At 34.0% G+C, this 270,434-nt stretch overlaps 35 protein-coding genes and 7 non-coding genes across 58 annotated transcripts; 24 read left to right on the top strand and 18 right to left on the bottom strand.

Moving 5' to 3' along the window:
- Positions 1 to 3,313: 3,313 nt before the first annotated feature.
- LOC7478902 (uncharacterized) lies at positions 3,314 to 6,407 on the top strand. 3 transcript variants are annotated; one of them, XM_002318918.4, is made up of 6 exons: positions 3,314 to 3,711; positions 4,272 to 4,511; positions 4,717 to 4,890; positions 4,976 to 5,082; positions 5,186 to 5,493; positions 5,581 to 6,407. In XM_002318918.4, the coding sequence occupies exons 1-6, from the start codon at positions 3,535 to 3,537 to the stop codon at positions 6,195 to 6,197; spliced, it is 1,623 nt and encodes a 540-aa protein (XP_002318954.4). In that variant the 5' UTR covers positions 3,314 to 3,534; the 3' UTR covers positions 6,198 to 6,407. The 3 variants fall into 3 exon arrangements, with proteins under 3 accessions (XP_002318954.4, XP_024439897.2, XP_024439896.2); XM_024584129.2 differs by having other exon boundaries at positions 5,602 to 6,407; XM_024584128.2 differs by having other exon boundaries at positions 4,275 to 4,511.
- A 479-nt stretch (positions 6,408 to 6,886) lies between these two features.
- On the bottom strand, positions 6,887 to 9,295 carry LOC7478903 (uncharacterized). Its single transcript, XM_002319447.4, has 3 exons — positions 8,946 to 9,295; positions 8,267 to 8,382; positions 6,887 to 7,610 (listed from the first exon to the last, which is right to left on the bottom strand). Exons 1-3 carry the CDS (start codon positions 9,069 to 9,071, stop codon positions 7,220 to 7,222), a joined length of 633 nt encoding a protein of 210 aa, XP_002319483.1. The 5' UTR covers positions 9,072 to 9,295; the 3' UTR covers positions 6,887 to 7,219.
- Positions 9,296 to 10,866: 1,571 nt separating this feature from the next.
- LOC7481699 (peptide chain release factor PrfB2, chloroplastic) lies at positions 10,867 to 13,958 on the bottom strand. The gene is made up of 7 exons (XM_002319448.4): positions 13,551 to 13,958; positions 13,061 to 13,273; positions 12,518 to 12,619; positions 12,158 to 12,295; positions 11,597 to 11,901; positions 11,364 to 11,517; positions 10,867 to 11,265 (listed from the first exon to the last, which is right to left on the bottom strand). Exons 1-7 carry the CDS (start codon positions 13,956 to 13,958, stop codon positions 11,119 to 11,121), a joined length of 1,467 nt encoding a protein of 488 aa, XP_002319484.1. The 3' UTR covers positions 10,867 to 11,118.
- Positions 13,959 to 14,175: 217 nt separating this feature from the next.
- LOC18104013 (RNA pseudouridine synthase 1) lies at positions 14,176 to 16,927 on the top strand. The gene is made up of 2 exons (XM_024584108.2): positions 14,176 to 14,575; positions 15,425 to 16,927. The coding sequence occupies exons 1-2, from the start codon at positions 14,176 to 14,178 to the stop codon at positions 16,096 to 16,098; spliced, it is 1,074 nt and encodes a 357-aa protein (XP_024439876.1). The 3' UTR covers positions 16,099 to 16,927.
- A 3,070-nt stretch (positions 16,928 to 19,997) lies between these two features.
- Positions 19,998 to 24,611, top strand: LOC7478904 (pyrophosphate-energized vacuolar membrane proton pump 1). 2 transcript variants are annotated; one of them, XM_024583556.2, is made up of 8 exons: positions 19,998 to 20,672; positions 21,399 to 21,973; positions 22,084 to 22,463; positions 22,551 to 22,637; positions 22,920 to 23,250; positions 23,419 to 23,888; positions 23,920 to 24,001; positions 24,089 to 24,611. In XM_024583556.2, the coding sequence occupies exons 1-8, from the start codon at positions 20,450 to 20,452 to the stop codon at positions 24,293 to 24,295; spliced, it is 2,355 nt and encodes a 784-aa protein (XP_024439324.1). In that variant the 5' UTR covers positions 19,998 to 20,449; the 3' UTR covers positions 24,296 to 24,611. The 2 variants fall into 2 exon arrangements, with proteins under 2 accessions (XP_024439324.1, XP_002318956.1); XM_002318920.4 differs by having other exon boundaries at positions 20,000 to 20,672; positions 23,419 to 23,829; positions 23,942 to 24,001.
- Positions 24,612 to 25,827: 1,216 nt separating this feature from the next.
- LOC7478905 (calreticulin) lies at positions 25,828 to 29,458 on the top strand. The gene is made up of 14 exons (XM_002318921.4): positions 25,828 to 25,992; positions 26,712 to 26,819; positions 26,927 to 27,119; positions 27,202 to 27,460; positions 27,578 to 27,634; positions 27,733 to 27,780; positions 27,875 to 27,961; positions 28,050 to 28,107; positions 28,195 to 28,262; positions 28,337 to 28,432; positions 28,518 to 28,565; positions 28,920 to 28,949; positions 29,030 to 29,122; positions 29,215 to 29,458. Exons 1-14 carry the CDS (start codon positions 25,905 to 25,907, stop codon positions 29,224 to 29,226), a joined length of 1,245 nt encoding a protein of 414 aa, XP_002318957.1. The 5' UTR covers positions 25,828 to 25,904; the 3' UTR covers positions 29,227 to 29,458.
- Positions 29,459 to 30,255: 797 nt separating this feature from the next.
- On the bottom strand, positions 30,256 to 34,720 carry LOC7478906 (histidine kinase CKI1). The gene is made up of 7 exons (XM_024583555.2): positions 34,312 to 34,720; positions 33,981 to 34,202; positions 33,196 to 33,852; positions 32,627 to 33,002; positions 31,960 to 32,534; positions 30,738 to 31,880; positions 30,256 to 30,618 (listed from the first exon to the last, which is right to left on the bottom strand). Exons 1-7 carry the CDS (start codon positions 34,381 to 34,383, stop codon positions 30,406 to 30,408), a joined length of 3,258 nt encoding a protein of 1,085 aa, XP_024439323.1. The 5' UTR covers positions 34,384 to 34,720; the 3' UTR covers positions 30,256 to 30,405.
- Positions 34,721 to 36,017: 1,297 nt separating this feature from the next.
- LOC7481701 (universal stress protein PHOS32) lies at positions 36,018 to 37,493 on the bottom strand. The gene is made up of 4 exons (XM_002319450.4): positions 37,101 to 37,493; positions 36,894 to 37,003; positions 36,641 to 36,759; positions 36,018 to 36,337 (listed from the first exon to the last, which is right to left on the bottom strand). The coding sequence occupies exons 1-4, from the start codon at positions 37,288 to 37,290 to the stop codon at positions 36,241 to 36,243; spliced, it is 516 nt and encodes a 171-aa protein (XP_002319486.2). The 5' UTR covers positions 37,291 to 37,493; the 3' UTR covers positions 36,018 to 36,240.
- A 4,628-nt stretch (positions 37,494 to 42,121) lies between these two features.
- LOC7481702 (GTP-binding protein SAR1A) lies at positions 42,122 to 44,227 on the top strand. Its single transcript, XM_002318922.4, has 3 exons — positions 42,122 to 42,373; positions 42,743 to 42,874; positions 43,691 to 44,227. The coding sequence occupies exons 1-3, from the start codon at positions 42,245 to 42,247 to the stop codon at positions 44,006 to 44,008; spliced, it is 579 nt and encodes a 192-aa protein (XP_002318958.3). The 5' UTR covers positions 42,122 to 42,244; the 3' UTR covers positions 44,009 to 44,227.
- On the top strand, positions 43,330 to 43,449 carry LOC112323935 (small nucleolar RNA snoR83). The gene has a single exon (XR_002977480.2). It is a non-coding gene; the product is annotated as a small nucleolar RNA snoR83 (small nucleolar RNA).
- A 698-nt stretch (positions 44,228 to 44,925) lies between the features above and the next one.
- LOC7478907 (GTP-binding protein SAR1A) lies at positions 44,926 to 47,823 on the top strand. Its single transcript, XM_002318923.4, has 3 exons — positions 44,926 to 45,191; positions 45,928 to 46,059; positions 47,269 to 47,823. The coding sequence occupies exons 1-3, from the start codon at positions 45,063 to 45,065 to the stop codon at positions 47,587 to 47,589; spliced, it is 582 nt and encodes a 193-aa protein (XP_002318959.1). The 5' UTR covers positions 44,926 to 45,062; the 3' UTR covers positions 47,590 to 47,823.
- On the top strand, positions 46,391 to 46,512 carry LOC112323936 (small nucleolar RNA snoR83). The gene has a single exon (XR_002977481.1). It is a non-coding gene; the product is annotated as a small nucleolar RNA snoR83 (small nucleolar RNA).
- On the top strand, positions 46,764 to 46,884 carry LOC112323934 (small nucleolar RNA snoR83). The gene has a single exon (XR_002977479.1). It is a non-coding gene; the product is annotated as a small nucleolar RNA snoR83 (small nucleolar RNA).
- Positions 47,824 to 49,759: 1,936 nt separating the features above from the next.
- On the top strand, positions 49,760 to 49,832 carry TRNAA-AGC (transfer RNA alanine (anticodon AGC)). The gene has a single exon. It is a non-coding gene; the product is annotated as a tRNA-Ala (tRNA).
- Positions 49,833 to 53,277: 3,445 nt separating this feature from the next.
- On the bottom strand, positions 53,278 to 57,150 carry LOC7478910 (uncharacterized). Of its 2 annotated transcripts, none has more exons than XM_002319451.4 (10): positions 56,991 to 57,149; positions 56,829 to 56,912; positions 56,694 to 56,721; positions 56,511 to 56,593; positions 55,725 to 55,757; positions 54,951 to 55,029; positions 54,802 to 54,854; positions 54,187 to 54,247; positions 53,988 to 54,070; positions 53,278 to 53,766 (listed from the first exon to the last, which is right to left on the bottom strand). In XM_002319451.4, exons 1-10 carry the CDS (start codon positions 57,003 to 57,005, stop codon positions 53,677 to 53,679), a joined length of 609 nt encoding a protein of 202 aa, XP_002319487.2. In that variant the 5' UTR covers positions 57,006 to 57,149; the 3' UTR covers positions 53,278 to 53,676. The 2 variants fall into 2 exon arrangements, with proteins under 2 accessions (XP_002319487.2, XP_024439014.1); XM_024583246.2 differs by lacking the exon at positions 53,278 to 53,766 and adding an exon at positions 53,769 to 53,834 and having other exon boundaries at positions 56,991 to 57,150.
- Positions 57,151 to 57,202: 52 nt separating this feature from the next.
- TRNAP-CGG (transfer RNA proline (anticodon CGG)) lies at positions 57,203 to 57,274 on the top strand. The gene has a single exon. It is a non-coding gene; the product is annotated as a tRNA-Pro (tRNA).
- A 3,662-nt stretch (positions 57,275 to 60,936) lies between these two features.
- LOC7481703 (uncharacterized) lies at positions 60,937 to 62,501 on the bottom strand. The gene has a single exon (XM_002319452.4). It carries the CDS (start codon positions 62,425 to 62,427, stop codon positions 61,156 to 61,158), a length of 1,272 nt encoding a protein of 423 aa, XP_002319488.2. The 5' UTR covers positions 62,428 to 62,501; the 3' UTR covers positions 60,937 to 61,155.
- A 7,427-nt stretch (positions 62,502 to 69,928) lies between these two features.
- On the bottom strand, positions 69,929 to 75,354 carry LOC7481704 (uncharacterized). 3 transcript variants are annotated; one of them, XM_024584123.2, is made up of 7 exons: positions 74,779 to 75,354; positions 74,128 to 74,238; positions 73,960 to 74,018; positions 72,110 to 73,858; positions 71,287 to 71,422; positions 70,624 to 70,899; positions 69,929 to 70,521 (listed from the first exon to the last, which is right to left on the bottom strand). In XM_024584123.2, the coding sequence occupies exons 1-7, from the start codon at positions 74,783 to 74,785 to the stop codon at positions 70,262 to 70,264; spliced, it is 2,598 nt and encodes an 865-aa protein (XP_024439891.1). In that variant the 5' UTR covers positions 74,786 to 75,354; the 3' UTR covers positions 69,929 to 70,261. The 3 variants fall into 3 exon arrangements, with proteins under 3 accessions (XP_024439891.1, XP_024439890.1, XP_002319489.2); XM_024584122.2 differs by having other exon boundaries at positions 69,929 to 70,899; positions 73,960 to 74,015; positions 74,779 to 75,349; XM_002319453.4 differs by having other exon boundaries at positions 69,929 to 70,899; positions 74,779 to 75,348.
- A 7,826-nt stretch (positions 75,355 to 83,180) lies between these two features.
- LOC7478912 (calmodulin-binding protein 60 B) lies at positions 83,181 to 86,925 on the top strand. The gene is made up of 8 exons (XM_024583978.2): positions 83,181 to 83,687; positions 83,782 to 83,857; positions 84,254 to 84,306; positions 84,582 to 85,069; positions 85,166 to 85,326; positions 85,431 to 85,637; positions 85,841 to 86,012; positions 86,106 to 86,925. The coding sequence occupies exons 1-8, from the start codon at positions 83,596 to 83,598 to the stop codon at positions 86,588 to 86,590; spliced, it is 1,734 nt and encodes a 577-aa protein (XP_024439746.2). The 5' UTR covers positions 83,181 to 83,595; the 3' UTR covers positions 86,591 to 86,925.
- Positions 86,926 to 90,847: 3,922 nt separating this feature from the next.
- LOC7478913 (uncharacterized) lies at positions 90,848 to 93,695 on the top strand. 2 transcript variants are annotated; one of them, XR_008057168.1, is made up of 6 exons: positions 90,848 to 91,199; positions 91,293 to 91,386; positions 91,474 to 91,544; positions 92,815 to 92,871; positions 93,007 to 93,241; positions 93,415 to 93,695. XR_008057168.1 is itself a non-coding variant. In XM_024583181.2 (5 exons), the coding sequence occupies exons 1-5, from the start codon at positions 91,089 to 91,091 to the stop codon at positions 93,160 to 93,162; spliced, it is 489 nt and encodes a 162-aa protein (XP_024438949.1). In that variant the 5' UTR covers positions 90,849 to 91,088; the 3' UTR covers positions 93,163 to 93,584. The 2 variants fall into 2 exon arrangements, 1 of the variants encoding a protein (XP_024438949.1); XM_024583181.2 differs by having other exon boundaries at positions 90,849 to 91,199; positions 93,007 to 93,584.
- A 3,251-nt stretch (positions 93,696 to 96,946) lies between these two features.
- Positions 96,947 to 101,535, top strand: LOC7478914 (importin subunit alpha-1). Its single transcript, XM_002318930.4, has 11 exons — positions 96,947 to 97,326; positions 98,110 to 98,206; positions 98,293 to 98,384; positions 98,469 to 98,600; positions 98,791 to 98,976; positions 99,212 to 99,375; positions 99,458 to 99,536; positions 99,925 to 100,053; positions 100,158 to 100,285; positions 100,383 to 100,757; positions 100,917 to 101,535. Exons 1-10 carry the CDS (start codon positions 97,117 to 97,119, stop codon positions 100,753 to 100,755), a joined length of 1,590 nt encoding a protein of 529 aa, XP_002318966.1. The 5' UTR covers positions 96,947 to 97,116; the 3' UTR covers positions 100,756 to 100,757; positions 100,917 to 101,535.
- Positions 101,536 to 104,179: 2,644 nt separating this feature from the next.
- LOC7478915 (40S ribosomal protein S4-2) lies at positions 104,180 to 106,516 on the top strand. Its single transcript, XM_002318931.4, has 5 exons — positions 104,180 to 104,329; positions 104,786 to 104,863; positions 104,977 to 105,157; positions 105,660 to 105,757; positions 105,929 to 106,516. Exons 1-5 carry the CDS (start codon positions 104,327 to 104,329, stop codon positions 106,358 to 106,360), a joined length of 792 nt encoding a protein of 263 aa, XP_002318967.2. The 5' UTR covers positions 104,180 to 104,326; the 3' UTR covers positions 106,361 to 106,516.
- Positions 106,517 to 109,171: 2,655 nt separating this feature from the next.
- TRNAT-AGU (transfer RNA threonine (anticodon AGU)) lies at positions 109,172 to 109,245 on the bottom strand. Its single transcript has one exon. It is a non-coding gene; the product is annotated as a tRNA-Thr (tRNA).
- A 529-nt stretch (positions 109,246 to 109,774) lies between these two features.
- LOC7478916 (tlg2p-like protein a) lies at positions 109,775 to 113,756 on the bottom strand. Its single transcript, XM_002319455.4, has 8 exons — positions 113,288 to 113,756; positions 112,168 to 112,444; positions 111,621 to 111,710; positions 111,443 to 111,520; positions 110,781 to 110,858; positions 110,617 to 110,682; positions 110,453 to 110,533; positions 109,775 to 110,345 (listed from the first exon to the last, which is right to left on the bottom strand). Exons 1-8 carry the CDS (start codon positions 113,497 to 113,499, stop codon positions 110,238 to 110,240), a joined length of 990 nt encoding a protein of 329 aa, XP_002319491.3. The 5' UTR covers positions 113,500 to 113,756; the 3' UTR covers positions 109,775 to 110,237.
- A 1,830-nt stretch (positions 113,757 to 115,586) lies between these two features.
- LOC7481707 (protein DEHYDRATION-INDUCED 19 homolog 3) lies at positions 115,587 to 119,992 on the top strand. Its single transcript, XM_002318932.4, has 5 exons — positions 115,587 to 115,935; positions 116,946 to 117,088; positions 117,867 to 117,944; positions 118,193 to 118,449; positions 119,661 to 119,992. Exons 1-5 carry the CDS (start codon positions 115,860 to 115,862, stop codon positions 119,767 to 119,769), a joined length of 663 nt encoding a protein of 220 aa, XP_002318968.1. The 5' UTR covers positions 115,587 to 115,859; the 3' UTR covers positions 119,770 to 119,992.
- A 2,813-nt stretch (positions 119,993 to 122,805) lies between these two features.
- Positions 122,806 to 126,591, bottom strand: LOC7481708 (uncharacterized). 5 transcript variants are annotated; one of them, XM_024584047.2, is made up of 4 exons: positions 126,428 to 126,591; positions 124,638 to 126,076; positions 123,549 to 124,545; positions 122,806 to 123,217 (listed from the first exon to the last, which is right to left on the bottom strand). In XM_024584047.2, the coding sequence occupies exons 2-4, from the start codon at positions 125,817 to 125,819 to the stop codon at positions 122,964 to 122,966; spliced, it is 2,433 nt and encodes an 810-aa protein (XP_024439815.2). In that variant the 5' UTR covers positions 125,820 to 126,076; positions 126,428 to 126,591; the 3' UTR covers positions 122,806 to 122,963. The 5 variants fall into 5 exon arrangements, with proteins under 5 accessions (XP_024439815.2, XP_024439814.2, XP_002319493.3 ...); XM_024584046.2 differs by having other exon boundaries at positions 124,638 to 126,031; positions 126,428 to 126,588; XM_002319457.4 differs by having other exon boundaries at positions 124,638 to 125,916; positions 126,428 to 126,585.
- Positions 126,592 to 142,824: 16,233 nt separating this feature from the next.
- On the top strand, positions 142,825 to 149,447 carry LOC7481709 (kinesin-like protein KIN-14G). Its single transcript, XM_024583147.2, has 19 exons — positions 142,825 to 143,316; positions 144,005 to 144,171; positions 144,258 to 144,401; positions 144,524 to 144,760; positions 144,851 to 144,922; positions 145,006 to 145,074; positions 145,202 to 145,276; positions 145,431 to 145,562; positions 145,647 to 145,728; positions 145,806 to 145,901; positions 145,998 to 146,174; positions 146,256 to 146,362; positions 146,450 to 146,628; positions 146,722 to 146,883; positions 146,986 to 147,239; positions 147,326 to 147,489; positions 147,729 to 147,929; positions 148,296 to 148,828; positions 149,050 to 149,447. The coding sequence occupies exons 1-19, from the start codon at positions 143,184 to 143,186 to the stop codon at positions 149,177 to 149,179; spliced, it is 3,114 nt and encodes a 1,037-aa protein (XP_024438915.1). The 5' UTR covers positions 142,825 to 143,183; the 3' UTR covers positions 149,180 to 149,447.
- A 3,416-nt stretch (positions 149,448 to 152,863) lies between these two features.
- Positions 152,864 to 156,563, top strand: LOC7478918 (probable protein phosphatase 2C 5). 3 transcript variants are annotated; one of them, XM_024584189.2, is made up of 9 exons: positions 152,864 to 153,017; positions 153,142 to 153,212; positions 154,004 to 154,204; positions 154,533 to 154,707; positions 154,829 to 155,046; positions 155,169 to 155,276; positions 155,363 to 155,488; positions 155,578 to 155,807; positions 156,065 to 156,563. In XM_024584189.2, exons 2-9 carry the CDS (start codon positions 153,177 to 153,179, stop codon positions 156,282 to 156,284), a joined length of 1,314 nt encoding a protein of 437 aa, XP_024439957.1. In that variant the 5' UTR covers positions 152,864 to 153,017; positions 153,142 to 153,176; the 3' UTR covers positions 156,285 to 156,563. The 3 variants fall into 3 exon arrangements, with proteins under 3 accessions (XP_024439957.1, XP_002318970.1, XP_024439958.1); XM_002318934.4 differs by having other exon boundaries at positions 152,865 to 153,017; positions 154,536 to 154,707; XM_024584190.2 differs by having other exon boundaries at positions 152,943 to 153,017; positions 153,941 to 154,204.
- A 2,235-nt stretch (positions 156,564 to 158,798) lies between these two features.
- On the bottom strand, positions 158,799 to 159,929 carry LOC7478919 (wall-associated receptor kinase-like 20). The gene has a single exon (XM_002319458.4). The coding sequence runs from the start codon at positions 159,602 to 159,604 to the stop codon at positions 158,993 to 158,995; it is 612 nt and encodes a 203-aa protein (XP_002319494.1). The 5' UTR covers positions 159,605 to 159,929; the 3' UTR covers positions 158,799 to 158,992.
- A 2,529-nt stretch (positions 159,930 to 162,458) lies between these two features.
- LOC7481710 (single-stranded DNA-binding protein, mitochondrial) lies at positions 162,459 to 166,872 on the bottom strand. Its single transcript, XM_002319459.4, has 6 exons — positions 165,307 to 166,872; positions 164,811 to 164,992; positions 164,042 to 164,250; positions 163,831 to 163,931; positions 163,020 to 163,079; positions 162,459 to 162,802 (listed from the first exon to the last, which is right to left on the bottom strand). The coding sequence occupies exons 1-6, from the start codon at positions 165,380 to 165,382 to the stop codon at positions 162,783 to 162,785; spliced, it is 648 nt and encodes a 215-aa protein (XP_002319495.4). The 5' UTR covers positions 165,383 to 166,872; the 3' UTR covers positions 162,459 to 162,782.
- A 993-nt stretch (positions 166,873 to 167,865) lies between these two features.
- Positions 167,866 to 174,639, bottom strand: LOC7481705 (eukaryotic translation initiation factor 3 subunit A). The gene is made up of 14 exons (XM_024583269.2): positions 174,532 to 174,639; positions 173,988 to 174,055; positions 173,022 to 173,503; positions 172,078 to 172,293; positions 171,593 to 171,961; positions 171,471 to 171,500; positions 170,916 to 171,143; positions 170,651 to 170,812; positions 170,109 to 170,330; positions 169,808 to 170,017; positions 169,523 to 169,729; positions 169,232 to 169,312; positions 168,870 to 169,071; positions 167,866 to 168,637 (listed from the first exon to the last, which is right to left on the bottom strand). Exons 2-14 carry the CDS (start codon positions 174,031 to 174,033, stop codon positions 168,123 to 168,125), a joined length of 2,970 nt encoding a protein of 989 aa, XP_024439037.1. The 5' UTR covers positions 174,034 to 174,055; positions 174,532 to 174,639; the 3' UTR covers positions 167,866 to 168,122.
- Positions 174,640 to 177,681: 3,042 nt separating this feature from the next.
- On the bottom strand, positions 177,682 to 181,451 carry LOC18104015 (pre-mRNA-splicing factor 38). Its single transcript, XM_024584101.2, has 6 exons — positions 181,066 to 181,451; positions 180,225 to 180,346; positions 180,012 to 180,102; positions 179,662 to 179,788; positions 179,461 to 179,549; positions 177,682 to 178,356 (listed from the first exon to the last, which is right to left on the bottom strand). Exons 1-6 carry the CDS (start codon positions 181,353 to 181,355, stop codon positions 177,948 to 177,950), a joined length of 1,128 nt encoding a protein of 375 aa, XP_024439869.1. The 5' UTR covers positions 181,356 to 181,451; the 3' UTR covers positions 177,682 to 177,947.
- Positions 181,452 to 183,506: 2,055 nt separating this feature from the next.
- On the bottom strand, positions 183,507 to 193,109 carry LOC7481713 (topless-related protein 3). The gene is made up of 25 exons (XM_002319462.4): positions 192,813 to 193,109; positions 191,739 to 191,918; positions 191,535 to 191,648; positions 191,033 to 191,191; positions 190,429 to 190,603; positions 190,200 to 190,329; positions 189,662 to 189,774; positions 189,392 to 189,527; positions 189,190 to 189,299; positions 188,904 to 188,973; positions 188,761 to 188,834; positions 188,585 to 188,680; positions 188,412 to 188,504; positions 187,729 to 187,856; positions 187,339 to 187,573; positions 187,090 to 187,257; positions 186,911 to 186,997; positions 186,101 to 186,253; positions 185,904 to 186,014; positions 185,606 to 185,785; positions 185,396 to 185,524; positions 185,204 to 185,299; positions 184,341 to 184,523; positions 184,096 to 184,253; positions 183,507 to 183,979 (listed from the first exon to the last, which is right to left on the bottom strand). Exons 1-25 carry the CDS (start codon positions 192,890 to 192,892, stop codon positions 183,763 to 183,765), a joined length of 3,375 nt encoding a protein of 1,124 aa, XP_002319498.4. The 5' UTR covers positions 192,893 to 193,109; the 3' UTR covers positions 183,507 to 183,762.
- A 19,638-nt stretch (positions 193,110 to 212,747) lies between these two features.
- LOC7481714 (probable protein phosphatase 2C 34) lies at positions 212,748 to 216,005 on the top strand. The gene is made up of 6 exons (XM_002318936.4): positions 212,748 to 213,052; positions 214,262 to 214,581; positions 214,663 to 214,971; positions 215,156 to 215,273; positions 215,353 to 215,576; positions 215,692 to 216,005. Exons 2-6 carry the CDS (start codon positions 214,339 to 214,341, stop codon positions 215,902 to 215,904), a joined length of 1,107 nt encoding a protein of 368 aa, XP_002318972.1. The 5' UTR covers positions 212,748 to 213,052; positions 214,262 to 214,338; the 3' UTR covers positions 215,905 to 216,005.
- Positions 216,006 to 217,390: 1,385 nt separating this feature from the next.
- Positions 217,391 to 223,765, bottom strand: LOC7478921 (phospholipase D zeta 1). The gene is made up of 19 exons (XM_024583944.2): positions 223,240 to 223,765; positions 222,667 to 222,768; positions 222,406 to 222,524; positions 222,184 to 222,325; positions 221,660 to 222,004; positions 221,294 to 221,536; positions 221,101 to 221,217; positions 220,845 to 220,984; positions 220,523 to 220,672; positions 220,141 to 220,297; positions 219,555 to 220,052; positions 219,288 to 219,398; positions 219,027 to 219,173; positions 218,744 to 218,941; positions 218,571 to 218,672; positions 218,323 to 218,454; positions 218,070 to 218,135; positions 217,878 to 217,939; positions 217,391 to 217,785 (listed from the first exon to the last, which is right to left on the bottom strand). The coding sequence occupies exons 1-19, from the start codon at positions 223,462 to 223,464 to the stop codon at positions 217,533 to 217,535; spliced, it is 3,309 nt and encodes a 1,102-aa protein (XP_024439712.1). The 5' UTR covers positions 223,465 to 223,765; the 3' UTR covers positions 217,391 to 217,532.
- Positions 223,766 to 225,378: 1,613 nt separating this feature from the next.
- On the bottom strand, positions 225,379 to 228,985 carry LOC7481715 (uncharacterized). The gene is made up of 8 exons (XM_024583248.2): positions 228,421 to 228,985; positions 228,283 to 228,349; positions 228,144 to 228,183; positions 227,747 to 227,879; positions 227,314 to 227,385; positions 226,454 to 226,534; positions 225,687 to 225,748; positions 225,379 to 225,605 (listed from the first exon to the last, which is right to left on the bottom strand). Exons 1-8 carry the CDS (start codon positions 228,712 to 228,714, stop codon positions 225,539 to 225,541), a joined length of 816 nt encoding a protein of 271 aa, XP_024439016.2. The 5' UTR covers positions 228,715 to 228,985; the 3' UTR covers positions 225,379 to 225,538.
- Positions 228,986 to 229,324: 339 nt separating this feature from the next.
- On the bottom strand, positions 229,325 to 232,983 carry LOC7481716 (geranylgeranyl transferase type-2 subunit beta 1). The gene is made up of 10 exons (XM_052446434.1): positions 232,857 to 232,983; positions 232,661 to 232,714; positions 232,413 to 232,563; positions 232,147 to 232,263; positions 231,736 to 231,802; positions 231,466 to 231,614; positions 230,785 to 230,918; positions 230,604 to 230,702; positions 230,411 to 230,486; positions 229,325 to 229,811 (listed from the first exon to the last, which is right to left on the bottom strand). The coding sequence occupies exons 1-10, from the start codon at positions 232,953 to 232,955 to the stop codon at positions 229,717 to 229,719; spliced, it is 1,041 nt and encodes a 346-aa protein (XP_052302394.1). The 5' UTR covers positions 232,956 to 232,983; the 3' UTR covers positions 229,325 to 229,716.
- A 5,260-nt stretch (positions 232,984 to 238,243) lies between these two features.
- On the top strand, positions 238,244 to 239,725 carry LOC7481717 (F-box protein PP2-B15). The gene is made up of 3 exons (XM_002318937.4): positions 238,244 to 238,630; positions 238,724 to 238,842; positions 238,947 to 239,725. The coding sequence occupies exons 1-3, from the start codon at positions 238,355 to 238,357 to the stop codon at positions 239,413 to 239,415; spliced, it is 864 nt and encodes a 287-aa protein (XP_002318973.4). The 5' UTR covers positions 238,244 to 238,354; the 3' UTR covers positions 239,416 to 239,725.
- Positions 239,726 to 250,797: 11,072 nt separating this feature from the next.
- LOC18104016 (pectinesterase inhibitor) lies at positions 250,798 to 251,316 on the top strand. Its single transcript, XM_024583813.2, has one exon. It carries the CDS (start codon positions 250,798 to 250,800, stop codon positions 251,314 to 251,316), a length of 519 nt encoding a protein of 172 aa, XP_024439581.2.
- Positions 251,317 to 252,242: 926 nt separating this feature from the next.
- LOC112323931 (small nucleolar RNA snoR69Y) lies at positions 252,243 to 252,345 on the top strand. The gene has a single exon (XR_002977476.1). It is a non-coding gene; the product is annotated as a small nucleolar RNA snoR69Y (small nucleolar RNA).
- Positions 252,346 to 255,922: 3,577 nt separating this feature from the next.
- Positions 255,923 to 260,371, top strand: LOC7478923 (glycine-rich domain-containing protein 2). Of its 3 annotated transcripts, none has more exons than XM_024584153.2 (9): positions 255,923 to 256,204; positions 256,288 to 256,402; positions 256,533 to 256,931; positions 257,167 to 257,436; positions 258,001 to 258,102; positions 258,343 to 258,866; positions 258,969 to 259,093; positions 259,234 to 259,394; positions 259,494 to 260,371. In XM_024584153.2, exons 1-9 carry the CDS (start codon positions 256,005 to 256,007, stop codon positions 260,031 to 260,033), a joined length of 2,436 nt encoding a protein of 811 aa, XP_024439921.1. In that variant the 5' UTR covers positions 255,923 to 256,004; the 3' UTR covers positions 260,034 to 260,371. The 3 variants fall into 3 exon arrangements, with proteins under 3 accessions (XP_024439921.1, XP_024439922.1, XP_002318975.1); XM_024584154.2 differs by having other exon boundaries at positions 258,001 to 258,093; XM_002318939.4 differs by lacking the exon at positions 258,001 to 258,102 and having other exon boundaries at positions 255,924 to 256,204.
- A 4,353-nt stretch (positions 260,372 to 264,724) lies between these two features.
- LOC7478924 (F-box/LRR-repeat protein 3) lies at positions 264,725 to 268,687 on the top strand. 2 transcript variants are annotated; one of them, XM_024584055.2, is made up of 7 exons: positions 264,725 to 266,008; positions 266,351 to 266,476; positions 266,581 to 266,685; positions 266,777 to 267,176; positions 267,334 to 267,463; positions 267,546 to 267,840; positions 268,246 to 268,687. In XM_024584055.2, the coding sequence occupies exons 1-7, from the start codon at positions 265,370 to 265,372 to the stop codon at positions 268,264 to 268,266; spliced, it is 1,716 nt and encodes a 571-aa protein (XP_024439823.2). In that variant the 5' UTR covers positions 264,725 to 265,369; the 3' UTR covers positions 268,267 to 268,687. The 2 variants fall into 2 exon arrangements, with proteins under 2 accessions (XP_024439823.2, XP_002318976.4); XM_002318940.4 differs by having other exon boundaries at positions 264,728 to 266,008; positions 268,218 to 268,687.
- The last annotated feature ends 1,747 nt before the right edge of the window (positions 268,688 to 270,434 follow it).

A 270,434-nucleotide genomic window follows, 5' to 3' on the forward strand; every position in this document is an offset into this window, starting at 1 on the left:
GTCAACGATTTGGGCTGCACACTAAAACACTCTGAAACCCTCCTGCTTGTGTTGTCCTTGTAGAAATTTATAGTAAAAAAAAAAAACAAAAAACTCATAAATTACACATACAAATAGATTGGATCTTTATTTTTTTTATATATATATATATATAAAAGCTGGGATTGATCACTAGTCAAAAGTGGCCGGCGGCAATCCCTAGAAAACCAGAAGTGTTTTGTGATGTGTTGACAGTATAGAAGATTAACAGCTTTCTAGCAGTAATGGTTATTTTTTATTTAAAAATTAATTAAAATAATATTTTTTTTATTTTTTATAATTTATTTCTAACATCACGATTCAAACCATACAAAAATATAAAAAAAAATTTAGCTTTAAATAAAATAAAAATATTTAATATTTTAAAAAACAATAATTTAACTGTAATAACAAATATATTTTAAAGTGTTTTTTTCTCGAAATAAATCATCTTTTTTCACTCATAATAACAATCTTTGATAAAAGATCACAATAGAAAAAGAAAGCATAATTAAGAATATTAAAACAAAAGTCAACTAAGGGATTTCCTTAGGAATGATCATAATCGTATAGACAATGAAGAAATTGCACTCCAATGCTCGACGACACTCAGAAACACTAATCTTGCCACTTCACTAATACGTGGCCATCTTGCTTAATTCTCTCCTAGAGAGGAAAATTAAGGTATGATCTCATGAGATTGTGTGATTGGCAGCACCACCTTTTGTGCCAAGAAACTTTGATAATGCTTAGCTCACTATTTTTTATTTTTTTTTTGGGTTTAAAGTGTTGAGATCATCAAACACCATGTTTGTTTTCAATTGGCTTCTCTTTTGAATGTTGTTGTATTATCCATATGAAATCTTTCAATAAACTTTACTACCCCAAGTTTTTGTATTTAAAATCTTCTGTCAAAAGTAAAGTTGATATAGATTTGACTGAATTAAATCCTATTTGATTTGTTTAAAGCCCGATTCAGATTAAATTTGAAGTTGATCCACTAAACCAAACCGAGTTTAATAACAATGATCTATATGTATCATCAAAATTTTATTTTTCCAGTGTTTTTTCTTATTGTTTTCAAGTTAAAAATAAAAATTAGAGACTCCATTAAACTCTAATTGATCTAAACATCTTGAACTACTCTCTAATTTTTAATGAGGTGATTTTTATTTTGAAGAAAAAAGATGGATTTTTTTGTTTAGGGCAAAAAAATAGAAGGAAAAAGGAATTCGACACGAAGGACAACATTTACATCTAAATGATAGATTAGAGGTAACAATGTAGAGCTCTATAATTTAAGGACTAAATTGAAAAATCCAAAACTGTAATGATGGCTCTATCACTTTCTAATAAAATATTGGATCATCACGATACAACTATAGAATAATCATCTCTATCTACCACCAAATAAATAACTCCTTATCACGTGTGCTCAGCAATCAATATTTTAAAGATGTCGGCTAATCCAAGTTAATTACCTAAGCAATTTTGTACATTTCTTTGGTACCCACCAAGATTTTGATAGTCATTTCGTTTTCTAGCACCAAGTTTTTGCAATTTTCCCCTTCATTTTCATAATTTGTATCATATTAAATAAAACTAAGCCCGGTTTAATTTGCTGATCAAAAAAATAACTCGGGTCTAAACCGATTTAAATTTTTTATTAAAATAATATTTTTTAGAATTTTTATTTACTTGTTTAAGCTTCGTTCAATTCAGCACGTTGATAAACACGTACTTAGCCGTGGGTAAATTTATTTAACATATGATTTGAATCTTGGACGAGATAATCCTAGGTGGTTTTTCTTTTTTTAAAAAGAAAAAGAAAAAAAGAGATAAAACAAAGTCTAACGAGGAAGGAGTTGAAAATGGGACCCAAATCTGCTGAGGTGGGCTGTGGGTCAACTACCATTGCGTAGGCTATGTACATGGTGAGCTGGTGACGGCTTTACAGGGCACTCCAAATGGCGGCTCCATGGCTGCTCATCAATGGGCCATGTGGATGCCACACTCTTTCTAAACTATTATTATTATTATTCTCATAAATATTTATATTGCAATTGCCATATCAGCCTTTTGTTTTATCTTTAAAAAAAAACGTGCCTTTTCTACCATTTATGATTTTTATTGGCAATTTTTTTTGTACTTAAAAATTAAAATAAAGAGAAAATATCTCATTTATATTTTTTATTTTGAAAGGATATAAATTTATTTTAAAATTATTTAGGGGACATTATATCTTTTTTTTACTCTCTAACCGAACATGTATTTATTTTTATTGTCTTTATTATTTTAATTTCAAAATAGTAATAAAACATTATGTGAATCATTTATCTTGAATATGTGTTTTTTTTAAAAAAATATTGATGGAATTTTCAATTAAATTTGGATGTTAAGGACTCTATTAATTATGATTCACTTAAATTGACTAAAAAAAATAATCATGATAAAATATATTGTTATATTGTTTCAAGTTATAACGACACTCAAAGAATTTAAGGTTTAATAGCATAACAAAGATGTGAATAATTATTAAATTGATTTTTTAAAAATAAAATACAAAGACAAAAGTTTAATGATAATTACTACATAGGTATCACTACTACATTAGAAAATTAATAGTTACTTAAACTTCAAATTCTTAACTATATGTCTCCATAACCATATTATAATCAACTAATGAATATGATTAGATTAATTTGTTAATGAGAGCCTAATTCTTATATGGCTGCATGGAACCTTTGTTTTTAAGACAACCTAATATCATTTGACCCAATGATGCCATACATTACTTGGTCTTGTCATCCTTAATTAACAAACATTTTTGTTCACACATGAACTTGTGAATTTAATTGCATTTGTAGCTATCCACTATTAGATTAGGACACCATCATGGACAAGAATTAAGGAATAAAATTCTGTAAAATTTATGATTTGACGTGCATATGTTAAAAAAAAATCTAAAATAATATGATTTTGATATATTTTTAAATGAAAAATATTTTACGTCACAGTATTAAATATATAGTTATATCCAATGCAACAAAAGGCATTAACAACTAATAGATGAAAAAAAATTATGTTTTTTTGTTTCTCAATTTTTACTTCCTTCAATTTATAATTATACAAATACAAAACTAAAATATCAAGGTAAAAAAAAAAAGGAAAAAGAAAAAAACAGAGAGAGAAATTACAAGTTAGCCTCAAATTGCTCCACACGAGGATTCTTATGTCATAGAGTCCTATTTGTCTACTATAAATTCATGATTGGTTCTCTTAAGGAAATAAACAACTATTCCCTATCCACACACAAACACTTCTCTCTTCCTCCCTATATACTCTCACATTCGCTCTGTTCTGTTTTCCCCTGTTTTCGCGTCCCCTGTTTTTTTCTTCTCTCTAAAGAGCCAATCTTTGCATACACACTGATCTTTAACCTTGAAAGGTTAGTGTATATGTGATCAAGAGCTAATCAAAGCAAATATCTGAAGTGGGGTTTTTGTAAAAGAAACCATGGTTGAAGAACATGGTGGATTCCATTTGTGGGCTGGTGGTGATAATGGTAATGGTTTTGAAGATTCAGAAGATTTTGAGAGATTGCTTTATGGAAATAATGTTAATGAAAGTAATGAGCTTGGGTTTGAAGTAAACCAGAAAATTATAGATACACCCAAATTGAGCCATGATCAGGTTTAAAAATGCTTTCTTTTCCTTCTTTTTGATTCAAGAGTCAAGCTTTCAATTTTCTTTGCTAGTGTTTTGGTTTTGAGTTGAGTTTTTAGTCTCGTTCTTACGTTCATGGGTTGTTCTTGCTGTCTGGTTAATGGTTCTTGGTATACTTTACTTGATTTTCTATGTGAAAATACATTTCTTTTTTATGATAACATCATCAATACTTTTTCTTTATTTCTTGGTGGGGTTTGTTTTTATCAAAGCATGTAATTCTCTCTTTTTATCTCTTATTTATCTCTTTTTTAAGATGTTGACATGCAGAATTTTTCTTCTTCTTTTTATGCCATCTCCTCCTTTTTAGTTAACATAAAATACAATTAATTTTTATGGTGTTTACTGTTATTAATTTTCCTTTATTGAATTTGATTAACGTATTTAATACAATTTTTTTTGCTTTAATCGAAAGGGTGGTGGGATTCTAGTATATGTTCGCATTCTCTTCATGCAAAATCTCTCCTTCCATTTTCTTTCTTTCCACATGCTATGTGCTATGTTGAATTCAGTTCCTGTCTTGTTAGCAGGATGAGATGGCTAGAAAGCTTATGCAGTTGAATCCACTTGGTTTACATCTCAGTATAACACCAAACTTGATGAACTCAATAACGAATCCTAACTATACTACAACAGTTGAAGCCGGGGCAACCTGTGAATCAAGTGACCAAAGCAGGACTAGCAGTGATTTTGGTCAGCAACCAATGTCCGAGAAGTTGAAGGCTTCCAACTTTGCTGCCACATTTATCAAAATCGGATCTTGGGAGGTAGGTAATAATACCTTCTGACGAAAAGGAGAAATGATTGGGACATCTGTTCCGTTACCATTCGTGACGTGTGCGAGGACCTGGTCCACATGCGCATGTACATGGCTCGGTTCAGTCGCGACTGTTCATAGCATTTCTAGTTAAAACGACTTCTAACATGAATTGCGTGAGCTTTTTCTAATAATATTGGATGAAATGTGTGCAGAGAAAATCTAGAAATGAAGGTGATCTAGTGGCTAAATGTTATTTTGCTAAAAAGAAGCTGGTGTGGGAACTCTTGAAAGGGGGGCTGAAAAACAAGATTGAGATTCAATGGAATGATATAATTGGAATAAATGCTTTAATGCAGGAGAATCAGCTTGGAATTCTACAAATTGAGGTATTTTCAGCTTTTTTTAAGGCTTAAATTTAAGTTTCTCAATTTAGTGGATTTTCCCATTGTAATGTAGTTGAGTTTTCTGCAGTTAAACCAGCCCCCTACCTTCCATGAGGAAACCGATCCGCAACCACGGAAACATACCATTTGGAAGCCAGCATCAGACTTCACTGGAGGGCAAGCTTCCATTTGCAGGTGAACATCAATTGTATCATCCTCTTTGTATGATCTAGTAGGTATATGTGGACCTTTTCGTTACAAGATCTAATGTTTTCAGTTGGTGATATTCTATTCTCAGGAGGCATTTTCTTACATTTCCTGCTGGATACCTTGACAAACACTATGAGAAGCTTCTACTTAATGAACCGCGGCTGTTTGAATTGAGCAAGCAGTCTTTTCCAACGCTGAAAAATCCCTACTTTCGTTCTAAGTTTTACGGCTATAGAGGAATCTCTTTCGATTTTAATCGAAGTGGACAGGATATCCACCCGGGAATGCAGTTTAATTATCCAAATTTTCCTCCACATCCAGTCCAGATTCAGCATTTGCAACCTTATGGGCATACAGGCTTGTCATCTTTTAAGGAAATTCCTTCACCATCATCAGGTACTATATTGCAGCATATTCAACCACATCTTTTTGTTTAAAATTCCAGTTCTGCTTAACTGACTCTATCTTTGTGTGGTAACATAGTCATGGATTTTTCGCCTTCAGATACCTGCAATGTCCCCGAGAGTCGAAGGATAGCTCTTTGGGGTCAAGGGACGAGCAATTACACAGATGCTTTAGCAAGGAATCAAGGTCTAGTTCCTGGTGTCCCATCAACTGAGGTGCATCCAGCTGTTCCTTTGCAGAACTACAACTTTACAAGTTCAGGTCAGGTAGCTGAGTTTAATAATAACTATGCAGCTAAAGCTCTGAGTGACCTCGAAAACCAATTGCTTGGTGACATGCAAGTTGGAAGCTACGATGAGAAGTATCATATGGAAAGGGTCCTGTCGCTGAACCAATTAGTCAATCTTAACGAGAAAGTTAACCCAGAAAGTAATAATGCTTCCCAGGAAACTTTCTACAGCCAAGATAGTAGTGCCGAGGAGAACTTGGTATTTAGTACCGGAGAGAATGCAAATGAAATTAGTGGGCAATTTTATGAGCAGCAGCCAATTACTAGCATGCCTCAGATTCATACTGCCAATCTGCTGATGCCTCAACAATGGAACAACTTGCCCTATGATTGTGTCAATAGCCCTAACCTAACAGTCGATGAGCTTGGACATGTTAAAAACTTCAACAGCAGCAATTGGAGCTGAGATGAGAATGATAGATGTAGGAACCATAGGATAGGTGTAAACATGGGATTGCATCAGATTAGGCCATACTTTATTTTCTTTTCTTCCCTTTTCTTTTGCTGTTGAAAAATGTAAGCTGCGTCAAACTGCAAATTTTGGAAAGTTGCTGTTTCTAGAAAACTGTTTAATTTTGAAAACTTCAGAAAAATTTTCAATCCCTTTGATTTGCAATTAATTGTTGTTTAATTTTGCATCCCATGGATCCTTGGAAATCCCTTCGAATCATGATTTTGTGAATGCTTCAAGCTCCTAAATTCACGGATGCAATTGGCAAAGCTGCAGATATGGCTGTCCTTAACAGCTGAAACTCGCAAATTACTCCAAGATATCCAGTCCTATGATTCAAGAAAATATCCAGTCCTCCATGCGCACCAATGATGCATTGACTGGAGGCTTGAAAGTTAAGAGTGCCCAAATCTCTCACCTCAACATATTGGCCAACAAGCATTCTTGGAGCTCACCGATTCTCAGTGGGACCAACGTAAAATGGAATTCAGAATCCCCACGTCCTGAAGCAATGTCCTTGGCCACCAAAGTACAGCAAATTATGCTTTCATTTACAATCAAAATCTCATTTGAGATTTCCTGGCATGTGTTCTCTGGCTGAGAGAATGAATGATTTCATAATCAAGAATAGATGAAGGACTACATTAAAGGAAATTCTAGCAATACGCACCGCAAATAATTAAAACTGAAGCATGCAAGAAAAAATGTTAAGTCATCAGCTGTGAGGTAAAAATGTCAAGACTTGTGATACTACATTTACTTCTAGGAAATCAACAAAGAAAAAACTACTAGGGATGTCCTAACAATGCCAGGTTGACTGTGGGCTGGCTTAGACAGCAAGCTAGCGACGAGATTCACCAAGCCCGTGTGATTTGTGACAATGATAACAGTCAAGGATCACCACATTCAGAGTCACTTTTGTAACACACAGCTCATTCAGAGTCACTTCTGTAACACGGCCAATTTGATGCAAGGATTCAAGTCTTCGAAGTTGATGGAGGGGACTTGTTAGCTCCTTCCTGTGCTGGTGGAAGATCAACAGATTTGCCAGCAACTTCATTTGCTGTCTGGTTAGCAACTTCGTTTGCCCCTGCTTCCATACTCATCTCTCTATGACTCCTCTTTTTAGAATTTGAGCTTGATTTTTCCTTTTGACTTTCACTTTCCTCTTCCTTTTCTTCCCTCCCCTTGCAGTCATTTCCTTTATTTGGCTGGGTTTCAGCGTTTGGTTGTGGAAACAATGGAGGTTCCTGGCCACTTAATCGACAATACACTCTTTCAACTGTTTCACTTATTTCTTTCCCCAATCCATTGCTGTCTAAAATCAACTCCCAAACTGATCTAGAGGCCTTCTCAAGCACTGGAGCTCTGCATGACAACAGCATGAAATTGTAAGAAAATGGAACTGCTGATCCAGTAGTGGGATAAAATTAGTATCATAAACACTCAGTAACCATTCTAGACTTCAGAGCATAATGAATCATGCAAGCTGTCCTTCCATTTGGGAAAAAAGATCCATTAGATTAGACTACAGTTAATTATCCTGGCTATCCATCTCAGGTTTGACATAGGAAAACTGAGTGTTATGTGAAATAAAATGAAGACGAATGTCGCTTAAGCATTTAAGAGCAGAGGATAACGTGGAACAAACAATTAGCATCCGCTCCTCCATGTATTTCTAATGACATATGAGATAGATCAGTGTATTTCAAATAACATATGAGAATTGAGATAGATCAGTTCCAAGTTTTCAGCAACCTGAGTGATGAGATAGCTTAAAATCAAGTGATAATGCAAAAACCTGAAGTAATCTTGCTGTGACCAACTTACAAAGTCATTACGATCATAGCTCTACATAAAAAACCTCAAAAACTGTAAACAAATACTTAACAACAAGAACTGCTTCCTCAAATACATAAAAAATTTCCAGTTAGTCTAAACTCACAAAACTCCCAATTAAAACACGGAGCGAAAGCAATTTAAAGACTCAGAGAGTGCAGAGAACAAGGTAACAGAAGACCTACTCCAGCTCCTGTCGAAGTGCATCAAATAACTCTCTTTTGGTCTGTTTCTCTGCTCCAGGAGTGTTCAAAACCTTGCTCTGCTCAGCCATTCTAATAGCAGTATTCTTTAACTCTTCCTGTACCCAAAAAGAAATCAGCAGCTATAACTTCCACACTCAGCATCTACATTAGTAATCTCTCACAATCCTTAACACCAAATACAGTCGTGAATAGCATGCTTATAGCGTCTGTTTATCAACATATCTAACCAAGGGAAAAAACGTAGAATTCAAAGCATGCATGCTCCATTACTAAATCAAAGGCCATACAGCAACCAAAAAATTGCTTATCCGTTACAACACAAACAATTGCATAACATCACCAAACTTAACTCCACAGAGTTGTGATTTTTCTCACCAACATTACCTCAAACAACTTGAAAACACAAATGAATTCTCATCAAATTCACTATTTTCCAATAAAAAAAATAACTTTCCATAGAAACAAACAGAAGAACAAAGTAAACTTTTTTCACTAACAAGGCCTTTAAAAACTTGAAAACACAAACGGGTACCAGCCAAATTGACAATTTTCCAATCAAAACCAAAAAAGCAAACAACTTTCCACAGAAACAAACAAAACCCAGATGAAAATTCATAGCAACAACCACAAAAAAAGAGGGAAAAGGAGAGAAACGTACATTCGCTTTGAGCTGATTGATGATCTTCAGTCTAAGAGCATCAATGGTACCATCATTCATTAATGATTCTAACACATCTTCTGGTGTTATTATCGATGTTGATGACGACGTAGATGCTGATTCCATTCTTCTATAACTCTCTCCCTCTCTCTCTCTAATCTATAGTAAGCTTAAAAGATTAACAATTCTGAGCTTTCTGCAGCCGAAAAACAGACAAAACCCACAAAAGAGAAACAATCTTTAACACTCAAAAATTGAAGAAAGATTGGAACTTTGATATGGGAAATATATAAAAACTTTTCCTTGTGATTTGTGGATTGACGAGAGCTCTTTTGTCTCTGACTTGAAACCATCGTTAAAAAACCCGCTTGACCCGGTTAAGAGACCGGATCTCAAAACATACAGGTTAACCCAGATTATAATTTATATGAGTTAACCCGAAAAAAAATAAAAAATTATTTTAAATCTTAATATCTCACGTATAAAAATTAAAAAAACATTATGAACTATATATAATTATTTTATATAAAAAATTAAAAAACATTTTTTAATTTAAAAATATAGCTATTTTACATTAAAAAAAAATTAAAAACTTGAAAAATACATGAAAATAATGAGAAAATAATATTACTTGTATTATTACACAATTACAAAGTGAGTCCTCATGTTGGTATTTTCTGCGTGATGGGCGCCAGATTGAAGAGAATTTGGTAGAAAATATGTGAAATACATGAAAAGAAATACAGAATCGAAAATATGTCACACTTTAGGATTAAATTGATAAACAAATTTTATTTTTGGAATAAAATTGAGAATTAAATATTTTTAGTTTTGGACTGAGGCTAGTTAGAGAACGAGAAGGTACTGCGCCAGCTAAATCATATCCAAAGTTTTTTTATTTTTTCTTTAATATTTTCATCCAAAATAATATTATTTTTTTAAAAAAAAATTAGTTATGATCTTGTTTAAACTAAATATAGTTAGGTCAGTCGTGTTGCGATTCAATATAGTTATAGATTAACATATTAGATTATCTAGATTTTGCTATATCAATATTAAAATCAATTTAAATTCAAATCCAATCTAAATCTCAATTACTCATGGAGTTTCTAAATAAATAAATTTACTAAGTCAGAATTTTTTATTAATTAACATGAGTGTTCCATGAGTGTTTGGATCAGTTTACGCACTCGACTAATCCTACGGGTCCTGAAGTTAACGATCATGTAAGTTTTCAGTGGCTCTGAGATTTATGAAATTCAAACTCGTGACTTCTAGAAATCAAACTCAGGACCTGACCACTTAAGTTATATTCTTCAAGGTTACCGTGTCAGATTTAATAACACAAGTAAAAATGTTTACTGGAGTTCTTGTATTAATGAATTTTCTTCTTACCACTTTAATCAAACCTAAGTTGTTCCTTATAAACCACTCGCGTTGTTCACAAGCCATTGTCATTGGATATCACAGCTAAAGCCTCCCGTTCTCTCAAGACATCATCTTTGAAACAGCAACGCATTTCTAACTTCAAGAGAAAATTATACAGACCAAACTTGCACATAATGTGTCATTCCAGTATCAAGCGATTATAACCAAAACTTGACAAATGAATACGTACCCGCTACAACTCTGAGAAGCCATATTTTGTTCGTCCTCCTAAGGCTTCGTTTAGTAATGTTGCTGCGGTGCTTTGCTTTGACTAACCACAAATTCCAAAGAAAAAAGAGTTCGTTTTCGTAGCTTAAATCTATTTTTCATCTTAAATTGCTGTAAAAACTTGGGTGTTAAAAACGATACAATTTATAATCTTTTTAAATCTGTGTTTTTTAAACTAAAGTTACTCGTATTGTTTGAAATTGTAGCAGTGAATATTTTTTAAAGTGTTTTTTAATTAATATTGATACATCAAAACAATTCAAAATCATAAATAAAAATATTTTGAAGCAAAAGAAAGTTTTAAGAAATTTCAAAAGACAAAAGAATGCTTCCTGCTCTATAAATTCATATTATTCAATCCAGTATCTTACAATCGAGTATCAATCTAAACCAGCGTGTGCGATACGTTATAGACATTGCAGCTCACTGGCTCACAACTCAAGCTTTTGTGAAAACACCCAGATCGGAATTTGGATGATTGTGAGCTTTGCTTCATTCCATTTTGCTGTCAATCTGCTTATGCACTTAGATTACGGCAATCTTCGTCCTTGTCCAACAAAGCTGATAAATAGCTCAAGATAAAGCCATCTATCTCTCCCTCGAGCACAGAATCCGGGTTAGTGACCTCATAATTAGTTCGGAGGTCTTTGACCATGCGGTAAGGCTGCGTCAAGAAGAAAATGTGGTAAACGTAGGTTTAATGTACAGAATTGATGGTATTTAAGGAAAGTAATGGAAGTTGCAATGGTGTTGAGAGCATACGTGGAGCACATAAGAACGAATCTGGTTGCCCCAACCTATGTCAGTGAGAGATTGTGTATGATATGCATTCATCTGAGCCTGACGAGCCATCTCACGTTGGTCCAATCGAGACTGGAGCACTGCCATTGCTGAATCCTTGTTCATATGTTGAGATCTGTGTTTACAAGAACCACATGGGATCAAGAGAGATTTTAGCATATAAAAGGTGCGGATACTTCTAAGAAAATTCACACCTTTCATTTTGACAAGTGGCGGTGATTCCTGTTGGAATATGAACTATTCTCACAGCACTCTCAGTTGTGTTAACATGCTGACCACCAGCTCCCCCAGCACGAAACCTCTCGATACGGAGATCAGATTCATTAATTGGGACATGGGTAAATCCATCCCTTAGGATTGGAATTACAGCCACAGCAGCAAATGAAGTATGCCGGCGCTTTCCACTGTCAAATGGTGAGATACGTACCAACCTGTGCACTCCAGCTTCTGCTTTGGCATATCCAAATGCATATTCACCATCAACTTTGATTGTTGCGCGCTGAGGGCAGAAACTGATTCCATGTCATATTCACCATAAAATGAAGCCTAGGGTGAACGATAATACATAGGAGGAGCTTTATTTTTAGCAGCTTGCCATTCAACATTCCAGAAGAAGCAAATGGCAGCAATTTAAAATTGAAAGGCATGATTTCTATGTTGATTTCCTTTGCCAGAAAAAGAAAATAACTAAAATAATTATGTAATTGTGAATTTCTAAACTTGGAGGAGGAATGGAGGATGATAAGAAATTGAACCTTGATTCCTGCAATCTCACCAGGCATCTCATCCACCACAGTTACTCCATAACCATGACGTTGCGCCCACGACTTATACATTTGCATAACCATTTTGGCCCAGTCCATGCTCTCAGTACCACCAGCTCCAGCTTGGACCTGTATTATGCACAGGAAAATCAAGGTTTAAATCCGTGTAACATTCCAACAAAAGTGTTCATTGTCCTTATACATGGTTGAAACAAGGAAAAATCCATTGGCTGTGGATCAATTATACATCCACAGTACTTCTAAATGGAGTGTTGACAACATCCAAATACATCATAAGGTATGAAATCTCATTTACTAGAAAGGCAGCAAGACCAGCATGTATAAATGTACCTCTATATAACAAGGACAGGAATCCTGCTCCCCAGATAACAAAGCTTCCTGCTCTTTCTCATTTGAATTTCTTCTCATTTGAAGCAAAGCTTTCAACATTTCCTGCAAAAAGGAGCAGGCAGTGCTCCATGAATAACTGGCGCAAAGGAATTAAGAAGAGGCATCTAGCAAACAGTTGGATCTTATGTGCCGAGGAGATGTCCAGCAGTGATAGGTCATAAATTTTGATAAATTTTCTTGGAGGGTCACCTTTTTAATCGCAAATCAAAAGCCACTTTGTGTTGTATAATTATTTGATAGTTCAACTCATAAATATGGCTACCTGTTAAACTATTTTATACACCACAGAGATCAGTTATTTGCTTTTGTGGGTAGAAATGAATTTCCAGCACAGTTGAAATAAACAGTTTATGCCATAAATGAAGTGTAAAGCGTAAAAAATCAGAAAATCTTCGAGTGGCTTTTTGCGATATTGAACATAACACAACATGGTAACCATGAAACAGAATGAATACATGCCTAGAATAGGAAGTGAGAGCCCACCGATTCCAACTCATTATCATCCTCTTCACGAGCCAGTTTTATCATGTCAATATGCTCCAGCAATTCTTGTTCCAATGTCCTCACCTTCTTCATTTTAGCCATCAATGAACCATGCTCTCGACTTATTTTCCCAGCATGTACAGGATCGTCCCAAAGATCAGGCTTATTCAGCTGTACTGATAGCAGATCCAACCTAACCATCAATTTCTTCCACTGCCACCTCATACAACAAAATATCAATTCACGTCAATCTTAATAAACTACACGAAGACAACCTTGATTACACTGTATATACAACAGATTGATAAAGAAGGTTCACCTAAAACTGAATGTGATATATTCGTCTAAGAAATATGACCTTGTAATTGAATTTTCAACAAAATATAATGCTTGACATTGAAATCAAACGCTACTCAGAAGCACAGTGAAAATCAGTGCTTAAGCTTAAGTACAACTAAACAAACTAGAGTCTAAATCATACGGACTATACCTGCAAGCGCCTTTTGATCACTTGAATGGACTGAGCAATAGCAGCAGCATGACTCTTCCAATCACTCTCACTCTCATCAAGAATTGTCCAATTGCTAGCCACAATTCCATCAACAGTTATCCCATCAGATGTTGATAGCTCCGCTGCTGCCTGTGTACTAAACAAACTCTTCAAGACACCAAACCCAGAGGCCAAGACCTTGTCTTTTCCACTCAAATGTGCAAAATTGTGGTATCTTGACACACTGAAATAAGACCAAGATGGGTTTTTTATGGTTTTAATCAAAACTGGAGGCAGCCCAGAAACCAAAACTTTGTGATTTTGATTCAGAGATAAAAAAATTTGAAACTTTGAAAAGTCTACATGTGAAAATCTACTGCTTGACCTTTTAACAATCAAAGAAGACATTCTTTCCCTTCTAAATTGAAGAAAGGGATGATTTTTCTCTATGGATTTGAGCTCTAGGGTTTAACAAAGAATAAAGTTTCAATCTTTCAGGGTTTATTGAAGCCAAGAAGAAGCATCAAATAGTCTAAAACGACATCGTTTTCTACTGTATAAAACCACACTGGTGGTGTATCTCATATAGTTTTCATCTTTTCTAACCACAACTAAACAGACACAAATGCCCTTCTATTCCCCTCTTAATCCCACCCTCTTCTTTCCCTCAAAACCCTTCTTTAAACTCACCAAAACCCTCACTTTTTCCACTCTTCAGAGCACAAACATGTCAGCTTCACAAGACAGCATGAACGCCACTTCCCAAAACACCCCTATAAATCTGCAAAATTACCCCATACCACTCTCCCCTCCATTGAATCCACTATCAAAGGAGATGGAACTAGCTAGAGCTATGTCTGCTTCTTCAAGATCAAGTCTTTTTGCTTTGTCTAAAAGTGATGTTTTATATCAAGATCAGTGGCTTATTGCTGTTAATAAGCCTCAAGGTGTTTATTGTGAGACAGTGTTGGACTCTGTCCCTCAAGTTCTTGATTGCTTGGTTGTGTCATCTGGACTCGATGAAGGTATGTTTTCTTTACTTTTGGCATTTTTGTGTTGTGGGTTTTTGTTGGAATTTGAAAACATTGTTTGTCTGAGTTGACAAGGTACAGTAGTCCAGAGTTCAAATGGACTCAGTAGTTAATTTTCAAGAGGCCAAATGAAATGCTAGCTCATAAATAGAGAGTGGGTCTTTGTTTGCTTCGTTGAGAGAATTTGAAATGTGGTTTTGCTGAATTAAATTTGGTTTAGGAAGGCTTGAATTAATATCTCAATGGAGTTCTTTCAATTGCGAGGCCCGCGACGATATGGAGATAATGTATTAGGAAAGAAAAAAATAAGTTGTTCGTTCTTGTCTGATATGTAATTTTTTTTATCAAATAATTAGAAATTGAAGTCAAAAGCATTTGATACCAATTTGAGTACTGTACTGAGCTGCTTTTAATTACTTGATAAAGTTTGATATGCACTTCCTAGCAGTATATAGGTGTGAGCCTTTATGAATCCCATCAGTCTGTAAACTGTTAGGGTAGATTATGAATTGAGTTGGATTTTTGTTAAGGATGTTTTGCATAAGAAAGAACTATTTGGTTTCGACACTTAAGTTAATGCGTGGGTTTGAAAGGAGTTTTTAGGAATTAGGATACGTTCTGCTCTTTATATGGTTCAAGCTGCCCTGGAATCAGTCCTTTCTATCAGCTGGAACTATAGCTCGATTCTTTCAAGTGAAAAGCTGCACATTCTTTTGATTGATGGATACTGTATATTTAAACTCCGAAGTACTTGTAGCAAATTGGAATGTTAAAGAATCTTTTCAGATTAAGTACAGATGTTATTTGTGAACATTTAACCGAGTTCAAATTTCTCAATTTTAGGTCCTGTGGCGAGGCCAGAGCTCCATCTTGCCAATCGACTTGATCGTGATACAAGTGGTGTGATGGTTATTACAAAGTTGCATAAAGTAGCTTCGAAGCTTGTAAAGGCATTTACCGATCACAAAGTTAGGAAAACATACATTGCTCTGTGCATTGGTTCAGCTCCAAAATGGGAAAAGATTACTATTAAATCAGGTCATGGTCGATCAAAGTTCGGAGCGTTTCGCGTGTATGCGGCATCAGATGTGGGCCGATCATTGCCAGGTGGGTCCACAGTTAAGGACATGGAAACTTCGTTTGAAGTACTGTCAATAAATGGACAAGGGAGCTTCAGAGAGCCATCTGAATTTAACAGTGATAAGAATATTTTAGTTGTTGAAGAAAAAGCTGTGATAGATACTGATGCAAAGAAAGATGAGATTTTGGTAAGAGCGTTTCCTCGGAGTGGAAGAACACACCAAATCCGCTTGCATTGTCAGTATCTTGGAATTCCTATAAGGGGGGATGTGAAATATGAGGGTGTGTGTGAGTGGAAGGGAAGAACATATGACGGCCATGAACTTCATGCAGAGAGCTTGTCTCTTGAGCATCCTGTTACTGGTCAGCCCCTAATGTTTCGTGCACCTCTGCCTGTGTGGGCTACCAGATGGTTTAGCCATTGTAAAATTAAATAGGTCTCCGTTAAATTCTTTCTAGAAGTTCTGGCTTTGGAAGATCCCTGGCAGTTCGTGAGATGATAGAACCATTCTGATAACTTAATTCATTGGTAGGGTAGTAAACGCACAGATGGGATCATTTATACAGGTTTTTCTCCCATATACTCGTACAGGAGTGCAGGGCATTGAGAAGATATCACAGCCTTCATTTTGGTTAGCTGCAACGAATTGCTTTTAAAATGGGATTTTGATGTGCAATGCACATGCGAGGACTTCACCATGCATAGCTAATGATGGAAATCTCCATATCGTTAGACAATGTTCTTTCTTGAGGTGAAACTTATGACAGCCATTTGCGTCTCTTTGTGTGTCAATTATATTGCTTTGCAATTCTTCTTTTCAATCCCTGAACAGGAGAAGAGGTAACAAATCAACGCAGCCTGTTACAATGAAAAGCCAGGAGATGAATGCAATCAGGTTCATAAACCCAAATCTTTATGTTTCAAATTTGAAAAGGATAGGGAGAGATTTCAAGCTGTATTACTGTAATCCATGTGATTTTGTTCTCCATGAATATGTGTTTACGGTGTTGGGAGTTGCGGCAATAATATATTTGGTCAACAAACTGCATTCATAGTGTTATATGCCATCTTCAAACTTCAGTTCTAACGTCTTCCTTGGCCTTCCAAGGGCGCCATAGTCTGACATCAAGAGCTCTTATAGTAGAGTTAGCAGAAATTCGAAGCATTTTGGCTTGCTATATTGACACTATTTCGTATATTTGAAGAGTGGTTGATTGCAACTATGATGAATAATTTAACATGGCTTCCAGTTTTAGACTACAAAATTGCCTTGAAGTTTGATTTTATGACTATTCTCGCACTACTTCAACTACATGCAGTATTCCCATGTTCTCTTTTCTTTTTTTGCAAGTTTTCAAGAAATTCAAGCACACCCCAACCTCGAATAAGAAGTAAAGATCGAAGGCACATTGTTAACCTCATCCGGCTTTTATGGGTCAACCTGGTAACCGACTGATCTAGGATCTGATCTGGCCAGGTTTCATGGCCAACTAAGTTGAAGTTGACGCAATCAAATCAATCAATCTAAATGGCTAACTCATAACCTTCCTTTTTGTTTAATTGTTTTTAAAAAAGAATTTAAAAAAATATCTTTAAAAAAAAATTAAAACAAGAATACTGAAATAACTTAATTTTAAATTTGCTTAGATTAATCTTATTAACCTAGAAAACTCATGACACGGGTCTCATGCTAGTTCATAGACGGAGCTGGTGTTTATGGCTATGGTAGGAACCGGAAACGGTGGAACCGGCTTGTGTTTTCTGAATTACTTGGTATAAAATGCACCTCATTGCTATGCTTTAATGTTATTATGACAAGTTGACCAAGTAGCTCCAATTGAATGGTATAATTATCAGCAGTAGGTTTAGCAGTTGAACTGCAGAGGCTAGATTATGGTTCAAAGCTGTAAATGAGAGGGCATGTCGTGGCAGGTTTATCTTGATAATATTTTTTTATTTTATTTTAGCAACTATGTGATTAATTTAATCCAAAATAATTATTTGCCTTAATCATGAAGTTTAATAGGGTATAAAGTGTAAAGCCTTTGAGATGGTGGACCGAGTTAGATTTACAATGATTTTGACATTAGGCTTTGAAAAGTCTTCAAAGTGTTGCTTTCATGAACATATCATAAAATAATACCTGGAAATTCAATTTTAAAGATAAATGATTAGTAAATGCTATTATTTAAAAGATTAATAAGTTTGTTTTTTTTTTTTTTTTAGATAAAATGATGTTTAATTTTTCCACCTATATTACCCTTTTTATAAGATAAAATAATTATCAATTAATTTGTTTTTCTTTTCTTTTTCTTAAAACCCTTTCATAATAATTTTTTTGATTGTCCAATATTCTCACTTGTAACATAGTATATTGTTTAATATACTTAGTTTTATATTATCATTATTATAAATCTTAATTATATTAAAATGATGTTATGATGATAGAAATAGAAAATATAATTCTCCATACCTGTAAATCTTGTTTATAAAAAGAAAAAAAAAATTAATTCTTCATTAGCATAACGATTTGCTCCTAATTACCTTTTCTTAGAATTATAGCAATTAAAAAAAAATAAAACTGTATAATAATAAATCTTTAATCTAAAAAAAAATGTTAAAATCTCTTAAGAAAATATCCAAAAATATATGGATTAAGAATTTTACACAAAAAAAACTTGTTACAATGTATTTTCAAAAAAGAAATGTAAGGATTCTATAAGAAAAATAGAATAAAACAGACTTATTTGAAAGAAAGAAAATCCCTTAAAATTGAATTTATTAGTCTAGCAAAATATCATACAACTTATTGATGATTTATCTACTTTTCCCCTAAAATATTTCTTGGAGGAAAACTGCAATGAATAAAATTCTATTCTTTTTTTTCCCTTTTAATATTGGAACACATAGCATTTTTTTTCAATTAGGGTTCTTCTCCCTCTGAATATTCAAAGTAAAATGTGGCTAAAAGCTTTCTCCTTTGAAGATTAGATAATATTTTGGTCTCAAATTAGTTGGCATAGCATCCACTGCATATGTATCATTCAAATCCTTTGAATCCTTCCGCAGAAATATGCATTCATAGTTCTCACTATAAAGAATTTGACCAAGGAGAACAGTGAAATTGCTTATTCTGTGACCAAACTTAGTACTCACGTAAAGAAAGCAAAATAATTTTTTTTTTAATATTATTGTTTTTTAAAGTATTTTTTATTTAAAAATATATCAAAATAATATTTTTTATGATTCTATAATCAACGTCTTTAAATCCGCTACCTATTGATTGTTTCAATTAAGTCGCCCACTAACTCGGATTTTGATAAACCAATCCTCGTGCATTTTATTCAAACAATAATCTAACCTTAATTACTAAGAACGGGGAGTAATTAAAAGTACATGTCTTCATTAACAAGTCACACACTACTTTGTATTAATTAAACCCACATGCTTGACTTTGAAAATCTTTGATCCTTTATTATATTTTAATGTTAAATGTTACATTATTAGGCCAAACAAAGACTAAAAACATTGTCTCCATTATGCTGATTTTTCACATGTTTTTTTTGGTAATAGTCGGAGCATGATGCACTAAAAAATTATATTAAACAGTGGTCAGTAATTTTTTTCTTTACTTCAAATTAATTTATTTTAGTGTTTTATATTGTTTTAATATGCTAATATCAAAAATAATTTTTAAAAAATAAAATATATATTATTTTAATTTATTTTCAAACAAAATATACTTTAAAAAATAACCGTTAAGATATTCTCAGACATCCAGAAAAACCAAAATTACCTGGCCAATCTACAGTATTATTGACTTCCCGGTATGATGGCTGAACGTGAACATCCCATTCTCTAGACAAAAACTCTCTTGCCTTGGTGATTAAGACTTCATATATATGTTACTTATACCACACGAATCATCAAAGAATTTAATGCCACCCGAAAAGAAGCCTTGTCACACGTACAAATTAATTTCCTTGAGGATATAAAATCCTTTATATAATCACAACATGGACTAAAATTAACTATATATTAAAATATACACACACATACAGGTGATGTGAGTGACTTGGTGGTTAAGAACTTAGTTAAGATGAAAAAAAATGAGTATTCGAAGCAAGTCTTATCTTGCAAAAGAGGGTATGACTGGATTGGATGTTCATAGTCAGGTCAAATTATTTTTCAAATCTTTAATTTTATCAAAGAAGTGACTTTGTGATGGTAAGACAATCGTTGTTAAACCCGGTTATTCTAGAGAAATTAGGATTGTATATATATATATATTTTTTAATTATATAAAATATTAATAATTAAAATATAATTAACTTGGTTCCTCAAATGGGATTTTAATCTTGTGTTCTTTTTCTGCCCTTGTCCAAACTTTGATGAGTTACCAGTGCTCATCTCATCTACAAAGTGACAAGACTTTAAACAAGGCATATGACAGCAGCGGCAGCTGGCACATAAGAATAAAGACAGCACTGACAAGACTTTAAAACGGTTAATCAAATCAACTGGTTAACAAAATCCAACGTTTGGAAGAATCCCTTTTGTCTAACCTGTCGATCAAACCTACCAGTTTTCTTTCCTTTTCAGATTCCAAGGACCAACCAATCAAGGCTTCTACAGATATCTTTTTGGATAATCTACATTCTCTGCCAGTAGTTTATACTTTATAGGTCAGTGTTCCAAAACTAGTTCTTGTTCTGTTTGCATTTGTGCTGGTATAATTCTACACACTGCTGAAGAAACTGAGGTGAGAGGTAGTGAGCCATTTACAAATGGGAATGTTGAGTGAAGGCCTCACACAGGTATTGATACCTGCTGCTGCTCTGGTTGGGATCGCTTTTGCTTTGCTTCAGTGGTATTTAGTGTCAAAGGTGAAGGTTTCTGGTGATTCTAGTAATGGTTATAGTGGTAAGTTAATTGAAGAGGAAGAAGATGGTATTGATAGTCTTGAGGTTTCTATCAAGTGTGCTGAAATCCAGAATGCCATTTCTGTTGGTAATCTCTCTATCTCTGCTTGTGATTCTTGATTTCATGGAGTTTAATTTGATTATATTATAGACCAAAGAAATTCTTCTGGATGGTTTTTTTTTCCTGATAAAATATTTTATTTAGTTTAGGATGTTGAGTTCCATCATCTCTCATGCTAAAAAAGAAAGAATATTATGCTAGGGTTTTTATTTTCTGAATAAAAAAATGGAATGTTTTTGTCTGTTATGCTTTCTGGGTTTGATTTTGCTGGTGCTTCATAATGTATGTTTGCATGTGTCTGATTCTGATTTTGTCTTCTCTGGTTATTCTTTGGCTAGTTAGCAACAACTTCTCTGTCCACTGTAGGCCAATAACGTTGATGATCATCTGGATGATGAGCTCCTTGGCTAAATATATGGCAAAAATAAGCCTTTTGTCAATTTGGGATAGGCAACTTGGAAAGTTGAAAGTTTATCTTTGTTGACTCTTTGGATTGCCCTTCAAGTTCTGTGTTTTCTTGTTTTAAAGGCATATGCCAATTTATTGATGCCCTGAGTGCTGACACTTGAATTATAACTGGAAAGAGTATTAGCCAATCATCAGCATGCAGGTAGTGTCTACAGTTCAATTGCACAGGTTTGATCCATCCTTTGATGGCTTTTAGAGCTTTTGGTAAAGTATATAAATGTTCTTGCATTGATGAGGAAACCATTTTGAGAATTGTGATGTTTATTTGACCTGATTTGTTGTCAGGGGCAACCTCGTTCCTGTTTACTCAGTACAAGTACCTCAGTGTCTTCATGGTAGTTTTTGCTGCCATCATATTCTTCTTCCTTGGTTCAGTTAAGGGATTCAGCACCAAAAGTGAACCTTGCACGTACAGCCAAGGGAAACTTTGTAAACCAGCTCTTGCCAACGCTGCCTTTAGCACACTTGCTTTCTTGCTTGGTGCTCTTACTTCTGTCCTCTCAGGCTTCTTAGGCATGAAGATCGCAACCTATGCCAACGCCAGGACAACTCTAGAAGCAAGGAAGGGTGTAGGAAAGGCCTTTATTACAGCTTTTCGCTCAGGGGCAGTGATGGGTTTTCTTCTTGCTGCAAATGGCCTTTTGGTGCTCTATATCTCCATCATCTTATTCAAAATCTACTATGGAGATGACTGGGAAGGACTTTATGAGTCCATTACTGGTTATGGCCTTGGAGGTTCATCAATGGCACTCTTTGGAAGAGTTGGAGGAGGTATATATACAAAAGCAGCTGATGTTGGGGCTGACCTTGTCGGAAAAGTTGAACGGAATATCCCTGAAGACGATCCAAGAAATCCAGCTGTAATTTCCTTGACCTTCTATAAAACTCCTTGACTGATTATCATGATCAAAAGTTCATCCTCTGTGCCATTAACATTGATTGGTTGCAATGGTTGACGGTTTTATTACAGGTTATTGCTGATAATGTGGGTGACAATGTAGGAGACATTGCTGGGATGGGGTCTGACCTATTTGGATCTTATGCTGAAGCCTCCTGTGCAGCACTTTTTGTTGCTTCAATATCATCCTTTGGTATTAGCCATGACTACACAGCCATGTCCTACCCGCTGATTATAAGCTCAGTTGGAATTGTGGTTTGCCTGATAACTACACTTTTTGCAACTGATCTCTCTGAGATCAGGGATGTAAGTCAAATTGAGCCATCATTGAAAAGGCAACTCGTTGTCTCAACGATTCTGATGACTGTTGGGATTGCCATGGTCAGCTTTTTCGCTTTGCCATCAGAATTCACTCTCTTCAATTTCGGAACCGAGAAGGCTGTCAAGAACTGGTATGCTACCCACCAAAAGTCTATTGCCTTTTTCCCTGGAATATTTTGTAGGTTCCATTTTGTTGATTGAAGTACATATTACTGCAGGCACCTTTTCTTCTGTGTCACCATTGGCTTGTGGGCTGGACTTGTGATTGGATATACAACAGAGTATTACACTAGCAATGCCTACAGGTTGGTTATCATCTTCAAGAATCTCATTATCTAGCAAGTAGCCCTTCTTTTAGACTTGTAAATTGCTGCGTATAGTTGTTAGAATCACGGCTTTCAGGAAATACAAAACCTTTTATAATTCATTGCCAGTGTCAGAAAATAGTATAATGATCGAGAGTATGTGACCCTGGGATTGGCTTATAAAGTGTTTCTTCTGTTAAAAAATATTCACCTGAGTGTTTCTATATTTTTCAAGGTCTTGCTTTAAATGCTTTGGATTTATGTGCATGTTGGATTCTGCAGTCCCGTGCAGGATGTAGCAGATTCTTGCAGGACAGGTGCTGCGACGAATGTGATTTTCGGGTTGGCTTTGGGATACAAATCTGTCATCGTTCCAATATTTGCCATTGCCATTGCTATCTATGTTAGCTTTAGCCTGGCCGCCATGTATGGAATTGCTGTGGCTGCTTTGGGAATGCTCAGTACTATTGCCACTGGTCTTGCAATTGATGCTTATGGGCCCATAAGTGATAATGCTGGTGGTATTGCAGAAATGGCTGGCATGAGTCATAAGATTCGTGAAAGAACGGATGCTCTAGATGCTGCTGGCAACACCACTGCTGCAATCGGCAAGGTAGGGCTACTAATCTGTTCTTTAACTGCCAAAATGCCAGTGACTCTTTGATTTGTTTTCCATGTTAGATCCCATGGGCTTGTGTTGTTTCCATAAGGACTCCTGCCACCACTTGATGATCTCAAGTCGCACTAAATCCTTGTAACGTTTTGCTGCTTCATGCCCCAGGGTTTTGCTATTGGATCAGCTGCTCTTGTTTCCCTTGCTTTGTTTGGTGCCTTTGTCAGCAGGGCTGGCATCAATACTGTCGACGTTTTAACCCCCAAGGTCTTCATTGGGTTGATCGTTGGGGCTATGCTTCCATACTGGTTCTCTGCCATGACAATGAAGAGTGTGGGAAGTGCAGCACTCAAAATGGTCGAAGAGGTTCGTCGACAGTTCAATACTATTCCAGGGCTTATGGAAGGTAGAGTCAAACCAGACTACGCAAACTGTGTCAAGATTTCAACTGATGCCTCTCTCAGGGAGATGATCCCACCTGGTGCTTTGGTTATGCTTACACCACTTATCACCGGAACCTTATTCGGAGTTGAAACTCTTGCTGGTGTTCTTGCTGGTTCACTTGTTTCTGGTGTTCAGGTGTGTTCTCATTGTTCATCTCCCCTAACAGAGCTATGTTACTATAGAACCATAGAAAACTTTGCTGGTGTTCAGAGTTAAGCAGAGTGTCTTTCTGTTCTCCTCTTATCAGGTTGCCATTTCGGCCTCTAACACCGGAGGGGCATGGGATAATGCCAAGAAATACATAGAGGTAAGAATTTTCGTTCTTGCAACTAAAACCAGTCTGCGAGATTTCTTAGCTATGTTGTGTCTGATCCTGGATTGCAATGTGGTTTAGGCTGGTGCATCGGAGCATGCAAAATCGTTGGGTCCAAAGGGTTCAGATGCACACAAAGCTGCTGTCATTGGCGACACAATTGGAGATCCCCTCAAGGACACTTCAGGCCCATCACTTAACATCCTGATAAAGCTGATGGCAGTTGAGTCACTAGTTTTTGCTCCATTCTTCGCCGCTCATGGAGGTTTGCTCTTCAAATTTCTCTAATCGAGACCATCAAGCTGTCAGGATTATTCAGGTACATACGTTGATCGCTGGTGAAGCAGCATCATCACCTAATTGAGCTCTCCTTGTCTGGTGATGGAGCAAAAATACATATATGGCTTTGATACCGCAATTGAGAGAACTTCACAATAATTGAACAAGTTTCTAGTGTACATTAATTTCTTGTTTCATGTGTAGAATTCTGGTGATATTGTCTTCACCCTATCAACAATGTGCACATGAAGAGTCAAGCATGACTACTTCTTCTTAAATAATTTTATGTCTACTTGAAATAATAAAAAAATAATTTTTATTTTAACTCTCGCGCAGGACATCAAAATGAAATCACAGTTACAAAACCAAATTTAAATTTTGACTCGATCCGAACCAGATTAATGGGTTGTTGACGAGTTAATTCAATATTTTTTTTATCAAAAAAACATAGTTATTTAAAACTAAAATTCGATAAAACCATGCATGAAACTACATTATTGGACTGAAGCAACAGGCTCATCCTACAAGAGACAGTCAGTGGAGGTTGCTGTGGATTTTAAAATGTAGAACATGGAAAACTTCATCAGCAAATTTGGAAAGAGGCTGGCCGACTCTTTGCCAATATGCTACAGAGCATGGAGTGGCTTCCAATCTAAGCATCCAAGGCAGGAAATAAAATAAGTGCCGGAGCCCACCACCAGCTTGGATGAATTCAATGGCCTTCCAAAGTTATCTTACATGGTGGATTTTTTATTGCCTTTTTTATATACTTTCTTAAAGGAATATCCTCTTACCACACAAATGTTAGCATATCCCATTGCATTTGAAAAATTGGGTGCTTTTTGTGGTAAGATTTAAAGGCACCATGGCTTTTGCAATTTGCATGGATTTGGCACTTGGTACCTAATTTTTGATGTGCATACATGAAGATGGAAATGTATTTTTTTTTATTTTTTTAAAAGAATAAAAATAACAAAAATTAAAATAGCATTTAGTTATTTTCTCGAGATTAATAGGATAGAAAAGATATAGACAACGAGATAAAATACACATGTAATATATTTATTTCTAAATAAATGCTTCTAGAGAGATTAATAAGATAGAAAGGATATAGACAATGAAATAGAATACATGTATTCATAATAAATATCTATTTTAAAATTATTTTATAAGCATATTTATTTTTTATTATTATTTTCTAACCAAATATATTTATTTCTAAATAGAAGCTTCTAGAGAGATTAGTAAGCTTTATCCACCACCTAACCAAAACTTAATAAAACTTCAAAAATCCAAACACAAAACCAGATCAAACCTGCTTAACATTAAAAAAAAAAAAAAAAAAACCCTTCTCAATCGGCCCCACTTAATCCCAACCCACCAACCATCACCTGCCACGTGCTTACCTCTAACAAAAAAGGAAAATCCCAAAATCCCACAACAAATTTGCTGCTATTTACCAATCCCTCACTTCCACGTCACTCCAATGACACTCCAAATCCTACACGTCAACTTCCTATTCGTCCACATAACCACGCGGAAATTCACGAAAACGCTCCTCTATAAAAACCCTCCAAGGATCACTCTCCCAGTGTAATCTGCTCCATTTTCAAGTAAAATGGCAAACCCTAAAATCATCCCTCTGATTCTCTTCTCTCTCTTCGCGATCGCATCTGCTAAAGTCTTCTTCGAAGAACGATTCGAAGGTATAATTATACGTAACCGCATAAATCTACCTATTCGTGTATTAGCTAATAAACTTGTGATTTGATCTAGATCGTTGAATTTGCCTCACATTTTGATTTGATTCGATCGGTCTTTTTTTTCGGGTTTCATTTCGGTATTTATCGGCATTTATATAAACGTATAGATGTACGTATTTGTATGCGTATTAATTTAGGAGTAGTGGTTTTAGTGTAGTTAGTGATCTAGATTGGTTTCGATTTGATTGGTAAAGGATCGGTGATTGTGTTTGATGTGTGGATCTGGTGGTTTTGGAGTGGTGACTTGGTTAATTATAGAGTAATTGAGGTTAAAACTGGAATAATTTTGTTTAGATCCGGTACTGTTTTATGGTTCTGTATAGTAGCTGATGATGATTGTGGTGGTTTTATGGATTTTATTGCTGTAATTAGAGCTGCATTTCATGTGAAATTTGGAAGGGAGAAAAGGGAAGGGATTTCGTAAACAAGTATGCGGTGTTATAGTTATTGAACCTTGATATGATGAAAGCAATTGTTGCAATTATTACTGATTTCATTATCTAAAGGTTTGAAGAAATGTGGAATTGTCAAACTCTTGTAATCGGCAAATGATTAGTGGCATGTTTCTTGGGTTCATTTCTAATTTTGCATTGGCATTGTACGATTAAAGTTATGTTTGATGATTGCTAATCTGGTTTTTGTGGTTTCGTGTGAAATTGAAGATGGATGGGAGAATAGCTGGGTTGTATCTGATTGGAAGAAAGATGAGAACACTGCTGGGGTGTGGAACTACACTTCTGGAAAATGGAATGGAGACCCCAATGACAAAGGTATTTTGTCGATGTTTCCAGTGGAATGTTTGACGGTTGAACTCTTGGTGTTTTGAAGTATGTTGAGATTGGCTGGTTGGCTTTATTTTTTTGGCATCTTGATGCAGGTATCCAAACAAGTGAAGACTATAGGTTCTATGCTATTTCAGCTGAGTTCCCTAAATTCAGCAACAAGGATCAGACACTAGTCTTCCAATTCTCCGTCAAGCATGAGCAAAAGCTTGACTGTGGTGGTGGGTACATGAAGTTGCTCAGTGGTGAAGTTGACCAGAAGAAATTTGGTGGTGATACCCCATACAGGTTACTGCTTTTCCCACTGTAATCCTACAGTATTGTTGTGTTAGTCTGAATTGCTGATCTGGCATTTAATGGTTTGTTGCAGTATCATGTTTGGACCAGATATATGTGGATACAGCACCAAGAAAGTCCATGCCATTCTTAACTACAATGAAGCAAACCACTTGATCAAGAAGGAAGTTCCTTGTGAGACTGACCAGCTCTCTCATGTCTACACATTGATCATCCGTCCTGATGCTACATATAGTATCCTTATTGACAATGTGGAGAAGCAAACCGGCAGTTTGTACTCTGACTGGGATCTTCTCCCACCGAAGACAATCAAGGATCCTGAGGCCAAGAAAGTAATTACCTAGCACCCTAATTGCTATATTGTTTAGTTAGTTTGCCTTTAGGTTTTGATGACAGTTAGCTAGTTGGCCTTATGGTTTTGATGACAATGTAACTTCACTGGATGGCAGCCAGAAGATTGGGATGACAAGGAGTATATTGCTGATCCCGAGGACAAGAAGCCAGAGGTAACAGATTAAATTATTTTTGAACTTCGGAGGATGTTTGGAAATGTATAATTGATGTGACCATCTGTGGTTTATGTATTATTTATTTATTTTTGCAGGGTTATGATGACATTCTTAAAGAACTTCCAGATCCTGAAGCCAAAAAGGTAGTTACTAAAGTTCCTGCTTTTCTAATCAGTGTGTTATGAATCTTTGATTTCTGAGAAATAATTTTCTAATTGAAGTGGTTTGCAATTGTAGCCCGAGGACTGGGATGATGAGGAAGATGGTGAGTGGACTGCCCCAACCATTCCTAACCCTGAGTACAAGGGCCCATGGAAGCCAAAGGTTTGTGCCTCTGTGTTTAGTTGAAAGCTTTTGATGTTGCCTTTTGCTTTAGGGACCATATATATTTATAACTCTGCTATTGTTGCAGAAAATTAAGAACCCCAACTACCAGGGCAAATGGAAGGCACCAATTATTGACAACCCAGGTTTGCTTTTGTCTCTTATTGGATTTGTTTTATATTCCCCTAAATTTCCAGTTAAATGGTATTTGATTAAATGTGAATGTTTCGCAGATTTCAAGGATGATCCAGAACTTTATGTTTACCCTGACTTGAGATATGTTGGCATTGAGTTGTGGCAGGTATTTATCTCACCATATCTATTGTCAAATTCTGATCAATCCACTCAGTGACAAAAAACTTTGTTTTATGCCAGGTGAAATCTGGAACCTTGTTTGACAATGTCTTGGTCTCTGACGACCCCGAGTACGCAAAGCAGATGGCTGAAGAAACATGGGGAAAGCAGAAAGATGTATGTGGCTTTTCTCATTGAAGTTAAATCATCCAAAGTGGAGCCTTTTGATGACATTGATTGATGACATTATTGAATTTTGCAGGCTGAGAAGGCAGCATTCGAAGAGGTAGAGAAGAAAAGAGACGAGGAGGTACTTTCTTGGTCTTGTGTTGCATGAAAAATTATGTGGATGTTCTGTAATTTACAGGAGATGTATATTGGTTTGCTTTGCAGATTCAGATTTTTTTTCTTAAATGAAACCATTCTAGATGTGATGTGAGAACGGACTGATTTTATTTATTTTTTTCATGTTGTATCATGCTCCTGTATGTTAAAACTCCTAAAGTAATGTCTTTCGGGGGTGCTTGTTAGTGTTGTTAAGTGGGGCGAGTGCTTTTTGCAGTAGAAAGCTGTTGGAGGACGTTTGCCATTCCATATTACTGCATTAATTCTGTTTCTGGAATTGTACAACTCTTTCCTAACCTTTGAGTTTTGATCATTTCAGGAATCCAAGGAAGATCCAGCTGACTCCGATGTAAGCATACCAACTTCTTGCTAAAACATTTGATATTTACTTGTGTTTCTGGCACTAATTGCACGATCCTGTTTTTTCAGGCTGAGGAGGAGGACGAGGCTGGTGATGCTGAAGGAGAGGATTCCGATGCCGAGACCAAAGCTGACACGGCTGACGATGAAGATGAAGTACATGTAGGTTTTCTTTCCCCTGAAATGATGTGAAATCTAAATTGTGTAATTGGCTGTGCGCTGATCAATTTTCCATGTTTCATATTTGTTTGCAGGATGAGTTGTGATGAGGAAGCTCTCTTGCCAGCAACTCAGTCTAGAGATAAAGCTTGGCACCAAGTGCTCGTAATTTTTTTCCTCATAATTCGTAGTTGTAGGAGTCCGTTCGTTTAGGGAGGGAGGGCCAAAACGGGTTGAGAACCGCGTGGCTGATTGTTTTTAAGTATCCGGGCCTTGAGAAGGAATGGGAACTGTGCTTTTATTATCACATTCATAAAAATAGTTTGAACGTTCTTCAAATCCCCCCCCCCCCCCCCCCCCCTGCTGATGTTCTTTGCATTTTGTTAACTTTGCTTTAGTTTTCTTAAAGCCTAACCAGGCTTGGTGTGTAACAAGGGAGTTGAGGGAGACAGGCCTGTATGAAAATCACTTGGTGGATTAGGCCTCAATGAATATGATTCTATAGGAATAGCTCAATGGACCACTGGTTGTGTTGATGCATGCTCAAATCATCAGTGACGACTGTAGCAACCGAACCTCTTGTGTTGAGACCATATGGAATGTTTCTCGGCGGGGTGTAGAATACTAACTTTAGCGCCATATTTATCACGTCGTTGGTATTTAATTAAATAATAAATAAATAAAATTATCAAATTCAAATCTAATGATGTAATAAGCGTGGTTATTTGTCGATGCTGGTATTGCAGCAATCCTCTGAGAAGTTTTATGGTCATTCAGCATGTAAACTACTAAATAATTAAACCACAAGGGATGAATATAAGTAAGAGATAGTTTAAAAATACTTTTTGATAGAAAAAGGAGTTTTTATTATTTTTTGGTGGGATTTGATTTTCTTTCCCCTTTTTTTTTTTTTTTTGTTGTGTGTCTTGATTGACTACTATTAATATAGACTACTATTAATATACTACTATTAATATAGATTAGTGATGGATATTTTTAAAAAATATTTTTTATTTGAAAATGTATTAAAATAATTTTATTTAGATTTATTTTTTATTTTTAATATTAGTATATTAAAATTATTAAAAAAAATACCAAAAAAACAATATTTTGTAAAGGGAAAGGCATTGCAGAAATTAGTTTCAAAGCATCCCATCTTTTTCCAGAGCTTATCTATTGCAAAATAATGAATACGAAAGGGAGTGGTAGTAGTGATTAAAAGAAGAAAAAACAAGAAAAGTTGCAAGCTGCTGGTGCTAATGAATAACTCTGAAGGCAGCCAGGTCTCACTCATTAACAATCGATAGGATAACCTCCAGCATCTTTCTCTCTTCCAAGGGTTTGGTTAGGTGGAAATCCATTCCAGCATCGAAGACTTTACTTGTTTGCTCTGGCATCGCATGGGCAGTTAATGCTATGATTGGTATATGAACGCCACTATATTGTTCTTCCTCCATTCGTATCAACCTTGTTGCCTCAAATCCATTCATTACTGGCATCTATATTTTCATCCCCCACCCCCCCCCCCAAAAAAAAAAAAAAAACCGGCAGTGAAATGAGTTTTGAATTATTGCAATTGATAATTGTATTTGTGGAATAAAAGTTGATGAATCCATACCTCACAATCCATGAAAATGATATCATAAGGGAGAGAGATTGAATCCCCTTCCTTCTTTTGATCACTTAATGATTTGCTGACTTCATCGAAGGCCTCTTTTCCATTTGTGCAGACTTCAACACTTGCTCCAAGTTTTTTCAGAACTGAACTGGTTAATCTCTGCAGCAACATGGAATCTTCAACAACCAGGACATTCTTTCCATTCAAGGGTTTGGAACCAGCTTCTACGGTGGGTTTATTCGCCGTTGTCGGTTGGAGTGAGCTGCTCTGAGGTGAAGCAAGGTCTAGCTCAATGATCTCCGAGCAAGACAAGTCATTCGAAAGATTAGAATCTGCACAATCCTGGACTTCTTGAACCGTTGTCCTCCTTGTGGACTTTGAGAAGTTGCAATGAGATGCACCCTTGCGTTCCGGAAGCAATGATAGGACTTGACTTAAACATGAACCATGAAGTGGTTTGTGTAACACATAATCGCCTTCTGCGGTTACCCTATCCTTCACCTCATCGCTTGAATGTCCCATGATTGGATCCTCCAACCAAACAACTTTGCACAAAGACTTTCCAATGTCTTTCCGAAGGTTAGCCAGGATGTTTTGGAAGTTAGGGTAACTAGTAGCTTCGTTGACATCGATCACGAGCAGTATGATGCTTGATGAACTTTTGGAGTTGGTCTTTTTGTAGTGCGGTGTAATGTGATCACCTTCATCCTTGATGTTTAGAGATCCATCGAGTGATCCTCGATCGGAGTTGGTGGATGCAGACTTGCTCAAGTAATCATCTAAAGTGTTTTCTGGTTTTCCTGAGATGAAATAAGAAAGGTCTAGCTTGCGCTTAACCTTCTCGAGCTCTAGCTGTAAATTCATCACCTGCTTAATTATTGTCACCTTAATGTTCAAGCGCTCAATATACTTCTTCAAGACCTTTCTTCGTTCTTCACCAGGAATGAAGATTATGACATGGGACCCTTCTGGTTTTGGTGACATGAATGGAAAGTGTTGATGAAATGCACTCGAGCGGCGATCTTCTTCTGGTTCGGCTGATTTGGGTTCGACAGAGGAAAGAAAAACATTGAACTTGAAGCAAGTGCCTCTTTCTCCAAGCTCTTTCTCAACAATTCTTAACTCTCCTTTCATCACACGTACCTGGAGCACATGTTTAATATAATCAGAAGAATGAAGGAAGGTAAAACAGGTTCTGAAGTAATAATCATCTTTTTCTTACCAAAGATTGGACAATGCCAAGTCCCAAACCAGTTCCTTCCTGTCCTGTAGCTGTTTCCTTAACTTGAACATAGTCTTCAAAGAGGGATTTTTGCTTATCTTTAGGTATTCCTTTGCCTGTATCATCCACCTCAAATTCAAACTCCACTTCGTTGGGATTTTCTTCAACGGTATTGAGAGCATCAAGATCATTGAAGCTATCTTGGTTCTTGTAGCAAAACCGAGATAGAAACTTCATCACAGTTGTACGATTAGAAGCAATGATCTCTTTTCTAAAGTTTTTCTTCTTAACCACAGTACGAATCGAGACATGACCTTCTGACGTAAACTTTATTGCATTATTCACCAAGTTGCACAATATCTGTTTAAGTTTTAATCGATCGCCTCTCACATTAGCAGATTTGAGCGTAGAGCCATCACAGGGATCTAGCACAATGTCTATGCCTTTGTTCATTCCCAAAGGATAGAACATATCAACTACCTCCTCAAGGAGTTCGGCCAAGTTGAAATCTTCTATTTCAAGTGATGTTTTCCCTGCTTCAATTTTACTCATGTCCAGAATTGAGTTCAATATGCCTGAGACAACATTTTTTAAACAAAAAGTTAAGAAATTTATGATAAAGTTGGACTCCAAAGGTAAAGATTGAAAGAAGATATTGCTAACTAACCAAGAAGGTCCTTCGTATGATTTTCTAACTGTACTAATTGTGCCGCTAACTTAGATTCTGGATTAGCCTCTTCCTGGCAAAAATGTATTGAAGCTCTTACAGCTGCCAGAGAGTTGCGAACATCATGATTTGCACCAGCAAAGGCCTTAGTTTTGTTCATGCTCTTGCGCTCCGCTTGTTGAGTTGCTTCTGTCTGTTTTATCAGGGAAGCACATAGAAACATCTCGCGATTTGTGGCTCTTGCAGTCAAGAATAGGTAGGTGCAGAGGGAGATAACAATGAAAATAAACACAAGGGCTAGAAGCAGGAGTGATAGCATGCTGTTTCTGTGGACGAGGTGCACTAGACCGTTTCTAGGATAAGCCAATACATAAACCTGAAAAGAAATTTTTTTAGTAAGAATTGGACTGGATATGGAGTCTGACAGTTCATTGTTTTCAGCTCTGTGCAGATCTGAAATATGGTGATCGACTTTCAGGTCAGCTTTAAAATGCATACAAGCATCCTAAGGAAATTTATATATCTAGCACAACATACTACAGATTCTGTTCTTAAAGGACTTGACATACCGATTTAAGTCCAGCAATATCAAGAGTGGAGCAGTAAAACATGTACTTGATTCCCACTATCTTCTTATGAAGAGGTCTTAATCTGCCATCCTCAGGATCACATGAGATATTATAGTGACCTAAAGGGTCACCATTTCGCTTCATTGTTTGCACCATAACTGTGTCGTTGTGTATCTCTATTTGACTGTTTGGAAGCTTTGTTTGCACAACAACCTGTCCATTTGCAGTTCCTAAGTGAAAAAACCCTCCATGAAAATCCAGCGCCGCAAAATGATTAATGACCACTTCTACTGGAAACCCAAGGGATACAACACCCCTTCCGTCAACGGCTGCCGTGTTAAGGAATAAGCTATCTTGAGCCTTGTTCCACCCAGTATCCATTGAAGAATGCCCACTTGTGCTATTCAAGGCCTTCTGAAACCAGCTTGAATTTACAGTAACCTTAGGGTCAGAGGCAACTGCATCTCCATATAACTTCCCAGTGTCACGATTTACGGGTTGAGTAAACCACTGCGAGGAAAATGAAGTGTTGGAATAGATTGAAAATGTTTGGTCCTCGTCATTGTAGAAGGAGAATAATAGACCATCAAGTCCAATGTATGAAACTTGTGATAATTCTGGAATCGTCGAAAGTGCTAGGAACAAAGTTGGTGCAACCTGGAAACAAAAACACTACCCATCAGTCACAAAGGGGTTGGTGCGGGATCAAGAAAACACTACTTGCAATTCCTATTCTGCTTAGCTACGCATAGAAATCACATTCCGATGGTTTTGGTCACATTAACCTTAGCTTGAATGGCAATAAATGAAAGCTGAGTTCCATTCAAAGATGAGCTTAAAGCTCTTGCTAAATTTGATGCTGATGAGTTCAGGCGGTGCAGCAGTCCTGCGGTCATCTGAATCTCTGAGAAAGATTTGTTACGCACTCCTTCAGACTCGGACATTACGCGGTTTTTGGATTGCTTAATCATCACACACAATTCTGAGAACATGAAACTTGAAAGAACCTGATATGTTAAACAGGAGTGTAAGTTCTGCTACAAACTTTAAAAGTGGCAAACCATTGAAAAGGAAGAATAACAAAGCAAAATGGTGTGAGCTTGAGGAGGGAATTACTAGAATGATGAGAAAATAAGAAGGCCTAACAATTGCCTTCAGCGATCGAAACCTCTCCGAGTTGAACCTCATTTTTGCAGCTAAATATCTGTGGTCTGATACCTACATTTCAAAGCAACATAGGAAAATTACACGGGTAATAAAACAAATAAAACATTATAGTATTAATTCACTGTATCATCGGAATGATGCCATGGCTAAGCTCTGTCCTTAGTGACATCTACAAGGTTTGAGCATAGTAGATAGCTTCACAAGTAAAATTCCTAATCAATGATTCTGTTTTTTAATTTCGGTTCACTCTTCCACTTGATCACTCAAGAGAAGGATGAGATTTTGTATATCTTTTAAGAACAAAAACCTTTTGCTCCTCTTAAGAAGTACATTTTCTTTACTTGCCTATGGCAGACAGGATGTCCAGTTTTAGCTCAATGGTCCCAGAATCTGGAAACTATAACATGACAGTGCAAGAATGGTATTGAAACTGAGAAGTAAAGCTAGCCTTTCAAGCTTGATTTCTTAACAAAAACAGGGGGGGGGAAGATCAGAAGATGAGACGTAGTTCTCTTAACTATAGAAAGGACTGAAAAAGCTCCAAGTCACAGATGAACAAGTGTCATTTGAAGGTATTGAAAATTGAATGATCACCTGACTTGTAGTGTTGATCAATCAAGAAAGGTCAACTATGGCAGAGTATTTCATTGTGACACAAAAGAAAGAGTGTTCATGCATATGATTTTTGTTGCTGTTGCAGTCAAAGAGAAAGACTAGGAGAATCAAAACTATCTTAGTGAACGTCAGGAAGTTTGTTATTTAAGATAAATGATAGTTTTTAATTTACATAGATTTATTAGCTGTTTTTTTCTCAAATCCAAAAAAAAAAAAAACAATATATATATAATAGTTTTGCAATGAATTCTTGTAAGTTTAAAAATACATGCCTTCTCAAAAATCATTTTTATTTGATTTTGAAATATTTAATAAAAAGTTCTCTCATCTAGAGACATACAGGAGAAAAAGGTTCAGAACTCAAGAAAGAACGGAAAGAATGTCCTGGCTCTGTTCCTTCAACAGTGGGGCAAGGGAATTGCTAGCTTCTCCCATTTCCATTCTGTAGGAACCTCTTATGTATTTGGCTACAATCAACGTGACTGAAGATAAAGCCACATCAGAATTCAGATTCAGGACTCCTTTCACAGGGGACGACGTGGCATTCAACGAAGATAAAATTAGTCTTCTCAGGTCTTAAAGTTATATTTTTAGAGAAATCTAAAAAACAATATCTGGTATTTTTAATAAATTTGAATAACAGTTTTGATCTCCGTTTGAATTTTAAATAGTCTTGATCTCCGTAAAACGGTTTCCCCATAAACTTCTGGAATAAATTTTCTACAAGAGGAATGCCATTTTTTAGTGTCATTTTGGCCATTAAGACTCTCCACCAGTCTCCTTTTAAGAGCACTGTGAATGCACCAAGGAAGCATGCTAAATCTTTCCATGGAAGATCATCAGCGGGATTCTCTCAGGCCATTGGGTTCATCCTAGAACAAAGGGCATTTTCTATTCTATCTTCTTCCAGAACAACTCCATAACCTTCCACTACTCAAAATGGCAACTCTTTCAAGTCTCAAACACAAGATCTGAACCACACAAAGAATAGCATATACCAACAAGATGTTGAGCTATCAGAATCATTGCAAGAAGAGGTGTGTCCAAGTGATGCAAAATCCCTTACATTTTTCAACCAGTCTCACTCAGAAACAAAGGCTTGCTCAGCCAAATAAAGGAGAAGAGACAAGGAATGGAGTCCTTGGAATTATGTACAAATACAAAGGTTACACATCCTTAATAGGATACATAGGAAAGGACACACAGAGATGTTCAAAATCACACATTAACAAGAAGATCTCTCTATTTATATATCTATTTTACTCATTTGCTTCCAGAATTTGATTTGGGCCTCTTCACGATCAGAACAGGGCACTTCACATTCTGTGCACAGTGGTTGCTCACGCTTCCAAGAAATGCCCTGAAGTCCAAAAACAATTACCAGTAAGTAGATTATAGATGCAGAACACTGTAAGGGAACCTAATTCAAATTAAACCAAGAAGCTTAACTGTATATAAATTGTAGAAAAGAGAAGCTTAAATGTGAAGTTTCTTGTTGTAAATAAATAATTAATATATTTGCTTTCATGGATTTAATAAAATCCAAGTAAAGAATCTGTTCTCAGAAATTAAAAAATATCCAAGATAAGAATCCAAGAGAGTGATCATTGTTAAAAACACAGGCACTGACATGATTAAAGGAAATTAAGAGGGACCAACCAACCTCTTGATAAGACCATAGCCATGGCTGCCCATGACCAGCATGTCAGCATGCAATTTCTCTGCTGCCTGGCAAATGAGATCCCTTGCATCACCATGCTCAATTATTGTCTCCACCTTGACCTAGACATCATCAAATCCATCAAGACAATAAATCAAACAAAACAACCAACTGCAGTACCTAGACCTTAGAAAAGAGTAAAAGTACAGCCCTTGATGTATTAAACTCCACTAACTGGAAATATGTTTAAACTCACATCTTGAACTTGTTCTCTACACATCCTTTTGGCCTTCTCTATAACACAATCAGCAATATCATTGCTATACTTCTGCATAGTTGCCATGATATCAGAAGAAAGCAAATATCCTGAGAATCAAACACACAAAAAAAAGAGTTTTAAATGAATCACAGGGAAATTAAATATTGAAGGCTTGTGAAATGTCTCTTGAGTTTGTAGTCCTACCTGTGCCATCAAGAGAAGAGTAGACAACTCTAGGAGGCTTTACATAAAGAAGAATTAGTGTATCTTTGGAAGGATTGTTAGAAACCAGGACATTCTTGAGACACCATGAAAGAGCGTGCATGCTCTCTTCACTCTCGTCAACAGCTACCAGGATCTTGCGTTCTTCTGCTGCTCCCATTTCATCAGCCATTGATTGACAGGGGGGGGGTAAGTAGTTTGATCGGAGGGTTAAGAATCAAGGATAGGCAAGGTTATAGAGAAAGTTTGTGAAGGCTAAGGTTTGTTGCTTGTTTGTGTTGGGAGAAAGAGAAGGAAAGTGTGTTTATTATATAAGAAGATGTCGTCAACTTGGAGTTGGGTGAGGTTCAAAACTGTTGGCTGTCTGTGGGTTTTCGAGGACAGTCGATTGTTTTGGAGGTTTTGGATATGGAAGAATATATATAATCTTTTTTTCTTAGTTTCCAAATTTGGATCAGTCTATACGCGTGTCGGCGTGTGGAGACAGTTTTTTATTTTATATAATTTTAAATGTACATTCTATTTGAGCTAATTTTTTAAAATTTTAAAATTAATAATTATATAAGTTTTTAATTATTTTAAAATTTATAGAATTTGAATTAATAATTTTTAAAAAATAAATTTAAAAATTAACCAGTTAAATTATATTCCTCAGAATTAAACTAAATTTAAAAATTAACCAGTTAAATTATATTCCAGTTAAATAATTTTTTCAGTTATTTTTTTGTTTTTTTAATTATTTTAATATATTAATGTTAAAAATAAATTTTAAAAAAATATTATTTTATTATATTTTAAAATATAAAAAAAATCTTTAAAATATAATTTATACCATGTTGTCGGACAGTATTATTGGATTGATGCATCTTTCTGGTGAGGTTTCTCTGACTTGAGACATCCTTATCATACTCATACTTGGCATGTGGTCTGATCTATCCTTGATATTGGAGCCGCCATGTTAATTATAGAATATTTTATAAAATACTTCGTTTCAGTAATTTTTTAAAAATAAAATAGGGTTATTTTGAATAAAAAAACTAAAAAAAAAAAAAAAAAACTACAATGTACCCTGTCAAATTTACTCACTCGGGTAAGTTAACTCATTAATTCATCCAAGTTTGAATGAATCAACCTCTAACATGTTTAGGATCAGCTCGAGCTAAATTTCATCTTAGTAAGTCCGGTTAACTTATTAAATTAAATTAAATTTAAAAAATATAATTTTAAATGATAATATAAAGTAAAGATGTTTAGGAATATAGTTGGGTTTCAATTCATAATTATATCAAACTTAATTTCTAGTATTTTATAAATTTTAAACTTGTTCCATTAAAAAAAAACACCGACCAAGTTGATTATATGAAGTTAGGCTAATTTTTTTTATATTATATATATATTTACATGTTGAGTTTATATTATTAATTTTCATAGATTTGACTTAATTAAAACTATAATTTAGGCTTGATAAATTAGCCCAAGACATGTTATAAGATGTAATAAATAATTTAAACTTATTACATCAACTAAATTAATTGTAAAAAAAAAAAGAATCAATTGTAAAAAAAAATCAGAACCTATAGCAACAAATCATATTAGTTGTTATAGGGTATATGAATTGAATTGACTAAGTTTTAAAAATCTCAACTTGCCATATATATTATTTAATTTTAATAAATTAAATTGAGTTAAATAGTGTCTATATATATATAAAAGCTGAGTTTTTTAACACCATGATACAGAGAATAAATTCGTGTTTCAACCAACATTGAATGGTACAAAAATTTCCAAATGAATGTGAGAAATGGATACTTTTTCACGTGATTTCTAGAGGTACTAATTTAATTCTCTGCAATTTGAAACTAGTATTTAACGATAAAAATAAATAAAATAAAAATTAAAAAAGAATATCAAGCCACATAAATTTTTTAAATAAGTAACTCATGATATTATATCAGAAATACTATACATAAAAGGTGCAACACAATTTTCATCAAATCTAATATCAAATAATAAATTATCACTATTATTATTATAGTTATTATTATTTTTGTTGTTGTTATTATTGTCACTACCACTAACACTGTCATGAAATTTTTTAATAATAACACGGTCTTGAGTATCTACTATTATACCCACAATGATCAGTTATAGCATTATTATTCATAATAGGAAGGAGATTACAGCTACCATCATGATCATTATCATCATCTTTGTTATTATTATTATTAATATTGTTATTATAATTATTATCATAAATTAATATTATTTTTACCATTATTATTATTGTTTAGCTATAATTATTATTATTGTTATTGTTGTTTGTGATATCATTTTAATGCTTAAGCTTTTTTTAATTAAAAATAAATAAATAATTTAATTCCGGCAATCCACGTATAGAGCTAGAGTAAAATTTTCACCCTTTTTAGCTTTTCTTTTAATGGTATCAATTACATATCTAAGGTCAATTTCGTTTTTTGTTCTTTATGACAAGTTCATAGTGCTAAAGTGGTAAAGTCAGAAATGTCATCCGGTTACTTTGAATTTTTTTATAATAAGATTCTCCATCATGGTTAAACAAGGAAAAAGACAAGATCTGTCTACTACCCAATTGTTTATTTGCAAATAATTTTTCTAATAAACAAGGAAAATTAATCAAAACAATCTCACATCTTTATATACATTAAATAATGAATTTAAATCTTTTCATGGTTTTTTTTTAAAATTTTTTTATTATGATTGGTTAATTTAGGGTAATCATTTTCAGTTTGGTTCGGTTTTTATAAAAAAAAAAGTAACTAAACCAAATTTAAAAAAAAAACAAACCGAAACTGAATCAAAATCGGTTCAACCGACCGGTTTCGGTTTGGTTCAGTTTTTTAGAACAAAAACCGGTTTAAACTAGTTTGGCTTGGTTTTTCTCAGTTTGGCTCGGTTTTGGCTCGTTTTTTTCCGGTTTTGCTCGGATTTTTTTGGTTTGGCTAAGTTTTTTTCGATTTGGGTTCGGTTCGGTTTTTTCGGTTTCAGGCTTATAAAACAGAAACCAAACCAGTCGGTTTTTTCAAAATTCTAATCGGTTTAATCAGTTATTTTTCACAGTTTGGTTTTTTCAGTTTTTTTTTCGGTATTCTCGGTTTAATCGGTTTTTTGGTTTTTTTACTCACCCCTAAGTTAGTTTTCCATAATAGAAGGGATGGATAATAAAAAAGACAAAAATATATTTGATTAAAAATATAAAATAAATTTTTCTATGAAATATTTTTTCAATGAATTTTTATGTTTTTAAAATAAAAAACAAAATATTAACTTATATTTCACTCTCATCATCAACTTTAATTAACACTCTAGACTAGAAAAGGAAAAATAACAATATTTTTGAAGTTATTATTTTAAAAACCCAATTGTATTTATCTGAATTTTAGGATTTGAATTTCAAAAATTAGAAAGACCATCACATAAAACAAATTAAACGACATGAATTTTCAAAGTTCTTAATTATGGGTACTTTAATAAAAAGTCAAGTGCTGTACTATTTGTCTCGTAATTACAGAATATGTAATTGGAGTAAATTTATGGAATCCAAAATTATGAGATGAGACATTTACCCAAAATGGGTGCTCTGATTAATTATTGTCATCGACTTTCCTGTTTTATTTTTAATCTTTCATTTATTACATTCAAGATCAACCATGCAAATCTACACCTAGGATAGTACATGTTTGAGAAAATAGTTATTTTTTAAAATATTTTTTTATTTAAAAATATATTAAAATATTATTTTTTTTATTTTTTAAAAATTATTTTTAAAATCAACGTATCAAAATATCTAAAAATATCAAAAAAAATATTAATTTAAAACAAAAAAAATTAATTTTTTTTTAAATAGTTTTGAAACACAAAAAATAAAAGAAGCTAAAAGAATTTCCCAAAATTATTTTCTAAAAAAATCCCATACGTTGAATGAGTGAATCTTGTTGGTAGATCCCATAAATTCCATGATGGTAATTTTGTAAAAATCTATCTTGATTTATTTCTATAAATTAGTGTTTTTATGGAAATTCAAAATGAATAAAAATTTGAACCAAGAGCACCATTCTAAATTCAACTTTGTGTTTTTTTAAAATAAAAATTATCCTAAATTCCAACCCACAAAATCCAGGTTTATTTTAAAATAAAAATAAAAATTAGAGCCTCTGGTTTTTGCAACCACACCCTGCCTAACAAAGCCAGCTAATTTAATTTCTATCTCCCACCTAACAAATACCCATAAAAAAAAAACCCACAATCCAATTTTAATCCAATCTTAGACCGTCCGCTCTTAAAGTCAACCGCCCACCTTCACCCAATGACGACAACGGCCAAGATCCTAGCTTCCCCATTGGTCCAAGCTTTCTAACCCGGGAACCCGACCCACCAACATAGATTTTATTTTGACTCCTATGTTTTTCTGAATATTACATTTTGGTTCATATTGTTTTAGTTTATTATTTATTAGGTACGAGAGTATAATGGGAAACTCATTTTTTTTAATATTTTTTCCCGTCACTGTAGAGTTGTGAAATATTACAGCATGTATTAAATTTTGAAAAAGAAAGAGAAAGATGGATTTTTTTTCTAATTATTTAGGTTTGTTTGTCTTCAAAATACACTTATTATTTCTATAAAGTTTTTAACAAAATACTTGGAAATATTAGTTTTTTTTTTTTATCTATCTCTTGATTATGCAACTCGTTAAAAATCATTAATTTTTTTTATTTTAAGTTAATTTACCCATCTATAATACTTCATAATTGTAAAAATATTTTATTTATTAATCTTTAAAATATTTTTTTAATAATAAAACAAGTATAGCGAATTGAGTAATTAGCGGTCAAATTAAAATGTTTAAGAATTATAGAGCTAAAGTTGGAAGCGTTTTAAACAATAGGTTTCAAAGTGAAGATTTTTGAATCTTCAAGAACTAAATTAGAGCTTACGCAATTACATACAAAGCACAATCTGTGTCTCCATGTAAATTCACACACTCTTCAGATTTCAGCTTCTTCTCTCTCTCTCTCTCTCTCTCTCTCTGTTTTAGTTAGCAAATCAAAACTTGAAGCTTTAAAAGTTCTCTTCTTTTTCGAAAAATAATGTTTTTGGTTGATTGGTTTTATGGGGTGCTGGCATCACTTGGTTTGTGGCAAAAAGAAGCCAAGATCTTGTTCTTGGGCCTTGATAATTCTGGCAAAACCACCTTGCTTCATATGTTAAAAGATGAGGTGCTTTTGAGTTATTTTTTCATATTTGTTTTAAATTTTTATTTCTGGTTTTTGTTTGGTTTCTGAGAAACTGCAAAGAAAATTGAATATTTAGGCTCTTTAATTGTTTTATTTTGTCAAGTTTTTGGTGACATAGAAGTGAAAAATAAATTGGGTTTTTGTTAGGTGTTCTAAATTTTGTGTTTATGAGTGAATTGGATGGAAAAACAATGAAAGCTTGAGGCTTAAAGATTCAGATTTTTAATTGTTTTTGCTAAGTCTTTGGTTACCGAGAAATGAGAATGAACTGGGTTTTGATTGCATGAAGTGAATTGAAGAAATGAATTAACTTTTGTTATGGGTTTTGTTTTTCGTTTTTCGGTGTGGCAGAGATTAGTGCAACACCAGCCTACACAGTATCCAACATCAGAGGAGTTGAGCATAGGGAAGATCAAGTTTAAGGCTTTTGATTTGGGCGGCCATCAGATTGCTCGTCGAGTTTGGAAAGATTACTATGCCAAGGTTGTTTATTTATTCTCTCTCATATTGTTTTGTATAGTATATTTTAGCATATTGGTTTTGCTTGCAATGAGGTTCAGCACATTAGTTGTTTGGAACGTGTGGATTGGTTGTTCATTGTGGTTGTAAGTTGCAATCATTTCTTGATACTTGTCGTTGATGTTTACCTTTTAGAGAAATGCATGCAGATTCAGGAAGTTGAAAGTGTATCCACTTTGGTTAATGCTAGGATTTGGAGCTGTGTCCTAATAGTTTAGGAATTTTGCGAAACTCGGTGAAATGATTCAAGTAAACGTAAGTTACTGCATTTAGTCTTATTGGATGGCAATATGAGGTTTTTTTTACCCCTTCCGTCCATCAAATTATGTTGGAGGAAGGGGAAAATGCCCTTGAACTTGGATATGTTAACCGACCAAGTGTCAACAACATTTGAATTGGAGACTGCTTTTTATTTCATAATCCCAGACGATGTTGCTTTTGTGATGATCTGATTCGTGGGAGGCACATACCAAATGGGAGTTCACTGATAACGATTTTGGTCTTTGAAAAGTGTTTTACTAATACCTAACCACACATTCTTTTCCATTGCAATATGGAACTGCCGAGTTTTTATTTGTTCTAGCCCTTGAATAATGCAAAATTGCACATGAACCACCTGAGTACTTGTTGTCTTCCTCTCCATTTTTGCACATCATTTGTCATTTTTTACTATTGACACAGTAACTTTTAGTATAGCCGTGTCTGACTGTTTCTTGTTGGGTTTTTCCTGGACTATATTGTACTTCTGAGTTTTGACATCAAAATCCTTTTCTTGTGAAGGTGGATGCAGTTGTTTACCTGGTAGATGCTTACGACAAAGAGAGGTTAGCTGAATCAAAGAAAGAACTAGATGCTCTCCTCTCTGATGAAGCATTAGCCAATGTCCCCTTCCTTGTTTTGGGCAACAAGATCGATATTCCATATGCTGCCTCAGAAGAAGAGTTGCGGTACCACCTTGGCCTTGTCAACTTCACCACCGGCAAGGGAAAGGTGAACTTGGGAGACTCAAATGTTCGTCCACTCGAGGTCTTCATGTGTAGCATTGTCCGCAAGATGGGTTACGGAGAGGGTTTCAGGTGGCTTTCTCAGTACATCTAGAGTTGAGCTATAGAAATCTAAGATCCGATCAGTTTAGTTCCCAAGGGAGCTATAGAAATCAAAGACCTGTTTAGTTCTCAAGTGCTATGTTCTATATAGAACGAGTTTGGATGTTGACTTTTTAGAATCATAGTTGAAGGTCTTTCTCACTGTTTATGTCATGCTCTCTATTTTAAAATGAAATACATGCTCCATCATTTCCGTGATGAAAACCTAAAAGTGATCGATGATTTGTGGTCTGCTACCATTTATGACAGGGAGCAATACTACTCTGCTACCATTTATGACAGGGAGCAATATACTTTGGAGATCATCTCCTTCAATCTTCTAAATTTGAAACTGGAAGGTTAAAGTGACTCCATTCATGGCAGGGATTCGGGTAAAGGCTATCTTCTATTACATGGTCAGAAGACATGTCAGGCCCCCATTGCCATCTCTACCGATCACCTTGCCAGCCAACTTGACGGTCGGCTGCCATGATGGCGTTTTGCTCACGTGGCAATCAAAATCTTCCGCGAACTGCAATAGCGTCCCCTAACCATCATATTTTTGTTCCAAGTCTACAAACATATAGCCTCTAGTTTAGGCCTGTGGGCCCAAATTCCATCCTCCACATGTCACACATTCCAAAGCCACACACACACCCCACCGTTTTGCCCTAATAATTGCCATCTCCCACCACAGACAAAACTTAACCCCCCCGAAAAAGAAAACCCACGTCCTAATCAATCAAAACCGTCCATTCCTTAATCAACGGTCAGAAGTCACCCAATGACGCCACCAAGCACAATTCTCGCTTTTCATTGGTCCAAACAATCTAACCTGGTAACCCGACCCACCAACAACAACAACACCAATCAAGTACCGCCACCTCACACTCATACTCAGACCCACATCAAATAAAATAAAATCTCTATACATATATTCTCTCTCTCGAAAACTGGCATCAATCTCTCTCCTTTCTCTCTTTCTCTAGACTGCCACTCTCTAGCTTTTTTAAAACAAAATCAACAAAATCTTGATTGATTGAAGCTAAAAAATTTATATTTAAAAAATGTTTTTGCTTGATTGGTTTTATGGGGTGCTAGCATCACTTGGTTTATGGCAAAAAGAAGCTAAGATCTTGTTTTTAGGCCTTGATAATGCTGGCAAAACCACATTGCTTCACATGTTAAAAGACGAGGTACGTTTTTTTAGTTCAATTATTTATTGATTTTGTTTATGATTTTCTTTCCTCGGTTTTGTTTGGTTGCTGAAAAAGCTTAGGAAAATCGAATAAAGATTGAAACTTAATTATATTTTGTTAAAGTTTTGGTTAATTAGAGTTGAAATATCAACTGGGTTTTGTTGCAATTGACAAAAAAAAAAGAGGTACTTTTGTTTTATTTTAATTGAATTATTGGCTTGTTTTTTCTTATGATTTTTTTTATCTGCGTTCTGTTTGGTTGCTGAGAAATTGCTGGAAAATTGAATAAAGATTGTAAATTTATTACTTTTATGAAGTTTTTGGTTGCTAAGAAGTTAAATATGAATTAGGATTTTTTTTCTTAAATTTTGTCTTTATAGTTGGAAGTAAAAAAATGGAAAATTAAGGATTGAAGTTCAACCCTTTATTCTTTAATCACTGCCATTAGATCTTTCTCAAAAGCAAATCGTAGCTGTTGATCAATCATTATTTATAGTTATTGTTTATTTATTCAAGTTTCTTCAACTTGAAAAAATAAATTAACAGCTAACGTGTGATTATAAAATTGATATTTAATTTCTTTTTTTGGCTGAATTGTACTTCAGGTCACTAAAGATGGTAAACGAAATGCGTTTTGTTTAAAGTGTAAAAGTTTTGATTCTATAAGTGAGAATTTGAAGAAATGAATTTATTTTGTAATGGCTTTTGTTATTGTTTGTGTGCGCAAGTGCAGAGACTGGTGCAACATCAGCCAACGCAGTATCCAACATCAGAGGAATTGAGTATAGGCAAAATCAAGTTCAAGGCTTTTGATTTGGGTGGCCATCAGATTGCCCGTCGAGTTTGGAAAGATTACTATGCCAAGGTCCTTTATCTGCTCTCTCCCAAACTTGTATATTGTTTTGTATTTTTGCAATGCGTGGAACAGGTAATTGTTTGTGGTTGCAGTCATAATTTCAATACTTGTGATTGATATTTGCTATTTAGTGGAATGTGTAGAGATTTAGGAATTTGATAGTTGTTTCCACTTTTGGTGATGTTAAGGCATGGATTATTTGTGAAATGGTTTAGGAATCTTGGGAAGCTGCTTAAAAAATTAAGGAAGTGAAGGTTACTGTGTGATTAACCCTTGCATTGGATATGTTAACTGCTCAAGTGTTGATAATATTCATAAGGGAGATTTTCTGGCCTTCATAATCCCAGATAATGTTGGATCTTGTGATTATCCAATTCATGGGAGGCTAGTAACAACATTGGAGTTTGCTGATAGCACTTTTGGGTCCTTGCAAGGTGCTTAATTAGTACTCACCATGCATGTGTCCCCCCACCCTCCATTTGGGCCAATTTTTATTTATATATGTTGGCTGCTAATAGAGATGAACTGCATTATGATTTTCAATTCTGAAATATAGGATGCGGTAGTTTTAATTTGTGGTCTTTTCACATTTAGTTGCCTACGAGTGAAAAGGTTAAGGAAGCCAAAGTTACTTTCTCATCAACACTTAGATTGAACATGTTAACTGCCCAATGTTGAATAATATTCATATTTGATAAGCTCACGCCGTCATAATCCCACATAATGTTTGTTTTGTGATTATTTGATTCATGGGAGGCAAAAATTGAAATGGGAGTTCGCTGATGGCATTTTTTGGTCTTTGTAAGTGTTTCACTAGTACTTCACCATACATGTGCCTTCCCCCCCCCCCCCCCCTTTTGCATTAGTTATTGCAGACTTATGTTGACTTGGATGAACTGCTTTCTGATTTTCTACTTTGAGACATAGAATGCCCGAGTTGTAATTTGTTGTCCTGCACTTTTGTAATTGGTTGCGTATGAGTAACTATAGTGGTAAAATGGTGTACTGGCAAACCTTTATTGAAGCATCATGTGGATGATTACTGTGTTCTCACGGGATTCCTGTTTGCCTGCTTTCTTTGTTTTCTCATGATTTCTAAGTTTTTTGGTCTTTGTAACATGATGAATAGATGACCATGTTGGAATGTCCTTGTCGGATTTGTTTGTTCTTTTTGTGTTGTACTGCTGAGTTTTGACATAAAGTTCTTTGTATGTGAAGGTGGATGCTGTTGTTTACCTGGTAGATGCTTATGACAAAGAGAGATTTGCGGAGTCCAAGAAAGAATTGGATGCTCTCCTCTCTGATGAAGCATTAGCCAATGTCCCCTTTCTTGTTTTGGGCAACAAGATTGATATCCCAGATGCTGCCTCAGAAGATGAGTTGCGTTTCTACCTGGGTCTTACCAACTTCACCACCGGCAAGGGTAAGGTGAACTTGGTAGACTCAAATGTCCGTCCCCTCGAGGTGTTCATGTGTAGCATTGTCCGCAAAATGGGCTATGGAGAGGGTTTCAGGTGGCTTTCTCAGTATATCAAGTAGCAATCTACAGGAAATTAAGATCCGTCTAGTTCTTAAGCTCTCTGATGTCTCATACTGTATCCAATGGACATCATCGTTGTATAATCACGTTTGAAGGTATTTTCACGTTGTTTGGCGTTCGTTTTGGGTAAAATGGCATACATGCTACCTCATGTGCATAATGAAAAAACCTAGAAGTGATTGATGATTTGTTGTTTGTTATGAGCCAATGAAAATGGGCATTACTTCTTGTTCTCTGCTGCCTGCTCGCTTGACACTTAGTTTGTTATTACACGTCCACTGTCTCCCAACAATTCAATGGGACAAGAGAGTTGTTAAAAGTGCTTGATTGCTGCAATTTGTATCTGCTGTTGATTCACATTAAAGGGAAAGCGAAGGTTCACCATTAAAGGTGAACCCTTGTCAAATCCTGTGGAAGAGCATATGATTCTCCACCGACAAGAGGGTGTTTTGTTTCGCAAGATGGTTGGTTCCTTTCATGGATCAAGCATTCGAAAAGCATTTCCATTAACCTCAAAAGCAATCTGTTGTTTGTACCTTGAATCTTCACAAGTACTTGCTTGATTAAGAATCTGTTCAATGTGCTCATAACGGCAATTATAAAAATTGGAGATAAGAATAGACAGTGACTAGACAGGGGCATGCGTTATGATGCAGTATGTCCTTAATTTTTTTCGATGTAGATTTTTTTTTTCAATGTTGAAAAAAAAGATAATTAGGCCCCACAAATATTTCTAAAATAACACTTGGTTAATTTAAATAATACAAATAAAAAATATAATAATAATAAATAAATTGACAAGAAAATTAAAAAGATTAAAAAAAATCAAAAAACTTGACTCGAGTCCATCTAGATTAACATGCAAGATTTGTGACTTGATCATGATATCAGGGTACCCCGTCAAAAGTATATTGATTAAAACTATAAAACTTAATTATTAAAAAACTCAATGTCAAAAGATAAAATTTAAAAAAAAAACAAAAAAAAGAGATTTGAGTCTATTTGAGTTATCCTGCTAACTTCGTGATCATTGACACAAGATAACCCAAAATAAAGAAATTTAAAAAAAACATAAAAATCAATTTTCAATAAATAAAATGTTGAATGATGAGATTAAAAATATATATATTAAAAAGGATGAAAAAAAGAATCAAAGTCAACCAAGGTTAACTTTGAAACTTGCAATCCTGATCATAAGATCGGGAGTAACCTCATAAAAGATAAATTTTAAAAAATAACGAAGCAAAATTCTAAATCATCAAAATATTGAGGGATAAAATTGAAAAATAAAATGCAATAAAAAAGGATCCAAAACAAAAGAAATAACAATCAAAATAATGAGTACCAAAAATGAAAGCAAAAAACAAATGAAACTGACACTTTTATATTATGGCAAGGAGAAGGGAGAAGAAAGAAAAAGAAGAAAAAAAAAGTATATTGAAGCCCAATCGCTTGTCGTGTATACATGTGGCATCATTAGAAAAGGCACAACGGGACACTTACAACACCTTTATAGAAGGTAGTGTTTGAAAGTGGAATGTCATCGCACACCTGCCCACTTACTTGCGCTTGCATCGAACCTCCATCAATTCTTTTCTTTAATAATATCCATCTCAACCAAAAGATCAAATTGTTCTTTATCAATTTGTTTATTACAACAAAAATCAATTGAAAAATATAAAATGCCCATGGATATAATTTTGACAATTTTTACTTTTGAGGATAATATAGTCACTTTCAAAACATATAAAGATTGAATTTTTCCCGTTTAATATTTAAAAAAAAATATTTTTTAGAATAATATAATCATTATATTGTGTATTTAAAAGGTGAAAATACAAAATTTTCCCCGATCAAAATCATAAAAATTAATGGACCCTTAGAAAAAAAATATTTTACCCCTAATACGAAGCTCATTCAATTTTTGTTGAAAGGTAAATTAGTAATTATACAGTAATATGATATACAGTAAATTTACCATGGTCTCGGTATTTTTATTTTTTTTTTAACGGTGCCAGTGAGGATTGCCTAGAACGAGCCGATGCACCCAAGCCCAGCAGTCTTTTATCATTCCGGCGTTAACTAAGAAGGGATGTTATTGTGATCAAAAAAACTGAAGATTTAACTTTATTAGGTTTATATATGATATAAAGGGAAGCTATCGTCAAAGGGGATGTAGCTCAGATGGTAGAGCGCTCGCTTAGCATGCGAGAGGTACGGGGATCGATACCCCGCATCTCCATTTTCTCCCAATTTGTTTTATTTTTAATTTACACAGATTTATTCAGGATTTGATGAGGCATATAGTATTATTAACACAAAGTGGGAATCTTAATGCGCCTCCTGAAGCAACTGATGACCTCTTCTGTAATGGACCTTGCCTAGCTGAGACAAGACACGAGTGTTGAGTTGCATTAATGATGTGATGTCAGATTTTCTTTTCTCTAATAAGGCAATGAGTGCTGGCTGCAGCTTCACTAGCCAATTAGTTGCCCTGCCCTGCTGTTTTCCTTCTGTTTTAACAGTTACGTGCTGCTTGACAATGGTACAAGAATGTAGCAATCCGTGCCTGTCTACTGTAGGAGGCTTCAACATGGCAACGTACATCAATGGTGAAACAAGCAGCGCGTCAAGCTTGCCCAGCTTGATTGGATTCTATGCCATGGCTTTTGGCAGTTGGTGGTGTAGACTGATCTTGTAATGTAACTCATCAGATTGCAAGAATATAGCATAGATCACAGTCATCTGTAATCTATGTTTTGTAGAATACTTCCATTTTATGAAGTGTGATGATAGCATCTGCACTTGCAAGTGGAATATTTTTAGCTAGTGGAGAGATTGTCTTGGACTCTAGATGAGATTCTTATACATCAAAAGGGCCATCATTATTTCTTATCATGAGTGTGAACATTGCATGATGGAAAAAAAGAAGAAGAAATTAATTATTAGGGTTTTACAGGCTCTAAATAGCAGCTAGAATGAATTCTGATGTCAAGAATTCTTCATTATTCTGAAAAATAACCTTTGGAATTGTTTAAATAGTAGCTAAATCGATTTTCTTAATAAAACTTCAAAATCTAATTAAGAAATGAATCCAGAAATAACTTTAAAACATAAAGAAAATCTAAAAATATCAACAACCAAGCCTAATTTAGACATGGTCTCAACATCGGCTAGTTTTAATTAACCAGCTAATCTTATAAAAAACTATGCTTGTAGAATGTGTTAATTAAATTAGTAACTGAGAAATTTGAAACGTTCTTATTCTTAATTACCCCATAACAGCTAGCCTCAGTTATCAGTAACATTCTTATTTTCTAGCAAGAAAAGGCTCAACAGATCCTTGTTTAACAAGAAACTGAAACCATTTTAGTGCCGAATACGTTACACTCATATACAGACTATAAATTGCTCAACATTTCTTTCACTTATTCATCTCCAGCAAAGCAGCCGTTCTTTTTATATTGTAAGCAAAAGTTAAGCAAACAGAGTTGAAGATGGCTTGCGAAGGAACCTGTGCTTGCAGTGTGGAGGTGCCAAAGAAGGAGGAGGAAGTAACTACTCAGCCTGAAACGTTGGTTCAAGAGGATGCAACTACTGCTGTTGCTCCCGAGGAGGTGAAGACTGAGGAGAAGGATGCTTCTAGTGCCCAGAAAGAGGAGGAGCCTGTGAAGGCTGAAGTTGGGAGCAGTAATTAAACAAGGGATGTTTGAGTTGGAGTCAATAATTTCTTTATATTTATATTGCTTTTTGTTAGAAATCTTTCCCTCATCAAAATAAATGATTCGTTGTTTTATTATCTCTCTCTTTATGCACACAAAGACAATGATGGTCAAATGTTTAATTCACTTTCATAGCATTAAAGTTTTTCTTTTCTGGATCATGCTGAAAACTTTAATGCTATATATATAAGGTAAATTTAACTGGTTAATCTGTAGTTTTGGAGAACTTATATTTCTTTCTTCCTTCAACCCTAAAATATAAACAAAAGATTAATGATTTCTTTCCATAAAAAACCATTGGTGTTGGAAATTGAAAACGTTTGCTGCACTAACTTCAATGCGGCACACACTCTGATGACCTGCGGGTTTTATACATTCATGCATGTCAAGGTAAAACGAGAGTTCACACTTCATTTAAAGGAAGAAAAACACAGAGTCTCATATAGGGGCATAGGGCTCTGTATACATAGTTTTCGCTCAATGCTATTTTTTCCACCACCACACTGAACGATTATTTATATTATCTTTGTTTAGAAGCTCGGCAAATCTTAAGCAACAAAGCTGAAGATTGAGAGGAAGAGCAGCTGCTGTCCAGGAAGGAGCAATGCAAGGCCTGCGAGTGGTACACCAGAGGATGTGAAGACTGAAACTTCAGAAGAGAATAAGCCAAGTTCTGCTACTCCTGCTGTCACTGTGAAAACTGAAGAAAAGCCCGCTGCTTTTTTCAAGATTGATAACCCTGTTAAAATTTTAAAACCAGGATGGAAACGATACGAGTAATTCAATGAAGGATTAGATCTCGAAGAGTAGATAAGCAAGCAAGTGATCAAGAATAAGAGTGAAAAGTCTTTATTGTTAAGAATAGAGAGAAAGGTTACAGATACATGAACTTCTATTTATGCATCAATATAATTTGGCAAGTATTATTACACAAGCTCTTAATTTACACACACACACCTGCTAGATTTGACTGAATTCCATGGTTCAAGATCAATTAAGCTTTTTCACTGCAAGATGTGTGTAAGCTCTACGTCGCCATGAGTATGGCAAGCACTAAGCAAGGAACCCCATGGAGCAGCATCATTTGGAGTTCCCTCAGGCATGCTTCTAAGCAGATCATAAGCCTCCCTCACACATCCAGCACGCCCAAGCAGATCAACCATGCATCCATAGTGTTCAACTTTTGGCTTAATTTGATGGTGTTTCACCATTGAACCAAACGATCTCCTCCGATTTGGTTGAGTTGGCTATGGCCAAAGCGAAGGAAATGTTCACGGAGCTGCGTCCGGGTTTCACGACCATGGAGAAGGCGTAGTATGTTGCGCTCAATCTCAACCAAGTTCTGCTCATTCTTTCTTTCCCCCCTCTTCAACAGAAATTTAAAGAGTTTTTTTAAGGTGGTGTTAAGAGGTTAGGAAAATGAAGATGAATCATTACAAGAGTAAAATTTTAGAAGTAATTTTTTAAATTATAAAATTTAATTTTCAAAAAACCTCCTTGAATGTCTTTAAAGTTTAGAAAATAGTTTCTAAAAAAAGAAAATAAAGAATCGTTGGCTAAAATTTTGAAAACAAATTTTAAAAAATAAAAAATACTTTAAAAAATAAAACAAGCTAATTTTTTTTGTTTTCATTATTATTTTAATTCAGAACCGTCAATTTTCATGTTTATTTAAAGCGTGTTTGAGATTGTAGTAAAAGTTATTTTTTAAATATTTTTTACTCATAAATTTATCAAAATAATATTTTTTTTAATATTAATACATCACATCAAAACATTAAAAAAAAAATTAAAACTAAAAAAAATTCAAAAATATTGAAAAACACGGTACAACCACACAAGTAAACACTGCCTTAATCTTAATCCAAGGAACATTAGAGCACTTTGCAGGTCTCGAAATCTCCAGTCAGATTTTTGGCATAGCAGTATCAATACCAAGTTAGAATTGGCAATAAAGGGGAAACCTGAGAAAAATCCTCCAGCATTCCAAAAAGATTAAAGTGTTAATTCCAGTCATGAGTACAGACTCGAGAAAGCTCAACCTATAACTTCCAATATTTACTCAATAGAAGAGATTAACATAAAGAGAAGTGAAATTCGAGTGAAGTGTCACAGAAAATAGGGTAGATGAAACAGTGAAAATGTATTATAACCGTTGAATCTACAGTACATGTCTAGCAAATGAGTGGCTGTTTTTCCTCTAACAGACTTGATTGCTAGGAGAGCATGAAAGACAGCAGCCTGAGAGAGGGAAACTACAAAATGTTACACGGCAAAGCTCAGAATTGCCATATGAAGAAGGCTCCTGATGTTACATCATGGCAAAGCTAATTCCTGGTAGAGAAGTATGAACAAACATTATGATTATTTTTTTGAACCGAAACCGCCAAACCCCATCATAGCTGCAATATCGGGATCAATATCAGCTTCTTCCTCCTCTGCTGCCTTCTCTTTCTGTGCCCAGAAATGGCTCAGCAATTAACCATCAATGAAAGTATATGGTAAACGTGGTATAGTGTAATCTTTACAGAAAAAAAGATGGCGAGAAAAAGAAGAATTACTTGTTCAATACAGAAAAAAATTGAAAACTGAAAGCCGAAAGATCATATATACCTTTAGGCATGTGTTTTATGGCCTCAGAAATATTCTCAACACAAAATTCTAGTGACACTAACCTTTTTCTCTTTCTTTCTTTCTCGGCGTTGACGCTTGCGTTCCTCCTCTTCTTCTTGCTGTTTTAAGATCCGTTCATCAAGATCTGAGGAAAAGGAAACAGGAGTTTGCTAAATTTGATACTATCCATGAAATAACATGCTACATCAAAAAACCTCCATTCTGATATTGCATTTCTCCTATCTAGTTTTAAAGTCTTACCTTGCTCTGTGAAGCTTCCAGGTTCTCTACGTTTCTTGAGCTTTTCAAATCGCTCTTGGACCTACAAATATTGAAGAAAGATATACAGCTTATCACATACCATTCCACTATGGATAATCAATCCATTGATTGCTGCGATGATACAAAAACCTTAGCTTAGATACAATCAATCCATATAATTTTCATCTTACAATGCTCCAAGGGGTAGGAATTTTATTTTCTCGCTACGTTACATTTAAGTTCCCATTTTGCCTACACTCACGCAAACAGTTGTTTCTTTTCTTTCCTTTTTTGAACAACAGACAGTTGTTCTTTAAGAATTCAAAATAAAAGACGACCATCTTTGCTTTATGGTTTTTTATTTTTCCTTTTTTTGATCATTCATATCTGCTATTTAGTCTCTTTAAGACTCCAGGTACTTTCCTCTGGTTTCTTTAGATGGTTTATGGCTCTCTACATTCATTCAAAGTATTGTTGTTCTTCCTTCTAACATATACCCAATGCTAAAGCAATCTGAATCAATAAAAACATATCACAGCTTTGTAGCAATTCATTTGGTCAATTGAGATCCCCCATTCGTAAATGAAGGCTTTTTTCCAAAAAGTTTGCCAGTACCTGTTGAAGAGATGCACGCTCCACCCGCATAGACATGCCCAAAGCTCTTTGGTCTGAAGGGAAAAGAAATTGCAGAGAAATTAGAGGGATGGGACATCCAAACACATAAAATAAACTCGATATGAAAAGAAGTCTGGATAATAACATACGTTTCTTTCCATTGATGTGATCCAAGTAGTTTGCAGAATCCTTTACCACACACTCACAAACTGAACAGTAGTATCCAGCCTGCAAAAAAGGGAATAAGAGAGGATTAAATAAAAGTGTTAAATACAATAACCATAACATTTCCTCTGTATGTATTGAAAGTGATGTGTCTGTGATGGCAGAGGTATAGCTACATAAATCACTGATCAGAAGACTACTAACTAGCCAAACCAATAACAAGATTCTTAGCATCTAAGCGGACAACTCTAGAAACCAATGGATAGCTGAGTTGAGACTCTTGACTGTACTATATCTGTTCTAAAGAGGAGAAGTGAGATGGGAGTGTTGCCAACTTAGTTTTGATCTCACGGGAGCCCATACTTCAGCCACCAATGGAAATAAGGGAATAACTTAAGAAAATATCGAGCCAGACACATCCACTGATCTACACTACTTGTGCTTTTTCCCCCTCCCATTTTCAGTTCTTGGACCAAGATATGAATAGCTTTCCTTTCTGCTTGTATTCGTAAATAACCACTCTATTTACTTTTTTGCTTTAATTAAAGAAAGCAAAATGGATTCTAGATGAAGAAAGGAAGAGCATGATTTCTCAGAATAAAATAAAAGGGAAACAAAAAAGGGAAGAAAATCATTCCTGAAACTAACTCCAGAGAAGACCTGGCACTCTATTCTCAGAAAACACAGACAAAAAATATTTAAGAACCACCTAACCAAGCAATGAGAAGGAAAATTTAGGAGCAGGGTAGGAATGATACCTGCTGACTTAGAGGTGCAATTGGTGTAACAACCTGCGAGAGAAAAAAAAAGGGCATAAATATGAATTAACAAACAGACAAGAGCAAAGTAACAAAGATTCAAATTCCATGATACTCCATGCCAAAGATGTTTCGGAAGAATCTTAAAAGACCCTTGATCCATGAAACCAGCCCAAATAGAATAACAGAAATACTATTGAAAACAGCAAAACACCTTTCCCATTCATGAAAAGATGAAAAACTTAGATAATCCAGAGTCCTGACATCTACTATGAGAACCATACACTGACAGGTCACCTTCAAAGGGAGCGAGACCTCTATTGACACTATCTCCTACATATTAAGTAAAACAAGTGACCACAGCTTTCCAGTATCTCCCTGCAGATATAGCCCTCAACCTCGAAAGTCAAAATTCGGTCATTCTTGCAAACCATACTTTGATTCATCTCCCCTTCATTTACAGGCTTTACAATGGGAGTCAGCCACAATAATAGCACCTCCAACAAGAATCACAACCTTGTTCAACTCCCCACAAATCCAATCTAAAACAACAGCTTGTTCTCAACTTTCAAGCTCCTACCAATCGTTTTAACTAACTTAATACAATTTATCAGCTATCACCATCCTCACTCCTAACATTATTACCTTAGCACAAACAAGTAGTACAATTTGTAAGAAATCAAAACACACCCACATGACCAGAAACTATACTATATTGATTCAAGCAAATAAAAAGTGAGTTAAACAACAAAAGCCAGTATTTAAAGCTAAAACAAGTAACTACACCTGAGTTTTCCCCAACCGAGAGTCGAGATCAACTTCATAGTCCCTATGCTTCAAGGGCTTCCTTTGCACCGGTGGCCCTTTCGCTGCACACAACAACAACAGCAACAGCAACCCATCATCTAAAAACACAAAAAACAATCAATCAAACATAACCAAATAGAAAGCTTTTGTTCGTTCACTTACATTTAGATTTCCCACGACCCTCGGCCTCCTAAAAAAACAAAAAACAAAATCAACAAAATTTAGCAAAATCAAGCTGAAAGAACTTACTTCAATTCAAAAAATTAAGGAAAGTTTAATAAGAAACAAAAAACCCACCTGTTTTTCACGCTCACGAGCGCGTTCTAAGTACTCTTCTGGATCGAATTTTCTTCTGAATGTATTATCAACACTACCACCAGCCTATTTATTTAACAAAAAAACTAAAATTAAAATTTGAAATTAAGAGAATTTGAGAAATTAATTAGTGAATTGACTTACATTGTTATTTGCCATTGAAACAACAAATAAAAATTTTGAGCTTGGAATTGAGAAGGGAGAGAGAGGGGTTGATTTGGATTAAAGAATTTGAAAAAAAGGCGTAACTATAAACCCTAAAACTGATTTTTCATTTTGAGTTCTGAAATTATGAAGAAAAGGAAACTTTTACAGTATTGTATATATTAATATGTTACGAATAATCGAATCAAAGAGGGTGTTTGGTCTAGTGGTATGATTCTCGCTTCGGGTGCGAGAGGTCGCGAGTTCGATTCTCGCAACACCCCTGGTATTAATTACTATAATTTTAGTCCTTATACTTCTCAAAACGTTCCAATATGGTCCTTGACTATTGAGACTATGAAAAAATTAAAGAAAACTAATGGCAAACACACTTTTCTTTTTCAATTTGGTTTTATTTAGCACTCCTATTTATCTTGTGTTTTAATCTCAATGTTTTTTTTTTTTTTTTACATTTTCTGAAGATAGTTTTCAAGATAAAAAACTATGATAATTATATACCTAAAAATACTTTTAAAAAACAAGGAATTTACTCCAACCCTATGAAAAATAATTGGAAAAAAAAAAAGGAGTACTAGGATTCTCTAGCCTGTTGGGACAATCTCGATTAGGTCGGTCTTCGAGCTGTTTTCATCTTTGTTAGATTTCCAATATATGAGTAGATTTTCAATCATATCCTTCCATATATTTCTTGGATAGAAATCCATGAATTTATTAAAACTCACTCCATCATCAGAAATGTAGACTTCTATTCATCTATAAAACGTTGCAAAACATAAATATTAGTGCTCTTGCATTCTTTTTTTTTTAGTTTAACGTGGGTGTTCGAGCCAGCTTGCGCGCACCTCGACTAATCCCACGGGCCCTGAAGTTAACGACCATGTAAGCCTCCAGTAGCCATCATATGAGCAACCACAAGGCTCGAACCTAAAACCACAGAGGGAGCAAACCTCTTGATCAGTGCTCTTACATTCTTACCATCCTAGAAGGTGGTTTTCAAACTACTAATATTTTTAAATTAAAACTTTTAATGACAATTAAATAATCCTTGAAGAAAAAAAACATAAATCAATATTTTTTCAATAGTTTTAAAACCCAACTCGAAAATTAATCTAAGATAAGACTAGTATCACGGGTTAGAAGGATCAGAAGATTCGACTCAGGTTGATTAAAAACCTATTTTGACAAAAAAATTCAAACCAGTATTGTTTTGACAAAAAAAAATCAACAAAAATAAGTAGGTTGATAGTTGGGTTTTGACAGAGCCAGACTCGAGTTGATTAGGTCATTAGGTCAACCCGGGTTTTTTAACCGGATCAATTGACTTTTTTCTTTTTTAGTTTTTCTTCAACCCGAACCGGTCCAGATTTCTAGTGAACTCGCCAGGCCCGGTTTTAAGATATGATATGCTCTTGGATTCTTACCATCCCTCTGCGTGAATATTCAGCAAGTACTTTCATCTCTCTTAAAGAATTAGATTGCATTGTTTGATCACTCAAACTTCCATGAAGTTTCTCACACATGTCATATGTCTGAAATCCCTTTGGAACCTTTGCTGTCAAGAATCAAAGCATTATGCTGCTGTGTTTTTTTTAATCCACAAACCTCGCAACTATCCAAAAGACAGGCCTGATGAAGCTCATCAGTACTATTGATAATTTGAGGCCAAAAATAATGTTTTAAAATGGACCGATCATCTCGTAGGATGCAAAACTGTTCTTTGCCATGTTGCTTTCTATTGTTGAAACATTACTTAGAAGCTCAGAAATGGTCTGGAAAAGCTCGATTAATTCACAAGGTTGGGGGTGCTAATCTTGTTTTAAGGAATGAGATAGGAACTGTGGAAGTTCTAATCATAAGAACAGGCCTGATTAACTAGTCTTGTGATCCGTCCATCTAGAGTTAGTTCGGGTCGGTTAATGAAAATATCTGTTTTTTTCTCTTCAAATTAAGTTATTTTGAACTGTCTTTTAAAGAAAAATTATAAAATAAAAAAACAAGATAAATTTAAGTCAACTTAACTTAAGTTTTAAGTCAGGTCAACACCTAGACCTGGTCTTGTTGTAGATATGATTGAGTTACTCCCTTCCCTTATTCTTGAGCACCACTAAGATCAACAAGCAGTCACCATTAGGCTTGGCTACTCGTATATAGGTTTAGCAGATATTTTAAATTGTGATGTAAAGTGTTTTTTTAAATAATTTTTTTTGTTTGAAAATATATTAAAATAAATATTTTTTTAGATTTTTTTATTTTTAATATCATAATATCAAAATCATTATAAAATATTAAAAACATCAATTTATTTTTTTGAAGTTAAAAATACTTTTAAAAAGGATGAAGATGTGTATGAATTTCTGTCAACATAAGAAATATATTGCAGCGAGGTAAAAGGGATTCTCTGAAAAGCTCACATGGATAGTGCATAACCCAACATGCCAATCAGAAAAATATATATGGCATTGGACCCCCCACTCCGTAGGCCTAAAATGTGGAATTTTCTTCCTCTGAAAAAAAATTCAGAAACAGACAAATGGCTGCTCTAACCTTTGCATCCAAAACTTCTACCAAGACTACAGCCTGTGATTGCACCAGTTTGTTTGACAGGAAACTGAGTTTTCTTTTCAATAAACTAGGTTTCTCCAAAAGTAGAAGCTTAAAACCTTGTTATTAACCTTTGGCCAGTTGCGAGAGTAAACTGCTATCAGTCTTGTCTTGGCTTCTTGTCGAGAAAATGATAAATGACCATCGTGCTTGCAAGTTGCTGGAAGCAAAAAACTATATATTTTCTTTCAGGTCATTTCAGAACCAAAAAAAAAAAATGCTCTAAGTCAATAGATGGCCAAACTTTCTTCGATCATAAATTGGTTTGACACGGGGATTTCTTTCTTTTCCTTCAAGAGAACAAAAACAGAGAAGGGAAACAGAGAAACAGTAGCAAGTCTAGGCAGATAGTGATTGAATAGTATGTAGAACTTCGAGGAGACTTTTCAGGTCCGATCCATCACCTGTGCCATCGTAATGTTTCTTACGATAACATGGAAATTTGGATATGAACCCATGTACAATAATGGAGTTGAGGGGGCCACGATGTGATTTCGCTGCTATTTTTCTCAGGCTAAAAATTAAAATTGTCCCAGCTTGATGGACCTAGTACCTAATTTCTGTAACTGATATTTATTGGCTGCCTCCTTTCAGATATATTCAGTGGACATCATCAACTAATTTAGTGGTGTTTTTTTTTTAAATCTTTTATCCTCAGTTAAATGAAACATGATGATATAATGAAAGGCCTGGATAGAAGAATCCAAAAAGAGGCGCAGAAATTGCTTAAGGGAGTTGAGAATGGCTACAAGCATATCAAGATCAAGCATGTCTCATTATCTCCAACTCCTTTATGTCACTGTCCCATAATCTTCTTTATGTCAACGTCTACGAGACATTAAGCCCCAAATGAATAAGATAACGAAGCCCCCCCCACCCTAGCAAACTATCTAAGATCTAGCTTGTTTAGTGGTGCAAATTGATCATGGCATAATAATTTAAAGATAATGAATAGACAACCAGATTCTTAATGGCCCCAGATTTCACAGTGTCTGTTAAGCAAGCTGAGATGATGAGAGAGAGAGGGAGAGAAAGAGATGGATGGACAGGTGGGTGTGCTTTCAAGATTGGGCCAGCAAGATGCAGCCAAAATATCATGGAAAACCCTTTCTAATTGTGGGTCATTTTTTTGAGGCATCATCGTGCAATTGCAGGTGATACCGGGCCTCAGCTACCTACCATCACAGAGCTATGTGTCTTCCAACCATGTGTATCATGTTATTGATTCAATAATACAATTAATCCACTGTTTCACAATAATTTCCCTTGTTGATTATACACCTAGAGATTATCATCTCTCATCCAAACTGGAGGACGGTGCTAGTTATTTTACTAAAGAAAGTGCTACCATTAATGGAGAGTACATAGATCAGGGACAAACTTCTCTTTTGAACTAAAAGAGGAGAGCATCTATCAATAAATACATAGATAGAGCATAAAATACAAGATTTAGACAGGAAAAAAGTAGATTAAAAAATTAATCATAAAATCTCTATACAATTTCCTTTTTAACACATTTAATTAATTACTTGATTACCTGGATTTAACTGGATTTAACTGGATTCAAAGCTCTTGCAATTCCATTCATAGCGCCATATCCCTTCGAACTAAAACCTAAACACCCAAGCAAACCTTGCCTGTAAGGCAGAAATGTCTTCTTTCTCATCTCTTCGGCTTGTGCTCTACTTGCCTTGTAATGTAACTCATGTGGTGATACTGGTACTCTCCTCTTGCCTACACCATTTACTGGCTTCTTCCCTGAAGAAGAAGAAGAAGAAGAAGAGCCTTGCCCACTATTTCCCTTCACTTTCTGACTCTCACCACCAACAATAGTCCCATTATTGTTGCTGCTGCTAGACTTCTCTTTCGACATACCAAGTTGAACACTACCACTATGTTGCTTACTCTTCTCCTTGGCTGGTGAAAAGGAAATGTTAGACCAGAACTTGTTATTACTTCTCCCTTCACTCTTGCTTCTATAAAGAAAATCTTTCAAAAAAACCCATCTTTTTGAGTTCCTTCCAGCTGATGATGACCTTGAAGATGAAGCAGAAACTGAAGGAGTGCTTGTACCACCACTAGTTGTTGCCTCGTCAAGTTTAAGACTTTCATCATTAACTTCCAGAGAAGTACTAGACCCATCAATTACGTTCTTGTTTTCTTCATCATAATCTTCAAAAGATGTACTTCTTAATGGTGACATGGATCTTGTTCTTCTACGTAAAGATTTGTTCTTTAACCTCAGATCTCTCCCTCTTGACATACTTTCACCGTTATTACCACCCTTTCTTGAACCTTTCTTGGATTCATCATCATTACTGCTATCTCCGTCCTCTTCTTCGTTTTCAAGATCCAACAACGGAGCCAACACTTGGGGTCTCTCCAAATGAGACGATAACTTCATGGGTCGGATCTGACCATTCAAGAAAAGCTCGTCAGCTGAACTCATGGATCCGGTCTGACCCGACGCGGTCGAACCAAATCTTGCAGAGAATTCAAACTCATAACCAATAGGCACACTATTATCCGGCGAAGAAGCAAAGGATCCCCTTTCTGAAGCTGATGATGTTATTGCAAAATGCATTGGACTTGCCGGACAGCTATAAAAGAACCCACCGTTAACGGGCCCGGATCCTGGTCGGCCCGGACTAGAAGGTGCACTAACATAAGGCGTAGAACAAGTACTGTCAAAGTCTTCAGTGAAGTATTGGGATTCTAGAGCTTTGCCGTTATAAGGGTTCTCAAGGTCTGTTTTTGGGTCAGGTGTTGAGGTTTGGCCATTTTTATTGCTACTGTTAGCTTCTTGCAGCTCCATTTTCTCTTTGCTGCCTGTGTAGGAAGGAGAGACGGAGAGAAGTGATGGAGTCGTGTTGTGCTAGTGTTGTGTTGTGAAGGTAAATAAGATTTTGAGATTTGTTTGGGTTTCTAAGATTGCCCTTAAAGAAGAAAAGTTATAACAGCTATTGCCATTGTCTTTTTCATTGTCCTTAATTAATGAATTATGGCAATTAGGAAGTCTTTAAAAGGCATTAAATGGTATTTTTTTTATTATGAGTAATGTGAATATTTAAAATAATTTATGTGTATTTTAATTAATTTAGATCTGAAAAAAATTAAATGGTATATTGTTATATTCACGTAATTTGAACTTTCCATCATTTTGACTTGTCAAGTACATTTGGGAATAGGTAAATTGAATTTGTGGATTTAAAGGGAAGAATATGGGATTCTTATTTTTTAAGAAGAAAATTTTATGGTAAACGTGGTAAATATTTATTTTTTATTTTTTAATTTTTAGGGTTTATTTATAAAAAAAAATAAAAATAAAATATAATTAATTATGATTTATCATAAATAAAAATTTTACGGTGTCGTAAAATTTTTATTTATGACAAATCATAATTATTTATTTTTAATTTTTTTTAGTTGATTGAAAGTAAAATTTTATAATTATTTTGTATGACCCATTTTGAACAAAAAAATAAATATAAAAATAAAATAAAAACATGAAATTCATGATCTCGAAAAAAAAATTTACTTGATATCTTTTTATTTTAGTTTTATCTTTTTATTTTTTTAAAATGAACTCTAAAAAATAACTAATATAATATTATTAATTACTCTTTAAATACCGTAACATTACTTAAAGGGAAAATAATATTTTGGCTTGAAAATTTTCCTCTCCTTTTATATTTATCTCTTTCTTTAAAGCTAATCCCAACAAAATAATTACTAATTACTAAATAACCATCCTTCCACGAGATAGTGTTTAATCGTCCTTCTAGAAGACATAATAATATATATATATATATATATATATATATATAAAATAGTACGTGAGGAAAAAAATTAAAAAACAGCACAATTAAAAGAAATCGAAATATAACACATCTTGAGTTGTTTTGTTATTAAAAATAACGCAATTTATTAAAATTTAATAAGTGGTTACTCAACCTTAAAAAAATATTAAAGATTGTGAAACTTTTTATATATTTTTTATATATATTTTTAAGTAACCCTTCGAATTTTTTTTTTTTTCTGAATTGTTGTTTTGTTATTAAAAATAACGCAATAAACTTTTTATATATTTTTTATATATATTTTTAAGTAACCCTTCGAATTTTTATTTTTTTTCTGAATTTACACTAATCTTGAGAACACGTATTTTTTAAATTCAAAATTTCAAATAAGTTAGCTACTCTTAGTAGCACAACCACTTGAGCTGTTATATTTTATAATCTTTTTTTAATTATATTATTTTGTAATAAAAAACCTTCACGCAAGAAAATGGTAGGCAGATTGTCGAAGATTCACAGTGAGATTTTTATTTCTTTGGTTTACCAAAGTCATACGCAGCAGCCCAGTGACCGACCTCTCTTTACAAATCGTCACAGTTTAGAAATAGATAGAAAAGAGAATATAGAATTGTGTCTAGAAATGATATATAAAATAAAATAATTATTTTTATATTGTATTTAGTTATAGTAAATATGATATAAAAAAAATTAACTTTATCTTTAATATGTATTATTATTAAAGTTACATATTAAAAAAATAATTTTATATATTATATTTTTTACTTTAGTTTTATATCAAGTGTTGAAATTAATAATATTATGATAACTTTAGTTATAAATTTGGGATTGATTTGACAAATTAATCCGAGACATGAACTAGTTGAGTTAAAAAAAAATAGATGAATGACTGACTCAAATTGACTCGGACAAAAATAAAAAATCCAGGCCAGCTCGAGATAAAATAAGGATAAAAAACCCATTGATTTTTTAAAAAAAATAAAAATTTTGGGCTAACGAGTTGATCCTCTCGACCCATGATTTGAACCTTTCCTCACGTCGATTCCCGAGTCGGGTTTTAAAACTATGTTAATAATCATTTTTATCCATACATACATTGACTCGGGCCAAATCGTGTTGACCCTCCTAACTTGTAACCTGGACCCTACCTCAATTGATCTCCAAATTGAGTTTAAAAACTATAATACTAACCATTTTTATCCATACATTGACTCAGATCAATCCATGTTGACTCTCCCGATCTGTAACCTAAACCTTGCCCTGGTTGATCCCTTATTTATGTTTTAAAACTATGATAATAATAAATTTTATTCTTGCATTGATCAAAGTCAACCCCTAATTGACCCTCCTGACCTGTGATCAGGGTCTTGCATTGAGTTAACCCCCGAATCGGGTTTTAAAACTATAATAACAACAACCTTTATTTTATGCTAACTTGAGTCAACACAGGTTGATCCTCCTAACACGCGACTTATGCCTTGTTCTGAGTCGACTCTCGAGTCAGGTTTTAAAACTATAATAATAATTATTTTTGTCTTGTGTTGTCTCGGGTCAATGGTCAACCCCACTCGTGACCCGAGCCTTGCCTCTGATAGACCTTCATATCAGGTTTTAAAACTATAATAATAATCATTTTTATTATTGCGCTAACTCAAATTAACTTAATCAATAACCTGGGCTTTGCACCAGATCACCTCCAAGTTAGGTTTTACAACTATGACAATAATTATTTTTATTATTACATGTCTTGGTTAGACAATTTTGAAATTAAGAGTTGTTTATAATGATATTTTAGGAATATAAAATAATAAATGTTGTCTATGGAGTACTCTCTGTACCTTTTATTTTTTAAGTACATAAATTCACTCTAAAATTATCTCTCGAATAATTTTATTTTTATATTTATATTTATATTTATATTTTTAACCAAACAGATTTTTACCTCTATTATTTTTGTTTTTTTTATCGTAGAATAGTAATCAAACACTACCTTGACGAATCAAAAATCCTTGTTTAATTTAAATAAAATCTCTAAGCTAGGCTATGTTTAGCAATGTGGTAGTGGTTGCTTTTCAAATAACTTTTTGTGCCGAAATGCATGCTAATGATGTTTTTTCATTTTTTTAAAATTATTTTTGACATCAGCACATCAAAACGATTCAAAACGTATAAACCGTATTAAATTTTAGCAAAAAAAAAAATTTTAAATTTTGTGGGAACGCGGTTTCAACCGTGTTCCCAAACGCTTCCTTAGACATAAAGGTATGTTCATGATGTATTTTACTGTATCAACAATTAAGAATTCATATTTCAACTCCAAATATATTAATCAAAATTTCCTACAAGTTATTGAAGCTTAAATTATATTACTTTGTATAATAATAATTTTTTAAATTTCATTTAAAGGTTATCGAATTTGGCTAAAATTTTGAATACAATAATTAAATCAACATGTTCGTGAAGTGATGAAAAAAATAAAAGAAGTTTACTTGAAATTTTAATTAAATTCTAATATCTCAACCAATCTCATTTATTTAAATAAATTTGGCAAAATTAATTTTTTAAAAAGCCAAATTACAAATAGAAATATCGTTGATTTTTTCAATTAAATTTTATAATAATATCTCTTGATGAGGTTTGAATTTATTCCATCAACTTGTAGGCTTGGTATTTTGGATATTTAGTTAATTTTTTAATTCTTATAATCTAATTTTTTCTTATGAGATGATCAATGAATCATGCTTGATACTTATAAAAAATCTATTTTATATTCAAGGACTCTCCAATGATTAAATGAGCATCATTAAAAAGAAAAGATAGTCATAATTTAGAAAAAAACTCTAAAAACAAATATTGCATTTGTAGTGGAGAAAACTAAAACCTGTTTTTGAAGGATATCTCCCTCTCTTTTATAGCCACTGAGCACTATTTATTAAAGAAAAGGAGTTAAAGTATCAACAGAATATCTCCGAGGCGTTAGGACAAAATATCTCTGACTTCTAGTCCAAACATGAAGTTTAATATTCTCTGCCTCTTTGAAGTTAAAAGAATACGGGCTCAGTACTTGGTTGAGTCTAAAATTAATGGGTCTGACAACTTGTCAAATTCAAGAATATCCAAGCCAGCCTAAGGCTGAATTCAAAGATGATAGATCTGGCAACTCGTTAGATCCACGCATGCATGGACTCAACACTTGATGCATCATAAAAATAACGAATTATTAATCTCTCTTTATATTTTTTTAAGAGCATATCTAACACAAAAACAATAAATGTAGATGCATCATCTCCAATTTTTATGATGCATATACTATCTTGATATAGAATTAAATACTTCATGAATACATGGTACCTTTTTTTTTTTTTTAAATCTCGTATAAGAATCAACTGAGATAAGATTAGGCAGCCAAAAAATATCCTGAATTTACCTAAGAGCTAAGAACCCAAAAACAAAAAAACAAAGACTTTCGAGCTCTACATGATTGACACGATGTCCAAGTCCAAATGCAATAATCCCTTCAACCATCCTTTTGGCATGGAGTTTTTAATCCATTATTTGTACGAACAATCAATGGTGATTTATAACCATTCGGCGGAGGGCATTAAGTTGTTGGCAACATTAAATTAAAGGCAATGAAAAGAGGAAACAAGCAGCAGATCATGACAAGAAAATAATTCAAAAAAAAAAAAAAAGGGTAACGTCGAGAGAAGAGTAGGGATCGAGGTGGGGAGGTGGGGAGGTGAACATGGACAAAAAAATTTACTAACAAGGCGGCACGTTCGAGCTGCTGCCATAGCCATAGCCATATATAGCCATAGCCATTTGTGTGCTTTCTCTGTGATGTCACCACACCATTTCTTCCCCGTGGAGGCGTCACATGTGACATGTTCCTGCTCCATTCTTCATGGCGGTGTCTATTAGTGTGTATAACACACACGCGCATTCATTCACACCAAAAGGGTCCATCTTCGAGCCTCAGCCGTGTGATGTCTGTCCTCGAGATTCATGCACTGTACATGAATCGTGCAGTCATGGGGAGTCACTAATCTCAGGAAGTAAAACCTTGCTAGTGGGTCCTTAATTGGGACATGCAACGTCTGATTGATGGATGGACGGTTGACATTTTAGGTGTCCTTGATTAATTGTTATTTTTTAAAAATTGATGATTAATTGCCATGACTTTTAAAAATTGATTTATAGTATGAATTATTGTCTTAAATGTTTATGATGGATTTGAAAGAAATATTTTAAAAAAAATCATCAATTTTTCCTGTGGATAAACCTTTATAAAATACAATTAAGAGCTTCAAGTTAATTTATTAAATAAAAAATATTGAATAAGTTCTTTTTTTATATTCAAGATGAATGGATTTATATCATACATAGCAATTAGCCATGTATTAAATCATATAAATTCTTGATTTGATATTATAAACACGATTAATCTAAATTAAAAAATAAAATAAGAATTGATTTTGTGTAAAAAAAATATGATTAATTTTTTTCTGAAGAGATTAATTACCATAATACATACGAAGAAATCATGATATAAATCATGATTCACTAATTAATATTTCGAAAGTAGCATCAGCAAACGACAATAACAAAAACCATGGGTGTATTGATTCAATGCAAGACCCGTCTTCTAAGGCAGAGGTACACTCTTGAAACATCAAGTTACAGCAAAATCCATAGGATCCTCTCACTCTTGGGCAGCTACCACGAGGCCAAGGTTCTGTGTCTTTAAACTCTGTTCTAATTAATTATTAATTATTAATCATTATCTAATCCTGTCTTAAACAATTCGTTAATCAGAATAAAGAGAACATGCTAATCTGTTGACATGTTGCAGAACACAGTGCCCTCTTCCCAGTAGTTCCTTCCTCTGTGCAAGAAAGAAAACTCCTGGTGTCCTAAAAAAATAATAATAAAAAAGGCTTAACCCAATCCAAGCTTGACATGTGCCCAAGCAAGTTGAGTAGCCTATCATGGCCCACGCTAGTTCATGGAGTTCCAATAATTTTTCCAAAGAAAAGGAACAAGTTAATGTTGTTATAATTACTGGAGGTTTGTTATTAATTTAAAATTAGTTGAGATGCATGTAAGTTGGTCTGGACATCTACGTTAAATTAAAAAAAAAAAAAGAAACAAGCTAAAATCCATATTGCCCTCGCACATGACCATTACAAATCTTAAGGTAAAAAAATGTTCACTTGTTTAAGATATAATCTTGAAATTTAATGTCAATTAATCTATAAATAATTTTAAAGATATTTATTACGATAAAATTTTTAAAAAAACACATTTTTTACCATAACTATAAATCTCAAACTAGTTCATGGCCCGACTCAATACTCTGATGATGGATTAGATAAGTCAATGGATTAGTCCCAAGCAATGTTATTTTAATTTTTTTAAAAAAAGTTAAAGTAAATCTTGTAAGGACTGTCAATTGATTTGCCGGATCAACTTCTAACCTAGTACAACATTAAACCTTGCCCAAACAAGTTTAAATTGATAAATATCGAATTAAACCGTTGAAGAAAGTAAAACTTTACAGCAATGGCGTGTTGCTATGTGAAAAACCCTCGACAACATGTTTTTAATAAAAGGGGAAGCCTATGGTGGCAACAGGTTACTAGCCTGTAGGCACCAGGAATAAATGAGCTATGCCTAGCTAGTTCAACTGTCAACCTTCCAACGAGTTACTGGATTCTTTCCCAACCGAATCTTTAATTGGTTTCGTATTTTCAATGGTTCAGTGATTAATGACTGGTCTTCTCTGTTTATCTGTGAAAACCGGACCGGTCTTGACCCTGAGTGGACAGGGATTGACCCACCAAGACATTCAGGGTTTTGAAACCGTGGTGATAACATGCTATGGGATACTGGTATTTTCTCCATGTTCATGTACATGGACTGTGCACATAACATCTAACCATGCATGCAAGAAAATGGCGAGAAGCTATGGCTTCCAATAGAGCCATGCTATTAGATGTTATAGCGCGAGGAACAACTAGGCCCTCTCGACCTGCACAAGAACAATCACTTCCTCAAAACAAATGAGCAATCCGAGCTACGTTACTGGGAATGCTTGATGTGATGCTTCAATCACCCCAAATGAATCACAGAAAAGTTTCAGTTTAGACCTGAAAATAACATTATTTGCATGGCTAATAAATTAAGGTGATGATGGAGTGTCCCCCCAAAAGCACAGTCCACAAGTTCAAAGCCTAACAAGAATGGGGTGAGAAGCAGACGGCGGAAGGAATACCGTGAATCAAATTCTGTATCGCTTTAAGCTCTTCGGGCCTCTAGGAAAAGAAAGTGATGATGAAAAGCGTGGAAGGAATTGAATACATGGCCCAAGAAACGTTTAAGTCATAGTGAGAGGAAGCTCGAAAGGTAATTTCATTAAGCACAGAGGTAGAAAACCATAGACACGAGGCTGAGAATTATGAAATAAAACCCTAATAATAGAAGGAAGAAGCTCCTAATATCAATCATAAACCATCATTAATGTTATTCATCAAACTACAGCAAACAGAAAAATTGCCACAACTACATTAAAGAACAGAAGCTTACCCCTACTATCCAATACGTGGACAGAATTCTAGCCGTTAGATTGTTATATCAGTGGTTAATTCTTGACGAAAATCTGGAGGGAACTAACATCATTGGAAGGGAAAAGTGCAGTTGGAGGAATGGTTATTACAGGTGGAAAGAATATGGAGATGTGAGCAGTGATCATATTCTTCTTAAAGGAATGCAGAGGCAGCAGGTTACCTTAAATACAGTGGAAGTTAAATGAGAGAAAAGCCTTCTTAAAGCGCTTTACAAGGGTAATAAATCAGAAACCAATTCATCAACCAAGGAAGTTAGAATCCCATCCTCAATTTCTACACCATCTTCAAATGCTTCTATGCTAAAGTCCAGCCATTTCCCATTCGGAGTGCTCATGTCCTGCTCTACAAGTTCATCCACCATCAAGTCACCCATGCTTTGCCAACCCAAAATTTCCTTGTACAGTTCCTCTGCCAACCACCCCTTCCTTTGAAACAATGTTGACAATTTAGCCCATGCTTTGCAGCTTCCTACAAAAGTTTGTCTGCATTTAAAGTCTAGGAATTCACTAACACAATCAAACAAAAGCTTTCGCGCAAGCTTGGAGTACTCTACTTCATTACTTTCCATACCCTTGTCTTGATTCTCCAACAGATCAAAAAGATTGGGGTTTATGACTTTGAAGGTTTGACCCAATGCAAAACCTTTCAAGTTTAGCTCTGCACTGTTAAGTATATCCCTTATGAAATCCAGCTCCCAGTCGCTTAATTCCTTCAATTCTGTTGTGCTGCACGTTCTAGTTGTGTATTTTCTTACCACATCCACTATAGATATCGAGGAAGCTGAGTCTGATAACTCAGTTTCACCCTCCATTTCTACAGATTCATTTGTTGAGCAATGGCTACTTCCTGAAAATATGAGTATATACTTTGGTCATTATTTTCATTAAAACACGTAATTTTATCCAAAAAAAGAGATAAAGGATCGTAACCAATCTAGAAAGGTAATTTCAGCCAAAAGTGGTTCTTTAAAGCTTGTGTTATACATCCCACATCACGTTACGAGGATCTACCTGATGTGAATAATTATGGGAGAAGTAGATGCACTTTTCCTACAACGCACTTGTATATCTCTCATATTATAAATATCAGTCCCAAATTACCACTGCTAGGCTCCTAATTGGCATTTAACTGATATTGGTTTATGTCCAAATTATAATGCATGGAGATAATCCAAATTTCTTTGTGTGCTTACATAGTAGAAAATAAGTCAGGGAAAACAGTGTACAACTTTACCATTGAGATATGAGCAACTTCCACTTGCAAAAGAAGGTTCGAGAATTGAAACTGGGCTAGTACGTTGACACTCAAGTTCTTTTCCAGTTTCACTGTAATTGCTGCTACTGCTTTGCACTTCCATCTCTTCTGATTGCTGAAAAGGTTGTCCGAGTGAGATTGTCAGTGTGCCAAATAAGATGTCAACTTATATTCATTTCTAAAGATGAGAAATGTGAATTGAATTATTTTTTGTGAGAACTTCCAACCATGTTAGTATCTGCTTAGCTTTTTAAAGCATATTAGAGAATTCTGTCTGCTGACATACCCATTAGTTAAGGAGCGTGTCAAAATTGGGAAGGTAAAAAAAAGATGTTGGCAGTAATTTGCACACAAGCTCCGAGTTCTACAGCTAAAACCATTTATAAGGACTTGCATCTGCACCAGACAATTACAGACCAAAATCCAGACTCTTTAGCACTTGCAAAAATGAAAATCAGAAAATCTAAGGGACAGCTTCAAAAGCAATTCTACCCAGCTCATAGACACTGACAATTTATGCATAATGCCAAAGAATATACCAAGTTTGCAGCAAAACTAGGAGAAGCAAGCGCCCATTTCAATTAAGGTAGAAGGTTTTCTGAACATTATTGGACTTGACAGAAAAAAGAAGAAGAATTCTTCCTACTTTATCTACTATATCTATAATGATGTACATGTACAATACAGTAGAGGCATGGAATAAATTAAACCTATTGCCAACCAGATAGGTCACATACAAAGGCATCTACAAAAAAAAAAAAAACAGAAGGATGCAGCTGTGGATTGTGAAATTAAGACTGACCTGCCACTTTTGGTTCATTGCAAGCTGTGATTTTTCCACCAAAACACAATCAAAGTAACCAAGGCTGTCTGACTTATCTTTATCGTGAACAATTTGAAGCATCTGGTCCAGTCTTGCAGAGGGGGTGCTTGCTACATTGGGAGTAGACAATGAGTTTTCTAAACTGGATGAAGAAGTAGCCGAAGTCTCCTCTCTGATCCCATTACAATGGGTAGACTCTACTTTATTTGTTAATTCTCTCAGCTTTTGCTCCAAAAAAACACCCATAACATCACCTCCCACTACATTCAACCCAGGGAGATAAGATGTTGAGCTTCTGAAGGAAGGATGATCATTACTACCAAAAGAATCAATAGCAGAGTTGTTGCATTTATCCGACATTTGTCCAGATGACTGATAACTAGGCATGGCTCTCTTTATGGGAGACGAGAACATAAATGAAACAACATCCATGCCATTTTTCCTGTTATCCATAGCCATATTCTTGTTCCCATCTATTACAGCATTACTTTTTGTAGACCTTCCATCCTTATTGAATGATACATTAGGAGAAACACTTCTGTCAATTTGAAGATCACCACTTACAGACTGTTTCTTCTTTTTCTCCTTTTCAGAATCCATCATAACCGAGCCGATCTTCCTGGGCATGATTTCAGGCTTTACAACAATCTTATTTACATTCCTATATTGTCCAACAGAACCACTTGTGGATTGTGTTTTATTACCTTGCTGGTTAGAAACTGAATTCTTCAAAGTTGAACTACCTTTATTGGGTACAGAATTTTGCTTGAGGTTATTTTGCTGAAGTACATTATTGGTCCTGCTTTCAAAGGTTCTCTTCTGTATAGCCTTTTGTGTACAATGCTGGTTCTTAAGCAACTGGTTTGCTTTGACCTCATTTTGTTCCTTCTGCTTCACAATGCTCTTACTTCTCAGTGGTGACCCGTCTCTTTTTTGAGCATTGGACTTTGCTTGTGCTGCAATTGGAACAGACTTTCCTTTATTCCTCAAACTGTTGGGAGTGCCTTTTCCTGAACCCGTAGAAGCCTTGGCTGATGACAGGCCTTCTGATCCACTCCGTCTCTTGTCACTTTGCTGTTCTTTTGTATTCCTGGCAACAGAGGGTTCATTTGATCTTTGGGGCCTGGATGTTAAATGTGCAGCTTCCATTTTCTGTTTCAAATCCCGAATTCTCAAGGGAACTGAAGAAGTCCTGATTGATGGCATTTTACCAATGCTACTCGCCTTAGGACTTGCCTCAATTATCTTTGCAGCTGCCTCCATTATGTAAGCCACATTCTTTGTTGGAGTGAATCCAGGATTCTTAATTGGAGACAACAACTTATGATGGGTAACTGGAATTGATTTAGCCAATTTTGGAGCCAGTGCTTCAGTTTGGAACCTCGCAATTGGCCGGTTTTCCACCTTCTGCAGCCTTGATTCCACGGAATTCCAAGCATACTTTTCTTGCTCATTTGGAATGTTGCGGTAGTCCATTGGGTTATATTCACTCCATAAATTAGGGGTGCTCCTATCACATGGAAATGCCCTAAGAGAGTGTGGATCAAAACCTAGGGTAGAAGAGGGCTCAGCAACATTTGATGCAGGCAAAGAATCCAGACCCATAAGTCTAGCAACTGCCCCAGGGGCCCTTGTTCCATATCCTTCATCACTAGTCACTGACAAAGCACAACTAAACTCACTACTTCCTCTGTTACTCGAGTTTGCTCTTCTATCATCCAGCTCTGTCTGGATGTACAGCAGAAACAGACCATTTAATCATGTTTAAGATTTTTTTAACTGAAGTTAGTAGAAATGAAAATTACAACAGAAGAGAGATGAATGCTCACCATATGAAGCCGCGGCTTTGCCATTTTCTCAACATTTTCCTTTCCTTGCTTTAATCCTTCTACAATCACCATGCAGACAGACATTAATCAAGTTAAAAACAGGATAATGTATCAGACCATCAGAAATTAACACATGCACAAACATAATCTACCACAAAACAACTGTACCAGGAAATTCATAATTATTCACGAACAGCTTCTTGCGAGACTTCCCATTCCAATCAAACAAGTGGAAAAAGCCTCCTTTTGTACGTTTTCTCTCAACCTCCATTCTATTATCTACAAATCATAATCGATACAGTTTCAACAATAAGTACCACCCAGAAAAACCAAGTCCGAATAAATTCTATCACATTCTTTCTTAACCATGAGAAACATTCAAACAAGCAAGTTTCTCTCATCAAAAACCAAAATTTACCATGGCATTTCACAAAATAATCAAACAGAATCCATCAGCCAAATTAGATTGCCATCAAGTTCCAATTTTAAAACTGAAGAAGCTCCAAAGATGAATTGAAACACAACTAGGACCCAAAAGATTAGACCTTTAAATCACAAGCACACCTAACATTAGCTACATTGCTCACTCAGGAAGCAAAAATCTAAAAAATGCTAGATGTTTACACATAAATAGATAGAGAGCCCAGAAACAATTACACTAACTGCCAAGTAAATCAGACAATTCTTTCTTTAAACAACCAGCATTGCCAAAATCACAAGCATTGTAGAGCCATATAACCTTCACTAGAATGAATAATCTCCAGCCAACCAAAGAAAACAGAAGGAAACAAACATGAGTCACATAAATAAAAATCTTACCTGACATCCTCCAAGAGTCAAACTTCCAGCCTTTACTCGCATAAAAAACAAAATCATCCAAATCCCATTTGTTGTAGAACCAGAAAACACAATGAAAGCACACAAAAAAAACTTAAATCAAATGGGTTTTCTTCAAAAGTCACAAACTTTGCCAACTCATTATCCAAAAAACCCAAATTTTTTCAAATTCAAAAGCTCGCAACTTTGCCTAAAAGAGGATGCTTCTCGAGCAAAACTAAGAAAACCAGATGTCTAAAGGCTTAAAAAGTCAAGAAAAAAAATGGTGACATTAGCAGAAAGTGAGAAAGACAGAGAGATTTTGGGTAAATAAGGAATGGTCCAAAAAAATGGAGCTAAAAGAAGTCAGTTCGTTTTAAAAAGTGTGAAAAGGTGTCAGTCCGGAGAGAAAGAGAGGGAGGGAGTAGCCTGTCCGTGTTGTGTCGTTGTTAGCATTAAATTTTGAAGAAGATGAGACACCGCTTTGATTTTATGGCAAGACTGCAAGAATTAACAAGTCTCCTCCCCAGTGAAACCGTGAGTGTTCAAAGATTTATTTATTATCATAAATAATCGAGCCAACCAATTGGATTATATTTATTTATTTATTTATTTTGTTTTTCCAAAGTCAGTTATATGTTTTTTAACTAGTTTTTCACTTGCATCAAAGATTAAAGAATCATTTTCCTGAAGTATGTTCAAAGACAAACAATCTAGTCCAGACAAAAAATTTAAATTCTTGTGACTTAACTTGGAAATTTCTTTTCTGGTTTTAGGTGAGAATGTACTGGGATCAATATAAAAAATGATTTCTCTCCGGACTACAAGCCACTCCAATCTTATAGCTGGAAAGTGGCGTGGGTGATTCGGAAAGATTTGGATTCAAGCAAATGTTTTGCATCTCAGGCAACTTCATATGGTGTTGACACATGACCATGATATTGGAGGTTGTTGACATATCATCGTCTACAAATCTATTTCTCCAAATTAACTAATCAAAATAATTACATGGTTGTTGCATATGCTCGTGTCAAGCATATTCCCATGGAGAAGACTTCATTGCTTTGTTTGGTTCCTAGTTATAAAACAGGATTGGCCCTTAGGTCATTTCGATCCGGCAAATCTAGAACGATTTAAAAAAAATTAATTTGATTTGACTCAATAAAAAATTTAATTTTATTTATTCTTTAAAGGAAAAAAATAATTTAGGGCCGTAGGCGGGAATGTGGCATCAAGACTATTGGAGCTAAAGAGTTTTTTTTTGGCACGACTCTTGGCGCTATTTTTGGTCTGTTTGTTTGTGATGGTTGTTGAACATCACAAACGGTGCCGTATCAGTTCACTAATAATATTATTTAATACATTTCTTAAGTTTAATTAAATTCTCAAACTCCCAAGTTTTAAAACGATCCTTTTTATTTTTAAACCTTTAAAATAAAAACTCAGAAAAAATAAGGAATATATAGAAGCATAATTTGAAAATATAAATCAAGATGAGAAATAAAGAAAAAATCTTTTGTAAGGGATGGATTTACTATAAAGAGAAATCAAATAGTCTAAGCATTTTTTTTTGTGCCAAGTCTGCAATTCAATGCCAAGCTTACACGTTATTTCTCCATTCCCAAATCATGATCTCCTATTTTTTTTATCCATTTTTCCTGTTTTTTTTAAATTAAATTATTGTATTTCAAATCTCTACACATGATGATGTTAATTTAGAAGTTCAGATTGAGTCAGACAATATATTATATAATTTATTATGGAGTTTATAGGTCTAAAATCTTAATTTTTTGTCTTAATTTATATCATAGAATGTAGAGGTGAGAAAAAAATCGAAAAATCAATTAAACTAGAAAAAAAAATTAAAAAAACTGAATCGTAAAAAATAACTGATTAAACCGATTAGGATACATCAAATTTATTTTATATTACTTATAACGCCTTGTGTCATAAATTAAGTCTTTGTTTTTGGTTTGATGGTTAAAAACATGTCGATAATGATTAATCTTTTTTTTTAAAAAAAAAAAAATATATCTCAATATTAATATGGTATTTTTAATTAGTGAAATAAAATTTTCTAAATAACTAATACTTGCACAAGTTTTTACATCTACAAGATCAGAAGCTAATGAATATGTTGTCCATCAACCATAGATCGATTCATTGTTCATGCATCATGAAATGGTTTTGCTTGAATCAATACAAATATATTAATTAATCCATATTTATCTTTAGATAAGTTGATTTAAATTAACTTAAATTTTTTTTTTAAAAATCTAGATGGTGTTTAGGTTTCGGATTAGATCAATTCTTATAATTATTCAAATTTAGGCTATTAATGCATGAAGGTCTATCATCTTCTTCTTTTTTTCATCATAATTTACGCTATAAAGCATGAATCCAGCGGCCATGAAGGAGCTTGAGCTTGCAATACGTTAATGCATGCTTTTGCCATTCCTGCTAGAAAACATATGAAAGATTGGATGGAAATTGTAATTAAGACCCCTAATTAATCCAAGATCCAACAAGCGATATATATTTTCCCAGTGCCAAGAGAGGAAGAAGATATATGTATGTAAATCTTTGTTTTTCAAAATTCATCACCAGATACAGGAAGATCAAAAACAAAAGGAAGATAAGAGAAATGGAGGGGAACTAATTGCATTAAACAATGAACAAATTCACATTCCTTTTACAGTTTCTTGTTCATGGAAACCACACATGAAACAGATCTTAATATTTATATAAATATTAAACAACAGGGAGCATTCAACGGTCACAAAGCCAACCTTAATTTGCAAATGCAAGAAGGGTACTGTTAATCAAGTTAAAACATGCACCTTTCAAACCTTCATCTCCTTAATTTCTTGACTATTATATGTATAATTTGTTTGATCCTCTCTTTTAGGATTTAGCTATAGATGGATAATTCTATAGCAGGTTCTCTTGACCCAGCAAAGCCCTTTCTTTATAGAAGACTTGACTTTTCCCTCGACAGCATATAGCTTATATCTTGCAACACGTGTTTTCCTCTTTGTCTCTGGTGAATTCCACCACGACTTGGCAGACTTTGAAGATCTCTTTGCAACATGTTGATCATGATACCGGTGATGATGCTTCCTGGAAAAATCATAGTCTGGGCGATATTTTGATGTTACAGTACTTCTGTCATGAACATTGATCTCGTCCATCTTGATTGATCTCCCAGCTCCCTCTCCCTCTCCCTCTCCCTCTCTCTCTGCAACAGGAGGGGTCAAATGAGAGAGACAAGGCGAGAGGGATGCTCTCTTAGGCCTTTTATCAAGGGAAAGGAAGGGATATGATTTGTTAGGAGAGAAAGGTAAGATCATGTTAAGATAGCTTTGTACTTCTAATTCTAACGGTGCGTAAGGTTGTCAGCTTGTTAGATTCTGTCATGACAGAATGTTTTATTATTTCTCATTTTGAAAAAAAAGATATTTTATTTACTAATCGAATCAGATTAATCAAATAATATCCACCATACCTTAGCTTATATTATTTCAGAAATTAATTCATTTCATATGGATATTAATTTCAAGAAAAATAATACGGAATAATATAAACATATTCATACTTACTCTAGATTCAAAATAACATTGCTTTAGTAATTTTTACTTGATTTCTAATCCAAGTTAATGTAAATATCCACATCATGATAATCTCATATAACGAAAGAAAGGTAGTTCAAACCGTTATTCTTATTTAATTAGGATATTAAGTTTTAGTTTATGTTATTGGGTTTAATTTATTTAGAATTTTATGTTATTTTATTCTAGATTTGCGTTTATTTTTAGGGAGTCTAATTGCTAGACGTTGTTCTAGCTAGGATCTCAGTATTTAAAACCTCTTTGTATTACGGTCCATGCAGATTAGAAGCTATAGCAGGTGGAGACTGTCAAGAAAGACAAGCAAGCAAGACTAAAATACCTGGTTGGCGCAGAGGCAGGCCGTGGTTCCCAATGGTTGCTTCGTCTTGTTCAAAACCATTCCCAGTATTTTCTGAATTATTGAAGCATAAACAACAATACGTAAAGGCAAGATAAAGAATCGCAGACTGAAATGGATTATTACAGTATCTCAGCAGACTTGATTCAAGGTGCGAAATCAGTATCGGGTTTGTTCATTTTTAATATTTTTTTTTCAATTTCATCCTTCAGTGTTTGATTGATTGAGAATTGTTATTATTAATTTGTTTTGATTTGCTTTCTATTGAGCCATTCAGATCTCATGATTCAGGTTTCGCAGGTTAACTGAAGTTGACTTGATTTCAATTTTATTCTTCAACATTTGGTTGATTGAGAATTGAGCTTAAATATGTTTTTGAATTTATTTTTCATGAGGTTATCTCGATCTCATGAACCGGATCGTGGATTATATATGTTAGCCTCAATTGATATGGATTGATCTAAGGTTGATCCAATATATTATTGTCTTAATATTAAAAAAAATGTTTTGAAATTTATTTAGTTAAATTATATTTTCCCCCAATTATCCAAGTTGGCTTTAGACTTACTAAGTTGACTGGGTTACATCGGATTAACTTTTACATAGTTTAAATTTTTTTCTTCTTGAATATATTTTTTAATTTTTTATAAAAAAATTAATTTAACTCACAGCATAACGCATGTAAATTATTCATATCTAAAAGAGAAAGTTTCCGTTTCTCATTTATTTATTATTATTATTATTATTATTTGATTTTTGTGATTTGGAATATTCATAAAAAAAAAAAATTCTTGCAATCTTCTGTTGAACTTAAATCCTAAATAATATCTTAAGAAACAAAATTGACTTAATTACAATCTTAAGCGTATCCATGGAGTTAAGTGGTAGCTACTCCTTCTAGGCTTCAGAGCGTGTTTGGTATTGTGGTAGCTTTTGTGGTTATGGTTTAAAAAAAATTGTTTTATAAAAAGTACTTTTAGTTGAGGTTGGTTTGAAAAAATAAGTGTTTGGTTAAAACTGTGGTTGAAATTGAGGTTAAACAAAAAGTAGTTTAATGTGTTTGGTTAAGAATGCTTTTGAAATTGAGGTTATAAAATAATTTAAAAAATATATATTAATATTGATGATTTTTAATTTTAATATTGTAGATTTAACTATTGCTATTACATCATGAAATAAATAATACTTTATTTAAAATATTTTTTATTGTTCCATTAAACTACTTACAATTTCTTCACGTATGAAATTGAGATTGCGATCAAATTCTGTAAATGCAGCGTCGTCAAGCGATCTCTGTCTAATTTATGTAGTCATTAAATAATATTTAACACTAATTTTTTGAATAAAACACAATTAAAAATAAAAAAAATATTTTGTTGGATCAGACTCAGTTCAATACATTTTTAGCTTTGAATCGGACCAGTTTTATTATTCATAGAAAAAAAATGGATCCACTGTTCGAAGAAAATATGGATGAACAGTGGAGCCATGCTCCACTGTTCATCCATTTTCCAATTACAAGAAGCAGCTGAGAGCTGCTTCTTGTAACCTATGGTTGCACCACAGTTAATTATGGGACCCACCATTAAAAAATTATGGTGGAAATGTTACCGAAAAATTGTGTCACAATACCAAATAACCACTTAATGCCGTTGTTGCAAAAGAGCCTTGCAGTCTGCAGCCTTGCAGCGGTCAAACATAAACCTCATTGCCTCGAATTTTCTTCCTTTCCTTGAATCCTAACCTTAGTTGATTTACCTTTTTTTTTTTTTTTTGGGTCTTATAATTAATTAAAGGAAGGAACAGTATACCACGAGAAACACAAGTTCCCAGAATTTTCCCAGATGATGGGATTTTCCAAGAAAATACATTGATCCGAAAGTTAGAACAGCCGGAACTTGCACAGAAACTTTGTTGCTCCATCTCCGACCAGTTGACTGACAAACCATAACTGTTGAGTATTGACCATATGTGTGGCCACCATAGCCCCTGTATTCCAAGCAAATAAATAAAAGGGATTCTCGAATATTATACCAGTACTTAATGCTGATTCGTCTTTCTCCTTCCCCTTTCTTCTTTCAAAGCGAATCATGGACCTTTGTGCTCTTCTTTTGATTGCTGGACAGGCAGACGAGATAATGTTTATGAATTCGGTGTTTTGAAGTGTAAGTAATAATTGTAGTTTAAAGTGTTTTTTTTTTAAAAAAATATATCAAATTAATTTTTTATTTTTAAAAATTATTTTTAAAATCAATACATATTAAAATAATTTTAAATAATAAAAAATAATTTTAAATAAATGTACATGAAGCCGCGTGAAAATTGTGGGATTAAGAGCAAATTAATGTAGATGGGGTTGTTGTCTGATCTTTCTATTTTAAGTTTTTAACAATGCAGCGTGTGGGTTATGTTGATTCTATTAATTGCAGTACCGGCATTGAATTGAATGGTCCTCTTACCCCTTGCACCAATTGAGTCGGGCAAATTCTGATTTTTAATAATATTATTTTTAAAAAATTAAAATAATATTATTTATTAATTGGATCAGATTTTAACTTGTTTTTTTTTTCGAGTTAACTAGATTTTTTTTATCTTAAAATAAATTTGAAGAAAATTTTGTATTGACGCCTGAAGTCTTCATCCAAAGATACTAATCACTTAGCATACCTAAATATATAAACACTCATTTAGATCATCTTTTGGAATGTCATGGTGATTATTTTTTAAAATGTTTTTTGCTTGAAAATATATTAAAAAAATATTTTTTTTAAAAAAATTATTTTTAATAGCAGTATATTAAAATGATCCAAAAACACCAAAAATTATTAATTTGAATCACATAAAAAATAATTTTTTTAAATTTTTTTTAAATATTTGTCAAACATTAAAATAAATATACCCTTTTTGTACCTATTAAGTAGGGAAGGTGTGTGCATGAATTTGATGGTTGAGGGTGGTATGGGATCTAAATAATTTATTTGAAATTATATTCTTATATTTGTTTGTTTGCTTGTAAGTTTTTTTAATTTATCTTTTATGGTACTGTTAAATGTTGAAATATATATAATTTTTTATTTTTATAAAAACCACTTTATTTGACTTTACACATTTTTGACGATCAATTGTATGTTTTGGGGTTTTTTATTTAAGAAAACAAATTACAATCCATCAAAATATCTCTTGATTTATTTAAGAGATGATGGGGGAAAAAAATCAAATTCAAGACAAAACTAAAAAATTAAAAAAGAAAAAGTAAAGCGATTTCGCTTTAGACACAAAGAATACATTTAGTTTAAATCCAATGATTCGAGCCCCTTTTCAAGTGAGATCCTAATTGAACTTGACAAGTACGATTTTTACTCTTTTTTTTGAAAAGAAGAAGAAGAAGAAGAAGAAGGAGAAGAAGAAGGGGAATTAGATGTGTGCCTTTATAACACAGATTTACCTTGAATACAAATTGAATTGAATTCAAGATTCAAATTCTCCTAGACCAATTCAATGGAAATCTAGATTTTAATTCAAAGTTGATGAATTCTTTATTCCTTTTGCTGTTTGTGTCTTTGCATTGCATCGTGGTCTCTTTCAAGGTCGTCCCTTTGCAAATCTAGAACGCGTAGCATGGAAATTTTGGCTGTAACTTCCAGCAGCCTTCTATTCCACCACCGGTGACCCGTCAAGCTACCGTGTTTTTCTACTGTTAATTATACATTTCCAAATATAATAAGAACATCGATCGCTTATGAAAACCGTTTTCAGCCTGGGTCAGGTGGGGCTCAAGGGACTGAATTGAAATACTTCTAAACCCTACAAGGACCAACATGTATAGTTTATCACCGGAATAGCAGGGGAGAGCAAAATCACCGGGATATATGTAAAAATAACGAGAAATTAACCGTAAATTATTTGGATACTTTGATTGGAATTTTATAAATATTCATTTCAATTTTAAAAACCAAACTGAACTAAATCAATTCAAAATAAAAACCTCGTTATTATATATTAAAGATACATTCAATAAAAAACCACCCTAAAATTAACAATAAGCTAGTGGTGACGGTTAATGTTTTTTTCTCAAAAATATATTAAAAAATAATATATTTACATGAACAAATCAAAATAATCTAGATATATTAAAAAAATAATTTTAAGAAAATTCAATTTTTAACTAACATTATTTTGGCTGATAAACATAGTGTAACAGACATGGCATCAAAAACGAAGAAGAAGAAAAACACCACGAGCCACACAAGCATATTCGAGAGGAAAACAAAAACGCACATCATAATCACTTTCTTTTACTATTTTTAATGATTATGTTTTATTGTGGGCACATGACAATACAAAGGGATTGGTGGTGGTCTACTTTTCAATTATTATCCACGCGGTTCGTTCGTTAACTGGCATAAAATTCCGACTTACGTCTGATAGTATCTAAAGGCAGGTACTATTCGCGCGCCAAGTTCTTGGTCTTTTTTTATTCATTTATACTTCAGTTGATAGGTAACTCCTATGTCTCGAGTCTGTTCTGATACGTTGGAGTGTCCAATATCAGTACTTCTTGTTGTTTTTTGTTGAACTTTATCAAAAAATCATCCTTGACTTTTGAGTTTTAGCGTGTCCTTTGTACATTACATGTTGTTTTTTCTAGTTTCAGATGAAAGTTCCATGTAGCTTCTCCTAGGTGATTAAAGAAATCAAACCACTAGGTTTGAGTCAACCCAACTTCCTATTTAAACCCTCGTAGTTCGAGTGGTTGCTCTCTCTCTACTTACCACAATCTTTAGTTTCAAGTGTTTCTTGTACATTTCTTGAAAAGGGCCTTCTTGTTGTTGTTGTTTAGAAAGTACTGTAGTGATGGTGCTGAAGAGGCCCTTTCAGTTTGATGGTGGGGAAGATGGGTTTGGGATGGGAGGTCCGGGAGCGCAAGAATCAAAGAGATTTAGGAAGTGGGTTGATTTCTTTTTGGTGAATTTCTAAGTGTTTTTAGCTGATAGTTTTACAGGTTTTAAATAATTTGGGTTTGGTGGTTTTTTCTTGCAGCGCTGTTAGAGATGTGATGGGAAGGCTTTCTGTGAATGATTTTGTGTCTAAAATGGAACCATTACTTCGAACTGTGGTAGGATTTCTCTCTTTTATTTATTAGTTATTTTTTCCATTTTTAATATTATTCTTCTTAGCCAAAATCCATTCCAGTTAGTTTTATGTCCAAATGGCAACTTGTGATAGTTTAGAACAGCAACTTGACAATTTTCAAGTTCAATCTGTAATTAGGGTTTGAAACAGGTTCTGCTACTTTGAGCTGTTTTTGTCATTGCCTTGCCTTTCTACTTCTTGTGTGTTTGTTGGCTATTTTGGTTTCCATGAGTAACACATGTGATTTCATACCAAGGATTTGCCTGTCTTTTGAGTATGGCAGCCTTCTATCTGTTTGAAATAGCTCAAATTCTAAATATTGAGAAGTACTACTTGCTTGGCAGTCTTTAAAATTTTGCTCTGCTTCTTGTTTGTTTAGGTCCGAGATGAGGTGGAAAGGACGGTTCTAAGAGTTCTTCAATCATCCTCAAGGTAAATTCTTGCCTCCGTTGCTTGTTATCTTTGAAAAATCTGTCAATAAGGGTTCTGGTTCTGTAAGAATTTGAGTTTGAGATCAAATCAAGCTTGATCCAATTGAACAACTATCGTGACTGGATCAGTTTCTTTACTCTGTTATAAGGTTTCTGTCTCTGCAGTTCTAATCCAGCTTGTATAGATCTTGCAAAACCTATTCATTATTTCTATAAGCTTTGGTACCCTCATGGTTCTAATCAGATAAAACTCATTTTCTGCTCACCTTTTTGCAGACCCTCATTTAATCAGAACAAGACATCAGGAGGCCTGATGTTGCACTTTGTTAACAAATTGCCCTCCACCATCTTCACTGGCGGTAGGTTAGAAGCTGAGGACGGCTACCCAATCAGAGTTGTGTTGATGGATGCTAATACGAGGACCGTTGTCTCATCTGGTCCTCTAGCTTCCCTGAAAATCGAGATAGTTCCCCTTGATGCTGATTTTGGTTTCGATGATCAAGAAGATTGGAGCAGGGGTGAATTTGCAGCCAACGTGATTCGTGAAAGAGAAGGTCGAAGGCCATTGGTGACGGGAGAGCTCACTGTTACATTACGAGATGGTGTTGGCCAACTAGGTGATATAGTTTTCACTGATAATAGTAGTTGGCAGAGAAGTAGAAAGTTCAGGTTGGGTGCTAGACCTGTACAAAAGGTTTCTGATGAAATGAGGATTAGGGAAGGAAGAAGCCAAGCCTTTGTGGTTAAGGATCACCGCGGAGAGTGTAAGTTCGAAGCTCAACTCCAACTCTACATGCTGTCTGTTTCTAGCGAAATCTACCGTGAATCAATAAGACTGACAGTTAATTTTTTTTATTCAGTGTATAAGAAACATCACCCTCCACACTTGCATGATGAAATATGGCGACTGGAAAGGATTGCAAAAGACGGTGCATTCCATAAGCGGTTGGCATTTCATGGAGTTGTGTCTGTGCAGGAATTTTTGCAATTGTATATGACCGATCCAACGAAGCTGCGCACTGTAAGAGAATCTCCTTTTGTTTCATGCCCTTCTTTCTTTTATTTAGTTATTCTCAGTTTCATGAGCACCGACTTAATGAATCTGTCCTAACCATGGGGCTGCAGGTTCTTGGATGTGGCATCTCAAACAGGATATGGGATACAATTATAGAGCATGCTACCACCTGTGTTCTAGATAATAGCAGGTTCTATAGTTACTTCGATGCTGGACAAAGCATCGGTCTGCTCTTCGATTCCATCTACAAAGTTGTAGGAGTTATGTTTGATTGCCAAAGCTATGAGTCTCTGCATAATCTCTCCCCTCCTCAAAAAGTAAGTAATGCATAAGATCATGGAGTTCATTGCAATCCTTCAATTTAGACACAGCTTTAGTTTCTATTGATTCATTAGATTGGAACAAAGAGACCCTTCTTGAAGTGTCCAGCGTTTCTTGGGTCTCAAGGTTTTTTTATGATTATCAATCCAGCACAAATATTTCCGATGTGATTGATCAACTTCTCTGTTCAATCTGTCAGGCCTTGGTTGAAAACATCAAGCGGCAAGCTTATAAGAACGTGCACAACTTCATCCAGGTTGATGCTAGTGCTATTTTTGGCCCCTCGAGGTCCTTGACACCCCTGCAGGCTGAGCCATTTAATGGTCCAAATCTAGCACTGCAGCAACTTGAATTCCCAGTCACACGCCAAGGTATATGAACTTGCAATTGCCAAAATTCTCTGTAATTAGCATTTCCAGGTTCACGATTCTCATTTTTCTGAGATGTTTTGTGCGATCAACCAGAAATGCAAATGGATTTCAATAATTCATCCAGTTCAACATCTTATGGATACGACACAGAAAGTAGCAGTCCGTTGGAAGTTTCTGGAGCTCAGACTAGTCATCAAGAAGCATTCCCTCAAATGTTTCGGAACAGCTTCAAATTTACAGATTTTTTCCCCCTTCCCTACACCGAGGAAAACAGTTGGTCACCAAAAGGTTGGCCAGTTGTGACAACCGAGGAATTAAGCCCTGAGGACATTTCTGGTGTCCAAACATCAACCTGGTCTCCTGGTAATTCAACATGGGGAACAGGCAGTGCCTTTATCTTCACTGCAGGTGATGAAGGGGATGCAGGCTTTTTTTCTTCTCATCCCAGTTTCGGTATACACGTGTCCCGGATTCGACCACCGAAAGCAAGGTGGTGCAAGCTCCGCGCTGCCCTCAAAATGGGGTCATTTATGCGAGATCTCGCAGCTAAAAGAATGCTACAAGGCCTCTGTATGTAAGCTTCTCAACATTTAGGATCAGATAAGCTCTCCTAGATGCATATGAGAAATGGTTAATTAGATGTCATGTTCTCTTGCAATCTTTTCCTTCCCTCCATGTAACAAATGCAACAAAAGGTCCTCACTCCTTTAGCCTGTTAGCCTAGGGCGATAGCTTCCAAGATGCCCTTCTTGTAAAAAATGTTACAAATGGCCTTCTGTGTGTTAGCTACTTTGTTTAGCTTCTGTTAGCTCATGATGATTCCTATAGTCCTTCTTGTAACAATTTACCACAAATGGGTTCTTGTACAGAATGTTCAGAATGATCAAATATGGTGAATCCTTTTCTCTCAAAATTGGGTGTTATCGACTCTACTTTCTGCTATCTTTTCTTCTTCTTCCTAATGCCGTGTGAGCTATCCCAGATGATACAGAGAGTTAAAACTTAAAATTTCTATATTTCAGTTACAAGGGAATAGATATATATATAAAAAAAATTATTTTTATGATAATTTTAAAGTTATTTTTTATCCTTTCAAAATAAAAAGTACCAAGATATTACAGTTTATTATGCAACTATCTTTTTGGTAGTTGGAAAGTAAACAGCTTTACTGTAATGAAGCAACTCTTCTTCTTCTTTTATCTTTAAACTTTTTTTTCAATTTAATTATTTTATTATCTAATTTCATGAGATTAAGTTTTAAGTTGTTGTTGAAAAATAAAATTAAATAAAAAAGAATCACAATGAAAAACTAATTTTCTCATAAAGGAAAAAACATATACATATATAAATATTTAACCCTGTTTTTATTTTTAATTTTGACATTTTTATTTACTTTATCTTGGAAGTTTTTTTTTTTTTACCAGGAAAAAATGGTTTTTATTTTCATAAATTCATCATAAAAATATAGTTTATTTATATGAAATATCCAGTTCGGTCTATTGTTGCCTGTGATTTTAAGCATTTTTCTGAAGGTAATCTATTGCTTGGTACTTGGTAGTACGTGATGTTGTTTGTGTTTATGTATAAAAACATCATTAGAACCATCTAGGTGGTGACCCAGTGGTAAGAGCTTGGGACCAAAAGGTTTGCTCCCTCTGTGGTCTCAGGTTCAAGCCCTGTGGTTGCTCATATGATGGCCACTGGAGGCTTACATGGTCGTTAACTTCAGGGCTCGTGGGATTAGTCAAGGTGCGCGCAAACTGACCCGGACATCCACATTAAAATAATAAAAAAAAAACATCATTAAACACGACCAATTGCTGTCATCATCGTCAAGTTGTTAGAAAAACTGGAAATAAATAAATCATGTCTAGTCATCTTGGTAATTCTTTAGCTTTAGGTCAATTGATTGATTGTGATATTTTATCTACTTATGGTTGTTGATTAAAGGTATATTTGGAAATGGAGAAAATTTTAAATTATTTTTATATTATTTTTATATATTGATTTCAAAAATAATTTTTTATTACTTAAATACATTTTTAAACAAAAAAAATATTTTAAACCAAAACTATAGATATCATACACCATGTGTGGCTAATCCTTATCTTAAAAAGTAATCAAGCTGGAAAGGTGCCTAATTCCATATTTACAGCTGGATTGTTATCTGATTGGATATATGCCAACCCTTTTCCAAATGCCCATCATAGTAGTCAATTTATAAATACATTAAGTCCTCCTTAATTAAAATTATCTTTTTCTTTAAACCATTACTTTTTTTTTTATTATTTTCTAAATCAGTAAATTCACAATATAAATTATAGTGCCAAACTCATGACTATTAATGTTATTAGACCTGTTCAGTCTATATGACCAAGCTCTAAAGCTAAGTAATGAATTCACTGAGAATAATTTAAAATAATATTATTTTAAAAAATTAAAAATTATATAATTTTTTTTAAAACAGATTAAGATATGTCTTATTTGAATTGTGATTGAATTGTTAATTGACTTGACGAGTCAATTGGTTTAACCGAATCAAGTCTCGCTCGATATAACATAAAATCTAGTTTGAGTCATGTCCAAGATCAACGGATTGCCAGACTCACTAATAATATCGAGTCGGGTTTAATAAGACTGGTACAATAAAGCAGGAAACTAGTATATCTATCCCCAAAATCAATATCTCTAGGACAAGCCAAATTTGTATTAGCTTCTAGAAATAGCATTTTATTTGCGTAAAGATTAAAAAAGAAACTTAAAATACTTGGAAAGAAGGTGATTAACAGAGCATGGTGGTTGGTTCTTAGAAGTTGCCACTTTCGAAACCTTAATGCTTACTCCAAGTATTAAAGTAGAGACTTGTAAAAGCAATTGATTTTATATCCTTTCTTTATCAAAATTAAATTAATATGTATTGCATTTGCTACCGTATTACGATAAATAGAGGCTGGGATATAAAAACAGTTGGGTTAATATATCTATTAAATTGAAAAATTATTAAACTTGATTAATTCAGGTCGCCTTTATCAATCTAAATCAACATAAATTAAAAAATAAATAAAATGAAATTATTTTAAAAAAATGTATAAACTGGATCGTTCTATCAAGTCAGCTATAGTGTTGTTTAATTAATTTTAAACCTAGTGAAAATTAAATTCTAAATCTAACGAAGTAACCTGTCGGAACCGTACGACTTTAATAGCCACCGCTTGAATACCTAACAAATTCAAACTTTCTGGGTGGCCTCTTTGCCGTCTCAAGCTTTTCGATCCTTTTCCTTGGTGTTTAGTCAAATTAACCAGACAGACATGAACAATATTTTCTTACAGGTAAATTAATCAGCGGCGCGTATGTTTACAGTAAATCCAGGGAAAGCTCAGGAGGGAGAGGATAGGAAGAATGTTGCCCCAATCTCTCTACAGAACACACGATTCCTTCACAGAAATTAAGAATAAAAAAGTGTTTCTCTCACCATCACCATCATCAAATGGTAAAATAATAGATTTCACATCAATATTTCTTACCTGTTTACATCGTAATCAAAGGTTAACGACTGAGACTGGGCAAGATCAAAGGGGTTATCTGTGGAGACTAGAGACTGCTCTTTCATCTGATCGGAGGGTGTGCTTAGATGCCATCTCAGCTTCCACTATCTTGTTTCAGAGATTTATTCCCTTTCGTTAACAAATATCTAAATCCAAGGAGGGCTTTTGATGAATAAATATATATATTTAATTTTTTACCAGTTAAATAATCAATCTGATATAAATACAGGAAAGCCCGCTATCATCCGTAACAAAGATATTAAAGGTTTTTTTAAAAATACGAAAATATTCATCCTTTCAAGAATCGAATTGGAATCTTTTCGACACGCAACGTGCCGCGATTAAGAAGAAAAAAAAAAGAGCGCGAAACGTGCCACAGGCCCAAAAGGAAGCCAATTTGCAATGGCAAGTCCCGTAATTATTCCAAAATCAAATGTGAAAATCACAAGATCGCATGAAAATATCTAGCCTCCCGAGACCGTAAAGGGCTAGTGGCATTTATTATGTCCTCTTATTTTAACTTCTATCTCATTTATATCCTTTTACTATTTTAATTTATATTTATATCCTTTTTTGAATATAAATTTGATGGTACGTCTAGTTGTTTAGATACAATTTTATACCTTAAACGAGCTTTAAGAAGCTCTAAAATTAGAACTTCTTCCACCTTTTCTTTTACTTTTTTACATCTTATAAAATATACGATATATTTTTTATTTTTAATATAAATTTATTTTTAATTATGTGTTAACAAATATTTTATTTTGCATCAAAACACAATCATAATCATAATTTATACATGTTTAGGATGTTTAGGATACACGAGCACGCTTTTACTTTGAGAACACGAGTTACATTATATTCACGCTCATTTTTTAAACATGTTTTTATTCATTAAATTAGACACATATTTAAATGTTAGGTATTGTTATAATAGTTATTTTTTAAAGTGTTTTTAATTTGAAAATGTATTAAAATAATATTTTTTTAAAAAAATTAAAATTTATTTTTATATTAATATAAAAATTCAAATTTTATTTTTAAAAATTATAATTTTTAACTAATAACATTTTAACACGACACCCGACACGCATATTGTATCATTATGCTTAGTGTGTTTGACTTTTAAGGGAGAATTCAACACAGACAAGGAACGAGGTGACTAACAACATGAAGAGTAGGGGATGGACTTTACATTTAAAAACATCAAGTGACTGAAATGAAACTTAACCTTTAACAGTTTAACTGAAATACAAAAACTGTCATCACTCTCAGGTCTCTCGAACTTTCCTCCCTCCCTTTTTCTCAAAGATATTTTCTCTCTACAGACACAATTACACAAACATCCCTTTATAGCTTCAATTCTCCTCAAATCCTTAAAGACAAGAACAGAACCAACAGAACTACCCCCTTGTGGGACCTGAGTTCTTGATCTTGTGCATTCTTGTTCCTCTGCCATGCTCATTCTTTGACGACTGTGAGTTTTTAGGTTAGCTGTTTTGTGTAAATTAAATTGTAGTAAAGAGATATGGATAGAGAAGGAGGATCCAAAGGCGGATCTTGCTACTACACGATTCTTGGTATTCGTAGGGATGCCTCCTTCTCTGATATCCGTTCTGCTTACAGAAAACTTGCCATGGTAAATTCAAGAATTTAAAAAACAACCCACCACGTTTTGACTCTTCTTACTGGTTTATCTAAAGTTTGTAACCTTTTCTTTTAATGATTTCAGAAATGGCATCCTGATAAGTGGGCTCAAAATCAAAGTCCTGGGGTCGGCGGAGAAGCCAAACGGCGGTTCCAGCGGGTTCAAGAGGCTTATTCCGGTGAGAGTGGCGGTTTTAATGGTGGTAATCTGGTGTTTAGGTTGTGTTTTTGAACCGAAGGTAACTATGTTTAATGGGTTTTTGCAGTTTTATCTGATCAATTTAAGAGGTCAATGTACGATGCTGGGCTTTACGATCCTCTGGAGGAAGAAGACGAGGTACGTTCGAAAATACCCTCTTTGTTTTCTATTTTGTTTTAGTTCTCGCAAGGCAGAACAAAATGGTGTCGTTTTTAGGTTTTGGTGTTCGTGGGTGTGGTGATTAATGATTGGCTAGGCACATTCACTTTACTCTTGTGCGGGATGACTGAGGTTTCCAAGGCATTTTCGTGGCAATTTGGTAAATAGGATTCTTGCCAAAGTTTTTTTTATTAAAAAATGCTAGCAACAGCAATAAATTAAAATATCATTAAGTAATTTTGAAAAAAAATTAAAATTAATATTTTTTTATTGTTTTTAAATTGATGTTTTGATATTAAAAATAATATTTAAAAAATAAAAAAATATTTTTTTAATAGATTTCTGAGTGAAAAATATTTTAAAAAGTAATGAAATTTTATTTTTTAAATTGATAATGTGTCATTCACATTATATCTGTGCTGAATTTAAAAGTGCAGTTAATTTTATGTTTTATTTTTAAAAAATTTATTAAAATAATTTATTTTTTTATTTTTTAACTTTTTTATATCGTTACATAAAAACACTCTAAAATATAAAAATAAAAATTTTAAATAAAAATAAAAATAAATTTTTTTAAAAACATGATTTCAAATTTATTCACAAAGCAGACTTTTATTAGATGAATGAACATATATATTAAGGTACCGTTTTAAACCGTAGTTGGAATGAAAAGACATAATTTTTCACTGTTTGAAATGCTGCATACCACGTAGACAAACATTGGAAAGTTGATTTTGGAACCTTTGACCTGATTTGGATTGAGTTTCAATTTGAGTTAGTGTGTGTTTAGCAGTGTGGTTGCGAGTGTTTTTCAAATAACTTTTCGTGCTAAAATGCATGCCAATGATTTTTTTTATTTTTTAAAAATTATTTTTAACATCAGCACATCAAAACGATCCAAAACATACAAACCATATTAAATTTTAGTAAAAAAAAATTCAAATTTTTTGGGAACGCCGCCGCAGCCGCGTTCCCAAACGAGCTCTTAGTCTGGTTTGAACTTGTTGGGTCAACGTCAAGAAATTTATCTGGGTTGATCTCGTGATCCACGAGTTAATCTAATAATTCAGTGATCTAGGCTCTTTCCTGCGTCGGTCTAAGTCTAATGCGCACAACAATGCATGTATTACATGCACAAATGAGATGCTACAGTATCGTGGACTATCTATTGTTGATGTCCCCTGTCTTTTTAGTTTGTTTTCTTTCAATAGATTGCCCCTGTCTTAAATTTGTAAATTTTTGAAAACAGGAGTTTTGTGATTTCATGCAAGAGATGATCTCTATGATGAACAGTGTGAAAGATGAGGTATGAAATTGAGCTCCCACCCCTTCACTTTCCCCTGTTGCCCCCTTTTTGTGTAACCATTATTATTTCACTTAAGCCATTTGAAAAGGGCAGAATGGTAAATTTGACCTCCAAACGGTGTGTTGAATATTCCAGGGAGATAGTTTTGAAGATCTGCAGAAGATGTTTATGGAAATGGTGGGTGGGAATGGCATGGACTTTAACCTCAATGATGACCAGACGAGTATGAAGAGGGCACGTGTCAATGCATTGAAAGGTAATGCAGCGAAGCGCAGCAGCTCTCGCTGTTGATGCATGAGTTACAGTGGATCATCCAACCAAGTGCATGAATTATGGTGGAAATTTGGTGTTTATGGGGGGATTAGTTTAGGTAACAATTTAGTTTGTTCTTAACTTGGAAGGCTTGTGATTATACTCAGATAGAATAAAATTTCCCTTTACTTGTTTGTCATCAACTTATATCATACACTATGTTTTTCCTCTGTTCATTGAACATTGAGTGAAGAAGAGCTATGAATGGTAACATTTGTCTTTGCCAAACATGAGACAACATGGGCATCCAAAGCCATTTCTTAAGGTCCTTCAACTAGGAGATGAGGCATGGGCCAGCATGGGAGAACAAATTTGACATTTGTTACGCATATCACTTGTACTATATAGTTTTGTAAAACATTATCTTAGACATGTTTCATGCATTAGTGTGATTCGGGCCATGTATAGTTCTATCTCGCCAGTTACTTTTCGTGTGATAGGTGCATCTGCAAACTTCTTTATAAATTCTTGGTGCATGACTGCAATCCAAAGAAATAATCTTTTTTGATTCATTGCTTCTGATACCAACCAGTTCTCCTATCATCTCGGTTATGCACTGGATATAGGTAAGGTGGGCTATCTTTTTTTTAATTTTATGCCCAAGGATATATAAAGCTCAATCTAGATCTGCTACACTAAAAAGCTAAAGGGCGTTGAAATTGCCGAGGTCCATTGTGATCATTTCATGGTGTGATGCAAAAGCTTTCATAAGGTCGTCCATGCCGCCTCCATTGGTGCTGGTGGTCGACGTCTCTAGTATTTGATAAAGTATTGTATGGCAGGACTGTAGCTGTTAGTGCTTTACTGGTGTGTCTGTAGTGCAACTTGCAAACTTACATTACATGGTATGTTTGTCTCTGGCTTGCTTTTCATTTTCTAGCTTTCGGCACCCTTGCTTTACAGTGCTTGTCTTATCTTGGTGTCTGTTGTGCATGGAGAATCATGGTAGAGAAGATTGTTGTTAAAGAATTCAAGTGGGTCGCAGCAAATAGGAAAACTTTAGCTTAAATTTTGCATGCTGTATTGTGTATTGCTGTGGGGATTAGGGATAATCACTCGATGACACTTCAACATTTTCTTCTTCGCTGTTTCTAGCAATGTTTATTACAATGAACACCAAAAATACGGCCCGTCCTTGTTTCCATGGCCAAAGAGGTACCATGCCTTCACTCCCTTCAAAAGCAACCTTGTTCAATTTTTTTCAATTTTTTTTTTTAAATAAAACGATAGTACGTTTAAAGGGTGAACTGGCCCAGACGATCAGATCAGCTTCAGTTTTGTCAGGCCCTGAAAAGCTGCGTCTTGAACCATCAGAGCCAACTACTTTCAGGTACAAAGACATTTAATTTGCCATTTTTTTCGACAGATCTATTGTAAGAATTTACTGTCGCCATGCACAGTTTTCATTGACAACCAACCAGTCACCGGCAGCTATGAACCAGAAGCATCTTGGGGTGAACTGTGAAGCATGCATAGTTGTATAAGGTTATTCTTCTATGAGCATCAAGTTATCATAAGAATATAAGGTTTTCTTTATTTAATATAAAACATGCTTTCATGATTTTTATTTTTTTTATATTTCACACTTAAGAAACTTGATCAATAAAAAAAAATTACAGCTAACGAAAAAAAAAAAAACAAGAAGAGACAATTTACAGTCATATTTCTACAAGAATATTATTGTATAATCATGGGCTCCATAGCTAATTAATTCAAGTCTTTTTTTATTTTTTTTAACACTTATTTTTTTAATACCACTAAATACCAAATAATTATATTCAAGTATTTTTAGTAACATGGTCAAACGATATATAATAACATTTTTTTTATAATTTTTTTTTATAAAAAGTAAAATCATCAAATGTGATGGGATTTAGATTATTAATATGAAAAAAATAATCTAAATCCCATCACATTAACATTAAATTCATTTAATTCACGTGCCACATTCATGTAGTAATATTAAATAAAATCATAAAAAACTTATTTTAAAAAAAAAAACTTAGGAAATCTTACTGCATTAGCCTGTATTGAACTTAGAACCTCCGTACATGAATCATTAAATTGTTTTTTCATCTCCTATAAAATCATATGGAGCCATGTTATAGCAAATAAACCTTAATTTCTCAAAGTAAATCCACACAAATCTCACGTTTCAGGGTCCAATGCACAGGAAGAGGAATAGAAAAACTGAGGCCGACTTCTGCCGAGACAGGTAGCACAGAGCTCGTACTCGATTGTCTGTATTGAAAAAATATTATTTTAATATATTTTTAATTAAAAAATACTCCTTATCACATTACCGAACACATTTTCATGATCCAGGAGCATGAATCATAGTTGTTAATTCGGACTTGGCTTAATGGTAGGACCTTGAATTTGACCTGGTTGAAAATAAAAGAATAAAGAATAAAATTAAAAAGTAAATAGCAAAAAAAAACAATGATGTAATTTATTTTTAATTGTTAAGAGAAATAAAAAAAAAAAACCCACCACCAATAACAATCCAACTACCACACTCATAACATAATGTGTAAGAAGAGATGGCTACGCATCTAGTGAGATGAGAGATTATCAGATTTGGCTACCAGGTAAAGTCACACGTGCCAACCTGAATTGCGTAAATGTCATCCACTCACGAAAATACCAAAACATTCCCACAAACTTGTTAATTACATAAAACCCTTGTAAAAATACCAAAATGCTTCCAAAAACAAAGCTTAACTTTTGTGTTTTCTGAGGTTAACAACGTGCTTTCACTATACACGGATCATGAAAAAATCGTAAGCACCCCTACCCAACAGCTCAACACATCTGTAATCTCGGGGGCAAGGAAATATATTTACTGTTAGGAAGCGTGTGAAAAGTCAAGAAAACCCCTAATCAACAATTATAAATCTCGTTGACTATTGGGTAAATGAGTATTTTTACTGTATAAAAAATAAAAATAAAAAGTACATACACACCCAAATAATTTTTTAATGAGTAATGGGTAAGTGTAAAAGACTAACAGATCTCCAGCTTCGAGGCTTAAGTTTTTTTTTCCACAAAAGATAAAGGAGTAATTTGATTATAGCAATACACATACACAGTAAACTGTCTGTAAAGCTACACTGAAACTCGCAATTCTCTCAGCTGTTCTTTTAAGGTCTCTCTCGGCATCTCCCCTTCAGGTGTCTGGGAAATCCCCAGCCCAAGAAACAAAGGACTCATGCATGAAATGAACTGCCTCTTAACTTTAAAGCATCAATCATTGAAAAAGCTCTTCATCAATCAATCAATCAATCAACCATCTCCTCCTCTTGAAATTGATATAATCTTCTCTCATAAAAGATTTCAATTTTGTCCCTCTCTCTCTCTCTCTCTTTTATAATCATTTTCATCTTAGCATGCACAGTTGTTAGACTTGAATCGAAAACAGGTTGGATTATTCAATCAATAGTTGATTCAAATCAATTATTTTTATTAAAAACGATAGCGTTTTGTTCTTTCTTCTTTTTGTTGTTGACTCCACCTAATTTTGATTTGGTTTGGTTAGCCAACCAAATCATTAAAACCTTAATTTTATCAATCATGTTAGTTGGATCAATGTTCAATCAAATTGGCATACAGCGACCAGGCTAGCTTCCCTCCATCAGTAAACGGCGTCGTTCGAGCAGTTCCCTCAAAAAGGTCACCTGTTTTCTTCACTTTCAAAATTCAAATTAACCCAATCAATGGCACATCTCGTAATAAAATAACGATCAAAACCCATTTTCTTATCAAACCCTACATATATAATGCAAACCTCTCCGCTACGCCCCCCTCTCTCTCCTCAACTTTCAAAAAATCAAACAAAATCCTCAATTAATTGTTCGATTGATTGCTTAATCCTTCAACCAACTCGCTAATCCAAAATAATCATCGTATTAGCTAATCCTTTAATCCGAATCGATGTCGTTGAGGCCAAGTGCAAGGACCGAGGTCCGCCGGAACAGGTACAAGGTGGCGGTGGATGCGGAGGAGGGAAGGCGGAGGAGGGAGGATAACATGGTGGAGATCCGTAAGAATCGGAGAGAAGAGAGTCTTCAAAAGAAGAGACGTGAAGGACTTCAGGCTCAAGCCATGCCTGCTAGTCTCCACTCTTCTGCTGCTGAGAAGAAGGTTAGTTTCGTGATTTTATGGATTTTTCGTCTTCATTTTCGACTATTTTTTATTGTAATTTGTTTTGAGTGTTTGTGTGTGTAGGATTTCAGTTGAAATTAGGGTTTTTGTTGAATTTGGTTTTGAATGGTGGCTTTGTGGTTAAATTTAATGAACTGCTGCTGTTGAGATGGTTAAGGTTGAGTGAATTTGGTTAATAATATTTTGGTGTGATTGGTGGTCTGATTGTTTTGGAGCGTTATAGTGTGTTAGTTTTGTTGGGCTTAGTTAGAATTAGGTTTAAAAGATTTAGGTTTCAGTTGGTTTGGAGCTTTGATGAATTTTTATCGGAACTGGGTGTATTAGATTATCTGAAGGGCTTAAGTTTTATTCATTCAAGGGTTATGGTGCTTTTAATGGTTTCACTGTAAGGTCTGTTTGCTAGGTTGAGCTATGCAATAGGAATACTTGTCTCAATCGTGTAGAGTGCAACCAATCCCATCGCATTGGTATTGGGTGCCACTTTGCCAGGATCTCTTGTTGGAATTGATTAAACCATTGGATATTGGTCTTTGATTGCTTGATTGAATGGGTTATGTATTCTGTTGAATTGTCTGAACCAATAATTGGGGGATGCTAGTTTGGCTATTTCCAGGTGTGTTAGTTCATTAGCTTTTTGGAGGTTTGGATGGTGGATACTTGTAATTTAGGTGAAATTTGGATACTTGTTTGTTTCACTTTTGGTGATCTTAAAAGATGTTCGAGTTTTGATTTATTCTCTATGTTGGACTTGGTTGCCCGCAGTTGGAACATCTGCCATCAATGGTTGCGGGTGTTTGGACTGAAGATGGTAATCTGCAATTGGAGGCAACCACTCAGTTCAGGAAATTACTTTCAATTGGTGAGAAACTGCTTCTTGGAATGTCTTTTATAATCGCATTAATGCTATTTGCATAACATGTCTCTGTTGTCAATTTCTGTTGCCAGAGCGCAGCCCTCCTATTGAGGAAGTTATACAAGCTGGTGTTGTTCCTCGATTTGTTCAGTTTCTTATGAGGGAGGACTTCCCACAATTACAGGTATTGTAGATGCCTTTGACTATTTGTTTCTTTTTTTTGTTGTTGTATATGCTGGAGAATCTAATCAGGTGAAAATTACTGTAGTTTGAAGCAGCTTGGGCTCTCACAAACATTGCTTCTGGAACATCTGAGAACACCAAGGTGGTGATTGATCATGGGGCTGTTCCTATATTTGTACAGCTTCTTGCTTCTCCAAGTGACGATGTTCGTGAGCAGGTATGAAAATCAATCATGACCAGTGTTAACTGGTTTGATTTTCTTTTGTTTATTTAAATTGTCTTGGGTTAGGTCTTAATGTTTTTTGTTCAGTGTGAATGAATTTGGTTTTTATTAATTAGCTGCAGTCAGTAGCTATCCTGCTAGATAATTGTGACCAAACTCCTCCCTTATATGTTTGAATGTACAGGCTGTGTGGGCATTGGGAAATGTTGCTGGAGATTCTCCTAGATGCCGTGATCTTGTCCTTGGCAATGGAGCTTTGCTTCCTTTACTGGCACAATTAAATGAGAATGCCAAACTTTCTATGCTCAGAAATGCTACATGGACACTCTCAAACTTTTGTCGAGGCAAGCCACAACCTCCTTTTGATCAGGTTTGGTTATTTATTAGATCATTTTTATTTGCGTTTTGACTGAATGTGAAAAGATCAATGCTCCACCCTTTATTTTTTTTCACTTGATAATGGTCGAGCCATTTATCCTTTTTAATATATAGTTATGAGGGATTTCAGGGATCGTTGCTGGCTTGAATCTTTATTGTTTGTAATGTTTTATGTGCTGGTTCTTAGGCCACGGGTCTTGACTTTTTGTTGCAATCTCATTTAACAGGTTAAGCCTGCACTTCCAGCTCTTGCACGCCTTATTCATTCTGACGATGAAGAAGTCTTAACTGATGCATGCTGGGCACTCTCATATCTCTCTGATGGTACAAATGACAAAATTCAAGCTGTTATCGAAGCAGGAGTATGTCCACGGCTAGTTGAGCTTCTGCTGTGAGTATTAGATTGTGGGACTTCTACCTTTCTATTTTGTGTGTTAGGCACCCAAATCCTGAACTTTTGTATCATGTTTCAGGCACCCATCTCCTTCAGTTCTGATTCCTGCTCTTCGCACTGTGGGAAATATCGTCACTGGGGATGATATGCAGACACAGGTATTTGTCGCTTATAGCCACATGTTTCTCATGTGCAAAAAAGCTACACTATTTTGTTATCCCACAATCCTAGAAAATTCTTTTAATGGAGATGCTGTCTCCGTTTTAGCATTCCTGTTAGTACCTTGCAGATATGAAAAGGCATTTTCAGGAGAAAGCTAACGAGGGCATTCATGACCAGGAAATAGGGCATATGTTTATTTGCATAATATAACTGCCAGAGAAGGCAGTAGGAGTTTGTCTTTTCATTTCATGGTTATGAAAAGAAATGCTTTTCTTCAATCATTTTCTGTTATTGGGAAAATCATTAAGGATGCACACGTGGACACTTTCATTGTAAGAAGAGATTTGTTTATCTCACATGTTGACGTGTTCTGCTACCATGTAGTGTATCATCAATCATCAAGCGCTGCCTTGCCTTTTGAACTTGTTGGCCAACAATTATAAAAAGAGTATCAAGAAGGAAGCTTGTTGGACCATCTCTAATATAACAGCTGGTAACAAGGAGCAGATCCAGGTAACTCAGAAATACTTGTTGGTTGCATTTATTTATTAAATTGCATCAATTCAGTCTGAACGATGAATTGATTTTCTTTATATCTTGTTCATGAAATTTTGCAGGCTGTTATTGAAGCTAATATTATCGGTCCACTTGTTAATCTGCTTCAAAATGCTGAGTTTGACATCAAGAAAGAGGCAGCATGGGCAATTTCAAATGCTACATCTGGTGGTGCCCATGAACAAATCAAGTAAGAAGCAGTAATCTTATTAGTTTGGAAAATATGTTTTGCAAGTTGAGGAGTGAATCAATCAGCCTGCTCATCCGGGTGTACACGTGGTTTACAGGTACCTTGTCAGCCAGGGTTGTATCAAGCCCTTGTGTGACCTTCTCATTTGCCCAGATCCAAGGATTGTAACAGTCTGTTTAGAAGGCCTTGAAAACATCTTAAAGGTAGGAGAAGCTGACAAGAATGTGAGTGAAACTGGAGGTGTAAATCTCTATGCTCAGATGATTGATGATGCTGAAGGATTGGAGAAAATTGAGAATCTACAGTCGCATGACAACACTGAAATATATGAGAAGGCAGTGAAGATTCTTGAGACATATTGGTTGGAAGAGGAGGATGAAACAATGCCACCAGGAGATGCTTCCCAATCTGGGTTCCAATTTGGGGGTGAGGCTCCTGCTGTTCCCTCTGGCGGATTCAACTTCAGCTAAAGGTATATATTAATCGTGTGATGGTTCATATTCTGGTAATCCCAGGCTAATTTTTGGTGATCAGCATGGAGGGCCAATGGGCATCTAAGTTTTGCTACCCAAGGTCTCCCAAAAACTGAAAAATATTTTTCCAGCACTCAATGATGTATTATTGATTGCAGGAGTTTTAGCTGCAGGCTCCATTGAAGTCCTCGAGGAGTGTGGTGAGATGGTCGTCAGGTTCAGGTCAGGTGTCTTGGTGTCATGTTTGGTCTATCTCTGGTTTCGGGTAGTGGTTGATAGGGTGTTGGACTGGCTTGCGTTTCATTATGGCCAGAGTAATACGTTGCGGGAAGAGAAATGAATGTGATTGGTGGCATGATTGAACTTGGGTTTCCATGTCTAGAATATTTTGGGAAACCTGAGTTCATTTTAAAGGGAGTAGTTATCCCAGGAGACTGGGGTCTTATAAAAAGGACATGGAGTCTCTCTCTCAGTTTTTTTTTTTTAATATTTCTATTGTCCTAGTCTTCATGGTAGCATCTCTGCTTCCCTTTTCATAGTGTTAATTTTTGGCACTCAGAAAATCTTTATATTGCCATGCTTGTAGTTTCAAGGAATATTGGAATGATGTTTCCTTTACATTGTAAGAGTCGGTTGCAAAGATACGAGTCTCCTAGCTGTTTTCTAGGATATATACAGTGTACTGGCTTGTTATTTCAAAGTGTCAAAAACTCTTATATTGAAGGGAAATGTTGAACTGCTATCAGTATTGATTTATTATTTTGATTTCACCGTTCACCATCTTTGTTCCAACTTTCCTACCAATTTCTTCTTATGAAGACACCTTCTTGCATATAGTTCTTGGCACTTTTATCCCAGTAACTCCGAAGAGTTTTGTTAGTATCTTGATTGGTCACCTCCTTGCAACTTGCAACTTGCAATTTTAGATTTAACTTGTCTCTCTACACTACAGCAGCTATAGGGAAGCAAAAAATGACAAATATAGGACTTCTGGTGTACGAATAAATCTGCATAATTCACTCGGTTCAATATGGAAGAACCAGTTTTCGTTGAAAAACAGGAGGGCATGTGCCCACTACTAATGTACAAAAAATTGCAGTGTGGGGAACCTAGGGGCTTGCCACCGCTGCGATCCACAATCTCTGCTTTGCTTGCCTACGAGGGTGAAGGAGAGCGACCGTGTTTATATTTATGATCTCACATGTTCCTTGTAGTAGTTACATGTCCTACGCTTGTTTTCTTGATTTGGGGAAGTTTTTATCAAAATAATTGTTTTTGGGTTATATTTTTTATGTGAAAATTGTTCTTTGTGGAGAAAATATGAGGAGGAAGAAATGAAAAATGATTTTTTTTTTAGTTTGGCTAAATACTTTAGTTGACTAGTCTCGGTGCTCGTGCTTCATCGCGGGGTTGAATTATTTTTTTACACAAAAAATAATGTTTGGGTATTAAAATGTAGTTAAAAAATAACATAAAAAATAGTTATGATAAATGTGTAACAATACCGATTAATTAAGACAGCATTACTTACTAAGTCACCACAAAATTGATAAGGAAGCTACACTGTTATTGCCTTGTGTTTTAGTTGTCTTGTAATAAGGAAAACCAGATGTCTTAAGTAATTAGCGTAATTAAGTAGCATTTAACATGCTAAAGCTAAACCAGATGTCTAGGACAAAACATCATGATAAACAAGGTTCTGACGATAACAAGCTGTCCTAGAGGTTATTTAACAGTGGTTAAGATAGTAAGGTGACAACATCCAAGCTTCACTCTTCATTAGAAGTCTTCAGTTTCGGCACCTGAGTGGCTCCTTCTTCCTCAGCTGCATAAAGAAAACACAGAATTTCTCAGAAAATGTTGAGCAACAAAGTAATGGAAATCAAGCAAAAACAATGATAAGTACAGGACCTGGTTGCTATGACCACGCTACTTCTTCCTGCACTTATCAGCCTTAAGTGGTAGACGAGCATAGCACCTAACAATCCAAAACCATAAAAAAGACCACCTAGTGTCTTACAAAATCATGGGTATCAGCTGAAAAAACAACGCAAAATCTTTAAGGCCAAACTGATATTTAGAATCCCTGAAACGCAACCTATTTAGTTTTGGAAAAATCCACCAATTCAGTTGGCTCTACATAGACTCAGTCACTCTTAAGTTCCAAACTTTTAGGCAAAGAAAACGAGATTCCATGGGGAATTCTAGCTTACTGAAATAATAACCATCCAACCGACATATAGTAAAGCTAACTACTGTATCTTCAAAAGGCTACAAAAAGTAACAAAGCATGGAAACTAGAGAATGCCAAAATGGAAATACTCTGCTAAATCACCTAGCATTATGTAGGAAACTGTTCTCCTTTCACTTTCCAATGCACCAAAAACACTACAATATCTTCAAGAAAACCTCAAGCCTTCTCCTTTCATTAACCCACCTTCGTTTTCATCAATATTTCTCAATTCTTGCTAACCCACCACTCCAAATCCGAACCCCATTGCTTTCCTTATTGCACTTTCCTCTTCCTCTCGAACCCCAACAAAAATCCCAGAACTTGAACTCCAAACCCCATCAAAATGAGGGATCTTTTGCTTGTAACAAGCACCAAAAAGTGTTTTTTTTTATATTATTAATGTAGGTGTCCGGACCAGTTTTTGTATACCTCGATTAATCCCACGGGCCCTGAAGTTAACGATCATGAAAGCCTCTAGTGAACATCATATTAGCAACCACAAGGCTTGAACCTGAGATCATAGAAAAAATAAACTTTTTAGTTCTAAGCTCTTACTATTATATCACTTGGTAGATGGTTCACTGAAATATGTTTTTAATGGTGAAGTTGGTGTCTTTTTAGCAAAGCAGATAATTTGTTTTTTCATGGGCTTTAAATAAAATAGTTATGGGTGGACCTTTGTCTCGAAGACTATTATCAATGGGATGAAAGAATTTATTATTATTGTTATTTTAAAATTGTTAAAGAAAAATAATTAATCTCTGGACGCTGACTGCATATAATATATTAGTAAAAATTGGCATGATTTAACTGTTAATTTCATGATCTATTGATTTATAGCATAGTTTAGATTGGTTTTATTTTGAATAAATTTTTTATTCAAATAATATCATTTTAAACTTTTTTTTACATCACTTCATGGTTTTTTTTTTAGTAAAAAAAACATATTTTTTTTTATTTTTTTGAATAATTATAACTTAAATTGACCCGATAATCTGCAGGTCAATCCGTTCAGCCCTCGACGAATTTCTTGGGCTGGTCGAACCTCCGACAGCTTCAACTAAATATGCAAGATACCCTTGGTCTGTGTTAAAAAAAAAATTACAAGCATGGCTTAATGGACAGATAATTGGGCCCAAACAAAAGTCCAAAAAATCTGTGGGCCAATACATTGACCCAGACTCGGTTAAATTAGGGTTCCAATATATAATAACAGCCGTGATATATAGCTTGCATCTCTCTCAACCTGTAAGGACTTTAGAAGCCGCAACAGGGGAGGAGACTCAAGAGAGGAGCAGCTCCGCAGAATTACTTAGGAACCTTTACGTTTCCAAAATGGTTAGCTTATCTTTTTCTCTCTTGTTTATGCTCTTAACGTTTGAGTTAAGTGCTTTTTGGTTTTGTTTTTGGATTCGGTAGCTCACTGGCTTTCAGCTTGTCTCAGTGATGCTTACTAGTGGTTGTGTAGTTGATTTCTTTAAAGAAAACTTGGGACTTGTTGGTTTTGATATTGTTGAATTTGTGGGAAGTATCCGTTACTTTGTTTTGTTGAATAAAGTGAAAATTGGAAAGAAACAAGTTTTCTGTAAGATCTTGTGAATGATTCTTACAAGGTTGGATTTTGAAGTGAAGGGCTTTTCCTTGATTTGTCACACCTTTATGCCTTTTGTTGATTCGTTTTCCTTTCGTGTGTCTGGTTGTTGTTTTAACCTGGGTATGATTTAGTAATGTCATCAAGATGTTTTTTACTTGCTTTGGTTTAATTAATCTCTCTGCTTTTGTGATGCATTACAGGCTAGAGGGTTGAAGAAGCATTTGAAGAGGCTTAATGCCCCTAAACATTGGATGCTTGACAAACTTGGTGGTGCATTTGTATGTTAACAATCTCTGACCCCCTTTGCTGCAATATCAATTAATTCCTTGTGGTTCCTTGTAGCCTGGTGTTTCTATTTTGAGTGTAAAATGTTTTATTTTGTGTTGTGTAGGCACCCAAGCCATCATCTGGACCCCACAAGTCTAGGGAATGCTTGCCTCTGATTCTTATTCTGCGTAACAGGCTGAAGTATGCTCTCACAGGCCGTGAAGTGCTTGCTATTTTGATGCAGAGACATGTCCTTGTTGATGGCAAGGTCAGGACAGATAAAACTTACCCATCTGGTTTCATGGGTATGTGCAATTCTGTCTTTACAATGATTATTTCTCTTATGTGGATATTCTAGATAGGTGTAGGATTTTGTAGTTTTCAATGCTTTGGGATTGGTTCTAGATGGGTAAGGAGAAGTTTTTATCATTAGTATCTCTAGCTGGAAGTAATGGATGAACTTGCAGTAGTTTAATTTTTCACATCTCTTGGCGGGGCATGACATGATTAAGAAATTGAGGGATGCAATTCAGTAAAATAGCTGTTGGAAAGTGATCGTGTATGAGAGGTTATAAGTGCTCATATCTGCCAGAAATTAATGCTTGTTTTAAGTGATCATTATGTGAAAGGTTATGGGTGCTTTTGCTGCCAGCTTTCTGTCATGCTAGATTGGAAGTGGTTATTATGTGTGATAAACTATTAGAGTTTCTCCCCTTTTTCGCTTATATGATCATTTCTTTTTCATTTTTTCCCTACATATTCTAGTCTTCATTTGGGTTGCTCACTTTGTTTTGCTTTCTGCTACAGATGTTGTGTCAATCCCAAAGACAAATGAGAGCTTTCGTCTCCTCTATGACACCAAAGGCCGCTTCAGGCTCCACTCCCTCAGAGATGATGAGGCCAAGGTTTGTGATAGTTTTGGCTATTATGTGGTTTGTTGTTTTGATTTGTGATGTTTTTGTTTTTTTGGACCGTGCACTAATTTCATAGATCAATGAATTGTATTTTTGTAAGTTCATATCTTAGAGTGGAACCGCCAGTTAATGATTCCATTTGTTTTTTTAATGCTTGCGCAGTTTAAGCTTTGCAAAGTTCGGTCTGTTCAGTTTGGACAGAAAGGAATCCCTTACCTGAACACTTATGATGGGCGCACCATCCGCTACCCAGATCCCCTCATTAAGGCCAATGACACCATCAAGCTGGACCTAGAGAACAACAAAATAGTTGATTTCATCAAGTTTGATGTGGGAAATGTTGTCATGGTCACTGGGGGAAGGAACAGAGGCCGAGTTGGAGTAATCAAGAACCGGGAGAAGCACAAGGGAACTTTTGAGACAATCCATGTTCAAGATGCCACTGGCCATGAGTTTGCCACTCGCTTGGGCAATGTATTCACCATTGGAAAGGGCACCAAGCCATGGATTTCTCTTCCCAAGGGCAAGGGTATTAAGTTGTCTATCATCGAGGAGGCTAAAAAAAGGCTTGCAGCATCCCAAGCTGCTGCCTGAAGTTAATGATTTTTCCAATAATCTTGGCCTCAGTTATGTTTTGTTAACGCTATAATTACTGTTTTTGTTTAGGAGTGCACGATTTTGAACGATGTTTTCACATTTCAATTATAACTTTTGCAAAATGCATCGAGTATTGACGAAGTAGTTATGAGATTTTCTGTAGCCTTTCAGATCACTCATTCTATGGACTGTTTATTTGCCAGTTAGTGTCAAGAAAGTTATGTTAATAGTGTTACTGTTTAAAAAAATTAACTAAAAAAAAAATCATTTTAATAATCTATTTATATTTTAATACATTTAATATTAATACTTTTAGTTTTTTAATAAGAAATTATTGAAAAACAATTAATTGATGAAAGAAAGAATCTTTGAATAAATTTCTCGCCCGTTTCTCACACCACGAGACTGGAAGAACAAGATTTTTGTGGTTTGGTCCTTGTTGCAAGGGATCTGAGTGCCTTTTTTACCTCAAATGGCTTATATAATCTTGTCTTTCATGGATCGTTCCTTCTTGGCTTCCTAATTGGCTAATTATCTCCGCACCTGCACCTTGGCGGAAGCTTTTGGGAACACCTCAGATTATATTCATGCCTCATGATTTTCTATAAAGTGGTGAGGAAAGCTTATATAATTATACAAATACGTAGATTAGATGGTACTAATCACTCAATAATTATCCTAATTATCTGGCTGAAGTTCAACCTTTTTAACGTTAAAAAATTTCCCAACCCACGCTAGCAGAAACAAACAATTAGCTCCTAATCCCTGGTTTGTTTGTATGCCCTTTCTTCTTTTCTCTTTTCTTCTCCCATCTTTTCACACTATTTTCTTGGTATTTCTCTCTTAATCCTCTCTTGAATTTCTCTCTTGGTTCTCTCTGTAATTTTTCTCTCCCCCCTCTATACTTTCTCGTAAACATCCTCTTTTTATGAGCAAAGATAAACCAAAAGATTACAAAACCATGCTGGTTTTACAAAAGGGAGGTGGTTATGGAAGATTCTTCCTCTCTCTCTTTCTCTCTTCTAAAACCTTCCTTCCTGAAGTTGTAGTGTCTGGGTTCCCTTTTCTCCCCTATGAACTGAATCAATAGAATGAGAAAAGCAACCTCAAAGATTGTTCTCTCATGGGTGAGTTTCTTCTTCAGTCGAGGCTGACTGGTAAGGTGTTTTGACAAATTCATTATGAACACTAGGATATAAACGTGCAATTTGATGAACTTGAATCATGTAGAGGGGATGCTACATTCACTCATCTGAATGTGGTCCATCAATCAGCCCTCTAGGTTAAAGAAAAAAATAATAATGATCGAACTACATGATACTTGTTCTCTTCATTAAAATATGAGTGACACGTAGTCTGTTCTAAACCCTTCAAATTAGGGTTTTGATCATTTTCAATCAAGTCCCTGTACTTCTAATTTCATCATATACATCTTCAATTAACAAAGAAACTTCTCAATTCTTGCAATTGCATCCTTGAAAACATTGATTGAAAACCCTTATTCTCATGCCTTTTACAAATTAATCTTTGGTTTTCATATTATACAATTTGACCCTTATTAATTACCAAACTTTTAATTTGTCTCAACATGACCTCTAGTTTGATCAATTTTAGCCCCTTAATGCATGCACCTTTTGAACCTTGATCTTTGGCTTTGAGTTTTTTCAATTTAGTCTTTAATCAACCTTTAAACATCAAATTTCTTTCAATTACATCCCTGATTACACCAACTTCACTTCAATTACTGCAAATTGATATGAATTAGGCCTTTAAACTTAATATTTTTTTAATTGAGCCCTTGATTGAGTCAACAAAAACCCATTAGAAGTTTAGTTAAGCCCTTAAACTTAATTAATTCTTTCAATTTTGATCAAGTTGGATTTCAATCTTAATATTGTTTCAATTAAATTCTTATATAAGTTAAAAAAAAACTCATTAGAAGATTAATTAAACTCCTTTAACTTAATTAATTCTTTCAATTTTGATCAAATTGACTTTAAAACTTAATTTTGCTTCAATAAAGTTTTTTTCTTAAGTTAATTAAAGAAGTTTAATTAAGTTCCTAAACTTAATTAATTATTATAATTTTGATCAAAACAACTTTCAAATTTAATTTTCTTTACATTAAGTCTTTTTTCAACCTATCTTATCAATATTATTTCAATTTGATTATTTTCTTGGTGTTTTGACATGTTGCAGCTCAAGAGTTCATCTATTTATGTTCCAAAAATATTTTTGGATTTTGATTTTTGGAATAATAGAAAAAAGAAATTTTAGGATATTTTACATACATATGTAAGGCCGCGGGCAGGTCACACTATCACGGAACATGGGCAAGTCATCTGAACATGGACCATTCATGAAGAATCCTAAATATTTTTCACAACCCTTGATCACGGACCACGAATAAATCACCTGATCACGGACCACAAATAAGTCACTCAATCATAGATCATGAGCTAGTCAATGGCTTCACTTATAAGATAGTGTTTGATATTATGATAACGGTTGTTTTTTAAAGTGTGTTTTACTTGAAAATATATCAAAATAATATTTTTATTTTAAAAAATTTATTTTTAACATCAGCAAATTAAAACAATCAAAAAAATAAAAAAACAAAAATTAAAACAAAAAAAAAATTAAAAAAACATGACAAACGAAGTTTGTGTGCTGCTGACTGCTTGGTATTGGCTAGCTTCTTACAGCTCCATTTTATACCTCTCGGAAACTAACGAGGTGAATTGAAGATGTCTTTGCATCCGCCTGACAATTAAAAAAAAAACAAAACCGAAAAAGGAATGGTTGTGTTGCTCTCGTTGAGAGTCGAACTCAAGACCTCCCGCTTACTAAACGGGTGCTCTAACCAACTGAGCTACGAGAGCTGGTTGATTTCATAATTGAAAATAAATTATAATTACTATTTCCTTTAAGGTTTATATTTTGGGCCGAAGGTGACCACAAATGCCTTTTCACATTATCCCTTGATCAGATTGCAGGAATGTCCAAATCACTCTCCGTGTTGAAAATTCCAAACTTCGTCTCTCTCTGTTTGGTCAATGCAGAAGGGATTTTGTTCACCAGGACATTTATGATGTACCGTTTGTAACTACTGTTCCTCTACATAAATACATACTCTGTTGGTTCAAAAAATTGTTCTGTCGATTACAAGGCATACCTTATAGCTTCTGCCTAGATAGGAGCCATGAACCAAATACATGCACTTAGCTCTTGTTCCCCCCAAAAAAACAAAAAAAAAAACATAATAATTCAGATGATAGTCTGATAAGATTATGCAACAAGCATAGCTTTGCAGGCATGGTGAAACACAAAACTCGTCACTTCGAAGTTTCATCCGTGCATGGTAGAATTATCATACATCTACTAGGTAGTTAAAACTGGGATAACATGAAATTAATGGCAAACGAGAGAGATGGATTCATATTTTTTGATATTACATGAACCAAAATGGATACAAACAATTAAAAAGGCCTCAGGCTCCTCATAACAAGGAGCCTTGGATTTTGAAAGCACCATGCTCCAACCTCCCAAAAAATCAAAAGAATCAACCTAGCAGATCCGTGACAAAGGAACAACGTACAGTGCCAATTCTATACATCTTTGAGGACATTTCTCTCCCCTCTTTCCCCACAAAATTTTGAAAAAAAAAATAGTAATGTAAGAAGGTAATCGATTAATATGGTACGTGTATTCGGGAAATTCAAAGCGTTTGCATTCTTTAATTTGGCAAAGTTATAGCCATCTACAAGAGTGTAACACTTGGCGGGGAGCGTCGCATCATTATGAATGAGTGAACTTCAGGAATACTTGTGCTCGCAAATAAAAAGAGAATCTTCAGGAATATCTATGCTCACAATCAAAAGAGAATCGACTTGAGGATGAGAAGGATCAGCATGACAGCGCACATTATAACAAGCACAGTGGCACACATCACCATTCCCCCTCGTTTCTGTGTTCTCTCAGCCTGCGGTGCCAAATCCATTCAATACAAACAATGCCATGCAAAATGAGAGCGAAAGAGAGAGGCTTTTGAAAGTAGATTGAAATGATTGTTGAGGGTAAGAAGGGCACCTTCTGCAGTTGTTTAAGCCCCTCCTCAACTGTAGTTGCTACATTCTGAATGTTGTAGTCTATTCTATCAACAATAGTGCCCTGTTTGGAGGGAAATAAACAGTTAGTTATCGGTGACCTGAACAAGAGCTTTGCAGATTTAAAAAAGAAGATCAGCTCTTAACCTGGTCTATCACAAGTACTGACAAGTCCTTCATAATCTGAGCAAGCTCATTTACTGATTCAACTACCTACAAAGATCAATAGGAAAACATAAAGTCTTAACAAATAAAGGAGACTACCAAATTTCTGTTGATTAAAAAACGAAAGGCCGAGAGCATTTGCTTGCCTGTTGGATCTCTCTTTCCCTTTCTACAGTGAATGCCTCACTCTTTTTCAGCTTGGCCATCTGATGCTCATTAAATACCTAACATATCATTGATATATAATATTCTCAGTAATTAAAAACAGTGCAAGAATTTTGACTACAAAAACGAAATTTAACTTACAAAACTATTTAGATAATGTTTCTGGACATAACTGATAGATACAATGATGGAAAAAAAAAATTAGACTATACCTTCAGGGCACGAAACAAACAAAAATAATGAAGAAAACAGAAGATGTGGTTCAACCTAAGCTTATGTTCACAGGCGAAGAAAAAGAAGAGATTTTACTATATTACACAAGTAAATACAAAGCACAAACTCTCTCATAATCTGTTGAATCTTTGAACACCCAAATATCACCTATATGTAACTGGAAGGGAGAGACCCCAAATCCAAAAGGAAAGATAAAAAACATAGCCCTGATTGATATTGGTATAGGCCCATATCAAGTAGGCTTTGACCTTGAAGCCCAACAATTAGTGGAGGGCTCCGACAAAACATAGATCTCACAAAATTTCTTATGCAAGTTTTGTCGATCAACTTGCTATGCAGGACCAAACAATTTCTTGACTCGTCATATCTAACAATAAACCTAAGGCGGAGAAGGTTACGACAAGCATACCATGTCGTCCAAATTGTCATCATCTATTATAGATCTACCACCATTTAGGTTCATTTCTAAATCATCCCCGTCCTGACCCTGCATATCAAAAGAAACCAAAACAGAATGATTATAAGAAAATGTTAATATATTCCTTGCTTATTCAGTAATTCAATAGGAAAAGCAATCCTTCCCAGACCTCTTTTTGTTGCCTGAGGCGCTTCAAGTATGTCGACTGTTTCTTGCGAAGTTCCATTGAAAGGTTCTGAAGGTCAGTAGCAAGGGAACGCTGCAAATAAAAATATGCCAATATAAGCACAATTCACAAGACCAATTCACCATGTAAGGAATGTGTAAGTTCTCATGTTTGACTGCATATAAAATTCCATAGAGCAAAACAATGGAATAACCAAGCCACTAATTGGAGAGAGCAATCATTTCATCCAACAATTATAGGTGCATGGTCCAGAAGAAACTCACAAGAAGATATTCTAATTTTTCAATTGGTTAAGCAAGAGGGGAAGAATAGGAACACCAGAGGCCTATTAACCATCTAATCAGTTAGAATTTCTCCTTTAAATTATCAGGACATTATTGGGGCTGCTTTCCCCATAATTGTAATTTAGAATTTGCTTTTTGTAGGGCTTAGGCAGCATTATCTACCAAAAAAAATCATATGTAAGTGGAAATAAATCATTAGCAGTTTCACGTGTTTAGTTGGTTCTTGCAAGAAAATAAAGGCTTACCTGCACATTTTTTCTAACATTTGAATCCTCGGAAGGCCCAGCTGCAGCAAGTCTTTTTAGTTGCTTCTCTGATTTCCTTAAAAGACCAGTTATCTCTTGGGTTAGACCCTCAATTGTCCGTTGATCTTCTTTACCATCACCAAATGAAGGCATCAAAGCTTTGGCATGAGCCTTCGCTAACTCAACCATTTTCATACGTGCACGTTGCACATTTGCTGCTATTTCTTCAGATACATCCACCCAAGCTGGAGGTAAACCTACTGTAAATGCACCTTTACTGCATCAAGACAACAACTCTTAATGTTCCTACCAGGATACCATTAAAATTTACAGCAAATGCTCAACCATTAAGAAAGCAACAGTAAAAACAATCAGTGTTTAAAATTCAGAAGAAATACCTAGAGAGTATTTAAGTTAATATTCACATCTATCAAAAATTCTTTCAAAAATCGTTTAGCTTAAAGTAGAACCATCCCCAATCTTCAAACCACCTTCCAACACAACCATTTCACTCCTCATAAGCAATTCCATAAAAGCCTTTGACTAAAAATACCTACAGAAACCAATCCGATATTTGAGAATTGCAGGCAATAAGAGATCTCAAATCCATATAACCCAGTTCGATTCAACCTCTACCATGCTCTTGCACTACCATTTAGAAAAAAACATCTGATTCTCCCATCATCGACAAACATTTTCAACACCCATTTCAATCTAACAAGAAGATAATCACGCATCACCAACAGCTACCAACAGATCACAATTCCCAAAACACACATACAACCAAAAATAACTCCTTCGAAACTTTCCTTCAATGCAGCTATATTCCACATTACCTCCATACAAATCCACTAACTTTCACTTCAAAACTAAAAAACCCATCAACAATTATCTATTTGCCACACATTTTCGACATTAACTAACAATAAAACACACTAAAAATCTCCACAAAATCACACTGCAAAAACCTCTTATTTCGTATCTCATTTTAGCTAACACTCTCAATTCTACATCACATTGCTAAAATCAATCAAATTAAATGATTAATTAACAACAAAAACACCAAGCAGATATTTATACGTGTATGTATATGTATACGGATACGAATGTGAATATGTACCTTGAATTACCGGGATCTTCAGTACTAAGAGGAGCATATTTCCGATTAGGATTGAGAAGCGAGGTGCTGGCCAATTCGATCACCGGACCACCACCACTACCACCAACTCCTCCGACAGAGCTCGTCGACGGAGATGAGCTCGTCGGAACCCTAACGCTCTTTAATGCATCTCTGTACTTCCTAAATATCAACGTCCGATTCCTCGTTGCCATAACAAAATCAGCAAGAAATCAAAAAAGGGTCACTCTCTTTCTCTCAGGAATCGATAGTTTATGGATCTGGAGGTGCTGTGGAGGTCACGTGATCGAGATCGGAGAAGATGGCGGGAGGTCACGTGACCGGAGAAATTGGAAATGTTTTGGGAGACAGTGGAGGTGTTGTTGGGGTTAATTAATAAAAAATTGAAGTAGAGGGATTGCCTTTTTCTTTTTAGTTTACGTAACTGTTAAGTGGGGTTCTTTGAATGATTGTTAACGGGCTACACGAGTTTAGGGGTGTCGGCTTATAAAAGCAGCAGTTAGTTACTGTTGTATTTATTGTTTTTTTATTTAAAAATATATTGAAATAATATTTTTTATTTTTTAAAATTTATTTTAATGTAAATATGAAAATATTAAAAAATATTAATTTGAAAAAAATAATTTTTTAAAAAACATTTAAAAATAAACAAACTCTTAATTTTAAAACTCAATATGATTTTACTTGGATCGATAAAAAAATAAAAATAATAATATAATTTAAAAAATATTTTAAAAAAATTAATGGATTAATAGTTGAGTTTTAATTGAGTTAGGTTGAATTAACCAAGTCATCAAATTAATTTAACTTTTTTTTTATCAGGTTAGTTAGGGTTTTCTATTTAATTTTTAAATTTAAATTGTTTTAGATTTCAGATTAATTTAGTTTTGAGTTAATTCATTGGACTGATATGGATTTTAAAACAATAGACAACTCGGATCGAATAATTAAATTATTTAAAATATTTGTAAAAATTGGCTTAAAATTAGTTGTATTAAACAATTTTCAATTTTCTTATAAAATTTTATAAAAAATAATTTGATTGGGTTTAATATTTTTAAAAAAAAACTGGCTGAAAAAAAATCATTATATATTTATAAGTCAATTAACCTAATCAAATCAAATCAATACCCAAAACATTTCAAAATAAATCCTACTCAAATCTTAATTTAGTTTATTAAATTTTTAAATCAACTCGTCATGTTAGATTAGACGTAGCAGGGAAAGGAAGATTGATTCTCTCTCTCTCTCGTAATAACAATAACAATAATAATAATAGTAATAGTAATAGTAATAATAAGAAAAAAAAGAATATAACTATAGATTTTTATAGGCAAAGAGAAAAATGCATGGTAAAAATTCTTCTAAAGTATAAAAAAAAAGAAAAAAGACAGAGTACTTGTTCAATATATTATTATTTTAGAGTTAAATTCAAGAAAAATTGTAAAAAATAAAAATGTTATTAATATTATACTATACTTTAAAATACATGAGAAAAACATTGTACATATACTGTGAACATAAATTCATAGCACAGTAAACCACCACATTGTAAATATAAAATGTTTACATCGTGGACGATACTATAGCACACTGAGAGTTGAATTTAAGAAAAATTGTAAAAAATAAAAATGTTATTAATATTATATTATACTTTAAAATGCATGGGAAAAATATTGTACTGTGAACATAAATTCATTGCACAGTAAACCACATTGTAAACATAAAGTGTTTGCATTGTGGACGATATTGTAACACAATAAAAATGTTGCCTTTACTGTTTTTTATGTTAAAAGTTGTTAAGTCAAGCATGGCCGCCAGATCTAAAAGACCTGGGTCTGATTTTGCTGTCAAACCCAAGGTCATTAAAACATAAAACACTTGAAATATTTTTTATATTCTTAAATTTATTTACATTTTAAAAAAAAATTGTTATTAACTTGTTACATAATACAGTAATATGCTAGTATTATTTAAAACATGTACATTTCAAAATGATGTAATAAAGAATTTAGTATTTTTATATAAAAATTGATAGATTTAGAAAGTAAGTAGTTGAAAAAACAACTTTTATTTTGTACACCAACATGATACAAGTTTTAAAAAAGTTAAAATTAAAAAAAAAAAAACAGCTAGTAAGACAACCGGAACACTCTTGCTTTTTATTTCCAAAAATTAATTATTTATTAAATCTTTTTTTCTTCTAAATTAACGGCAAAAAAATTGATAAAATTTATCAAAAATACAAAAAAAAAAAAAATACTATAAAAACAACAGCACACCAAACACCAGACTCCCTTTTTTTCGACGAGCAAAACACAGCTCCTTGTATTATCTCTCACTCCTTTTATAGAAAAAACAAATAAAAAAACCCTCCTTATCAAGTATCATCATTTCCACTGATTCAACCCCTAATTTCAAGGGTATTCATTTGCGTAAATTCAAGATCAAAGCCTCAAAATTCGATTAGGAAACCCACTGTTTTTTTTCAACGACTGAGGATCGGTTGAGAATTTCGGAGTTTCAAAGAAAATTAATTTTAAAGGGAGGAGCTATGGATGCTGATTCATGGAGTGCTCGTCTTTCTTCAGCTTCTAAGAGATACCAATCAGCTCTTCAATCACGATCTGGTGAGATTTTTTTTTTTTTGAGTTTTGGAAATTATCTTATCATGTTATGTATGGGGTTTTTTGGTTGCTTAGAAAATGAATGGAAAAGTTAAGTATTATGGGAGTTTAATTGTCTCAAATTTATAAATTTTGGATTTTTAAGCAATTTGAGCTTAGTTGTATCAAACCCAGCTGTCATTTCTTTGTCTTTTGCCTGTTTATTGGTCTTTTTGGTAGCTAAGAAATGATTAGGAGATCGAAAAATCATGGAAATTTAAAGTGTTGGTGTTTGAAGTTTGGATTTTTAAGTAAATTGAGCTTGGTTGCACCAAACCCCGAAGTCGTTTCTTTGTCTTTTGCTTGTTTACAATGGTCTGTTTGGTTTTTGAGAAATGATTGGAAAGTGAAATGTTATGGTCATTTAAAGTGTTAGTGTTTAAAGTTTGGATTTTTAAGTTGTTTGGCCATTGAAAATATGAATGAAACTGCAAGGTTTTGGAATCCAATTTTCTTTTCTTTATTGAAGAAGAGTGTTTTGTTTTGGTTGTTTGATGGGAAAATGAGGAAAGATGAGAAATTTGGGTTTTGTGGTGTTAAGGTTTTTCATTATGGCTTTGTTATAACCCCTGAAAGGGAAACTACACTTCACTGAGCTTGACATGGTTGTTACTTGAAAGTTGAAACTCAAAGGTTCCTTCTTTTTGATAAAGAAAAAGAAAAGAAAATTGTTTCTCTTTGTGAAAATCTTGTGCTTGTTTATGGAGTGAATGAGGATCAAGTGTTGTTGTCGAGGTTTGGTGAGGTGCAAAATAAATTCTCGTTCTGAGGCAACTAGTAATCTTTTTTGGGAGTTAATAAGGGAATCAGCCCTCTTAGCTGATATCAGTGGTGACTGCTTGAGAATCATGAATCTTAACAGATTGAGTTGAATTTGACTATTATCAAATGGAGGCTTAGTGTTTCTGAATGTAATAAACTAAGGAAATTTTCTCATAAACTTCAAATAATAGTTATAATGTTTGCAAATGCAGATATGTTTATGGGGTTTGAAGAAATTGATGGAGATGATGATATAAGGGAGGAGTTTCCATGCCCATTCTGTTCCGAATATTTTGATATTGTTGGGCTGTGTTGTCACATTGATGATGAGCATCCTGTTGAATCAAAGAATGGGGTATGGACTATCTTTCTTTATATATGTTAATAGCTGAATTGCATATGTTCATAGAGTTCAAAATTTCATTTATTTTGCCTATCAGAATTCTTCTCTAGTCACACATGTAGCATGCTACTTCATGTTTATGACCTCAAAATATGAGAATTGAGATCCTACTGTCTAGAATAAATGGTTCTAATGTCGTGCCTGTATCACTGACAACCAGTTGGGTACCAGGTTAGTCCATCTTGAACAAGCTAAGTTAATTGTATCTACTGGGTTTGCCTGAGTGCTAAAAGTACCATAAATGTGCATATTTAAGTTTTTGTAGAGTTGAGTTAGCCTCAAATGTCTTCCTCCTTCAGTGTTACTGGTGCATGGAGTTCTTCGAAGTGATTTTTGAGGAAGTATTGTCTTTATGTGCTATTCAGTAATGCTAATCCCTTGATGGGCATAGACATTGATAATAATTATGAGATAGGAAAACTTAACCTTACTAGCTTAAGAATTCATCCATTCCAGTGAGCTCTACTTTTGATGATAGGATAGGAATGGGGGTTATTACCCATAAAGCCACTTGTTTTGTATGATTATGATTCCCCTGCCCATGATGTGGTGTACAGTGTTGTAAAATAGTAATTAGGGCACTACACTAGCTGTGATTTATAAAACAAAGAGGCCATTCCCTATCATATTAAGTGTGCATTTTTTGAATCATGATTATTTGTTATGGGCTCTGATGTTGAGATCTTATTGAAGGTTAATTTTGCTCATTATAGATGCTGTTTATTTACAGGTTTGCCCAGTTTGTGCAATGAGGGTGGGTGTTGACATGGTTGCACATATAACGCTACAACATGGAAATATATTCAAGATATCCTTTTCCATTGAGTTATCACTAGCTCTAATGATTTGTTTTCCTTAGGTGATCATGTGTTCGTTTGCTTCCAAAACCAATTTCAACTTCGTGTTTCTTTTATTGTGGGAATGTTTAGATTACTTTCTTATGCTTTTGGTTATTTGCTAGACTTAATTTTCATTGTTGTTGACTTGAGCTTCAGTATCAAAAATCATGTGAACCAAGATGACTTGCCTGTGTTGAGTTCCTTGACAAGTAATTACATGCAGCGCAAGAGGAAATCACGTAGAGGTGGACCTCATTCAACCCTTTCTTTGTTGAGGAAAGAACTGCGAGAAGGAAATCTACAATCCCTTCTTGGCGGTTCGTCCTGTATAGTTTCCTCATCCAATGCAGCACCTGATCCATTATTATCTTCATTCATTTTACCCATGGTTGATGATTTCACGAGTTCCCAGCCTTCCTTTTTGTCTGAAACAAGTTCAGCTAAGAAAGGCACGGATGGGAATGTCTCAGAACGGTATGTTATTCTGTTCTAGTCTGTCTCTCTCTGTTCTGTCCTACTTAACTCATGCAGTAGATTCTTTGTATGCGTTGTAAATGTATATCCTAATCGCTTTCTTCAGTACACTGTCACAGAGAAATTATTTCCCTTTCGTAATTTGCTACTATTGTTGGAAGGGGATTGATCTTAGATGCACTTACCTTTTAATAGATATTGACCATGGGTCTTTTTATGGTATCATATTTGTCATATTCAATTTGCAGACTTCTAACTAGTTGATAAAATTAATGTGAATAGTGCAAATATTTTGCTACATTATTCTGTGCTGGACTAGAAATACCACAACACCTGACCATGCTGTTGACTTTAAAGATTAGAATCTCAGAAGTTGCTCATACTAAGTTTGTCCTGCTTTCACCTAGCCCAAACACATTAAGCTGTGTATCCTAGGACACACACATGTGAATTCTTTTATGTCACCCACGCTAAAAAGTTGCAGATTTTCTTCTTCTTTTTCCCACTAAATTAATTATTATCTATGTTGCATGATAAATTATGATTTTTTGCTCATTTACTGAAATAGAGCACATTAAAGTTTGCATTGCAATCATTTTGGTCAGCCACCTTGATGTTTAAATGAATTTTTCAGAGAAGATAGGATCAAAGGAAAGGGATATGTGGTTTGGATGGTTTATGGAATCACCACTGATTTATGTATCAAGATCTGCAGTTTTTGCCTATCCAATTCTGTTATTTCTACATTATATTTACCAATAGTCACCAAAAGCATTTCAGTATACAGAGTGAAACTATAAAGAACGTGAGAAAAAGTTAATTAATTAGCCATTTTTTCCAAAGCTCTAAGTTGATCATAAGATCTCTACGTCATGTGTAACATGGGAGGATGCTGCTCAATCGTCTTTGTTATAGTTTCACCCTTCGTTATGGTTTCAGCCATTGAATTTTTTTTCCGGAGTGCCTGAATCTTGACTTTTGGGGATCATGCTACTCAATCATGTGGTCCTACATGTACTTGAAGTCGGTGCTTGAATAATAACAAGGTCACTCTAAGTCTATAACCCCTTCCCTAAACTCAAACTGGAATCCATCCCTGGCTGCTGCTGTGAAATATAGTCCTGCATTAAATGTAGGATCATCCGTGTACATGTATGCAAAATCATTTGGCTATTCTCATCCAGGTGCTATATTTTTGTTTTTGGTTGCAGAAATAGGAAGTCACCTCCAATGTCAATTAAGGATAAGGAAGAGAAGGCCAAAAGGAGTGAGTTTGTACAAGGGCTGTTGTTGTCTACAATTCCTGATGACATTTTATAGAAGTGGATTCATGCTGGCTGCTACAGTATCGAATGCCATATTTGCAACTAAGTGCCCTGCAATCTTGGTTTGTTTGCGGTAAAGATGGGAATGTATTAAACACGGAGTGTTAAATAAATGTAGGAATGAGTAAGTTATGTTGCATGTGAACGTTAGTTGTTGGACAGACTTACTTTCAGGTCATGATTAAATGGAAAAGAAGAAAAAAAGTTACTTCCTAAAAGTTCTATCCTTTGCTAATGGATATCTGTGTTACTTTCTTGTAAGTTATTAATTACAAAATATCTTAATAAATAAAACACACATCTGCTCTTTGAAGGCATCTCCTGTCAGCCTTGTTAGCTGCAAGAAATTATTCTGCATGAAATATATTTACCCGCCCACCTGTTGCAGACTGTGGGAGTGTTTGCTGGCAATCTTTGTTTTGATGGCCACATTAGGGTAGTGTTGTGGATTGGCGGGGCTGGCTCCATTGTTAAGCAGTGGTGAGTTCTTGATCATCAAACTAGTCTGTCGAAGAAAAGCATTTTCTCGAAGACATTTAGTTATTAAAGATTTTGTGTGTTCCATTATCAAAGTTCAAGCCATTGGGTTGCTTGTTTTCTGCTGATGATGTTGACCTGAAGCTCAAGTATAATATAAACAAAAGGAAGACTCAAATTTGGCTATCAGACCAGCAGATGTCAGGCAGTTGGGTCAAGGGATATAGCAATACCCAAAATACTGGATCCGCGAAAATAACTGAAACAACTAATATTTTGTCTTCTGCGAGTGATAAGAGAGACTTTAAGACCGTAGATATCTCCTGCAAGTACATCTGCCTGCACCAACTAAATTCTTTTAGGTACTACAGGTTGGCCAATTGTTGAAAACAAGTTTTGGAGTACAACCAATTCCAGATCATGACTAGCCTGTATGAAGGAGCAGATTTGCCTCCACTGTTATGTCACTTTTATTCTGACATGCCCCAGTCTTTTGACACTGAGGGTAAAAAGTAAAAATAAAGAACATGAATTCAGGCCACAAATGGGAAACAAAGATTTGATAAAGTATTCAGCTAGTGTGCGTTGTGCAACATGCATAATGGCGGTTCTATCAACAATGACGATTACCAGGTGTTTCTCCATTAAGACTCTGATCATCATCTTCATTTGCTCAAATGCCGTGATACTCACTGCTCAGAGATTTCCATATTCAATACAAGTCTTTAATCTATCATAAATAGCTGGTTCGAAATGACAATTTTCCATAACTAACTTGAAAAGCTCTTCTGATAATTCCACACCCCTCTGGCCTTTCAGACCTTCAAGACATGCAGCTAAAGCATTAGTGTGTGTTTGTTAACACATCCAACCGCGTGGTTGGCCACGTTAACAAACCAAGCCCATATTGCTTTCTTTATTCTTTCTGTTGTTTTCACCATCAGACCGCCGACACTATATCCAGTTGCTAAAAGATCAAATGAGTATGCACCAAGCTCCCACTCTCTGCAATCTTTTTCACAAATGCCTCGGGCCTTTTCCCAAAGACCTTTTTTGGAATAACAAGTGAACATTGCATTTGGAACTTGAACGTCAAACAATGTCTTCAATGATAACCACTCCTCCCAAACCTCCTCAGCGCCATCAAAGTCATCCGATTTCATCAATGAGCTTGTAATATGTAGATAGCCTGAATTATAGAAACTTGCAGAATTCTTAAAGAAACGCCAAAAACGATGTAGTTCATACTTATTACCAACATCAGCATACAAAGAGAATAGATTCTCTTTGGCATATCTTCTCTCATTACCCTTGATAATTGTTCTGAGTGCTTCAATATTGTTAAAGCTTTTTCAGTAAAGTCGGCTTTCAAGTGACCCTTTGCCACGGCAAGGCAAACTTTCCAGTTGATCCGACGATCTCTTTCCATATTCATCGGAACTTTCTCCATTCTCTCAATATTAGAAGAAATTGCTTAAGCTTTTAATAGGATCTTGAACGAGTATTTGTTGCACCAAATGCCCCTGTCTTCCATCTCCTACATCAGAATCTCTACATACTCAAAGTGAAAAACAATGGTTGTGCTAGGCCCAGTTCCTTCATTGTCTGCATCATGGCCTCTGCCTTCTCCAAATGTTTATTCTCCACATACCAGTTTCAAAGAGTACCAATTGTTCTCCTATGGTCAGGAAGGCTTTAACAATATTTATCTACTTCTAAGCGACTTCAGATATTAAGTCCAGTTGAACCACCATGTCTCCCACTGCTTGGCCATAACCTCTTTGCCTCATCCATTCTGATATCTAACACAAAAATGGGAAACAAAGGTTCAAGTTATGTAGTCACGTTTCACTGACCAGGATCGTTTAATCAACTTCGTGACACAAAAACAAAAACTTTTCAATGATAACACCCAAAAACATTGAATCTTGAAGAGCCAATAAATAATAGAGACGAGAGATAAAGTACCTTCAAGAGCCTGGCTAAAGCGGTTATGTACTTGTGTTTATGCAGCTGCTTGATGGATTGTTGGAGGTCAGATTGCTTAATACTCTGGCCTTCTTGAAGCCATTTCTCTATCACTGGACTAATAGAGACGTTTAGGTCTCCTGGCTTTGTCATTTGGGTTGTGGTGGTGTTTGTGGAAAAGCAGAGAGAGCTTAAGACAAAGGAAAAGCCTTGACCTTGATGACAAAGTTATGGGTTTGGTCTTCGAAGATTTTTTTGTTCTCTGGTGAAATTGTTTTGGGCATCTAGCAACCTTTTGACATTTTCGGACAAATATCTTTTCATTTAATCAATTCTTTTAGAAAATAAAATATTTTTATCTCCCTGATATATATTTTTCTATATCCCACTTCTTTTTAAATGGTAATTTACAGGCCTAAATATCTTTTACACTATTCTTAGTAATAGTTAAGTACCTGTCATGGCATCAACTTGGCTTCGATGCATGTTATAATGAGCATGAGCAGAAACTGATAGGAAAGAGTCACCAAAATAAACTAATAGCCTGGACAGAAAATAGGATTGGCAATAAACAACAACAGTACGGTTTAGTCAGTCTAAACAATGAGTATCATGATCAAATAAGAATGGAGCTTTTGTGTGCTCAATGTCAAGTCATTTATGTTTATGAACAAGTTAACCATAAATGTTTGTCCAACTCTAACAAAAAAAGGGAGTGTAAATAGTTTCTCCCTGCATCAAACCCTAAAGACCTAAAGTCAACCACTGTCGCGGTCTTGTGTCCATGATCCTCTTCACTACGTTCCTTACAAAAGAATCAAAACAAGATGAGCAACAACCTCTCATCACACTTGTCTGCCCAGCGACCACTCTATCATTGTGTGTACAAGTTGATGGTAGGGGCACTGTATGAACTTCACTCCTCTTGTGCTCTAGCCCGCAAGCAGCTAATATGGTATGTGTAGAACTCCTTGCTATATCCTTGAAAGTATCATGGTCTGCATTTGTAGAAATAAGCCATTTTTAAGCATTTCCATTGCATGGTTAAAAAGCGATTAATACAACATAACTGTCATGTATCTAACCAACAAATAAGAAATATAAGAATTCTCAAGCATTTCAAGCCTGCCTGAAATAAAGAAATCTAAATAAAATGTCATGTCTGATGATGAATATTGGAAAGCCCTGATTGCATTACAGGGATTTTAACATCCCAGAACAGGAAGCTTGTTTCTCCATCAACTTCCTGTCTCCCCAGGCCCTCAACAACAGAAATGCTGAATAAGTAAAAACTACTTGGGTGACCACAAAAAAGAGAGCTTCACATACCTAATTCAATATCTTGTGACAAGCTTCCCAAGTGGTTTTTTACCATTGATTGCAATTGTTCCTTCACGTCATAGAACTGGCTTTGTTCTCTCACTTGGTATGAGGACAAAGTACCATCGGGCTCAGTGCTTGATCTGCTTCTGAACTGATGGGATTGTTCAAAACCAGGTATTGAGTTGATCCCCATGAGATCAGGCCATAAAGTCAAATTGACAGGTCTGTCAGCAGTTGTAATAGTTGGATCCTGAACTGTTTGCCTTCTCGATTGATTTGGTGTCAGATAATAAGAATCCCTATTTTGAAATGAAGAAGAGGGATGATCATTAGCCTGCAATCTCTCCTTGTTGGGTGTCTGTTCTGATGTCCCAATTTCTTGTGTCCTTAAATTTTGAAGAGCCGTTTCCCTAACTGGATCAATTTGTGAGTTTAAGAAATCACTATGCAAGCTGGCAGCTGAGATGACATCGATTCTATTAGCCACAGGATTCATATTTGCTGATGGATTCCTATTTGAAAGGAGAGTCCGTATATGACGGTGTAGATGACGTCTCCCAGAGAGAGTAGATGCCCCTGCTACAGACACTGGTGAAGCTACATGAATATCTCCAGTCAGAAATCTGGGAGACGATAGACTCCCAGATACTTGTGGGATGGTTAAACGAGGTGCAGACTCTAGATTGGGATCTAAACCTTCATCTAAATTCAAAATGGGTGATGGTCTATTAAATATGTTGTTGCTTGAATTCCATTGATCAGGCAAAGGATCTTGAGCTTGGGAACTTGTGGATCCAAGAGCAACAGGCCTGCAATCATCACAGTACCAATTGCCTTCGGGTACTTGCCGCCCCAAACCGACACAGTAGGTATGCGCAGATGAATCACAGAGATCACATAGTAGCATGAGGCCATCATCCCCGCCTTCATGGCATTCTTTACATATCACATTCTCATATGGATCAATGTAGCTCCTGATTTCTTCCTCAGTTGGTTGATAAACCTATATGAAGAAATAAACCAATCCAAACACGAAATAAGAAAAAATAAAAGAACAAAGCAAGTAATAGGCACAGAGCACTAGCAAAGACAGACCTGGTCACGCATGGGGACTTCTATCACCATATTTCTCAGATCAACCCCCATTGCTGATCTTCCATTTTTAGCTATTGTGCTAAATCTTTGCTTGCACAAAGGGCAACGAGATTCTACTTTGGACCACTCCATGATGCAAGTGAAACAGAAATAGTGACTGCAGCAGTCCAATGTTCCCCTCAATCTTCTTTTGTCCTCTTCAGAAAGACAAATTCCACATACCTGCTTTCCTAACTCTGATTTTTCTTCCTTTACCTTCTCCTTACCTTTTCTTCCTACTGGTTTTGTCTGCTGGCATAAATCCCCATTCTCCTGAATTCTCTTCCCAACTGACGAACTTCTCAAGCTAGTCTTCAATTCTCCATACAACTGACTGGCTTCCCTCACTTGCTCTCTCTCTTCCTCAGAAAGGGTATATTCATAATCAGATGATCCATTAGACACAAAATCCGAATCTGAATTCACAGAAAATTTCCTCTTTCTCACACCTGAAGTTTTCTTGCTCTTTTCTCTCGCAACTGGGCTATCGGCTAAAAAATCACCATCATCTTCATCTTCATATTCACACCTCTCTTTCCTTTTCAACCTACGTTTATTTATCCCCTTCTTTGCCAAAGGCTTCTTCATAACCCTAGATTTTCTCCTCCTTTTTGTAACTCTTCGAGAACCCCCTTTTGGCACTCTCCTCTTGACCACTTTCACATTTCTGTTCTTCCTTTCCGCTGTCAATTCATCATCCTCATCCAAACAATCATCATCTTCTTCATCTAGTGTGAATTCTTCATCATCTTCATCCCCGTCACCATTAACATATTCCTCGTCGTCGTCGTCGTCGTCCTCCTCATCCTCATCCTTATGAGATACCCTTTTTCTCTTCCGAGAAGCTTTACCCTCAATTTTCCCCTTCCCTAAAGAACTCCTTTTCTTCTTTGATCTAACAGGCTTCCTAAACTCTTCCTCCTCCTCGCCCTCTCCCCCCTCCTCTTCCTCAACAAAACTATCAAAACACTCCTCCGATGCATACCCATCTAAAGAAACTTGACAATCCTCCGAATCATCATCTGATAAATTCTCCTCATTCTCAACCACGTAATCCTCATCGGAATCATCGGAACCCTTATCTTTATCCCTAACCCTTTTCTTGAGATTCCTCTTATAATTGATTTGCTCTCCCCTTCCCATCTATCTTTGCACAACCCACAGAAACACCAAAAAACCCAAATATTAAACCACAAGTTTCAACCGTTCATCCAAGAAATACAGTTTTTAATCCACACATCTACACATCAAATCAAATTATATCAAAATAAATCCCAAGATTCTTGAATTAGGATTTTCTCTTTCTTTCTAGCTTATCTCCTGGTTCAAATGGGCTAACAAGATTAATGCGAATCCTGCCAGGAAACTTCATTAATTACCAGTCATTTCTCATAACCGATCTGTATTAACATAAACCACGATAGATAAAATAAAAAATAAAAAACAGATCAGATTCCAAAACCATTCCTTTCATATACGCCTTAAAACCAACCCGAAAAAGCACCAAATCCCAAAGAAAAAAGAAAAGAAAAAACCTTTAGCTACCCTTTTAAGAGCTAATGAATAAATTAAATCCCCTCTAGAAAGAACCCATAAGAGCAGGTTAATAATTGAAATTAAAACTAAAATTATTACTAAAACCACAAAAGAGACTTTAAATCAAATACAGGTTTTAATTTACAGTAAAGATTGTTCCTTTAATATAAGAAAAATAACGTATATACATACAGAGAAAGAAGGTTGTTTGATACCTGAGAAAGAGATGGAAGAAGATGACACAGAGGAGAGAAATGTTGTCATTCGTGGAAATTATTGTAAGAAATGCCATTTTATTACCAGTTAGGTTGTTGCGTTTTGTTTTGTGTTATGATGTCGTTTTTGTTCGTATACATAGAGAGAGATAGAGAGAGGGGGGGGGGTTTATAAATTTGATTTATTTTTACTAGATGAATTACTACTGGATATTGTGAAAGTTAACATTTATGGCAAAAGTTTCTATTTTTTTTATTTTCCATAATTGTTTTTACTTTATCTTTGACATGATTAGTTGGATTTTCCTTAAAAGACTACAATTGTTGACTTTACATAAAAAGAATCATGTAACTCATCGTTTGTCCATGTATTTTTTTTTTTAATCGAATTACAAAACACTAAAAACTACTGTAGCTATACTTATAAAATACTATTTATTTAAATAGTAATTTTTTTATCTAGCTTTTTTTTTAATTTTCTTTTTGAGTTTACCTTTCAACTACTCTTTTTTTTTTTCAATTTATTCTTCAAATTGTTTTAAAAAATATATTTTATATTTTTTTAATATTCTTTTAGTGGAGTTATCTTTATCTTATTTTTTTTCTCCTTTTTATTTTTGTACATTAAATTTGTTGAAAATGAAGTTTTGTAAGTTATTTATTTATTTTTTATGATATTTTAATCTTATGACTCAAGTTATAGGTTTAGCAGGTTAACTCGGGTATTTTTTTTCTTTTTTTTAATTTATTTTTTTTTAATTTAGTCCTTTAACATTCAGATGATTATAAATGAACCTTGTAATTTATTTTAATTTATTTTCTATAGCTGTATTATAATTTTATATCCCGAGTCGTAAATTTGATAAATTAACTCTGGTCGACTTAATATATCACTTATCAATATTTGAAAACAAAAATCCAATATATCACTATATTAATTTAAAAAAAATATCATCCAATATATATTATATTTTGAATTTATAATTAAAAAATAAATTGATAATACTTAAATTTTTTATATTAAAAGAACTATTGATTTGACTCACAGTACAGCTCTAATCTAACTAGCATGTTTGTCTATTAATTACCTAATTCATCTAAGAAAGAATGTCGGGGTGTCCACTTATAACAGTGAAAGAGATGGCTTTTTTCTTTTTTGCATTTCATCTTTTTTTTATCTTTTTAATTTTTTTTTATTTCATTCTTCCATATTTACTTGATTTTAAGTTTATCTTCCTAACTTGTTTTAGTTGTTTGTTTTGTATTTGGTTTTACAAGTGTTTATCTTTGTTATTGTGTAATTAAAAATATATATTTTTTAAAAATAATAATTTAAACTCAGCGGAATTCATGATTCGAAACACATATTTAACTGGTTAAATCATTAAGTCTAGATCGATTTAATATATTATCGTCTCAGTATTTAAAAAAAAAAAACATCTTGCTTTCTTATAAAAAAAACTAAATCATGATTTTTTCTAGTCATTTCGGGTTGCTATGGGACCTGCCAAGTTAATTGATCATGTTATGACAACTTTCACACGGTTTAATATTAAACTTGAATTAGATAATGAATCGGATCAAGAGATTTTAAAATTGACATGTTAGATTAAATATAACAATAAGTTCAATAACATCAAATAATTCTTTGCAACATGAATTTTTGTTTTTTTTTGCGTTACATAAAATAATTTGAACCATAGCTTAGCCTGACATTGTAAACTAATCTTACACTAATTGGTCTAAATTTATACATACAGGGTGATAATTCCAGAATAAATTATATATTTAAATCTTAAAAGCACCTTTTATATATATATATATATATAGACATAGGAAAAATAATTCCTACAGCTTTCCTTTATATCCATGATGTAAAACCCATAAAACAAACCACTCAATTCTTTGATGAATTAATTTATCTTTTTAGTTTTAGTTGAACTAGTTCATAATGTAATAATAGTTAGATTTTGTGTTTTTATGAATTGTATATTTTGAGTTTTAGTTATTTTTTAAAAAAATATTGGGTATGCAAGCAAAATTAAAACAAACCTTCTTTTATATCGTTGCTGTAATATGTTTTTTTACATAACCAAATCCAAAGTGTAAATTAAAAAGTCTATACAAGTAAGGTCAAGATATTTCACAATATAAAATAAAATATCCATCTAATTGTGTTTACTGAAATTATTTATTTAAATAAATAAAAAATAAATCTACACCTTAAAAAACTTATGACTTAAAAGATAAATATAAATGAAACTTACTGAATAAACTCACGCCAGAAAAACTATTACACAAGGCTGAAAACATAAACAATATAATTTAAAAACCAATATTTTTTATTTTGAAAAATAAACTTTATTTGTATAAAAACAATTATAAATGAATTAAAATAATACCTTGAAAAATAAAATAGAAACAAAACAACTAAAAAAATTTATATTAAAAAAAGATATGCAAAAATCATGACTCAAATCATGAGACCAGGATAAACCCATAGAAAAAACTTGAAGATAATTATAAAATCAATATTGAAAAAAAACTAATGCAAAAAAATTAAATTGTTCAAAGCTGAATTCCTAACAAATTAAATGATTAAAAAAAGTGAAGGTAAAAATCAAAAGAATAAGAGTCAACTAAAAAAAATAAACAACAGAAATTTTGATTAAAGAATGAAATTGAAAGAAAAAAAAACTTCAACAAAAATACCAAGGAAAAAATAAAAACCGAAGTGAAAAATCAAACATATAATAAATTGCAATTGAAAGATTAGATTGAAAATAATAAAAACTTTTATCAATGGAAGGAACAAAATAAGAAATTAATAGAATGAGGACTAAAATTGAAAAGTAAAAAATAAAAAGGACAATGTTGTACATTACCTATTAGGAGAAAAAAAAAAATCAAACACTCATCGATGACGATCCGACCACCATAAGTTGCAACACACCACTCCAAATGAAAAAGGACACGACGACACATCTAGGAAGACGATGAAAGGCCAATTACTTCCACCGGATGATGTCACACCCATCGCTTGAACGGTGCGGACTCCACTCACATGTTGGGGCATGTCGAGCACGCTCCAACAATTTTAAGCACTAAAATTTTTTGAAAAAAAAGTGAAAATATCAACCCCCCCGCGGTAATTACACAAAACACACCCATTAAAAGTATAAAAATACCCCAAAAAACTAAGCTTATGTTTTGTCTCTTCTAAAGTTAAAGACATAATTGCATCCTTATTTAGCAGCACAATATTTTTTTTTTTTACTATGGAGGCAAATATGTATTTTTACTGTTAAGAAATTTATGCAAAGTTAATAAAAGCCCATGATCAACAATTATATATTTTGTTGACATTGGAGCCAAAATAGTATTTTTACTATGAAAAAAAAAAAACATCAACACTCCCACCCAAAAAGCTTAATTTTTTTTTTATCAAAGGGCACATATATAATTTAATTGTAAGCCAATACATGTTTTATTGTGGATTGAGTTATAGTAAAACACACTTGTTATTTAGTTTTTTAGGTAATGGAATAATTTTAAACATAGTATTTACATTTAAATTAATATATTGATATGAGATATGTATTAATAGAATTAGTTATAAATAATTTTTGATCTTGTAAATTGATTTTAAAATATCTTTTACAATAAAATGAAAAAAAAAGGAAAACTTTTTGGCATACCTTTGTTTTGTATCAAATCAAGATGACAATGGAAAAGCAAATCCACTCAAGCCTAACTCCTAAAAGAAAACTATTGATTGATTGCTTGGTGTATATATTTTTGTTTTATGAGCACTATTAGTTTTATTTATTTATTTATTTATTTATTGACGGGTGCTAGGACGTTATTATTTATGGCTTAATTACGCGATGGTTCGAACTCATTAGCTGGCTCTTAGAGGATCTCATTAAAGCATCCTTGGCCCCTTTCCACGACTATTAATAGGAAACGTATTTTGTGAAAAAAAACAGGCAGGTTTTATTTTATTATATTCCATGGTGAGAATATCCACATTTTTACCTTTTGTCTGATTAGATTAATTTGCTTGAGTACAAGGCTGGTGAAAAATTGTGTTTCAAATGGGGATAGGATAAAATTTAAAAATTTCATTTTTATTTAAATTTTTTTTTTATATTTTTGAATCGTTTTAGATGTGCTGATATTAAAAATAATTTTTTAAAAATATTATTTTGATGCATTTTTAAATAAAAATACTTTAAAAAACAATCATTATAATACTTCCAAACATCCTCGATCATAGCGGCATGATTTAGTTCTTAATTGATCATCATAAAAATATAAGATATATAAGATGTAAATGCTAGTATAAATGTAATAATTTTTTTTTGAATATTAGTTTCAAAGTTTTAACCTATAAAATTTTAAAAAATAAAGCTAATCTAGACTGAAAGTTTTTCTTCTTCTTAGAAGTCTTGCAAACTAATTTATGTGTTTTTTTTTTTTGTAATGCAATTGAATGAAAGTTAATAATTTTTTCAAAAGCATAATGTTTTCAATTTTAACAAAGTGTTTTTAATTGTAAAATTTTAATAATTATTAAATCCAAAGCTCCAACAATTTGAACATGAATGGCAACGGGAGCATCCTATTCAATAAGCTTGTAATTGAGGGAGTAATACAAAACCTTTTTTTATTTTTCTATTTTCTTTTTGTAAAAGTGTTTTCAAGCTTATTTTTATCCATCAAAATTAATTTTTTTAATTAAATCTTAAACAAATCACTCATATTTGAGTTGATGCATTCATAGTAAATTATTTTCTTGTATGAATTAGTCCATGCATGGAGAAAATTTACTTACCAATCAAACCTAAATCTTAAAGGTGAAATTATCATGTAAATATTTAGTCTATCTTCTTATTTATAAATAAACTAGGTTATTAAATATAAGATATAAGAGTGTCATTTTATGTTCTTGGTATTGTGTTTTTCTTAGATTTTTTATTTATTTTTAACCTTGATATATCAAAATCATCAAAAAACACTTAAAAACATGAAACTAATTTTTAAGCAAAAAATTAATTTGAAAAGTACATTGAAAATAAAAAGCAAATGTTTTTATTGTTTAAATATGTTTATTTTATCTGAAATTGTGGTAGAAACTTGAAATTGAACTTTTCTTAAATCTTTTTTTTTGTCAAATCACTCTCACAAAAGTTATAACAATGGTGAAGACACACTAAATTTTCAAGATTCTTATTTTTATTTCAAATCATGCCCTGGTTCCATCTTTAATCATGAACAAACCAAAAGTGATGACTATGAGAATCTAGGAGTGGAGATATGCTTTATTTTTCTACTAGCCAGTCCTTGTCTTCCACCACCCCCATACGAACACGCATGCGGCGGGGCTTCTTGCTCCTCGGCTGTATCCTCCCTCGGCTAAAATCCCTAACCTTACCACATCCGCCGGTCACCTTCTTCATTTTTTTTAAAAAATTCAGCAGCTGGCTAGACATGAAGAGAATTCAAAGATTTTGAGATCGAGTTGATTGAGCCCAATAGTTAGGAAAAGTATTTTTTTTGGAAAATTACAACATGCACAGTGTTTTTCGTAAATGAATTTTCCAATGAACTCTCGTGATTCGTGTTTTTTTTTTTTTTGAATTTCTTAATATTTTTAAATCTCATATTTGTTTAAATGATACATGAACTGTTTTTTTACTTGTGTTTGATTAGTATTTTAATATAAATGACATTAGTATATTTGATTGAAAAAATAGAGATAAAAATATAAAAATAAATAAATATTTTTAGATAAATTTAAAGTAATTTTTATAATTTTAAAAGAAAAAAAATAAAAAAATACATGTTTTTAATATTCTAAAAACACATATCGCCAAATTTTTTAAATTCTTACAATAAAGTAATTTTAATCAATTTTTATATACCATAACAAACATGTTATATTTAGTCAAGTCATTTGCATTTATTTTATTTTATTTTTTTTAACATTTTTTCATTAAATTTGAATCCTTTACAGCAATGCGAGAACAAACTCATTTAAACGCTGATTTTTAAAAGAATAATGTTAAGCAAAAAAATGATTTCCCATTAATATTAGCATATTATTCTCCATGAAAAAAACCAATCACAAAAAAATTATTCTTTCCTTTTATCCTTTCAAAAACAAGAAAACCACGTGGAATTCGCTCACCCAGAGACTTTCGTTTGACCTTTCGTCCGAATATGAACATCGTAAAATTACCTGGTTACCCTTCACTTTTGTCAATTCAACAGTTAAGCCACAAAGTTGACAAGAAAGCAATGATAACTTAGGTTGGCGACCATTAGTCTTTGGAAACGCGGCCCACGCACTCTTTGGTAAAAAATAATGTATTTTTTATTTAAAATAATTTTTTAATATATATTTTGATTTTTTAATATTAAAATAATTTTTTTAAGAATTAAAAATATTATTTTAATATATTTATAAATACAAAATATTTTAAAAAACAACGCAATACAGTATCAAACGATATCCCCTTACTCGTTATTCAATCACTTAATGCACCGTCAATATGGAACATCATAGAAATCAGCACCGTCGATATGGGACACATACTTGAAGAAATCAGCACCGTCGATATGGAACATCATAGACCCACATGGTTATTGACGACGAGTTGAGAGACACGTGTACGGCGTGGATAACTTTGGGTTTCTCTTGTTTGTTTCAATCTAAAGGAACAGTGGATGTACATGCACCGCAAGTAGATTGGACTAGCAACTGGTTTTGATTGGTGTTTGATCACACTGTTTCTGTCTCTGTTCTTAAGTTGTTTTTTACTATGATTTTTAAGTGTTTGAAATGTAGCACGTGCTGCTTGAGAATTTTTTATCCGAGAGATTTTACTGTATTCAAAGAATAATTATTTATTTTTATTTTTATCATATTTGGTGGGCTCAAGCTTGATTTTCTCTTTTATTATATATTTATCTTTTCTAAGTGCGCCCATCAAATAAACACTCAGTATTGTGGTGCTACACCTTAACAAAAAAAAAAAATAAATAAAAATAAAAATAAAAATGTTTTTTAATTATAAAAGGATATTTAAAGATGTAGTAATAATTATGATTTAAAGTATTTTTTTAATTGAAAATATATTAAAATAATATTTTATTTTTATTTTTTAAAAAACATTTTTAATATCAGCCCATCAAAATAATATAAAAATATAAAAAATTAATTTTAAATAAAAAAAATTCAAAATTTTAAAAACATGGTTCAAACCGTTACTAAACACCTCTTATAACAATATATATATATATATATATATATATATATATATATATATATATATATGAGCAGTGAACAAATATCGTAAAAGACAAAAAGCAAGAACGGATTGGGTATCCAAGTTGGCTTGGCCTGGTAGACATGGCTTCCCTTTCTGTGGTTGGTCTAAAGGAAAATATCGGAGGTGGTCGTAATCTAGCAGCCGCTTCCACCATAGTCAAATTACCATAACCATACCAGCTCATTCTCTTTTCATGCGAGGCAAAAGAGGAAATTCATTCCATTTCATATAAATAACAAATTAGGATCGAAAATATTCACGTTCTGGATCGAGTTACCATGAACTATAAAACTCCCTAAACGGGAATGATTTTTTTTTAATCACTGAAATTACATAAATTTATTTTAAAATTGTTTTATATATAGATTTTTTTGCAATATCTAATTTCATCTAACAAATTGTTAAATTCTTGGATTAAATTGGTTGTTTGATATTGTAAATTTATAAGCGACTCATGCTTCCACGAGTTTTGCTTCAAAATTGAGATTTCGGGCTCGAATCCATATTCCTTGATATTCATGGGGCTTGGCAAGAAAATGAAAGAATGATTTGGAGGTCTAAAGGCCGAATTAACTAACCATTTTGCAGTAGACAGGCTTGCTAATGCTTTGGGCTTTAGTTTAAGATGAGCAAATGAGCTCACAAACTCCATGGCTTGCAGACAGGCAAGAACATGGAATTTGTTAATGTAGTCTGTCACCATGGACATGACTCAAGAACATGGATCGCTGCACATCCCGTTGTTCATCTTCATCAGGTAGCATTTGTAGTTATATTTTGAAAAAATAGGTTTAAGAAAATTATAAATTATAGGTTTTTATAATTAAAGTTGCCAAATAGAATTTTCAGTGAAACTTAAACAAAATTAATCAAACATTTTCAAAATTATGATTAAAGTAAAACACAATTTCAATTATTCATGACCACACTGCTTGCAAACGTACCGTCAAAAATTTACTTCTGAAAGGAATCAAGGAAAACATCCTTGACAATGAAAGGGACCTTGCCCTCGTGAAAATTACGTTACAACAACAATTTCCCACTGTAGTCGTCAAAAGAATTCCGAAGAATCCAATGAAAAGCATTTCAATGTCCATGGAATTGCAGTCATGCCACCAAAATTTGCAAGGTGTCTCTCCAAACATGATTGCCTACCCATTTCATTGCTCTAGATTCAAAATTACTTATTAGAAATAATAAGTGATATATAATTATCGGATGAATCCGAATTCCAGTCATCACTTTATATTTAAAAGCAGTGTTTTAAATCTTAATTAGGCTTTATATATTAATTCAATGGTTAAAAATTTAACTCGGAATAAGATTAAAACTAAACTTGATGAAAGTTGACTCAATTAAACATATTAGATCCAGCGGATTAACTATTGGCTCAGTCACAACTTGGTTTTTTTTTTCTTTTTTTAAAATAAAGTTGTTTTGATTATTTTTTAAAATCTTAAAACAATGCTATTTTAAATTGATTCAAATCAACCAATCTAACTTATTACTCAGGACTTAGACCAGACTGAATTTAATAAGTCTGATGGATTTCACGATTAATTTATACATGATAACTCAACTCATCTAGTATCTTTTTATGCATAACATCCTACACATGCATGTATATTTACATATTCACAAAGTAGTGTGCATGGATATGTTTAGGCTGTGATGACTTTTTATATAGAAGCAATTCATGGGGTTTTTCCTTTTTTTCCCCGTATAAGAATTGAAGAGAGTTCAGTTGTCCAATTCAATTACTTGGAGTGTTTATGGCAACCATATGCGTAATCTCTCAAAGCTTTTTCATCAACTACGTACCACATCAAAGATTATAATAATGATAATGTTTATCACTTCTTACAAAATAGAACCTTTGCCTCCCTAAAGAAAAACATTGTTTAGTTGTCTTCTCCTTTTTTTCCTCCATTGTTAACACTGGATTTAGTGCGAGGATAAAAGGGATGAGCATAGTTATTTGGCAAGTCATTTAGCAGACTAAAGCTTTATTAGACCTCTATCTTTTATGTTTTCTTGGCATCATTAAGTTCAACACATTAATGGACTATTTGTCACGTACATTGCCTACAAAACTTGGCTAATCTATCATCATTTCTGTCTAATCGAAAAAGATTAAGGGATTTTAGGAGTTAAACAATCTGTATCATCAAGTGCTTGGGGGATTCATGAGGTGACTTGAACACATGGGCTGCAATGAAAAAAAGGATAGTGGAGAGTGCAAGCAGAAAAGAATATGTGTGATTGAACATCAGATTTTGAACAAAGTTTCCTATAAACAACGCCCTCTTAATTTACATTGCCTTGTTCATGTTACCTCATTTTTTTTTATCTATTCTTTATGTAGTTGGGGTTTTAGAGAAATATGTTAAAAGAATGTTGGACCAAACAGACAAGAGTGTCTTAGAATTTGAGGATTGTTTAAGTTAATGACAGCTTTTGTTTCAAAAGTGGTAAAGGTCCAGAAACCAATAACTTCTTTGCAAGGCTTTAACCCCTCATCATGCATCAATTGGTCCTACAATGTAAGGTAGCTAAAAGGAATTGGAATGAATTGCTGTCATGATTTCTTGGGAATGAGTTGCATCTCACTCCTGACATGTCCTTCCAACTGGGTTTGGAAATTGGGACCCGAAGGATCCCAAGTACTCAAAAAAGGTGTAGATTGGACCCGCTGCATTGACTTCTTTTCTTGGCCTATAAACCCTAAACTTTAGGCTCATACGCTCATGTTTATTGGTTTTATTAAGCACTAAAAAGATGTTGATTACACAAAAAAGAGTCAAAAGATGGAACTTTTGTTTCTAATTTGATATTAAATTGACTGTGTTAGGTCTTGATAGCAACTAGCAAGTCATTACTTGCTGGAATAAGCAGCCCCCCCTCCCTTCTCGTCATGTCAAGGTTTAAATCATCAACTAACTATACATCAACTTCAAAATAAAGCCTCGAACCTCTTCCAATCAAGTATTATATAATAGAACTAGATTCTGCATTAATAAAACTCAAAGAAGAAGCATATAATCCTTAATCTATGATCACTTCTTTAAGATCATACTTAACAATTTCAGGCGCATGTTTAAAGTTATTAGTGGAACATATGATTTCAATTAGCTTTCAAATACTAAATTTCCACCCTCTAATCTTTTCTTGATAGAAAGCAAAAATGCATGTATCATTTTCATTTCTGGGACCTAGCTTTAGGGCAACCTTATTACATATTACGAGACCAATATTAAACTCCAGTCATGATCATTGATAGTCTTTGAATGTCTAGTTTTTGCACATGAACCTCATCGATCTGTAAGTATGTGTTGTACTGGTATAACAAACAGGTCACATGTTTGAACCCATGTCTTTGGGATAGATCTTAAGATACATCCTTTTCAGTTTCCAAAATCAGTATGTTAATTTCTAAAGTTGCAAGACACCCTTTATTCTTTTTTTCCCCTTGGAATGTTGATCATGCCTAAATTTAAAGGGCACTTGAGTTAAGGACACAGGAACACTGATATTGCCCTACAATGGTGAAGTGATTCCTGATATAGACCAGTCTCCAGCAGCACATGCAGTCTTGTTTAACTGTAAAGTTTTATCGACTTGTTGAAGAAATTGCATCACATCACCACCTAGAGAAAGAAAATTAAAGAAGTTATCGTAGCTCTTTTTTTATTAGATTTTAATATAATTTAATTTTTTAGTTAGAATTATCAATATATTAGTTACTTGCAAATTTTCATATCATGTTAATTTTTTTTTTTGACAATCTTTATCAAAGTATTGAATTGGAAGGAGTTTTATAACCATGCATGATGATGAACCACATGAAATTGAGTACATTTTAATGTAATCATCATTGATGTACCTTGAGAAAGGTTAGGAAAGGAGGAAACGACAAAGGAGGAAGTTTTCAGGCTGCATTTGTTCAAGGAAAAGATTATTATATATATATATATATATATATATATATATATAAAGAATGTGTAGTCCGTCGTAGGACAAGGTACATTGTTTTTGTTTGGGTGTAAGGACAGGCTACATTGCTTTGGTGTGGGTATCTTCATGAAAGTTGACTGCTATATATAAAAGTCATTGGGCTTCAGCAACTATTACAATTTTACTGATATTAGATCATTGCATGTGTGGTTTAGGAATGAGTTACAATTGTATAGATACAATTTTATAATGATCATAATTTAAAGGAGTGTTGTTAAACTCGGATTGAATTGATAATTTAATTCAGTGACCTGGAAAATTTAAAATAAATTTTATATTAAATTGTTTGAAAATTAATTTAGTCAAACTTGATCAATTTTGCGAGTTGTCCATAACCTAGTTAGACTTCATGTGAAATTCAATTTATTTTTTTAATAAATTAAAATAATATTTTTTATTATTAATTAACCAACTCTTAATTCGAGTCTTAGATGTGGTTCTTGACAACATCTTTAATTAAAATACTATGTAATCAAACACCTCAATTATTTATTTAAAATTAAACCCCAGTCTTTTGATAGAAGCATGGCCTATTTAAATTTCTTCCTGTTCAAATTTTCCTCTTTATTTTATTTAAACACATAAATTTTTTTTACTATTTACAAAAGAGAAAAGAATAATTCATGTGAACCTTTTTTAAAATTTTTATTTAATAATAAAAAAAAAAAATGAAGATTTGTTTTAGGTCGGTCTTTTACCTGGCCAAGGGAGCCCACTTGTATGAAGGGTTTAGATTGGGCCGGCATCCGTATGGCGTTAACTAGAGCATGCCGGCATGGTTCATTGGGCCCTCACCTGGACCACGCTCGGGGGGGCCACTATTATTTTAATGGCCCTTAATTACGCATTTCTGAAAATTAATCATCCGAACCTATGAGGTTTGGGTCCGAACCATATGTTTGAATACTTTTTAAATATTGGAGGGAACAAGGGGCCTGAATTGACATTAAAGTCCTTGTTATGATTGATTATTTACCGCTTTACTTACACAAACAAACGATATTATGGTTGGCAGATTAGTCAATGACAAATCCGAAATATAATCCATTGAACAGATTATGGGTTTTTTTATTTTTTTGTTTTGAAATCCAAATAATGTAGTGAATAAAAAATTCAAATAAGAGTGAATAATATTTGCAAAGGAAAAAAAAACATAAATTGTCCTAAACTTTTTTTTTATTATTATTAAGCCTGAATTATTTATATAATTCATGATTTTAGTATTAATTAATGAACTATCTCCATTTAAATTTATAAGGATTCGTTGGATCCCTCTATTAGCCATTTATTTTTTCTGTAAAATCAAATCAAACACACACTTTTTATTTTTTATAATTTTTAAACTCGAATTGAAGCAAGATCTAGATCACAATTCAATGATTAATTTATGTTTTTTTTTTCAAAAATCAAACAGGATGATTTTATTTTTAAAAATAAATTCTTAAAAAATCAAGTTATTAGTAAATTTAGATTTTTTACCGGATTATACTGAGTTATATCTTTTTTTATTGTTTTTTTTCTTCTAAAACTGGACTTGAGTAAAGTCTCTGGTTAAATAGATTCGGGATTCAACTACCAAATCCTTCTGAATTTCATAACAACGCTCATGGCTATAACATTGATAAATACTAATAATAATAATAATAAAAAAAACCACATAAATTACAATCGTTATTCCAATTGAAAAAGAATTCCCGACAAGGATGAGCGAGCGCCCTGGTTAGAAGCCAATATTTTTGTTAAAGTGATATTCTTTTCTTCATGAAAAGAAGGAAAGGAGGAAAAGAATAATGGATTTCTTTGTTAGACTAGATCGAAGCTAGCTCCTCGTATAACCCTTGCATGAACTGGTAGAAAAACATTAATTAATAGAGATTAATGTGCCCAAATCATGAAACGATGCTCACATATCATGTGCTTTCCACTCACTGTGTCTGTGAATTGTTATCTGGCTCGCCATCATCTTTCAGAGACACCTGCAATGGCACCCAGACAATGTCATGATTTTTTCCTGGTTTTTTCTCTTGACGGCTGATTTTGATATGGTCATTCATTTTCTATGCACAGGTCCTACAGGAGAAACTGCCCATTTCTCCTTTGAAAATCTGTGTCTGTCCTACTGATTTCCTTTAGTGAATAAAGAAGCTCAGATGAGTTGCTTATGGCCTTAAAGTTTCACTCTACTTTCTGGTTGGTGTCATGAAGAAATTAAACCTTCACGTATGTATATATTGGACTAGCTAGGTGGGTAACTATAAATTATTGATCTTTTAACAACTATATGTTGATGACTGAAAATGACCATTTGCCTAAAACAACAAGGATTGTTTATGATCTCACTAACCTCGTTTCATTCTTTTGATATAGAGAATTTCTGTATATGTTCTAGCAAACTTTGATTACTAGGGTCATTCATATACATGGTGTCGCAATTTATTTAGGTAATGGTACTTTTTCTTAGCTTTAAAATGTGGAGCTGTTTTTCTTGGTATTGGTTTTTACGCGTTAAAACCAAAGTTATTAAACCCGGTTTAAGGCTCGGGTTATGGTTTGGATGAGTTAACTCATATTAATTCAAAATAAAATCATTTTGATTTTTTTTTTAAAATCAAATCGAGTTTTGATCAGACAATCAGGTTATGGGCTAACCTGTTGGGTCCATAGAGTCTGATATGGGTGAGTATAAAAACCGAGTAACTAAAAAAACTAAGAAAACAAAAAAAACAATTAACCCAAGAAACATAATCGGGGAAATAAGCTGAAAAAACTGATTTTAAAAACTTAATTTTTTTTTTTTAGTTTAGTTCAATTTCGATTTGAGAAGACTGAAATCAACTAAATCAAACTGAACTAATTTGGTTTGAACCCAAAAAACATCTTATGCCCATAACAAAGAACTTTTTTCTATTGGAAAACACCTTAGATCTATAGTAAAATAAAACCAAAATAAGTTAAGAAAAATTCAAGCCCATTATAAAAAGGTCTAAAAAACTCAATTAAATGGACATAGATTTAACTGGTTTTTAAAGAAAAAAGCTAAATTAAACTGGCTGGTTTGAATTGATTGATCAGTTCAATTCAATTTTTAATTTTTAAAAAATACAAATTTTAATTTGATTAGTTTTTTTAGATATAAAATACTCACCTTTAGAGTTTGATTAGGTCAATTTTTGCATGATTTATTTTAAAACACAACCATATAACCCATACCAATGAGTTATTAGATTGATCTCTCAAGCTAAACCAATTTTAATAAAAATGATAGAAACTAAGTTTCCTTTAACACAAACTAGTACATTCAAACTAACGCATTAAAAAAAAAAAACTTATTTTTCATGGATTTTCTTTAATTGGAGGCTAAAAGTCACGCATTGTACACAAAGATTTATTATATTTCTTGGTGCTATAAACTCGGAGAATATTTAAATGTCTGCTAGTTAATGCGTTGCTAAATAGCGTAAGGTTCAAAGAATAAGCGAAGCAATAACATTTTCAAGTAACATTCTCTGCAGATAAAGTTTCATTTGCTGACAAGTACAATGTTGGTATGTCAAGAAGTAAGAGGTAATGTTTTTTTTTAATTAACGCGGATATCCAGGTTAGTTTGTGTGTACCTCGACTAATTTTATGGGTCCTGAAATTAATAACCATGTAAACTTCCAATAACCCTGCAATTTGTGGGACTCAAACTGATGATTTTCAGGAAGCAAATTCAGAATTTAATCAGTTAAATTATACCCCTTAAAATTATAAGAGGTGTTGTTTAATCTTACCATGAATTTATAACTTTTATTTAATGATATGATTAAGCTCTCTAATCATGATCACATGTCGATCTAGCCTTTATACACAAGCAAAAGACAGTCCATTTCAGTGAACGATAATCATAGAAGAGTTGTTATTCTGTTATTTTTTGGTGGCATTTTCAATGTAAATATAAAGGAACATAAAAGGGATGGAGCTTCTTGTCTTGGCACTTGGCAAGGCTAATGAAGTTCCTGCCATTAATTATGTAAGGTGGGAAGTGAAAGCAACATTGTATGTTTTTCCATCAAATTTAAGGAGGTTAGATTAGACTCTCTTTGCTCTACATGGCCAGTTGATTGATTCCTTTGATCTACTTTTATTTCAGGTGAGGCAGAAATTATGTTTCCTGTGGAAAACAAAATCATATATATATATATATATAGTAAAGGGATTTCTCGATAAACAATTAAATAATATTTGATTATTATTTTGATAAAAAAAACGGAGAATTTAGAGATAAAAAAGACATCATACCATGTATTATAATTATACATATATCTTGTCATTTAATCTGAAAAAGCTGGTTTGTCACATACGAGATTTTGTGGAACTAAATCGTCATTCCAAAGACAATTAAGAGCCAAAACTTCAATGCTTTTTTTTTTTTTTTTTTTAAATGAAATCAAGAATCTGAACTGATTAGCTTTAGCTATGCCCTAGATTTTGTGTTCATTGAATAAAGAAAAGCCAGGTTCAGGTATTAAAAACAAAGGATATAATTATTATCATAACTTTTTTTGGAAAAATTATAGATGAGTAATTAAAAGTCTATTTTCCTTAATTTATTAGCATAGAAAATATTCAAATTCTATAAATAATCACTCCAAGAAATCTATTTCAATAAAATATATGAAAAAAAATACACGAACCGGATTTTTTTTATCATAAATAAATTGTTTTAAACGAGAATTTTTTTTTTATAAAATATAATCAGGAAAAAAGTATTTCTTTAATATATATAAAACTATAGGCATGAAAAAGTAAAAAAAACTCTTTGATTTTTCTCAAGTTCACTGAAGAAGAAAAAATTTATATTCTGAATAGGTAAATGTTTTCCTTTTGTTTTAAAAATACAAAAAAAGTGAGCAATAAATAGTATTTTGAAAAATATATGAAGGTAAAAATTAGCCCTTCACTTTCTCTATACCCTACAAAAATTATAAACCAGCCCAAACCGGGAGGCTCGGAACCAGGTTCGGGCAGCCCTTTTCTCTTCAATATTAGACTCAGCAACAACACAAACAGAAAGAGAAAGAGAAAGAAAAGAAACCAATACCACAGAGAAAGTTAAGAGAGAAATTTTTCCCGGGAAAATTCTCTCTCTTTCCCTCCTTATAATTCAAGAAAACCTTCTTTGTAGATCTAGAGAAACACCACATTTCTTGTTTCTCTCAAAGAATACTACAAGAACAACAGCTATATATACATACACATTGCATTGTATACATAGAAAAATACAAACCTTTTACTTTTATTGGTGTTTTTTGAGGTTAAATGGGAAAATTTTGAATTGTTTTTTTTTTACGTAAGATCTTTAGAATTGGAAAGATTGGATTTTGTTGTTGTGGGGTGGTGGTATTTTTAAAGAAAAGAAAAGAATGGCAACAGAGCAGCAACAACAAGTTTGGCCTTTCTCTGCTGCTTCTGTTGTAGAGGATATGCTTCAAGAAAATATTGGAACTCGACCAAGAGGTGTTGATTTGGTGGCTTCAAGAAAAGCTGAAGAAGCTTGTATGATATATATATCAATCTTTTCCTTGATCATTTATTTCTTTGCTGAACATTTTGATTGAATTTGATAAAGCCTTTTTGTTTGTGTTCTTTGATGGTTGGATGCTTGAGAAACTTACGGTCTGTGTTTTGAATTCATTTTCCTGGAATCTTGCTGATCTATGAGGACTTTATGTTTAGGCTGTTGAATTTTATGGATTAGGTGGTTGATTCGTAGAAGTTGGATTGATGCACATCACGGAATTGAAATTTGTAGAATTTAAGGATTTGTCATGGATTATGTGATGCTATATTGATATTGATAGTGTTTCTTGGCTAGATTCGTGAATTTTGGCTGCCTGAGAAATTTTTGTAGTAATATTGAGAAAACTCTTCCTTTGAGCCCTGGTGATAATTTGAGCTTATGTGTTTCATCTCTTATTGATGGTCATTGAAGCAGTATCTACATGAAACTTTTTTCAAGTTAGAGATTTCTTGTAATTACTTCTTTCATGGTGCTTGTTCCTTGTATTTTTACTCACTGAGGACTTCCCATCATGTGTGGTTAGATGGAATTGTTGTAGCGAAATTGGAATCAGAATAGGAGGCCTTTAAATATACAAATTTGGTTCGATACATATTTTTCTGTAAAAGAAGAAAAGGAAAAAAAGAGAAGTTGGTGATTTTACATTTTTGTATTGGTTTGCAGCCTTGAGAAGGTATGAAGCAGCTGGGTGGCTTCGAAAAACAGTGGGGGTTGTCGGGGGTAAAGATTTGCCAGCTGAGCCCTCTGAAGAAGAATTCAGGCTTGGATTGCGAAGTGGGATAATCTTATGTAACGTCCTTAACAAGGTTCAACCTGGAGCAGTTCCAAAGGTCTCATTCAACCTGGTTTTTATTTCATTATGTTTCGAGGATAGTTATCCTTATTAGTCGGTTTTGGTGATCTGTATTGTGCGTAGGTAGTGGAAGGTCCTGGTGATTCTGTTGAAGTTCCTGATGGGGCAGCTTTATCAGCATTTCAGTACTTCGAAAATGTGAGAAACTTCCTGGTAGCTATTGAGGAAATGGGAATTCCAACCTTTGAAGCCTCTGATTTGGAACAGGTGAGAGTATAAGTTCAGGTAGAAACAGAACAGAAAATCCAGAAAATGCCATGCTAATCTTCTATTGCATTGTGAGAGTTGTCTTCCTGCAGTGATAATTCTTTTGTATCATTAACTTCCAGGGAGGAAAATCTGCAAGGGTTGTGAACTGTATTTTAGCACTTAAATCATATAGTGATTGGAAACAGAGTGGTGGGATTGGGACATGGAAATATGGAGGAAATTTGAAACCCTCAACCTCTGGGGGTGGGAAACCCTTCATGCGAAAAAATTCCGAGCCTTTCAAGAATTCCTTTTCTCGGGCATGCAGTGGTGATCCGTCTTCATTTGATGAACAATTCAATGACCTCAGTGAAGCTGTAAGTGAACTTTTCAATTTTTATTTTTTTCAATTTTTTTTACGAATTTAGAAAGGCAAGTAGTAATCATAAGTCCATTTGTATGTGCAGGGTGCCTCTCGTTCCTTGAATATGCTTGTCCGTGCAGCTCTTTCAAACAGGAAGCAAGAAGAAATACCTAATGTAAGTGTTATAATGCTTGTTATCCTCTAAAGTAGATGCAAAAGAAACTTGTCAGAAAATCATAGCACTTTGATTGGAAACAGATAGTAGAGTCTATGCTAAACAAAGTCATGGAGGAGTTTGAGCGTCGGTTGGTGAGCCAGAATGAGCAGGTGAGCTGTTATGTTCGTTAAAATGATATCACCCCTCCTCTCCCCATATTTGTGCGCACTGAAAAGTTAGCTCTTCATATTATTGCTAAGAAATCTAAGTGGCTAATCATTAATGCGAATCTGACAGATGAAAATAACAGCAAAAGATATGGAAGTAGCTAGCCCTGACATGCCTCTTTCAAGAACTTCAAGTGATACAAGGGTATGCGCTTGGCTTGCACTATGAATGTTTCACTCATGCAATGCAGTTGCATAACTTGGAATGTAATTTAGAATGGCGCTGTTTACATTTATCAAGGCTCTGAATTTTTTAAACCAATTGGGTGACATTTTCTTTTGCTAATGCTATGGTTAAGATGGAAGAAGAAACTTCCACACAAATCAATACACGGGAATGCTGCCATCATAAGGGCACTCCTCATGAGGAATCAGAAGACCAGCTTTTGAAACAGCAAGCGATGGTTGAACGACAACAACAAGACATTAAGGTAATGTCTCAGTATTTACCCAAGGGTGAAGTCTTTTTACCTCTCCACAAGATGTTAAATAGTGATAAATGATGGTGCCTGCAGGAACTGAAACTTACTCTTTATGCTACGAAAGAAGGAATGCACCTTTTGCAAATGAAACATGTGGAGGAGTTCAACAATTTAGGTAAAATAAGATTCTGTACACTCATTCCAGATTATTAGAAGAGAGTAATCTATATCACCACTAGTTTCTTGAAACAGGTAAGCACTTGCATGGCCTAGCTCATGCAGCTTCAGGCTACCAGAGAGTCCTCGAGGAGAATCGCAAGTTATACAATCAAGTGCAGGACCTGAAAGGTATACCAGTTATTTAAATTCTGATTCCATGGCTTTATTGCACTCATATACTAAGTTTCTTCGCTAAATTTAATGGTAATGAATATATTTCATTAGGAAATATTAGAGTATATTGCCGAGTAAGACCCTTTTTGACTGGGCAAGCAAGTCGTTTTAGTACGGTGGATCACATAGATGAAGGGAACATTACAATTAGCACCCCTTCAAAATATGGCAAAGAGGGACGCAAATCATTCAACTTCAACAAGGTTTTTGGTCCTTTGGCAACTCAAGGTTAGTGAGGTCTCATTCGGGTTCTTTTTCATTCCTATCAGTTTTCCTATTTAAATTTTTTAACTCCTGGCTTTCCTGCAGAGGAGGTATTTGCAGACACCCAGCCTCTGATTCGTTCTGTTCTTGATGGTTACAACGTGTGTATATTTGCATATGGTCAAACTGGATCCGGAAAGACATTTACTATGGTGAGAGGATTCATGTACCATTATTAAAACATGGATTTTGGTTAACCCTTTGGCTACTCATTTAACTTTATTCGTTTCATTTTTCAGACCGGTCCCAAGGAGCTCACAGAGGAAAGTCTAGGTGTAAACTACAGGGCTTTGAGCGATCTATTTCTCCTTTCAGATCAAAGAAAGGAAGTTATTTGCTATGATATCTCTGTCCAAATGCTTGAGATTTACAACGAGCAAGTGAGGGATCTCCTTGTAACTGAGGGTGTTAACAGAAGATATCCTTCATGACACTATTTTCTTTCATTAAAATAATGTCTTTTTCTTCAATCCAGCTTACTTTTCTACTTGGATTCTTAACTCCTGTATACATTAGAAATTCGAAACAGTTCTCAGAATGGAATTAATGTACCAGATGCAAGTCTTGTAACTGTATCATCACCGTCTGATGTCTTAAATTTGATGAACATTGGGCACAGGAATCGTGCAGTTAGCGCTACAGCAATGAATGATCGCAGCAGTCGATCCCATAGGTGTGCTTAATGAATGTTCCATGTTGCAAGTGTGATTTTTGGAAAACCATTTCAATAATAGTGCTTAACTAAACGAAACTCATAACTGGCCCATATTTGCAGCTGCCTGACAGTTCATGTTCAAGGGAGAGAGTTGGCATCTGGAACAGTAATCCGTGGTTCAATGCATCTAGTTGACCTGGCAGGAAGTGAACGGATTGACAAATCCGAGGTGACGGGAGATCGATTAAAGGAAGCACAGCATATCAATAAATCTCTTTCTGCTTTAGGAGATGTGATTGCCTCTCTTGCTCAAAAAAACTCACACGTTCCCTACCGGAACAGCAAACTCACGCAACTACTACAAGATTCACTTGGTAAGATTAACCAAGGACATTCTATTTCCCTTCTTTCTATAATCTAATCCCATCCCAACTATTTTTCTGTTCTCAATAATCACCAGGTGGGCAGGCTAAGACGCTCATGTTTGTTCACATAAGTCCTGAGACTGATGCTCTTGGAGAAACAATTAGTACACTTAAATTTGCGGAAAGGGTTGCCACTGTTGAGCTTGGTGCTGCTCGAGTTAATAAAGATAGTTCAGAGGCGAAGGAGCTGAAAGAGCAGGTTCTACTCTATGCTCCTCATCTTTCTTTTTTTGGTTTTTTGGATGAAGTTTAGAATTGGCCTCAATTTATGTCTTCATACATTACATAAGAAAATGACATGTTTGCCTATTATCAGAATTTCTTTCATAGGGTATGTCTTGGAGTACCTATTCTTGTTATTATTGACTTACTTATTATCTCTCATATACTTTTTCCGCAAGAAATACCGCGAGTCACTTTTACTTTGTCTGGTTTCAGATTGCTAATCTCAAAGCAGCCTTAGCATCGAAGGAAGTAGAGTCAGAGCACTCACATCATTCTCGATCCAGCACCCCGGAAAGACTTAAAATGAAGTCTGGTTTGCCTTCTCCTTCTCACAGTTGGCATAGTGCAGGTAGCATAACAAGTGCAGGTAGCATAACAAGCGGTCATAGGCAGATGGAGGATGGTAATTCAGAGGTAAAAGTTAACATAACCAGTGACTGAAATTGATTATTTGAACACTGCTTTTGGTTATAAACACATTTGTTTATTGAGTAATATTGCCTGAGCATTGAGGTTGTGCTCCTGATTTATGTTTAATTCCCAAGGTTACGCATCTGTTAATGTTGGGATTCCCATCTAATAATTTGGATAATGCTTATTTTACTACTTAAACTAAGACATGTCATTTTATCATGAGACAATCATCTCAAACATCATGTTAAAATGATTGTACTGTGTGTTTGTAGTATGCATATGTTTTCCCGGTGTAGCCGTCCATCAAAGAATAAAGTTGATATTCATATATAACCATAATTTACATACTGATTTAATGATCTGCAGGTTAGGAACAACTATTCGTCTGTTGCAAGAAGGCGAAGAAGCTTGGATCCCCAAGATTTGATAATGTATTCACCTCCATGGCTACCTGCTTCCAGTCCTTCGATGAGTGGAAAGGAGGATGATAGAGAATCAGTGTCTGGTGACTGGGTTGACAAGGTCATGGTGAACAGGCTTGACAGTGCAAATAGAGATGAAAATCCTGCAGGACAATGGGAAGTAGACAGCAGACAGTCGCCTGAGATGTTTTATCAGAGTTATGCTCGAGACCCTTCGAAGATTTACCCAGAACAACCCTACAAATCTTCACCAAATACAAGGGACAGCCAAGAGTATGATGCTCAGAGGGGTAGGTTTGAAATGGCATCCACCGATGAGTCTGACGAACTCGAGGCTGCAACAAGTGATTCTTCTGAGCCAGACTTGCTATGGCAATCTAATATCCCTAGAATGAGCAGCCTTCCCAATCCCAATGTTTTGGGATCTAAAACGAAGAAGACTACTAATCCTAGGGGATTCAAGAGCACAGAAACAAGGTAATAAGCTGTCTGATTACTGATCACTTTTCTCTGAGCAGCATTTCTGGTCATTTAAACTTATAGATGCACGCATTACTTACAACATGTAAAGCTTCTAGAACTAGAGATACCACTGCCATTTATTTTTTTTCCAGACTAGAACTTTCTCTTAGGATTCCCGCTTTAAATTTTTTTCATCAGAATATTTACTACATTTTTTTTTCTGGTTTTGTTACCAGGAGTTTAATTCCATCACTAATTCCTTCACCATCAAGGAAACTACCAAATGGGGCGAGTCCAGGCCTAAACAAACCCGGAAGGCAGCTAGTTTCCGTCGACGGAAAGAGGAAAACTGGACATGCAAAGTGATATCAAAGGAAGTGGCTTGGTGATTTTTCTTTTCTTTTTTTTCCATTTTTTGTGTAACTATCATATAGTTGTAGAGAAAGGGAGATAGAGTGAAGAGAAAAGAGTTGAGTGGCAATGATTTCTGTTGCCTGCGTTTCTGTGGTGGTGATCGTGAGATTTACGTGGTCCCGTCGTCCCAAATTTCAATTTGTTTATATGAGTGTTCATCTTGTGAATTCTTTGACATCTTCTGTTATTAAATGTTATCCTTTTTGGATCATAAACAAAAGTCAAATCGAAGTCTCCAATTTGTTAGTAACAAACTTAACCACCTGCACTCCAGTTTTTGTCACATCCCCTAACTAGGTCTCCACTGATCTTGTCAATAGAAATCCAATATTTTCCTTCACTGTCTCTCCTGCCAAATTAACAACATAGCTTCACCACTTTTATGCTAGTAAAAGAGAGGAAATGGCAGCTACAGATAACAAAGCAGTCGATGTTGAAGCTGGTACAACAAAACAACAAGTAGTGTACCTGCAGATTGACTCACGTTGGGCCTTCATAAAGAAAGTGTACTCCATAATTTCAATGCAATTGCTTGTTTGGAAGTTGTCAATGGTATATGCACGGTTTTCATGTATCAAGTAAAATCTTATAATTTTTTTTCCCATTTTCATGATATCCCAACAACTTAGCTGCCACTCTGTTTTCCATTGTTTTCCAAACCCTACCTGATTGGCTTTTAATTAGCTAGCTACACACTTTCTTTCTTCTGGTCATAAATTTAATTTTGTTCAAGCTAGCAGCTAGTAAATGGAGTCTTTTTGTCTACTATTCGCAACAAGAATACACATGGCATTTGGAAATGTATAATCAGAATTAATGCTGCAGTCAGTTTGTATCTTAAGTATGTGTGTGCGTGTCAGATTCAGTAATGTTGCTGCATGCCACATTTGAAGCCGGTAGAGGAGGCAGGTCTGCATATATATATATATATAGAGAGAGAGAGAGAGAGAGAATGAAATGCTCATCTATTTATAACGACTAACGAGTAAAAACTGAGTGTTTAGGAAAGGACCATGACTTGTTAATTTGCCGAAGAAAGAAAATATCCATGAAAAAGGGCTACTCACAAGTAATTGAAGGACACCTTTTTCTCCCAGCCAGCTTGGAGAAGAATATATTTAGAAGATTATACATTCTGGGCTGTGAAAAGAAGAGGCCATGATTTCAACCTCCTCACACCTTCTTTTATGCTTGCTGTTTCTGTGTGGGTTCAGGCATCTACGTGGGGCTTTATAAATTCATCTAACCGTGTCTCTCTGTCACTAATTTCCTCTTGCGTTGATATTCAATGCAGGTACTTTTCCCTCAGAAAGTTGTCAGCAGCGATATACAGTTCCTTAGCTGCAGTCATACACAACACTGACGACTTGAACAAGCGTTTCAACCATGAATGATGACTTCATCTGGGCTGCAATCTTTCTGTATCTGCATCTGTTCCTTGTTCTCCATGGTTTAGATATGTTGGATATGTGTAGTCCATGCTGCTGAAAGAGGAGCCCATGTGTCCACAGCAGAAAGAGAGTGTATGCTTTTCCACAAACTTGCAAGTCATTGTAGCTTTGCTCTCCGGCCACCAAACATCCACTTGCTTGTGGATACATGTCAACCTTTCCAGCTGGGGGTTGGGACCCAATCAGAATGAGTGGGTAAGCCCTAAGTGGGACCCAATAAGTGGATGCCTTTTATATATATATATATATATCCAGAAAATACCATCAAAGACAGCATGCCCACATCAACACCGATGTTGCCCCCTATGGGTTTTGTCCCCCATTGTAATTTTCTGCCCCTTTGGATTCTGAGGCAGGCAGGGATTGAAGGCTGGAAGATTCAAGCAATCCCGGCTTCTTCTTCTTCTTTTTCTATTATCCATTTCCCCTTTGTTCTCCTCTAAAGACTACTCTGCCCTAACACTTCTTTCATAGTCCATCTTTTTCTTTGTTACTTTTGGTGGGCAAAGCTTATCTCTTTCATCATAAGATTCAAAATCGTTTTAGCTATAATCTACACCTAATGTGGGTAATCATGTTTTAAAACCCTGTACCGGTTATATAATTTTCTATAATGTTATTGAACTCGGCTTTATTGGTTAGATCAACTAATTACATCTGTTTATTATCCAAGTAAAAGTTGATTCGATCAAACATTTTAATATGGTTGAAATTATATTAAGATCTAGTTTAATTTTTTTTTTTTTTTTTGAAACAACATGATGTAGATTGATTTACTTAATTTATATTTTGAACAGCTAGTCAGGTTTTATAATTGGATTTTATAACTATGATTAAAAAAAGGAGATCATTTCATTGGATTAAATTGAGAGAGGGTGTGAAAGGAAAGATGAAAAATCATTGCAGAAATGGAGTCCAGCTATGTGGGAAGCCTGAGTCCAAAAGGGCCAAGCAAACTACATGGATTCTAATAAAGAAAGTCCAAAATACAGAAGAAGCAGAGTAAAAAGAAGACCAGTTCTGCATTGTTAACTGGCTCCATATGTCAACTGACGACCCTCGAGTATAGTTGGCCTATCTTGATGATGAAATTGCTAATCATAATTAATAATTAAATTAAATTAAATTAATCAAGTTGCTTTTCTCTTGTCCCACCTAATTATTGCCAGCCAACAATACAGCACTGTTTCTCAAATGGATCTCATGCATGTTTATCAAAGTCAAAACCCCTTTGAGAGGGCCAAATAAATCTTCAAGGAGAAAATAACTCGAGTCAAAACCCACTCATCATTTTAGCCCCTCATCGTCTGCTAATTTAGTGGGGATTGGATCTCTGTGATGTGCCAAATTGTTCTTCTTCTTTTTTTTTAAGAAAAAAATAGGACACCCTTTCCACTAATGTAATATGGAGACAAATTTTAGAATATCTTTCTACCTTCACTAATATTTTATTTTTCGTGACAGATAATTCATGTATTGATGGAAAATGGTGAGGAATTTTATGATGCTCGGATTATAATAACTAAATATTTAAAATTCATTTTGTTTGATTGCTTGGAAATGATCTATCTACTTTCATGGAACATAGAGGGGGAAAAGAAGAAGAATCGAAGCTCTAAGAATTTAAAACCATTGATAGAATTATTTACAAAGAATTTAGAAAGGGAAACCTGTTTGATTACTTTAGCACTTGACAGACAAAACTTATCATGAACATCACTTAATGTTGCTTGTAATTAAATTAATCATGTAATTCTTGAAAATGAGAGGGTGTTTCTGTTTGGAATTACATTTATTTTACCAACTCTCACGAATTAAATCTATTTATATTTAATTTTTCCACACTTTCAAAGTAAAAAAAAAATAATCTAATTTTATATACTATAATTCTCTTATTATAAAGAGAACACTGTTAATTTCTCGATCTACAGAAACTCATAACCTTTCTTTCAAATTCAACAACCAAGATTAAATAATAATAATAATAATAATTCAACAAGCAAGATTAATTTCTCTATCTATTTTAATATTTTTTAATCTAGTTTTCGCCATCAAAATATATCAAATTCAATTGACAATAAAAAAACCTATCTGCGAAAAAAAGGCTAGGAAAAAAACCTAATTGGAAAGGGTTTTTTTTTCAACCTAAATTACATCGAATGATTAGGACATGAAAATTGTCATCATTATTAAAAAGAGAGACATTTTGCCTGAAAAAAATCACCTCTTTAACACTCACTAGCAAACACGCGAACCCCGCTCTCTCTCTCTAGCATCTCTCTCTCTCTCTCTATTCTTTATCTCTCTAGATTTCTCTTCCAATCATAGCACACAAACTTGTAAGTTTCTTTTATTTTTTTGTTTCTCACCAAATAACCCTCTATCTTCTTCTTGGTTCTTTCAAGAATAAAAATTGAATCTTTGTCATAGTTTTTAACGAAAAACCTTGTGTTTTTGTTTCAGAAATGGAGAGGTAATTAATAGATCAAATCTTGTCAATGCTGGATCTGTTGAGACCTCTTCATGTTTCAACTGTGAGTGTTCTTTCTTTTCTAGGTTTGTTTTTTAATGTTCTTGTTTTTCATTTTTCTTATGTACATTTTGTGTTTGTGTATTTAAAGTTGTGTTTTTTAGCTTAAGTGGGTGACCCTTTATGTTTTTTCTTTTGTTTTTTGGTACTCAAGTTTGGTTCTTGATGGAAAATAAGGAAGACCCATTTCTTGAGATTTGAGTAATACTGAATAGTTTGATGAGACTTTGTTGAAGAAGTTTAGTGGGTTTGTTTTGATGGAAGATAATGAAGACCCATTTTTTGAGATTTGCACATTCTGGGTTTAGTTATTTGATTTTTTTATATTTGGGTTTTTGAGGAAAAAACTAGATAATATAGTGGAGAATTGGGGTGGTTGATGAATTGTGAACTAGAGACTTGCTTGTTTGGAATTATGGAAATGAGGTTTAGGCATAAGTTCTTTTTTTTTTGTAAAGTAAAGACTGAGGCTTGGATGAGCTATTTTAGTTCTCTTGTAGGTGCATTATTTTGTACTGAATTGATTAGAGAATTTAGAATTTAGTTCAGATATCTGTGTGATAGTGTGAAGTAGATGGCATTTTTCTCGAAAGTTTTGGTTTTTCTTTTCACGGTGCAAAGATCCTGGAAAAACTGGTCCTTTATAGTTGATTTTAGTGTTTATTGAACTAAATTGTCATGTAAGGGTTTAATGATTCAGTCACATGTGCATCTTTAATTTGCTTCATGAAGATTGAATACGGTTTTGGCACTGGGGTTATGGAAAGTGTTGACACATAAACTGTCACGAACCAGGACAATATATCGAGGATGAGACCTCCTCTTGTTCCACTTGCGACATTGATTGGGCGTGAGCTTAGGAATGAGAAGATCGAGAAACCATTTGTGAAGTATGGACAAGCTGCTTTAGCAAAGAAAGGCGAGGATTACTTTCTCATAAAACCCGACTGCCAGAGGGTTCCTGGGGATCTGTCGACATCATTCTCTGTGTTTGCGGTACTCCCTTTTTTTTTAGTACATGTTATTTGCCTCCTCATCCAAGAGATGATTCTGCATGGTCTGAGAGAATCAAGTAGAAGAGAAAGAAAGGATCAAATAATTTACAATTCTAACAAGAAAAGTGAATCACCCTCTTTTCTCCTTCTGTCCCAAATAGTTGGAGACTATTGATTTGAATCTTTAATTTTTTCCCTTTTTGTTTTCCTACCTTACTCCGTGATTTAGTGGACCATATGTAAATTAGGAGCAACTTTAAAACCCACAGAAATTCATAAATTTGGTTTTGTTGATGATCCATAGGAATTCTTAGTATCCATTTTATTAGCAGATCTTTGACGGACATAATGGGGTATCAGCCGCCATCTTTGTGAAGGAGAAGTTATTGGATAATGTCTTGAGTGCAATTCCTCAAGATATCACTAGAGAAGAGTGGCTTCAAGCACTTCCTCAAGCACTAGTTGCTGGTTTTGTGAAAACTGACATAGAATTCCAGCAGAAAGGTATGGATCTGTATCCCTTCTGTTGTAGTTTTATTTTCCTTTGTTGCATCTTGTATTTGTTTTCTCTTTGTGTGCATTTCTGTGGGCACAGACTAATCTTTCAGTTTGATACAAATGACAGGGGAGACTTCTGGGACAACTGTGACATTTGTTGTAATTGATGAGTGGACTGTGACTGTTGCTTCTGTGGGGGATTCACGATGCATATTGGACAGCCAGGGGGGTGTGGTTTCTCTCTTGACAGTTGATCACAGGCTGGAAGAAAATGTTGAAGAGAGAGAGCGAGTAACTGCAAGTGGGGGTGAAGTAGGAAGGCTAAATGTTTTTGGAGGCAACGAGGTATGGTGCTCTTTTTTATACGTCACGTACGACATGTTCAGATATGCATTTTATGCTCCTCTCCTTCCCTCATGTTTTTTTATTTTTTAATCTTATTCATCCAATCTCTCAATGGTTTGTAGGTTGGTCCCTTGCGTTGTTGGCCTGGTGGATTATGTCTTTCTAGATCAATAGGTGACACGGATGTTGGAGAGTTCATTGTTCCAATACCTCATGTCAAGCAAGTGAAAGTGAGTCTATTTTCTAATTGTGATTTGTTTTCGTTTTTTTTTAAAATTAATTTTGAAGCTCAGGAAATTATTTTCTGGTTATTTAGCTTTCAAATGCTGGAGGAAGACTTGTTATCGCTTCCGATGGTATCTGGGATGCTTTATCTTCTGATATGGCTGCCAAGTCATGTAGGGGTTTGCCTGCAGAGATTGCTGCAAAGTTGGTTGTTAAGGTGACATCTAGCATGCTCTTGCTTCTTGCATGTATGCAACAGTGCTTCTGTTGCTTTATTGCTAATACTTGTTTGTTGTTTCTCTTTAGGTGGCATTGAGGTCAAGGGGGCTGAAGGATGATACAACATGCCTTGTTGTTGATATCATCCCATCCGACATACCTGTCTTGCCTCCAATACCGAGGAAGAAGCATAATATGTTCAGTTCGCTTTTTGGAAAGAAAGCGCTGAGTTCTGTGAGCAAATCAACAAAAAAGCTCTCTGCTGTTGGTGCGGTTGAGGAACTGTTTGAAGAGGGTTCTGCTATTCTTGCAGAACGGTATGCTGATTGTAAACTTCATTTTTTATTTTTTTTCTCAAATAGTTTATGCAAAACCATTGAGTATGATATCAGAGGCAAACTCTACCCGTAATGGTCTTTGCTTACCTATCTTCTTATTCAGTGATCATGATAACTGATTTTTTTTTGCTTATATAATGAATTAATAAGTGAAAGAGGGAATAAGGAGTTTAGAAGCTCTGCCTCTTGAAATGTAGTTTTAATTTATCTTTGTTATTTTTTTAATGAAAATGCAGATTAAGTAAGTATTTCCCTGCGAACGCAAACTCTGGGCTATGCAGATGTGCTGTTTGCCAAGTGGATCAAACCCCAGGTGACAGTTTATCAGTAAACTCAGGCTCTTTCTTCACACCTGGATCGAAGCCATGGGAAGGCCCCTTCCTCTGCAGTAACTGTCAGAAAAAGAAAGATGCCATGGAAGGCAAAAGGTCGAGCAGACCCACTGTGATGACATAGCAATTTATCTGGAAACAGAGTAAATATTTGACATATTTTTGCTGGCAGTATGAGCATGCTTGGCTTTATTTTCCAGTACTGATTGGAATAGATGTGTAAGAAATGAGGTAGAAATACAGGGAGTAGGTGTTTTTGTCTTTCAATTGTTTGTATTGATTTCTGGTTTGTGCTCGGCTTTTACTGACTGACAGAAGACAGAAATGCTGTCTAATAGATATGTTTGTGATAGTTTGATTGCTAATTTGTAAGTAAAAATGAAGGTTGCATAGTTAAATGTTCTGTTGCAGCATCTTCTTCGCATCCACTTCGAAATTTACTCCCTCGTGCATTATTTACTTCTGATACAATGTAACAGAACAACAAGCTATATACAAGAACGTTTCTATGCATGAGTTTCAATGTTGTTTACAGTTAGGAGTTTCAATGTTTTTCCAAATTGTTTGGTTTTAAGGGATGATAAACAATTTTTTCTATTTTCTCCTGGGAGCTGCTTCCACTGATATGGATACATGGTTTTGGTACTTCTATTTCCTTTGAAAAAAGATCAAAATAACCGGAAATGCGGCTCCGTTCATTTGAAAGTGTTTGCATCACAGAGACTGAAACTGAAAATTTTTATTTGGGATATTGGTCAAGAAAAATCTATAATTTATAGCTTTTTTTAAATTAATTTTTTAAAACTGCAACAATGCCAAATAACCAATGCAAATCTTCCCAACTTTCCAAGTGTATTTGCAACTGTAGAGCCTTAGGCAATTAATTTTCAGGGTCTGTTGTGTGGTTCCAGAAGAGGCATTGAACAAGTTTGTTTCCATGAATCTGAGTGAGAATTAAATTTGGTAGATTTATGTTTCAAAGACCCATGGACTTGATTCTCTGGCTTGAATGATTCTTTTTCCGGCCCCCATCAAAAGGCCTATAATTCCCTTGGATCGAGCTCCTCACGCAAGCCTAGGTCTTTTGTGAGGATTTCTACTTCCATGAAACAATGAAAATTAAATCACAAATATAATTTAATTCTTCATAAAAAAATATCTAAAAATATTTTTAATTGTGGGGGTTAAAATAAAATGGTTCAAGAAGTATGGGAGGTTAGGTTTTTAAAGATTTCATGATGGCCTATATTATAACCTAATCTATTCCAAAAAAATAAAAATAAAAAATCCAACCATTTCACAAGATTGCCTTTGAAAACCTAGCTTTTTACCCCATGCCACTCAATGCATGCTTCATCTAATAATCAAATATAAAGAAGCTTCATGTCATTCATCTCTCAACACTCAAACATGTTCATATTTTTAATCCTAGTTATTAAACCTCATGTGACTTGGAATCACAATAGTTTTGTTTTTTTAATTTCTTTTTATCAAGCACGTTTTATGTTTCTATTTTAATTAAAAAATACCCCATTTAACCAATTTTATATAAACAAACTATTTTTTTCAATGAGTATATATATAATATAATAGATGAGAAAATGAGACACCTAAATAATATGATTAAGATGGTATAGAGAGCTATTAATATCATAACTGGAAAGAAAAGAAATGGAATAATAATTAAGTTGTTAAGTATCTATAAAATATTTTTAAATTCTATATTCATGAGGTCTAGGATTCAACACTCCTAATTAATACACACTTGTAAAGGGTGATGGACCCTAAGTTTAAAGGTTAGGGACATGCCTACCAAAGGTGGCTGGGGTCCTTGTCCTTGGTTATCAAAAGATTACAAAAATAAATTAGTTTTATATTGATTTTTGCTACACAAATTTTGTAAGGCCAAAGGTTAAAGCTTTTAATTACAGCTATCCAACGCTTGCTAATTCTATTATTCATAAAATAGGAATAGAATTGTTGTCTAAATGTAAAATGAGCATATAGATACTAAAACCTCTTTTTTTTTCATGAGAAAATCAATATTTGTTTTTAAGGAATAATTACAATATATTAATACAGTAATTGTTTATTTTTTAAGAAAATGATTTAATATCAAAAGGATAAAAAAACTTCTGTCGGTACTTAGATTCCTGTTTTTTGGTTTATTAGGTTTTTTTTATCCATTGGAATTTCCAGTTATTTTGATAAAATAAAATTTATTCTTATTTCCATGGAATGTTGACACTTGACAGTGATTATGAGATTTATTTTCACCTGATTTGATAGTAAAAAGCCCAACAATTCTGTCCTTTTTTCTCTCTCTATAAAATACTGAAATTTCTTCATAATACTATGAATCAACAAAGACATATATATATTATAAGTATGAAAACAAAACATTTTTTTATAATTATAATATTAGAATAAAACTCATGCTTGATAAAAATATTAGACCCTTTTATAGTTTACATCCATAGTATTTTTTTTCCGTTTGTTTTTCATTTAATATAATAAAAGTCTGGATATTAGATTATTTGTCGGTGGAACAATGATAAATCTGAAGCTTTTTTAAATGATTAATTTTTCATTATTTTTTTTGAAATAGAATTAATTAAAGGAGCGAGCTCGTCAGTAGTAAAAACAGGAAAAGGAGCATAGATTTATTCATTATTAAGTAGCAAAATATAGAAGGAACAAGCACACACGTACGAATAACAGAAGGAACAGCAGATGAACAACAAGGACATGGGATGTAATAAAGTAGGCATAACAAGCAACAACATAGACTATATCATATAGTTCAGAAGCTTGCACCACAAGTGCTGCCTCCTAGTATGGAGGCATCCATTGCAGCTCAATTCCATAGTTCCATTTATCAACGGGATCCACAGGTTTGATGTCCACAACAGAAGTATAAGCTGTGCACCCTCCAACCCTAACCCTAATCCTATGCGAAGTCATTGATGCGTCTTTCAAGAAGTGGCAGCAAAGAGTTCCTTTGCACCCACTCCCCTCTTCTATCTCCTCGTACTGCCTACAATAGCTGGTCGACGAACAATTCAACGGTGACAGAAGAATGTTATCAGAACAGTTGAATAACATAACAGTGTTGCGAACGGATATGTTGAATGGCAAGTTCTCGTCAAGCCTTAATCCTCCTACGGCAAGATCAGAGGAATAGCATGTGTCTTTCCCTATTAGGGGAGGGCGTATGACAAGTTTATAAGCACTAGGATTGATACTGAGAATCCTGTAGTATAGTCCTTGAGCTGACAAGAACTCTAGAGCACCATTGTTGCAGTAGATTCTGTACCTAGGGTTTCCACAATTATCACTTGTGCTAAGTGGGTAAGGGACTAGCATGTTGCCACATTTAGGGCAAGCATCAAGGGCTGGCACATGAGATAGTAAAGTGAGCAAAAAGACTACCAGAAACATCATCTTGACTCTCGAGTTCAGAAACAGAAGAGGGAAAAGACCAAGTGAAGCAAGGAGCCTAACAGCTAGATGCCTTAAATAGACAAATCCACGCCGAAGTAACTCCTTGGTGAGCCATGAAGCCAATTAACTACTGCTAAATTAATTAAAATATGCTCTAAGATACGGAAAACATAAACAAAAATGAATTCTGATAGAAGTGCGGTTTCCCTTAGTGCAATATCATGCAATCTGGGGCCTGCACACATGGCAGATTCTCTGCTACCTTGCCAAATAAATGCAATTAAATAGTCATCAAGTTTTTATGACCTCCATGAACTTTGAAGCTGATTAGTTGAAGTTACAATGTGCCGACCGATAGAATCTGAGACAAATATATAAACCCCACCTGATTCGTCAGGTCACTCAATCATGCATTCAGCTATCAGATTAGCATAACTGACCAGAGAAAACTGAGGATTAATCAACATGTGACTCGCAGTTTCGATAAATGAGAAGTTTGGCAAAAAGAGCAATCATGATTCGATGACACAACAATAATTAATGACTATAAGGACACGTGTTCACATGTCAAGAAGTGCTAGAACTTCACTGCAGAGTATTGCTGATCGGTAGTATAATGCAGTTAAGGATTAGCCTAACTGACCAGAAAACTGAGGATTAATCAACATGTGACTAGCAGTTTCGATAAATGAGAAGTTTGGCAAAAAGAGCAATCATGATTCGATGACACAACAATAATTAATGACTATAAGGACATGTGTTCACATGTCAAGAAGTGCTAGAACTTCACTGCAGAGTATTGCTAATCGGTATTAAAATGCAGTAACGGGGGCCATGAAGTCAGCATTATACCATAAATCTAATAATAACACACATAATAGGTCAGGAAATGAAAAACTGAAACTTTCGATATAATGATCAAAACAGTGTAAAAGGGCGCACACTAAGTTATTCAGCAAGCTGGTTTTGCCTCCATAATCTCATCTGTTCCGTAATAGGATTCCTTTTGATGGTTTTCAAATGAATTCTATGGTGAACAGGCGTCAAAGAGACAATGTATAATAAAAAGGGCAATCCCACTTTCCTTGTTTAGAATTATCATAGGCCATTTCCCTTCGAGGGGCTCCCATTTCCTCGAGTGGATTATATTAAATGATAAAAGTTCTCTGGGTTGAATCAAAAGAGGTAAGGACAAACTGACAAAAGGTAGTATGGCATCTTAATATAACACCGTTAGGTCATTAATCTAACATAAAAAGAGGACAGCTGTCGAGCTATGATTACCTTGTACCACAAAAACTCCTAATGAGCAAGTAGATCCACGAGCTTTAAACAAATGTAGAGTCTAAGGTAAACGTTATAGACACGTGTCATCACCAGTATAGAAATAACATTAATCCTCTTAGATAATAAAAAGTATTTTGAGATGAAACTGGGGCCAGCTGAACCCAACTGAGACCCCTGAGTTGTCAAGTATTGAACTTAAATCAGTGTTCTGTAGTCATCATCCATTCTAACCGTGTCAGGAAATTAGCGGAAGATACACGATAAACCAGTTCAGATTGGAAAAGGAAAATATCAAGTTTAATTGCATGTAAATAATTCAGCACTAGACAAATAGATATGGTGAAGTGAATAACTTGTCCATTATGAATGTTACATGTTTCTAATTGTTACAAAGATTATTTTTTAAAGTATTTTATTACTTGGAAATAATTTTTTTTTTTTAAGATTTATTTTTGATATTAACATATCAAAAACAATTTAAAAATACAAAAAAAAAATTATTTAAAACTAAGAAAACAAACTTTTGAAATACGATTAGATAGAAATGTCAAACACCATGCTCAGACAGCACTATTCACCGGTGCAAGTGGTTAGTACTGACATGTAGACTGTTCCAGTATTAAATGACTCAGAAAAAAAAAGGAAGCGACAACAAACAGGCAAGATCAAGTGGAACAACGCAGTGAAATGGTATCGCCAAGTCTTAAGTTACCGAGGAAGAGTCTTTAGCTCTTTCTCTGAAATGCCAGATATTTGATTGACAAAACACACTTCGCAGTCAAAATAGATTCTAAAACTTCAATATGTTTTAGGCCGTACTCAATTGCAACAAACATTTCATTGCTGATAGATTTTTCATGCATACAAACTACATTGCATTGCATTGTCTGAAATGCCAATCCATGATGCATATTGGCCTACGAAGAACAAACATATTGTCCTAGCAGTATCTTCAAATCTGCACTTGAATCTTAACAGTTGGTTTGCCTAATCAAAGGGTCGAAGTGTACCAGTTGTGCTTTTATGACCTTAATGCAACCTGAATGATTTTGAGAAATCCTTCTTTCTGTATCTAAAAGACTGAAGCTAGCTTATTAAGCAGTCAAATATGGGTGTAACAATAAAGATCATTGAAAAACTAAAAAATGAAACTTTTTTTTCCCAGCAGTTGCATATCAACAGATGCATACACAAAATTTAAGAAGCTCAACAAAACAGTTTAAGAATAAGACTGTTCCAAAAGTTCCTAAATTAGGGTGACTATATAAATTTGCTTAGAGTAGTATACATGATATTTCTTCTTCGTTTTTGAGGGAAGTTTGTACATGATATTTCAAAGATAGATCAATTTGGGACTTAAGCTGGCGATTTCAGGATGACCAATTGTCTCTCTTTCAACTTTACAAGGTCTCTAACACTTCGTCCCAACAATTCTAATATCAAGCAACCTTTGACAACGTATAAATGCACCTAGACATGCTGTTAAATGCACCTAGACACCACAAATGTACAGTACAAAAAGCAGAGTTATTCACAATCAAATGACATAATCAATAAGGATAAAGAATGGTAAAATTCAGTACAATATCAATCTCATTGATACCATGATTCTCATATAAAACAAATATAAAATCCCATCAATCAAATAACCTCTACAATAAAAAAAAATGTATACACCACCACCGCCCACCCACCCTCATCCACACACACTCACACAGAGTTTAGGAAAAAAGGGTACACAAAACAAGTCAAGGATAGAAATAAGAAACAAAAGCTATTTGTCTGGGCCTGTCACATTCAGCCTAGCTGGAACCATATTTCTTACAAAAGTTAGGGGAAACAGCTACTCTTGCTTTTCAGGGAAAATTTACCACGAAATATCGAGTGAATTTCAGCTAAACAATCCCTCTCCTGCAAATAAGGATGCAAGTGTTAATGGCATCTCCTCAAGGAAAAATTGATGAAAGCAAATAGGCAATTCTATCACTCAAAGATGACTACAAAGTAAAAACTAATTGCATCTCCATGATGAAAATATAATATCCCAGTTAACAGTCAAAAACAAATCACTCAATACGATATCATGACCATGTCATCATTAGAAAGCGGCAGGGAGAGGAGAACTTACTCAGATCCTCAAAGGAAATATTACTGATGTTTTCTCCACTCCTTATAAGGCGAATCTTTCCTGCAGAGGTTAAATTGCAAGGCGTTGAAAATGAGGACTATTCAGTGTACTAACTTGTACTTATACGCCAAAACCAAAATTTCTAGTCAAATATATCTATATCCCCCCCCAACCCAAAACTTCAACACCAGGTTGAGTTCAAGGCCATTCACACAACTACATTAGATGCTGTGATCTTGATAGACATTTACACTCATCTCCACGTCCTCATGCAATCAATTTTAGAAGTAAAGGTTTGTTTGTAAAAGAGAAGGACACCACTTGGTCAGAAAGCCCACAGTTGCGGTAACCAAATAATCTCTCTATCCTCCCAATTCATCTTGATAACATAGCAAAATAGCAACACACTGTACTGGACTAAAAAAATATGTAACATGATGATCAGACAAAAGACAATAGAGCAGTATTAACCCCATGAGGCTCAATGCTGCACAATGGGGCCAGATACTTTTTAATAGCATATCATTTGAGTTTGTCACTGCTATCATACAGGGATTTCTGTCTAATGTTTTTGGGTCCTGAGTCAACTTCATACAATCAACAGAAGTCATTTATCTTCAATCTAAAGCTGAAAAGTCTACTAATTTCCAAGCAGCATTGAAACTTAAGCAACACTGCCATATATTATTATTACAAGAGGCAGGATGATACCAAAAGGAATAAACCAAGACCTCTTTGAACTCTGTAGTGATAATGATAACAACAATGGGCGGGAGAATGGAGGGGGGGGGGGTATTAGAAGTAGACATACCATCACGACGAACACAAATCTCAGGAATGTTTTTAACTTCGCCACTGATGCTGTCATTGTAAACTCTAATTTCAATGTCTCCCTCAACATAAACTGAAGAGCTGAACCAAAGATCCATTTGTGAGACAAAAAAAACAAAACAATTTAGATGAAATTTAGCTTGTTTTCTCTATCCAATTGGAAGGGAGTTCTATAAAGATTAAATATATACTTTTTGGCAAGTTGTTGAACAGCATAAGCCCCAAGTGAATCATTATGCACAGCTATTCGATGCCACTGAGCAGGTTTTGGCAAGTCTTTTGATCCTATAATTCTTTGGTCAAACATGCCCCCTGTTCCAACAGTAAAGATGGTTACAGTCCTCCCATTTCGCAAGATCTTCTGCACAGGGGCTTGTCCCACTTTTCCACAAATAATTGCCTGTAAAAACAATACTATGAGTTAATTATACTTTTCCTTAACTGAAAATAAAAAAGAAAAACGAACACCATAGAAGATTAACCGCATTGAGATTTTAAGATAATCTTTATTATTTAATATTTATATCAAAACACCTCAAAATAAATCAATCCAAATGGAAAAGCTGCAAATTTAAAGATTAAGCATCATTATGATTTCTTCTCTAACCAATTCTTTTATCCAAGTAAAAAGAAAGAAAAGATGAGATGGCATTAAAACCATCAAAGCAAGCTGAAATGCTCCTCATGTTTCATATGCAACACTTCACAGAATTCCAACCACACAAAAGAGCATTTCCAATATGAAACACGGCCATCATCGAACAAAGTTGCAACATTGTCTTTTGATGCAATGATTAGTGATCATGGGTCCAGTTTTCAGTGACAGCACATCAAAAATATCAAATTCTACTTTTCCAATGCTACTTAAAACACAGAGAAAACCATTCCATTTACAAGAGACATCCAACCAAACCACGACAACATTCACAGTCACTCATTAAACACTTAAAAAAAAAGTACCCTGTGCACACCGCGAAACTCCCATCCTTTTCTAGGATCCACACCTTGGAACCGTGACTCGCGCCTATCGCCAAGCAAATCATCAAACTCCTCTTCCACTTTATCATTCTTCCCCTCTTCATTGTCACTGTTAAATGACACAGTTGAGTAACAAGACCTCAAGCTTCTTTGCAAACCTACCCCTACAATCACACACAAAATCAATTCAAACAATTCACTCACACACACACCTTTCAATATTTCCACAAATATGCACTTTACAAACACTTTCAGTAATTCCCCTTAACTATTTGATAAAATTCCTCTAAGAACAAGAATTTCAAAAGCACCACATTCAACCACATAAAGTTCTTTGAAGTGGGTTTTGCACAAAAGCCAAAATCCCAATTGCATAATAAACAAAAAATATTGCACCTTTGCAAGTATAATACATAGCACGCGCATACACACACTCACGCAGAGACACGAACTTATACATAAAAAGAGAGTGAGAGACCTAGAGAAGAGGTGGGCATGATAACAGGAGAAGGGACTCTTAAAAGCTTAGCAAATCTGAGAACGAGTGAACTCATTGATTTCAGCGAAAGGAATCAGTGAGAAGTTTTCGTTTGAATAAAAATGTAAACTTTGAAAATGAAAAGAGAGGTTTTTGAAGGGGAGAAGAAGGGTTTTAGCTTAGAGAGAGGAAGACTCAATTTCGGGTTAACCCGTTTTCATTAATGGATTAGGTGGTCCCCAAGAGCAGACGACATGCCGTTTCTACCCAACTATTATGGTCGTAACACCTTTTCTTTTTCTTTTTTTCCTTCTATTCATTTCATGATATTGTTTGGAGTTTAGAGGAATATATGATGGATCTTTGTGATTTCCTATGTATTGAATTCACTGTTTCTAATTGTGGATTGGTTCTGCCATTGTCAAGTAACATTAAGAAATGATTTACTGTGATTTTGAACGTGGATATTCTGTTTTCTTGTTTTCAGTCAAGCAACCCTTGGTGTTGCCCTTATCAAAGGAAACTTGCAATATGTATTTCACGTATCAGCTTCTTTAATATTTTGTTGCCCTTCTTTCTTGCATGCAGGCAGGCACCATAGTCCTGTACTGCTCCTTGAGGAATTCGCTTCTTTGTGATCTATTGGTTGACACATTTATCACTCATCGGAGTAGAAAGAATGGTTGATATTGAACACATCTCTAATTATGTTCTCATTGAAATTCTCAGCTGATTGTCAACGAGTGTGCAAAAAATGGGGAGCCTTTAACTTCAACTCTATCTTTTGCCCAACAGCAACTGAAGAGAACTAGCTGCTCCTGGAATTCTTGAATCTTATGACTTTTACAGAGGAGTCTTACTGTCTTTACATTGATGAAGGGCCTAGGATTAACGCAAACAGTCAAACTCTAACGCGACTAGTTAATTAAATCCTTGTACACCCCCTTTAAGTCAAATGAGCAAGGTACCGCACGCTGACTGCAACTGCTTGATTGTTCGGCTCTATGCTCTTGCAACGGGTTAGTATTGTTCAAAGCACTTAAGCCAGGAGTCGAGTATTTTGTCTGCAATCCACTCACCCAGGAAAGAATCACTCTCGCAACACCACCGAGAAATGCCTTAGTTTGTGGATTCTTCTTCCGTGAATTGGAAGTGGATTATATGATTCTATCTGTATTTGAGGACTGGGAATGCTATCGGTATATGATGTTCAGTCTTCAAACACGGTGCTGGAGACAACTTGCAAGTGTTTCTTATTGCCATCTTTTCTCCACTGCCCCTGCTGCTGTTGATGGGAAACTTCACTGGATGGTTTATCATTGTTGTCCAAACCTGCTTTTCAGAACTGTCAACCAAAAAGCAGAGGATTTGTTGATCACCCTTGTCATAACTCGATTTTAAGGTTTAGCGACTGCTGTTTGCACCGAAGTGATGACTTCCTAAATTTGGATATAGAAGAAATGCATCTCCTAAAAATTGATGAAGAACGTTACAACTACATTCCTCATACTCCGAGCCTCATCTCTTGGAGAAAGTTTCAGTGATTAGGATGAAGATGTTGCTGGAAGCGTGTTGGTGGATGGTTTTCAACTTTTTTGTCGATCTGTGATTTTTGTAGGCATCTCGAATACGAAGGAGATGATTGATTTGTGAATGGACAGTGGATCTTGTCATTTCCAATTGAGACAGTGCATCTCTCTGGGTGGCCTGTGCAAGTCATGAACTCCATCCCAGTTGCATCTTATCTATTTCTAATGCCTTTTTTGTGTGATGTAAATAGACAGCTAGTTTCACTACAGATTAGACAGAGTTGAGATGAAAGAATCAGAAGATTTGATCTGAAAAGACAGTAAGACTTAACATGCAATTAAACTTGATATTTTCCTTTGCCAATCTGAACTGGTTTATCGAGTATCTTCTGCTAATTTCCTGACATGGTTAGAATGGATGATGACTACAGAACACTGATTTAAGTACAATATTTGACAGGGGGGGGTCCAAATGCCAAATCGAAATTAGAATTTAAAAAACAAACATTTAGGAGAAGTGCGTTGATCTTAGGCTTGATGATTTGCTTGAAACTAAAGCAAAATGTACAAGGCAACAGGTAATTGATAGCCAACTTTTACATAACATAAAGAATATAATGAATATATAAATATAAACGATTTAGGTTTTAAGGTTTCATTACAAGCTAAAATTGCCACCATCACTACCTAGTACCTGCCAAATCGCTACACTTGACCATAACCACATACTCGCTTGGATAGAACTTGAATTGTGAGAATAGGAGCCTTGAGACCAGGCCACGTTTCAACATGGATGAATGGTACTACCTGAAATGCAAATGCGGTCTTCTATTTCAGCGGACACAAGGTAAGAGGAAAAGGGAAGGGAAACTAAAATTTCCTAAAAGGGATACTAATGGCTAGAACAGAAGATAGATGATTCCACTGGTAAGGATATATATATATAAAAAAAAGTCACGGGCACCTTAATCCCTGAAAATAGGGATAACTCAAAATCTCAAATGAGAAAAGAAGTTACACGACTCAGAAGTGAGAAAGAATAAACAACTCTTCGAAAGTGACAGGTCCAAATTACAATAAACATTTCTCAACAATACCATACAAGCAAAGAAAAAAGGGAAGTCAAGGATGTCACTTTAATGTTTTGCAAGTCTACAAAATTTGAAACTATAATTAACTAATAATTATTCCTCAAGGGTTTTCCCAGGTGCATTTTCCCTTTCATTCAACAAATATAACCAAGACAAAAATGGCCACCTTAAAATGTTCATGTAGACTCTGGGATTATCAGCGACCACGAGGCCTAGATGATGACCAAGTGGACTTTGAACCTCCACCCCACCTATCACCGGGCGGATTCCGATCATCAGGTCTACTACCACCACTGCCCCAGCGACCACCACCACCCCACCGGTCTGTATCTGAAGTGGCCTGCCCGGTACCGCCACTGCTTCCACCGCCCCACTTGTCAGAATCTGGAGGGGCTGGCCTACTGCTTCCACCGCCCCACTTATCAGTTTCTGGAGGAGCCTGCGCTGAGCCTTCAGTTCCACCTCGCCGGAACTTGGGCACATACTTTGCAGGGGCTGGTGCAGCTGCTGCTGCTGCAGCAGCAGCCCCAGGCTCTGGACCGGCAGGAAGCTCAGAAGGCCTATGAAGCCCATCAGTTGCTCTTCCCAAGAGAGTTTCCCTCCTTACCCGTTCCTTTTCTTCTAATTCACGTTCTCTTTGTCTCTGCTTCTCTGCTATCTCATCCAACTTCGCCTTGCGTTCAGCTTCTTCTTTCCTGCGTCTCTCAGCCTCTGTATTTGAAAACCACCAATACATAGAACGTGTTGGTCAATCACAAACTTATATATGCTTAGAGAGGACACTCTGTGAACACATAGTTGAATGGGGGAAGGCAAGCAACAACTTTGGGGAATAAAAAGTAGAGAAACTTCAGATATGGATAAAAGGAAACCCATTGAACATAAAATATGGATCAAGTATCGAGTGGAAAAAAGTTGTCCATTCAGTGTAGTGGGTATCCACCTTCATGTTTGCGAGCTTCTTCCTCTTCACGCAGCTTTTTCAGTCTCTCCTCTTCAGACCTAACAAAGAATATTTTCTTCCTCAAAGCTTCTCTCTCTTGTTTCCGAGCTTGAATAATCTGGTTGATCCTTTCTTCCCTGTCGGCTCTCCTTTGGTTGAATTCTGCCTCTCGACGGCTCTTCACTCTTTCCTCAAATATGATCTGCAAGAGAATAAAAATCATATTTGTTTAAATGTTGAAAGCAAGCCAACAAAACATCGCCCCACAGAATATCAAGGCCTGGAGGATTTATCCTCATATTTCCTCAGATGAAGCAGCTCGCCACATGACACGTGGAATCACAGAGATATTGGACACTGACCTTGTTCTCCAACATCCGAGACAGCCTATACTTCTCCTTGAGGTCCCCATCATGACGTTGTCTGCTCAATTCAGTCTCCAGCTGCAATGCAGACACTGATTAGCATGAATTAAATGGCAGCCACAGTAAACTATATCGAACAAAAATATAATTACACTAAGTGGTAACATCCTTTTTTTAGGCATGCTGCAATTTAAGATGTGAAGGACAGGGGCAGAGAAACATTTATATGGAATGATATGGAAGGAAAACGACCTTTCAAGGACATGTGACAAAAACTCAAACAGATACCTGCTGTTCATGTTCATGAAGTGCTTTCTCTTCCACCAATCGTTGTTGAAAAGCAGCTTCAATCAATGGGGCTGCCTCCTCTCTTTTCGCCCTTTCCAAATAATCCATTGTTTTCACCAATTTCTGTAATTTCTTCTCCATTTCCTGCCTCTCTCTGAGTTGCTCACTCAAAGCCCTTTCCATTAAAATTTGCTTTGTCACTTTCTCCTATGTAGAAATAAAATTGTCATATCAGGCACAGCTCCCTATTTAATGAAAAGTAAATGAGACAAGATCTAAACTCACTCCTTCTAAGATGGGCTTCTTTCCTCCTTTCCTTTTACTGCGCTTCTCTTGTTCCTCAAGCAAAGCTTGCGCTTCTTCAAGCTCACGCTCCTCAATTTCCCGGAGGATCCTTTGCTTGTTCCTTTGTTCATACTCGGTTGCAAGCCTCTTCTGCTCGGCCTCTTCTGTAATCTTCAGCTGCTTCAGCCTCCTTGACTCCTCCTCTCGTTCCTAGAAGGCAAAAATTGATATAAGAAGAAAGCGAACCATAATAAACAATCAATCTGTAAGCTATACTGAGGCAATAGTTCAGATGTCCTGCCATTTCCAAAAGTTGACGTTCTTGTTCTTCCTTTCTCTTTTCAATAATAGATTTCCGAGCAAGAAGTCTCTTGTGTTCCTTATCAACAATCTCCCCTAGTCCGGGTAAAATCTCACCCAGCTTCGATGATTTCTTTGTTGGAGGATAAATCATAGCCCTTGCTTTATTTAAGGATTCAGCAAAAACAGTCAAATGATCTCGCAAATCATCAGATTCAAGACCCTGAAAGAGTCAAATGAATGCAGTCAAACTCTGCTATGGTGTTCTCACCAGCACAACAAGAACCAAGTGTAAAAGGCAAGACAGACCACTTGGAATGAATCAATGCAAGCAAATAGCCAAGATGCAAGCAAATAACCAATATGCAAGCACAATATACTTGATTCCAACAAAAGAAGTGATACAGAGGGACTCAAGTTAGGAAGTAATGTCAACAGTTCAGAAGTGGAATTCTGTAAAGGGGCATGCAGATGGGAGAATCAGAGAGGGAGAGAGAGTAAATAGTACATGAATAAAAACAATGCATGCAGAATGAAGCATACCGGAGTGCCAAACAATACAACATGCTTCATATGGTCAACTTTCATAGCTATGAAATTATGTTTCACAGCATCAACCGAAATCTTCTCCACGGCAAAGAAATCAAAAAATGGGATCATCTGAGACAAACTCTCAATTTTCATTATCTGATACACCTGAGACACCTGAAAAAAAAGTATGTATGAGCACATGTGACCACAGAAAGAATAAATAAATAATATTGAAACAAACTCCAAAAGAAAAGGTAAAGCAGAAAAAATTGTCTACCTGTTGAAGCAACCTCAGGGTAACAAGCTTCTCGAGGGCAGGAACATATTGGGAGAGATGCACTTCAGGCAAAGAAGAAGCTGAGCCGAGTTTGCCCCCAAGTTTAGAAATTTTGGATAACAATGGCTGAACCTTTGCCGTGAGATCTAAAGGTAGAAATTCGTGCTCCAAAAGATGGTAAAGATCCTTTACTTCCTGTGTTACACAGCTCATTACACCTTTGGATACCTGAAAATGATGTTGAAATCAGACATTTCAAATGTTTACACAGGAAACAAGGCATATTACAGATACTGTTTCAAAACCCATGGAATAACAATTTTCTGTAAAGTAGAGTTGTGGCACATGAATTTGAGTTGGATTACTCGTGGAAATAAGGAAAAAATAGCATTATTATATTTCAACCTTCAATAATAGAAAACTACTCTTGAAAAGAAGCACTTCTATCTCTATCTTTTTTTATCAATAAAATGAAGAATTATTTATGAAGAAATCATTTTCCAATGAGAACAAAGAACATATATAAATAGCAAGAAATCACAACTTCAAACTTACCAGTTCTGAAAGAAGGGATGATCTTGAAAGCTGCAGAAAAAACATTATGGAAATGAGAGCCATTAGATAAACTAATAAATGATAGACCAAGAAGGTAAATGCAAGTGAAAAAATTGCATTACCACTTCTCTACTCTCAGGTTTCAGGTCTAGATTGAAACCTATAAGATTAGCCATCCGCAAATTCCGCTCTTTCTCATTTTCAAGTTCCAAATGAGATGCACCATATGTGTGATCATAAGGAGCCACCGCCAAAGCAGCCAAAACAACAGATGATGCTATCATCTGCAAATCTTTCTGGCTTAGGTTTTTATTGAAGCTTTTCTGAAGTGTGAAAAGCTTTAACCATGCATAAGCATGGTAAAGATGACTTGAAGAAATCCAGAAAATCTCTGTTAGCTTCGCATAATAAACCACCATCAAGGATGCCTTGGGAGTTTTTTTGACCATGCACATTAATCCGTGAATATCTTCAATGGACCGAAAAGCTTCCTGCACATGAAAATTGGGTCAAGTGAAGTGAAATAGAATATAATAATACATCCTACAAGAGACACTACAGGTACAAAACTAACATGTAGGAATAATATATAAAGCAATATGCATACCTGCCACAGTTCAAGCTCTGTAGCTACTTTTAGCTGCTCAAATCGTGTATCAAGATACAACTGCAAGCTCTCTGGAGCTGACAGATCAGGTCGGTCCCTTTGGTCTCTATATTTGTTAAGGTTAGATAGATGATTCCTGATGATCTCACACAACCGCCTAAATTCTGTTGTCCGTTTGTATTGCTTACAGAATTGGAAGGCTCGGTGGGCTGTCATCTACACATAACAACTTGCATTCAGTAAGACGCAGTTTCTGCTTTGCCATATGATAATCTTTGGGACTTTCATACTAATGGTCATCAGAACAGACACAACCATCCAACCAAGTCATGCACCATGTAATGGTGAAAGATAGTAGAAGTATGAGCACATAGTTCTGATGGGCAACCTATGGTCAACAAAATATGAGCAGAGGACTTAAAGGGAGGAGAAATCCATATCATCAAAAGTCCAAATGCTAGTGATTGTCAATAGGATAGAAAGAAAAACTCCAAAGTACAATGAGAAAAGGTTGGCCAGCATCAATATTCAGATTCTAATCATCTGATTGCATAAGAAGCAATTGAAACTCAGAATAGAATTGTTAAATAAAGGGAAAACATTGTAAACCGTTTATAATTTTTGGTCCATCCAGCTAACAGAGGTTAAAAAAACCTTACACGCTGGGCCTCTGCCATAACCCACATGTAAATTACAAGTCACTTGATGGTCACATATCAGATGCACACTCTTATCATAAAAAACAATGATTTTAGACATGTTCTTTCCATAAAAAGCTTAATGTGTCTGCTTATGTTCTATTCGTGCATCATATCGAAAATTTATAGAGATAGATGCTGACAATACAAAAAGACCATGTATTGCAAATTTATAGAGATAGATGCTGACAATACAAAAGGACCATGTATTGCACCAAAACATTTAATGTGGAAAGTAGGAATTACTGCATATAGCGCCTCCAACTTCGAGTTGTTCCGTAATATTTCAAGTACTGTTCTATATGTCTCCCACAAAAACTTGAACCAAGGAGTAACAAGTTCACGATCAGACCTATCCTTTCCCTTCTCACCACTGACATAACTAAGCATCAGATCTTCCGGCCTTTTATCTGCTTCCAGATCATCCACATCAAGAGCTTCTTCAAGGGCTTGTGACTGACTACGAGCTTGTTCAGCTTTCTCAGTGGACAGATGCATGAAATGCTTGATCACCTCCTCCAAGGAAGTGACATTCACTTGTTGGCAAACAATACGATACTGAATCAGACCATCCTTGGCAAACCTGCCCCTCCGCAAGTCAACACAAAGCTCTACATACTTAAACATAATCCTTTCCAGTGGCTTTTGCCAGGCTCGGTATCTCTTCGAAGTGATCAGATCATGAAGAGCTTGCAATGCATCTTGCTTCTGCCCAACATTTATCAACTCTGCAACCATACACGTCATGAAAATTCAATAAAAATATACCATGGAAATTGGGCTGCAAGTATCACATATATGTCAAAATCTCATAAACATGCAACTACAAAGTGGAAAATAAAAGGCCTGTGACTATTTCCCAACTTCCAAAATAACCATACTAAAGCTACATCTGGAGCAAAGTCTAGTGATGCCTCTTTGGGAAAACAAAGTGGCTCTTCTACAACCACATGCATTGTTCACTTCGCCTATGAGGCCAAATTTAAATCACAAACAGCTAAGACTTTTTGTTGAAAAAATCAAAAACTATGCAAGATGATTGAAAGATTGCCAATAATGTGAAGCATGTAAGCATCAAACTAATTTGATATCATCATAAATTTTGGAACTTAAAACATAACATACATTAAACTCTGAGGTTTGAACACCATTTCAGGCAAATTAAAGTTATGCACTAGAGAGGGCGTTAACAGTTAACAATTCATCACTCACCTTCAGCACGCTTCAATGCATTCTCTGGTTTCGCAAAAGTCGACATGACGCAATCAAAATCTTTCAACCTGCTCAATTCAACATAAAGTATCAAACTCTAAATCACCAAATACAGAAGGTAAAAAACCAAAAAAAGAAAAAAAAATCACAAAAGCAAAAACAAAAACAAAATTTAGGTCTGAAACATCAAAAACTCTTATACATCAATTTACATAAAAGCGACCGAAATCTTCAAAAAAAAAAAACCAAAAAAACACACATCATGTAAAAAATCACTAAGCTCGCGGTGATTTATCAAAGATCCACACAATCCTCTCATTATAAACCAAAATCGAAAGAACCCACTTCCAAGAACACAGAAATCAACCTCTAGACAGCCTAATGCATCAAAACTTAAGCAAACAAAGCCAAGAAAAAAGAGGATCTTTTAAAGAGAAAACCAACTAATCCAGGAAATAAAACAATTAGCGTAGGCAAAACGTACAGAAAATCAGTGTAGAAATTGATGGAGAGTGAAGAGATGAAAAGAGAAGGAGAAGAATACCTGGCCGCTTTTGGCTTTCTCCTACAACAGCGTTTTTGAGGTAGCAGATGATGACAAGGGTTTTAGTGTGCGAATTTGCGAGAAACAGGCACCTTTTATATTCGGCCCATTAAGTGAACTGTCCAAATTAAATTGATTTGGGTTTACAGTTTGGGTCAAATATCATAGTCAAATTGTCGTGGACCCTACCCAAGTAAAATAATCTATTACCCAATCCACTTTTAGTTTGAAACTATATCATTGTTGATTATGCTTTTGGATATAAAAAAAATATTCAAGTTAATTTATTTTTTAGTTAAAAAATTAAATAATAAATAAATTGATTTGATGTGACTTAATTAAATTGACATGTTAAAAAAACAACTTGAATTACCGTTAAAACTATAGTTTAACTAGAAAATTCAAGACGATATCTTTTTTAAAATTAAAAAACTCATATTAACCTACTAAATCCACTACTAAGGTTATAAAACCATAATAACCCTACAGAAATAAAATAAAATATTAAACTTAATTTTTAATCAACTCAATATTGAATGATCAAGTTAAAAACAAAATTCAACTAAAAAATAAGTTGAATCAACTCGGACTAACCTATCAAACATAGGTCATGATACCGAGATAACCTCATATAAATTAAATCAAAATAAATTATGAAACTCAATTCTCAATCAACTCAATGTTGGAGGATAAAGTTAAGAAAAAAAATAATTAAAAAAAAAAACAAAAAACGACCTGAGTTAGGGCTAACTCGCAATCTAGGTCATGGGATCGAGATAACTCCATAAAAAAATCAAAATAAATTATGAAATCCAATAACCAGTAAACTCAATGTTAAATGATGAAATTAGAAGGAAAAAACTAAGTTTGAAATTAAAAAAAAAATCCTCAAAAAAATTGAGAACCAAAATGAAAAAGGCTTTGTCATTTTATTATTCTTTGCTAGAGTGAAATACAAATACAAAGGTCATTTAATAAATGTTAATTTCAAGCTTTAATTTTCATTCTAAAAACTCATCGGTTTTCAAACTCAATCTAGGTCTAATAAAAAAAGAACTTGGATCATTAAATCAACTTATTGTTTATTATTTTTATCTAGAATAACATTCTTTTAAAAAAAAATCTTGAATTTGACTCAACCAAGTTTTAAACTTGGTTTTACCCAGTCAACTGGAATACAAATCAAAATGTGAGGTCATCTATATTTGGTTGAGTTAATATTAAAATTGATTCAAGTTAAAATATGATCCAAGTCAGGTTTTAGACTGTAAATTTGTCGAGTTAACATGCCAGTTTAAGCCATGTTTAATATTATATTTCAAATTGAGAGTTTTTAGAATAAAAGAATTTGGTAAAATTAGAAATATCTTTAAAAAAAATAGTAAATTTGATTTTCTTTATAAAAAAATGGTAGATAGATATGGTTAGTTGTATATCATTATCACCTTTTAATTTTCTCTCTTTTTTATATGTTATCCCTCGAACTTTAACTCTTAATTAGAAAAACTTCTAAAAGACACTAACAAAATAATTTGTTTTTACTATATAAAAAATAAGAACATTTTCTCCATTATCCTCCTCTAAAATCAAGAAAAACTTCTCTATCATGGGGAGTTACTTGTCACTTATCACAAAAACAGTAAGCATCCATTGATTCAACTTCAACACTTGAATTATATGCAAGGATTAACCTTTTGGACCTAAAAGATTTATGTGCCTTGCTAATGTGATGTGCTTATAGACTTGTTGATATGCACTAGGAGTAGTGGGCTAGTGGCAATGAAATTTTCATCAGCTTAATCCTCTATCTTACTGACTAATCAAGTCATTTTTTGAGATGGAAAATGGAAAACAAGAAATCCCATGAAAGAAGGAACTTCTCAAGCCACGTTTCCCTCTCTCCAATACCCCACTTTTTAAAACCATCTTCGAGTCCCATTTCATTTGTTTGGAAAGCCAACAACAATGGCAAGTAATGCCTTTCAGAGAGGCAAAATGAAAGAAGAAAACCCTAACACTTGTAGAGATATCATTGCTAGCAATGACCCACCAAACTCTCAGCTATGTAATGTCTCTAGCTTCACCATGCCTGAACCAAAGATTAGAATCAGAATCCCTCAGTTGTTGGCCAAGACAATGCAGAGAAGAAGCAATGATTGCATTACTGATCACCTTGATGATCACACCAGGGCCAAGAAGGAAAGGGTTGTTAAGCCTAAAAGCCTTCTTCCAGAGAAGTTTGGCCTTTTCTTCCCTAGTGTATTTGGCAAGAAGAAATCACCCAAGGCTTCCTCTAAGGTCCACAAAAATGGAGATGGTTATAAAAGTGACTTGGCGGGGGCAGATGACGGTTTGTATGATGGAGATCAGCCTTTTGGGGTTGCACCAAAGTTTTCATTACCTCTTCTGGAGATTGAAGAAGAGGAGGAGGGGGAAGAGCATGAGAAGCCAACAATGGAAAGGAGAGATAACAAACCAAGCAGGGCAGCGGATATGTATTTAAAAGTGTCATTTCCTCTATTGAGTTTTTTCTCAAAGTATACCAGTCTGAACTTCTTCAGAGGTAAACCCAACACTGATCATACTGTGCTTAGAAGACAGGGAACTAGCCATGACCTGCATAGTGGTGTTGGCATGTCCGATACTCCAGCTGGAAGACAGGAAAGCAGCAGCAACTTGCTTAGGAATCCATCAAGGGTACTCAGTACCGATCAGAAGTTGAGGATGGCTTCGTTCTTGGGAAATACTACGAGGAGCCAAAATGGAGGAAAACCAGTGCAAATCGGGGACGAAAGCAGAGAAGAATGTGGTGAGGAGCTATGCAAGAAGAGGATTTTGATGGGGGAGAAGTGCAAGCCCCTCAGTTTTTCCGGTTCCCTTCATTATGATGAAGATGGCACTTTGTTGCCTGAGGTACTTCTGTGGTAAGGATTGGGAAAGCAACATGTTATTTCCTTAGGGTTCGATTCATCACATGGTTTCAACTTCAGATGTTCTGTGATTGTGTTTACCAAATTACCAAATTAGTTGCATTTTATTACGCCCTCCAAAACAGAAAAGTGTTTTGTGCCACAGTATCAGCTGATTTACTTTCTTCTCATGTTTATATCCTTTTCAAAATTGGAAAGACTAGCATAATGCAACATGCACTAACATCAGAAAGTGGACTTCAATGATAAAGGAACAAAGCAGTATCCAGTCTTACCCAACAACTGGTCAGCAAAAAATTGTCCGGCCCTAAGAAAGTCTGAATTAACAATAAAAATGGATGCCATGCCATCCCCTTAAAAATATGTACATTGTACAAGAAATTACGCATTAATAAGACTCAAGCAGATATAAGAGAGTGAATCTGAACCTACAGTTACCAGAGTTTACATCTGCTAGTAACAGCACCAGACACTTAAGAGCATAGATCATTTAAGTGGTTTCAACCCAAGGGCTGCTCGGAGCTTATTAGCTTCAGCAATCTCCGGATCAGGGTGGTCCGTACCATCATCTTTCCTTTCCTTCTTTTCCTTCTTCTTCTTCTTCTTCGGCTCTTCTGCTCCATCTCCGCGCCTTTTAGGACTACTGCTGTGGGCATGTCTTTTACGATCCCGACTCCTACTTCGGCTCCTTGAATGACTCCTCCGCCTGCCACGGTCCCTATCTCGTCTTTCACGCTCCCTGCCTTCCCTTTCTCTTTCTCGTTCCCGGTCATGACCATAATCTCTTTCATCTCTCAAACGATAGCGATCCCTATCTCTGTCCCTGTCTCTCTCTCTTCCACGTCCACGCTCCCTATCATAGTCTTTGTCATAATCTCTATCATAGTCACGATCCCTGCATAAATAGTGAAAATAAAAATGGCATAAGCTTACCCTTTTTCCAATAAACTATGCAGGAGGCATCAAAGTTGCATCTGAAATGTAATTCTTAACAGCCAGGAAAAAAAAAAGGAAATTGTGGTAGCACTCAATTGGAAATAGGGAAATACAAAGTCACCAATGCTCCAACAGAAAGTCACCAATGCTCCAACAGCTGTAATGGTTATTAAAATTCAAAAGTGCTCATGACGATGCACGTAGTCACATGGCATTTTTAATAAACAAAACTAGCTATCTATAAAAGCAACCAATTTTATAACTGGAAGCGGAAGAACCCTAATCTATTTACATACTGAGTGGTTTAAAAGTTTCAATATGATGGACATATAAAACAAAACAGAATGTTTAATTTACAGCAGAAAACTAGCTGAAAGTCAAATTAAAATGAGCACCAATGACCATGAAATTGCAATTACAATAAGATTGTCTGATCCATCATACTTCTCACTGCACACTGTCAGTGCAGAGAAACCTGGCAGGATCATTCGATTTTACTGTTGGAAGCTGTTTTAAACCAGCAATGGCTGTAAATGCCATGGCGAAAAAATGGAGCTAAATTTTACTTTACATGTGAATGAAATGGTTTGCTTGTTAGACAACAGCTTCCATAATGGTTTTCTAGTTGATTCACAAAGAGGAAAACTCCTAATTCTGCCTCATATCCATTCATGTGCTAAGAAAGTTATGAAACTCCAAAAGTTTTCAACCATGATATACTGATACTGGTATAAAACCTCAGCATTTTAGTAAGGGGAAAACATGCATGTAAAAAAGAACCTCAATATTAAAGTTCCAAAGCTCTATGGAGTTCTACCATGAAACAAATAAACAATGTAGTTCCTACAACATGCCACCGGATCTTCATTGCTATCATCATCTTTAGTCCTATATCAATGTTTCATTGCATGTATATGCACATTTCTCTTAACATCTTTGTGATTCATAAAGAAACCAAATAAGTTGCACAAAAAAAATCCATGATAAAGAATAATAAATCACCAAGTTCCCAAGGAGAAAAAAAATGTGACTATTCCGGAGCCAGAATGAGCAAACCACTTACCTATGTCTGTGACTATCACGTCTTCTATCCCTATCCCGATCCCGATCCCTTTCCCTTTCCCTTGCAGGACTTCTCTCATGGTAGTAGTCCTGTAAATAATTCATTAATTGATAAATAAGACCAAGTATGCAATGTGATTTGGAAGAAAGAAATTAAAGAAAGAAAAGTTGAAATATAGCTCAACTTGGGAAGGAAGGATACCCGTTCATCAGCACCATTGTCTAATCCCTCAAGTTGCTCATTCTCTTCTCGCTCTTCCTCTTCTTCAAAATCATCTTCCAACACACTCTTTCTAGGTTCAAGTGCAGCAAGTGTTTCAAGAGTCCATCTGATGATTATAGAAAGGGTCACCCACACATCTCCATAGAATTGTTATGGAAGCAAAAATATGGATTTCAATGAAATAGAAACTAAAATTACACAAACAAAAACTCACTTATCAGCTCACAAGTTATATATCCTAAGGCGATAGAACATAAGCCATCTCAAATATTGTCTGCCCTGCACAACTACCAGATAAAAAATCCTTGAGCAAGTTGTAGAAAAGTTACCTTTTCTTAATACGGGGCATAGCAATGTCACAAGAATAATCTTTTGTCAAGAGCTCGTCGATAACTTCATCCATGTGTGTCAATGCGAATTCTGATAAACAGAATTCAACAAACACGTCAGTAAATTCATCTAAACAGCAGCAGCAACACATGAAAGACTTTGAAAAGTTGCAATGAGAACGCAATCAAAAGAAAAGGATTTAAAGAGCTTACTCCCATCAGTTAGTTTTTTCCTCAACTTTCGATAGTCATTATACAAAGGCTCTAGGTAACGATACACATCAATATCAGTCCCAGTAAGTCGCAGATAAAAAGCACCAAGCACACGCACATATCTACACCAAGGCAAAGAAACGTCCAGTTAGAACCAAGTAGAAAATTTGAGAACTGTAAAAAAAAAAATAAGAAAAAATTAAAGAGTACGCAAACCAACTACAAATACTAAGAACAAAAAGTTTCTCATCTCTCCTCTCATCACCAGTATCTCAACAAACAAACAGACATCAAATCTTGTAACCTCCAACACAACAATACTAAAAACAAACAAGTTTCTAATCTTTTCCTCTATTACCTTATTTCCATTCATTTAAATTCCATACCTTTTTAATAGCAAACAAAACAAAAACCATAGAAGCTAAAGAAAACATAAATTCAATTTAAATCTTCTTTCTTTCTTTTTTCAATTCCAAAAGTTCCAAGTCTCCATTTCATTTTCTTGCATAAATTAACCCAAAATTTCTTCTTGATTTCGAATTCGATTATCCACACAAATGGAGAGCAATTAGCTCAATCCTACATACAACAAAAAAAAAACAACCCCACACCAAAATTTATGAGACCCCAGTTACTATTACCATAAACTTCCCCAAACTGAGTTATTATCAGAGGAAAAGGGTAAATAACGCTTAATACACTGATAATCACACTTAAAATACAAGCAACAAAGGTAACTAACACTAAATAGAGACTGATAATCACAATTAAAATCAATTTAGAACAAAATCCAAATGGTAATTAACAGTTAAATTTTTTTAAAAAAAATAATTTCACTTACTTGTAATCTTCGTTTTTAATGAATTCAACAACAATATCTTTCTCAGGTTGAATTTGCAACATCTTCATGACCAAACACATAAACGGCGTCGGCTTACGATTTCCACCGTAGGTACCACCTAAGTGATCGAGTTCCATCGCTTTATCGACCAAAGTCTCTGCAGTTAACCCAAAACATTGTTCTTTCCAGTACGTGTGTTGATAGATTTTGGACCGCAGGATTTTCTCTACTAGGTTTTGTGGGTTTGTCCCTCTTATGTTCTTCGCTGTTGGATCTGTTCGATTCGCCATTGGATTTGATGAATTTTCGTGGAGATTTTTCAGAAATGTATAGAGAAACCCTAATAAAAGAAGTTGGGGATTACAGAGGGAGGGGAGAGTGTTACGTCAAGGAGGAGGAGAGACGGTGCGTTTTCATTAAAGGGCCGTGAGATTAGAGCCCTAAGAGGATAGGGCCCATCAACATGTTGGCCCATTTGAAATACTAATTGTGTGTTTGACTTAGATTTTACAGTTGACGATTTAAAAAAAATAGATTTTGAAAAACTATTTTTAGTTTTGGTTTTAAAAAAAAAAATTAAAAAAATATTTGTTTGGTTAAAAATAATCTAATATATATTTTTATTTGTAAAATAAAAAAAAAGATAGGTCTCCTTGATATATATAAAAAAAAAAAAACATGTTATTTTAACTTCAACAAAATAAAAATTTTAAATGTAATTATATATACCTTTTAGATTTTAATAAAACCCATCTTAAGAAATAATAAAAATTTTAATTATTAAAATGACGAAAGCTTCTTAATTTTCCAAGAAATTTTATAATGCTAAAAATAACTACTCATATTTACTCTCAAAAAAGAGAGAGAACGGAGAGAAACATGAAAGAGAAAATGAAAAAAAAATCTAGCCATTGTAAAAATATTAAGTTTATTTATTTTCTGAACAACATAAATTTTTTCAAATTTATCCATAATTTAAAATTCTAATTGACATTAAAAAAAAAGGAGTGAACAAAAATAAGTCATTCTTGATATAGTTTTGAAACCCGACCCGGTTCAGGGCTGGAACCGGGCCGGGTTGAAGAAAAAATAGGAAAAATCATGACCCGGCCAACCCGGTTAACCTGGCAAAAACCGGTCAAAAACTCGGTTGCAACCCATTGACTTTTGTTTTTTTTTATACTAAAACGATGTCATTTTGAATTTTTTTTAAAATAGGGATTAACCCGGGCGACCCGGTCAAAATCCAGAACCCGGACCTTAGACCGGGCCGGCCACCAGGCCGGGTTTAAAGACTATAATTCTTGATATTAATTTTTTTAAAATAACATTATACTTGTTGAGAGACATGGAGAGAAGAAAGAATATAAGAAGAGGGAATAAAAAAAAGATTGGGCTTATCTTTTTCATTAAGCAAGAAGGATAAAGATCCAAGAAAGGTTTTTCTCGTTCATAGTTTTCAATTTGGATAGATGAATCTTAATTTTCCATTTCTTTTTTAAATAAGAATTAGATCGACTCTCATCCTTCCCTTTTCCTATTAACCAAACAATTAGAATGATGGTAAATCATTCATCCTCCCTCCAATATATCTCTTCATTTGACTCAATCCATCTTCTCTCATGTTTGAAAATATAATAGCAGTTATTTAAAAAAAAAAATATTTTAAAATATATTAAAATAATTTTTTTATTTTTTTAAAAAAATTAAAAAAATTATTTTTAATATCAAAAACATATTAATTTAAAACACAAAAAAATAATAAAATTAATTTTTTAAAAAAATACTTTCAAAACACAATATAGACACTACTTTAGTCATCCCTCCTAATAAATATAGCCCTCCTAACAAATATAGCCTAAGTCAAGAGTTAGTAACTTGATCTTAAAATTAAAATATTCTCATAAAAAAATAAATCAAAATAAATTATAAAAATCAATTCTCAACCAACATAATATTCATAATATTAAATAATAATTTTTTTTAAAGACACAAAAAACAACCTGACCTAACTCGGGTTAATTTATTAAGCATTATTATCATGTCATGAAATCAAAATAACCTAATAAAAAGTAAATAAAATAAATTATAAAATTTAATTATCAATCAAATTAATATTAAAAAGAACAAAATTAAAAAAAATAATCAAAAAGAAAAATTTAAATCAACCAGATTAACCCGTCAAACTAAATTAACTCATCAAACATGAGATTCATATCACAAAAATAATAACTAAATAGAAAAAAAATCTAATATTAAAAAATAAAATTAAAAAAAAATATTAATCGAAAAAAACAGAGCACTGTTCAAATAAATAGTAAAAAAAATCTAACATCAATAAATAAAATTAAACAAAAAAATATTAATTGAAAAAAAAAAACTATTCTAAAAAGTACAATAAAACCCTTCCTCTTTTAATTTGTAGTAAATTTCCTTCTCCCTCAATCACAATCACAATCAAGTTTATTAAAAAAAAAAAAAAATTATCGATACAAGAACTGTTCAAAAGTGCAAATCAGTAGGCGAGAGTAATATCAAATAACTACAGCTGACTTGACAAGTATACAAGAATGTGTATCTAATCATCGATGTCCGATCTTACCTTTGATAAGGGACATATGGGGGACTAAGAACCTAAATTCTATGTTGATGAATTACAGATGCCACCTAAGCAAATACAGTACAATAAAAGGGCTCTCATCTTTGCAGTTGATCTGGTGTGTGGTTGCTTGTAGTGGATGATGATGTTGTCCGACCATTTAGCACCCCGTTATCTACAGGCGGACTTGTTCCCCACTTCTTTTCTGATTCTGTGGGTTCTATAACTTTAACAGACCCATCGGTCAACCCAACAGCTAGCTGGTTGGGATCGAGTGGATGAGTAGCAACAACTAGTGGGTGAGCAGTTTGACTCCTACAAAATCACACACCCAAGGGTTAGTGTAAAGATCAAGATGGCACTACTAGTTGCGAGAGGAATAGCAGGTGGCATTGGAAACTCAAGTACAAGGCACGCCAAAAACCACATACCCGTTATATGCCGAGGGAGCAATTCGGCATCTAAGTCTCAGGTGATCGGCGTCAAACACTCCAACGTTACCATCACTGAATGTAGCGTAAATTAATTGACTGTTGCAAGAGTAGGCTGCATAAGATATGGGTGCAGAAATGGCATCTTGTGGTACCCACTGCAAAGGAAAATCAAAAGAATGTTGATGCTGTCACTGAATCTCTCAAAGCGGACAAAAATAAAATATTCATGTCAAACCTCGTACCTGATGGATACGCTCCATCTTGGAGGCATCATATATTGCTAACTGGGTCTCATGAACCACGAGCAAACGAGTCTGATCAGAGTGGAACTGAACACGGGTGTCACCGGTAGGTGACTTTCCTGTTGGAATTTGAATTGCAACTGATTTTCTTTTCTCCCATGTATCAATGCTCCAGATGCAAAGCTGCAGAGAGTAGTTATTAAGGTGATTGGCGCCACAAATACAAAAGCTATTTTACGTGAATGGTTGCATGGTCATCTGATATAAGGGTTTCAATAGCGTGACAATTTTAGCAAGCAAAGAATTTATCTGCCAAGATAAACACTTGATCTCATATAGTTGGGAGACCACCAAATAACATGCTCAAACAGTGATTTGAGTGCTGATTGTTAATGTCCAGAAATTAGAATCCCCAGGTTATTACTCGGAAATTATCTACCACCATCACTGGAAAATGGCCAGTTCTTCCCCTATAACTTTTAAATTCTATAATATCAATGATATGGATTACAGTGACATCAATCCTTCCCAACTCTTATACATGAATGAAAAAAGGGGGGTTTGGAGCAGGACCTCGAAAACAAAAGGCATATTGTCCAACTCTTTGTTTTCTTCTTTATGATGCAAATAATCCAACCCTAGCGGAGCGCATAAATGGGTTAGGCTAAATTAGAATCCACAGGAAGGCCCCCTCAAACAGGGGTAAATATACCAAACCAGCATCTCTGGGGGCCCGAGTGCACATGCAGCTAACAAATTTTAAACCCAAAATCTAAAGTCTCATGAAATAGCCAAGTGCTTCACTATACTAGATTCAACCAAAAGCTCATAGAATAAAAGCAAGCAGCGTTTCTCCCATTTACCTGAGCATCAGCACCTGATGAAACCAAGATATTAAGATTGGTGGAAAAGGCTAAACCAGTTACTCGCTTCTGATGACCCTTTAATTTTGATTTTACCTGGAAAAACAAAGCAGAGGCATTAGATTCAGCTAAGAGAGTGGAATCATAATGCAAGAACAAAAATCAACATGTAGATTTTTAGCAAGTAATCACCTCATCCACTCTGACATTGTATATGTGAATAGTTGAATCCTCCATTCCAATGGCTATGATATTGTTATCCTGGGGATGGAATGCTAGGAAGGTTGAAGCAGGGGGAGGAGACATGAATGTTGTCATCACCTGCAGACCAACCAATTTATTGAAAATACTAAAAATTATAAAGCTAACCATATTATGCAAGACATGCATGTGCAGACAAACCTTAAATGTCATCATGTTGAACAGTGAAACCTTCCCACCAGTGGCTGACATTACATATGAGTCATTCTTTGAGAGAGCTATGCACGGAACTGCTTCTTCAAGGTTGACACCTGAGACATCATTAGTCATAAGAAGACCACTGTTTGGTTGCCAATGCTGTGGAACGACATTGGCAGTGGCCTTTTTAAACACCAACCAGCTTCAGAAATCCATTCAGCGATAGAAAAGGTAAAAAATAAACAAATCTAGAGAAGCAAAAGGAAAGAAATACATAAACTCATTTATAACCAGATATTACCTTTCCACTTGGATTTTGTTCATTGCGTGGCCACTTCCAAAGCTTCTGAATACCATTTGCTCCTAGTGCTAACATGCCAACACCAGAATTTGTATACAGAAGACGAACAACCTGTATAGAAAGATGGAACAGTTGACACATTATTAGAGTAGAAAAACAGGTAATAAAACACAAATAACAGAAGAAACTTAAAACACCTTGCTTGATGTATCCGTGCTATCAGGCAAGGTAACTAATCGACACTCGCCAGGATCTACAATTTCAGCCAATTGCCAGGGTTTTGTTTTATCAATTACATCATCCACAGTTCTTGGCTTTTCCATGCTTCTATTCATTGGATCAACTCCATTCTTAAACAAGAAATTCAAACAAAAAAAACATTAGTCTCAATCATTTGTTACTGCACAATTATGTTAGAAATTAAGAAGACATGTATCAATGGGAGAAAAAAGATCATAAACAGGACAGAGCCTTCAAGGAGGGCCAAATTTCTTAACAGATGACTTTGTTCACTAAGCAAAAAGTATTAAGCAAACATCCTGTCAAGAATGCGGGGTACATGGTGACTTGAAAAGGAGTGCATTGTAAAATGAAGGAAAAAGATGACCCCATCTTCTCTACCATGTAATTGCTAATTAACTAAAACTACAGCTAACACTGCCTCTGCGTAACGCATGTTAAACTTTGTGTTTGGTAGCGTGGTTGCGGTTGCTTTTCAAATAACTTTTCATGCCGAAATGCATGCCAATGATGTTTTTTCATTTTTTAAAAATCATTTTTGACATCAGCACATCAAAACGATCCAAAACATACAAAACATATTAAATTTTTGCAAAAAAAAAAAATTTGAATTATTTGGGAACGCAGTTTGCACCGCGTTCCCAAACAGTTTCAGCAAGCAAACAATAAACTTGATTAATTCAGCAAGCCCTGAAAGTAGAATGCCAAAATTTTGAAGAAAACATAGATAAATCAAAACTAGAGTTAAAATCACATAGTTGACGTACAAGAATAGGAGAAGGCCTGACAGGAGAGCTCCTTTCCACTTTAAGGTTCACTGGACTGGCATTTACTATATTAGAAGTGCCAGAAACCTGACCGATGAACAAGAAAAGGTCCAAACAGATATTAGAACATTAATGCTTTCAAAGAAACAGCCAAGTTTGCTAAAAGTAGTCAACGTAACCTTGATTGCAGCAGATTCCATAGGTGATCTCAATGCTTCAAAAGAATGAGTCTCAACTGCTCTCAATGATCTGAGACCAGCAGCGTTTGCAAGTATCTTGAATCCATTGTCTGCAGTGGTAACAGCAAGAAGATTCCCTTCCTTGTTGAATTTCAGGCGAGGAAGAGTCTGTTGCAATTAATATGATTAAGCAACAGTTAAAAAGCAGAGGTGTTCCATAAAAGATAAAAGGCCATTGACAAAAATAACCTGTAGTCCCCCATCTGCATCCGTGGTTGTGATGAAACTGATATTCTCCATATCCCAAAACTTTATCTGACCATCATCACCAGCAGCCAAAAAGTGGTTTTGGGTAGTGTCAAACTGCACAACACCAGCTGATTTCTTTCTAAACCCAAGAAAACTCCTCTTTACCGATCCTTCACTTTCATTCCATTCAACTAGATAAGAGTCCCCTTCTTTACTTGTTCCACAAGAGAACAACCTGGAAAAAGGAAAAGAAATGATGAACAATTGTTGAAAGAAGAAAGATCAAACAAGAACAATGCTCAACATGGATTTCATCAGACCTCATAAAAAATGTAGAAAATGGAGTAGCAGAAAAATAACAAATCAAAATTTACAGTATGATTAACTTACCTACTACCATCAGCACTGTAAAGCATCGTAGTACACCAGTGACCAGGAGCATCATAATCAACTCTAGATCCTATATTGTCATATAGCCAGGCTTTTATTTTCCCATCAATAGCAGTTGAGAATATGAACTGCAAGCATGCAATTACAACAGTCAGTGCCACATAAACAATGCTACACTATTAATTTAGTAAATGTGATATGACTGTCACCACAGCACTTGAATCCCATTCCAAACAATAGTAACCAGTTTAACAATCAGCAGAGATGAATGCTTGATAGACTGGCATCAACATAATATAAAAAATATTTTGAATGAGCATGCAGATAGCACAACCACCATGCTAGGGAACCAAGCCATCAATTACAAGAAAATAGATAGCTTTCAGTTAGCTATTTGCTTCTGTTGTAAAATAGAAGATTCTATATTATGTTGTCTATAAATTAGGAAATAGATTTGGTATTAATCAACTCCTATAAATTAAGGGTCACTCCTAATATATGATTTGATTCGGTTCCTGATTTCATGTCTTGTATTCTCCTTTAAATAGTAAAGCTGTACAGACTATTTTGAATCAAGTCAATAAACTGATTTCCAGAGAATACTGTCTTCAGCTTCCCAAACAGCAGTGAGAAGAGAAATCGAAAGGAAAAACAGTTGAGCCCTTTGCTTCCATTTGAGATACCTGGATGTTCTCTTTGTGGTGTGGACAGATATTATAAACTGCTGCTTCGTGACCTTCAAAATTAAACAGCTTCCGTCCCGTCAAATCCCACACCTGTTTCACTTCTTCCATTAGATAACATTGGAACCCTAATTTAACAAAAAAAAACTCTCCTGACAAGTTATCTCACTTACCTTTATTAGCTTGTCATCTCCACAGGTGACCACACAAAGTTGTTTGTTTGGATGAGCAAAAGCCAAATCATTAACACCACCAACATGGGCATCAATCTGCGGTGACAAAGGCAAGTCAATGCTATAGTTACAGATTTTGGTTCAATAGCCAAGCAAGCAACAAGAGATTGAATCACCTCTAAATGTTGGCGCAGATCATTTGGTCCATTATATGCATACAAGTGAATCAAGTGTTTATTAAATGCAGCCCCTGTAACGATAAAAACATTAAGATACCAGCAGCAAACCTTTAATGCTTTATCTAACTACTGTTACATACCCACAAAATTTCCATCGGGACTCCATGCAACACGGGTGACAGAAATTGATGCATCTTTGAAACCAGAAGCCTGCAAGAAATTGCATATAAGACCCACAAAATAGTTGCTTCAAAGTCCCATATGTCACAAGTTACAGAAAAGATGTCCAGTGAAACCAAAAAATTGCCACCACATTGATGGCATAACAAAGGTTCTTGGTTTTCATTTACAATCAAAGCAAATGGAGCAACGTTGTGAAGAAAATATATTAATACAAGTGCAGTAAAAAAGGATATCAGAGAGGACCTGAAATTGCAATGAACAACCTTGCAAGTCCCAAATCTTGAAGGGCTTTGAAAACAGTCTCTCCCGTGAGATGAGTTCCCAAAGTGTAATTTCACCATTAACAGAACCAACTGCTCAAATGACACAATACGTTAGAGGGGGGCAGGAATGCAGTAATGTATTCCAATATGATCATTGACATATATTATCAATATATATATACCAAGAAGCAATGTGTGGTGAGAAGGATGAAAATCCATGCTCATGACAGTTGACCCTTGATGCAGGGCAAAAGCTACTGTCCTTGGCAGGTCTTCCAGAGACCAAGATGCCTGTTGTCTAGATGCTGGATATGTAGCCTAAAAAAGAAAGCCTGTCCAGAATTAGCAATGAAACAATGGAACCTAGATTTTAAGAACAGTACACATAATGATAAAAAACATTGTGAATTATCCTCAAGTTGCATACATGGAGCAAAATTAGCACAAAATACCTCTTCAACAGATTGGGCAGGCCGGAGACGTTTCATTAGTTCATGATCAGGATTCTGATAATCAACAATACCCGGGGCAGTTGGCGGTGTTCTTTGACGTTTCAAGACTGAAACTGGGAGATATGCGAGTATGTTAACCAAGAGTCAACCTCTTAATCATCATTTCCCAACTCCCGAATAACCATATTACCCATGTTACACTATCTGGTTAAACTAAAATGAGGTGGAATCAAACAGAGATTGGAAACAGATAGGAAATTATTGGAATTCATGGACCCCATCCCCAACACATCCTTCTTTCTCCCGCAAAAATATAAGAAAACATAGGAATCAGAAGGAATAAATGTAACCATTTTGGATACAAAGACATGTACCAAATAAGAATGTGTCATTGATGCAATCAGAGAGAAGTTCGATGTTGTTTCTGCTTTATCTCTCTCTCTGTTTTTTTTTAGTTCCTCAGCTTATCAGTTATCACTATTTTTTAAAAGTGACATATTTGCTAAAAAGTGAAGTAAAACTCAGTCAAATTGCAAACCTTGATTTTGAGGAATAGGAATTGATGATGCAGTAACAACAGCTGCTTGAACGGATGAAGAAGCAGAAGCATTTGCCATCCAACCAGCTAAGGCACCGGCATTAGCTGCTGCACCAGTAGCTGGAAAGGGCTATACACCAAAAAGATGAAATGAATTTTTCAGTGATCAACACCTCAAAATCAAAAGCCTGTTCTGGGTTAGGAAAATAAACAATTTAAGATATCATACACCATGAGCCCCAAGAGATGTATAAGGAGCAGGCTTTGCAACAGCAGCAACAGGAAGACTGACAGGTGCAGGAGCAAGAGGACCATTTGTAGGTGAGCATGTGTGGTCTATGAACAAAGTCTTGATGTCTGGGTTCGACCTTGGATGCTTGCATAATTGGTGCTGCCAGTTCAAACTGCAATGACCAAATAGTCACATGCAACGGCAAACATTGATATGGAAAATATAATGGAAAACATAGCAGCATGGAAAAAAGATGATAGTAAATCGAAGATCCCCTTTTGTTCAAAGAAAACCATACATCACTGTGTGCACATGATCAAAACATTAACTATGTCAACTGAAAGCTTCAGAAACAAAATAATTTCAAGTAATCTCCTGAGATGATAACATTAGTAAAAAATGGGGACTCAAGCCATGCTAATTTAATAAACTACATTATCTGATAACTAAAAGCTATCTTTAACGCAGAAGAGCGTGAAAAATGCAGAACTAGCCAAACATAATAAATCAAGTACAGCATAAATCAGACCTCATAATAAACAAAATGTCCTAATAACAAAAAAAGATGTTCGTTAATCAACCAATGCTATATTAACTTTACCTCTGATTAATTAGAGTCCTCAATCGAGATGACTTCAAGGTCGGAAATGCAAGCTTATCACGAAAGAGAGGATTTGCTTCAATTAGCTTTTTTAGCTCTACCAACATGATGCTACGAGCTGTTTTAGTGTCACCATACTTGGACAGCTGCTCATTTTCCCTGTATCAATAACAAAGAGAAAGGATGGTCATTTAAACAAATTAGAGTTCTCTGTGTTTCCATAATTCATATAAGAAAGCGACTCCATGAATGTAACCCCACACCTAGTACCACATATTTTCACTGGTTTCACAAAAAATGAGGGGAAGAAAAAAGTTAATAAATAATAGTTGAAAATGAGCAGGAATTAAGCCTAGCTAAGAAAACCATTTTGTCAACCAATTGATGAATTTCAATATTTTCCCAACACTCAGCAACCGAACTGATCAAGAAGGGAAGTAGATGGTGACATTAAACCTTGCTAGATAACCCATATAGCTTAATGAGAGAGAGAGAAAAATACCTGAAATTGTTAAGAGTTAAAAGCTGAGTGATTTCTTTGTACAGTTCCTCATTAAATGTCAAGAACACCTTCAAATCACCCACTAAAATTTCAACCGCCTTCGCCTTGTCTTGCCTGTAAGTATGAATTAAATACAAAAATATGAATAGAGCTCTTCCAAATTAGAGTCGGAAAGTTTCCCCAATAAATCTAGATGCAATTTACCGATCAAGCGCTTCTAGATACTTCTGCTTCCTGATTTCAAAAAATATCTTCATTGAGTATCTGTTATCATCGACTTTGGTAAACCCCGCTAAGTACTTTTCAACTTCATCCCATTCTCCAGCCAGCACTTTCTCCTCAAAGTACTTCATGTTGAAATAAAAACCAGATTCCTTCTCAAGCCTAAAGCACACAACATTTACATTCAATCAAAATTTCTCCATCAATTAAGTCACAAAGATTAAAAACCAACAGACCATCCAAATCGCAAATATTTCAACTTTTACATTTTGAATAACCCCAGCCCTGACAAAAAACAAATAATAAATAAATAAAAACCCAACTCTCAGCCCAACAAAACTCCCAACTCTTTCATCACTCAAAGCTCAATAAATCAAAACCTCAAACCACTCAACTACATCTAATCCAACGGCCTCATTCAACTTTTCTAAGATAAAATTCAACAATTATAAAGAATTAAGACTCGAAATATTTCCTTCTTTTCTCGATAAACAAAAACGGATCTTTGAAAATTTCTCTTTCCATTCAAGTTTTTAAGTTAAAATTCAAACTACTAAAACAATTAACTCAAAATCTTTCTTCTTTCAAAAAACGAAGACAACCTTCCAAAACTTCTCTTCCCCGCTCAAAATTTTTCTTTTACCTGATTTCCTCCACACCATAAAACCAAATTATCCTTTTTTTAAAAAAAAGAGAGAAAATATCAGTAAATTTTTCACAACTTTCAAATTTTCAACTTCCACAAACAGCCCAAAAAACCACCACCACACCACTTAAATAAGCTTAACAAAAACTAGTTAGCACTTTATCTATAACTCAACAGCCATAAATCCATCCCACGTAACAAAAGTTCAAAATCCACAAACAGCACACATAATACACAAAAACACCAAAAAAATATACAAATACGTACAAAATACATACAGAAAGATACAGTAAGCGAGACTTCATTCCGATAACGCTTCAAAATCCACTACTTTCACAGACAAATACAAATACATCCAAAAAATACACATATACGTACAAATATACATACAGGAAGAGACAGAGGCTTACTTATGGACAGACTCTTTAAATTTTTCTTCTTCGAGAAACTGAAGTATGAGAAACACCAATTCTCTACTCAAAGACGACATTTTCTTTCGATCAATCAATAAAATTAGCTCTTTAAAGACACTAATTACTACCAAATCTAAGCTTAATTGAGCTGAATTCAGGGACTTCAGAGCTCAATTAAGGCTCTTAGAGCTCGGAAATCGAGACAACTTCTAGGGTTTCAAGGCTGCGGTTTGAGAGAGAAAGAGAGAGAGGAGGAGATAAAAAGAGACTTGGTCTCGCTATCTTCGATGCGTTGTACAGAGGTCTTTCTTTCTTTTTCTACTGACCTATCAGTGATAAGTAAGAGAAATGATCTGATAAGCTGTCGAGGTTATATGTTTGGGTATCTGCGTATCGAGATAAGTAGAGTTAAGTGGCGAGCCGGATTCGAAACCACAAATTCAAATCTAGTGAATATTCGCTCCACACGTCCAGTCGGTCCCTCGTTATTTGGTACTGTCGCTTTCGCTTTTTATTTCAATTTATCGCGACTTTATCTATACCTAAAACATCTCACGCGTTGTTTCTATTCATGGGATTTTTTTCTTTCTTTTTTAAGTAGAGTGTTTGTAAAAATTTAATTTTAAAAAAATAGGATTAACAAAATATATTTGATCAAAATTTCTATATAATATATTTTTGCACCTAAAGTAAATGAAAAGCAGGTTTTTATAAATAAAAAATATGTTAATTTAGCACATATAAAATTGGATTTCTTTTTAAATTAGCACAATTAGTTAAAAATTTTGGTAAAATAACACTTTTTAAAAAAAATTGGTAAAATAAAATATTTTTACCTTATCACGCTTCTGAAGCACTATATTTATTAAATATCGTTATTTCTAAGTGTGACAAAATAGTTGTTACACTTAAAAAACATGACAACTTAACATGTAGCCTCACTACCGGTCTTCCAGCTCAATCAATCAGGCGGTTGATCCAGTTGTATGAACTGGTTAACCATTTCACACAAAAATCATATTCTTATGAACTTTTTCTTCCAACTATATTTTATGAGTGTTAATGATGTAGTCGAACTTGGGATAAAAAGTGATTCTGAGCAGTTAGGTATAAGTCTACCAAAAAAGTGATTCTGAGCAGTCAGGTATAAGTCTACCACAGTTAGATGAGGATATACTCCAAATAAATTATATGAATGACCTACCATATACATTTATGGATCAGTGAGATAAGTTCGTATCAGGATAAGGTCTGGTCGTGTCATATTAGAATGATGGCGTAAAATGACCATAACTTCTTATTCAATCGTTGAATTGTGCTCAAAGTTTTTTTTAGGTGATTTGATCATAATTTAAGGCCAAATGCTTCTGATTTCTTAGTCAAGGGTGGGACTAGAAGAATAGGAACCGAAATAAAAAGGTGTCAAACATCGGTGGTGTTCCAAAAGTTTCGGAAAAGATACATTTTGATCCTCCCACTTTCAAAATAACACAAACTATACGATCCCAGTGCCTCAGTTTTTTTTCAAATTCAATTTTGCTATAAAAGTTTATTTTTATTATTTTTTTAATCTCATATTGAGAGGAGAGAGAGAGAGGTCACCGATTTTCAGCATTAGAAAGAGAAAAATATAATTGATACCGATTTATGCTATAAAAAATATCTATATTTGTGTAAAACGGTTTCATTTGATAATGAAGTTCTTATTGTGTGTTATTTTACCGTTTATGAAAAAACATATTCGAGCCCCTTTTTATTTTATTTTTTTTCGAGATAACTTTTTGTTTTTATTGAGGCCATGGGTATATTTATAACAATTCCAAATATATTTTGGATCAAAAATTGACATGCACGAGTAGGGTTACATAACCACATATATGGAGATTATTCAGACGCAATGCTTCCCGATCACGTACGTAAAAGCAAAGTTACTTGTAATTAATTTCTTTGAAAGCATCCTAAAAGTTAGCCGTTGCATAGGTGTAATGGATTCCTTTGTATAAATGAATGGTGGCATATAATGGAATAGAGTCAAAGGGTAATTAGTAGCAAAACTATGTGGGGATGGAAAGTAGACTTAGCTCTTCACATCGCTGTCTATAAAACTGCATAAAATTTTCAAATGTGCCCTAAAAAAATCATAGGTCGGTCCATTTGGAGTACCATGGTAGAATAAAGGTTTTCTATTCTTGGTTAATGGTTTATCATGCCATCTAATGGCACGAGAAAAAAAAAAACTGAAGCTATTCCATTGTTTTTGACAAGGATAATAACGTGCCCTAGTTTCTTAAAAAGTTAACGGTATATTTTCAGAAAATTATTGATCAATTTGTTATTATTATCTATTTTTTATTGATAAATTAAAGTAAAATTAACTTAATCGATTCAATTAATATATCATTATAATCATGAATTTTTATTCTTTTTTAAAACACATATTTACAATACCCAAACATTATTTTTATAAAAAAAATAATTCAGCCTGTCCTTTTCATCCCCAACTTTGCCCCCACAGAGCAAGATCTCGAGCTCTTTATTTGGAACACTCCTTCCCTCACTCTAGTTGCGGGTCCACCAGAAAAAAAATGTCCTACCACTACGATCATCTTGTCAGTACCGTTACGTCTCTTTCGCTTTATAAAACTTTTCTCGTGATAAAATCCTTCAAAATTTCATCATCTCGCGAGTTATCATTTGTTCAATTCAGTTTTAACTTATATGGCCAAGCTTTTCAAAGGCGGTTTTAAATCTTTGCACGTCCTTAAAGGTATCGAATTCGGTCAAATCAATCCTTATACTTTATTTTTATTCAATCTGACCCTTTAGTTTAGTTTAGCAAAATGATATCTACAAATGTAATCAAGCCCTTTCAATTTAGAACACCAGCATGTTGGTTAAGCTTGAATTTAACACTAGTTGTTTTCAAGTTATTTTATCAAGCTGTTCTATCATTAAAGTTAAGCTTTCATTACATTTTAATATAAAATAAAATAAAATTATTTAATTAATTTAAAATTACAAAGCATTTGATGTATTAAATTAAAATAATTGGTGTAATCTTCTTTAAAAAAAAACTGAGCTATATGTCCTAAAAAATACAAGGGGATAAATTGGTACAGAAAAAAAAACGGCTACTTATTTTCTCATTATAAATTAAATTATTTTGTAAAACAATTAAGGTATTATTGTATTCATGTAACTTATCAATCACCATGGTATTTTAATGGGTTTGACTTGTAAATTTCATAGGCCAAAAAAGTTCAAATAGACTAAAAATAAGTATTTCACAAGGACCTATTTGAGTATATTTAAAACTTGAGGGACCATGCAAAAAGACAATGACCTCATAAAAACGCCATCAGGGGAACAAAGACACAAACACCGAGTGGAGAAGTGTCTTGTCAGGTAGGGGCTCAATTCAGTACGTAACTGCTGGTTCTAGATGCCACGTGTCGCGTACTTTGTGTCTTTGAGTTTCACGTGTTTACGCGCTTCGTACGGAGCGTCGGGGATCCTGGCTTGGCGTGAAAGTTTCGTGTGGTGCGCGATGTGCGCATCTTAAAAGCTAGTGAAAGATAGGTTCCAAAGTTCTTTGTTTTTGTCACCATCGTTGTGGTTTGTCTCAATCTCGATGATCGAGAGTGTGTTTCACGCTATAGCTTTGCTTAATTTTAACAACATTCTTTCGAGCTGAATATTATTTTATGCTTAATGTGTTTTCGCGAGAGACGACAATTTCATCGGGTCACGTTCGTTGATCGTTGATCCCGTTAGATTGTATTTTTATTTGCGTGTGTAACAGGATGGTTGCGGGTGCTTTTCAAATAGCTTTTCGTGCCGAAATATATGTTAATGATATTTTTTCATTTTTTAAAAATTATTTTTGATATTAGCATATCAAAACGATCTAAAAAATACAAACCGCACTTAATTTTAGCAAAAAAAAATATTCAAAATTTGACGAAACGCAGTTACAAACGCAATGCCAAACAGTCTCTAATTTGATTGAGTGAAACTTTATTTTAATTATTTTTGGATTTATAATTTTAACATTCAATATGACATATAGATTTTAATTTTATCATAGATTTTATTTTCATAAATTTAATTAAAAAACATATATTGATTGAGTTTTCTTTAGATAAAAAAAAAGTCTTTTATTTAGTGGATATTTGGTATTGTGCTGTATGTGCGTTTTTTAAAAACATATCAAAATAATTATTTTTTAAAATTTTTTTATATCAACAAATTAAAATCATTTAAAAATATTAAATATATTTTTAAAATGCATATAACATAATATCAAACAACCAATTAATCTGATATTTTATTTGTTATTATAGTTAACCACGTGGTTGACCGTATTAATGTATATTAAAACTTCGTTTGATTTTGTTTTTTAAAAGTATTTTTGAAAAAAAAATATTTATTATTTATTATTTAATTTTAAATTATATTTTTTATGTTTTCAGATATTTTGATATACTAATATTGAAATTATTTTCTTTAAAATAAAAAATATTATAAAAAATAATTATTACCAAATTATACGACAAGTCTTAAATCAACCATTCAAGTGCAAAAACGAGTAGCAAAACCCAAACCTTACCTCACCCATCTCAACTCCTAGTTTTTGCTCACTAGAACTCTATTTTACTAGATTCAAACTCAAAATAGAGTGGCAAGTGATAAAAAAGATTTACTCGTTTTGATGTGCAAGGGTATTTTTAAAATCATTCAATAATTTTTTTTTCAATTTTTTCAATGTATAATTTAATTCAAGAATATCTCTAATTATAAAATAAATAAAAGAAGCAAATGGATTCTTGAAAAAATTAATCTCTCGCAACTTCCATCACGATCCTCTAACCATTCATGTGGTTTCTACAGATTGTTCAGATGCTTTTAGAAAAAGGAAAACTCCCATCTCCATTAATTCCTGGACATTAATTAATCTGAACATGTATATATTTCAATGTTGATCAATTACATCGAATTAGGTCAAAAGTTTATCTCAATTTACCTCAGTCGATGGTGTCAATTAACCATTACAGGTTGTTGAAGCTAGCTGTTGGCGTCTTGGCTCCTGACAATAATCGATGACAAGTAATTAATTAGGGTTGATGATTAAGATGATGGACCCCAATATCTGGCCAAATCTAGTTCGATGGCCATGGATAAAACACATCACGTACGTAAAATAGTAGCAAGTAATTTTCCAGACACTGATGGAGGAGCTGAAAGGCAGTTCTTCCCTTTTTCAACATGCAACCACCCTTCCTTGTCGAATGATTGCACCGTTCTTTCTCGAATGGTGGATTCATGCCTTTTTAACTACTAATAATAATCAAGTCTAATTAATTAAAATGAAAATGTGGATTAAAACACTCCATGCAAAACCACCCCTGCTAGCTTGCATAGAGATCACTGATTTTAAGATAGCATGAAAAAGACAGAATTAGTCGAAATAATAGGGTTATATATATATTGTAGAAAGGAGCCTGAGTTGTAGTTCTATTTATGAAATAAGATCTGATAAATTCTGTCTTTCTAGGGTTATTAAGTTTTTAAATAGGTCTGAAAACGAAAGATAAATCATAATCCCTCAACAACAATGAAAACTAACTGAATATCCAACAATAAAATAAAATCAAGAAAAAATAATAAAATTAACTTTAACAATATCTTCAAGTCAGGTCTTCTAGAGCTCGATCAGATTTTATATATATATATATATATATATATATATATATATATATATATATATATATATATATATATATATATATCCTTAACGATGAACAATCAAGACTAGACCTTTCAAATGCAGGCAAAGTCACAGAACTGATCTCTTGTAAGGTCTGGCAGATGAATGACGCAGAGGCTGGAACTCTAAAAGCATCAAGAGTGATTAATTAACATGCATGACTGGTATCTGCCCCATGCACATTACATTCAATGAAAGGAAACCGCCATGGATTAAATAAATCATGCATGAACCAGCTGAGAGGAATAATAAATATCACAGATAGGGTGTGAATAATTTATCGACTGATCGCCTTACAATTCAGGCCAGCACTTTACTTCTTTCACTGACTTAATACAGTGCAAAAAAGCAAAAGACAGCAGCTTTACTTGACTGCATGCTCATGGCCGTGATCGAATTTCGTCGAAATCAAGCTCTTCATAGAATCTGATAATAGCCCCCCCCCCCCCCCCGAAAAATAAAATAAAAAAATTAACGAATATTAAAACATGCATCTCGTTGAACCCATGCATGTGGTCCATGATCATTTTTAACCGAAAGAATTTATTAAGTAGGTTTTGTGTTTCAAAGATGTTTTGGAAAAAAAATTGAAAGGTTTTTTTTTTAATTATTATTTTTTATTTTTTTAGATCGTTTTGATATGTTGATATTAAAAATAAATTTTAAAAAATATAAAAAAAATTATTTTAATATATTTTCAAATAAAAAATACTTTAAAAAACAATTATTATCACAATAATAAACAAGCTCTGATACAATGAAGCCGGATGTACCCAAGAAGTTGTTGTAGACCCGATTTCTATTTTGAAACAAAAAAAAAACCATGTACATGGTTAATTTTTGCTATAGGATTCTGTATTATTGACGTGGGATTTGAATCCTGATACTAGCAATTAATATTTTCTGAATATGCAAGATAGATATGAAAAAATATATTTTAAAATAGTTGGGGGATAAATTTAATTTCAATCAACACATAAATTGTTTTGAAAATACAATTTATCAACAAATCAAAACAAAAATACTAACAATAAAAAAGAGAGTAAATCACTTAAATATCCAAGCCAAGTGGTAGTTTGATACGTAAAACGATAAAGAAATCTCTCCTAGTATAGGATAGGGTTATTTAACATTCCGGTAATGGTTACGGTTCAAAATATTTTTTGTTTAGAAATATATTAAAATAATATATATTTTTTTATTTTTTAAAAATTATTTTTGATATCAGTATATCAAAATAATTTAAAAATATAATTTTATTTTATTTTTAATAAAAAAATTAAAAAATTTAAGAACACCCAAATTCTAAACATGCTCTTGCTGCCTGCTTAGGGAGGAAGGCAACGAGTGAAGAAACCCACAAGACAAGTAGTGTCGCGAGGGGTCTCGTGCGACAAGGTGGGACGGGACGTTGAATTTCGACACTATTTTTTTTTTTCTATGTATTTAAACAATTACGGAGTTGATGATAAATACCAATTTCAAAGGAGCCCGTGAGCTGGATGTCTAATCAAGCTAACTTTAGTACAATTTAAATTGGATGTTGACACGACAATATAAATATAATAAAAAAACTGTCAAAATAAGCTGCCGGGTTGTTTAATTGAATGAGATAACCTATGATCTTGAAATGTATATTGTATGCTATAAAATGATCTTCTTTTATTTATTAAATTTTCACTTCATGCCTGCATGATGATGTCGGCAACCTGGTCACGCTGTGGTTTGTGTGTAAGAATCCGATGATTTTTAAAAGTATTTTTTTATTTTAAAATATATTAAAATAATTATTTTTAAAATTTTTTATATCAATACAAAAACATCATTCTAATACTTTTTAAAATAAAATATACCTAGAGGTAGAAGCTATCATGACCTCAAACCCTCACCACGTTTTATATATATGTTTTAATGTTTTTGATGTACGATATATTTATTTTTTATATTATTATATTTCTAGTTAAAATTGGAAAGGGAGATATGAGATAAGAATACCATAGATGCAACCTTCTAGCATTGTTTGAAACCCCATTTCTAAAGAAATTGGTTAAAAAAGATACATGGAATATTTATACTAAGAAGAAAAGGAAATCCTTTATTTCCGAATACATTGATGTGTATATTCAGGGTAAACATTTCATTGTAGTTGTCCGAGTTTGATCTAGAAAAACATTTAGATTATTAGATCTAAAATTAATTTATTGTATTATCAAATCAACCTGGTTTAATTATTATTTTTAAAATAATATCATTTTAGTTGTTTTTTAAAAAAATTTGTTCTGATTCAATTGAGTTTGATCAAGTTGCAAATAAACTTATTATTTCAATATCAAAATCATTTCAAATTAAAATTCAATTTAAATCAAGTTTTGAACCATAAATTTACTAGATTGACTACCTAAATCATACTAAAATCAATAACTATGATAAAATAATGAGTGCATGTTTAGAATTGTGATAGCGGTTGTGGTTTTAAAGTATTTTTCGCTTAGAAATACATCAAAATAATATTTTTTTATTTTTAAAAAATTATTTTTAAGATCAGGATATCAAATTAATTTAAAATTATTTTAAAAAATAATTTTTAATTAAAAAATATAAATTTTAAAGAAACCGTGCACGGTATAGCATGTACCAGCATTGATTTTTTTTTTAAAAAAAATTCTGTGGAATTCGTACACCAATAAAGGTCCGTCACCTCAATTTATTTTCGTGATTGAAACCAAACAAAGCATTATTTAAATGTCTTTATCACTGGAAGACTATAAATTGTAGCCAGACTTTTTCAATCATTCTATTATCAATCAACACAAGCTTGTTTTCGAAGCTGTCTTCTGTCATCCATGCTTCACACACGTTGTTATGTCACAAAATTGTCATTTGTCCCTCGGAACTATTTCTTCGACGAAGACAGGAATGGATAAAACGGCAAAAATGGTAGCCTGTTTTGACAATCAAATCGAACAAATGGGCTTAGTTCATGCTGGATTAAGGCCACTGGGACTAAAATCCGTGAGCAAATTTCGGACACAGACCAACTCAACAGACAAAAACATACGATAAATCGATAGTGTTATTAAGTTCATTTACAGGAAAATATCATGTTTTTGCTATCTTCCTTTACAATCACACCAGACTCGCTCGTGTGGTGTTTATACTATTGTTGTTAAATTTAATTTGACTCAAGATTTGATCCGAAATGAGTTTAATATTAAATTGTGCAGTCAAACTCGGTTAACTCAGTAGATTAACCTATAACTATAAAACAGAAGATGAAACATTAAACATGGTTAGAGTTTTTTTTTTATTGTTTGGTGATAATTGGAAGTGATTTTTTTCAAAAAAAATGTAATTAATGTTATTTTGAATTTTCTTGTTCTGTAACCTCGTATGAAATCATGTAAGAACAATAATAAAAAATTATTAATTTAATATCTTTTTAATCCAAAATCTTTTTAAAAAACCATAACAAGGGATGCTAGATTCAGCCAATATCGTATCAACTTGAGCCCAAAACTACAAGCCCAACTCCTTTACACCTTCCTTTCCCTCCTGTGCTGTCAGTGCAGCCCGGGAAAATCATCCTAGCTTCAACACTGCACAAGAATTCAAGGTAAGACATTTCTCTAATGTGAGTTATAAGTTGTAGTTTGGTTTCCTAACTCATTGGATTACATTCAATGTCTGACGATAAGAACAAGAAAAAAGAAAACCCTCGTTTTAAGGCCAAAACTATCTGTCATGTTGTTGTCTAGTTGGATGTTTGTAACACTTCCAGCGGTATCTATTGTCAAAACTCAAAAGTAGTGTTCCTTGAGGTTTCAATAATGCTTGTTATTGATAGACAGTGACATTCATATCTGGAGGAGGGGCTCAATTGCGGTCTTCTAGAGAGGAGTTGGAGGATACAACGAGATTGACGTGAGAATATTGGAGGCAGCGATGGTGGCAAACTGGTGATCATTGCAACATGCTGCTAATGGGAGGGATAACGATGGGGGTTTGTTGAGAGGGGGTTGAACGGAGGGGTTTTGGGGGTGAGGCATTAATGGTGAAGAGTCGCATGAAGTACTGGCGACTAGGTGGATGTGATGATTCCAATGTCAAGGTGGAGATGTGTTACAATTGGCTGAATAGGAGCTAATTATCAAAGAAATGACCTTGGCTGGCAGGAAATCGACTTGCTGTAGAATAGGGGTCATTGGTGAGATAGTGAGCTGGTGTTTTTGACATGATGGAGGTGATAGTTATGACCTTGAAGAGGTAGTTTTGCCATGGCAAGGAGGCGGCAACAGTATCGGAAATTGTAGCATGGTGGTGGAGTGAAATAATCTGAGACGGTGTATCAGATGCTCAAAACTTTGAATTGCTCTTGATCAGAGGGAAAGGTCTAAAGACATGAGCTATACATATAGATTTCACAACTTCGGCCACAGGAAAACAACATATCAGAAAAGCAGTAGTCTTATCAAAATGAATGAAGAGAACCCGTTTTCATAACCCACTTATGCCTGTACATGCACCTATATATGCTCCTTGGACGTAATGTCTTGCTTTCTTCATCTTCCCATGATCTTCGCGGTATTTTTTATTTTGTGTGACCTGACAGGAATTCATTTTTTTTCTTTTTATACTGCTTAAGAGACTCGTGTCATTGTTTTTTTTTACTGAAGAAACATCGATCGACTTAACTGTATAATCAAAATAACAGATGCAGACCCTTCCGAGGGCTTTCTTCTAAGTCACAGCCACATAGCTAAAGAAATATTCTTTTGCCCACCGAATTAGTGTATTATGAGGACTGTTTGAATCAAGCCTTCTTCATCAAAATCATGAAGAAGGGCACCTTATAGTTTCTTAGATAGTACTGGTGGGCTGGATCATGATATCGAGCTGATCATTAACCAATCATTATTATCCTATCATGTCACCAAACCGATCCGTATCCAATCGTATCAGTGCAGAAAAACTGCGATGCTCTTTCAATTGCACATGGCTCATGAGTTATGAATATTCTATTGGGTGCTAATCTCTCTCTCTTGAATGAATATTATGGATATTCTTTGTTGGTTGTGATGGTTAGAAGAGACTGAATGATGCCCCACATATATTGAATTTGATGTCGTATCGTTAGGTGATTATTTTATTCTGCCATCATTATTGTAAACTTCAATCTGTTGTTTCCCTCCTAGGCTACAAGAGTATACCGTGGAGACAGGCATAGCCAAAGTCTCTTGATTTGTCTCGCTGCCAACGTAAATTTCTGGAACTTCCATATATATATATATATTCTGTCAGAAGCTTATTTCTCTTTCTTCTATCTTTTCTTTCTTTCACGTTCAACTTTTGCAGAATATGATTTGTTTAGAAGCTGGCGATTATCAATGTTAAATTTGCTTTATGGTTCTAGTTGTCTTTGTTGCATTCTCCGTGCTCTTCATATACCCTCAGCAACCAGTCTGAAAGGATAACACCTTGAAAATATATTACCTAGTGATCAGTTGCCTTTGAGAAAAATCAAGATGGTTATTTTTTGCTGCACCAGTGAAATCATGGAACAGACTCCATTTTTCTAACCCATCTACATACCCTCTTTCAAACGAATATCCACGAATTTCTTTTGAAATAGAATTGCTTGCATTATTATAGAGGGGCACGGCTGTGCTCTGGCATCGGTTTTCCTTGCATACCATTTGATTTTTCCAGTAACTTTTGTCATCATGCCATGTGATAGAACTGCAGGCTCTGCACAAGGTTATCGCTTGTTTAAGTGAAGATGCTTCTGTGCAACGATGGTTAATTAGAGACGAACTTGCTTTGCCATAAATATATAGGGAACTAAGAAATTGTGATTGTTGGCAGATCGATGAACATGGCAACCGCTGTCACGAACATCCTTATTAACAAGAAAAGAGACTCCCATCATTAAAGAAATTTGCATTAACTTTACGAGTTTAAACCTTAGAACCAAAACCTAGAAAAAATTGTCTTTGAACATGTGGATTGCTTGTTATACAGTACAGGGTTAACAAGGAAAGAGACCTCAACAACATCATCATCAAGGAGTTCGTATAGAATATCTCTTCTTTAACCTCCCAAGTTTGAATAGTATAAATGTATAATCAATATTCAAAAGAATTTGTTTTTTCTGAATATATCATGTAGATACGAAGGGCGTACGTGTTCTTAAAATTATTCAAAAAAATAATTCAATCTTGATCATCAATAATAGTTTTTATCATATAAAAAAATGTCACATACAATTAATGTCAATCAAAATCCACTAATTCTCTTCGTGGGAAATCCGTGTTGCATCGGCAAAGCAAGCACACCAAATTAAGTGGGGTTTCGGAGGCGAACTTCTATTGGTTTATGAAGATGGAAATTCAAACACTTTTTGTGAACACCTTTTCAATAAATTATTTCACGAACACAGAAACATCAAACTTCCATCAAACTAGTAATTTATGAGATCCCATGATAGCGACCAGCTTGCTCTAAATGACATGCAAAATCTTTGCATGCTGATTTTTCTTTAATCAAGAAGAACTCCTACTTGTTACTTTGTAGATTCACGGAATTTAAAAGCTTCCCATTTTACCAAAAACCAATATCTTCGAATTCAATTGGACAATTGTCGCCATTAATTAGTGGATTCTTGACACCATCCAATGACCCATCAGGCATTGTTGGGTCACTCATAATCTAAACTATCCAATTAAAAGCTAAACCCTGGATTACCACCCAATTTAAAAACAATAATCTCTAGATTTTTCATTATCGTGAATTTAAAAAATACTGTTGTTTTCAAATCAGGTTTCGATAGGGGTTGAACATATTAGTGTAAACCAAGTCCTGGTTTGATTTGATTTTAGATTGAATTATGAGTTTAATATCAATGGTTAAAAAACCCATAGAAAGAGTGAATGATAGACTAGGGTCCTCAATCCTCACCTACTCATAAGAAAAAAAAGAGTCCTCCATTGACGCGTTCTCTGGAAACTTGCATGTCTCCATTCAGTGCACAGCCCAACATGTGATTGTTGATGCTACGTGGCAAATTCTTAGTTGTGAATTAGTGGTCCCTACCTGACCACATAGCACCATGCAATCACTCCTCTTGTCCACCGACTTGTCAATCATGTGGTGTTAAGAGCAGGGTTGGAGACAGTATTGTGGATCACGTGTGAATATCAAAAGCAGAAGCGACAGTACCGAAACCTCTGTAGCTGGATGCGTGTTGTCCAACTTAAGGCGGAGATGACCTTTACCACCAGTGTGTTTTTGCGATTTAAACAGAATAAATTTTAAATTTTTTTATTTTAAATTGATATGGTAATATTAATAATAATTTTTTAAAAAAATTAAAATTACTATTTTAATATATTTTTAAATAAAAAACACATTGAAAATCAACTATTTTATGCTTCTAATTATCTCCCGGGATATTTTTACTTCTATTATAACTTAAGAAATCATTTAATTATAAAAAAAATCTAAAAAAACATAAATTTATAGTTTTTTTTAACCTAATTTTTTAAAATTTCAACAGGAAAAGCTATCACAATACTTTAAAAAAGGTATAGATTAGGATCTTTCTTCGTATGAGAATTTACTATACTTGTATTTTGTGTATTTTTTTTTTAGTTTAACGTGGGTGTCCGGGCCAGCTTGCGCGTACCTCGACTAATCCCACGGGCCCTAAGTTAACGACCATGTAAGCCTCCAGTGGTCATCATATGAGCAACCACAGGGTTCGAACCTGAGACCACAGAGGGAGCAAACTTCTTGGTTCCAAACTTTTATTACTGAGCCACCACCTAGATGATTGTATTTTGTGTATTTTGATTGGGACGCTCGTGACTCTCATATATCAACACGTTTATTACGCTTGACAAATCCTAAAAAAATCAAAACATGAAAATAAATAGAATCTCACTTCATAAATCATAACATTATAAATCAAAGCCCAACATGTATTTCCACGTATAAAGATTTGACATTTTTATTAATTTTTTCACAAAAAATAAAAAAAATACTGGAAGAAGCCCTCACTCACCTAGCTCCTCCATAGAAATTGACCACATATCCCATGTAGCTAAAATTACCATCGATACTTTCCTCTGTAGCTAAAATCCCTACACCATCCTCCTGCGATTTGAATGTCAGATCTTGTATTGAATATTCCAGGATTTTTCTTTTAATTTTATCTTTAAAATCTCTTTCAAGGTTATATTGTTTTCAAACTAATCAAGTAATTATTTTTTATATAAAATTTATTTTTCCCCTTAATTTTATTATTATAATTATTTTTATTGATGGTACATTGTCTTATAACATTAGATAACACAAGAATAATTCATAAATGATTTAATTTTAAACTATGACTAGATAAAGAGTTGAATTAAAAAAATTTAAGATTGACCCGCTAGATGAAGTTTAATAATAATATTAAATAATCAATATAAATATATTTTTTGTTAAATTTAATAATTTTTTTCATCCAGCTTGCCGCAGACATATAAGCTAATAGATACTATATCTATTGCCAATGTTAGTTTTGTTATAAACCCTAAGGATTAAACATGGTCTAAAATACTATAGATTTTTTTCCCCCTCAATTTCCAACCTTTATTTGGGTTGTAGCAGAAAACAAGACACCCTCTTGTCTAATTTAAGAATTGATGTGGCCTAATGTAGCAGCAAGTCATAGATATTGAACAACTATCTTTTCGTTCGTCAAATTTAAGTAAGAATGGACATGGTGTGATGCAATTGGTCATGAACAACGAAGGCTTAGTTGTAATGAGTGAATTTTCTCTTATGCGAATGACTTTGAATTTTATTATTTTATTTATTTAATAAAAATTAAACTACTAAGTTGAATTAATTATTATACTATACGGAGTTATATTTAGCTTCCAAAATATGAGATCAAATTAATTGAGTGTTTGAGAGTGTGGTTGTGGTTGTGTTTTTAAAGTGTTTTTTCATTCGAAAATGTATTAAAATAATATTTTTTTATTTTTTTAAAATTATTTTTTACATAAGTGGATCAAAATAATCTGAAAATACTAAAAAAATATAAATTTTTTTAAAAAAAAATTAATTTTTTTTTAAATATTTTTTTTTAAAAAAAACAAATAATAACTTAAATGTAATCATAAGATCATTTATATGTCGGTCCTATGAAGCAGTAGTCGTAGGGTTTAGTGGGTTAACTACCACCATTCAAAACATTCCCAAGAAGGTTAATGAGGACCAATTAACGTATACCGACCAGGAATCCAGAGGCACTCTCCTTCAGGGACCCACCAGAACCCTAGAAGCCTTCAAAGTTCAAATCTGCAGGCAAAAGGAAAGCCACAGTCAAGGACACCATGATACTATTCTTGCTTTCTTGGTGGGTGTGGGGCCAAGGCCATTTACCACTCAATGAGATCCACGTATATCCAAGGAAATGGCTCCCAAACTTTTTTGAAGCCACCTCGACAAGGAGTATCACAGACCTTGCCCATGCTCTCTAGCTTTTTTCTGTGGTTTTTGGGTAAAGGTAATATAAGAGAGTTATATGTAAAAAATATGTTTATTAAAAAGATAAGAAAGAAGATAAAAAAACAAATTCTTTGAAATACCCTTTCAAAATAGAAAGGACAAGACGACGTGTTTTTTTTTTTTTTTTATTGTCTTTATTTTTTATGCCTAGAACATTAATTTAACGTCAAATTAAAACTTGTTTTTGTTTATGGGTTTCAGGATTCTTATTAATCTATATGGAAGTCTGAGCTGGTTTGTGCGCTTCTCGACTAATCTTTACGAGCCCTAGAGTTAACGATTAGGTAAGTCTTTAGTAACTATTAATATTAGCAACTATAACACTCGAACCTGAGATTACAGGGGGATAAATTTCTTAATCTCAAGTTCTTACTACTGGACCACCTATTAGATAATTGAGATTTTTATTATTATTTGGTCATGAGATGAGAGAGTGGGATTGAGAGTTCATGGCATTTCATATAAATGGACTGCCCATAAAAAAATAATAAAAAGAATGTGGAGTGGTATTGAAAAAATTAATAAGATTCAACAAGCTAGTGATTGATGCTCGAAGCCATCAAACCTCAAATATCCCACCACATGAAAAATCTGCAATTAATTTCATGTTTAAGTTGAGTGATTTAAGGAATAATATGTTCCAAATGTTTTAGATATATACATTGGTCCGATGACATTGTTCTATAAATAGAGAGGGCAGCCCTTGGCCACATTGGTTTATATGCCCATGAAGAAAGAGGTGAGGGGTGACTAGCATAGATTTTAACTTTACATCTTTTAGAGTTAAAACAAGAAAAGATCGACAATGACTAAGCACTAAAAGCCCCCCATTTGTTTTTCAAAAACATCAAAAAGACAAATCATAATGATGAAAAAGAGAGAGAAAAAAAAATAAAAAAGAAGGATGCATTTTATAATTTTAGTAAATTCACACATGAGAATTGTTTTATGTATATTTCATTTTCATTTCTTTTTGAGGATAGCAACCCACATTTCACCTCTAAAATACATTCCGTGTATTGTAATCAAACTCAACCCAATATATCAACCCAATATATCGGATAACAAGTTAATTGAGTTGACTCGATTAAAAAAATATATCATTTTAATTTTTTTTAGAATTCAAACTATCTCAATTTTTAAAAATTATATAGAATATTAAATTAAATTTTAATCAAGTTGATAATGTTACGAGTTAGTTTTGTTAAATCAGATTAAATTTAAGATGATTTTTGTTCAACACATAATTTTGGGTAGATTTTTCGAGCCAAAATGAATAAGGTTTAATAATTATGTTTAAATGAAAAGAAAAGAAAAAAATATCATTCACCTACCTTGTCGCAGGACCTTTGAGAGTATATAAAAAAATACAACAAAGCAATCGTTAGATAAACTCAATAAATGTATTTTTTTTAATCTTCAGTTTAATTTTTTAATCCTTTATTCTATTTTCCATGCATAAGTGGCTTGCCATGATTGGCTTATCCTAGATGACAAATTACCAAGGGCCTGTTAAGACAATTATGTGTCGTCACCAACTGAATTTTTTTAATTACATATATTTGTCGTTGACATTAGGTTAAAAAAATAAGGATGATTAATTTAATTAATTCAAAGTAGATGTTGGGTCCAACAGTGAGGCAGGTGGTTTGTACTTAGCCACGTGGTCGGTTAGAAATACTAGGAGTACAAAGACTTGTATTAACAATCCTAGCTATCTCAATATCCTAACAGTCTTGATGTCTTTTTTTTTTAAAAAAATTAATGTTTTGGCTGGCAGAAGAATCAAGAACGTCACCCTTATTTTATTTTGTAATAATTCTGATTAGTTTTTTTTACGTTTTAATAATTGGTCTGTATATTAAATACTTATCCAAATAATAATAATAATAATAACCGTGATTAATTTCTATGTATAAAGAAGTGTGTTTCCCTGGTGTGAGTGAGGCCCACTACGTGCTTATCAACTACATGAACTAGTATTCTAATCGGTAAGCGGTTTCTATGCAATCTAAGATATTTTTTCTTAAAAAACTTGGAGGAAGATATCTAGAAAATTAATGCCTTAATGCACAGCCTGCTAGGTTTAGTGCCATGGAGTTTTGTGTTCTTGACCAAGTACACAAAAACCCAAGAAGGGATCTCAAAAATAATGCCTCGGATGCATAATTTCAACATGGAATCTGGATCAGCATGGAAATAACAACGTAATTATTGTGTGGTTAATTAAGGATAATTTTGTTTAAAAAACAACACGGGCGAGGAGGGTGCTTGAAATGTAGTAGCTGTTGTTTTCAAAATGTTTTTTATTTGAAAATGTATTAAATAATATATTTTTTTATTTTTTAAAAATTATTTTTGATATTAGCGCATTACAATGATCTAAAAATAAAAAAAATATATTAATTTGAAGTAGAAAAAAAAATAAAAAATTTTAATTTTTTTCAAAAACGCTTTTAAAACGTAAAAACAAATAGGGCTACCGGTATAGCTACAATAATGCTGTTTTTTTTAAATATTGTATTTTGTTTAAAATTATTATTTTAGTGTTTTTATACCGTTTTAATATTATAATATTAAAAATAAATTTTAAAACATAAAAAAATATTTTAATATATTTCTAAATAAATAATATTTTAAACAACAATCTTTATTGTAATGTTACAAACGCTATTAAGGGTCTGTTTGTCTAAGCGTTTATACCTGTGTTTGTTATGTAACGGTGAAAATATAGTGTTTGGTTATGAAATCAACCGTGATTTTTGTACGTGGACCCTACCATTAACTGCGTTGAAAACGTTGTTTTGTTGAAGCAGAAATTATCTGCTTCTCTCGTCGCGTTCCTGCCTTTCTGTTGCATGCGCACATCCTGCTAATTAATTAGTATGAATAGTGCAGCATGCTGCACTATTCCTAATTAATTAGCAGGAATAGTGCTGCACTGTTCGCGTGCTACAGTATTTCCTTCGAACCGGTTCCGGTCCAAAATTTAAAATGTATTTAAATAGGTTTGATCTAGTAAAATAAAAAATAAAAATTATTTTTTATTTTTTTAATTGTATTTTATTCAAAAAACTAGTGTTTAACATTATTCAATGAAACTACATAAATTAAACAAAAATCGCTTGATGACATAGTATTTGCAGAATTTGATCGCAATTCCAATTTTGTTCCTGATTATATTTTACTTGATGTTGTTGCGTGCTTAAGAAACTAAAAAAACTATAGTCCTTGTCGGATGTATTTCATACGTGATGGAATTGTAGATATTATAATGGGACAATAAAAAATATTTTATATAAAGTATTATTTATTTTATGATGTAATAGCAATAGTTAAATCTATAGCATTTAATTTAAAACCCATCAATATTAATATATAATTTTTTAAATTATTTTATAATCTTAATTCCAAAAACATTCTTAACCAAACACATTAAACTATTTTTTATTCAACCTCAATTCCAACCACAGTTTTAACCAAACACCTATTTTTTCAAACTAACCTCAACTAAAAGTATTTTTTATAAAATAATTTTTTTCAAATCATAACCACAACAACCACCGCAATACCAAACACACTAATTCTGGTAGCCAGTAATTAATCCAAGAAATTCGTCGTACAGTAATTAATACTTTCCTGTAAGTATCCAAATTGTCAAGTGGTTTTTAAAGAAGGGCATTGAGCCATTATGAGCAAATTAAAAGAGGAGCTACCTCAAGATATATTGTCAACTTATATCACTCTCAAATTTAATAAGCTAGGCTCTCCAAAATCTTGTTATATATATATATAGTCTTAACAATCCTATAAAATTTACTATTAAAAAAAAGTTCAATAAATGGGTAATTTCTCCTCTATTTCATAAGAAATTCAAAAACATTAATTTTAAAATAATATTTGATTATTGTTTTTGAATTAAAGAAATGGAGATTATTGAGATAAAAAACATACTTTATTTATTTACAAAAAAAAAAATTACGCAAAACTATTATGAAGATAAATAAATTTATTTTTTATATCAATATCTTCATCTATTCAACCACGTAAGTTTATATACTTTCTATATCCATTTATTCTATTACAAAATACTAACCAAATATAATTTTAAGAATATTTTCAAAAAAATGAGAGAGTAATTTCTAGAAACATTTTGAATTTTTAAACAAGGAAAGAACTAATATGAAGTATATCTCCATTTCAAACATTCAATTCAACAAAAATGTAATAAAAAAGGAAAACTCAATTTTCTTTTTGTCATAATTAGAATCATTGATAAAAATGTTCAAAAAAATAAAAATAAAAAGTCAAAATCCATCAACTCCTTAGATTTTTTTTCAATAATTCATCATAATTCAAACCTTAGCTGATCCTATACAATAATTTAAATAAAAAATCCAGCTAAATTATTACAAAAAAATTCCCTATAATTGACCCTATCTCCATTCCTCAACCCTTGAGCCCAAATTATTAATATTCTTCAATATTCCAACCCCCACAAATATAAAATACAAAATACACTGTAAAAGGACTGAATGAGAACTGTTACTTAACAGAAATTCTATAAATAGAAAAAACAAAAGCAAAAAAATAATAAAAAAAGAAAGAAATCAAAGTCCTTTACAAGGAAAAAAAAGGCTTACTACAAAAGCAAAAACAGTGTTTTGTTTTTGTGCTTGTACGTTTAACAAAAGGATTCTTTCTTTCTCCGTGTCTGTCTTTGTTATCTTCTCCAAAAGATAAAAAGAGAGGAGGAGAACATTATTATGGACTGTGATTTATCTCTATATCCTCTTTCTCGAATTCTCAGCTCATTTTGTCCCATTCCCTGCATCAACTTCCGGCAGATGATGTCATCTTTCTGGCAGCAGTTCCCTCTTCTCTAAGCTCTTCTCTGCTCTTCTTTAGCATCAAGGTCTTGTACTGTTTTTGTTCGTTCTTTAGTTATGGTTTAAAGGGTTTCTTTTGGTTTTGAAGAAGGACTCGGTAGCCTTCATCATTTTGTGTTGTGTGGTTTCATTGCTTTGGTTTGTCATGGATAAAGAGCTTAAAGCGATGATTTAAGAAGCTTGAATGAGCTTCTTCTTCTTCTTCTTCTTCTTTTGTTTTCTTTTTTATGAAACGTTTTTATGGGTTTTTTTCGGTTTCGGAGAAAATGTGTGAAAGTTGAAAAAAAAAAGATTTTGAATCTTAAGGTTCATATTGTTTTAATCTTTAGTCTGTGTTAGTAATTAACTATATACCTAAATTTTGACATAAGCTGTAAAAATGAGAGAATTTATCATTAATATTTCAAGTTAAAATTAAGCAAAGATTTAATCACTATTGCTTAGTAAAAAGTTCAGCTTTTTTTTTCAGATTTAAGAAGCTAGATTAATGATGAGTTTGTGTTTTCTTTTTATGACTGGCCTTTGCCCTCATTTTCTTGGAAAAATAACAATTCTTTATATTTGTTGCTGAAGAATAAAAAGAGTAAAAGTGTGATGCCTTTTTCCTTTCGTTTTCTTTGATTCCTGCATATGCCAAATATATAGTTTTGGACATTGAAGTAGCTAGGTCCATGTGAGTGCAAATTGATCTTTGTGAAATATTCTGTTAGGATTTTGCTGATGATACAAAATATTAGAAGAGATGAAATTCAAGTTTTACCCTCCTGGTTGAATTTTCTTCGCAACCAAACACAAACAGTAATGGAATAACCTGGAAAGTTTAATGACAAGTTGCTTATTAGTTAGGCTTCTTTGTTTTTGGTTTATTGTTCTGTTGTTCTTGACTTTTCTACAAAATTCTATATGCAAATAGCAACGTTGGGATTCAATGTCAGATTGAGTATTCAATGTGATATACTGATGTGCTTCAGATTCAAGTTTTTTTTTTACTGTTATTAAATTGTAAGATTCTTTAGCTTTCTGAGTCAGATAATGTCCTCTTTTTGCTTCACTGACTACTGATTGAATGTGATTTAAGTATCTAGCCACCCTTTTGATTCTCAGCTAAGAATTTTGAGTCAAGAATACTGTAACAGATCTTTCTGATGAATTCTTTATAATTTCCTTTCTTTCTCGTGATCCTACATGGTTGTATGTGTTAAATATTTGTTTTTTTTTTTTTTTTGAATGTTCAGAGTTTTGAATCTACAAAAAGCTAGAGAACCATACCATATTGTGGTCCGTGGTGGCCATTTGAATTGAAACAAAGACGATGGGGCATTTTTCATCAATGTTCAATGGATTGGCAAAGTCATTTACAATAAGAAAAGTGAAGAGTAATGGGAATGGTGATGGAAGAGAAGCCGCAGAGGCAATGGCGAAAGATGCAAAGAAGAATGAAATGATCTTAAGATCATCTGGCTGTGTAAATGTTGATGGATCGAAAAATTTTGCCTCAGTTTTCTCAAGGAGAGGCGAGAAAGGAGTGAATCAAGATTGCTGCATTGTATGGGAGGTAAGCATGGAGCATTGACAATAATGTATTCTTTAAATGTGATTCAAGTGTGTTATAATGTCGTCTCTGTTTGTTTGGTAGGAATTTGGGTGTCAAGCAGACATGACATTTTGTGGGATATTTGATGGCCATGGTCAATGGGGCCATTTTGTGGCGAAGAAAGTCCGAGAATCGATGGCTACATCTCTTCTGTGTAATTGGCAGGAGACTCTTGCTCAATGTTCACTTGATCCAGATATTGACTTGGAATCGGATAAAAAACATCAAAGATTCAATATGTGGAAACATTCCTACCTAAAAACTTGTGCTGCTGTTGATCAAGAGCTAGAGCAGCATCGGAAAATAGATTCATTCTATAGTGGAACAACTGCCCTGACAATTGTTAGACAGGTGAATCAAGTTCCTAATTCCTTTTGAGTCTTTTTTTATGCAATGCCTATAAACTCTATACTCTCATTTTGGTTTGCCTGTATGTAACAAATAATGGGGAGAAGCTACCAGGAAAAGATCTCCTTATAGCTCAAGATTATGCTAGGATGCCAATATTAGGTGTCTGATCATGTTTTTTTTCCAGGGTGAACATATTTTTGTAGCAAATGTTGGCGACTCTCGCGCTGTATTGGCTACAACAGCAGATGATGGAAGCCTGGTACAGGTTCAGCTTACTGTAGATTTCAAGCCTAATTTACCCCGTAAGTTCATCTCCTTCATTCTGTCCAGCAAGGCAATATAAACAAGTCATTCTTACAGTAATGTTCGTCTTGACTGCAGAGGAGACTGAACGGATACTTCAGTGCCGGGGACGTGTATTCTGTCTAGATGATGAGCCAGGTGTGCACAGAGTTTGGCAGCCAGATGCAGAATCACCCGGACTGGCAATGTCCAGAGCCTTTGGCGATTACTGTGTAAAGAATTTCGGGCTTATTTCGGTGCCTGAAGTTACACAAAGGCATCTAACTAGCGAGGATCAATTTGTTATCCTGGCAACTGATGGGGTATATGCATAAGTAGCGTACTAGTAGAATTAGTTTTCAATATCTAACGTCCAAAATCTTAATCAAACCTATAAAGAACCATAACAAGATTGTTATTCTTGCTGTCATTCTTTAGGTATGGGATGTAATCTCCAATCAAGAAGCAGTACAAATTGTGTCGTCGACACCAGATAGGGCAAAGGCAGCTAAGCGTCTAGTTCAGTCTGCTGTCCATGCTTGGAAACGCAAAAGGAAAGGGATTGCCATGGATGATATATCAGCCATTTGCCTCTTCGTTCACTCCTCCCCTCAATCTCAACAAGTCCATGCTGTTAGTACACCAAAATAGTGATCATAAAATGTAAATGAGCAAGGTTGTTGTCGCTTCTCCTTGATGTTCATTTACTCGAGACATTTCAATTTAGTTGATTAGAAAAGGTGTTCATGCCATGCCAGTATCCCCCCCTAGCTTTTTTCTTAAAATGAAGAGACTCGAAATCCAAACTATTTGATGCTAGTTGAACTAAAACTCATCGACTTCTTTAGCTACTTGGTGACATGAAGAATCTAGTAAGAGATGAAGTCGAGGTGTAATCGAAAATCAGACTAGATTTGAAACAATTTGATGCTACAACAGCCAGCTACTTCAGTTTGTATACATTGGTCAAGAATTTCTCCGAGGGACAAATCCCATGGAGCACAACTTGCAGCTGCTTCAAAATCAGAAACGACGAAACCAAGTTTCTTCTAATGGGCCTATACTATTAGCAGATCAGTGAATTTTTTAAACAGGCCTTTGCGGAAAATGGCCCGCTATAAATTTATCATGACCCAGTTTTATTAAATTATGACTTGGCCTGTTATATATATATATATATATATATAATTTATCAGTTTTGGATTTATTCGATCCAAAAGAAATTTTATTTTCGTATTTGGATATTTTGGTTTATTTTTTTCGTTTTGTTGATATAATTTTCAATTATCTTTTGTTTTATACTTGGTTAGAATTCTAAAATTAGTGACTTACACTATATAAGAACAATTGATTCCATCGCTTCATAATTTTTCTAAATATTTTCAGCTTTCAAATTATCAAAACATAAAATTGATGATAGAAGAGACGAAGATCATGAAAACAGAGATAACATCTCCTCTATATTTTAATTTTTATGTGTTAAAATTACATAAATTCACCTGGTTACTACCGCTCTACAGCAAAGGAATTTCTCTTTCGTCTAGTTATCTGTGTCCTGAATCTGATCATCTTTGTGCCAACCCTTATGTGCATGATCTGTGTTTAGCGTGGAATTAATATTGTAGCATGCATGCAATCCCATTGTGTAAGCAATTGGAGAACTACAAGGAAGACCGGAATATGATAGTGGGAATTGCAGGAAAATCCAACGCTTCATCAATCATATCTGGTGCACTCTAACTAGTTAGCGCTGCTAGCACCATCTTCTCCACTTGGTCCAGACTCCTCATCAGTTCTCCGATCATCTCATGCAAACCTGTGCAAATTTCACAGATTTTGATGATGGGAAGATCCTCGGCCCAAACCCTTTGGATATAGGTTAGGTAAACCCCAGACATGCGCGTAACCAGCTCAACGTGACTGCCGGTTAAAACATGACTCGAAGGGAACCGTCTATGTGTTAAAATCTGGGATTTTCATTAGGATTTCTAGTCAGGTTCAAATTATAGAAATGGTGGGATGCGATTTGAGGAGGCCGGAGATCGAGAGCTAATCCTTTGAACAGGCCGAGGCTGATCGGACCTCCCATATAATACTTTTGAGAATGAATCCATATGTAATAATATGGAAAATCATATAAATCAAAGCCAATATGCTTTTTAGACAAATCCCTCACAACAAATGTTTTAATCTTTACATCTTGTTAGTTTAATCAGTTTTTTTGTTAATGCTTTTGCTGTTAATCCTATCTTCTCATCTTCTACTTTCCTACTTGATAATTAATGAAATACTTGTGGGGATGCATAAAATTCTCCCTCATTGAATACTGGTCTTAAATCTTCTTGACACATCATGAAGTCTAATGGAAAGGAAACAAGATGGCCCTTTACTAATTTCAGTCTTTCAATTGGGTCCATCATCTTAATCTCTCCATTTTCATTGCGTTCTATCTTCTCAGGAGCTATTCCTAAGTCAATGGTTGTGTGACCAAGTTTTTCCTTCCAATGGTTCATGCTTTGTCTGAGAGCAGCTCTGCATTGGATGGAAACGTACAAGCTGTGTGTTAGGACATTGTATGGAACTAAACAAAGAGGGGAAGACAGCTACGTTTCATGTTTAATTACCTCGAGTGGATATGATCATTAGGAAGACAAGCAAAGACATCCTGGTAAATCTTTGAATTTTCCTGTCCGAAATTAGAGCATTTCGATTACGTGCCGTAGCAGCAAAGAAAAAGAAGATAAGAAAGAAATAACGTAAATGACAATGATCAATACTTTTTTCAGCAGATTTCTTAAGCATAAATTTCCACTCACCTTTGCCGTTGCCAACCATAAATCTCTATATGTTGTCTCAGCTACAGGATCACTGATTTTATCTATCTGAAGCAAGCAAGAATATATAGTTTCTGTTATTGATTGCAATGAAATGATCAGGAGTTCAGGACACTATGCCGGTTAAATTCAATTTAAAATCAGGTCTGAAAGAACCTCGTTTATGAGATGCCTTGTACAAACAAGGGCGTGCATAGTCAAACTATTCACGTGGATCAACTTTACTGTTACTAACCTCTCCTGAAGAAAGACCAAGATGCTCAGACCACAGCGAGCGCCGCAGGCTATAAGCAAATTTTCCAGCTTTCCAAGTCTCCCCGTTCATTGATGATTCAACAAACTCCTTGTCTTCAGTAACTATCCCAATCTGAAACAATGGTTTTAGTCAACTGATCAGGAAGCATAGCAACTCGAATCAATATGTCATTTTCCAAGTTATGAGGAAACTGCTATGTGCCTTATACAGCTATCAACAAGCAATACCTCAGAGTCTCTCGATCCAAGCAAACTCCTATCATTGATGTTAGATGATCCGATATACGCAATCCTGTCATCTACTATCATAACTTTGCTATGCACGTAAACCTGTACGCAAAATGATCAATTAGAGGGATGAAAAAAAAGTAATATATTAGACAAGTGATGCAAAGAAATACCTGACTTGTGACCAACGGACCTCCCACAAAAAGTCTACCATACGTCCTTAGACCACAAAAAGAAATGTAATCATGTGTTTTAGGACCAAGCAACGTGTTAAGATTGTACAGAATTGAAGTCTTCTTCCGGGAGATGGTCCGATACTGCCAATGCATGATGGCTCTAACAGTTGCTGCACCACCATCATCCACACCTCCCTGGCAATGAATTATCCAGCTCATGACAAAGGCCAAGTATTCAATGCTTAAAATTAGAATTTAAAAGCATTACCAAGAGTTTTACCTGGAAACCTGGTGAAAGTGGTATGACAATGATGACTCGAAAGCACTTATTTTCTTTGTAAGCTTGAATAACACGTTTGTATATTGCATCCAAAACACGATTCTGGATAATCTCATCTCCACAAAGTCCTGATATGAAAAACTGATTCTGCAAATCAAGCAATCAACAGAAATAGCAATATAAAGCCTCTGCAATATAAGTATCAAGAAATTTATACAAGACCAGAAAGAAAAATAATGGTCAATCTTAAAGTTTAGGTACCTCTATGTAGATAAAATGTTCGGCTTTTTCAATGAGAGAACAGTAAGCCTTATGGATGCTTTCTTCATGCTGACTGGCTCCTGTTGACCACTGACTGACACTTCTGATAACCTGCAGATGACATATTTGCTCACACTTAGAGGAAATAAATAAAATTTTACAGTTAAGATATGAGAAGGCAGTCACAAATGTAGATCTTGATAAAAGAACAAGATCATGTAATATGTTATGAGAAAATATGATGAACTTCAAAGGGTGTAATCTAACCTGACAACGACATGAGACACGTGGTCCTACTTGTCCACATTCGCTGGCAGAAACATCAGGGACATCTTTTTCAGATGTTTCTGATGACCGATCTGAAATCTGCATTATGCTTTCAAGATCCACAAAATCATGTTCATCAACAGGATTTTTCACTGGTGTGTCTTGAGCCAAATTTCCATCCTTGGATTTCTGCAAAGTGAATGAAAAACTATCGCAGTGCCAAGCTGATTGATCAAGACGATCGTTATTCATGTTTTTGGCAGTTAACTCGTGATTAACACCATTAACAACTGTTGCATCAGCTTCCTGAGGTAAAAGCAAAGGGATATCTCGGATTGGAGATACTGAGGAAAAGTAATCTATTCTGCTGGTGTCTTTCTGGTTTCCTTCTCCATTCTTGCTTTCAATATCTATACTTCTTCCCATGTAATGAGGAAGGACCATGTGGTGGCGAGGCATCAGTAGTGGAATTGTTTGCTCATTTGGTGCTTTGCTTCTCTAAGAAAAGATCAAACATATAAGAAACTAAACTTTCTGAGTGTCAGTGTAGAATGATGACACAAGAGGTAGGAATCATGAAGTTAACCTTAGCGTGGTTCCAGCGTTGAACAAAGTGCCTAGCAATGTCACGGCAAGGCGGTCCCCAGAGAGAACAATGGACATCATGCCATGGCATTCGAGGATATTTTCTACGGTCCAGTTCATCCTTCATTACGTCTTCCCAAGAATTTGGTTCTGATTCTCTAGCCAAGCAATGTTGTGGAAATATTAGAACAAAATTTTTTAAACAAGCCTCCACACTACCATATCTATTACATATGACGATGCTAATCTGTCCCTAATTCTCCCTCAGTCATCACATATGAGCTAGTAAAATATTGCATGATTCAAGAAACATCATAGCACCGAAAATGTAGCTGAACCATAACTGTCATTTCAATTTAATTTTCTGAAGAAAGGAAAAATACCTTGGATTATAATAGTCCTTTCCAGGCCATATGTCAGCAGAACAATCACCTACTCTATGTTCAATAGTGTCATAACGGCCAAAGCATAAATCTAATCCTCCAATAAAGCAAATCTGGTAGTCGATGATCACTAGTTTTTCATGGTGTGACCTGCATGTGACATGATTGATCAATGAGCATACGCAAGCAATCAAATTAAACGATGTACTTCACATGAATATCGACATGAGATTTTCTAATTCTTCCATTTTCTCTTGATAACTCTAATCCAAACACAAAATAAATTAAATTTCATACAGAACTTTATCCGCAAATCACATACCATGAGTAGACACCAGTTGAGAAATGATCAGGATGGCGCAGAACCCTCAAATTCTCATGAATGTTAAGAAGCCTTTTCTTGCTGTACATACTGTTGATTTTCAAAGCAATAGAAACCTCCTTGTAGAGAAGGATATAGATCTGCAGGGTCATTCAACTTCAAAGTTAAAACGAACACTGTTTCATTGCAGAATGTTAAAGGTAATAATCAGAGCATAATAATTCTGAAGTTTGATGATAATTATTTTCTTACGCACCTGAACCCCTTCCTTAGCTTTAGCTTCTAGCAAGGAATCAAGCCGGGAGCTAGCATGATCTTGGAAAGGCCTTCTTAGATACAGCTCAGGGCAAAGCCACCAGCCTGTGATAAATATCTGCATATAAATTTTGATCAACAAACTCATGCCAAATGTTGAACTTAATATGTCAAATGCACAGAAAGAAATGAACCTCTGATCTTGCATTCTCTATTGCAGAAGCAATTGCTTCAAAAGCTGCATGCCCATCCACAAACCACTGAGCTTGACTCCCATCTTCAGCTAAACCCCTTGGAGGAGCATAGGAACCATAGCGGTGAGAATGACACCACCCCTCACTTGTCCTCAAACCAGCATCTTCGATTGCAGCAATCCATTCTTTAACTTTACTACCACTTTTGCTTCTCAGGTTTATGCTCCGATTTCCGGCAGAAACCTTTCATGTTCCACAATTTGTTGGTAAATGTAACAACAATTGGAAGCAAAGGGCTCAGACCATAAACCTTACATTAGTATCACATAGTTGCTTGGACAAAATTTTAAAGATAAAACTGCTTACCTTAAATGCATAATACAAAGGATTGCGTTCCTTTATCTGGCTTGCTAAATATACTTGGTTTCCTCCTTTGTCATTTGAGTTTGGCAGAACATCAAAAACAAGAATATCTATGATTTTTGCGTTGAAAGGATCTTCCAAAAGGGCCAAAAACCCAGGTTTCAAAACAGCCCACACCTTCTGCCAGTTGTTGTCACAGAAACCGAACCATTGGCAGGGAAAACATGTTGTATCACTATCATCCTTGGAGATTTTTGAAAGATTCTTTGCCATAATGTAACCTTCTTTCAGCTTTGGACCATATTCCCTCGAGAAGGACAACTTAGAGACCTCCAAAAATTTGCAGACCTACGTCAAAAAGGATGGCATGAATAGATGAACAAGAAAGCATTGACAAGTAGAAGAAAAGTATCTCGACTTAAGGATCAAAGGGATGCAGATTATTTCTCCGATTCCAACTTAATTAGAATCCAGTCTATTCATGTATAGCAATGAAGGAAAAACCATGTGGATTCAAATTGTCTTACCACTGGCGAATTTACGATATCCAAGTTTCCTAGGAAATGATTCAAATAATTCTGCATTGCCACCTTTGCTCTGTCTGAAATACCCTGCTGCCCTCCTAGTGCCGGACGAAGAAATGACAAAGCAGCAATGGATGGGACATCTCTGCATTATAAAACCACGTCAACTACAATGTACGCTAGATGCAGTTGCATGTAATGCTACCAATTGAACAAAGTTATCACCTGTTTCTAACACTTTCTTCTTGATGATGAACTGGAACAGCACCGTCATCCGGTTCATCAGCATCTTGCATGACTGGTGCGTGATCTACTATTCCTAAACTGTGGAGCCATTCTTTAACCTTTCAAAGAAAAAATATATAAAGATGAAATCGAAAATGCATTAAACAAGATAATTAAACAGTGCAAAAAACAGAACAAGCCTAAAGGTGATAGAAATGCCATCTATTGGAAAAGAAAATGGCTTATTGCATTCTACCAAACCTGCTCTTGTTTTTCATGAAGTTCCTCGATAAGTGCACGCTTCTTCAAAGCAAAATGTAAGTAGAGAACTTGTGATGCTTTCTTCAGTAACTGCCACTTGAACTGTTAACAAAAACATTATCGTCAGCCTCATTTTATGCGGATTCATTCAATTGATTTTGAGAGAATCCAAGCACCACAATAAATTTAGCATTCCTTGAACAACCTCAGCCTTGATTATGAGATATAAAATTCTAGTGAATCCCTTAGTCCTGGTCTGGATAACCAATTGATCATTAATCTAGTGCTGTTCTAGACCACATTTTGTCCTCCCTTTTCCATTGAAAAAGACCTGTCATCCTCCTGCACCACTCAAACCAACCACCTCGTTCCTTCTCATCAAATTCCACACAACCAGCTATTATTTTAGCAAGAAAAACAGCTCTGGAAATTTGATTGTCTTCTATATTGCATGGTCATGTCAGTGGCATATATATATATTCACCAACCACAATTTAAAAACAAGAAGACTGCCTTGCAAAAGAGAGAAAGGGAGAAGGGGGGAGAGAGAGAGAGAGAGAGAGAGTTGCATGCCTGTTTGTATTGTAATTCAATGGTGTAAGACAGAAGCATGGGGCTAAAATCTCCAGCAGTATCAGGTCTTGAGACAGAAACAATGGTTGCTTTTGGCAATTCATCAAAAATCCAACCTGGTTCAGGGAATTGCCTGAATGAATAAGATGGATGCAAATTTGCATGGACATTATCAGAATGCATAGTCCCTGCCGCTAACAGTGGCTCTGTTGTTGTTGTTGCCATCCCTCACCTGTTCTTCTTCTCACCCCAAGACCCTCCGCTTCCTTCCTTTTCCAGTCACCCTCAAATTATTGCAGAAAGACAAATATAGAGAGAGAAGGGTTTTTGTTGTTTGTGTTAATGTAAAAGAACATGAATTGTTTAAAGAAGAGGGATGTTGTTTTCTTGGTTATTATATGTGTTTTAGGGGTACCTGTTTTTTAAGGTTCTGTATACCGGGAAAGCTAAGGCAGGTAGGATTTTTTGATCTGGTTACTCATGCGGAATAGAGCTTTTGCCAAACTTGTTGTTCGATGGTGCCATGTGTTGGTTATGATTTAAGGCTGCTAGGGTCTTGTGTTTGTGGCAGTTTTAGAGGTTGGTTGTGTGGAGATTGTGTGAACTCTATCGTCACGAGATGTTTTTGACTGCAGCAAGTGATGATTTTGATGTCTTGGAGGGTAAAATAATTTTTAGGTTTCTCCAAATTAAGGGCTAGAATGCCTGGATTAGCCCTGAATTTTCTTGGTGTTATCAAGCTTGAACCTTCCATTCATCAATGATTATGGCTTTTTTCTCATGAATGAGGTGAGGGACAGAGGGTAGTTTGGTAAAGGAGACCATGATGGATTCCTACCTGGACAAGTTGAAAGACATTCATGTTGCAAATGGCATATCCCATGGCAGAATCCCTCTTGGAATATCCAACCTTTTGTGCTTACAACTCAAAAGAATATGCTAACAGATGGACCTTATCATTAGTTCATTTACTACGATTCAAGAAAACCCACATGGACTGGATTAAATAAGTCTAAATATAGCATTAATAGCATCTAGCATGAACTTGAATCTTGATTCTTTATTCCATTCAAAAAGGGTAATGCTTTTTTTTAGATTATCTGGCAATGATTGCGACAGCAGCAGCTATATGGTAATCTGCTGGTTTTTTTGTGGTTCAGGCAGGTTCATGATGGAAGGTATAATTCTCAAGATTATGCTTTAATCTAAATAAAGAAATTTAAGAACAGGAAGCAACATGTGGCTAACATTTTGTCCAATGGAATTGCTCGAAAGGAAAGATATGTTGTGTAGGTTGCTTTTTTGTTCAAAACCCTCCAGCTTTTAAAACTTGCAAGTTTCAACATTTGACTTGGCTACGCTAATATGCTTCCAGGTTTCAATTATGAGGATATAATGGGAGGAAATATTTCCTGTTGACTTTTTTAATTCTAATATAAATGTCTTATTTTTAATAAATCGAGAAGAAGTGTATTTAATTTTAATACATGTAATTGCTTTTAGTTAGTGTTTCTAGACATAAAAAATAGATACAAAACGGAAAAAAGTTAGAGAAACGGAAATAAAAATATAAAATAAATTAATTTTTAAGATGATTTTTAAATAAATTTTTATGCTTTCAGAAAAAAAAAGTCTTATTTATCTTGACTGTCTCCTCCGTTGATATCCATTGCAAGTAACTCTTTTCACGAGTCCTCTTGCATCCCTCACATAAAAAAAAATACCCCAGGATCAAACATTTATGTGTTTTTTTGAGTTTTATTTTCCCAACTGAGGGCACAAATCATAGCCCTAGTCTTTTTGTTCTACTTTTGCAAAAATAATAAAGCTATCACCTCATTTAAACCAGACTCAGAACAGAAATCTACAGCCTTTTCACTTCCAACATTCAGTTTTCCAAATCTGTGACACCTCTCTTTCTGACCATGAAACTACTCTGCAATTTAAAAGTACTAGTGATGGTGAATTTTTACGAAAAGGGGGTTGCTACAATGCCTATCTTCACAATGCCGATGCCCATCTTCACAATGCCGATGCCCATCTGATCCACTAGATGTGAATGCAATGGCAAATCCTGTGGTCTAGATAGGTATTGGCATTGTGACAGAAAAAAACATAGGCATCCAGACTTGTCCTATGTAAAGAAATGTAAATCGTTAATTCTGCAGGGTTCAGCAACTTGGCAGGATTCCAAGTATAAACTATACTACAAGAAACTAATATGAATGGTCTCAATATTATATGTGCAATCCTGTGTTTATTGATCTTCTTGTTGCTACAAAATCAAACTAAACATTTTTCAGTCACTGCTCCAGTTTCGACATAAACAGTGAACCTTGGCAAGAGACGCCATATAGTCATCAGACCTGGAATGAGAAATGCATACATGATTTAAGCTGCTATACTTTTGAGGTGCTAGTAAATGTAGATGGATTTAGAATTCATACCTTTGTCCATAAGGAGACCTACATGCAGCAATTATTTGAACTTTGGCCGCCTCTGGTTCTTTCTGTGTAGGTGAAAGTGAACATTAGCTGCACATATCCATGTAATGACGAAGCTTTCTCACGCCAGCAAGTAACACACTTTTATAGTATAAAATCATCAATTACATGAGCCACTAATCATGCTTCAAGATTTGGTATTAAATCCCAAGAGGCTCAATTAAAGTCCAAATGCAGAAAGAATTTAAACAAAAATCAGATAATGATGAGTTAAGTCTTGCTGTCTTATAGGATCGAAACAATGATCTTACAGAAAAAAAATGATGAATTAAGTCCCATTTAAACTGCTCTAAAGAGACAAAGAAAAAAGGGGTGCTTCAAAAAATCATGAGAAATAAGCTAGATTTCTCATCTGTTTTCGACATCCAGAAGCTCATATTGAGAGAAACCACTAATGTCAAATGCGGGTTTCTTTTGTTTTTTGAGCTCCGTTACTGTCATCGCGAGACTTGATTAATCAGTCTTGAAATTAAGATCAGCACAAGGTTTCTGTTCATGGTTTCCGAGTAAAAATAGAATGGTGATGTGTCAGGCACTGGAAGCTCTCATTTTATACCTTCTGTAATTGAAACTATGGCAGCTATATTTCTAGAATCACGGGCACCCTTTTAGCTGCCTAATGTTTTCAATTCATAATAAAACTGAAATAATTTCCGCAGGCTTCAAAAACCAGATAAAAAGGACGCTATATTTACATGTTGAGGACAAACCTGAGCTTCATGATATAGACCGGCATATAAAGATGCATAAAAATACTCATTCCCCTGTCCATTTGAAAATGCAGTGGCAAACTGCAAACAAAATTCCAATGCTTTAGTCAAATGCAGTATTCCAAACAAATGCAAGCACGCCCATATGCAGAAAATAGAAAAAAAAATAACCGATAAGAAATCTCTTAATATAACTATTCATCATCAAGAGTTTTCAGCACTATCACTCTAGGAAGTTGATACTCTTATAGATCCTAGAAGATAAATGTTTGAAAAAAAAAAGATGAAGAAAATCAATCCCATCTAGGAACTGAGCACAGTAGTGATAGTGACTGTCCATAGACAGCCATAAGTAATCTGTAGACTTTGAATAGACAATTTATAAAGTGGAATCGAAAGCTCTTCAAAATAACATGCAGCTACTCATGGTCCAGATAAATTGACTCCATTCAAGAACCATTGATGGAGGTGATTCGTTGAAGTTCAGCCTTTACCTTGTTCTTGAAGATTTTGTTTCCTTACATAAAACTTCAGTTGACAATCCCCTAGGTTAGTTTAGACCTTTCAATTGAGGATGGTAAAGAAATGATTGAGGTTGTATACGTTAAAAAAGGATTCTTAAACATGAGATATCTTAGAACAGATCCTTGAACATATTCTAATGGATATGGATTCTTAAGCATTATACAGATATAACGAATGCTTCATTAATAATTATCGAATAAAATTAGATATTAGAACACCAAATAGTATCACAAAAACATATTAACCCAGAAGAAGGATTAAGATGAATGGCCGACCTTACAAACTTCAAAAATAGTTCAAAAAAGAAGCATTGGAGTTGGATAAACAGTCCACACCTTTTCTGGGTCACCACCATCTTTAAACATGTTATAAGCTTCCCGCATAACAGGTCTTGGATCCCTACCAACCTGCATTCAGCTAGTAAGCTGCTTCACTTGAAAACATGTGAATAGATGCCCTTGGTATAAGTTAACCAAATTACTAAGCGCAATTACCTCCACTCTTGGTTATAAACCAAAACCTATACATGCATCATAATATAAATTACATTGCTGTGACGACTCCATGAACAACTGGCCAGAACTCAGCATGCATACATGCTGCTTCTCATGTATCAGAAAGCTTCCAATGGAAGATGGTAAAGTGAGGCACCATTTTTATGCATATTACATTTATTAGAAAGCTTCCTTTCAGCAAAGCTTTGATTACCATCTTACTTATCCTCATAATTTGGTGATTTTCTCCAATAAACACTCTAGAGTAACTTACCTCAAGAAATCGCTTCCTTGCTTCATCAACTCCATACAATTGAGCTTCACACAGAAAGCACCATATTGACTCCTCCGTGTCATTTGGATTCTGTGCAACATCTATTCGAAACTGCTCTGCCCCATCTTCAAACCTATTGATATGGTCACCACATCTCAATCCCTTCAAATTCATCTCAAATACTCAAAGAAAGAAGCAGTTTATTCTCCTAATAGTGTCCATGGAAACTGGTGAAAATTTGCGAGGGAAAATTATGAGGCCAACTAATTGAATTGAGCTTTCCCATAAGGCAATTTTCCAAATTGATGTCGAAAATGAGAATTCCTTCTCTTTTCCAATTTTTTTCCCGGGAACCAAACAAGAAATAAAGGAAAAACAATCATTAAGGAATTAGTACCTATCAACATAGTAAAGTGATAGCCCCCTCTGCCAAAGATCTAAATCACAGCCACCACATAACTTCATCATTATACGCATTAAATCAACATTCTCAACAACCCTCAGAAAACAAACAATCAAAATACCTAGAAACTTACATGCTTTTTGACGAGTATCCAACTCAATTGCCTTGTCAAACTCCACTAAAGATCCCAAAACATCACCCTTCACAACGACGACAAAACATTTTAGAATGGAACAAACAAAACCATAACGATAAAGTACTCAAAATTAACCTGTCTAAAGAGTAGCATTCCACGTCTAATAGCCATAACAGCTTCACGGGCATTGTTGTTGCCTCCTGTTAAGGCATCCCAAATGCCAGAAACTGAAGGGAGAAACAGTCTTCTGGTGAAAGTTGGTAGTGGGTTTTGAAGGTTGTGAATTCTTGAAGGAATGTTAGTGCTGAAGAAGTGTGAGTTGGTGTGAGTTTTGGGTGAAAATGGAAGTGTAGTAGTTAAAGAGTGCTTATGTTTCGAGGATGAAGAGGGTGTGGGAAATATGTGATTGAAGTTATGGGTTAAAGCCATTGAAGTAACAGTAGAAATGTGTACACCAATTTGACTGTTGGAAGTTGTGAATGTCGAGGTTGTTTGGGTTCCTGTCTTCTTGGGTTTTGGACAAACTGTGGGAAGTTGCTGAGAGACAGATAAGGAGCTAAAAGGTAACCGAACGTAAGGCTTAAACTTGACTTGAGAGATTTAATCTTTGAATGGTAATTCAGTATTTCAGCACAGTTGGTTTTTAATCATTTGATGAAAAGACCGTTTCTTGGGACAAATAAACGGTGGACACCGCTAAGGACAGAGCCATCCTAGCAAATCACATGATGGTCTCTACAAATTATGTGCACAGGTGGTTCACGGAACCAGGTTGCGCCAATGCAAACAGCCATGAGGCCCATGACTGTTCTTGAAAAAATCCGTACGTGTTTGTGCTGAAGATGACATCCTGTGAGCCAATCATCCTTGAATTAACTCACCTGTCAATAAACTGCAACTCAATTGGCATGTTGTCATATATCCCCACTCACTGCAAGGACAAGATTCAGGTTCGAGTTTCTTTGTAATTACAAAAAGCAAAATCCAAGAACAGACTCTCCTGACAACGTTAGAATAACATTTTCAAAACACCAATGAATGACCAGAAAAAAAAGTGTAACCTAAGAATAAATGGCGGTCTCCAGTTTATATGATCGTCTTAGTTTAAAATACATGCCTCGAAATTGTTTTAGCGGGCTCATTTAATTGGTTGGGTGATACAGAAAATAAAGTAAAATCTCAAGCATGCATGTTAACCTTTAAAGTTTCATATTTCCAACCAATTTGTGACGCTTCCTTGTTATATACAAGATAAGGGGAAAAGCATCCAGCGACCACGTGTAAGATGATGACAAACTGGTTCCATTGAAGATCCGAGAGTTATTAGGAATAACAAGAGAATGGAGTTGGCACGTCTGGAAGAGAACTTCAGATGTGAAAAGATTAGTGAAAGTAATATCAGCATGTTCTTGTTGAATGGTTTTCCCATAACTATTTCTGGAAGAAAATCCTGTTTACAACATCAACGGGTAGAGCATGAGCTGGATCTATGGCTTTCAATCCTGGATATTCAAGAAGCGAAAGCCCTGCATCACAATAAACAGGAAAACAACACAGTGAAAACATGACATCTGCAGCATGGATAAAAAATTAAACCACGGATATGGCACAAAAGTAAAGTGAAACAATTGACCACAGTGCTTTACTATGCTATGCTATGCCAAATGTGAAATGTGAAATGACGGACAACACCATTTGCTATTCTACACTGGATGAGCATGCCATTCTTTTACTGAATATCAACAATCAGGTAGGAGCTTAGTAGGAGACCATATTATCCTAATCTAAAGGGAAAGAAAAAGGTGGTTTCTAATGGCAATTCAAAGGCTATCTAGTTATTCAGCCTCAAAGTTCTAGATAAGATATGCAGTCTGAAGCTTTTCAACCCTCTTGCAAAAGGTCTTACTAGATGAAGAAGATGACAACAAAGCCAAAGCTTTAATCCGAAACTAGTTGGGGCCAGCTATATGGATCCTCTTGCTAAGATGAAGAAAAGACAAAATACATAACCAGAAGAGATGTCCAAGATGCTGACTTCAGGAATTTAAGATAGAGTGAGTAGCCCTGGTGGCTTTTAAGAAATGTTTGCAATGAAAAGGGAGGGAATAAAAAGCCATTAAACTACCAGCTACTCCAAAATATGTATGGTATACATCAACAGCATCTTCTGGTCTATCTGAAATTCCTCCATTTTCTGTATCCTGTAAATTTCAACAAACAAATAGTAGCAAAAGTCATCTTCATTAGAAGATTAACATCTTATGGTTCTCTTGATTATTCTGGAATCATAACCATAGTCCATTCAGTTCAAAACTGACCTGACAGTTTAAAATGAACTTAACTAGCTTGTCCTTGTTAATCCAATGAACTCTGTCAATCATAATCAGGCTAGAAAGAACCCACCATGAATAGCAAACCTGAAGAGATTAAATAGTCATAATCAGAAGAATATATAAGAATCTTGGTGGAAAGGTACTTGTATTTGGAAGAAATGCCCACATCAGGAAGTTTCTCGGGGCGACCATTTAGACCTCCAGATTTGACTTGGCGTTCACATAGCCACCAACCAAGGAGGTCCTTGTCAACATGATGCAGAGACCCCGTGATAGCAAGAGCACCCAAACAACAGAAAACTACAGTCACAACGAAGAGAAAAAATTTAACATACTTCAAATTAAATTATATACAGACATGCAACATCATAAATCCATGGTGATCAAGCTACAATTTGCAGTCTTCAAGAACATAACTTCATCGAATGATTCAGAAAATTTTTAATTGCAGTTAACATGAAGTTTCATGCGGCGGTCTACACAAACTTAGTTGCTCCAAATACCACTCACTTAAAATTACTCATGCTGTCATTCTCTTCCACTAGCTCCCACCTAGATGGAGTTTAAACATAACTTGAGAAATCAATGAACTATTTGCTAATCTCACCTCATTTTAATTAAAGCTTATGACAGCCTCACCTTCCATTGCTAAATTAGAAAATTTGATTGAGTACAAATATCAAAACGTTGGTGATCAACTTCTTTTACCAAATAAATGATCAAAACGATGCAGGTTCACATGGTGGATCTTGGATGCAGTTTTAATCGTCACCCAAGACTACGAAACTGAAGGGTGAAAATTCTGCTATGTTTCAGAATAAAATTCCAAGTGTGATGTGGAACATACTCTGGCCAGCATGAGACTCTCCACCAGGAGTGCATCCAAATCCACCATCCACATTTTTGCAACTTGCGATGTAATTAACTGCCTTCTCCACGTTTATTTTATCCAGACGATGCAAAATAGACAGACAACATATTGCAAGATATGAAAACCTGGAAAAAAAGAAGAGGAAAAGAACTGGCCTGTGAGATAATGTTTACAAGTATAACTACTCATTCCAAAAAGCATAAGAAGCTGATTAGCCCAGATAGAAGGGACTGGTAGAAAGAATACCGGGAGTCTACTTCTCCCCACTCGTCCCCAGAAAACGATCCATCTTCATTTTGCAGCCCACTAATATCTGGCATAAAGTTGAGCAAACCAAGAAATGGATGGCCTGTGATATGTTGAATTGGTATGCTTAATATCTCAATTCTGTTAGCCTCATATTTTTTTAAGTCGTCGACCCAAAAATGAATGTTCATTCAATCAAGAAAAGCGAGGACAACATTAAATTTCAAACAATTGGTACTTTAGTGAACTAAACAGCTAATTATGTAAACAACACAACGCAGTTGCCATATTATAATGTACTTACTCTTTATGTGAACTAAATGGCAGCGAATGATGAGTTCCTAATAAACAAAATCTCAAATAAAGGACGAACAATCTCAAAGCTCACTAAAGAAAACCAAATAAGGATACAATTTGCAACTTTATCAGCATCCAGAACATTTAGCTTATCAAAAAGGGCCAAAACTTGTACAGCACTAAGGGTATACAGCATATGGGGGTCATGCCCAATATTACCAGCAAATCCACCTGCATAACAAAAAGCAACACCACCCATCTTACTGTAAGGATCCAATCTTTTTACTTGTTTATCTTTCAAGTTGCATGACAAATATGTAAGAGTAGATAAATGAGATTGGTAATTAATGAAAGCAAACAAAGTCAAGTTCTTGACAAACCAGACTCATGCTGGCACTTCATGATCCATTCAATAACTTCATTTGAATCCAAAGCATCAAGCTTTCCTAAAATATCCAAAGTAGCCAATCCCCAATACGCTCCATTCATTCTTAAATGCTCCAACACCACCGATTCGAAACTATCCTTTCTCTACGCCCACAATGGAACATAACCAAAAGATTCAAACTTTAGTAACTTTATTACACACAAAAATAAAAAAAGACAACTACTTATAGTAAAAACAAACCTTTTCAACTGATAAAATGTACTTAACATGTTTATCAACCACCAACTCTCCCATCTGTCATGATCATACAATTGGTCAAGTTGAGGTCTTTACAAGTGCAGAAACTAAGAAAAATTAAATTTTGGCAACAACCCACAAGTTTATTCTGCAGAAATAAACAGATGAAAAGTGATGTAAGCGAGAAAAGGAGAGTTACCAGCGGAAATCTTGGTGGTGAATCAGAGGGAGGGACTAGGGAGGGAGATGGGGACCGGGGAGAGCGAGAGATCAGAGAAGCTAAGCTAGAATCTTTCATGGCCTATTCTTTTTTATGTTTTTTGGGCTGATGGAGGCCCATTTAATGTGTGAAGATTTTTTTATGTGGGTTTGTTTGCAGCAATTACTTTGAGCAAGATAAGTAAAGATTGGCCCATTAAACGGGCCCATTACACGGTAGGAAAACAACATCATGAAAATGGAGAAAAGGAAAAAGTTTATTAGATTAATTGCACTTTATTTCTTCTTTCTATTATTGATATTTTTAATGTGATATTTTATTTTATTTTATTTATTTATATCCTTTCCTCTAGATTTTTTTTATTAATGCGATCTCTCCTATATGATTTTATCATTTTTTTCATTAAATGTAAATACGTGTCAATAACATAGAATTTTAGACTTAAAACTTTTGAAAAAACATTAGAAAGAATGGGAAAGATCAGGAAAATATAGAAATAATTTTTTTAAAAATTAATAAGAAATTTGGAGAGCCAAAATATTAGATTGAAAAATGGAAAATTGGAATTGAAAAATGGGAAATTACTAAGAAAGTAGGATTTATTTTTTTATTTTTAAATGCTTTGTGCATGCATTTTATTTTTAAATATGCTGGAATAAATTAGAATCTATATTCTTTTTTTGGGTAAGGGAGGATGAATTAAAATTATAGGTAGATTAAATATACCATGTTGCTCGTAGATTAAGTTAGTGAATATGATACAAATGGGAAGAAAATTAAATACCCAAAGACAACATTTTAAATTGTACTTCTATAACTAAAATTATTTTTTTATAAATAATTATTATTTCTTAGCTATTTATGAATTTTCTTTGAGAATATCAAAATAATAGTTTTTTATTTTTAAAAAATTATTTTTGATAACAGTACATTAAAATGATTTAAAAATATTAATTTAAAATAAAAAATAAAAAAAATTAAATTTTTTAAAAATATTTTTAAAATATAAAAATAAACAGAAGTGAGCTACCCTACAAATATTTTCTGGCCCCGCCCGCCGCTGATAAGCCTGATATGTCGATATTTGTTTATTTAGTATAAAAAGTGAGAAGACCGAGAGGTTATTAAACATTAGACGACAGAAACCACTTGCTTGCAATGAAGACTAGTCTGGTCCATGTTTTTTCAACAATGAAAATCAAATCATTCATGTCAAAATTAGAGGATATAAAAATTATTTAAGTTTATCTTCCTGTTCCCCGATTTTGAAATTGAAACTTCACAGGATAAAAAAATTAAAAAACAAAATCTCAAAATATTATCCAGGCTGACGAAGCAAAATTAATTTCATTACGATAATGTCTGGGGAGTTTGCTTCAAATGGAATTTGTCAAAAAATTGCTTGAACTTTTTTTATATTTTTGAGTCATTTTAATATGTTAATATTAAAAATAAATTTTTAAAATTAACAATATTTTTTTAAAAAAACAAACATCTACAAAATGAACACAGAATTTACAAGGAAAGTGCAGTTGGGGAAACGAAGAATAGAAAAGAACTCGTGGTAAGCAATGGCTGGCTGGTTTCTAAACACTTGTTAACAGCCCCCAAAACATGATCTCGAGAGTTCTCTGTTTTAGGTTGACCTCTATATATATATATATATAATTAATTAATTAATTAATTGTACCATGAATATGCACACAATTCATGATTTTGATTGAGTAATTGTTTTTGTGGTATAATTATTTAAAAAATTAAATTAATTTTTTTTATATTTTTAGATTATTTTAATATGTTAATATTAAAAATAAAAAATATTATTTTAATTAAAAAATATTCTTAAAAACAACGGTTGCAGGCCCACGTTAATGCAAAATTATTTTTTTTGTTTTTTTTCAAAAAACAAATACGCAATGTGTCATTTCAATCGACATTGACGTGTGATAATGTACTCTAGCGGGCAATTTGCATTGACATTTATAGCATTTGCCCCCATATAATTTCCTGCATTTATTGAAAGCAGATTTTTTTTAGGAATAGATACCTATTAATAATTTAGATTAGATTAACTTATTTCGATTTAATAATTTAATTGTTTTTAATTGTAACTAGGATATTTCCTCATCATACAGCGAGTTAATAATAATTTTTTTAAATATAAAATAAATATAAAAAATATAAAGCGTTAAATCAATACTATTGGGTCTAATTACAGAGCTAGATTCAAGAAGCCTTGGGTCTTTCAGAAATACCAAATTCAATAGCATTAGATTTCACTAGTAAGGCAATTGAGTTTGACAGCCCAACTAGATTCAATAGCATTTGATAGAGCTACGACTTAAAAGCATTGGGTGATGGCCAAGTCAGACCCAACAATATTTTTTGACTAAAAACAGCAAAGACAACACCCTTTGATGCTACAGTGTTATCTACAATGCAAATACTATATGTCTACACTGTGGTACACAGTGCACATACTCTATGTATACAGTACCTGCACAATGTTTTTTCTTGGATCTGGCTGTAGACCCAGCAGTATTGGGTCTGACGGTCAAGTTAGACCTAACAATACTTTTGGACTAAAAACAGAAAAAACAACGCCCCAGGTGCTACATTGTCGTCTATAATACAAACACTCTATATTTACAGTGTGATTCATAATGCAATGGGTCTATATTCACAGTACCTACGCAATATTTTTTTCACGACTTTTAAAGTATAGTATAACGCGTTGATCTAATGATTATTATTTTTTATTTAAATCATGGATTGATATTTAAAAGAATTTATTTTTAAAAAAATATACTGAAAGATATATGTTTAAGAACAGATAACCCGAAACAAAAACTTTGTCACAAGCTCATCTAAAAACACTTTATATTATAAATAAAAATAAAATATATTTTCAAACCAGTTTACTTTTAATAGACTTAAATCAAATCAAAGGTATTATAATACAGTGAAGGGATATTAAAGTGGAGGGTGCCATTAAACTACCGAAATCGGAGGCTTTCCACGGTTAAATCTATCATAATGGGGGATCCATGGCAGGTCTTGTCACAATCCACAAACTTAATATTTTCTATGTGCTCCAAATGACTAAACTTTACAAGAAGGAAAACACCGTTGTTTTTATGAAAAAAAACAACGGTGTTTTCCTTCTTATAAAGTTTTCTTTTTTATCTTAAAGTGCTGTCAAAATTCAGTGGCCTGCTAATTTTGAACCCCACTAAAGCGTTTCACACTGTATTTTTAAAATATTTTTTTAATTTAAAATTAAAAAAAAATAAAAATCTTTAAAAACATGATTGTAACGCATTGTTAAATAAATTTTTAAAATATTAAAAGCAATGCTGAACAAACTTAAATCACCATGTTAAAGCTACCTAGCCACAAAGAACAAAGGAGGAGTTGGAAAGGAGGTCGTCGTCTCAAAGTAATCATTAATCTGGAGAAGTTATTTTTTGTCCAATTAGTCGTCAAGGTAACTAATCAAGTCTAGGTTTCTTGAGGATAAAGATTAATATATTGAATGAATTTAATGAGTAGATTGATAAAATAATTAAAGTCTATTTATTTATTTATTATTTTTGCTAAAAACAGACCACCAGCCTCCCCTTGATCAACTATTCCTCTTGTATCTTTCAAAGTTGTAATAAATACTTCAATTCAAGGCAAACACGGTTGTTCTTATGAAGTTGATTATTCCTGCATCAACAGTCTGTCAAAATTTGGTGACTGGCTATAGCTCACCAAGCAGCCATTTTTGAACACCAACTGAAGCTCTGGTGGTACGTGTGACAACGAAAGGGTAAACGTGCAATCAACACTTCTTCAATACTTTACTACTAATCAAGTAATTAACTGCTTAATTAACAAGTAACAGGCCAAAAGCTACTCTTAATTATCACCATTTTATAATTTTTATCGTTAATATATATGGAGCCCTTGTTAACTAAGGCTGGATATAAATTAAGCAGCTCCCTTACATTAACCAGTTACGAAATTAATGTAAAATTAAATAAACATTAGCCGTAAATTTACTAGATTAATCAAAGTTTCAATAAAAACCAGTGATTTATGCTAAAAGAATTTCTCGTAATTCATGATAATTAAATGAATAAGCAAGTCCCTGGTAGATATATATATTAAATTAGTAGCTATAGGACTTTAATGATTTAGATTTAATCTGATTTACAGTTGACCAGATTAATTTAAACTTCTTTTTTTTTTAACAAAATTTAAAATAATATTATTTTAATAAAAAAATCTTGGGTTTTTTCACCTATACAATTTGGATCATGGTTAAGATTGATCTAAGTATATATTAATATACCGAAATGAACAATTAAATAAGAAATTAATAGGATTCAGATGCGTGAAACATATCTCGGTAAATTAAACGAAAAGCTTGTTAAGATTCTAGTCAAGGCAGACATATCTATAAAAGAAAAACTCAATTTTTGAAAATCACTAGTGGGGGCTGTGGAGAATGACAGGCGAGGCAAGAATCCAGGCAGAAAAGGGTAAGAACAAGTGACTCACAAGTGGGTTTGGTGGATGGCCTTAGTTGTTTTTAGGCCATGTTAGACTGTCTAATATCTATTATGGTGTGCCATGATCCAATACCAGACTTAAATTTCCAGGTCAACCTTTTCAACGTCAACCCCAATTTTGTAAATTCTGAATCATAAAACGTGGTAGTACTAGGATTGAACAAGAAGCATAAGGTTCCATTTTAGAGCACAAGGGAACTGCTGTTCTTAGCTTCTTCGATAACGCGTACATGTGTAGTAAAACCTATGACCAATATCATGTTGGTGATGAATGGAGAAACAAAGACTTGGTCACTGATTCTTAAAACAACGTGTGCGTTGAAGAAAATCAAAAATAAAAGAGAGATGTTTTATAGTTACATTCAAGGTTCCGATATATGATTATATTCTCATAGAAACACAATTGAAAAACAAGAAAACAAATCAAAGTAAATTATAGCTAGGAAATATATACATATTGTTATTAAAACTTTATGAATTTGTTAATTTTAGTGTGAAATAAAAGAAGATAGCATAATTTTCTACGAACAACATAACTTTTTTTTTTTCAATTTTTTTTTATAATAATATTCATTGACAAAACTCCTTTATCTTGTCTCTTTGTGCAATCAAGTACTATACTTGAATCCTCTTTGCAATACCTCACGTACCACATTACATATTCTTTTTACATGTTTCTCAAAATTGGGGTTGGAAAATTCAAAAGCTTAGACTTCACAATTGTTTTTTTTTTATATAAAAAAATTAATTAAGCCAAGACCCTACCACTTGCAATTGTGTATATAAACTCGAGGAGAGCTGCACCTAAACCACAATCACATCTTATAGACCAAGACAAGGACATTAGTGCCTAAAGTCTGAGATTTCGTCATTGTCATTCATTCTTTCCTCTCAAGAAATTAACTTGATTAGCAAATCATGGAGGGCTTCATGGATCGTCATGAGTTTAACATATTGCCAGAAGGCTGTGTTTCTACAATTCTCTCCTTTACATCTCCACAAGATGCATGCAAGTCTTCATTGGTTTCAACTATATTTCAAGCAGCTGCAGATTCTGATGTAGTTTGGGAAAGATTTTTACCGACTGATTATCAAGATATAGTCTCAAGGTCAATGGTCCCTTTCAAGTTTTCTTCAAAGAAAGAGCTTTTTCTTCTTCTTTGCAGCTCTCTTCTCGTAGATGGTGGCAGAAAGGTATAGACTCCTTATCCTATTAAAATGGGTAAAGCATAACTTTAAGAGATAGGATTTATTTAATCTTAATATCTCATATATTCTATGATGCAGAGCTTCAAGTTAGAGAGATCATCAGGCAAGAAATCCTTTATGCTATCTGCAAGAGATCTTCACATAACATGGAGCGATGAATCCCCGTATTGGCACTGGGCTTCTCTGCCTGAATCAAGGTCGATTTTCTTTCTTAATTAATTATCTAGAGAGCCAGCTTAAAACAAAGGCAAGTGTGTGCATTGATATATATATTTACAGTTCGCTTTCTTCCTTGTTCCAGGTTCTCTGAAGTGGCTGTGCTTAGAACAATGTGTTGGCTAGAGATTGTAGGCATGATTAAGACTCAAATGTTAACCCCAAACACAAAATATGGAGCATATCTTGTTCTAAAAATCACTGATCGTTCATATGGGCTTGATTTAATGCCATCAGAGATATCAGTTGAGGTAGGTAATAATCAAGTTTCAAGAAACACAGCCTATTTACGTCTTGCCAAAGAACATGCCAGGAAAAAACAGATGGAGAGCCTGTTTTACGGGAATCGCATGCAGGTGTTAAAATCAAGGGTGGCGGAAGGGGAAGGAAGAGTCCCAAGTGAAAGAGATGATGGATGGTTGGAGATTGAGCTGGGAGAGTTCTTCAGTGGTGAAAACGATGAGGAAGTGAAGATGAGTTTGATGGAAGTAAAAGGTCATCATTTGAAAGGTGGACTTATCATTGAAGGGATTGAAGTAAGGCCTAAACACTAACAAAAATATTCATATTTTTGTTCGTAGATACTGTTCCAGTAAATTCTTTTTCAAATCAGCTACTTTTCCTTCAAAAGGGATAAAGATTAAAGATCAAGAAGACAACAAAATGCTAAAGTTTTGTTCTATCTCTTTTTTTTTTTTTTTATCAACATTTGATTCTTTCATTTGATTCTTGTATACCAAGAGAAAAAAAATAAAATTATGTGTATAGGTTTGTTACTTTTTGTTCCGTCGATGTATCTAGACTTTGTATTGATTCTTTCCTTTTCATGTTCCGAATACAATGCAACCAGTCATTCGCTTGACATCACAAGGAATTACATGCCACTTGGATCTCTTTTGTTTATGAAGCTATCCCACTTAACTAATTAGTTCTGTTGGGTAGTATGGTGCGGTGTAAACGTTGAATCTATATTTTACTTTAATTATAATTTTAAAAATATTTAGTTAATTAATATACAATATATATAGTATTTTTATATGAATCTCACTTAAAATTATCTATTAAAATCATGATTATAAAATAATTATAATTTATTTATTTTTTTAAACCTATTTTTTTCAAATCGCAACAATAAAAACTATCATAATCCCAAACATATATTTACTAACTTCTAATATTTATGACTTATAATTTTCTTGATTTTTCTTGATTGAAAGTTTCAAATCATTGAGTTAATATAAAATCATTGAATATATCTAATTTAAACTTTTTAGTTTTTTGGATTTGGGGTGATTCTTTAATTAGTGTTGTTTTTTAAATCAAGTGGTAATGATAGGATGTGATTTTATTATCTTTATTTATTTAATTAAATTAAAAATTCAAATAAGACAACTATGGATTTGTGTAAGTTTTAATTCTAAATAACTTTTTATTTAAAAAAATATATTAGATGATTAATTTAAAATCATTATAGAGGTCTCCTCAACAAATTGACTCTTGGATGGAGAAAAAATAAAATTGACATAAAATTATAAGAGGGTTAATGTTGTGATTATCCGTTAATGTTGTGAATCTTAGATGCCCAGAGATGTCCTCATTTGTTCAATTCATGTCGTCATGACAATAAAAAACAAGAAAAATGTCGTCACAATAACGATATAAATTGACTTTTGTGAACTATAAATATATATAGCCATGTTCTTCAATGCATGAAACAATAAAATAAAACCCAGCAATATTCTGTATATTCTTTTCAAGGCCCATTTCTTGTCTCTTTGTATACTGTCCAGCATTTGTCTAGATTTTTTTAATAAAAAAACTCTATGAACTTGGATCTGTTGCCTGAGATTTTGTTTTTACACATGATATCATCTGCTTCTCCTCGTGATGCTCGTTGTGCTTCCCCTGTTTCCACGATATTGGTTAGGTCCTAATCTGAGTCAGACACAGCGCGGCAGAGATTATGAAGATATTCTTTCCAGATTAGCACTCTTCAAAAAAGGAGTTTTTTTCAGGTTATGTAGCCCATATTTAATTGATGGGGGTAGAAAGGTAAAGTTAGTTTGAGCATAGTTTTATATATATATATATATATATATATATATATATATATATATATATATATATTTTATTTGACAATGAAAAAATATATCAACATGGTTGACCGCGTTGATAAACAAAGTTTAAGTTAGAATTTAACACATAAAATTTGGAAGCATGGTAGTGAGGGTTTTACATTACATTAATGTCAAATTAAGATAATTATAAATTATTAACAATATTAATGTGCATAATCAGAATATATACTTCCATTTGTTGTACTAAAAGAGTATTGAAAGGCTATATTTTAAAAATCCGAAAGTTGATTAAAAAAAGTGATCAAATTAAAGGGTTGAAAATTAGACTTACAAAAATTGAAAATGGTTGGAGTATGTAAAACTGATTTTTTTTTTCCAGGAAATTCAAACATATTGGTTATAGTTTTAAAATTTGATTTGGGATGGATCTAAGATAATATCTAGATCATAATTTAAGAGGATTCATTCTAGTTTTATTTTAAAAAAAAAATTAAAACAATGTTGTAGCATACCGTGCTTTTTTTTTTCTTTTTCTAGAAAATTTAAGATTCTTGATTATGATGAAGAAATCCGGAATGATGAGAAATTTATAATGCTGAATGAGTAATTAGTGGTATCCTGTTACTCTCTAAATTTATTTTAAATAAAAAATTAATATAATTAAGAGAAAAAAAATATTATATGGAGATATTTTTATCATATTTAGTAAATCACAAGTTTTATCTTCTCTTTTTTTTCTTGTGTTTATCTTTTTTTTAAAATATATCCAAAAAATAATTAATAAAATATTACTAACTACTTTCTAATCAAACACCATATAATTTTCCCATAATCAAAATTAAGACATTCATAGACTAATCAAATCATGCCATACTTTTTTCAATGCTTTAACTACTTTATAAAAAACAATGATAATGTTTGGTAGAATGTATTAAAATACAATATAATAGAAAAACAAAATAATTAACTTTGATTTTTCTATCAAATTGCATTTTATTACATTCTACCAACCAAATCAATAATTACTTTTAATTAGTTTAAGAATATATTAATTTCCAGTAAGATTATCAAAGATTTTAGGACAGTTTTAATTTTCTCAAGCTTGGTGATCCATGCACAGGATGTATGGATCAATCTTTAGCTTGGAGAAAGAAAAATACCACAGTTGACAGCACCGTCAAGCCGAATTTGGATGCACAGGCAGTGGAGCAAATATGAATTCTAACCTTCAGAATTCATATTTGTTCCATTGCCTGTGGATGCATATGTGGGCTTCATTAAAATGTTTTTGCACAGTAAATCGTCGGGGAGGCTGGAAGTTTTGCTTGAATTCGAATGGCTCCTTAGGCCTTTACATCAGGAAAAAAAATAAATCAGTTTTAATGTGTAAAATCAGTTTTTGAATTCAATTGTTCTTGAGTGGAATCAAGATGGTTGATAATTCCAAAGCTTATCCTAAATTTAAATGTTTTCCTGCGTTTGACCATTGCCAGCTTAAGCTTCTTGTTTCTCCCATTCAACTCTAGCCTTTTTATTTGAAAAACAAGGATATTCCAGCAAATTCAATAGCTTGAATATCATGCAAAATGTAATTTTGCATAATTGATATAAAACGGTAGTGATTATTTTCCTTTTATGATGAACAGAAAATCTCATTGGAAAATTCAACAGGTAAGAAATGCTACATTTTGAGTGAAAGGGAGCTTTCAATTACGTGGGCTAACAATTCTCTCTACTGCTCCTGGAAACCCCACAGCCAGTCAAGTTTACGCTTCACCATATTTTTCAGAAAAAAATCACCACCATAGTTAATATTTTAAACCAAGCATGGTTTGATTTTTTTTGTTTTTTTTTCAGATTTTCAGAAGTTGTTTAACTTAGAGCAATTTGTTGGTTACAAATCCATGGCAAAATCAATACCGAGATGCTATCTCCAAAAACAATTTATGGGGCCTATCTCATGGTTAAATTTGCTGGTCGAGCTTATGGATTAGACACTCTACAATCACAAATATCAGAAGAAGGTGGCAACTTCAAATCAGTAGGCAAGGTTTATTTACGCCGGCGCCAAGACAAAAATAAACAAGCTTGTCTCTTGAGTAGGACCAGAACTTTAAGCTAAAAAATTCATGAAGTAGAAGGAAGTAATTACCTTCAAGAACGTGAAGATGAATGTATTGAGATTGAATTGGGGAGTTTTTACAATGATGGGGGTGATGCTAAGGAAGTGGAGATGTGCCGAAAAGAGGTGCCTGGTGAGCATTTGAAAGGTGGGCTTATTGTTGAAGGAATTGAGCTTAGGCCTAAGAAAATGATGAAGGTTTGAGCTTAATTCTTGCCCAGATTGTGATTTGATAACCTCAAATTGTGTTCAGATCAAAATATTGTATATCATATAATTGGCAGCAAAGATATATAAAGCCATAATGGTGTCAGTAAAGTTAAAGGCTAGAGATTATAATTATCATGGGCATGAAATTCCAGAAAATGATGCCCAAACGATCTCTGAAGCACAGTACTGTTGAGTGTGTTCTCGACCACAGTGTTGAAATTGCTCCAAAACATTCTCATTTGAGAACCTAAGGATTCTGGGGCATGTTTTTGAGACCTTTTCCTTCATGTTCTTCAGTCTGTTTGGACTTTTTGTATTTTGTCTTCTGAATTCTAGAGCCCAAGGAAGCTCGGGCTTCTTCAAATTCTTAAACGTGTGAGTGGAAGTTCTATCTATGGCTCTTGTCAAATTTACTTCAATTTAACAACGAAAATGGCTCACCGAAAAACTTGCCAGGTTTGATGCAGGGAAGGTGACGAAGCCCGAAGCAAGCTTCAAGACGCATATGGGCCTTTCCACAATAGTTTGATGAGCTTTATGTGTTGTTGATGATGGGCTGCGTTAGTAGCATCCTTAATTTTATTCATCGTGCTGCTGCCAGAAAAGTATTACAATTATATATATATATATATATATATATATATATATATATATATATAATACTGAATATAAATTAGAAATAATATTTTTTAAAATAAAAAACTTAAAAAATATAATAATACAGAATATAAATATAAACATTAAATTAATTAAATAAAAATTTCTTTTTTAGAAAAAAACCTCATGTATCAACATTAGAATGCTAAATAAAAATAAAGATTGTTTTTCAAAAGGATTCCCTTTCCCATAAAATAAAAAAAATTCCTAAAAAATAGAAAAAAATAAAATTAATTAAGAAATATTTATTTTTCTAAAAAAAAACTCATAAAAAAAAGGATATTTTTTTAAGGGTTTTGGAATGTCAATCTTTTGAAGGGCTTTTATTATAGGCCAAACTTCAATAAATTTAGATATAAATATTGGTAGTAGAAGTCCCATAAAAATATTTGTATTTTTAGATATAAATATTTTCTTTGAAAGGACTTAATTCCTATAAAACCAACAAATTTCTTAAAAAGAAAATTTACTAAAACAAATATTTTATTTTCTTAAAATAGTTCATGCATTAACATTCCTCGTAGGGCCAATAAAAGTGATTGTATTCTTACATGGAAATATGTTTTTATCAAAATGATTCCACTTTCCATAAAATCAACAAGTTCTTAAGGTAGGTTTGATAGCTATTTTATAACAAAAAAAAGACAAAAATAATAGAGATATAAATACGTTTAATTTAAGAGACAAAAATAGAGATAGTCACTTTTATTGTAAACTAAAATAAAAAAAAAAATATATTTTTTTAAAAAATATATAAGTTTGACAATAATAAACCATAAACTTTTTAATATTTTTATTCTATTTTGTCTACCATCAACCAAATAATATACAAAGATAATTACTTTGTCTTATACAGTATTACCTAACATAATTTTATCTTTATTTTCTGTTTTGTTATGTCTTTATTATCTCCTATTATATCTTGTCTTTATTATTTTTATCTTTTTTTTTTCAATAAAACAGTATCCAAACACTATATAAAAAAACATAATAATATAGAATAGAAAAATAAAAATAAAATAAATATATATAAATATTTTAAAAAGAAAAACAAAAAAAAAACTCTTACATGCACTGCTTGTACATGGCCAATAAATGTGTTTGTATTCTTACATATTAAGATTTTTCTTTAAAAGGATTCCCTGAACCTGTCATGTATATCCTGCAGCACTTACTAAAATTTTCTAAGACTAGGCCAGTGTCTGTTCTATTAATACTAACAATTAATTAGATACAATAGAACATTACCCGCAAGAAGCTTTTTTTTTTAATTGTTTTCAGACAATGGGTTCCAAGAATCGCATCATGATTTTTGCTGCCATTGTCTTGCATCTCTTCCTGCATTTTCCTTCTCAAACAGAGGCAGGAGCGGAATTAGTGAGTAAGGTCTGCAAACAAAGCCAAGACTACCAGTCCTGCGTTCAAATCCTGACGTCCCATCCACAAACTTTGTCAGCATCTGAAAAAAAGGCGATTGCAGAGAAAGCCCTGGCACTAGCAAGAAAAGAATCGGTTGATACAAGCGATTTCTTTACTGTCTTGGCTCACACACACCCTGCATCCAAGACAGTACTTGAGCAATGTGCTTCCTATTTTAAGGAGGCAGTTACATTCTTGAACCTCAAGGGGCTAAAAGGTGGGACGGCAAGCTTGGATGTGCATTATGCTCTTGATGATGCTGAATCTTGTGAAAGTGCGTTGTCTTCAGGCCATGTTCATATTGATTCAGCTACTGCTAGAATCCAGAAATGGAAGACTGTCTATAGGGCTGCCGAAGCAGCTGTTATAGCTCTTGAAAACTGATTCCTGATTCGAAGATTAATAATGTCTCGTTTCTAATAAAGTTCTTCCTATTTCTTCACATATCTATATATATATATATATATATATCCAACTTTCATGCATGTAATGAAGGATTTTGCTGAGTGCAGACATGCATTGATTCTTGCAGGAATTATTTCTACAGAATCTAGCGAGGGCTAAACCTTATTTCAAACCAGTTACATTTCGTGAAAAGCTTAAATCCATTTGCAAAGACACATCAAACCGAATCTAAATCATAGTTAGCTAATGTCTAGATGATGTGTGATTTGGTGGGTTTTTTATTTAATTTAGGAATAGATTTTTGTTCTGACTTTATGCATTTATCTGCTTTTGATTGTCACCTTTGCTTTTTTGCTGTCATTGGGCTTGTAATAACACACACACACACACACACACTGGTATTTGGGATGAATAGATGGATGTTCCTAGTGACGCTGCTTAAATTTGAACCTTTTAGTCAATTTTGCGGAGGGAACAAGCAATTGATCTCCTTTTCTAATTACAGTCTATTTCTATAATTTATTCGGTGAATTTTGTGTAAGCAATAGGAAAATTGAAGATATCAAGCTTCCTATTGGCTTGTTGGAGGAAAAAATAGCTTCCAAAAGTGCCATTGCAAACTCTGAACACCTTGGTTTTACTAGCAAGGATTTGCCTATAGTGGTCACCTAAAGAGGTGAAGCGAGGTCCACGCGGGTCCAGAGTTGAGGTCTGTCTGGATATTCCATGGAAACAGGCTGTGCATCATCATCCGGAGGGTGCGTTTCACGTATAAATGTTTGTATTCTCACATAGAATTTTTTTTGAAAAAGGATTCCACTTTCCACAGAATCAGCAAGTTCCTATGGTGTAGCGTATTTCAGCACCGGTCAAAAAAGAACAACTCCTTGGACCTGTCCTACATATTCTGCTGCACTTGCTAAAATTGCAACAATTTCTAAGATTAGGCCACTTTCTCTTCTATTAATGCTAACAATCAATGAGATGCAATAGAACATTACGCGCAAGAACTTTTTTTTCTTAACTTTTTTCAGACAATGGATTCCAAGAATCGAATCATGATTTTTGCTGCCATTGTCTTGTATCTTTTCCTGCATTTTCCTTCACAAACCGAGGCAGGAGTGGAATTAGCGAGTAAGGTTTGCAAACATAGCCAAAACTATGAATCCTGCGTTCAAACCCTGACGTCCCATCCACAAACTTTGGCAGCACCTAATGAAAAGGCGATTGCAGAGAAAGCCCTGGAAATAGCAAGAAAAGTATCGGTAGATACAGGCGTTTTCTTTACTGGCTTGGCTCAAACAAACCCTGCATATAAGACAGCACTTGAGCAATGCGCAACCAATTTTAAAGAGGCAGTTCAATTCTTGAACCTCATGGGGCTACAAGGTGGCACGGCAAGCTTAGATGTGCATTATGGTCTTGATGAAGTTAACCAGTGTCAAGATGCATTGACTTCAGGCCATGTTCAAATTGATTCAGCTACTTCTATAATCCAGAAATGGAAGACTGTCTATGATGCTGCAGACGCAACTGTAGCAACTCTTGAGAACTGATTCCTGATTCGAAGATTAATAACGTCTCATTTCTAATAATCTTCTTCCTATTTCTACATATTTATCCGTCTTCCATGTCTATGTAATGAAGGATTTTGCTTAGTGCAGACATGCATTAATTTCTGCAGGAATTATTTCAACAGAATCGTTTGTTTGCCATCTAGCAAGGGCCAAACCTTATTTCTAACCAAATATATTTAGTGAAAAGCTTAAATCCATCTGCAAAATCACACCAAACCGAATCTAAATCATTCTTTGGTGGATTAATTCACTTGGGGACTAAGTTTGGGTTTGGAACAAAAATTAAAAATAAAAACAAGAGGAAAAAGAAGATAGAAAATGACCATGTTTAGCTGCTAATTAATCTGTTACTTTAAAATTTTGTTTGCAGTCTGTCAACCAACAAAATGCCATTTTGCTAGATCAATTTTTTCCCCTTCGTTTTAGTGATTTGATTTCTCTGTCTGTCATGATTATTCTGTGTGCGCTGTATAGGATTCCGCGTACCACAAGATCAGGTAGCTTTCTGTGATTCTGCGCATCCATAGCAGAATAAAATAGAAAAAAAAAACTAGAAACCATCCTACCTGACTTTGTTTTTTTTTTTTTTTTGATAAGTTTGTGATCCAACTATTATGCATAGCTATTGACTCGAAAAATCTATGAATTTAAGTCCGAATCAGGTTTAATTTCAATTTTAACTAAAAAAAATATTGAATCGGCCAAACTTGATTGATTTAGCTAGGTTTTTAGTAATTCAATTGATCCGAAAAAATCAGGTTAGGTTAACATCATGAAATTTTTTAAAATAAAATAAAATAATATCATTTTAATAAATAAAAAATGATCCATGTTAACCTGGTGACCTTTTAGTTGACCCAATGACCTGTCAAAGAACCATCTCAACCCAATAGCTTAAATTGTTAGGTGAAATTCCAAGATATGATTTATATTATTCTCTAACACATCCCCTCAAGTGAAAGCCCTTTGAGCTTGAAATTTGCACAGACTCACATTACCTTGTGCTTAATTTTTATCAAATAAATGGGGATGGTGAGATTCGAACTCGTGACCGCTTGGTCATCAAGACTCTGATACCATGTCAAAGAACCATCTTAACCCAATAGCTTAAGCTGTTAGGTGAGGCCCCAAGATATGATTTATATTATTCTCTAACATGACCTTATCTTTTTTAAAGTCACACCCCGGACCAAGTTTGAAAAACCTGATCTTGTGTATCTTTTTAATGTTGGATTTCCCGAAATATATATATACAACGGAAATGATAAATTTAAAAAAACTTTCAGAAGTCCTAAAGATCTCGTTAGATAAATCTAGAGATTTTTAAGGCTTATTGCCTTAATATCATTTTTTTTTTGCTTTAAATAATTGCTTCATGGTTTGTTGTCACAAACCACAAGCTCAAACAATAATTCACACGAATCACCAATGCGAAATCTCTTAAATCCTTTTAGAAGAGATGAATTGTTATGCTTTTTTAGTGCTAGCTCTTTTCTTGTGTTTTTCAGTTATTTTGTACTGTACTATTTTCTATACATAAAATAAAAGGCATAACATTTTATTTATAGAAAAACCTAAAAATCATATAAATGATAAAACACCAATTTTTCCCTTAATAATATCACATATATTATTTTAGAATAATTTTAAAAATTTATTCAATCAAGTCCCAACTAGATTTTTCTAGGTCTAGATTTGTAATTCTCTATCTAAATTACATTATAGTCATCAATTTCTAAAATTTATTTACAATCAAGTCACACTTGATTAATCTCACAGTTTGATTTCTGGCCAATAATTTTTATGTGTATCACCTATTATGTTTCCTAATAAGTTGGTCTAAATATAAATCACAATCCTCAATAAAATAGGATTAAAAAATTAATTTATTATTAATTCAATAATTTATTGATTTATATTTGAAGATCAAGTATGATATTTAACAACCTATCATGATCTTTCAAATATTAGAAAAGTCATAAGTGGTTTGACTTAACTTTTCAGTGGTCGGTTTTTCGGTGTAATTACCATCCCTTCTTTAACAATGTTTTAATTTAGACATTATAGCATGAAGTGTGTTTACTTTGTCAAATTACATTTGTTCTCAAATTGATTCTTTAAATAAGATTTCAAATTTTTTTCAAATCTTATTCCACTTTACGCAAGGATTTCCAATTAATACTATTTGAGAACATGTGGAATATTTTCTTTAATTCATCTAGGATGATGAATCATCTCTTAATTACTTAAATATCTTCATATAGTTCATGTTATACTCAATATCTACTCATTTATTACCCTTGATTAGGACAACGTGTAGTAGAATCAAAATATAACATCTTCTATATAAGATAACTTAGTGATCACAAATCTAATGATCACTTACACAGCTGTCATGTGAGCATTTCTATAGACATAGATAATCTCTCCATATAAAATTCTCATATGGGTCAATTCGATGTATATTTTATCTGACAAGCACCTACATATTAGTTTTAGGTATTCCTCATACCTCACTTATAAGAAAAACTGCTTCATTTCATAAAGGAAATAACATGATATATATTAGTCTCAAATGTTCTAATTATTATCTAGACTTAATAGAATATTGACTATGAACATTTAAGAATAATATTTTGATACAATATGAATTCTATAATTATAATAACTTTATAGTTTTATTTGCAAAGTGTTTTTGTCTCAAGAACTTTATATTTACTCTAAATTCTTTATTCAAAATATTTGATGAATATTAAAAATAAATAAAGTCTTTATTAAAAATTAAATATATTTACAAAGTCAAATAGAAATAGAAAATTAACAAAGTAAATATCTCTTTTCTCAAAAAAAAAAAATATTCAACAGAAAGATTTTTTTTCAAAAGAATTCAACTTCCTACAAAATCAACAAACTCATAAAAAAAAACATATTAACACAAAATTGGAAAAAAATATAATTAATTAAATAAAATATTTTTTTCTTTTTAAAATAGTCTCATTCCTCGTAAAAGGCTAGTAAAAATGTTTGTATTCTTACCTACAAATATTTTTTTCAAAAGAATTACACTCCCCACAGAGACAGCAAATTCCTAAAAAAAAAAAAGCAAAACATGGAAATAAAAATAGAAAAAAATAAACATTAACTAAAACAATATCTATTTTCTAAAAACAAATCCTCAAGGTCAATAAAAATATTTTTATTCTCACATAGAAAGATTTTAAAAAAAAAAAGATTCCAGTTTCCACAAAATTGGCAAGTTCCTATGCTGTACAGCTGTAGGCGTATTTCATCATCGGTCAAAAAAGAGAAACTCCTTGGACCGGTCCTATATATTATATTCTGCTGCACTTGCGAAAATTGCAACAACTTTCTAAGATTATGCCAGTTTCTCTTCTCAACACTAACAATCATTGAGATACTATAGAACCTTACCCGCAAGAAGCTTTTCTTTATTATTTTTTTCAGAAAATGGGTTCCAAGAATCGCGTCATGATTCTTGCTGCCACTGTCTTGTATCTCTCCCTGCATTTTCCTTCTCAAACTGAGGCAGGAGCGGAATTGGTGAGTAAGGTTTGCAAACATGGCCAAAACTATGAATCCTGCGTTCAAACCCTGACGTCCGATCCACAAACTTTGTCAGCGCCTAATGGAAAGGCGATTGCAGAGAAAGCCCTGGAAATAGCAAGAAAAGAATCGGTTGATACAAGCGATTTCTTTACTGGCTTGGCTCACACAAACCCTGCATCCAAGTCAGTACTTCAGCAATGTGCATCCAATTTTAAAGAGGCAGTTCAATTCTTGAACCTCAGTGGGCTAGAAGGTGGCACGGCAAGCTTAGATGTGCATTATGCTCTTGATGATGCTGAATCTTGTGAAAGTGTAATGTCTTCAGGCCGTGTTCAAATTGATTCAGCTGCTGCTAGAATCCAGAAATGGACGACTGTCTATGATGCTGCCCAGGCAACCGTAGTATTTCTGGAAAATTGATTCCTGATTCGAAGATTAATGATGTCTCATTTTTAGTAATGTTCTTCCTAGTTCTTCACATATATGTCCAACTTTCACTCATGTAATGAAGGATTTTGCTGAGTGGAGACATGCATTAATTTTTACAGGAATTATTTCAACATAATCATTTGTTATAGTTAGCTAGCTAGCTAGGGAATATTTATTGTGATTAAGGAGCACTATATTGGTTACCCTTTAAGACCCATTTTTAATTTAGTTGCTAACTAGGTAGTTGACTTTCACGGATTAAATCAGTTTTTTCTAATTATAAAAAAATATAAAGATGTTAAGAAACTTAAAATCCGATAATCCGATACATGTTGGACAACATACTGAGATTAGTATTAAGTTTTTTGATAATCCGAATAGATTTTAATGTAAATTTTTTTGTTAGTTTATTTATAATTTTTTTATATTATTTAAATTTTCAATTTAGAACTTGATTTTTTTTTACCTATTATTTTTTTTTACATAAAAAAAAAATTCAGCCAGCCACGAAAACGAGGCAACCTATCTAGTTACATTCTAGTTATAAGAAAACAATTTTTTTGTTTATGTTTAGACATAAAAATTATTGGCAGCCTTTCCCAGTGTTTCTCTTCAAGCCCAGTCAACCTAAAGCCTAGCCCGGAAATAAATTGGGCCAACATCTTCTGCACTTTGGGTCAGTTGGGCCTGGCTTAGCGTACATTTGTAATTAACAAGAAATTCCGGGACATACTTGTAAACAAAATATTGATTAAACCCTAAGCCTGGCCTCCTCCCCTGCTTTCTCCTTTATAAGCCCTTGTCGTCAAAACTTGACTGCTTCTTGTTCCTTCACCGACTGATTTCCCTGCTTCTCCCCTCTGGCTGTATTTTCGGTTCTTGCCCTTTTCTTCCTTTGATGTGTAATTAAAATTGTTTGTTTTAGCTATGATGATAAATGCTTATAATCCCAGCTCATTATGAGACCTTTTTGTAAGGTCTGGGAATTTACTCTATCTCACATTTATCTGAGCTCTTTCATTGTTTTTTACATAAATTCTCATCTGGGTTTATGTTTCTACATGCGTTTTTTCTTATTTTCTGGGGAATTAATGTTTCCTTTTATGCTTGATGCTGCTGTGCTCGTGATCATATCGTAATAGGGCATGAGTTTTCTTTCTCATCATATCTGTTTGATTTTAGTATCCAACGCTGATCTTTGGATGACTGGAACTCTCTCAATTTTGCTGAGGGAACAAACAATTTCATCTATTTTTCTTATTACAATCCATTTCTTTAATTCATATGGTGAATTGTGTATAAACAATGGGCAGTTGAAAATATCTAGCATTCAAGCTTCCTGCTGGTTTGTTGGAGGAAAAAACATGCTTCCAGAAGTGCCATTGCAAACTCTGAACACCTTGGGTGCACAAATCTAAAATCTTTTATGGGGATGTGGCCATGGAAATGCCCAATTGGCATCAGAAAGCCAGAAGGGCCTAATAAGCATTCAATCCAAGAAACTGATCTGAACTCTAATGTGGAACTTTGTAGAAGATAATTGGATTTCTTGGATTGATTCTGGACAGGATTGTAATGTTGATTCACAAAAGGGATGTAAAAACAAATAATAGTAATTACTAGCTATTTCACCTGTTTCATCACGTGTTCGGGTAAATAAATTTAAAAGTTTATGCCTGAATTTAATTAAATAAATTTAGAATTATTTGTAATAAACATAAAAAATCATTAATAATAATTAAATACTAAATTAAAAAAAAACTTATAAATTGACAAACACAATGACTTTTATTTGAGGGGTTTTAGGGGCAAACGACCTTATTTTTTTGGGAAAAAAAACAGAGAATATATTATCTATTGACCTAATTAGAAGTGATCGTCTAAAATTCAGGCTATAGTTTTTTTTTTATGTTAAAAATCTTGATTTTTATCTTTTTTTTTACCCGTGACACGTAGCAAAAATGGTATACACTTTACCGAATGAGCCTCAATTAACCTAAAAAATAATATAAGAATCCAAAATCTATTTTGTTTGCTTGTAAATTTATAGTTGTAAAGATTGTCCTCTTCCTTCCTTCAGGGAGGGCAAACTGGAACAGCATTGAACTGCTTATTACTAGTTTTTAGACTAAATGATTGTTTAGAAATGTAATTAAATTCATGTTTTTTAAAATTTTAATTTTTTAATTTAAAATTAATTATTTTTTTATATTTATAAATTATTTTGATATACTAATATTAAAAAATTAAAAAATCATTAATTTAAATAAAAAAATATTTTAAAAAACAACTATAACACTCCATAAAAGGCCAAACCAGCCCAGCCATTGAGATTTGAGAATCTTTCAGCACATCATGCGATCCATGACTTTTGACCACCTTTCCTTGAAGGTCATGCCCACCAAGGCCTAATCTATATTTCCCTCAACAGTCCACAGGGAGCCACTAGCTTTTGTTTTTAAATTATTTTTTGTTTTAAAAATCTTATATTAATATTTTTTTATATTCTTTTTAATGATTTTATAACATAAAATATAAAAAATTATGATGCAACGTGAAAACAAAGCTAGCGTCTATAATACAAGATTAATTGCTTCTTAAAATATTTTTTATATTAAAAAATGTAAAAAAATCAATTTTTTTCAGATACACAGCTGGACAGCAGAAAGAAACTGACTCGAAGTGTATTTGATGATTGATCAGTTCGGGGGTCACGTGCTGACATGTACTGGAGGTGATTCCTTCGCAAAGCACGGTCTCTTGTCTTGCACATAGGAGATGTTTCCGGTATTTGCCCTTCCTCTTGTTTAAAAAGTTAAAACCACTCGTGGTTTCCTTACAGAGTCCTCCAACATCTTGGCAAACCTCGTATTAGTCCCTTTATTATATGTGCTTTTTAATCCAGTCCTGAAACTATTGATTTTTATCAACCAGGATGAGGACCCAATTGATAAAATCAATATTCAAGAGACTAGGCTGAGAGATTATTTAAGAGCCGAGTAGAGATTGTTTTTTTAAATATTTTTTACTCTAAAATACATTAAAATAATATTTTTTTAAAAAACAATTATATTTTTGACACCAACGGGCTAATAGATAAAAAAAAACACTAAATCATTTATGAGAAGCACGATCGGACTGCATCAACGTCAACTAGTGTTTTGGTTGGGAGAATATGAGGCTGGATAATCTTATAAATACAGCCAATATCAGCATACTATGATTTTAATTTATTTTTAGGATGAGCACTATCTTTTTCTTTCCAAATCATATTGTTATTTTTACGGTGACACTCAAATCAAGTGTTAAATTAACAAATAAATCCAACCCACCTCGACTAGTTTTTACATTTTCACTGACCTCTTTGCATTGTCCTCTGCAATCCCACCAAAAAGAAGAGATTAAGCTAGGTGCTTGATTAATCATTTCTTTAATACAAGTAATAATTAAAGTAATCGAATCATCTAAGTTTTTCTATGTCTCGACAGACCCACCTGAAAGCTTGTCTCAACTTGCCACATGGCTTCATAATCTCACCTTAAATATTTGTCTCTCTTGTATAACAAAATATTCTCCTTGACCCTCGGTCTGTTTTTATCCGGGATTGGGTTAGTAAGTGTATTAGTTGTTATGTTATGATTATTTTTTTTGGAAATTAATGAAAATAATATTTTTTTATTTTATTTTTTCAAAAAATTATTTATAATATCAATACATTAAAACAATAAAAAAACACAAAAAAAATCACGAAATATCGGTTCAACTCTAAAAACAAAAAGTCTTTTAGTTTTGTTTACAATACCTTGTTTTTTAATGCTTTGTTGGTTATGTTTAACTAATTACGTGATTCATATTTTATTTTAATTATATATTTAAATGAGTTTAACTCATTACTTTACATTATATTTTATACAGATCTTTTTAAAAAAATTTGGTTAAAAAACTATAATTTATATATATTTTTAAAATTTATATACTAAATTCTTTCAAATATGGATGGGTTTGAAAATATATCTTTCTCTCATATGTATGTACATGTAGATACACAATTATATTTTTTTAAGAAAATCTCAAACTTAAATATATAAATTGGTCTTGAAAAAAAATCTAGTAAATTGCTAATACTTGAAATTGTGGATTTTATGGTGCAAAAGAAATTAAATATAAATACATACAATTTTTTATTTGGTACGATAATTGTCAACAACTTTTATATATATATATATATATATAAAACGTGATTTGTAAGTCAGTGGATTTAAGAGACAAGATTATAGATCAAGTGAATTGATAGGAGTCAATCTAAGGTTTTTTTTTTTTAAAAAAAAAAAAACCATGAAATAATATTGTTTTTTTAAAAGCTCAAAATGATAAAAACAAAAACAATATTGTTTTTTTAAAAGCTCAAAATGATAAAAACAAAAACAATATTGTTTTTTAATATTCTATATAAATTTTATACTTTAAATGGATGGTTTATTTAAACTGAACCCAACCCAAAATGAAATGAAATTAATTTTGAATGACAAAAGTTTTGACTAAAAGAATTACCCTCGAAATTGGGGGAAAATAAAAGCATCTCCTTATAAATTAGACAGCACCCATCATTAATAACAAGCACACCATGTTTTGTTGTCCTGACTAGCTTCATTAAAAAACAACGTTGTCTAGTTCTAACCATGTCTGCGACTCGAAACAGAACTCACGAGAGCTCAGATGTATTGTCAACGAGATCACTCAGTGAAATATCAGAGGTTGAAACAGTTCGTTTAAGTGTTGATCTTGTGTCAGCTTCAAGAAAAAATCTTGGGTTGTTGAGAACTGTTAGCGAGTCTCCCTGGCTTCATGAGAGAGCTACTATTCTTGAAGCTATAAGAAGGTGGTCAAACTTCATTACTGTACGAGCTCATACCAGTAATCTGACCGGATGGTGGATGTTTAAAGTTTGTTGGTTTTTTTCAGGTATGATGAGCTTTGGATGCCGTTGATTTCTGATCTGATGGAGGGGTCTTCACCTCCTATGGTTCTTCCTCCTCTCGATGTTGAATGGGTTTGGTTTTGTCACACCTTGAATCCGGTATGATAGTTTAATCTCACTTGATTCTTTTACTTGAAGTTTCTCTGTTTGGTTGCTGAAAAAATGCATGAAAAAACACAAAATTTCTCCTAAAATGGTGACCGACAGTAGTTGCTGATAATCGCTACAGGTGAGTTACAGGAAATACTGTGAGAAAAGGTTCTCAAAACTGATTGGAAAACCAGCAATTTTTTATAAAGAGAACGAAGAGTATTCATTGATGAGATGTGAAGAGCTTTGGATGAAAAGATATCCAAATGAGTCTTTTGAGAATGAAGTTGATATTACTTCATCAAATTTGCAAGACCTTCATGTTGCTCAAGATCACGAGGATCTACTGAATGAAGTTGAGAAGCAAAGACATGTTTATAGCAAATTTTCATGGCCATACATGAGTGAGATTGTTTACTTGATAGCAGCAAGGCAAAGATACAAAGGATTCTTGTATGTGTTGCAGAGATTTGCAGATGATTGCTCATCAAGATTATTGCCTAGCTTGGATATTTTGCTCATGTGGGTGACACATCAGGTGGGAATTCTTTCCCATTTTCCGTTTGTTCTTTTGGTTGATTAGGTTCTTCCTTTAACGTTTATCTTTTAGGTCTATTTTGTTTGTGGTTGAGGCGAGAATTTCCCTTTTCTTTTAGGTTATTGGCCATGTTCTTTCACCTAGTTGCTTATTTGAAAAAAAAATTCTGCAGTGCAATCCATCTCATTTTATATATGTATATATATACACATTTTTGTGATGTGAAACATACCAGAGTTATCCAACAGTATATGCAGAGGATTTGAAAGAGATGGAGGGTGATATGGGGAAGATAGTGGGCTTATGGGAGACTGTAAGAAGTAAAGAGGTGGAAGAGACAAAGAAGCTATGGGAAAGAGCCTTTGACCAGCCTTATGTGAAAGCTGGTGGAGCCATAGAATTTGGCGGGGTTGCTTCAATAGTCAAGCCACCAGTGTATTGGGAGGTCTCTGATACAGATGTCAACACCAAATACAAGTCCCTGCTGCCTAGGTTCCTACTGGAGGTAACTTTAGTACTCTCTCCTCTCACTAGTGATAATTTTTTCTCTTTTCTTTTCCTTTCTGAATACTCTTAATATAAAAGAATGCAGAGAGAGATTGTTTTCCCTCTATGCTGTGTTTCAGTCATGTCATGGAAAATGACATCTTACCGTGCATTGGAATATAGTATTAGTAAAGTAACTATCTATAGGTGGATTGGTGGTGAATCACGCCATTTTATACTTTATTTGCTAATCAATCAACTAAGTGCATTTAAACATCTATTTTGTTTGATGTTTTCTTTAAGGTTGAACAAACTTTATCAGGTTGCTAGATGCTATTTCAATGTTGTCATATGCTTGAATCATATGACATGGGGAAGTGGAGGTTCAACTTTTGAGCAAACTATCATTAGTTTAGTTTTGTTTTCTCAGTGGTCCAATGGCATGGCCTAGAATTTCAAAGTGGCTGGTTGAGAGCATAAAGTGAAAAAAGGGAAGACCTTTAACGTGATGGCTTGTTTAATTCCGATGAGAAGTTTCTATTATCATCTTTGTTGCTGAATATATGCTTTTTCTTACAAGAAGCTAGCGCAATGGAAGTCTCCTGAAACATGCCTGGATGATTTAGTCAAAGTGGTTCGGCTCATAGAATGCTTGAAGCTCAGAAACGATATGAAAGTATTAAAGGTTCCCTAGACCTCTGTAATAGAATCCTATAGAATGGATTTTTCAAGATTTTGTTTATTATAACTACAATTAGCTCATCCTCTTTTCAGCACATCCTGATGTTAGAAATCTAGTGCTTGAGACCAGAAAGCCAGCCAATTTCTCATAAATTATCCAATATTCTGCATGTTCTAGCTAATGCACGTCATAGGGAATTCTTTTCAGTGTTTTGCATATTCAACCTGTGATTTTACAATGCAGGTATGTGTTTTCGTGAGGCTCAATTCTAGGATGAAGCCAGTGCAACAGGAAAGACAACATAATTTTCTTCGTCTGCAATTAGTAAGATGTCACAGGGAGCTGAAGATTGATAAACCAATTTCCAGCTTCTCCTCGGATACATGGAAAAAAGTTACACATCTCTACTGTGAGTTTGGAACCAGAGGACTAATGCTTGAGGTTCGGAAACATGGAGGTGGCTGTTTTAAAACAAGTAAATTGGAAGATTCTAAGACATTTCTTTGGAATGATTTGTTAAGAGCACCCTCTCTTACGCTGGAAACACATTTAGATGATAAACAAGCGAGGGCTGTTGCTTCAATAACCCCACCAGCCCAAGCACCATACTTGCTGAAATGTGTACCAGACAAAGTCACAGACGATTCAGGGGCCATGGTCTCGGATGTGATTCTGAGAATGAACAATTATAAGCCTCAAGAAGGTCGGTGGTTGTCTCGCACCGTCCTTGATCATGCAGGGAGGGAGTGTTTTGTTGTCCGAATGAGGTCAATTCAAACAAATTTATCTTTTTCTTGATGTTTAAATTATTAGGCTAGGCTAAGTTATGTTGAGGTAAGTTTGAACGAATTTCTTGGATTGCCATGTAGAGTGGCAGGAGGGTTTTGGAGGAGAGGAGATGAAACCCCATCAGCAGTCAAATGGGAGGATAGGATTATAGAGATACGCGAAGGTTCTTGGTCTTATGTTGCTGGTTCGATTGGTAGAGCACCTGGTATGTGGTTCGAAGTTGCCTTTGTTTTAGTTAATTTCCCATTTCTGAGATATACTTTTAGTGATTTTAGAACTTCCTCTGATAATCTATGTGGGAACAAATTTTAAACATTTTGATGTTCTTGTTGCCATCTAGTACAGAGAAAATAGTAGGAACCGCAACACCAAGAGAACCTCCAGAACATTGGCAAGCAGCATGGTGTTTTTCAACAGGAGATGAATTGCTGATAAGTTGGGAATCATCAGCATCAATGTCTGACCTGAATTTTTGTTTGAGAAACCAAAAATCTTCTGACTCATTGGTATGCTGGATATCTCATTCTTATTTTCAGAACTTAAAAAAAATCATACATTTTCAGATTAAAATGCATTTCAAAAACAAAACGCTCTTGACCTTGCAGGTGAAGTTGTTGAAGGGTAAGAAAATGCAATATCGAGCCAGGAAAATTAGTTCAAAGAGCAAAGAGCATGAAAAGCGAGAAAATACAGAAGAAACTGACGAGGAAGACGAAGACGAGGAAGGGTTTCTGACTCTTGTTCGGTTCACAGAAGATAATCCAATAGGAAGGCCAACAGCTCTTCTAAATTGGAAGTTATTGATAGTTGAACTATTGCCTGAAGAAGATGCAGTTTTTGTACTACTTCTATGCATTTCAATACTTCGAAGTATATCAGAAATGAGAAAGGAAGACGTTGGAAGCTTGCTTATTAGGAGAAGATTAAAAGAAGCAAAACTTGGTGCTAGAGATTGGGGTTCTGTGATCCTTCATCCTTCCTCATTTTCATCTACCATTTCTTCACCTTACCTTCAACCTTGGTACTGGAATGCAAAATCAGTGATCGCACCTGATGGAGGAGATAATGTAACTAAGCAACCGGCTGTGAGTCATTCACCAGTTGAAGGTGGTGATAAGCTGTACAAAAAAGGGATTATGGCATGAAAGGAGTTAGATGACCAATAACATTTCTGATCAGTCTTTTTGTTTACAGAAATGAAGAGAGCACACAAGACTTGCTAAAATTCCCCATATGCTCTGCAGACTTGTGTAAAGTTTTTATCCTTGGCAATCCCATTTGCTAACAAGGACGGACTCCATTTGGAGTCCTCCAGGCATAGCATGTCCATAAGGCCTAGGGAAGGCTTCTTGCGCACAACCTCGTATTTCTGGCCATATGGCTATCAGCTGAACACGATGTTTCTGTCATCTGAACTTCCCTTGTGATTTTTGTGAGCAATATTTCAATTTTCGAAACAATCTCAAGTCATTTTTTTTTCTCATCCCATAGAAGTATTTCAAGGCCAATGTCTTTGGATATATCCGAAGGTGCTTGAGAGAGTGATTGCAATTCCTTTAATTAGGATAATAATCTAGGCCTAGTAGAAAGAAGACATGCCTTTTTGTGACCAGATGGGCTGCACAATATGGCACAACAGCATACACAATGGAGAGATACTTGGGAGCTCTCAGAAGTGGAACCATGATCGGGATCATGAGCATCAGCAACCAATATGTCTCACTCAAGGATTAGGTCGCGAGCCAGAAAAAAGTTAAAAAACAAAAACACTCACGAATCAACATCCATTCTTGGCTCGCAGCTGAATAGGAAAAACACCACCACGCTCCATTATGCCTCTCTCCTTCTTCTAGTAATAAAAAAGGTCTCTGGTTTTGTAACCTGCCATGGATATTCTTCCACCTAGGAAATGCATTATATTATGATGATGGATTACGATTCACATGCCTCGGCAATCAGCACAATATCAAGAGATTTCACAAGTCTTTAAAAAACATCGAATGTGGTCTTGGGTTCCTATCATGCCTTCTAATTGCCCACTATTGTGTAGCCACATTCTAATTGGCCAACAATGGGGATTTCAACATTTCTATATTCTACTTGTTTCCTTCCTCTTGGATATGAGAGTACAAAAACATTCTACTATCATAGAAAAATGAATATACATTTTTTTTAATGCGGTTTTTTTTTAAATCCTAATTATAAATCAAAAAGTATATGAATATATTTAATTAAATAGATTAGGAACTATTTATGCTAATAAATATAAAAATAAAGTGTTAAAATGTTTATTCAACTCGGCTCGTTATGATTTGAATAATTTCTTTTCTAACACAAAAGAATGAATATATAGATGTTATTAAAATGCTTTTTGTCATCAAGTAAAAAATTTAATAACAAATTAAAAACTGTATGCTAAAATATAATGTATTTTGGTGATTTAAATCAATTAAAATCTCACATGTTTTGATTTAATATGTATATTGAATATTTTCTTATAAGAATTCAAAGTAGAAAAAAATCAAGAAATTATATCTTGAACTAAATCAGCACACATCGAAGTCCTTCATTTTTTTCAAAAGCTTGTGAAAGTATAAGAATCGAATTAGATATTATTTGACCCCTATTACTTTTTAATCAAGTCTTTCTTTCTCAATAAAACCACAAAATCAAGCAAGACAATACAATTTTTAAAAATTGATGATAATTAATAATTCAAACTCGACATATATTTAAAAAACACATAAAACAATCAGCAATTTTTGTGATTATCCACAGTGAGTTTCTTTTCTTTTCTTTTTTCTTTTGAAGGAATTTTCACCTACACCAACTTTTATAATTCTCCAATACTCTCACCAAAGATCTACCATTTGTTTTTTTTATATACAAAAAAATAGCGAAAATCAAAGATCTATCACTTACCATTAATATAAGGGACAAGTAGAACCTAACCGTTTTTTTTAATTTCCTAGTATACAAATTCAATAACAATTTTAACCATAAAAAAATAATTAAATTTATGTTATATTATTCAACGATTAAGGAATATTTGGTAATGAGTTTTAATTTATTTTTTATTAAAATTTGAATTTTTTTTTTCTAAATTAATTTTTTTTTATTAAATTTTTAATAAAATAATTTTTTTAAAAATAAAAGACATTTTAAAAACTAACGTAATTCTAAACAACATTTAACTAAAGAGGTTATAAGACGTGGGGCCCGCACACGTCACCACCTTCCAGATAGGTACGGTCTGTTGCACGTTGTCTGATTCCCCATGAATACTTACCGTACATAAATAAAGTAAGAAATCCTACGGCTTTCGTAGAAGCTGATCTAATCTCCTCTTCTTACCCACCTCATTAGGAAAATGACAAGAGACAAACTACGTTTTGATCCCTACAGGCTCAACTATGTTTTCACTTCAGGCCCTAAAGTTTAAGATTTATAACATCAGAATATTTAAGCCTTTAGAGATGAATAAAAAACATAGATGGTTGGTTAAATATACGGCTGAGGTTGTATTGATATTAAAATAGTTAAGAATATATGTAATTAAATAATAGTAAATTATTTAGTATTTATATACTTTTCATATATTAACTTAAAAATAATTTAATGCAGTCAGGAGCATTTTGATTTCGAACCATACAAGCAAGAATTTTAGCTCTAGTCTTTTAAAATAATTTGTTGTGAATCTCACATAATTATTTTTTTAATTAGAGCTCTAAATTCTTTTCAAAACGTGATTTCAAACTGTTAATAAAAAATTAATTAATAAATATAATTTTCAAGCTATTATTTGAAATATTTATATTCTATAACCCGAACTATATCATTATCATGTATATGAAGGTCTCGGATAAGAAACAAAAAAGCTAGAAAAAATTAAAATTTTATTAAGTTGTATATTGTACATGTTTATAATTATGGCTTAAGTTTGTATAATTTGTTTTTCAATTTTATTGGATTTTTAAATTGATAATCTTGGATGCAAACCTTGGTTCTTAAAAATCAATCCCAAGCACAACTACTTTGGGATTTCTTGATAATTCCAAACTACAAGAGTTGAAATAGAATATGTTTTTATTTATAGGGGTCAAAAAGTAGTTTACCAAAAAGTCAAGTTTGCTTTTGTGTACTTTTTCCTGAATCAAATCTGCACCCAACACGTGTCACTGTAATCCCTGTTGCTCTCCATCATGCGTCAATCGTACGGCAGGAAACAGTGGGGACGACTCTAACGTTAGTGCAGAAAACTTTGCCCACTTTCGGCACCTTTCAGTTACTAAAATACCCTTATCTTTCTTGTCTGGCTGGAAACATGTCTAAATACATTCAATTTAGAATTATTTTGCAAAACGACAGAGTTTGGTGAAATTTATGGAAGAATGACTTTAGAAAGTATTTGATAAATAACATATTTACAATACAGTCAGCTTTTTTTATTATCAGTTTGTACATAACTTCGTTATTTTCAATAATAATTGTTTTATTGTATTTTAATATATTTGTTTCTTTGCAAATTAATTAACAATTTAAAATTTTTTAATGAATATTTTATGGATAAAAAATAAAATTCAAGAACAAATAACAAAAAAAAAAAGAGATAAAATGATGTGACAAGAGAAAGAAAAAAATATACAATCACTAGGAATACACCATAGATTCTTTTTGACATGATCGGTATCGTTAAAAAGATCTTAACGAGATGATTTTATCTACACATTAGAAGATCATCAGACAAATTCATAATTAACCCTAAATTAATTCATAATAAAACTCCTGACTAATTACGATTTTTTTTTGAAGGTTTTCTAAGATTATTAGAATTATATCGTCGAGATTTTTTTAAAGACATCAAGTGTCTCAAAAAAAGAGCTATAATGACCTGTTATTTCTTCTATTTTTTTCTCTTTCTTTCTTTTTCATGCCACAATAACTTCTCTCTCATGCCATTGGATCACAAATCTTATCGCTATTGGATCTTTATAAATTTTAGGTTGACTCTTGTACATGTTAATTAACTTGAAGGAGACATGGATTTTGAAACAACGCGATTCCCAATAGTATTTGTGTACAAAATGTGCTATTTTTCTAATATTTTTCTAACATATGTTATTTTCTAAATTTTTTATTAAATTGTGCTAATATGACAAAAGACCTTTCAATTTATTATAAGTGTGTTTGTCAATTAATGTATTGGAAGAGTAGAGTTTTTAATTTTTCAAGTTTGTTTTTATAGTTTAACGGCTTTCTAAAATGATTTTAAAATTATTTTTCTCTTGAATAAATATAAAAGTAGTAATTTTAGATGTTTTTTTAAGATTTTAATACACTGTAGTAAAGAATTAAAAAAGTATATATAAAAAAATCAATTAATACTTAAGATGATAGTTTAACACCATAATATTTATTTTAGACGAAGTCAGGTAATAAAAGGATATAAAATACATGTATTAAATATATACAGGGTCATCACTAAATTAAAATTAAAAAAGATTAACTTATTAATTTCTCATAAAAACAGGCTCAAATCTGAGATCTTTTAGAAGAATGAGGATATTAGCATCACTTGAGCTACATATTTATTGATTTAACATAAATTTGAGGATATTCTCAAAAAAACGTACCGCTAACTAATATATATAGAAATATAAAATTATATAGATTTAATATGCGGGCATATTTAAATCAAAATCCAAAAGGATTAACTTGTCAATTTCTCAAAGTACAAGGAGTAAACTATAATTTGCTCAATTAAAAAATCCGATCATTAGGTGAGTCAAATCTAGAAAATTCTACTTCTAGACCCACACAAAAACTTTCCTATTTGATACCCCAATCAAGGAAATATTTCGCTATTGTGGTCAGCCGTACACTAAACCATTCCTTCATCTTCTCCATCTCCTCCACTTCTTCATTACAATACAAACATTTTCCATTTTCCTCTGCAACTGTTTCATCACCACCAACCTCATCAGATTTCCTTTCCTTCCAGAAACCCTGATCGGTCAGTGACCGGAAAAAGAAAATGATTTGGATCTTCAAGACTTGTCTCAGCCTTTCTCGAAGCCTCTCTAAACCCACCCACCACCCTCTCCTCCACCTCCGCCTCCTCTTCCTCTTTGTCCCTACCTAAACACCTCCACCACCTCTAAAATCCAAAACACCCCACAAACCTTATTTCCCTCAAAATTCCCTAGAAAACACAAACCTTAATTTCCTCAAATAAACAAGCTTTCTTTAAAAAGAAAAAACTTGCTCGGAAACTGGATTTTTTTCCATAACTGAAGACAATCCTTTTCCTACGAGTTCTTCAAATTAATGTTATTTCAACCTCAACCTCTGCTCGTCATGGCAAGAATCTAAATTCTTGCTCACTTACAGTGTTCTGTTTGAAGAAAAAAACTCTTTTTTTAAAAAAAGTTTTTTGCTTCGAAGAAAGCAAATTCTTGGTTATTGCAAATCGTGCAAATCAATGTCAACTCAATCAACACCAATACTTTCCGTCTTAACAGAAGATTTACTCATTCGGGTCAATGAGAAACTCGTCCAAGACTCAGATCGCAAGACATGGAGGCTCATTTGCAAAGAATTCCATCGAGTTGACTCCATCACACGCAAAACTCTACGCGTCCTTCATGTCGAGTTCTTACCGACTCTCCTCAAGAACTACACCAATCTCCTCACGCTAGACCTATCAGTCTGTCCATGTATCGAGGATGGGACCATAACATTGTTACTACATCGTGTTGATCACTCGATGTGGGCAAGGAACTTGAAGTTTTTGAACTTGAGGAGGGCTAATGGGCTGAAGTTTGCGGGATTGGAAATGTTGGTGGGCGCCTGTAAGGGTTTGGAGAGTGTTGATGTGTCTTATTGTCGTGGGTTTGGTGATAGGGAGGCAGCAGCGATATCAGGTTGTGGAGGACTGAAGGAGTTGAGTATGGATAAGTGTTTAGGAGTTAGTGATGTTGGATTGGCTAAGATTGTTGTTGGGTGTGGGAGATTGGTGAGGTTGAGTTTGAAGTGGTGTATGGAGATAAGTGATCTTGGTGTTGAGCTTTTGTGCAAGAAGTGCTTGGAGTTGAAGTTTCTAGATGTTTCTTATCTCAAGGTTTGTTTGATAATCACTTATTTGATGTTGCATTTTCGTTTGATCTACTTTAGCTTGCAAGGTTACTTGGAGATTTAAGATCACAGTTTGTTTCATGAGAAAATGTAAATGCTGGAAAATTTTGGTTTATAAGTAGATGAAAGCAGGGGAAATGCAGGGAAATGTGATTTTTTTTTTATTGAATTTCTAACATTTTCCTTTCTGTGAGGCAAAATATAGTATACGATACATGTTGAGTGAATATGGACATTTTTTTTTCTTCTTGTGTTTTTTTCAATGCACTAGATCAATTCTGTGTTGATGCATGTAATGTAATTCGATAGCTGAGTGGGTTGGCTTCAGGTGACAAGCGACTCGCTTCGTTCTATTGCTGCTTTGCCAAAGCTGGAGGATTTGGCTATGGTGGGATGCCCTTTAGTGAATGATGTTGGATTGCAATTTCTTGAAAATGGATGCCCTTTACTACAGGTACCGTACTTTCAATGTGATGGGAATGATTTACAATTTAAGCTTGTATAATTGAAGTGATGAATTCTTAATTTATCGAGATTCGTATGTTCTACTGGTTGCAGAAAATTGATGTTTCAAGGTGTGATTGTGTTAGTTCATATGGGTTAAGTGCCTTAATTAGAGGACATAATGGTCTTCTACAGATTGATGCAGGTTACACCATTTCAGTAAGTCAAAGTTAACAATCTGTTGATTTTTTAGAATTGAATATCTTTTCAGGTAAAATGAACTAAATCTGATCCTTGGTCTTGCCTGCAGGAATTTTCTGCAAACTTTGTTGAGTGCATGCAGGAATTGAAGAATCTGAACGCCATCATAATTGACGGGGCTCGAGTTTCTGACACTGTTTTCCAGACAATCAGCAATAACTGCAGGTCTTTAATCGAAATTGGGTTGAGCAAATGCACAGGGGTCACCAATATGCGAATTATGCAGCTGGTATCTGGCTGTGTCAATTTGAAGACCATCAATTTAACATGTTGCCGTTCCATAACCGATGCTGCAATTTCTGCTATTGCAGACTCTTGTAGGAACCTTCTGTGCCTGAAGTTAGAGTCTTGTAATATGATCACTGAGAAGAGTCTTGAACAGCTTGGATCACATTGTGCGCTACTTGAAGAGCTCGATCTCACTGACTGTTTTGGCATAAATGACAGAGGTAAGCTTTCAGGATATGAGTTCTGTCATGTAAATCTCTTGTTACACAGTTGATTTGATGACTTTGTTATTTGTAATTTGATTTGAATCTATTTCTAACAAATGTTCTATTGCTTCTGTAGTTAAATTTGATATTTTAGTGCACTTCTGATCTGCAGGGCTTGAACGCCTTTCTAGATGTTCCAGACTTCTATGTTTGAAATTAGGACTTTGCACCAACATATCAGACACAGGTCTTTTTTATATTGCTTCCAATTGCTCACAGCTTCATGAACTTGATCTATACCGGTAATTTAAGCCAAATAATTATTGTTATTTTCCTCCCTAGTAGAGATGTGAGTTGACTGTTTTATTTATTTTTTGGACACAGCTGTATGGGCATCGGAGATGATGGTTTAGCAGCTTTATCAAGTGGCTGCAAGAAGTTAAGGAAGCTGAACTTGTCATACTGCATTGAGGTCACAGACAAAGGGATGGAGTCTCTTGGCTATCTGGAGGAACTCTCTGACCTGGAGCTGAGAGCGCTTGATAAAATTACGGGCGTAGGTTTGACAGCATTGGTGACCAGGTGTAAGAGACTGACATATTTGGACCTAAAACATTGCAAGAAAGTTGATGATACTGGGTTTTGGGCACTTGCCTATTACTCACGGAACTTGCGACAGGTATTGAATCGGGACATGGAATTGGGACTGATATCTATTGAAGTTTTATTCTTTCATGTGTGAATAGGAGAAATAAAAATGCATAGAAGCAGTTCATCTAGGAGGTAACAGGACATATAAATGACATAGTGGTTTTTTATTTTACGGGGGTTTGGGGAATCAGGATAGTGAAATGAATGAAAAGTGAAAGAACAACTATTTATCATGGAAACACAAGGTATTTGAACAAACTTGAATAGAGCTGTCTGTTTATTATGCTAAATAATTTATAGTCTGGTTTTGTTTTCTTTTTTCCAATTAGTGGCACAATTTATTGTATTTGGGGTGTTAAGGTTGGAATTCCATGCTAAAACACTGAAATATATTAATGGTGGCAGATAAATTTGAGCTACTGTTCTATCACAGACATGGCATTATGCATGGTGATGGGAAATTTGACACGCCTGCAAGACGCAGATCTGGTGCACCTCAGGAATGTCACTGTGGAGGGGTTCGACCTTGCACTTAGAGCCTGCTGTGTCCGAATCAAGAAGGTCAAGCTAGTTGCTGCTCTTGGTTTCTTACTCTCCTCTGAAGTACTGGGGATTTTGCACGCCAGAGGTTGCAGAATTAGATGGGATTAGAACAGTATTAGGAGAGCATTATAAAGGCTTTATGCCGTCTTAGGGTTTATAACATCACATGATGTATCTTTTTTCATGCTGTCATGAAGTATTTCATGGCCTTTAGAACATGTCGTTCATAATTGAAAGGGTGTACTTTAATCACTCTGTCTAAGACTTCAAGCAATAATAAGTCGAAGTTGACTGGTGAGATCAACAATGGTAATATAAAAAGCATTTGGAAATGGACAAGTTTTTTCTGACTGAGAGCTCAATTCTGCTGTATCACGTGTTGACACCCTCGAGAAGTCATGAGAGTGATGTATTTCATTTGCATACTGAATGAGTGAATGTTGTTTCTAAAACAGCCAAATGTTATGATTAGTCCTGACTGACCATGCAATCTGAAATTTACCTATCTAATTAAATAAATCAATATTTAATTAAAAAATAATTAAATTATATAAAAAAATATTAAAAAATGAAATTGATTTTTTTTTAAAAAAAATCTAAGAAAAAAGCCAAAATCAACTTATATGAATCATCAAAACTCATGACCTTGTTCTTGAGGTCGGAACTCACCGCACATAAGGTAAACTCAGAAAAATAATGAAGTAAAATTGTCAATAAAAAATATTGAGTGAGGAAGTTAAAAAAAAGTAAATTAAAAAAAGCAAAGAAAAAGAAAAGATTCGAGTTAATTCGAGTTAATCTGCAATTCCTGCGACCATAGACATAGGATTAGATTAATTCCACATAAATAAAATTGAAAAAAAAGCACGAAGATCAATTAAAAATTAAATATTTAAGGGTGAAATTGAAAACAAAATAATTTTATTTTTAATCTTCGAAACCTGTGACGTTGATTATGAGACAAAGACTAACCTCATAAAAGGACAACTTTTTTACAAAAAAACTAATGTTGAGCGTAGAAATAAAAAAAAAGAAAAAAAAATTGACTCGCGTTAATTTTTTAAACCTGTGACCTAGAAAAAATCAAGAAACCTAATTCTCAGCAAATCAAATGTTGAAAGATAAAATTAAAAAAAAAAACAATTACACAAAAATATCAAAAATAAAAAAATGACAATTAAAAGAATGAAGATGAAAATCAAATAAAAAATAAATAAGAGGGTAACTACAAATTTTTGATTAGATGATTAAATTGAAAGGAAAAATAACTTTAACAAAATAAAAAAATAAAAAAAATAAGAAACTAAAAAATAATAACATAAACTTGTACAGAAGATGAAATTAAAAATCAGTAAATATTTTTTTAAAAAATAAAAATAAAAAATAAACACAGAGGCGACATTATACCAAACTGCTGCTGACACACGCAACACCAGGAAAAAGAGAATGCAGTGACGTTTTCACTGACGCGATGAAAGAGAAATTTTGATCATCTGGAGGTTGCCTCTCATGCGTATATTCCTCTCATTATGTTTTCCTGGAAGAGAAAAAAAAAAGATTGCGGCGTAACAAAGAATTGTGATTTTAGTCTGTGGGCACAGTATTTTTAATAGTGTTTTTATTATGATTTTTTTGAATGTTTAGAGTATAATTGTTTTCAAGAATGTTTTTTTATTTAGAAATGTATTGAAATAATTTATTTATTTTTAAATTAATTTTGATACCAACGTTAAAACAATAAAAAAAATTTAAAATTTTAAAAAACCTACTTAAAAATAATCTGCAGTAAATGATTTCCCGCCGTGCTTAACCTTTTTTGGGTTCTCCCTAATCCTTGTATGATTTGTGCTACATTCGTGCGAGCCACATTTTGTTTTCTTTCTTTGTAGGGCAGCTCATACACACAGACATTGTTGGGCTTGCAGAGGCAAGATTGTGAAGTCAGAATCTTCTTTCTTTGGAACAAAGAGAAGTCAGAATCTTCATGCCAACACGTGTAGCACTCCTATTCTCATTATGCTTCAAATTCTAATTAGCGAGTGGGATCATCCCTGAGCTTGTTCACACTGCAAATTTTGC

The sequence above is a fragment of the Populus trichocarpa genome, chromosome 13, assembly GCF_000002775.5.
Source record: "Populus trichocarpa isolate Nisqually-1 chromosome 13, P.trichocarpa_v4.1, whole genome shotgun sequence".
Taxonomy (NCBI): domain Eukaryota; kingdom Viridiplantae; phylum Streptophyta; class Magnoliopsida; order Malpighiales; family Salicaceae; genus Populus; species Populus trichocarpa.

What these genes read in the sequence shown, in the direction of transcription:
- LOC7478923 (XM_024584153.2), top strand. Translation starts at nt 256,005, where the DNA reads ATGTCTGCGACTCGAAACAGAACTCACGAGAGCTCAGATGTATTGTCA. An exon ending in ATTCTTGAAGCTATAAGAAG is followed by an intron (nt 256,205 to 256,287) that starts GTGGTCAAACTT and finishes GGTTTTTTTCAG; the next exon opens with GTATGATGAGCTTTGGATGC. An exon ending in TGCCTAGGTTCCTACTGGAG is followed by an intron (nt 257,437 to 258,000) that starts GTAACTTTAGTA and finishes TCTTACAAGAAG; the next exon opens with CTAGCGCAATGGAAGTCTCC.
- LOC7481705 (XM_024583269.2), bottom strand. Translation starts at nt 174,033, where the DNA reads ATGTCGACTTTTGCGAAACCAGAGAATGCATTGAAGCGTGCTGAAG. An exon ending in TGCATTGAAGCGTGCTGAAG is followed by an intron (nt 173,504 to 173,987) that starts GTGAGTGATGAA and finishes GTATGGTTGCAG; the next exon opens with AGTTGATAAATGTTGGGCAG. An exon ending in TTCATGAACATGAACAGCAG is followed by an intron (nt 169,313 to 169,522) that starts GTATCTGTTTGA and finishes TCTGCATTGCAG; the next exon opens with CTGGAGACTGAATTGAGCAG.
- LOC18104016 (XM_024583813.2), top strand. Translation starts at nt 250,798, where the DNA reads ATGGGTTCCAAGAATCGCGTCATGATTCTTGCTGCCACTGTCTTGTAT.
- LOC7481708 (XM_024584047.2), bottom strand. Translation starts at nt 125,819, where the DNA reads ATGGGAAGGGGAGAGCAAATCAATTATAAGAGGAATCTCAAGAAAAGG. An exon ending in AAGTCCCCATGCGTGACCAG is followed by an intron (nt 124,546 to 124,637) that starts GTCTGTCTTTGC and finishes TTCTTCATATAG; the next exon opens with GTTTATCAACCAACTGAGGA. An exon ending in GTCACAAGATATTGAATTAG is followed by an intron (nt 123,218 to 123,548) that starts GTATGTGAAGCT and finishes CTACAAATGCAG; the next exon opens with ACCATGATACTTTCAAGGAT.
- LOC7478924 (XM_002318940.4), top strand. Translation starts at nt 265,370, where the DNA reads ATGTCAACTCAATCAACACCAATACTTTCCGTCTTAACAGAAGATTTA. An exon ending in ATGCAGGTTACACCATTTCA is followed by an intron (nt 266,686 to 266,776) that starts GTAAGTCAAAGT and finishes TCTTGCCTGCAG; the next exon opens with GAATTTTCTGCAAACTTTGT. An exon ending in ACTCACGGAACTTGCGACAG is followed by an intron (nt 267,841 to 268,217) that starts GTATTGAATCGG and finishes TAATGGTGGCAG; the next exon opens with ATAAATTTGAGCTACTGTTC.
- LOC7481701 (XM_002319450.4), bottom strand. Translation starts at nt 37,290, where the DNA reads ATGGCTGATGAAATGGGAGCAGCAGAAGAACGCAAGATCCTGGTAGCT. An exon ending in CTCTTCTCTTGATGGCACAG is followed by an intron (nt 37,004 to 37,100) that starts GTAGGACTACAA and finishes TTTGATTCTCAG; the next exon opens with GATATTTGCTTTCTTCTGAT. An exon ending in GTAGAGAACAAGTTCAAGAT is followed by an intron (nt 36,760 to 36,893) that starts GTGAGTTTAAAC and finishes GATGATGTCTAG; the next exon opens with GTCAAGGTGGAGACAATAAT.
- LOC7481699 (XM_002319448.4), bottom strand. Translation starts at nt 13,958, where the DNA reads ATGTCTTCTTTGATTGTTAAAAGGTCAAGCAGTAGATTTTCACATGTA. An exon ending in CCTGTCCTTGTTATATAGAG is followed by an intron (nt 12,296 to 12,517) that starts GTACATTTATAC and finishes TGCATAATACAG; the next exon opens with GTCCAAGCTGGAGCTGGTGG. An exon ending in GCCACTTGTCAAAATGAAAG is followed by an intron (nt 11,518 to 11,596) that starts GTGTGAATTTTC and finishes TTGTAAACACAG; the next exon opens with ATCTCAACATATGAACAAGG.
- LOC7481702 (XM_002318922.4), top strand. Translation starts at nt 42,245, where the DNA reads ATGTTTTTGGTTGATTGGTTTTATGGGGTGCTGGCATCACTTGGTTTG. An exon ending in TTCATATGTTAAAAGATGAG is followed by an intron (nt 42,374 to 42,742) that starts GTGCTTTTGAGT and finishes TCGGTGTGGCAG; the next exon opens with AGATTAGTGCAACACCAGCC. An exon ending in GGAAAGATTACTATGCCAAG is followed by an intron (nt 42,875 to 43,690) that starts GTTGTTTATTTA and finishes TTTCTTGTGAAG; the next exon opens with GTGGATGCAGTTGTTTACCT.
- LOC7478918 (XM_024584189.2), top strand. Translation starts at nt 153,177, where the DNA reads ATGCTGGATCTGTTGAGACCTCTTCATGTTTCAACT. An exon ending in CATCATTCTCTGTGTTTGCG is followed by an intron (nt 154,205 to 154,532) that starts GTACTCCCTTTT and finishes CCATTTTATTAG; the next exon opens with CAGATCTTTGACGGACATAA. An exon ending in TCTGCTATTCTTGCAGAACG is followed by an intron (nt 155,808 to 156,064) that starts GTATGCTGATTG and finishes ATGAAAATGCAG; the next exon opens with ATTAAGTAAGTATTTCCCTG.
- LOC7478916 (XM_002319455.4), bottom strand. Translation starts at nt 113,499, where the DNA reads ATGGCAACGAGGAATCGGACGTTGATATTTAGGAAGTACAGAGATGCA. An exon ending in GAAGATCCCGGTAATTCAAG is followed by an intron (nt 112,445 to 113,287) that starts GTACATATTCAC and finishes GTCTTGATGCAG; the next exon opens with TAAAGGTGCATTTACAGTAG. An exon ending in GGCTTAAACAACTGCAGAAG is followed by an intron (nt 110,346 to 110,452) that starts GTGCCCTTCTTA and finishes TTGGCACCGCAG; the next exon opens with GCTGAGAGAACACAGAAACG.
- LOC7478919 (XM_002319458.4), bottom strand. Translation starts at nt 159,604, where the DNA reads ATGATGTTTCTGGTAGTCTTTTTGCTCACTTTACTATCTCATGTGCCA.
- LOC7478906 (XM_024583555.2), bottom strand. Translation starts at nt 34,383, where the DNA reads ATGAGGTTCAACTCGGAGAGGTTTCGATCGCTGAAGGCAATTGTTAGG. An exon ending in TTATTGCCATTCAAGCTAAG is followed by an intron (nt 33,853 to 33,980) that starts GTTAATGTGACC and finishes TTTTGTTTCCAG; the next exon opens with GTTGCACCAACTTTGTTCCT. An exon ending in TCATACGAAGGACCTTCTTG is followed by an intron (nt 32,535 to 32,626) that starts GTTAGTTAGCAA and finishes ATGTTGTCTCAG; the next exon opens with GCATATTGAACTCAATTCTG.
- LOC7481707 (XM_002318932.4), top strand. Translation starts at nt 115,860, where the DNA reads ATGGATGCTGATTCATGGAGTGCTCGTCTTTCTTCAGCTTCTAAGAGA. An exon ending in CTGTTGAATCAAAGAATGGG is followed by an intron (nt 117,089 to 117,866) that starts GTATGGACTATC and finishes GTTTATTTACAG; the next exon opens with GTTTGCCCAGTTTGTGCAAT. An exon ending in AACATGGAAATATATTCAAG is followed by an intron (nt 117,945 to 118,192) that starts ATATCCTTTTCC and finishes ACAAGTAATTAC; the next exon opens with ATGCAGCGCAAGAGGAAATC.
- LOC7481704 (XM_002319453.4), bottom strand. An exon ending in GAATAATTATGAATTTCCTG is followed by an intron (nt 74,019 to 74,127) that starts GTACAGTTGTTT and finishes TGGTGATTGTAG; the next exon opens with AAGGATTAAAGCAAGGAAAG. An exon ending in CAATGAACCAAAAGTGGCAG is followed by an intron (nt 71,423 to 72,109) that starts GTCAGTCTTAAT and finishes CAACCTTTTCAG; the next exon opens with CAATCAGAAGAGATGGAAGT.
- LOC7478921 (XM_024583944.2), bottom strand. Translation starts at nt 223,464, where the DNA reads ATGGCAACAACAACAACAGAGCCACTGTTAGCGGCAGGGACTATGCAT. An exon ending in AAGGACTATTATAATCCAAG is followed by an intron (nt 220,298 to 220,522) that starts GTATTTTTCCTT and finishes TTGCTTGGCTAG; the next exon opens with AGAATCAGAACCAAATTCTT. An exon ending in AACGCTGGAACCACGCTAAG is followed by an intron (nt 220,053 to 220,140) that starts GTTAACTTCATG and finishes ATCTTTTCTTAG; the next exon opens with AGAAGCAAAGCACCAAATGA.
- LOC7478902 (XM_002318918.4), top strand. Translation starts at nt 3,535, where the DNA reads ATGGTTGAAGAACATGGTGGATTCCATTTGTGGGCTGGTGGTGATAAT. An exon ending in CCAAATTGAGCCATGATCAG is followed by an intron (nt 3,712 to 4,271) that starts GTTTAAAAATGC and finishes CTGTCTTGTTAG; the next exon opens with CAGGATGAGATGGCTAGAAA. An exon ending in TTGGAATTCTACAAATTGAG is followed by an intron (nt 4,891 to 4,975) that starts GTATTTTCAGCT and finishes AGTTTTCTGCAG; the next exon opens with TTAAACCAGCCCCCTACCTT.
- LOC7481703 (XM_002319452.4), bottom strand. Translation starts at nt 62,427, where the DNA reads ATGGAGCTGCAAGAAGCTAACAGTAGCAATAAAAATGGCCAAACCTCA.
- LOC7481709 (XM_024583147.2), top strand. Translation starts at nt 143,184, where the DNA reads ATGGCAACAGAGCAGCAACAACAAGTTTGGCCTTTCTCTGCTGCTTCT. An exon ending in AAGCCTCTGATTTGGAACAG is followed by an intron (nt 144,402 to 144,523) that starts GTGAGAGTATAA and finishes ATTAACTTCCAG; the next exon opens with GGAGGAAAATCTGCAAGGGT. An exon ending in CCGGAAAGACATTTACTATG is followed by an intron (nt 146,363 to 146,449) that starts GTGAGAGGATTC and finishes TTCATTTTTCAG; the next exon opens with ACCGGTCCCAAGGAGCTCAC.
- LOC7478903 (XM_002319447.4), bottom strand. Translation starts at nt 9,071, where the DNA reads ATGGAATCAGCATCTACGTCGTCATCAACATCGATAATAACACCAGAA. An exon ending in TCAATCAGCTCAAAGCGAAT is followed by an intron (nt 8,383 to 8,945) that starts GTACGTTTCTCT and finishes TTTTGGGTACAG; the next exon opens with GAAGAGTTAAAGAATACTGC. An exon ending in GCACTTCGACAGGAGCTGGA is followed by an intron (nt 7,611 to 8,266) that starts GTAGGTCTTCTG and finishes GTTGTCATGCAG; the next exon opens with AGCTCCAGTGCTTGAGAAGG.
- LOC7481710 (XM_002319459.4), bottom strand. Translation starts at nt 165,382, where the DNA reads ATGAGTTCACTCGTTCTCAGATTTGCTAAGCTTTTAAGAGTCCCTTCT. An exon ending in CATGCCCACCTCTTCTCTAG is followed by an intron (nt 164,993 to 165,306) that starts GTCTCTCACTCT and finishes GTGTGATTGTAG; the next exon opens with GGGTAGGTTTGCAAAGAAGC. An exon ending in GTTCAACAACTTGCCAAAAA is followed by an intron (nt 163,932 to 164,041) that starts GTATATATTTAA and finishes TCTTTGGTTCAG; the next exon opens with CTCTTCAGTTTATGTTGAGG.
- LOC7478904 (XM_024583556.2), top strand. Translation starts at nt 20,450, where the DNA reads ATGGGAATGTTGAGTGAAGGCCTCACACAGGTATTGATACCTGCTGCT. An exon ending in TACACTAGCAATGCCTACAG is followed by an intron (nt 22,638 to 22,919) that starts GTTGGTTATCAT and finishes TGGATTCTGCAG; the next exon opens with TCCCGTGCAGGATGTAGCAG. An exon ending in CCACTGCTGCAATCGGCAAG is followed by an intron (nt 23,251 to 23,418) that starts GTAGGGCTACTA and finishes TTCATGCCCCAG; the next exon opens with GGTTTTGCTATTGGATCAGC.
- LOC7478905 (XM_002318921.4), top strand. Translation starts at nt 25,905, where the DNA reads ATGGCAAACCCTAAAATCATCCCTCTGATTCTCTTCTCTCTCTTCGCG. An exon ending in AGGGCCCATGGAAGCCAAAG is followed by an intron (nt 27,962 to 28,049) that starts GTTTGTGCCTCT and finishes CTATTGTTGCAG; the next exon opens with AAAATTAAGAACCCCAACTA. An exon ending in CATGGGGAAAGCAGAAAGAT is followed by an intron (nt 28,433 to 28,517) that starts GTATGTGGCTTT and finishes TGAATTTTGCAG; the next exon opens with GCTGAGAAGGCAGCATTCGA.
- LOC18104013 (XM_024584108.2), top strand. Translation starts at nt 14,176, where the DNA reads ATGCCCTTCTATTCCCCTCTTAATCCCACCCTCTTCTTTCCCTCAAAA. An exon ending in GTCATCTGGACTCGATGAAG is followed by an intron (nt 14,576 to 15,424) that starts GTATGTTTTCTT and finishes TCTCAATTTTAG; the next exon opens with GTCCTGTGGCGAGGCCAGAG.
- LOC7481716 (XM_052446434.1), bottom strand. Translation starts at nt 232,955, where the DNA reads ATGAAAGATTCTAGCTTAGCTTCTCTGATCTCTCGCTCTCCCCGGTCC. An exon ending in ACATTTTATCAGTTGAAAAG is followed by an intron (nt 232,564 to 232,660) that starts GTTTGTTTTTAC and finishes TTGTGGGCGTAG; the next exon opens with AGAAAGGATAGTTTCGAATC. An exon ending in GCCCCGAGAAACTTCCTGAT is followed by an intron (nt 230,703 to 230,784) that starts GTGGGCATTTCT and finishes TAATCTCTTCAG; the next exon opens with GTTTGCTATTCATGGTGGGT.
- LOC7478907 (XM_002318923.4), top strand. Translation starts at nt 45,063, where the DNA reads ATGTTTTTGCTTGATTGGTTTTATGGGGTGCTAGCATCACTTGGTTTA. An exon ending in TTCACATGTTAAAAGACGAG is followed by an intron (nt 45,192 to 45,927) that starts GTACGTTTTTTT and finishes GCGCAAGTGCAG; the next exon opens with AGACTGGTGCAACATCAGCC. An exon ending in GGAAAGATTACTATGCCAAG is followed by an intron (nt 46,060 to 47,268) that starts GTCCTTTATCTG and finishes TTGTATGTGAAG; the next exon opens with GTGGATGCTGTTGTTTACCT.
- LOC7481714 (XM_002318936.4), top strand. Translation starts at nt 214,339, where the DNA reads ATGGGGCATTTTTCATCAATGTTCAATGGATTGGCAAAGTCATTTACA. An exon ending in CCCTGACAATTGTTAGACAG is followed by an intron (nt 214,972 to 215,155) that starts GTGAATCAAGTT and finishes TTTTTTTTCCAG; the next exon opens with GGTGAACATATTTTTGTAGC. An exon ending in TTATCCTGGCAACTGATGGG is followed by an intron (nt 215,577 to 215,691) that starts GTATATGCATAA and finishes GTCATTCTTTAG; the next exon opens with GTATGGGATGTAATCTCCAA.
- LOC7481715 (XM_024583248.2), bottom strand. Translation starts at nt 228,714, where the DNA reads ATGGCTTTAACCCATAACTTCAATCACATATTTCCCACACCCTCTTCA. An exon ending in TCACTTTACTATGTTGATAG is followed by an intron (nt 227,880 to 228,143) that starts GTACTAATTCCT and finishes CCATATCAATAG; the next exon opens with GTTTGAAGATGGGGCAGAGC. An exon ending in ATGGTGGTGACCCAGAAAAG is followed by an intron (nt 226,535 to 227,313) that starts GTGTGGACTGTT and finishes TTTTGTTTGCAG; the next exon opens with TTTGCCACTGCATTTTCAAA.
- LOC7478910 (XM_002319451.4), bottom strand. An exon ending in AGCGTGCATCTCTTCAACAG is followed by an intron (nt 54,248 to 54,801) that starts GTACTGGCAAAC and finishes CAATATTTGTAG; the next exon opens with GTCCAAGAGCGATTTGAAAA. An exon ending in TGGAAGCTTCACAGAGCAAG is followed by an intron (nt 54,071 to 54,186) that starts GTAAGACTTTAA and finishes CCTTTTCCTCAG; the next exon opens with ATCTTGATGAACGGATCTTA.
- LOC7478915 (XM_002318931.4), top strand. An exon ending in TTACCCATCTGGTTTCATGG is followed by an intron (nt 105,158 to 105,659) that starts GTATGTGCAATT and finishes TTTCTGCTACAG; the next exon opens with ATGTTGTGTCAATCCCAAAG. An exon ending in TCAGAGATGATGAGGCCAAG is followed by an intron (nt 105,758 to 105,928) that starts GTTTGTGATAGT and finishes ATGCTTGCGCAG; the next exon opens with TTTAAGCTTTGCAAAGTTCG.
- LOC7478914 (XM_002318930.4), top strand. Translation starts at nt 97,117, where the DNA reads ATGTCGTTGAGGCCAAGTGCAAGGACCGAGGTCCGCCGGAACAGGTAC. An exon ending in CACAACCTCCTTTTGATCAG is followed by an intron (nt 98,977 to 99,211) that starts GTTTGGTTATTT and finishes CTCATTTAACAG; the next exon opens with GTTAAGCCTGCACTTCCAGC. An exon ending in GGTGCCCATGAACAAATCAA is followed by an intron (nt 100,286 to 100,382) that starts GTAAGAAGCAGT and finishes CGTGGTTTACAG; the next exon opens with GTACCTTGTCAGCCAGGGTT.
- LOC18104015 (XM_024584101.2), bottom strand. Translation starts at nt 181,355, where the DNA reads ATGGCGAATCGAACAGATCCAACAGCGAAGAACATAAGAGGGACAAAC. An exon ending in GAAAAAACTAACTGATGGGA is followed by an intron (nt 180,103 to 180,224) that starts GTAAGCTCTTTA and finishes TCTGTTTATCAG; the next exon opens with AATTCGCATTGACACACATG. An exon ending in ACAATGGTGCTGATGAACGG is followed by an intron (nt 179,550 to 179,661) that starts GTATCCTTCCTT and finishes AATTATTTACAG; the next exon opens with GACTACTACCATGAGAGAAG.
- LOC7481713 (XM_002319462.4), bottom strand. Translation starts at nt 192,892, where the DNA reads ATGTCGTCTTTGAGTAGAGAATTGGTGTTTCTCATACTTCAGTTTCTC. An exon ending in GTTGTTCATTGCAATTTCAG is followed by an intron (nt 188,974 to 189,189) that starts GTCCTCTCTGAT and finishes AATTTCTTGCAG; the next exon opens with GCTTCTGGTTTCAAAGATGC. An exon ending in GCTCCCTCGGCATATAACGG is followed by an intron (nt 183,980 to 184,095) that starts GTATGTGGTTTT and finishes GTGATTTTGTAG; the next exon opens with GAGTCAAACTGCTCACCCAC.
- LOC7478913 (XM_024583181.2), top strand. Translation starts at nt 91,089, where the DNA reads ATGGATAGAGAAGGAGGATCCAAAGGCGGATCTTGCTACTACACGATT. An exon ending in GGTTCAAGAGGCTTATTCCG is followed by an intron (nt 91,387 to 91,473) that starts GTGAGAGTGGCG and finishes GGGTTTTTGCAG; the next exon opens with TTTTATCTGATCAATTTAAG. An exon ending in CTCTGGAGGAAGAAGACGAG is followed by an intron (nt 91,545 to 92,814) that starts GTACGTTCGAAA and finishes TTTTGAAAACAG; the next exon opens with GAGTTTTGTGATTTCATGCA.
- LOC7478912 (XM_024583978.2), top strand. Translation starts at nt 83,596, where the DNA reads ATGGTGCTGAAGAGGCCCTTTCAGTTTGATGGTGGGGAAGATGGGTTT. An exon ending in TAAGGATCACCGCGGAGAGT is followed by an intron (nt 85,070 to 85,165) that starts GTAAGTTCGAAG and finishes TTTTTTATTCAG; the next exon opens with TGTATAAGAAACATCACCCT. An exon ending in ATCCAACGAAGCTGCGCACT is followed by an intron (nt 85,327 to 85,430) that starts GTAAGAGAATCT and finishes ATGGGGCTGCAG; the next exon opens with GTTCTTGGATGTGGCATCTC.
- LOC7481717 (XM_002318937.4), top strand. Translation starts at nt 238,355, where the DNA reads ATGGAGGGCTTCATGGATCGTCATGAGTTTAACATATTGCCAGAAGGC. An exon ending in TCGTAGATGGTGGCAGAAAG is followed by an intron (nt 238,631 to 238,723) that starts GTATAGACTCCT and finishes TCTATGATGCAG; the next exon opens with AGCTTCAAGTTAGAGAGATC. An exon ending in GCTTCTCTGCCTGAATCAAG is followed by an intron (nt 238,843 to 238,946) that starts GTCGATTTTCTT and finishes TCCTTGTTCCAG; the next exon opens with GTTCTCTGAAGTGGCTGTGC.